Genomic DNA, 257,598 nt, shown 5'->3' on the forward strand with positions numbered 1-257,598 from the left:
CCTCTTTGGGGTATAAAATGTTCTCCTCTTTCAAGTTAATTTGTTCTGTGAAAGTTCCCCTTGAAATAATTTTCCAACTACTTTGAAAGATCAAATAGATTATATTGAAAGCTACTGTAAGATGAAGTGCCCATTTGGCTTTAATAAATGCTGGTTTATGGAGTTCGGCTCGTTATTTCTTTGGGATAAACCTATAGAGAATGGAAGGGAGGAAAGATTTTAATGTTTCTGAAAAACTTATCCCACAAACAGTAAAAACATACCCTAGAAATATACCAGCCACAAAAATGACATCTTAAATGCAGTATTTATGACTTTCTGTATTTGTTTTGCATAAACTTTTCTGGTTTCTATTACACAGATTAATTTATGGAGTTTATTTGGAATAAATGTAGTGCATATTTGAAGCAAACAGAGTCTTGGCCTGTGAAGCACCCAGGAGATACAAAACCTCTGTATGGTTCAACCTGGGAACCTCCAAATCCTTTTTATCAGAATATCTTTTTCCATTGAAAATAAAATGCAGAAAAATAATAAGAAATTAGATGAAGAAAAGCAATTTGGGAAAACATATGTAGCCAAAGTTTTGACTAAAATTGGTCCGAACTTTGTATTCAGTGTCTCATTCTGTTCCTTAATGAAATGTTCTTTATCCAAATGGAAATTTTACCACGAATATCATTTTTCACAGATTTGTTTGGGAGGTGTGGGGAGTTGACAGAGGCTGGAGGGGATTGAAAACTTCTCAGAAAACATTTTGATTTTACTGAAATTCATGTAACTTTAGAAGCTACACCGAACTAGAAACTTCTTAGTAACTTTTCCATTAACTTCAGCCTTTAGGAGTGAAGGGAAGCAAACAAGGAGAAATTTGCCCATAAACCATCAATTCTTGATCTGTAAATGAGCTAATTGCATATTTTAGCAGGTTGGGGGGAAAACAGTAAAACAAGGATTGTCTGTATTGATTTATTTTTAAAGCACATAAGTTACATTTATCTCTGCTTTCCTCCTGTTCCCCTGAAAGGCTTGGCATCTGCCCTGTTCCTTCCTGTAACTGGATTACTTGTGTACTTTTAGTGCATTTCTAGATTGGCTAAAATAGTACCTTTTCTGTGTATTTCAGAGGGGGTTTGCAAGTCATCAGAGCACAAAGATTCTCTTAGAAACCTGAGTGTCCTTTACATTCCCACAGCAAAGCACCTGGGTTTTAAATACCCAGTAAGTGATCTGCACACTGATAATTATTGGGTGAATAAAATTTATTATTATCCTGAATTTGTTATTGAAAAATTGCTGGCAGATAAAAACTGAGGCTTGTCAGCTTTTTAATAGCTAAAAAATGATACTTTAATCTGCATTTGCCTGCTGTCACAGGGTCTGAGTGGCTGCAGACAGGAAGAGTGTATGGTCGTGTGCTGCTCAAAACTAATCAGTGGGCTGTTCTCCCAACTGTGTCATCTTTCCAAAAACCATCTGGTATTTAATGCCATCAGTCTATTTTTCACAGGCTGCCTAGAGTTCTCTCTGTAAGAAGATCCAAGGCTGTAGTAAGGTTGTCATCATCTGTGCTGAATGAAATGGGGAGTCTCCCAGCAATCTCCCAGCTGCTGGCCTGAGCACTGTGACCCATATGGTCACTCCCTACCCCAGACTGATCCCGGGGGAAAGTGACTGCAGGTGCAAAATGGCTGGCCAAAGGAACCACCTGTGGAGCTGTTCTGCTCCATCTTTTGGGAGAAGAGAAGGATATTTTTAATCTAATCCTTTGTGGCACACTGGATTGAAGCCTTGGTATTGTCAGGGATTCATCCAGATTAAACTTTGTTTCTTTTGAAGCCAGGGTACTCTGAAAGATGTGCTCTCATAGATGTGGGTTTCACCAGTGAATATGTTTGGTGGGTTTTGTGCTTGGCTCCTGCCTGGCAGTTTGTGCTTTCCCCTTGTAATCTCTTGTGTGTGACTCTCCCAGGAGCCCACATTGCTCTCAGAGCACTGGGACAACAGGGGTCTCCTACCTTGCCAGGCTTAAGCACTTAAATAAGTGACTGGCCATAATTAGGAACCATTTGATGGAGAACTAATTGACCATGGCACATGAGTGCTGATGTAACGAGGTTTAGCCAGCATGAAAAAGATGCTTCCTGAGTACAGAGCCATGGGGAATGGAGCCATGGAGAACAGCACTAAGGACAAATCCTATCCTACAGCCTGTGTGCACAAAAAGCTTTGATGCCCAATTGTTAATTGCTGAAAGGATGCACAGGTTCCTTTGGCAAGGCCTTCCTTAAGCATCTGACACTGCACTTTGGCAGGGGAAAAGCTTTGAGGTGGCTGTGCTTGACCCACTCTGCCCCAGGACTGCTTTATTTGTAGTAATAGTCTTCTGTCTCTCAAGTGGAAGTTTTTTATTTTGAGCTGCCTATTCTTTGGAAGTTATCCTGAGCTTCAAAGAGCTGAGTTTAATAATTTTCTTTGCCTTGCTTTGCCAGAGAAAAACCTGGGCTTATTTCTGATGTGCTGCTTGTTGTACTTCACAGCCCTATTCACAATAGTGAGGGGTTAAAGAGTAAAATGCTACAAGTAGTAGGATATCAGCAAACTGGTAGGAGAAACTGGAGCCTGATTGCTCTGTGCATTTAAGAATCTCCAGGCATATTGGCAGAAGCCCAAATGTGCCCAAGAGGCCAGGATGGGAAAGCTGGGACCATTGTTCTTCCTTGGCTAACATGGCATTCATTGAGGCACAGGCTATTGCTGGGGGACCAGACTCCCACTTCCCTCTCCAGCTGCTGGTTTTCCCTCAGAAACCGGTTTTGCTCTCCTGTACAGAAATAACTGTGATGTACTTTAGCACGTGTCTTGTTTGTGATGGCCCCCATCCAAAACCTACTGATATCAGAGGAATGCTTTGCAGGGACTCAGAGGGATTTTAGATCAGATCCAAACCTTTGCAGCTAGTTTTGCATTGCTTTCCTGCCAGGACTGACTGTCCAGCCACCAAACTCCTGAGAAAATCAGCATGAAGTGTCAGTCAGGGTTCAGTTCAAGTGACAGCTAAATTTGCCTCTCTGGAGATGAATAAGAGTTGGTGGGCCTGAAATGCAAACGACCTCAAACAAAGCCAGCCAGTGTCCACACCAGCAAGCTTTTAAATCATACAGTAGCCTTCAACCATTAACACTTCAAACACCGGCTGGCCCTTTGAAAAGGCAGTTCATTTATTAATGTTCCTGCTAAAGTCCCTTCCACACTCTGTTCACAGGATTGCCTCCTGCATTGGTCAGACCCTTCTCGATCCCACTCAAGCAAGGATGAAAACCAGCCCTGAAATGCTTCAGGAGGGATGGCAGGATCCAGTGGTGGGATGTCAGTGTCTGGAGTCTGGCACCTCCCCTCCATTTTTGGGTGAGTCATGGCTCCTTCCTCTCTCTGCAAGGCTGGGAGGCTGCTCAGACAGACGTGCCTGCACTGTGGTGGCTGTAGATCCAACTGGCACCCTGTGGTTCTGGGGATGGCAGGGAGTTTCTAAATTCACTGCTAGATCCTGCTCACTGGCATGTGCCTGAGAGCCAGCAAAGGTCTTGGATGTGCCATGCTCTGGGCTGTCACCCTGTCTGACAAGAAACATTCTGGGCTGTGAGCTGGAGCTGCAGAGCTGCCCTGAGATCTTTTCAAAAGTCTGTCTCTGGCTTCTCTGATCACAAGGCTGTGCAGGGCCTGTCTTCAACTCAGATTCCCCACACAGAAGCTGACCTGCACACTCCCCTTGCTGGGTTTGGACATCTCTGCTTTCTTGATTTTAAAAATGCTCTTTAGAGCAAAAAAAACCCCAACAATGTTGTCTTTTCTCCTGTTCCATGGACAGACACGGTGCAAGCAGAGTAAGCTTGAATTGCACCACACTTGCTGCTCACCAGCTGGCCAGGGGAGAACAGTGCTTGCCTCTGTCTGGGCTGTGGGGCTGGAAAGGTGAGGCTAGCAGCAGGAGGCAAGACAAATACGAGCCTGTTTTTGATTTGCCATCTGACCCCTGCCAGCTCAGAGCACCCTGTCTGTAATCATGACCTAAATTAAGCCCAAATGCCATAAGCAAGGCTGTTGCTTTCTCTCACAATGCAAGTGTTTCCAGGTACCTAGTCAGAGATTTATAATCCAGCACTAATTACATTCTTGTTTGTGTCTGCTGTCATGCTGATTTGGGCTTTCTGTGGTTTGTTAAGTCCAGGAGCGTGCCTGGCCCTTTGTGCTGCCAGCCTGTGTGTGGAGACAGCAAGGGGCATCCGTGGCTGACAGCTTAGCAAGCTGCTGCAGGAAACCTGCTGGGCTGGGCTGGCTGTCTTTAGTAGCCCAAATATCATGGGAGACATTTTGGCTTGTTAAATTCTTGACTGCACAGGTCTGCTGTCCACAGTAGGTTCACTTGAAGGAAATAGCTCTGGCAGCAGCCCAGCAGCAGGAACACTGATTTTCTCTTAAATGTGGAAGGACACAGAGGCTTGGTGTTCCTACCCAGCCAGCTCTTGCCTTGTTGATGGTGGATAGCCAGCATCTTTAGCTGAGCTTAGGTGCAGTGGTTTGGCTGTGAAGCTGGAGATTAGATCCTTGTAAACAAAGTCTGCAGTTGATTACCAGTAATTAGCAGAGCTTCTTCTGTCAGGATACTGGAAGGAGCAGGATGGAATAACAACCTTTGTGATGTCACATGGTTCTGCAATGGCTCTCACAGGCTGGGCTGTGCTGGGGACTCTGCTGGGCAAACCCTTTGTGAGAAGCCAAAGGGCAGGACAAGATTTCATTCTGCATTGCAAAGTCTCTCCCCAGAAACACAGGAACGATTTCTGAAGAAACCCAACTGGGTGTTTGCAAAACCACTGGATTCTCTGAGGAGCCAAACTGAGTTTCACTTGTATGTTCTGTGCTGGCTCCCTCCTGCCACTCTGTGCCAGGTGACACCACCACAGCCGGACCCAGGCTCCCCAAATTGCTGTGGGGGAGAACCCTACTGCAAGAGCAGTTCAAAATGTAATATATGCTCTCTTCTACCCTTTGTCTGCTGTTTCCTCTCTCTGCCAGGAGTTCTTGCAGTCTGTGCTGTGATTGTGACATTGGGGCAGACAATCAGGCAAATACTTCACACACACACGCTCCGAGCAAACCAGACATCCGGTATTTAGAAATAAACAGCGTAAAGAGATTTGGGAAAGTCACTGTTCATGCCAAGACATTTAAGAGGCATCTTGGTTCAAGTAAAAGCCTCAACTCATTCCCATTTTAATTTTTTTTTTTCACTTTGTTTAACTGTTGAGTTAGTTAGTTCAAACCAAAACTGGATCATTTCTATTTCCAGATGATCAAAATGAGGTAATCTGTCTTCCACTTACATTCTGAGATGCTGATTTTCACCTAAATATTTTCTGTCAATGGACAATCATTTTACTGATGGAAAAATGTTTTGTGAAAGTTTCTATCCATCCCTGGTAATTCACAGAAGTTTAAGCTGGAACTCTTCATCTTAAACTCTTGGTTTCCATTGCTTAAGAAGAGCCTCCCTCCTTCACTACCCAGTGCTGGGTTAGCAGGGATTGGAGGGAGAGAGAGGCCATTCAGGAGAGGTGTCAGGTTCCACTGCTGCCTCCTGTCTGCATCACAAAGTGTCACTCAGGGCTAAGATCTACAGCCACCATTGCATACAGACTGGGCACTATTGGTCTGCAGTCCTGGAAATTTGGACCTGATCCAGTCTGGGTTTTGCTGGTTTTTAAGGGTCAGCAGTCATTAAAGGTGACGAGAATCTTGGAGTGAGCCCCAGTTAGCAATCACTAAACACAGGTGTACAGAACTGGTGAAGTTATTTCTTTGTAGCAGTAAAGGAAAGTATGGCTGCATAGAGCATGTGTCCTGAAATGTGTGCTTAGTTGTGGGATTGTGGTTTGTCTTTGGTCGTGCTGTATATTTTTGAAGTGGAATTGAGGCCAATGGTATATACTTTGTCTCGTGTGTATTCAGATTTATGTGGAATGGATTTGAGAAAATATGACAGATGGGAAATAGATGGATGTTTTTTTCCATGCAGGTTGGCAGTTCTTTTTACCTGCTAGCAGCTTAAATAATGGAAGTTGGGTGATGACCATACATTAACACTTTCTGCTGCTCTGAGTGCTTTTCAAGAAGGTAGCAATTACTTCAAAATCTGCTCTCCTTTTAGTCAGGCCAGTATTCAGAATTTAACTCCTGTTTCAGATTAGTTTCAGTCACCCATTTTTACCTGGCAGATGACTTGCAAAGATGCTCATTGCTAATCAAGACCTAATTTCTGACAGATTTGTGCTTATTAGATCTCCTCCTCTGTTTGTAAGTAGAATTGGGGTTTGGGTTTTGGAAAACATAAGCAGAATCTAGGAAGTTCAGGTTCTGACTGTGTCCAGTGTTCATCAGGGAGAAATTTGGCAATGGTTGCTGTGTGCTGCTGTCATAGCAGAACATCAGGAAATGGAACCACTTCCTTTTGCAGCCCTTGAGGATGTGCTGGCCGTGTTTGGGAATGAGGAGAACATCCCTTGCCCCAGGTGAGAGATGGGGTTGGGGCTGAGTGAAGAGGAGTCCTCTCCATCCACTGTGCCCAGAGGGCATTGGAAGTTTTGAGAGGATTCAGTTCACTGAGTTGCAGAGAAATGCAGAATGACAGAGATTTTGTACAATTTTCCTGTTGCGATCTCCCTCTTTCCTAATCCTCCTTCCAGGCCTCTGTGGTGCAGATGGGATTCTGTTCATTGGGCACATGGTACACCATGAAACATCTCCAAAAAAACAGAAAAACAGCAGTGTAGGAGAGAAGCACAAAGTGGAGCTTCTGTGGCTCCAGGAATGATACATTTGTTGCATGCAAGTGTTAAAAGAGATGATGCTGACAAAGTAGTCTCTTGTTCCCTGCGTGCTTTGAGTTAAATTCTGCCAAGGAGGGCTTTTCATCCTGTGAGCTTCGTCTCTTCTGTGGGGCTGTTGGCAGTTATTAAAACACAAAGCTCTTCTTGCCTACAAATCCATGTGCTTGATCTTTCCAGCCCAAATCCTACAAGTAACATGCGCTTGTCCCCAGGGCAGCTTGCTCAAATAACCACAGCTCTGCCGGAAAAAGGGCCACTGGAGCCCTAGGGAATTGGGAGGAGAGGCTGAACTATTCCCAGCATCCAAAGACCAAGAGGTTCCTCCTTCTTCTTCAGCAAATGTTTTCAGTTCCCACTTGGTGAATTATTGCTAGGGATTTTTTTTTTCCCCTTCAGTGTTTCCATGAATGTGGTTGAGGCTCTGATCCAGGAAATGGGGGGAAAAAACCTCTGAAAAATGTATCGCACCATTTCAAAACTCAAGTGGAATTAATTAAATCCAAATTTCAACAGTGTGTCCAAAGTTGAGCTGGGCTCAAGACACACTTCAGAAGGTTTGATTTCAAAACAATCCCTTTGAGCACATGCACATAATTTAGGGAGGTTTCTCCAGTGCAAGGCAGGAACAAGGAGCTGCTGGGTACCTGAGCTCAGAGAGAAAAGGTTGTATTTGCAGGCCATCCAGAAAAAAAACCTTTTTCTGCCTGATCCAGTTTATCCTAGTCCTCTGCTCAGCAAGCTGCAGGCTGGAAAAAGAGTCAGGAAATAATGTTGTGGAAAGGGGAGCCAAACCATTTGAAATGGAGATGCTGTCGCTGCTACACTCACAGTTCTGCAGTTCTGCTTGCTGGAGAGGTAAGAAGAAGTAAAAATAGCTAAGGAACAGTAGAGAGAAAGTGTCCAGGACATCAGGCTTGGGCTGAAGCAAAAGAGTTTGGCGATGAAAACTTTTCTGAACAGCTCCACCCCTGAAAGGGAGGTTACCTTGGGGAGTCCGAGTGCTTCCATCCCTTTATCTGTTAAATTAAGATAATATAATTTACTGCCCCAGAGAAAACATGATGGATTTTAAAAAACAGTTCTAGTAGGCTGGAGCTTTCTCAGATGTTTTTTCAAAGCCCACATGCCAAATTCTTTCCTCATTTTCATGCATGTGTCCCAACTAGCTGTAAGAGAGTTACACATGGGTCAGTGAGGAGTAGAACAGTCTCTTTAAAGTAGTATTTAACAAATTCTTTCTGTCATGCCTGTTCCCTGTTTTTTCACTCATTGAGGAGGAAACTAGCATGTCTCATTTACTCTTGACTTGTGGTAGTGACCTGGGAGAAAGCTGATGGGGAGGACTCCTGCATGAAAGATCAATTGTGCCTATTTAGTCTCTGCAGATGGGGAGATTTTGCATTTAGAGCCTGAAAATGGGGGTGGTTCTACCTCATTTCTGCCAAGCAGCAACACATGTTGTCTGTGTTTTCCCTGCAAATCTGCTGCCTGGGCAGGGATGATGTGGGTACATGTTCTGATGTGGCTGTATTTCTGTGGAAATATATCTATACCTATACACATATTTGTGTGTATGTGGCTGTATATTTTGGTGGAATTTCAGGTGCACTGTGAGTCGATGAACTCTGTTGCAGGTGAGAGCAGAAGCATTTCTGTCAGCCACTGTTTGGGAGAAGGGACACAGCAGACCCTGCTGTACACTGAGTTTTACAGACTTTAACCTCATCACTACAAGAACAGGTATCTGTAGGTCAGCACCACCTGTTGCTGCAGGTGTACCTTGAAATACTGGGCTTTATTTTGGATAGGGATTGCATTGCCTTAGCAGGCTGAGAATCCCAGAGGCATGCTTGAACCCTGCAATTAAAGGGCTCTGACAGGTCTGGGAATCTGTCTTGTTGAACTCTGCAGCTGGACCTGCTGGTACAACAGGGATATTGAAGGATGAGACGAGTCCATTTGTTTCAAAGACCTCCCAGCCAGATGTTAGCCCTGCTGTATTGCATATGGCTTTCTTCAGGCACAGAGTCAACACTGAAACCTGAGCCAGCTGATAACAAGGGCAGCAAGCCCCAGCTGAGTCTGTGTGGCATTACCCATCCACCTTTTCCTGGCAGCTCCAACACTGGAAACACATTAACAGTGTGGTTCAGTGCAAGCTCAGGAGCTCGACCATCACAAAGGCCACACAAACATTTCTCCCTTTGAAATGGCTACTGACAGCCTGTTTGATGCTCCAAGCCTTCTGTGGGTAAATGGCATATCAGAAATTAATTTCCTCCTGCTTCCTTCTGTATTCCATCAGCAGTATTGGAAGTCACGTTGCCTGTTACCTCGTGGCAGCAGCAGCATGACCTGAAAGAATACAATTAAATTACCTAGACACTCCTTTCCCAAATCCAAGCTGAAAAATTATTTTTTTTCCTACTACCTGCTGGATCTCCTACTTTTCAGTTTGCTGAGGCCTTTTCTGTTAGTTGGCCCATGTATGTCCTCCATCTCTTTGTCCTTGTATCCTCCAGCTTGTTTCCCTGCAGGTTTTTCATGTCTTTCAGAGGTAAAAAGGAAAGGTAGGAAATTATATAAGTATAAAAATACAATAGTTTCATGTTCCTGTTCAACTGCTCCTGGGATGCTTTCACATGTGGCAAACATACCCAGACAATTAATCTTGTGCACCCACAGGGTGTAACTGTAAAACAGTGCATGACAGATGAAGATGTATCTTCGTTCCCTGTTGTGCTGTGTTTGGGGGATTTTTTGGAACCTCTGCTTTTGCTGTGTCAGGGCCAGTTACCCCATCTGGACCCCTGGGCAAATTTTAGTTGATGTGATAAAAGCAGATCCTCTGTGTCTTATTAAAATTATATATTAGGGCATACATTCATTTTCCCTTCTGTTAATTTTTCCTTTTTTTGGAATGGAGAAGTAGCCAAAATCAGAAGAAACTCCTGGGCATGGAAGAAGGGTGGGAGAGAAATGGCTCACAGCACACTTGTTCTAGAGGGGGCTAAGCTGAAGTGTCAGTGGTGAGAAGGAGCAGGTAACAACCAGCCCATCTGACAGGGCTCTCCAGGGCAAGAAGTGCTGAACCATTTCAGTGGCTACACTGCTAAATGGGTCCTGCCTTCCCTGAGTGTCCTTGTGCCAGGGTGGAGCACTCTGGGAAACTCAGCTAATGAGCACATGCTGCTGCTTCGAGTGCTGGAGGCAGGAAGGCTCCAAGTACAGGAGCAGTGGCTGCTCACTCGTGTGTCTCTTCTGTCTGAGCTGATGAGTTCACAGGGCTGCTCCCCTGCAGCTCTGGAATCTTGTTATGCTGTCATCTCTGCCATTCTTTGTGCATCTCAAAGTTTTCTGCATTCTCCCCAGTACATCCTCAATTTTTCTGCACTTACTCTATCCAGGCTTGCTATTTATATGGATGGGGTTTGGTTTTTGTGCAGAAGACCCTGTGGACATGAATCCTTTGGGAACATACTAGATGGTCACTCCAAGTTGAAAATGACTTTGGGATAAGTTCCTTGTGCCAATTACAGACCTGTGTCCCACAGGGAGAGAGAGCTGTGGGCAAAGGGAAGGAACAGCACAATGGTCTGGGGTTTGTTTAATGTGTTTGTCCATGTTGGATAGGCTTGTGCCCAGTGCAATCCATGTAAGAGCACCATCCCCCAGCATCTGATTCTTTCTCACACACTCATCCAGGGTTTTCCAGACCCACCTCTCTGGGAAACAGCCAGCCTGAGAGAAAAGACCTCAGCAGGCAGCAAGGATCCAGGCAACAGGCACTGCTGCTTATGCAATAGGCAAACATTGTAGTAAATAACATGTGTGGCTTTGTTATTAAGCTTGATCTTGTTAGGGGGGCAATAAATGTTCTCTGTGATCATTTTTCTTGTAGAATATCAACACAGGATAAAATTGTGGCTCTGGCTTTGCTCTTCCTGCTCATTAGAGCTCCATGCTGCTTCATGCCATGGCCTCAATCTGTTGCTGTTTGCCTTGACAGCTGCATGTCCCCAATTTCCTTCAGACTCATTTTGCACATGATAATGCTGGCAGTTCTTGGGTTTTTCATGTCCCTTCCCCCCTGCCCGTTCTCTCTTTTACAAAACCAACTTAGCAGCAAATTGTGCTTAATTTAAAAGGGATGGTTTGGGTAAGATACCTGTTTGCTGGAAACCAAAACCAGGGACATCTGGCATTTATTGGCTTTTAAAAGCAAAGAAATGACACAACTAAAATGCAGATACAGAGCATTTCCAGCTACTTGGGGGGGGGGGGGGGGGTGTTGTTTTAGTAAATTGAACTCAGATAGATTTGTTCTACTTGCTTCTAGCTGTTGATCTGGGTATAGTCTGGACTGAACCACTTGTTTAATTATATACCACTAAAAAAATAGCTTTGCTTCATAAAGTGCCCTTTTTTTTTTCTTTTTTTTTTTTTTTTTTTGGTCTCTGTTCATCTGCACAGGATGGCTGCTTTAAGGCCTGAAGACCCTTCTAGAGCCATCCCCTGAGTCACCAAACTCTACCTTTCCACCAGAAAAAGCTTTTGCATCATATCCAGAGCCAGGTACCTATGCTGTGCCTGGGGGAACTTGAGCTGAGGAGACTCCAGCCTCACTTCCAGGCTGATTTACAATGGAGGAGCCAGAGAGTCCCTTGGTTTGATTTCTGGGCATACAGGTGGGAGTGAGAGACACTTCCCAGAGCTGGCCAGTGATGCACAGGAGCTGAGTGCTGCCCTGCTAGCCTGGAGCTGTGAGGCAGCTGAAGCAATCCCATCTAATCAGTAGCTGTAAAACAAAAAACAGCCCATTCTGACACTACAAAACAGTAGAGCTTTATTTTAACTCAAAGAGAATAAATGAGTCTTTGGCATTATGTGGGGAGAGGAGGCTGTGCCTCTTGCTGCCAGTAGTGCATAATTTCTAACTCAAGAAGGAGCAGCAAGGCAGATCAGGCATGAACCCAAAAAAATCCTGGCTTTGCCCATGGAGAGAGTGAGAAGTTGGATCCTCTAGAACAGAGGCTACTTTATGAGGAGTGAGAAACTGGGCCACACACAAACTGGGTATGTAGGGGTAGCACGGCACTGCAGTGTTTTTGCTGAGGGATCCCCAGGCAGGTCAGCCTGGGCCATACAGCCCCTGTCCCAGCAAGCAGCAGATCTCTCTGCACTGACAAGGTTTGTGTCAGCTGGCTCAGACTCCCCACACCTCCCCACTGCTGGCAGTGCAGGAGTCTGGACCAGTATGAAACCAGAATTTTATGAAGGGCAGCAGAATAACTCTCCCCACATTTCACTCACTTCCCTATTTGTCATTTCTGGCTGAATCCTTCACTCCTGCTGGATCTTCCCCTGGGAAGTGATTGAAAGAGCTTCAGCAGTTTAATCCAAATTGCCCTCCAGTTCCCTGGTGATGCAATTAATTGAAAGCAGGATTTTTACATCTCTGTTCTGCTTAAAAGTATCCCCTGGCCATCAGGCTCTCCTGCTATGAGAGCTAAGAGTCACTGTGCTGGCAGCCACATCCAGTATGAGCCTGGATTTCTAAGGGGATAATCCGGGAAGACATCAGGTCCCCCTGTGTGGCAGTCCCAGCCATAATCAGCCTCTCTCACAGTTGTGGGCTATTGCAGTTCAGCATCAGGGGTAATTTCTTCCAGCACTGAAGCTTGCAGTAGCAGATTTAAACCTTTTTCTCCACAGTAATCTGCAGTGGGAGAAGCCTCCAGTGCCTCCCCATGATGGATTTTCTTTTGAGAATTTCTATGGATCTGCTCCCCTTGCCACAGAATTAATCACACTTAGACATAGAAAAGAGCTAGAGAGAATGTGCTGAAATGCAGCAAATTCCATGTGAAAATATAATGTCTAATATAGGCAAACTCTAAGGAGACATAACTTGAATGAGCAAAATTCTGAGAGCTGGGTGGAATAGGCAGAGCCTGGGATGAGAGAGAGCCAGGCTGTGGGACAGTGTGCTTCAGTTTGCCTGTTTGACACATGAGGAAGAGGAGAAAAAAGACTGGAGAGTTGAGGGCTCTGATTCCTATTCCCTGTCAGAATTAGTTGTGAACAGGATAGGGAGAGGTTTAAGAATTTGGGTTAAGAATTTGGCCCCAAGTTCTGACCGGCAGCTCCTCCTGCCCACGCGACCCTCGGCGGTGAGAGCAGACTGTGGCAGACAATTTGCAGGTGGACTCTGAGCCAAGGCTGAGCCCCAGTTTGGCTGCTCTTCCTTATGAAAGGGAAGGCATGTTTTGGTTTTCCTGGGCTGTCTGCAGCGCCTCTCTCTCTCTCCAGTCTGGGACAGGTGCCAGCCACTTCCAGTGCCTTTTCCCAGTGAGTTTAATAACTCTACTTCCTTCATCCTGTCTTGAGCTCTCAAAATAGCATCCTCAGGTATGACATGACACACTCTATTGCCCTGCTGTCTGCTGCAGACAGTGTCCTCTTTCTTTCTGCTTATCCCTGCTTCTGTCTATACATAGTCCTTGGGACTGGCATCCTTTGTCATGGTACAGATGCCAGAGGGACTTGGGGATAAGAGGAGGCAACTCCTGCTGAGAGCACTGGAGTGTGCTGTGGAGTGCTAATTCCCACAGCACTAGGACACCTTTTGGCATCTTAATTTAATTTATGCTTTGGTGTTGGAGCACAGCACATCCCACAACCCTTGGGTTTGACCTGAGGTGGGAGACCCCATCCTTTCATGCCCCCTGAAAATGGTGGGTTTGTGCAGGCTATGAAGAAGTGATCACAAATCTTCCTTCTCTGTTTAACCACTGAGTTTTAGCAAAGCCAAAACTCCTGAGCATGAGTTCATTAGCCCATTGGAATGGTGCTTCCTTGGCTCCTGACTTCCCTCCAAGGCTCTGGCAGGCAGACACCACCTCTGCTGCCAAGCTAAACCTTGCCATGCTGTGTGATGGGACAGGCTGCTGGGCACACAGCCAGCAATGGGCCTGTTCTCACTCAGCCATTGAGCATCCCTGCAGACACACTGCTTGTGCCAACCTCCATCCTACAGACTTCCATACAGGCTCATATTTCTTTTGAACCTGCCTTGTCCTTTCATCCACACCTTATGAGGAGAGGCAAACCCATTTTTGCCTCATCCTTCCCCACCAAAAAGCTGTGTCTGTACTGCTGATGCCCCATGGAGGAAGTTAAATGACCCCTTGAAGGGACTGACTGCCATGGGAACAACCTGGCCCAGCCACTGCAGAGCTCATTTGGCTGCTTTGGCTTCTTGCAGGCTCTCCAAAAGACATCTCCCCCTCCCTGCTTTGTGCTGCTGCCAAGTGAGCTGTGCTGTGCTGCGTCCCTGATCTTTTCTGACATTAATTGCCCTTTCCTGGCTCAGGCTGCCCTGTTTGTGGCCAGGAAACCAAACTCACTTGCGCCTGGAAGCAGAGCAGGAGGGAAGAGAGAGTGCCTGCTTCCTTGGATGGCCAACTGGAATAAGCAGGTGTCTCTGAGCCCTTCCCACCCCAGGGAGAGCTGATAGAAGGCTTTGCCCATTGCAGCCCAGGCTGGATCCAGCCAAGTGCTGAGCACCTGCTCTGCCTGCTGGAGTCTGTGGGAGTGAGGGTAATGGGCCAGCTCTGAATGTGTGCCCAGCATCTCCAGAAATGCACCACACACCAGCACAAGTGAGAAACAGCAGGAGGAGCAAACCCTGGAGGCCACCCATCTTCTTTGACAGGTGAGTTTTTAGGCCACTGATTTAAAAGTTGTTTTCCTCCACTTCACCTGGGTGCCTGTGGCTTCCTCCCTGTTCCCTCTGAAGAGCTCTACTGCAGTAAGTGACACCAGTGGGGAGCACAGGGTCCCAGCTCCTCCTGTACAGCCTGTGGCAGTGACAACCCAAGGGTGGATGCTTCTCTAAAGCACCCCTGAAGACTTTCCTGGCACCAGCCACATGCTCAGTGCCACCCACTTTCCCAGGGTGACAGTGTTCCTGTGCAACCAGAGCTTGGCTGGCAGAACTGAATGCTCTGAGCTTCTGCTGCTGAGGGTGTGCAGTTCTGCTGCTGGGCTTTTGGAGACTGCCCCCAGCCTAAATCAGGAGCAAGAGGCTAAGTCAGGGAAAGGTAAACACAGACACAGTGTTGTTCCTGACACTTTTACGGCGCTCTGAAGTTCCCATCACACACCCAAATGAAACAGCAGCACTTGGAGAGTTTCACTGGCAACTCCCCAGTTACAAATTCATAGTCTCTATTAACTCCTGTGCTATAAACAGACAGAAAGGAAAATCCATACTTTCCTTGAAAAGAGCAGCAGCGTTTCTCAAAAGGAGCCTGTGTGTGTTTGCCACATCTTTGAGCCTGCATCCAACAAAAAGGGACCCACGAGGCAGAGTTATTTCTAAAATACAGCACCATCTAGTGCTGCACTGCAGCAGGTCACCCACCCCGTGTCCCCACCCGGCACCCGCAGCACCGGGCTCCTCTCCTCTCTCTCCCTCCCCAGACTCTCTGCCTTTTGGGACTGGGTTTTGATTTGGTTCGTGTGTCAGATGCCAGTGGGTTGTCTAAGGGCTGCTTCAAAAAAATCTGTGCCTCTGTGTACTTGCAGCGTTCCAGCAGCCTCTTGCATAATTCATGGAGAAATTCTGTTAAAACTTCGTCCAAACCCCAAATCATATGTGAAATGCAGCTGGAAACCATCTTTGTAGATTTGAGCCATTGCAAACATCCCTTCCCCCTGCTCCACCACACCTTTTATTCCTGTGTGTTAAAGCCAGGCAAAATTTCTAGTTGAGCAGAAATCCTGGGGCTGTGTGACACAAATACAGCTGTTTTTCTAGGCAGTGGCTGTATCCCTGTGCTCTGCAGAACCATAGAGGGTGATGTGCTGTTGCTGAGGGTCCAAAGGGGTAAGAAAGATATTATCAGCAAGTTAAAATTTGCAGTTTAAAGCATTATGTTTTCACTGGAAAATTAACTTCATGAAGCTTGAAAACTGCTGATCTGGAGTGTCTATGGGATAAAAGTGGGATTAAAGGGGATTTAAAATGCTGCAAACACAATTTGCTAGGTGTAGAAGTTGTTCGGCCAAAAGCAGAGCTGGCTGATTATTATGGAGTTAATTTCACCTACGTTGCCACTATCCCATCATAAATAAACAATCTGAAATTGATTGTTTTTTTCCCATACGTAAAATTCAAGGGTTCAGATTAAAACCAAACTCTCTTCAAGTTATATCCAGGATTCATGTATGTGGTTTAGCTGTGTAATGTGGTACTAAGAGCTCCTGTAAATTAGATTAATCTTTATATCAAAGCAACTTTACACTGCCCTCCCCTTGCAAACCCAGGCACTATGAGGTAAAACCCTTGAGCTGTAGGAGCATGGAGGAGAAGCTGGAAATGCTTGCAGTGGTGCTGTGGGATTGATTCCTGCAGTACAGACAGGTTTCCTCCTGCTTTTCCAGGGAGAAGGAATGTTGTATGAAGAAAGTGCAGTCTGGCCATAGCTTTGTCTGATGTAACTATGGGTAGGAGTTGGGATGGAAAATGTTTCTTCTGTGGTAACCAATACCACAATGGGGAGGATGCCTGAGAAACTCGTTTCTTTCACAAGCAAGTGCCTGATACCTTTTCCCACATTTATTTGTGGGAAATTTACCCCAAGGAAAACATATTGTTTCTTTGCACCAGGCTTTGTTATTTTCACTTTCCCAGAGGATGCAGCCAACATCAGCATAAAGTTGTGAGAATTTGGAAGCAGAACTGCTTGCTGTGTGCATAAGGGGACAGTTTCCTTGTGACACCAACAGAATCAAAACTGCAAAGTTTCTATTTTGGAGCCAGCCCCGATGGCAGTAAAAATTGTCTTTTTCAAGTCTTTTATTTATTGAAGCACAAAAGCCAGCAGTGTAGAAACTTGCTTTCCATGGCTCACAGCAAAGGGAGGGTTGGAGGATTGTGGTGGGCCAGTTCTCAGGCACAGCTGTGCTGAGACTCCAGGAGGTTCTGCTTTTGGATACCCAGGCCACAGTCAGGAATGGTGGAGCCTTGGAAATCCATATGGCCAAAGCATTGTGCTACTCAGCCATCAGGAAACCCATTTGGCAGGTGCTGTGGCCTTTGGTCTTACTTCAACATGTCAAATGTCCTCTCTTGCTGATGTTTTGCACAAACAGGAGCTGCTGCCTCACAATGGAGCACGCTGGATCTGCCTCCCATAAATGCAGTGTCTGCCCAGCAACATCCTGCCCTGGAGGAGAGAAGTTCCCAGGCCCTGCCAAGTATCAACATCAAGAACATGTCCCACGGAGACAAGGCCACACAGCAGCTTCCCTGTGTCAGCATTCCCACTGAGCCCTCCCAACAGGCAGCCCAAATTCCCTGCTCACACACACACAGTTATGGTAAGCTAATATTCAAATGAAAACATTGGAAAATTCACCTTTATGTACCTCTCCTTGGCAGTGTCTTAGCCTTTCCTGGGTCAGCATGGGACTGTTGCCTCTCTTTCCTTCTAGACCTTTTATTTTTCCCTTTGCCAACCTAATTATGAGTGTCCCAACTGAGAGACTTTTCCATTTCCTTCATTTGCTAGGCAACCAAATGTCTGTACATTTCCATAGGGGTCTGTAAACATCTCATGGTACATTCTTCTAATTAGAAAACAATGTCTGTAGTTGTGTTTACATTGCTATGCTTATTAGGAAGAAAATGCTGGGCTGGTTTTGTGTTATGTGCAACCTGAGATTGTACATTTGTGTGCTGTTTGGAGGAGTATTTAATTGGTTTTTAAGAAATGTATCTTGGGGGTTTCTTTGTTTCTGAATCAACACAGACAGAGAGTTTACAGCTAGTTATTGTATGAAATTACAGATCACATGTTCTTGTGAACTTTCCTTAAGTTTATTCAACTCAAAAAATTCAAGTTGAGTTAAGGAAGAAAAATTGCATGGCTTTAGCAATGAGCCATCTCCTTGGGAGGCACTACTTGTGATCAGGCAGTAAATTTTGGGGCAGTTGGGCAGAACTAGGAACAAATAACTCAAGGTTAATATCTATACAAAGGGGAATTAGAGGTTTCTCACACTTCTAAGAGGATTCATAGTATTCTAGAAATATGCAGCAGGAATCCATAAGTGCATCAGTTCTGATCCTCCATATAATATAGGCTGTAGTAATCAAAATCAAATTGCAATTAATGTCCTTTGAACTGAATATGTGTTTGAGAAAAGAGTCCAGTCTGCATCAAAGGTTGCCAGTAGTGAGGAGTTGATTGCTACCTTAGTGAATTGTTCCATTTATTAGAAATGTTCACTTTATTGCTACTCTAAATTCTCGCTTCAGCCCCCAGCCACCAAATCTGGTTTTGTCTGCCAGAATGAAAAGTCTTTGGTCAGTTTTGTTCCCTGTATTTCTGCTTCAACAGAATATAAGATCACTCTGTAACAAGAAATTGCAGTACTGGATGCTTCTGCTCTAAACTTATTTTGTAACCTTTTAATTCAATTCTTGGCTCTTGCCTGGACCTTTTCCAGCCAATCCATGTCCTGTGAATGGTGAACCCCAGCACTGTGTGCTGCCAAATCCATCAGTACCAAGTGCAAGGCCAGGGGAATTGCTCTTTGTTACTGATGACGTTACAACACCCAGTCACAGAAACGTCTCTTGGAAGGCCATTTTTGGAGACCTGCTCACCATCCCTTGCCTTACAGAGTGAGGCAGATCCTAACTCCCTCTGGTGATCTGGACCTGCCCTTGTTCTCTGGGAGCCACCCCAGGTGGCCAAAGGCTGCAGCGAGGAGGATCACAGCTCCCTGGAAGTCCCCATTGCGACTCACGCTGTGGCTGTGCCCCTCGGCCTGCCCGTGGCAGAAAGAGCCCAATTCAGTGCTATCCCTTAAGCAAACAGTGCCCTGACCTCCCAGCCAGCAGAGCAGCCCTTCTTGCTTATTTTATTGCCAGCATTTGAACTGCAGCACATTCCAGTTGGGTAAAAAGGCTTCGCTGTCTGGAGCATGCCGCAGTCAGGTGGTGAGCATTCCAAGAGCCAGACAGGATACTCTGCTTCCTGTGGGAGTAAACACTGAGAGTCATGCAAAGCATCCTTCATTCTGGCTGGGCCTCAGCAGCCAGCACAGCCACTAGAGAGAAAGGGACTGCACAGAGAGATTATTCTCTCCTGTCTTAGAAGCTACCTGGACTTTTAATCACATTGAAAACCCTGTATATTTAAAGGCTGCTCGCTTTGTTGGCAGAATGTACATCCAGATTTCCCCCCACCATCTGCTGAGAGCTTGCAGCCTCACTCAGGGACCTGCTATGCAGGAACACAACCAGTGTGGATGCTCTGAATCTCCAAAGTTTATATCTAAGACAACACCATGGGATAGCTGAAAAGCTCTTGGACTTATCCTAAGTCTGCTCCAACATAAACTAAGAGAGAAATTTACTGCTAAAGAACAGTACAGATTTGCCCTAAGTAATTGCACCTCTGGACAGAATTGTTACTACCAGGAGAGGGACAGGACACAGGGTTTGTTCTGTTTTTAAAGAAGTTCAGAAGTCATAAAGAGAATAGCTAAAAGTTTCATCAAGCTTCATAAAGAGTAGAGGCGGAGTTCTTTGGCAGAAACTCCATGATCTATTAAGTCCTCCTCAGCATTTCCATGAAAAGCTAGATTCCTCCCCAAAACTTCATGGAAACCATTTGCTAGGCATCCAAGACACCTTCCCTGGTGGTGTGGTTGTTGACATCTCAACAGATTGGAGCAGATGTTGATGGCATCCTCACTGTTTCATTTTAGAAGCTGCGCCACTCACAGTCTCAAAGCCAGCATGAGTTCCAGACTCTCATAGTGAGGATGAGCACAGGAAAGCCATTGGGATCACAGTAGCCAGCAGGTTCTGCAACATATGGCTCTAACCTTTCATCATAATGTTCAGGTGTTGTATTTTATGCTATTTTGGAGCCTCCCACTGGAGTGGGCTGGAAGGAAATCAAGCCCTGTCTAGGCATGTTTGAGCTGTGTTTCAAGAAATCCTTTAACTTCCATAAACAAGTGCAGTTGGAAATTTGGCCCTTGACTCTTGTCTGTCTTTATTCCCCATCTGTAAATAGAAATAGCAGCATAATCTGGCTTGCAGGGATATATGAGGATAGAAATATCCCCACCGTGGAGGAGCAGCTCAGTTAAAACAAGTCACAAGGGCCCATGAATCCCAGTATCCACAGCCAGGTCCCAAAAGGATTTTTTCATCACCTTGTGGAAGGAACATTTCAGTTTTCTGACAATCAATAAAAATGAGATTATATTCTTCAAAAAGCTTTGCCTTTCATACTGATATCCACAAAGTTCATGGTGCTCAACAGATTTTCCCCAGGCTGGTCTATTATATGTGTTTTCCTAATGGAGAATTCAATATTTTCATTTTTGCTTGCAAAACTGTCTCTACATCAAACTTTGTTTTGATTTTTATAGACTCAAACTCTATTTTTAGGGTTATGTTATTCATTGAGGCTTAAAGCCAGCAGAGTCATCTTGGTAAGTCAGACTTTATGGCTATTTTCATGAGATCAGATGTAACATCAGTCCAGGCTTTTGGAAGGCAGCTGCTTTAGAGCTGCCAGTTAATTTGTGAGAAGATACTGCAGGATATTCTCTTCCTATTGTGCATTTCTTCCCTAACAAAACTAAACTGTGTTCTAATACTTTAATGTCTGGAAGGGTTTTAATATCTCTTCCCTCTTGTCTAGCAACATTTTAAGTAAAGAAGCAGATACGGTACCTTTTCAACAGAAGAGATAATAGCTTAAAAACACTGTGATTTTATTTCTTTTTAGTGTATCCAGCTGATCTATTGATCTGTGCTTCAACAATTGCTTTATTTATTGACCATGCAGTATTTTTAAAGTATTTTACTGCTTCTACAGCATAAGCAGAGATCTTTGGAGAAAAGAAGACTTGGGGGGAATGTTTTGAGGGTTGTGTCCTGCAGTGCTCTCTGTCTACTGAGGTTTTCATTGTAAATCCTGGTGATATAATTCCATTTCCTAGAAATGTTCTTTTGCAGATTCCAGGTTTTTTCACCAACATCAGTTGTCTGCAGTATCCCAGTGAGAAGAGTATTTACATGGTAGTTTCAGCATGGCAAAACAAGGTGCTGGAGGGAGGCTCTGCCAGAGCCTGGAGGGCAGCAGTAATGAATGTGGATTTCCCTAAAGTGATTCCTCCAGGGAGAAGCAATCACAGATGGGTTGGTTCTTAGATGCTGGGTTGGTTTTCTTTTTTGCAATACTCTATTTTCCAGGATCTTTTTCCCCAGGCAGGCAGCTTGCAGTGGTGGTCCCAAACTTCTCTATGAGATACCTGTGAGTTAGGAGACTTGGCACAAACCCCTATCAAACACCAACTGATGCCACACACCCTCTTCCCTGGTTTGTTATCTTGGCAAGCCCCTCACTTTGTATATCTGACCATTCCTTGCAGGTTGTTTCATTCTCCATTTGCCCTAATGTTCTTTCTATGCTGTCTAAGTTGAGCTGAAGATCTGGAGAAGAAATTCATAGTGGTGTGTGATTAGCTGTGCCAGTAGCAATTGTTATGGCCTGCAGTGGGTTCTGACATCTGTTCCAAAAAGCAAAGCTGTTTTTCCTTCAGAAGCTCTCACATTACTCCAAATAGCCACATCCTTTCAAAACATGCTCCTGTGCTGTTCATGCTCTCCTCTGGAAACCACTGAAATCCATTCTTCGCCTGTTGAGGGACAAACAAGGCATGTAATCAAGTATTTGTAGAAACAGTAATAACTACTCAACAGCTTTTGAATCTTATTCACTTCATACTTAATTGAATAAACACCAAATTTCTAATTATTGCAGAAACTCACAGACTGGAAGTTTTAGAACCTTCTTATAAATTACAGTGCTGCTATAGCACAGATTTATATTAAAGTTTCTTCAATGGTTTAAAATAACCCTACCTGTCCTGAAATGGAACATGTGAAATTAATCTATTCCAATTCCTTTTGCATTATTCTCTTCCTAAGCTGGAAACCTAACTTATCTGCATCTGATCAAGTGCCAGTAATGATAGTCTGTAAGCAAAAACTTACCCAAATTCCTGGCGTGTTTTAGTTTCAAGATAACCAAGTACAGATTTCCAGGGTGTTTCTGTAACTGATTTTGTGTTTGGTGTATATTTATAGGATATTTCTCTCATACGAGAGAAGAGAGGGTGATTCAGAGTTTGGGTTTGCACCTGAATTACTGCTGTTGGCATTTACTTCCCAGTCATTTTCTTTCAGCTGTGGGAAGATTATTGACAGGCTTGACAAGGACTGGACAAACGTTTCACCTGGACACCAGGACATTCTGTGCTCTGGGATTTTGCTGTTCTGTTCAGCCCTTCCCATGGTGGCCTGGATTCAGTCTGGCTGGGTGCTGTGAGCTGCATGTCTTTGAGAGAGTGAATCTCAAACTCCTTGAAGTCTCCAGCTAAGCCAGCAGAAGGCACAGCTGTTTATACTTTTATCTTGCTGTTTTCTTTTGCTTTGGGGTCAATCTTAAAATGAAATCTGCCTTGAGAAGCAGAGGGTAATGTGGGAGCCTTTCTGGTTCTGCACTTACTGGAATAGGTACAATCATTCACATTTTGACCAAAACTCAGTGAAATAGCTGAATATTTTCTAGACAGCTGCCATGTCTAATCACACTTATTTGTGTTTAAATTTTGACGTATGGTTCCCATTTCTGGGAAGCCTTCATGCTATTTAATGGATACAACATTATTTTGAAATTGTGGACACAAGCAGAAACACTGCTTGACATTAGACTGATTCTGAAACAAGGTAACCCTATTTAGAGTTAATTATGACCCCTTGAGGGGAGCTGGCATAAGAAGCCCTGAGAATATTTGCAAAATTGGGATGTTAGTCCAAGGAACGTTTATTGGGCTTGAAATAAGCCCGCATCTTTTTTTCTTTCTTTTCTTTTTTTTTTTTTTTTTTTTGGTGTCAGTTTGAGAGGAACAAGTATAATTGAATTGGCAAAGCGCTCTCTCTGACATAGATTTTTACAACAACTTTACCTTTTAGACAAAGTCTCACATGTTATTGATTTGAAAATTCATTGTGAATGTTTTAAGGTCTGGTTTCTGTCTTCTCTGGGGAAGACAAAGAACAACACACAAAACAGTGCAGTGCAAGGTACAGGTCAGGAGCAAAACAGTACATGCAACATTTTCTTGTTTTCAAACCCAGTGTTTGACTTTCCAGAGTTTGTTGTTCCTCTTGACTTATTTCTGCATCTGTGACAGTTATGACAGGAGCACAAGCCATCTCTAAATTCATTTATGTGTGCGCCCATGCCCACACAGAGCTCCACTCTTCAGATGTCAAAAAACTCTCTTAAGGGGAGGAAAAATAGCAAGACATTTTTGGAAAATAGTCCCTTCCTTTTGGATTTAATTAGTGGTGCTCAGTTACACAAAGGCATTATGATTGTATGAACAGAAAGACCCCATGACTCTTTTGAGGGGTCTTGCACCAGAGGAAACCACATCTACAGGGCAGGCACATTTCCCTAGGGACTGAGAGTACTCAGCTCTTGGAGATGCATTTACACTTTGTCTTTCTTAAGTGTTTGTTGTCTCTGCTGCCATATTCCCCCTCTGTTTTGTTTTTTTTTCCAGACAATGCTAAATGTCACAAGACAGATGCTGTTTAGGTAGGCATTAGGATATGGCTTGCCTGAAAGCTATTCAGTAATTCCTAAATTTGAATCATTCATTTTCTGAAGTAACACTTCCCTATGCAGTGAATCACTTGTGACTCCTACTCTTGTGACTGGGACCCCAGGATGGACCAACTCAGACACTCTGCAGCCTTCCCTGAGTAGCACAGCCCTGTCTCATGTTCCCATTGCCCCCCTGCTCACATTTGTGGTGTTTCAGAGCTGGGTCATGTTGCACGGGCAGCCAAGGGACAGTGCAGTGAGAATGAGTCTTTGTGCATTGGGGAGGTATGACATTCTGAGATCATTTCTCCAGTACAGAGCAAGAATTGATCAGGACATGTGCATCCTGGAAGTGAAGGGGACATCTGGGCTTGAAGAAATCACTGCAGGCTGTGCAAGTGCAAAGGCAATGCCATGCTACCTCCAGGCCTTGCAGAGCCCACACTGTGTGCTGGGCTTGTACATATATCCTGAGTTTATTCACATTCTGGAAAGCTGCCCCAGGAATGTCTGCAATCTGGCATGTAGCATATTACAGCTGCATTGCTGAAAGAACCCTCCAGCCAGCAAATCCCAGCCTGTTCCTGCACAAAGGCTCCTCTCTGTAGCTGCAGGCTCAGCTGGGCCGTGGCCTCCCGTGTTTAGATGTTTGCTCACCCTGTGTCTCCATCCCAGCAAGGGCAGGATCTGCAGGCTCTGGGATGTGGCTGTGTGCACCCCCCCTGCATCATCTGCAGCATCCTTTGGGCTGAAGGAAAGACCCAGCAGGTGGATAACTCCTCACACACCCCATGGGGATCCTTTCCTCTGCTCCTTAGGCTCACTGGTACCCAGCAGACAAAGCAGAACAAAGTCAAACCCCATTTCCTTGGTGACTCTTTGCAAGGAGGAACTGCTGCAGTGACTGCCTCAGCTCTAGTGTCCATAAGAAACACAGAGGAAAACAGCAGAACGTGGCATGAGAAGAAAGAGAGGAAAACTGAGCAATGTGGCCTTGCTAATTCACACATCTACCCAGATGTCCAGAGCTAAACTAAGTCCAAAGGACTCCAATGTTGTTTTTTTTAAGCTGAACAGTTCTTCTTATTAGGGACCAAGGTAATTAATTGCCTTAGCAAGGAATGTCATGCACTGCACCACACTGCTTGCAGAAGTTGCTGATACCCAGAAGCAAAGATAATACTACATTCTCTATTCTCCACCCTGAGAGTTCACATCAGTAACAACCCATTAGATCTCAACAGTGTTTCCAAGAAAATGCGGCTAAAACAGCATTTCTTTGGAGGTAACAAAAATAAATGTGACTCAAAAGAAAGCAATTTACCTAGGAAACTGAGAGCTCCAAACATCAGCATATCTCAGCTTTCTTGGGATTTTTTTATTTTTATTCTGCATTTCTAAATGGCACGGATTCAGTCCCCGTAGATGGGCCGTGACGGCGCACATCTGGTTTTATGGTTAAGGAAATAGCTGATTGAATCGATACACTCAGCACAGCTGACTGGAGTAAATAAAAGAGGCTTTGAAGGAAGCCTTGTTTTCCCCTGGATGGATGAGTCCATGTTCAGTGCCGCTGCAATTGCCCTGGAGTGTGTGAAGTGACACAAGGGGGAAGAGCTGTCAGTGTATTTCTTCATGAAATGAGCGTGCTTGCTCTCTGTCCATCATAAATTTGGTTTTGTGAGAATACAGCTCTTAAAAACTGCCAGTTGCTTTCTGCCCAACTTGCCACAGTCAGCAAGAGAGGGAGGTGGCAGGCTGGGCCAGGAAAGTGGGACTGACCCATGAGGTTAAATGGTTTCCATCACTGTTATGATCACACCTAATGATTCTGCGTGGAGTAATTGTCAAACATGAGCTTCTTTGTTTTCACAAGCCCATGGGAAAGGATGGGGGAAATTGTAGGAGAAATCTGTGTGTCCAGAAGGGTAGCAGAGGGAGGCAGTGGGGGTTCAAACCTGGCAGCAAATCCTGACTCAGTGTAAATGAACTGCAAAACTCTGGTGGAGCCCCAGGGTTTTGGAGGCCACGGGCTCATGTTTCTCTGCTTCAACCATTTGGGCACAATATAAGTGTAAAAACATTGGAACAAAAAATCTCAGTCACCTTTTGCAGCACTGGAGCAGCCAGAGAATAGCACCTGAAGAGTTTGTGGGGGTGCACCATGGACCTCTCAGGATGATCTCCTGGGTGGGCAAAGGCCACAAGCACCAGTTTACAGCTCCTTGTCTGCCAGATGTGTGTGAGATTCCCACAGAGCAACTGGCTGGCTGTAACCATTCCAAGAACTTACCTTTAAGCTGATAATTGGGAGTAAGACACAGACCTTTTACAAATACCTCAGTTTTATTTGTTGCCTTTGTTCTCCTTGTGCAGACCATACACAGAGTATTTCAGGCCCCTGTTCTCTCTTGAAGCCCATATTGATCACAGCTGGAAAGTTACCATCTTAGGAATGGTTTTTCCCAGGCAGTGGGAAAGTTATTTTCTTAGGCACCTCATTGTCACATCATATTCTGGGGAACTACTTCAGAGCAGGATCTGTTAGCTTTATGACAAATCCCTTTATTTACATGGAGGGATGGCAGTTCTGGGTTTATCCTACTAAAACATTGCAAAGAGCAGGCCTGCAAACAAAAATGCTGGTGCAAGATTCATTCTAAGCTATCCCCAGGGCTGTTTATCTCCCAGCTCTCCCTGCTGCAGCCCAAATCTCTGCCTACAGATGCAAATTGCACCTTGAGTTTTATCTTCTTTCTGCAGCCAGGTCACCCTCTCACTATAAACCCAAGCAAAGGAAATGTAGGTTGTTTGTTTCTAACACCTGGAGGCTTTAGGTGCTCTGTTGCCCTAAAGCAGCACAGATGGGGCTCATTTACCTGAATTTGACCTCTTAAGGAGGAGCCTCTTGACTCACTCTCCTGGGTAATTCTACTGCAAAGCTGGAGGTGCTCTCCTAACCCAGGTAGGGCAGGGGCTTCCTTGCGTGCATAATTACACTCCACTTACAAAGGGAACATGAAGAAATACAAATAGAGCTTGGTTTGGATGTGCAGTATGTCTCTACTTTGTGCCATGAGGAGTTTTTGCACTTAAAGTCTGACAGAGAAAGCATCACCTGCCTGCCAGAGCAGCCCTGCTCAACCAAGGGCTCCTGTCCTGCAGGTGTGAGGGAAAAGTGTCCTTGGGAGCTGAGCTCCTGCATGGAAGGAACTTGGCTGTGTGTTCCTTGTTTGGAAATGGGTTTGAAGGGGGTTCTCTTCTTAGGTATTGCTTTTAAGCACTGTCATTAGTAGCTGAAGTGTAGCTGAGTGTTTAGGAGGTGATGGAGGCTACCTGGAGGCTCAGTAGGAGAGGAGTTGGTATCCTATGGGCTCTGCTGGGAGTCCCATTGGAACCTGTGCCCCTTGGTACCTACCAGGCTGGGCAGGCTTCTCTCAGCTCTGCCAGCCATGGAGACTGGACTGTCAGAGAAGCAATTCATTATTAAATGACATGAAAAGCTCCAGAAATAATAGAGCTAACAGGAAAAGATGAGCCTAAACAATGGGTTGCCAGTCCTCTGAGGAGTCAGGACTTGATTGAAGTGTGCAGGTTGCTGTAGGAAGACTGAGTTGATGCCATTTAATAATCCCTTCTTCTCCTTTAGAAGGTAGCTTGGCTCTGGACAGAGAAATGGAGGAAATATCTGACAGATTCACACCATGGAGAGCAGCACTTTCTTGGTGAGTGACTTTGGCAGAGGAGGGGTGGTCACTGTCCTCACTGTGGCTGCTTTGGGGACGTTGGTTTTGGTCTCTTTCCTATGGCCTGCCTGCTGCTAAGCTTTCCCTTTGCATCTCTGCTCAGAGTGCTTGGCCCAGTATTAAGAGAATGTGTCTGCTCTTAATGGAAATTGTGTTTCTGAGTGATATGGAAGGAGTTTTCCAAACTCTGCTCATGTTTCAGTGCGTGATCTGGAGCAAAACGGGCTGCCCTGCTGCACTGCGATTGATTGCTCCTGAATAAAGTGGACTCTTAATGCCTGTCCACAGGGGCGTTAAGAAATGTAAAAAGTATTTGTAAATTAAAATGCCTGAATGAAAGGCTCTGGTATGTGTAATCATAGAATATCACATTAAGTAGGAAGGCAAATGTCAGGGGAGTTCCTGGCATTCCATGGAGCCTAGCTTGTCTTGCATAAATAGATTTAATAAGCTCTGCTAGAATTGAAGACAGGTTACATTTAAGCATATTTATTGGAATTTACATAAGTATACATCAAAGAGAAAATAATGCAAGCTCTCAGTTACTCTAGTCTAGTTTTTGATAGCTAATACTTCATCCCTTCCAGCATATCATAAAGTTCCTTTTCATGGTCTCAGAAGAGCATAAGGAATTGAGTGAAAGGAGCTGAGTTATTACTCTGTGTGATGGTGTGGGGGTTCAGGGTAGAACTCTGTGTTTCATTGGTTTCCTCATGTTCTTGTTATGCCTACTCTCCAGAACCCTGAGAAAGACAAATGGCAATGCCCATCAGAACACATACATGATTTAGCCCTTCCATTCAGGACTAAGCAGGGCCCTGGTAAAGGCAGAGCCAACTGCTGCTTTGGGAGCAGGTGATCACTCAGTGGTCAGTGCAGGGCTGACCAACCATCTTGGTCCTTTGGCTATATTTCATGCTCTTGGTGTGTGTGAGGGCAGAAGATGTGTGCTGTGCAATCAGGAGTCACTAATGAGCAGGAGATGAGGTGGGTTCCAGGTGTCCCAGGGAAGCTGGTGCCAAAGGGACCCTGAGCACAGGTACCTGCATGGACACTGTCCCCAGCAGCCTGTCCTGCTTGCTGAGTGCTGTGTAGAAAACACTTGCATGTCAGTATTTCTGTCAGAAGAAGAGTCATGAGTCTTTATCTCACTGTAAATGCCCAGGGGCCAATAATGAAATCTTCCTGTGCTAATTCCCCAGATAATAAAATGGGGCTCCTCACCCTGCTCCCCTCTACTTACACAAAGCTTTATCCCTGCTCACAGAGAGTGTTATGCTCCGAGAACCAGCCCTTAACACAGCCAGCTTGTACCTCTTGGGTGACCTGGTCTCATCCCAAAAGCCAAGAAGAGCCCTTGGCAGTCCCAGCTGGAACTTAGAGGCCAGGCTGTGGTCAGAAACAAGAGCGTGTTTTGTTCATCCACAGCCAACTCTGCCAGCTGTTTCCACACTTTAGCAAGTGTTCCTATTCAGACAGAAAATGGTTGATGGGAACTGAACCAGATACAACCATTCCGCTACAGCAAAGAGCTACACCCACGGAGAAGGTGAAAAAGATGTCTCCAATGCTGTGTTTACCAAATTACGAGATGTTTGGAATCATACATCCTCTGACAGGCCTTTGCAAGGCAATGTTACTCTTGAGTATCATGGCTCTCCTGAAGCAGCATTAAAATGAACTAATTTTAGCCTTGAATTATGAGATTTTTTTCTCTAACAGAAGGTGTCCCTGAGGACATGAGGGTAGATTTTTATTTCCAAAACGTTGCCTTTGTATATTTTAAACGGATCATCTGGATGAAGTTCTAATGGCTGGTTCAGACTGTCTTATTTATAGCAACAGCTGTTCACCTTTGTAAGTGGGGAGATTCTTGGAGATACAGAATGCATTTATGAACCTGATATTCCACACCAAGGTCAGATTTTCTTGCCTCATTTTTGTACAGGTGTAAATCCAGATAGGCTCCTGTGAAGTCAATGAAATTGTTCCATGAAAGCACAAAAATCAGAGCTGCAGGAAATGGCAGAGCAGTTATTTCTTTCTCCAGTGGACTGAATTTTAGAACCCATAGCAATTGGAGGTGATTAAGGTTGAGAAATGTGCCTAAGGAGTGATAGGGTGTTCCCGCTGAGTGATTGGGAAAAATGTGGATTCTTGCATGATGCCTGGGGAGCCATTTCTTCATATGGCTAAAAAAGATGGCAATCAGGGACCCAAAATTAGGAAGTTAAAAAATGAAAGAATAATGAGAGGGGGATATACCTTGGACTTTTTAAATATTTAATCCTTATATTTCAAAAGGTAGGATTCCTACTGCTGAAACTTCCTGCAAAAATTTTCAGTGTTGAAGTCTGGAAAAAATAATTGACCATTCTGGGTTAAAAAAAAATTAAAACAGCTTTCAGACACCTGTATCAATAGATTTTTTACATCTTCAGATATTTTTATTATTTTATCTACACTTTGCCAGGAACAAAAAAAACTTCATAATTTCCTGTGACATTTTCATGTTTTGACTGAGCAGATACTTTTGGGGAGCAGATACTTTTGAAAATTTGTAACTCTTTTACAAAAAGAAGAGAAGTTAAGTTCCTTCAGATATTATAGAAGCTCCAGCTCAAGGTTATCTTTAGGGACTTGCTTATGCTTTTTTAGGTGTTGCTGGAGCATTAGTATCCAAATGAATAATCAAGGCTATATAACTTTATTATTACCAAACTTGCTGTATTTCACACATTCACACTCTCTTCACCTCCAGCTACTCAATCCATCTCTGTGTCTCCATATAATACTCTTGGAGCTGAGCTGTTGATGCCAGCTCTGATTTAAAACACCACGATGATTAAGTGTCCTCCATAATCCACTAAATGGAATAAATATCATTATTAATTCAGTATGCAATTGTCTGGCTTACAACACTGAGCTTAATATTTAATACAGCGTAATGGACCTGATTTCCAGCTACTAGATGCCTTCCCTTAACTTGCCTCTCCAGTCATCACTATTGGCTTAAAATATTGTTCCAGCTGAAGTGCAGCAGGAAAATTCCTCAGTAAAACTGAGGCAGAAATGAGACATGAGGAAGTGCTTTGTGTTCCTGGGGGAGGCTCCAGCCCTGTCAGGAGTGCAGGCGTGGGCTGTGTTGAAGTCATGTCCAAACCGTGGTACCCCAGCCTCGCTCCTGAGTGCACACAAAGTGTTGTTTCCCATTTGGATCATGGTGGCCACACAGTCCCGGAGGAGAAACAAGAACAAAAGGTGCCTGAGCTCCACTGACATTGGTGTAGGTCCCAAAGGATCTGCTGGAGGTAGTGCTGCTCCTTTGGATGGATATTTGTTTGGCAGAGTTGAAATGTGCAATCAAAAAATGGAGTTAAATCAAAGACCTGGGACTCTTCCCAAAATAAAATCAATGGGAAGAATTCACCCTGGTATCTTTTGAGCAGTCTGGATACAAAGCAAATTATTCGGAGCTGGATACTGCCTGCCAAAACCTGCAGCTTTATTCATCTGAAATATTCCAGCGTAGGAAAAGGCAATTCAGGGCTGTTCTCTGCTTTGTCTGGTTTAGATCTCAAACTCCCAAGGGCAGGGGCTGCCTTGCAATGCCTGACACTGGGACCTTAGTGCTGCTCCAGCTCATCCAGTGCAGGGATAATGAAGTGAGCTCCTTGCAGTAATTTGGTCTTGCTCTGTAGGCCTGGGCAATAAGCAGTCATTTTAAGACCTCGGAGATTTGGCTTCCAGAATACCTGATGATGGATTTTTATAGCCAGTTTTACTGCTGCTGAGTTGTTGTTAGCAGAGAACTAATCTCAATGCATAATATGTGGAAAACACAGTTTATATCACCTGGCAAACTTATGCTTCAGCTTCTCATCCAATCCAGAGCTAGAAACAAGATGATTTGTAGGATCTCCATGGCCAATCACAAGAATTTATTTGGAAAGGCTCAGAATTCCGTCTGAAATCAGAGTGGAGGGTTTTCAAAATGCCAGGAGTTTATTTTCTGAGTTGACCTGGATTTGAACAGAACTAGCAATGCAAAGGCAAAAACCAGCTGGAAGTGTAACTGGGAGGAGAACAGAGAAAGCTTCTCAAGGGGATTTTTCTTTTCCTTGAAAACAGGCGAGGAATTAGAGATGGTTGCTTCAAATATCTAATGAACAAAGGAGGAAAGCATGAACCTGGGAGCTGGCAAGACAGCCAGGTCAAGTGTCTGCTGGCATTAATATGATCCAAACCACTGGGCCTATCAAAAAAGGATTTTGCTGCTGGTTATTCTGGGACCAGGCTGTGATGTGAGAATTCTCCTGTGTAAAAACATTCCTGAACTGGCTTTCACTGCTGGACATCCATGTCTTTGCTCTCACTGCAAATTTATTCTTAACAAGGTTCCACTGGAGCTTTGTTCTTTGATAAAGAACATTTTAAATGTCTTAGGTAGGGTTCTCTATGCAAGGAAAGGAAATTTGAGATGCTTAGTTCTTCTGTATTTCCTTATATTTGTCACAGAAGGTGCCAGAGAGCTGGGAGTTTTGTACAGGAGTCTGATCCAACCTGAACTCCTAGAAAATTCTGTAACTTCAGTAGGATTTTTTATGGAGGATCCCTGATTGGAACACTCCAGATTATCCCTTGGTTGTAATGCAAATACACAGAGAAATTGCAAGAAAGATGTAAATGCCACTTCCTTGGAAGAGCTTCTTCCTCTCTGCTTAAGGATTTCTAAACATACACCACCGTGCCCTAATTGCTTACAAATTATTGGGTTACCACAAATGCTTGCACTGGAGGTGTCAGGAGATGCTGGTGGCTTTTTCTTGTTGTGATAACAAAGTGCATGTTCACAGCCACATCCTCTCCATAAAGGGGCATAACACTTAGAAAACTCTTACATTTCTGCTTGTGCCAGAGACTCTGGGGTTTACTGCCGTATCATCATGTATCTTAACAGTGTCATTCTCTCAGAAATAGCTTTATATTGCTGGTCTCTAAAATCTCAAGGAATCCCTACTCTGCAGCCAGCACTAAGGGGTACAGAAATCCATCAGGATTTCAATCCAGGGTGTACCTGGGAAACATGAGGATGATGCAGTGTTCCCTGTGCCTGGCTTGTTCCTTGCACAGCCACACTGAACTCTGTTAAAAAATATATCCATCATTACCAGCAGCTTTCCTCTACTCTTCTCATGTGCCCCCTCCATTGCTGTCTGTGTTTATAGCCCCAAAATGCAGCCAAGGGCCAGAATTGTTCCAGAAGTACAATGTGTTCATGCATTGCTCTGGATGAGAGATGGCAGAGTGGTGCCACTATTTTTCCAAGTATTGAGAACTTTTCAGCAAGTTCTGTCTGGTTGCTGTGGTGAGGTCAAAGCATTGGCAAAGACAAACTCAAAGATGTCTTGCACCATTTCTCAGTGTCTGTGGTTGGTTGCCTTTTAAAGTGTCAGCTCTTCCTGCAGAATGGAAACAAGGTTTTGTCTAGGAAACATCCAAATGCCTTTTCTTTTTGGCCCTTGGGAAGCCTTTTGAAATCTTCCAGATGAAAAACAGAAAACTCCCCAGGCTTGAGTATGAGTATTTGTAGGTGCTTCACAACTGCTAAGGGCTAAAAAGTCCAAGGAAGTCCAGGGATCTGTGCTGGTAGGGTGCAAGGGTAGATGAAGATGCAGCAGTGTCTTGCTTTCAGCCCTCTCCTACTGCCCTCCAAAAGAAGCTCAATGGCAAATTTGTCTTTCCAAGCCACAAATGAGAAAATGCAGTGCTTCACGTTTCCTGTACTTTACAGTAAGTTTACTGTAGTTGATCAGGTTAATTCATCTTGGCCCTGCTTCTTAAAATGCTCCCTGGTCTATATTCTCAGAGGAAAAACCACCTGTTTTTCCAATCTGCTGCAATATCTACATTTCAAAGAGGAGAATATTTTATGGAGTCCTGCTCCTGTTCTGAACTGCTTCCCTGTATTGACATGACAATTTTGCCACTTCCCAGTCAGTCTTTTATAGGTGCAGAAACTACAAGAAAGTCCCTGGAGTGGCAATTTGGTGAGGGCTCTTCTACCATTAGGGCTGCATTTTAGGGCATTTCTACACTGCTTTTGTCAGCAGTCACACTGAAAGCTGAGCAAGGGAAAATCCCAGGCCAGCTGGGCTGAAGGAGCTTTTTGTACCTGCAAGGCTGAGGGAAGCAGTGGATGACCTGGATCTGAGTTTGTGCTTTAAAGATTCCCCCACATAAGAAAAGCTTTCAGGTCTGCTTCACTAACTGCTCCTAATACATCCTGGCTTGGTTCTTTTGAAGGGCAGCAAGGGCAAGTAACCTTGGGTGTCTTGGAGCATCTCTAGGACACCTGGAGCTCCTTATCTCCATGAAAGCAGGAGGTTGTCTCCCTAACAACCTGTGCATGTGACATGGCAATCATGTGGCCTGTGGCACTAATGGGCTCTTTTATGAGCCCCAGGAATGAAGAGCTCTGTGCCATGCAGGGCACTGGAGTCCAGTTGGTTGTGTCAGCAGCCTATCTCAAATAACAGCAAGAACAGATGACATTCCAGTGGAAACTCCTTTACCAGGAAATACTTTGATTCCAGATGTTTGAAATTTTTCTGCATATTTGTAAAGTTAAAATGTTCCTGTACGACTTGGTCAGCATATTTATCCATGCAAGTTTTTTTTGCTTTTAAATGTACTCATTTTTTGGTGAATGTTGGTTGCTATCCACGCTACAGCCTGGAAGTCCTTGCTGGTGACAGGAGAAACTGAATTTGCAATGATTCAATCTCACAACATGCTGGTAGCAGTTTAAATGATTTGTGTACTCCCATTAACCAAGTGACAGAGTCAGTATTTCTCTTCCCCTACCTTCCATTTCAATCATAGATTATTGCAGTGAAAAACTTACTTGTTTTGTTCCTGAGAAGGCTGGGGAAAAGGGTTTGTGCTTCTGCTTGCTTAATTGGGAACAAGGATTTTATGTGGCAGCCTGCACTTGCTGCCCTTATTACACGAATTATTCCTCTATAGATTTGAGAGCATCCTCTGAGCAGTGAGTCATAAGGCACAGCAGACTTCCCTGGAGAGGCAGATGCAGACAGCCTTATCCAGAGCATCAGCTGTGCCTTTCTTCTCTTTCACAGACAAAGCAAAGGCCCACGGGGGCATCCTGCCTCTCTGCAAGCACAGAGCTTTGTCTTCTAAGATCAGCTACCTAAAGACATACCTGTTTTTCAAGCTATTTGGATGAGATTTTATTTCTTTCTGCAGTCCCTGCCCATTTCTGCCTTAAAGCCATCACTGTTACCCCACTACCCAACTTTACTGTCCATTTCAGGAGATATTATCTGTCTCCTTTTCCTCTGCCAGTCTAAAGTACCAACACTCAGCTTCTCCACGTGGTTGCTTTGGCAGGTGCTGTGACTTTGGCCTAGAGGTCTTTCAAGAGGTGCACAGTACACAGTCTGAGGGCTGGAGAAATTCGAGAAGTTTCAGAAGTCCTTCCTCTTGGTTTAGCACATTTGCCAGTTCTCCCTGCCCACAGACCCAGAGCATTGGCAGAAATATCTCAGTAAATCCCATTCCTTGCACAGCATTTCAAAAGTGCCCTTAATGCCATGGGAAATTGGCCCTGCGTGTGTCCAGAAGGGGATGGTTCTGGCTGGATCACACATTCAGCCCCTGGCTTTGCTCATTTGCAGCAGCTTCTGCACAAACTGATGGGCTTGAAAAGCTCCCCAGTCCCCCAGTGCCCTTGTCTTGTGCTGGGCAGACAGGAGGATCAGGAGAGACTGGTTCCTTTGAGGGGAGAGCTGGAGTGCAAAATGAGCAGCCCACAACCCCCGACTGGCAGTACTTCATTCAGGAGCACTTCTCTCTCCACAGGGGCTGGTCTGCTCTCTTTGTCCACCCCCTGACATGATCCTATATCCAGGCACTTAGAAGAAGAAAAAAGCACCAAAATTGAAAGCTGCTATTTTTAAACTCTGCCCTTGGCTCTTTGCAGCACTCTGCTTTCCTCCCTGTGATTCAGTGTTCTTTTGAAAACTAGGCACCAGGGCCCTGTGGTTTCCTGGTACTTGGAACATAAAATCTCCTAATTCTTCTCTCACAGCAAGCTTCAGAGGCCAGGGAGTGATTGATATTTTCTATCGCTTCATTAATAGTCACGGCACAGCAGTTTCCTAATCTGCTTTTGCACTGCTTTTTATTTTGAATAATTTGTCTTTCAAATTTCCTCAGCCCTCCATGTCACACAAAGCAACTGCTGTTTGCTCCCCTCCTGCCTTTTAGCTGCTGGGTTGAGACCTTCAGGAGCTGGGAAGTTGTGGGTCCTTCCTCAAGGGGCTTCTCCATGTTGGTTCTAATAAGCTTGGGAAATAATCCTAGGGGTATGTCCCAGAGTGATCAAAATCCTTGGGAATGGAGAATTCAGCCCAGTTCCTGAGAGTCTCTGTTCACCTCCATCACTGTGCACAGGGATAAAGTTTGTGCCATGATCCATTTTCCCAGCTTCATGGCCAGCCTTGGAATCTCCCCTTCTTCAAACTGGGCCTGCTTTGGAGTCCTCTGTGACAAAGACAACCCACCCACCCCATGGAGACCAACAGGATTCCTCTGTTTGGCAATCAGCATGGAGAATTTGTAGTGCCTGAACTGTTTTTCTGTACTTCTTACATACCTCCACCAATCTATTCTAGCCCAGGGAATTCCAAGTTCAAAACCTGGATATTAAACCTAGTTCTGTGGTGAATAAGGTGCTCAGGGCACAGGAACTAAACAAATCCCTGACAGAGAAAGGAAAACCTGGGATATCTCCTGCTGACCATGCCCACACCCACCACATCTTTAGGGATAAAACTATACTGGATAAAGGCAGAAAATGCAGTGGGACCCATTTGCAAGGGGCTTGGGCATGCACAGAGGAAATGGGGAAAAACAGGATGGGGGCCAGTTGTTGTGAGCCAGCTCCTCCCTACCACACTGCCTTGAAAACACCTGGAAGCTTTACCTGGACATGAGCTGCTGTCCCAGACTGAACAATGCTCTGTGCAGCTGGGGCTCTCTGGCATGACTGCAGCAATCCTGAACTCGCTGTAAACTGCTTTTTCATTCAACCCAACTTGGAAAAAGGCAGACAGGCTGTAGTCTAAACACCCCAAGAGTCTGTATTTGCTTTGTTCCAGCACACTCTGCTCTCCTGTGATTTAAAACAATGTGTCTTTGTGCTTATCTTCTGGGCTTGGCAAGGCAGGATTTACCTCTGAGTTTTTGTCTCAACAGGAGAAATTGCTGTCTAACAGATCCTTTGTGGACTTCCGACCAAAACCATCCAGTGCAACATATGGTAAGTCGTTCAATGTTTTATAAACTCAGACCCTCAACTACAGCTATTTATGGTAGAAACTGGCATATCAATAATTCCTTTTTGGTTACAAGGGTAATGAATTCTGGCTTATGTTTTTATGGCATCTCAGTTTGGATTTCTCCAGCCCTTCCTTAGATTATAATGCCTTTGACTTTACATTTGTTCCTTCTGGTGCCTGCCACAGCAGCTTAGCACTGTGGTGTGTCAGCAAAGGAGGAATCTCAGCCACATCCCCCATGCTCCAAAACACACAGGCCCTTATTACTTCTGTAAAAGGGGAAGGTTTGTGCCCTGATGTGACACGTGGCTTTGGATGATCCTGTTACTGCACTGATGTGTCCCTTCTTAGTCATGTCCTCCTCTGATGCAAGAAGGGGGTGAGACGGTGGATAAATGAGCATGGCTTGTGGGGTGGCTTTGTTTGAGTTCCCTTGGTATAGCCATCAGCACTTGAGTGATGCCTGAGTGGAGAACAGTTGGCATTTATTGCAACCTCAGCACGTGGGAGGGATATGCTGTACAGTGGTGGAGAGAAGCTGTGCTGGCAACCTCTGGGCTGGTGCAGAGAGCAGGACTGGGTCTGCTACACCAGCACATTTGTATTTACTGCAGCTCTGCAGCTTTCAGCCTGTGAGGTTGCTCTGGGCTCAGTGGTTGTAGGGCACTTGTGTGCCCTAATTCAGCACAGGGTTAGGGGATGGTCAGAACTCTGCAGTGCTCAGAGCCGGGAAAGGGGGGTATTCTGGCATAGAGTTGCTGTTAACCCATGGCCTTCGTGTTTCCTGTTGGATTTACTGTTTTGCACTTGGGATAAACCCCTCCCCTCTAACTGGCAGATCCCTGCATTTCTGAGTTCTGCCTAGTAGCAGAATTGGACTGAGCAAAATACCACAGGAAGGGACGATGCTGAAAGAAGTATTTATTAACTCTATTACCAGATGCAGAATGGTAGGCAGCATATCCAGGCCAGACACATCTAACCAAATTTATCTGAAGGTCATGAATCAGCAGAGGTCCAGCAGAGGTTTTCTGACTACATGCCCAACAGATGTGCTCTTGCCTGACCATATCCTATCTCAAATGTACATGTTGCCTGACTGAACTCAGCATTTTTCTCTTCCAATCACCCCTGTTGAAATTCAGTGACGTGCTAAGAAGCCAAGAGCTTATGGTTTCAAAGAGAATGAGGAGGTTTTTAAGTTTCAACTTGGGAAAGTCTGAATCTTGAAACACCAAGCTTTTCAGCAAGTATTTTCCACCTGAAATTTTGTGTCTTGCAATACCTGGGGATGGTTCTGCCAAGCCACCTTGGACATGCAGCAGTGAGGTCTTTGGTCCAGTCTCCTGGAAGTGTGTGGCAGTTTGCCCAAGAACAGGGAAGGGCAGTTTCTCTTTCTTTCAATTTCAAAAGCTAGCAAAACCAATATGACAAGTTAAAGAACATGTCACATCCCCCTGCTGTGTGTGCATGCTTATCCTTAATGATGTGCTTTTAAGGATCTTGGAAAAGAATCAAAAGGAGAGCTTTGAAAACTCGCTCATACAGAATAATTGTATTTAACCTATGCTGTCAGTTCACACCGTATCATCTTCAAGAATAATAAATAAGCAGTCAGCATTCTTGCAGTAAGCTCTCACTGTTCAGTACCAGGAGGTGAGGGGACATGTGCCTCCCGAGACATCAGGTGGGCCCTGGGGGTGGTGGGAGTGCTTGGTTTGGGTTTTACACTTGACGGTAGCAGTGGGGGGATGAAGTTAAAATGCAATCATTCTGAGTCAAACAGTAAGGCCTAGGAAAACAGATGTGGGATGTGTGCCATGAGCCAAGATCAACTTCACAAAACTCAAAAGATTACTTCTACAAAAACTGGAGGGGGGGTGGAATTATCCAGTCAGGGTTGTGATGGATGGGGGCACGGAAATAGTTCAGGAAAGTCAAACAACAGAATCTGCAGCACAAAAATGTTAACTTCATGGTGTTGGTTTTTTTGTCATAGGTAGGAAATTCTTTCAATACGGTATGAAGGGTATTAATTAGTATCTTCCTCTGACATAAAATGGGGGAACAGTGGCTTTTATTTCTCTGAACTGCTTGTGCACTATCTCAAGAGCAAAACTGCCTTCCTTTTTAAAATCCTAAGCATATAGGGCTAATCAGAGTACTACACTTTGGAACCACTAGGCTCACCCCAAGTATTGCAAACCAGCTGGGCACTAGATTGTATTTACCTGTTCTTCTGGCCTGGCTTCTGCATCCAGGTTGTTTCTTGTGGTGCTGCTCTGCATCAGGTGTCTCACTGTACTGGGTCTTACAGTCTGTGCAAGAGTGGCCATGGAGACAAAGCACTTCCCAGCTCAGCTGTGAGCACAGTTCTGGCTGCTGCATCTTGTCCAGGGTGAGATCCCTGTGCATCTCTAAGCCCTGTGCTCCTGGGGCTCCAGGCAAGAGGCTCAGAATGAGTTTTGTTTGCTGTCTGGGAGCTCTTACCCTGCAGCCTCAAAATCCTTTGGACTTATCTGCAGGCTGTAAACCAGGCTGGGGAGACACTGGCTTCTAGAGGTAAACCACTGTTCATACAGTCCTAGCCTCTAGCTCTTGGGATGAAATTCCTTTCCATGCCAGAAAAGCAGCAGCTCCAGCCTACAGAAAGCTCATTTGCCATGGTTGTGCTGTGGGTTTGTTTTCCTCCACAGTAGCACCAGTGTCTGGCTGGAAACCACGGCAGATGAGGCTCTCGGTAAAACCCCTCATCCCTCACCAGAGTGCAAGACAAAAGAGCTGCATCTCTAATGGACAGGCTCATATCTCCCTCTGAGGAGAACCATTACAAAAATATTTCCCAGATATTTGGCTGGGCATTGCACAAAACTATCCAGTTTCATGATGCTAATTTTCCCATTGTCTAGACAGTTGCAAATCCAGACAGCATTATCAGTGTGAACCCACTGCACACACACAGACACACAAAAGCCCATTTTTCTGCCCATAGGTTTTACAGGTATGTTCTTGCTCATGGTGGTCACCTCCTGAACTGCTCCAAACTGCCTGGACAAATCCCATAGGGATCCCATTCCTCCTGCAAGGCTGGCACTTGGTTCAAACAACACTGAAACGTGTGGATGCTCTGAGGGTTGAGCTGGAAAGGGAACCTAGCCCCTCACTGCCTACCTTGTCCTGCAAGAAAAACAAACTGTGCTCTGGGTCGGACAGTGCTGTGAGCCAACCCTGGACATCCCTCCCTGGGACAATCTCCTGCCACGGTGGTGTTCCAAGGATGAAAGTGTTCTTTTGTGGCTTGCATGCTGGAAGTGTTCATGGAAAGATATTCTGGGGCTGTAGGCATGTAGATGAGGCCCTGCCAGTCTCCTGACAATAAAAAGGTCTGTGGGCATTTGTTCCCCCTGTCTGGCTTGAAATGTTAAGACCTGTGTGGAGGAACAGCACATTGTGGCTCTGCACAGCAGGGGTGCCAGCCCACACTTGAAGTCAGGCCACAGCACCTTCCCAGACTTTGGCATAATCAGTTCCTGTATTTATAGCTCCTCTGTAATGCCAGGGGGCAAAAACACAGTAGGAGCAGGAGCTGTATTTACAAATAACTTCTGAATGAGGATGCTTAGCCAGCAGCAGCATTTCCTGTTGTTTCTCTTCTCTAACTTGCTAAATTCTTCACCTTTTTCCCAGGGCCTCTTTCCATATGTGCATGGTTTTCCTGGCCCACCAAGGTGGGGGTAGCCCCTGCCTGCTGGGCTGTACTGGCTCTGGCCACATTTCTGTGGAAGATCCACGTGAAATATGAAGGGCTTGCCTGCAGCACCCTTCCAGCTTTTTTGGAGGGTACAGGGACTCACCCTGTGTTTGTGGAATGTGAATCTTGCCAAGCAGCTCTTGGCTGTGTGTGGGTTTGCCAGCGTGACTGAGGCAGCAATATTGTTCTACTAATGAGAGTCCAGGGCTTGTAGTGTCTGACCAGCAATGACCTTGGTCTTTCCCTGGTGAGGGCTCCACCCAGGCTGGGGGATTTGTTTCCAGGAGCCACTACTGGCTCCTAAAGGTGAACAAAAGGGAAGGAACTAAATATTGTGGAAAATAACCACAGCATGGTGGTTTCATCTTCTGACTCAGAGGTGTCTGTTACCAGAGCCTGGGAGGTGCAGGCAGAGAGAACCCAGTGGGATCTGAGCAGTGCTGAGATAATGTTCCAGACAGCCAGCCCATGCAGGAGTGGAGGAGGAAGAGGGCAGTTCTAGGTCAAAATCTGTGAGGCTTTGCAGTGAAAGTGTTGGGAAGGGAGGGCTGGAAAAGTCCTTTCTTCCTCCAGGATAGCTGTAGTCTGTTCCCCAGCTGAACTCTCGCTCTTTGTCTGCTCTAATCCACATTTTCCCTCTGCCAGCTGGGTTTGTTTTGCAACTTCAAATCTGATGTCCTTAGTTTGTCCTGTGTGTCTTGCTTAGTTTTCACTTCTTCCAAGTTTCCACCACATACACTTTAGAGCAGAGCATCCTATTTGCCCCTTTGTGACTAAAAAGGGAAAGTATTGTGACTCTAATAATAGCAGAAATCTTCTAGTCCATATTATTTTGCAGAAGGTTGGTTACATCAGCAACTTTACTACTGCAACTCTCATTGTGACATTTGACTTATTGAAATCTGAAAGATTCAGCCCCATTCAAGTTTTATGTCCATGGAGCAGGACATAAAAGGGGCAGTGGTCAGAACAATGTTAGCATGAACAGGGAGGGTGTTTCTGAATCCCTGTACCAGAGCAAAACCCAAGAACTTGGTTAGATTTTTGGATTTGAAATGCCCTTTTGTATTTTGAGATGCCTGGGAAATGCATGTAATTGGTTATTCTGTGCCCTTCTGACAGAATTGAGGAGAGCAGACATCTACTTACATTTTCTTGCAATAGGTCTGCAGAGGAGTCTCTGACAGAGTTTACTTGAAACCACCCTGACATCACTCTGCAGGCCAGAAACACATCTCAGGCCCTGGGATTTGAGGGGCTGTCCTGCTCTGCCACAGCCCTCTGACACACTCTAGAGTAAGTGATTGGCTTCAGTGGAGTGAGAGGGAGTTATTTACCCAACACTGATTGCATTGCAAGGATGTGAACTCAAAAAGTGTTTGAGTAACAGGTGGCCAACAAAGGTCATCAGAAAGGTCCAAAGGCAAAGCTTTTTTAACAGGTGTGCACAAGCACTGTTGAAAGAGACTGTAGTAACTATTTCTAAGGCTATGATATCCCTGAGGAAGCCCCCTTTTGGCAGCAGCCTGGCCTTATGCTTCCCATCAATTGTAGCTTTGTCTCTTCTGAAGCCCCCTGCTGCAAACGAGCAAACAACTGGCTGAGACAAGATGTATGGAAAATATTGCCTGAGCTGGAGAGGTAATGGCCAATCCCATGCCAGGAGGAATAACAAAAAGGAGATCATTGATATAACTGTGCTAGTCTCAATAGGTTTTCCACCAGGCATGTGGGAGCACCCATAAAGGAGGCATTGTCTGTACTGTCACTGAAGGGAAACAGGAGGAATGAGCTGGAGCAGGTGAGGGAAGGGTGGCTGTGCCTGGTGAGCAAAACTGATCAGTATCAGCAGAATGGGGAAGGGAGTGGCTGTCAATGCTGAGGATCATCAGGCTGTTGTTCATGAGCCAGGCCCTGCTCTCAGTCCCCAGTGACAGGCTGGGACTGGAACTGCAGGTTTGAGTCCAGTGGCTTCAGTGCATCTTGCCCAGAGCCCCCATGCATGGGTGCAGATTTTGCATCTGCAAGTGGTGCAGGTTTATCAATGTGCAGGATCTGTGCTGTGCTGTTAGCAGGGCCTGGGCACGTGGAGATTTTAAGGTCACTGACTAACTGAAGGTCACTGAGATTTTAAGAGATTTTAAGGTCACAGCACCAACTGAGTGTGTTTGTCTCTAACAGGAATGCAGAGTTAGGCCTGTGTTTGAGCACTGTTACAAATGTCAGCCCTGCAAGTGATACAATGCAGAAGAGATTCCTTGAGGGTAGAGTATTGCACTCCTTCCCCAGCATCTTTCTGTGACACTCTTCTACTGGGCAGGAAGCAGGGCAGCTTCAATGAATATGGGTATTGTTCTTCTCTAGAGACTTCACAGAAACCTCTTCTGAAACCTCGATGACAATCTCAACCTGATTAAAAGGGATGGGGAAGGGTGTATCTCACCAATAAAGACCCCCTAAGGCTCTGAACATTTGCAGACAGGGGCACCTCTTCTCCAGCCTCTCTCCCTTTGCTTCCTTGGCTGTAGATAACAAGTGCTTTGCTTCCAGTTTGCCTGATTCTTGGAAACCTGAGGCAGACAGCAGCCTTCTCTTCCAACATGCTGTAGAAAAAAAAATTAAAGGTGTGTGGGAGGGAGGAGGAGAAGAACTATTTCCTGCAGTGAAACTCGATCCTTTTCAACTTAAAAATAGGAGGAAAACAAATTCCTGTGGGACCTTCTATAAAAGGGTTTGATGTTTGCCTACTCTCAGCCCCACCTCCCGTGGCTCCCCATTTGTCTGATGCCTTGGAAAGAGCCCTCCTGAGCACAAACCCAGCCCTGTGCCTGCAGCCCTGCTGCTGGGGGAAGCAGCTCTGCTCCACGGTGGGGGTCAGCTGCAGGGGAGTGTAATGCACTGTGACAGGTAGCAAAGCCCAGGATTAAGTGTTCTTTGTGTGGACCTACCATGCAAACAGCTTTTCCTGGGCCTCTTTTTCTTGCTGTAAATTTTGTCCAGACCACTATAAAGGTGCAAGGAATTGCTGAGCGTTTTTTCAGGCTGTGTCAAGCCAGGAGCCCCCAGGAGGGATCACACAAACAGCAGCCAAGCCCCCATCTGTGCTTGCATCCCCTGTGGTGGCCCTGTGAGCTGTCAGCCTCTATGCAGGGCACTGGAGGAGAGGAAATTCCGGGCACAGCTTATCCAGGCTTGATTGCCTGATCAGAATCCAGCCCCTCACAGCCACAGCCATGTCCCTGCTTGTCCCTGCTGCTGGATGTCTGCTCTCCTCTCCCTCCCACCCATCCTCTCCCTCCCTTCTGCATCACCCCCTGATTGCAGGGCTGAGTGGCAGTGCCACAGACCCCAGCAAAGCAGCCTGTCCCCCCTGTGCTCTCCCCTGTCAGTCCTGTTCCTTCTTTTACTTCATTTTCTCAGTCTTGCTCTCCTCTCCCTTCTACATCCTCCTTCCTTCAGCATCTGCATGGGCAGGGTAGGGCTAAAGGCAGCTAGAGAGGCAGGCTTTCTGAAAGCTCCTGCTCCTCTCTAGGGAAGAGAAAATTAAGCTTTAGGAGGCAGAAAAGATAGCCAGGAAATCTCATAGCCAGCAATGACAGCCCCACCCAGAATGCTGCTGCAGTTCTGCTGCCCCAGGGGTGCTGCTGGACCTGACATGGCCTGGCCCCATGACAGGCACTGATCAGAGCTGTGCCACCCTCTGCTTCATCATCTGCCCGTGCTGCTATCCTGAGTCACTTCAGCTCTTGGCTGCAGGCCCTGCTGGCAGAGGGAAGGCTCCCAACAGGAGTGATTCACCACCATGCCTCACCAGCTGCCTTTCATCTGCTTCCAGCCACATCACCATCACCCTAACCCTAACCCTAGGCAGGTAAATCAGCCAAGGCTTGGGGTTGGTCCCAAGGACAAAGCTGTGGAGGCAGTTGTAATTTCCTGCTATTCCCTGGAAGCTGTACAACCCAAAAGAGAGATATTTCAGGACTGGTATGTCAGGGGTAGAAGCACATGCATCTGGTTATTTTTAATGGCAGCTTTGTCCCTAATTTTCAGTGCTGGCCTTGAGGAAATGCCAGCTCTGTTTCATTAACCCTTTGTCAGTATGGCAAAGAATAAAAGGTGGCTTCCAACTTTAGCACCTGAGATAAAGCTCCTTTTCCCAAAAAGCCATTAGAGGTCCTTAGCTATACCAGGCAGAGTTTTGGGTCTAGAATAGAAAGAAAAAATAAACCAACCCTGTGAAGGTTTGTGTAACAGAGCCTGTACAAGTCTCATATCTGCAGTCTTCATTACTGTCTGAAATGTGTGTTAGAACCAAGTTGCAATCAAGGTAACCATTTTCCTTTACAAGCCAAGAAAAATACTGGGTTTATTTTCAGACCATTAGGAATAGTCTCTCAGAACAGCCCTCGTTTCCTTGCTTCATCTGGGCTGCTTAAAAGCAAAAGAAAAGGCACAATTTCACAACCATGGCAGCTGGGAGCTGCACATGGGTTAGACCCCAACAAACAAAATCTTCACTGTGGCTTGGAAGTGCTTTCTTGGGGTCCAAGACTTAATCCAACACCACAGCCAAAGGATTAGTGCTCTGGTGGTAGGGCTGGGCAAGAGACAGGATTTTTGTTCTGTGAGGGTGGGAAGAAGGAGGAAACACAAAGTCAGATTTGTTCCAAAGCTCCAGTTTGTCGGGATGTAAGCACAATGCAGCCCCAGCCTCTCCTCCCTCCATCTAGTCAAAAGATTGTGACTCTGCCTTTGCAGGGGACGGAGCTGTGTTTGCCCTGGGCACTTCCAGCACATACAGAGCATTCCAGACAGCACATTCCCCTTGGCACAGTGCTCTGGTTTGGTACCTCCCAGGCTGTGACACTGCAGCACATGTGCCTGCCAGGCCACCAGCTCCAAGCCAACCCAGGCACGAGCACAGCAGTGAGCTGAGCAGCCTGAGCTGTGCGCTGCTCTCACAGCCAGGCAGGGGCCTGTTAGAAATCAGCCAAGGAAGCACTCCAAAGCATGGCAAAATAAATTACATTAAGAAATAAGACTGGAGGTGCTGGTAATGCTGGTTCTCTAAGCAGTGGTACAATCCTAGCTGCAGCTTCTGGCATGTTTCATGTCTAAACACTCCCACCTTCACTGCAAAAAGCAGTGAGGCTCAGCTGCTTGCAGATGTCAGGATAGATTGAAAGGAATTGCTTCCATCTAGCTGTAGTCACCTCCAGATGGGGCCCTGGGCTGCCCACTGCTTTGCAGAGAAATAAGTAACCAGCCTGGTGTCTGCTATGCCAGGTGTGGGATGGAGCCTGGAAAATCCTTGGAGTCCTACCTGCTTGTACCGTAGCTCATCCATTTCTTGTGATCTGTCCTGTCACACTGAAGTGAAGACAAGAGCTGAGATGGATACTGAGCCATTAGAAAATCCACCAAGTAAAAGCAGTTGGCTGGAAACCTGCTTTCTTGCAAACCAGAACATTTCTTGTCCATAGCATTTAGCACATTTAAAGGCAATGCCAGCACACAAAAGCCAAGGACTAGAGGCCTGTAATTTGCCTTTCCCATCTCTGGGTTACTGGAGTTGAGTGAACATTCTGTAAGTTTCATTATGGTCTCCAGCTGCAAGCCAGGTTCTCCAGGACATCTGCTGCAGGCAGGGATTTGGACAAGGAGAAAAAGAGAGAAGGTCTCATGCACAGACCTGGGACGGGTCTTGGTTTGAGGTATGAGTGAACCTGGGCCATTTGGGTGGGACCCACTGAAGTTCAGAGGCTCTGTGTGGTTTGGATTCAGATCTTGGCAGAGCTAAGCTCCGGCCTTGATGAGCATGTCTTGTTCCAGGCCCTTCCTGAAGTGACACTGAGCAGTCACACAGTGAAGGGATGAGTGCTGAGAGCTCCTGCACACAGGCAGTGAGGGAAGGCCATGGCTGTTGCTCCAAGCTCTCCTTTCCTTGTGCTTCTGCCCTGGTTGCAGATCTCAGTGCAGGTGGTCATTATTCTCAGTCCTCACTGAGATGTGGGCTTTGTTCCCTGCCCCTGTGTAAACCAGGGCAGTAAACTCGGCATCTCTCGGGGATGGGATTCAGTCACAGAGGTGGACCTTGGTGTTCCCTTGAAGCAAAATCCCAAAGCTGGAGCAACAGGATCTCATCTCAACATGGCATGTTAGGGCAGACTGATTTAACACTAAATATGGGCTAATACACACAGTGGCAGGAACCCACCAAAGCATTCTTCAGGGCTGAAATGACCAGCTGCAGAAAGCATCTATGTAACAAGGGATGCACATGTGAAGATGTGCACATCTTTTTTTGGCTTTGGATAGGCGGGAGGAATGTTTTTCTCATACACTGAGAATAACAAAGAGTATTAATCTCTGGGAAAAAAATGGGGCACTGTTGAAGTGGGTTTTCATCAGTCTTGTGCTATTGTGTGTGTATCTCGGGTTTACTAATGATCCAAATGAAAAGTAATCAGGAAAAGTGCTTGGAGAAGGAGATTTTCCTGTATTTATTTTGGATGCATGTCCAGTGGAAAAATATCTTCCCAAGCATTTTGCTTGGCGACGTGGCCTGTTTCATTTGGAGAACAATTGATGGTGATGATGAGTGGTGTTAGATGCGATCACTGTTCGACAGCTTTTGGACTTGCCTGCAAGTCAAAACAGCAAATTCCATGTGACTGCACATGTGTGCTGAGGAGAGGGTGGGGAGACAGAGCCCTTGGACACCCTGCTAGATGTGTTCACTGTGTCTGTGCCAAACTCCTCCCCAGGCACCGCCGGCTCGGTAACGCATCCCGCGTCTGCAGCAGCTCCTGCCCATCCCGAGGGTTTGTCTGCTCTGCAGGGTGATGGGACACCACTGGACTGGGGTTTGTTTTCTCTGCAGTGTGATGGGACAGCACTGGACTAACAGTGCCCTGGGTGTGCTGCAGGTAGAGGTTTCAGCTCTCAGCAGAGAGCCTGCCCATGGTGCTTTCCATGCCCACAGGAGCACTCTGCTCCTGCTGGCTTTCTGTTGCTGCCCTGGCTTTGTATTCACACCTTCCCAGCTGCAGCCCTGCCCATCCCTCCTCTCCTCCAGGTCCAGAGAGGATGAATAAACTGACACACACAAAACCATCGCTCCCTGAGCTGGCGGCTCAGCAGAGGGGCCACACAGAAGGTTAAATCAGTGAATGCCATTTGTCTGGTTTCATTTGTGAAGCAGGAACAGCCGCCTGCCACATTCATTCCTCCTTTTGCCAAGGACGTTTCAGAGCCATGGCCTCTGGTCTCGGTGGCACAAGGGATAAACCCAAAGTAACTCTGCTGAAGTCTCCAGAATTGCTCCCAGGGTAACTGAGAGCAGAGCAGGGGCCCTGAGAGTTTCCTGAGCTTCACAGCCATAGCCGCAAGGCAAATAAAATGAGATTAACCAATTACAATTAAAATGAGAGGGAACTGCTTTTGACAGTAATTTTGAATTTCCCCTAAAACCACTTCCAGCTGTGACCTGTGACTCGTGCAGCGTTTGCCTGAGCTCTGCCCCTGGTTGTTTGTTATAACTGGTGCTTTCAAGGACGCTCAGTCCTGCCTAACAAGAGGTTTCCTAGGCAAAAAAAAAAAAAAAAAAAAAAGAAAAGTGAAAAATGGAAGAGGAACTAACACAGGGCATCCCTGAAGCGAGGCCCAGACACAAGAGCACTTCTGGCAAGCAAATCAGAGCAGCCAGGCAGTCTGCAGGGAATTAAGCAGGGTAGTGCTTGCATCAAATTCCTGCAGCCCCACACGGATGTGTTGCTGTCGTGCAGCTGTGAATCCCACCCTGGGAACATCCTGATTCCCACTGGTGCAGAGCAGATCTCTGGGCTCACAAAGAAGCTGGCTGTGCACAGCCTTGCCCTTGCAGAAGAGAGCAAGGCTGTGACTCTTAAGATAGGAATTATTATCTTTATTCTTATCCAGAGCTTCCAGAAGGTTTGTTATGCAGCAGTGCCACACAACCACCTCTCACCTCTGGTGCATCCAATCCTTTCAGACCATTTAATATCCTAAAACAAGTAGGTGGTTTTGAGTCGTTCTTTGGCCTGTGCTACCATCCTCTAGCAGAATTTCTTCAGGTGCTGTTCCAAAAACAGCCCTGGGGGGATTTTGGATAAATAACCTAACTGGGTGTGGGTTTTCACCCAAATATTATCAGCAGCCTGTGGTCTCCTCTCAGCCAATATGCTGCTGCTTCTTCCCATCAGGAGACTGGAGATTCCCTTTTTAGGGGATCAGAGAACAGCACTTCTGCAAATATTCTCATTTCCAAACAACCAGCAGCACTCACAAGATTCAAGGCTCAACCTTTTGGGGAAGGATGTTTTGCCTTTAATTAGAGATCAGGTGTTGCAAAAGGAGTTGTTGGGGTGTTTGGCAGGAGATGCCTGCAGGTTTCTGCCTGGGCTGGTGAGTGCTGGCCTCCACTGCCATCCCTGTGGCCATGAGCCCTGTACTGCTGCATTCCTGCCCCTCCAGCATTTCCATCTCCTGCCTGGGGGGGATATCCTCCCCTGTGCCTTGCAGGGGAGTGGATCTTGAACTTTCTCCATCATGCAGTGTAGCAGGATTGGTTTCCATGCTGCAGGGAGACAGGGCTGCAAGAGCAGCCTAATCACTTCGGCCATTCATTAGGAGTGTAAAATTATATATAAAGTTGATATTTTTTCTCTTCAGGCAGAAGGTGAGAGGAAGAGTAGACAGAGATAAAGCTGCATCCTCTTAAGGCTGCATTGCCTGAGTCAGAGTCTGTATTAGATAATTTATACTGATCTGCCAGTTTTGAAAGCCCTCCAGGTGCTGTAGCACTCTCCTGTTGAGGTCAGGACCACAGTCACCTTTCTCTGTAACTTCCTTTGTCATTAGTGCTTTTTAAGAAACTACTTATTCTTTAGAGATGAGGTCTAAAAGCAATTTTGGAAACAAAAATGCTGTTTGTTACTCCCACACCAGTTATACTTATTTAATTTGGAATGAATCAACTGCTATTTGGTGCTGTTACACCTGGGTGACTTTCAAAACACTTTTGTGTAAGTAACTGTCTGCCCACGCTGGGGTATTCTTGCCTCTGCAAACACCATGATTTGTTTTGTAAAGTACCTGAGTTTATATCTGAATTGCTACAGTCTCTTCTTAAAAGCTTCCCATAATGGACATTTCCCATTTCCCTAGGCAGCCCATCCTAGAGTTTTCTCTTTAGTTGGCTTCACCTACAGTACTGTCTAAAACTTCCTGGCAGTAAATTAGGCTGATTTCTTCTTGCCTTTCCCAAAGTTCTGGAGAACAGTTCCCATCCCTTTTGCAAATATTGGAAGATCATTATCATGTTCCACTCATTCTTCTCTCTTCTAGACTAAACAAATTCCCTTCCTTCCACCTTTTTTTGCAGGTCATGTTTTCAAAACCTCTTTATCATTCATTTTATTCTCTTTGCACACACTCCAGTCTATTGTCTTCCTGAATGTATACTGCCCCAAACTGAGGGGATGCAGTCTCCCACTACAGGGAAAATCTTTTCTAAACCCTTATCAGCTTCATAACATCCTGTTTGGAATAATAGCCTGTGCAGCCAGCATCCCCAAAAACAATTTACTTTTTCAGCTATGTCTTCTTTGGTGATATTCAGGCCAAGTCTTAGGGTGCCATTAAATGTGCTCTTTGTTTTCAATTTAGACTCCCTTCATGAGTCTCAGTAGCCCCTCTCTGCCTGAGTTCTTCCATTTGTGGAAAAAAAATGAAAGGAAGGAGAAAAATATATCCTTGATATACTAAACAGCCCCATACCCATCTCGTAAGATCTTACAGCCCTCAAAATATTTGCTTAATCTCCCAGTATCTTGGCAGGGCACATAGGTATTAGCACTCCCAGGTGTTCTTATCCACTGATCTCAAAATATTCTCCTTGTTTCAAACATGGGGAGAGTGAAGTGTTTGGAAGCTCAGTTTTCATAAGCAACAAAGATCCCCCTCTCCACTGAAAGTCAGTGGAAAGTGTGGTTGCCAGCCAGCAGGACTGGACTGTAAGTGACAGGCTGGGGTCCCCTCAGAAGTTAATCCCACAGGCAGGAGTCAGAGCCCAGCTCTGCTGAGCCTGCCTGCTGAGCAGAGCCAGGCTGCCTCCCACTCAGCTCTGTGAACACACCTTGCATGGTCAAACCCATCCAAACCCCCCGGGAAAACCTCCTGGGTCCTGGCAGGGATCTCAGTGCCCTGGGGAAGAGCTGGGCTCATCACGACTTGCTCTGCTCCCCAACCAGAAATCTTGTTCCTCTCCTGCTTGTTTGCACGTTGCACAGCTGAAAAGCCTGTTAAAGCAAACAAACAGCACCTGTGCCAAGCTGTTTGCTTCTCCAGCAGTTAAAGATATTATTAATAATTTCCAGCTCTTTATTTTGCACCCTGCCTTGCCAGAGCTCACCTGCTCTCTGTGAATCGGGATGCTGCTCACTGAACAAAGGGCTGGTTTGTAAAAGACAGATCTGGGGGAATTTTTTAAATTCCAAAAATAGACAAGAGGGGAAAATGTGCCAGCAAGATGGATCTCATTTCATTTCCCAAATCCCTCTGGTCTCCAGAGTTCATTCTTCGCTCTTAATGTTTCATGCTATGGCTTATTTTAGGCTCCTTAGTGGAAAGTTTAAAACATTTACTTAAAGGCAAAGCTTCAGCTGGCATAAACTGTCACAGCTCCCTTGGCTTCAGTTGCCTTCAAGAGAGGCACTGCCCTTTAGCATTTAAATTGCTCGTTAGAGAATGGAAAACTGAGTTGCTTGAAGTCATCTGCAAATACTAAGGAGAAAGGAATAGAGAGGAGGGGGCCACAGAATGGATTTCAGCCGAGAAAGTGTCTTTCCACATGGACAGGTGCAAATGCAGAGCACTCCTGGCACTCACTGCTCTTCCAGTCTTTCCTCAGATCCCCCAAATTCCACCCATGCTGGCTTGATCTGCAGCCCTGGTGATCCCACAGGGAGGGCTAGAACAGCACTGTCACAGTTGCCATCAGTCAGTGCTTTTACAGGGAACATCTGCAAGCTTTTCCTTTTGTTCAGCATATCCTAAAGGAAAAAGAAGAACAAAAGAAAGAAAAATCAGTGAAGGTGCAATATGTTTTTCTTTTGCTGTCAAGTTTAACAAACAGCAGCCATCTGAGCCTGCCCCATTTTATGAGGTTGTGTTCCTGCACTGGTCCCTTTCTTGTGTGTCCTGACTTAAATGGAACCAACCTCTCAGATTCTCTGGTAAATCACATCAGCTTCTCTTGATAGACACCAGCCTAAGACCAGGGGAGACTGCCAAAGCCCCAGAGATGGGAGCAGTTATTTTGGCAGCACCCTGGCTGGATTTGTGTCTGTAGGAATGCACACACTTCCCTTTGCTTTTGCAATGGCACCAGCGTGTTGATGAACTGCAGTGCTGCTATTTATCCCTTAATTACTCCCATGACTCACATTAAAGCAACAATTTTCCATAGAAACAAACAGAGGCAGAGCTGACACCGCTCAAACTGCTTTTATTCTGGAACACACTCTGTACTTTGGGTTTTGAGGGTGGCAGTTCTGGAGGCTGCTCCATATTCCTGGTGCTCCATATTCTTGGGTTTTGATGGAGTTAAGGGGAATGAGAGTCACTGGGCACTCGCTCTGGCACAGGGGGGAAGGGTTGGATTAAGCCCACGTGGGGCTGAGGACCACTCAGCATGGTGAGATTTCAGGGGAGATGGATCAGCAGCTCAGGACAGGGTGATTCTGTCCTCAGTGGTTCCTGGGTGTTCTTAGGACATGTTCACCTGCCAATGTTCTTGCTCCCTCTGCTTAATTGCTCATGGGCATTCCAACCTGGGCTGCTGCTCTGTGTTTTCACTTGTCTGGAGAGGCTCAATCAGGCAGAGCAGTTGGAGTGCCTTCCCTGGATCTTATCTGGGGATATTCATCCTGTTCTCTGTGTTGTTTCCATTACAGGTGTCACAGCTGGGTGTGCTCATCCTTGGCTGAGTCACTTATTTAAAATTACTAATGAAATAATTAGCTGGCAGATCTCAGCTACATCCTCTGGGCCAACCTGGCATCAGTTCTTGTGTGGGGTCGTCATGGACTTCAGATCTTGTGTCTGACCCTCATAAAGCATTATGCACACAGGAAATGTCAAGAGGGATCCTTTTCTTTTCCAATCCTCCCTGCCTTGCACTAGAAGAATTGTCAAATACCACCCTAGTTTTGGTCATCTGTGGAACCAGGCAGAGCCAAAGCTGTTTGTCTGATTCCTCCATTTGCAGTTGCCATTATTTATAGCAGTTAGATGTGCCTGGTGAGGGTGTTCCAGTGCTTCCCCATCCTGTGGGGCAGGAGCAAGGATTTCTCATTCCTCAGAGCTGTGGATATTTATCTTAAATCCTCCCATCAAGGCAGCCCTTCCCAGGGCTTTGCCACAGCACTGCAGGCATAGAAGGGTGAATACATCCCAAATGGAGGTTGTTCCCAAACCTTCCTGTAGTCAAAAAGAGGGGAAATGGCCCCACACTATCTCCTCCAAGGCAGGGAATTGTAAAGTGCAGTGAGATGTGGATACTGGAGTGCTCAGAGCCCTCAGCCAGGAAACTGGGCCCCTTTACAAAAACTGCTGCACAGTCACATAAACACACCATTCCTGCTCCAAGACACTCCTAGCATCGTGGAAAAGGCAAGAGCAAGCAGGTGGATGGAGAGAGGAGGGATTGGGAAGCACAGGGTGATGACAGCAGCAGCACCCAGGGCCAGGAGCAGGCCAGAGGGCACCTGCTTTGCTGTGGGCTTTGCTTTGCACCCTGGGGAAAGGAGGGAATGATGGAGCAGAGCCCTGCAGAGCTGGAGTGGGCTGCCTCCAGGCAGGCAGCGTGCTGCTTTTGCCACTGTGTGTTTGTAGAGATTGTGTGATTTGATGTAGAGTCTGTTAGAGTTGGCTGTAACCTCCTCGTGCTTTGTCCGTGCAGATAAAGTTGCATTCATATTGTACTTCTCTGTTCCACACACACACACTCTAACTCTGAAAAGTGGGGTTTGAAAAAAAGCAAACAAAAAAATATTAAATGCAACTTTGGCTGTGCAGCCTTCCCAGGAAATGCCTACAGAAACTGCCTGTGCAGGAAACAGCTACAAAGGGAAGGAGGGGAGGGAAGAGAAGCCCAGCAGACCTGGATTCTCAGACCATGTGCAGCTTCCTCCTCTCCAGCTCCTCAGGGCTCTTGGCTGTCTCTTCATGTTGCTTCCAAGGCCCCACACATCACAAATGTCTTTCATGAGGGCTTGTCAGCCTCCCACCATGCCTGAGTCCCATCAAGTCTCTTCTCCTCTGAAGATGAAACTTGTTAGGGCTCAGTAGCCACGAGTGAAGCCAGATTTTCAAACAGGGCCAGCACTCCATAAACCACTGGGCTTTTCTGAAAGTCTGGCTCTGAGGAAAGCCTTTATTTCCTTTTTATTTTTTCCCCTACACTAGGACTGAATCAGTAATATAAACATTAGGCTGAATAGGCTGAATATCTCCTCCCTAGAGGGCTTCTCTCTTTTTCTGCCTCCTTTATCTCTGCCAAGGTGCTGATAACCAGCATGTGCCATGTGGAAGGGTATCCATGGGGCTGACAGAGCCCTGCTCCATGGGCATTTTCAACCCAAAAAGAGCTGGGAAGGAGAAAGTGGGAAAGCCTTGACTTGCTTCACATGTTTGCCAACAACAGATTCTGATTTCAGTGAGTGACTTGAAAATATTTACCTTTTTTTGGATCAGATTCTGATTTCAGTGAGTGACTTGAAAATATTTACCTTTTTTTGGAGCAAGAAGGCAGGAGAAAGGATTCCCTTACTCCTTGTCCTGGTTTCAAAGAAGGCTTAATTTCAGATGTGAAGCACAAATCAGTGCACCTTCACCCCTCCACCTCAACTGGACTGTTTAGCCAGGCTGCAGCCTCCCTTGAACCAGGATGTGGCTTTCGTCCTCCCAGGATGCAGAAACATCCATTGAGTAGCATCTGCTTAAGTTTTCTTTTGCCTAGAGGTTGGCATGGGGTGACACCAGCTAGTGGCTCATGTTTTCACAGGTAGGGGCTCCAAATTTATTCCAGAAAGAGAGTTTAATTGCCCCTAACTTCTCCAGAGCCCAGCAGCTTCAAAGACATGTCCCCCACACTCTATCATAACAACATTTAGAAAGCAGTTTGAATTTCTTCCAGCTGGCCTCATGTTACAGAGATCCCTATCAGCACCCGGGAGGAAAGAATTAGCAAGAAAAACAAGCGTCTCTTTAAACTTCACAAAGAAAATGAAAATGCAAAGAAAAAGCCCACGGTAAAAAGCATAGATGTAGCCCAGTGACGTCCAAACAATGTGCTCTTTTCCTAGGGTTGTCTGAGGTAGAAATGATCCTAATTTTTGACTTTTCTTGTGTCAGCTGCAGCCTTTGAACGCTGGTGGCAGGGCTCTCACAGCCAGATGTATTTGCACAGGTACTGTCTGTGTGAGCTCCCTCCAGCCATGGGCAATGAGCAGCTCAGGTGAATTTTCACCCAGGCAGGAGTGTGTGCTGGGGATGCAGGGAGTCACCAGAGCCAACCAGACAATAAACATGGGCTTTCAAATGCATCTGCTTGGCTGCTCATGCCAAACTCCTTTCATGTCCCCCCACAAGGGACTTGTCATGGCTCTCTGGCTCTCTCTTCCCCCAGAGAAGCATCCCAGCTGCAGAATTTTCCCATGTACTCGAAGATCAAGCAGCCAGGCTCGGGCTGAGCGCTGGGAAAACCTGGAACAGGCAGCTGCCCTGGTAGCAGAGAGCTCCCCACACCCAGGGCACTCCCCAAAGCCCAGCCAGCTGAGTTTGCTGTGGTTCTGCTGAGCTGCCTCCTCTTGCAGAGCTGTCCTGCACCCAGCCCAGCCCTGCAGCCGTCCTCAGCATCTCTGTTGGTCACAGCCTGACGTGCTGACATGTGAACAACTCCTTTTAAAGCACAGATAGCCTCGGTTTCAAAGAGCAAAGTCCCTTGGGCAGCTGGGGAAAGCTGGCAGAGGACACAGACTGGATTTGGTTTTGCTTTGCACTCCCTGTGGTGCTTCCCCAGTGCCTTGAGAAGGGGCCTGGGGACCAAGCTGGTGCCTTTGCATGTTAGAAACCATTTCCGTTCGAAAGCCTGACAAGCACTGTCTGTTTTGCCATTTGTGATCCCCACAGAGCTATTTTTCTGCATTTCCCAATACTTTCTCTTCTTCCCTATTCAGTCTACAGATGGGCCCAGCCTCTTAGCTGGCTCTGTTCAAAGGAGGGCATTATGTTGTGCCATCATTTATCTTACTGTTCTTTTCTCCAGCAAATTTCCATTCTGATTGGGGGAAAAAAATTCTAGCAGCCATCACCTCTGCTCTTAGCTGAACTTTGGTTGGTTATTGAGCTATTACTCGTAATTTAATTGTCTTCACTTGTTCTATCTAAGTAAAAAGATGGGTAAATCAATAGGTATGGAGAGATTAAAGGATGAAGGAGTGGGGGAGCAATTTGGGGTGATTGCTGGCCCAAGTCAAGTTGGAGAGGGAGGGAAATTGCATGGAGCTGCACCAATTTACACCTTCCAAGATACTGACTTTCTGTGACCATGAAACATTTCTCACTACAGAACTGACTGCTGGGGTTTAGTGTGCAGTTAAATGAAAATTCACAAGATGCAATTCAAGCAAAAGTTACAGATTGATGTCTCAGCTTCTGAGAGTCCAAAAAAGTGAACTTGAGCATATGTAACTTCAGAGACTAACCTAATCTTCCCCTCTTGCTGAGAAGATTCACATAGCAACAGTGAAAGGGGCTTTCTTCAATTTGCTTTATCCTGTGTGTATTTAAGATAACCCTTTTTTTTCCAGAATTTCATTTAGCTACTCATACTACAAACACAAGGACAGATGGTCACCAGATCAAACTTAATCAGCATTCTGTATGCTGGATTTTGAGCTTAGAAATTCATCTGGTTCTAGTAAAGCACAGTCTGAAACCTGCCTGATGTTTAACTCAACCACAGAATTGTATTAAATTTCTAAGCCTCCCCATCCTCACAGGAGATTGAGATGGGAACCATCAGGCAGTTTTTAAAAGGGGTTGATTAGTAGTTTAATTATCAGAGATATCTGTTCTATTACCAGTGTCTCGCTGGAGAAGAGCATTTTTAACGGGAGGCTGAAGCCCAGTCTTACCCCTTTGTGTCTTTTGGAATTCATGACAGGAGTAAATCCAGCCCTGGAGCCAGAGGATGCAGTTTTGTTTACATCCCCTTACACCACACCGAATTCAAGGCCTGGACCTTGGCAGCGCACCCTCGGCCAAGGCAATTTGAATTCTTTTCCCATGGCTTCTTCTCATTCCTCCTTTCATCAGGCTCCTCTCTTCTCTGCCTCTCTCTGTTGTTAGCTGCTGGGCTGAGCTCCAGGTGAGTGTGCCCATCCCAAGGAGCTGATGTTTCTCAGGCTCCCCCAGGGAAGGGCTGGCAGGCTCCCCATGCCCAAGAGCCCACGGTATCCAGGCACCTCAGGAGCCACAGCAAAGCCTCCTTTTCCATAAGTGAACTCAGGATTTGATGGCCTGTGTCCTTAAATCCTCTGTCCTTCAGGTGTGGTGACCCTTTTGCCCTCTCTGAGATCCCTCTGCTGTTTTATCCCTCAGCCTGTCAGAGGTGAGTGCACCCCTGATCCAACTCTGCTCCTTTATGTGCAGAACTGTGCCATGGGGCTGCCTGGCTGGAGCCCAAACCCCTCTCCAAATGGCACAGAGGTGACAGCCATCTGTGTCTTTCTCACGTTTGGTTTCATTGTTTTAGGATCAAATCCAACCACTGCAACCTACAGTAACTCTAGACTTTTCAAATCTTTCCATAGAGCACGATCTGTGGTTACACCATGGAGAAGCAAACCTGGAAAAAAACTTGTTGGACTGGCTCAGAGGTATTTTAGTTAGTGCAGAGGGCTGCCAGTGGTGAATCCAGCACTCCCAGAGCGTGAATGAACAGAGGGTTCACACGCCCAGTGAGGAGAGAATTGCACGTTGGACAATTCTCTCCTCACTGGGCATTATGGTGGCACTGGGCAGGTTGCTCCTGAGATTCATTTCCATTGCCACATAATAAATATAAATGCTCCTTATGAGACACTCGTGGATGGAAGGCATCTAGTGGTTACTAAAGGTTATTCTGATGATGTATATTCAAACCCTCCTGTTTGGCATTAATTAGCACAATGTTCTATTTTGCAATTTCCCAGCACAGACAGATCCAGATTCCTGCTAGGAATTGGAAATGGCATCATCCCCCACCCACTCCTCCACCCAAAGCAGACAGCACTGATACAATCCCTCCCTCCATGAACACCCCCAGCCCCATGGCAGGGACATGCAGGGGCTTGCAGGATATAGGAATTTTCTTTTGCATTTCATTCTTTCCAAGAGGCTTCATGCTGGGATCTTCAGGAAGGTCTCTCCCATGGATCCCAAAAGCCCAGTGCCATTAGCTGGGGCCAGTCAGAAGCTCCAGGTTTGGCATGTGGACTGGGGTATTTCTGATGTCCAGGCTGAAGATTGCTGCTTGCAGGAAGGTGATGCCCTCAGGAGCTCCAACCCCTCAGGAACTAATGGAAGTTTGCAACTCACACACTGAGTTGAACCCTTCATGTCACAGCACTGGGAGGAACTGCTATAAACCATTCCCTTTTGTGTTTCCCATTTCTCTGCTCCAAGCCTTCCTAATGCAAACACGAAGACAAATGTGCAGGAGGTGCTGTGGGAGCTGGATTCTGCCCTTGCCAAAGTCCAAGAGAGAAGGGAATGCTTCCACATTTTCTACCTATTTTATCTCTGCTGGGTGTCTGAAAAGCATTTTCTACCATCCCCAAGCTGCAGGGATAATTAGATGCTGTACCAACCAAACTGCCAAAAGATGAGAACTTGTGTGTTTCAATATTGCATGGAACATGGCTTAAAATAGCTAAGCAGATCCTGTAATTAGGAAAGTACCAACTAACACTCATCCTCCTCTGCTCTAGGCATCCCACCTTCGGGATGTTCATCCCTCCCCCAGGGTGTTCTGAGCTCCTTGCACTGCCCTGGCAGTGCTTTTCCCACTTTGGTGCATCCTCAGTGCAAAAGGATTTTTTTGCTTCTTTCTCTTGTGTGGTTTTATCTTGCCTCATGTAAGGACCACTGGCCTCTACGCTCTGATGCTGGAGCTGATTCTTCTGCATTGTTCTCCTGACCTGTGACTGATGGGGCAGTGTGGAGCACCCACAGGGTGCAGTTGCAGTCCTGCAGCCCTTGCACCCACCGTGGGGGACAGCCACCGCTGGACTCTGCCCCAGTGTCACCGTCCCTGTGCCACCGGAGCACAGAGCAGCTCTGCCTTTGCCAGCACCACAGCCCCTGCACGCTCTCCCAGTGCTGGAGCAGCCAGGCTCACATGCACCAGTTCATTTTGGGTTTTATGCCTCCAGCTTCCCTCCAGATAAATGTATTTTTTTAACTCAGGAATACATTCGTTCCAAGTCGGGTGCCAACCGCTTCCAGTGCCAAGAAGATGCAGTGCTCCTTCTGCTTGCTCTGTTTTCCTGTGAACTTTATCAGTTTTTCCTCGTTTCTCTGTGACCTTTGGAGCCCATTCAAAGTCATCTGCCTCTTGCTTTGATTTTGTTTCAGTCCAGAGCAGGTTGCCAGCTGATTTGCTGCCTGCTTTAACACATCGCCAGCAAATCACCACCTCTTCATATTGTTCAGTCAGTCATCAGATCCAGGCTTGCCAGCTCCTTTTGTTAATGGGCTAGGAGGGATTGTTACATCTACTGATGGGACCAGAAAGCTGCTTAATTACAGCTAACAAATCTTTAAAGCCTTATGTAGGACTTTTACAGCCACTGAGGGGTCTGGCCTCTGTTATGGACCCGAGGTCCACCTGGATGTTGGCTATGCCTCATCTTCCCCCTGGTTAGCCAGGCTGCCACATGCACTGGATCTACTGAAAATGTATTCCTGAAGGTGTTGCACAGAGATTTGGCTTGTGCTGATGCTGGGATAGAGACAGTTCTAATTGCTGAGCCAAGTGGGACCTCCTGGGTGCTCGCCCACAGCTGATCCCAGCTACAGCCAGGGATCAGTGGGAGGTGAAGGAGCCCCATGCCTTGTAGCTGTGCTTATTCCTGCCAGAGCCAAGGTGGACATGGGAGCCCCAGCGAGGTGCAGAGTCCACAGGGCACGTCCAGGCTCAGCTCCAGCACCACACAGCCCACAAAGTGCTGCTGCCATGCCTGGAAGGTTCCACGTTATCCAGGTATTCCTCAGGAGAGCTGTATTGGGGCCCATTTGTGGGGAAAGGCAGCAGTACTTTCTCCAAGACTTAGGTATGTTTCTCTGCACATTTCTCTGTATTCCTTTTCCAGCTCCAGGTATTTTGCTCAATGGCTCGTTGAAGACCAAGGTTTCCTTTGTGGGCTAGGAGTAAAATCCATATTTCTCTCCAGTACAGAGGACAGTCAGAAGGGAAGGGGTAGCCAGTTGACCAAAACCCAGGCTCATCCAGGCACCATGGACATCTCCCACAGCACCACTCAGGAACTGAGGTACTGATTTATTTCTTGAGCACAGACGTGGTGTACGTAGCTTTAAACTATTCTGACTCCATTTTCTGTGTATGGGTCCCAGGCCCCTAAAGAAGAGGGGATTTAGAGAGATGAGTGCTGACTGATGAGATGTAACTTGGATGAGTTTACATAACGCAGTGGGTGTAGCATTTTCAAAGGTCGGTGCACACTTCTTTTGCTCTTCCCTGAGGTTTAACTTTTCCTCCGGGTCCATCCCGGTGCCCGTGCGCAGCCGGTCCCGACCCATTCCCGATCTATTCCCAAATAATTCCAGATCTATTCCCGGCCAGTTCCAGACCCATTCCCGAGCTATTCCCGAAGAATTCTCGATCTATTCCCGAGCTATTCCCAAATAATTCCAGATCTATTCCCGGCCAGTTCCAGACCCATTCCCGAGCTATTCCCGAAGAATTCTCGATCTATTCCCGAGCTATTCCCAAATAATTCCAGATCTATTCCCGGCCAGTTCCAGACCCATTCCCGAGCTATTCCCGAAGAATTCTCGATCTATTCCCGAGCTATTCCCAAATAATTCCCGATCCATTCCCACCTTTGCCCGCACCCGGCGCGGTGCGCGGGCGGCGGGGGCCCTCTGCTGGCTGCGGGTGGAACTGCAGCGCTCGGGGACGGGATCGGGGACGCGCTCGGGGATGTTGGTGACCCGAGCTGGCTTTAAAGAGGGACAAGAAACCAACCGCTCCAGCATGGACGAAGGAAGGGGTCACGGTCTCTGTGCCTGCAGGCTCAGGGCAGGGTGCTGCCCTTCTCACTCTGCAGGGGAAGGAACTCCCAGCAGCTCCCTGGTACAGCCCAGGTAAGGCCTGAGGCAGGGGCTGGAAGGGACCAGCAGCATAAGAGGGACAGACTGGAGGTGCCCAAGGCACAGTTCATCAACACAAAACACGTTTGGGGCAGTGCCTGCAGAAAGGACGTAAGAGCAAGGGCCAGAATCCAGCATACGTTTCTTCCCCGTGTTTCTGAAATAATCCCTTAGAGATCAACGGAGTTTCACATTTTCCCCCATCTGTTCCTAATCTGTTTGCCCGACAGATGCCAAACCGCCATACCCTGCATGGAAAAACACAAAACAAAAAACAAAGCTTTATATCATCTCTGGTTTTCTTCACAAACATTCCCCGGAGCCCGGCGCTGTTGGTGCCCCAGGGAGGAGCCGGCCCCAGGGACAGATCTGCTGTCAGCAGGGGCTCACAGCCGGCCCGGAGACTCTGTTCAGGGCACACACTGTCTCCGAGGGAGCAGCTTTGTGTTTATGCAAGCCCGATGACTCCAGTTGGTGATTATCTGCTGCTGGCATCCCTCTGCTGCCAAGAAGCCTCTACCAACATCCCTGTCCTGCTGTTGCAGGCGCTGCAGATTTGTACAGCCTGAGGCAGTCCCAGCCAGGCAGGGGCTGGGCACAGAGAAGGGAACTGCCTTGCTAAAGGTCACAAAGCAGGAGGAAAACCAGCACCCTGAACCCTGTGGAGGCTCCAGACAATTTGTCAAGCAGCCACTCATCCCAGTGTTATCTCAGAGTCCATCCCGGCCAAATCTGTTGAGGATGTGAGCAACAGCATTTTAATGCCACCCATAAATAGTTTATTTAAGGCTGAGACTTGGTGACTACAGCACTGTCATTATCAGTGCCTGGAATGAACCATCTCTGATAATAAATAATCCAAGATAACTCCCAACATCAAAAATGCTTCTGTCCTAAGTTGCTCCCATTTTCATCCAATCAATCAGAAGGTCTGAGTGTTTGCAACAGCTCATACAGTAAATTGACTTTAGCTTTCTTCTTTCCAAATACTGAAACCGGCTCTTTCCAGGGCACTGCCATGTAATTTACAGCTCTATCACCACCTCCTTAATAGCTGCCAAGTTCTTTGGAGTCCTTTGAAAGTGAACATAATAAAAAGATACGAGCTGAGACTGACCATGGGTTTCAGGTCTGCAGGTCTCTACGTGCCTTTTTCGGGTTCTTTCAGCAGGCTGGTGGAAACCAATTCTGAATCTTTAAGGCGAGATGAAAAGATTTTAGAATTCCCCTGACTAGTGAGAGCAGAGAATTGATACAGCTCTACAGCAGCCAAATGCCAGCACATCTCTACATCTCAACTTCACCATTAGTCTCAGCTAAGAGATGGGAGAGATTTCCTCTTTGTGTATAATTTGCTTAATCAATCTGAAACACAAGCCTGCAGTCTGAAAACAGCCCTGAAACAGTGACAGTTAAACAGCTGTGCAATTTGTCTGTTGCCCCAAGAACAGAATACTCAGATAAGGTTTGGCTGAGCAAAAAAGAAGGCTGGGGGAAGATTTAGCAGCTCTAACAGGAGAGGGGAAATGGCTCTGTCTTGGGCTGTTAGCGTCACAGCAAGCCCTGCTCTGTTCAGGCACTGCTTCTCACCAGCCCAAGTCTATGTTAATTTAATAAATGAAAACCTCCTGTGCCTCCCCAGTTTGGCACAGGTAGGATTTGGGGTGAAGGAGATCTCCTTTGCTTACCCTACATGTTTTGCCAGTATCCCCCCAACTCCCTGAAATGTCAAGAGAAAGATCAACAGAGTGAAATGTAATCTCAAAGAGAAACATGGTATTTTTTTTTAATGTCCTCACAGCAGCAATCATAATAAAAATACAAACCTGAGGTTTGTAAAAATCTAGCTATAAAACCACAGACATCTTTACAACTCCCAGATACCCAAAGCTCCCCGGCAGCAAGAAAAAACCCTCCCAGACACAAGGAGCAAAACTCTAACTGGGGACCAGGCCTAATTGTTTTACAGGCTGCAAAAAAAAAAAAAAAAAAAAAAAAAAAAAAAATTTAAAAAAGCCACACATGACACCAATTTGCAGGTCATTACCAGCCACCGTCAGGGAAGATAAAATAAACTCCCTTCTTTTCCTTCACCTAGAGACCACGGAGCACTGAGCTGTGGGGAGGTGGAATGCTGTGCTTACAGGCACTACATGGTTTGGGGTTTATAAGGCGAGCTCAGATCCTTGTGCTGTTTCCTGGTCATTAAAAACCCTTTTTAAAAGACAGATTACAGGCATCTGTACTTCCCGAGCGAACAGTGAGCATATTCTGTTCCACAGGAATAGAGATCATCTCTCCTAAAATGTGAGGCAGGCCCTCAGGCGATGTAGCTCAGCTTCCCAGTGTGCTCTGGCAGGTTATTTAATATTTCCATGCCTTGAATCTCAGCAAAAAGGAATCCTATATTTAGGTATTTTCCAGTCTTAATACTACTATGATTTCTCCCAGTCTTTGTCCAACCAGAATGAAAACTCTTTTCCCATGGGCGCTGCTTATTTTGAGGAGGTGATGGAGGGCTGTGCAAAGTGATCAGACTCAGCAATGACGGGAAATTATTCAGAGTGGAGGGGGAAGTTCATGTTTAAAAAATCCCGAGTAAACAGCCTCAGCCCAGTACTGTACAACTGTACTGCCCAGCTGTCAAATCACATTGCAGTAGGTTTCTTGATGCTGATAATTTAATGATTCTTTGGCCCTAGGGTACATCTCCCACTGCGAATCCGCTTACTCCAGAGCGGCTCCATCGCTGCCCTGAAAGGCAGCAATGATGGTCTGTGTGTAAATGTGTGTGACGAGCGCTAATGCACGGTAATGCCCCGGCACATCAGGGGCTGACAGCACCGACAGGATCTGTGCTTGGTTCCCTGCGAACACAGAGGTCACTGCTTTTTTCATGATGGTCATTGATAGAGTACAGTAGGCAGAGCCTGAGTACACACATCTGAGCCTGTCAGTGATTGCTTGCAGACTGCAGGTTATATTTCTTCTTTTTGTTTTTGTGGGGGTTTTTTGTTTTATTTTTTTTGTGGTTTTTTTTTTTTTTTTTTTGGGGGGGGTTTTGTGGTTTTTGGGTTTTTGGTGGTTTTTTTTGTTTTGTTTTGGTTTTGGTTTTTTTGTTTTTGGGGGTTTTTTTGTGAAAGTCTTAAAATATAGATTTCACAGGTTTTCTTTTGCCTGAGGAAAAAAAATGTTTGTTCTTCTCCTGTTATTTCTAGGCTATTTGCAACTCGTCCTTTTTCCTTGGTGGACTAATTGTCTAAGTTTAGCTGTCTAGCTGAAGAGCTTTTTGAAAGCTGCTCTGGGCCTTAATTACACCCGTTCTGATTGGAAGGAGAACCTTTACCCCCAGGTTTCTGAGAAAGGCCCATTATATAATTGAAAGGTGGGAACTGCTTTTGCCCTTGTTTGTACAGTCACAGAATTCTGGCTAATGGCCATCTCATGAATTAATGCTGAAAAAATAATGGATTTACTAAGAGTCTGGTTGGTAAAGTGGAGATAAGGGGGCTGAGTAAGGGGCTGACGCCTTCTCCCAGCCAGCAATTGTAGCAATGTTTTACGATCAGGGAGCAGGTCAATTCACTTGCACATTTAATGGATGAGATAAGGGCAGCTTGCACTAAATTAGCTTTCTGGGCAATATATGATCCGAGGGATGCAAAACCCTGCTGGCTGCCTGCTGCCGAGGGAGCCAGAGCAAAGCTATTTGCAATGATGCTGTCTCCCACTAAAAACAACTGCTGGTGCTCTGAGCACCCGGCTGGAAAGCCGTGACCCCAGGGCAGTGCAGGCCAGTGGGGCACAGCTGGGGCACAGCTGGCCAGGCTCTGCCCAGCACCATCTCCCTGCTGGGGAGCCGGGCTGCAGCTGAGCTGCAGGAGGGGTGTGTGTGCTGAGCCTCCCTCCGTGCACAGCTCACTGCAGCTCCCACCTTCTGCTCTCCAGCCCCAGACTGTCAGTCAGGCTGGATTAGGCATCTCCTGGATGCTGACCTGCTTTCTGCTCCTCCTCCTCCTCCTCAGTGGGTGTCTGGGCACCAAGGTCAGCGCTTGCCATCAGATGTTGCTTGTTCTGCAGCAGGAGGTTTCCTCTGGTACCAGGCGCCCCCTGGCCCAAGTGTTGTGCAAACAAAGGAGAAACAATAACTAAAACCAGTCTCTGCCTTAAGGAGCTGACAGCAGCTCCCTTATTCCTCCCAGCTTCTGTAAATAAATCCTTGGTAATGTCCCTGGGTTTTGGAGGACGATAAAAGGACCTATCGTCACTCCCTGCACAGACTTTTCCTGCCATTCACTGAGCTTTCCACTCCCTCTCCCACGCAGGGAGAAGTTTGTTAAAAATTAATTCTCATCTGATGACTGCTAATTATCTTAGAGGCCGTTGGTAATGAGCAGAAGAGGGAGCAAAGGCAGCGCTCAGGAAGAGCCCTGCGGGAGGAATGCTGGCTCGGATGCTGCCGCTGAGGGGGTCAGGCAGGGAGGATTTAACTGGTGCTCCTCCACCAGGATGTCTGGCAGCAGAGGTACAAAATAACATCCACTGTTAGAGGTCTCTGTATATATTTCGTTCTGATTTTTAAAATCTTCCCTTCTGAGATGGGGAGGGATCACATCTCCCACCACATTTCAATATTTTGGTTGGGTTTCATCCTGGCTGTTCTTCCCCACCGAGCTCTGGGAAAGGCTCTTCACAATCCCTTCCCCTTTCCCTCCCTCTCCTGGTGCTGCCTGGGCAGGGAACTCATCCATCCCACAGCCTGTGAGCTGCTGCTCTCACCGGGGGACAGACAGAGGGACAGACAGAGGGACAGACAGAGGGACAGCCATGCCAGCGAGCTGCCCCCCTTCCCAACGGGGTGACTGGGGAGCTAATCCCAGATTCTCTTCTCAGCCACGCTGATCTAATTAATAGTAACTCTTTTGGCTTTAGAGGGTGGAGGGTGCCTGGATTTAGATCTGCATTACCGGAATCAAAAGCAGGCCAGCTGTGCTTGTTGATGTTAGAGGTGCACAGCAAAGAGAAACAACATCCGTGTGCAGGACACAGGAGAGGTGATTAAACCTTCCTGCCTCCAGCTCTGCTGCTCTCCCCTCTCCCTGGAACCTCTGCTTTTTCAAGAACAAAGCAAGTAAAAGAAAAATTAGGAGAGAGGCACCTGGAAAGCAGAGAGCCAGCAAGAAGCTCCACAGACCACTGCAAATCAGGACAAAGCTTCTGTGATCTCTGATTTTGGGGGACCACAAACACTGTGAGATTTTACTGCAAAATGCTCATATCTGAGAGCCTGCTGTTTGCACTTTGGTGGATTGGATATTTGAATTTCTGGCTATCCCCAAAGTTCAGGGGTTGCAGTGGGGGTCAGAACTTCCTGCAGTTATAGTAACTGTATTATTCTGCACTCTGCTCTTCAGGATTGTTAAAGAATTTTGCAGACATTCATGACACATCAGTACCATGCTCATATTCCATTCTGAAGATGAAGAAACTGGGGCAGCTCACCTGGCAAGGGGCAGAGCAGCCTTTTAAGGGATGACAAATTGCAGGCTGGAACTTCTGAGAACTGAAAATTTCAGACAAACCAGGAGCACATGGAAAAAATACTCAGGGACTATTTCAGTTTTATTTCTGAATGAATATATTTTTATCCCTTGGTTTCCAACAGGTTTTCCTTACATGGAGTACAGGTACATATTTCTGTTCTATAAATGTCACATCTTAAGGCCTGTTAATAAAACAGCCTTCTTTGGAACAACACAGATGGGGGTTTTCCCTCATTTGTGTTCAGTTATTAGGGATCCATATTGAATTTAACATCCTTCTGTCTTCCCTGCCAGGATGAGTCAGATGGCAAATGCATTTCTCTTTTGGCACAGGTTCTAACTGAATCATTTTCCCAGACTCGGTTGTCACCTAACTGGATCCTAAATTAAGAGCCCATGTTTTATATAAAAAGCTGGATGGATAAAATGGAAGGGCCCTCCTGCACTGCTGCTGGCAGAGCTGAATCTCCTCCTGTACCAGGCTTTTCACTTCTAAACACCATTTAAAACTGGTCATCCTTGGTTTTAGCTTTGACTAAGGACTAATGAATTTTCTTTAAAATATTTCCCTCTAGGCTATGTTTTCCCTGGCTTTAGGAGCTGCAAGGTGCAAAGTACATAAAGATCCATCTGTGTCCTCACACACAACAGAATCACCTTGAAGGTAGGTAGAGCCAGAGTCAGCAGCTTGATGCTGAATTTGATTTTGGTGAAGGGGTGAAATACTTCGTTGTGCTGTAAATAGTGCATCTTTTGACTAAGAAAATTATGTCTCATTTCTAGAAACTTTATTGGCCTTTTCTGTTTGTTGCTTCAAAAAGCCAAGCTTCTGTCTCTTAATTTTGAAGCCCCTTATACTGAAGTATTTTATTTCCATTACAGACCTAGAAAAGACACTGCATCCATAAATGCTTGTGTGCATTGCCAGAGATAGAATCACAGGCCAGTGCCACGTGCCAAATGTTCAACACTGATTTGTAGAGAAAATGCAGAGAAGGTCCAACCATGTAGGGCTGCACACCCAGAGCCCACCCTCCAGTTGGGCAGCTGAAGGTCACATTTATTCATATATTAATGCAGAAATGACAGTGCAGAGCGGGACAGGCTGCAGGAATTCCAACCTCACCGCTCTCCTGGGGCTCTGCTGCAGCTGTGCTTGTTTCAGTGGGCTTGGGGAAACTCACACACGTGTGCCAATAGCACAAACACCCCCAAACTGCAGGCAGGCTGTTTCCCACACATCCATGCACGTGTTGCCATGCTCCTTTGGAACACACACCACAACAGCTGCTCACAGATGTGTTTCCACCCCCCTCATCCTTCACACCAACACACACGTGCACACACACTGCTCCCAGCACACAGACACACCTGGTGCACCTCTGTCCTCACTTCAGCTGGGGGAGCTCAGTCATTCACAGTGCTGGGTTCTGGATTTGGAACCAGAATGGTGTTGATAACACACTTTTTTGGTATTTGTTAATCTCCGTTTATACTAGAATTCTTTTTTTTTCTCTTTTGTGTATTGTGCTTTGCCAGTGAGGAGGTTTGTAAAAGAAGCTGGGACAGATGACCTGAACTGGCCAAGAGGATATTCCACAGCACAGAACACAATGGCCAGTGGCATAACTGGGGGAGTCACACCGGGGGCTGATCTGGGTTTGGGGAGGGGCAGTCTGACATCAATCAGCTGGAGATGAGCAATTGCATTGTGCATCGTTTGTTTTGGGTGGTTTTCCTTTCCCTTTTTATTATCATTATTATTCTATGTCACTTTATTTTCAATTACTGAACTCTTCTTATCCCAACCTACAAGCTTTACTTTTGATTCTCCTCCCCATTCCACCGGGATGGGGGAAGAAGAGAGGGGGGGGTTGCGTGGGGCTTCATTTCCAGCTGGGCTTAAACCCGGACAGCGTCTCCGGGGAATGCACATCCCGTCCTTTCGCACATTCCCACACACCTGGTGCCTTTCCTCCTCCTCCTCCTCCTCCTCCTCCTCCTCCTCTGCCAGGTGCGCGCTCCCGTGCGCGCGCCCGCCGCGCCGCGCCCCTCCCCTCGCGCGGGCGGGCGGGGCCGCGCTGTCCCCCCGTTGCCACAGCGACGGGCCCGGTGCCGCAGCCGCACCTGCGCCTGCGCCGCCGCCCCCGGTGCCGGTGCCGCCGCCGGTCAGTGCCGGCCCCGCGGGGCACCCGCGGTCCTTCGGGCGGGGCGAGCGGCGGACCCGGCTGGGGCTGAGCAGGTGAGGGCCCGGGCTGCTCCGGGTGGGGCGGCGGCTGAGGCGCGGGGGCTGCGGCGCGCTGCGCCCTCCGCCCCGGCCCGCTCTGAGGGGGCGTCAGCGGCATCGCGACCCCCGGGGCCGGGTGGGGAGCGGGGCGGCGGCGTCGCTGCTGGGGCCTCTTTCCGCCTCACACGAACCCGCCGCCCGCCGAGGGACCCTCCCGTGGGGGCGGGCGGGGCTGTGAGGGCGCTCCGCGGCCGCGGCCCCGGGACCTGCGGCGGGTGGAGGGGCCGCGCCCGGGCTGGGCGGAGATGGCCTGGCGAGGGGGAGCGATCAGCCCCAGAGGGTCGGGCAGAGCCCCGCGGGGTCCGGCGGAGCGCCCCGGGCCGGGGCGGCCGTTGCGGGGCAGCGAGCAGCGCGGCGGGTGCGCGCAGGGCGGCTCCGGGCCGGGCGCTGGCGCTGGACCAAGGCGCTTCCTGAGCGCATCCCGGGCCCTTCTCTGGGCACTGGGGCACAGGGGCCGAAGGCACTGCCCTGCTTCCCGCTGTGCCCGCCTTGTCTTTCCGTTTGTGCCGGTTCGGGGCAGGGACGTGTCGGTATTTGTGTTCGGGATGTGCCCCAGACAGAGCCCGGGAGAGCGGCCGCCCATCGCTACCGCCCGCACCCGCCGGGGCAGCTTTTACACCGCATCCTTCGCAGCGCCTTTTGCATCGCGCCTTTCCACTTTACAAAGTGTCGTTTTCTGAGCAGCACAGGGCCTGCAAAGGGCTGGACGGGCGGATTGTGTTTATTTTGGAGTGGGTAGGGAATAATTGAGAGGAGGAGGTTTTTCCTTTGGAGGAGAACGCCTATCGTCTGTGGATCTGGCAGCAGGGAAGTGTAGGGCGTCTTCAGACATGGAGATGCTTCCAGACGCAGTTTCCCTACGCAGGACATGGGGTGGGACAGCAGGGAGCAAGGAGGGGCCCTTCCCGCCCTGGACAGCGGTGAAATGCCCCTGAGCACACCTTATTAAATTGAGTAAAGCTGAGACACTGAAGGTAAATGAGAACACAGAAGCTGAGGCAGCCCTGGGGGTGGAATTGTCTGTTTTGATCTGCATTGCAGGTGCATAGGAAGCATCCAGGGTACTTGTTGGCTTTACTCAGATGGTAAGATGCTTACACTTAAAAAGCTGCATTGAGCTTTTGCAATATCAATTATACTTCTTAATTAAAAAATAAAAGACAAATGGATGTGACTGTAAATACTGTGCCTTTTCCCATATAATTTGCTCATTAGTGAATGCAATTCTGTAGTGCATTATTATGACTGAGCCTCTGGGAGACTGACATTTATGCTTTTAAACTGCACATTGCTTTTGGTTTGACAATTTAAAGCAAGTGCTTTATACACAGATAATGGCTGACTTGTAATATTGTTGATTTTTCAAGCTCTTGGTTGTACTGAGGTTTCAGCAGTCATTTTTAGTGAAACAACAAAGATAGGAAGGTCATAATAAAGGAAAGTATCAGCTGCTTAAGTGGAAAGAAAGAATATTGGCTAAACTGATGCTGACCACTTGTTTTCATCCTCTTGTTGTACTTCTGTTTAATATCTCTGTAAAGTTTCCTCCCTCATCCCCTTAGAAAAGACAAAGCTCTCATGACCAATCCAGATACTCTAAGTCGTTTCCACTCCAGTAGTTTTTACAAAGTACAGCAATAATTTCATTTCTTATCATCGTTTCCTTTATATCAGATTTCAGATACAGCTGCATACTTTCAGGGCTTTAAAATTATTTCTTAAATGTGTTTTATTACAAAAATCCCACTGTTCCTTAGCGTGCCCTACTTCAAGAGGCTGTAGGTGTTAAGGGCGATATATTTGTTCATCCAGATCTACCACGTTAGTCAGTCCTTTAACTGCAGGAGGCAGAACACAAACTCCCCAGTGCTGTTATGGCAGAATGTGGATCATAATGTAAAGTAAAATAAAATATTTATTTAACATTGTAAATAGCATAATAAAGGGAGGACACTTGTAATTTTTAGGTATCTCATTTCTGTTCTGTGGCTTAAAAAATAAGAGTTTAAAGTAGCAAAACTGAAGGATTGTTTTCATGTTGGATAAAAAGATTGCTGTGTTTATCATTTTACTCAAGTTCATGTTTGACTTCATTTTAGATAGTGAAGTTTAAAAAAGATAGCAAGTTGTAGTTTATTTTATAGAGAGAACAGACATCATCTTTCTGAAGATTGATAATGCTGAAATTTTTTTTTTGTTGACAAGATACTTTCTATGCATATTTATGTATATGTGTCAGTTAGTAACTAAAAGTGATGGGTTTAGTTGAGTAGCACTTTACTGAAAATTCAGCAGTTAAATAAGTTGAGGAGGGGCAAAGTTGAGTGTGTGAAATAACCTTTTCTTATTGCTGGTTGGGAAAGCACAGCCAGCAAGAGCAACATTTACAGATGTTGGTGCTGAAGAAGGACAGGTGCCCAGCACACGGTGACACAGCGAGGGGCTGTGGCAGTCCCACGGGCAGACCCTGCTCTGCTGCCCTGCCAGGGGAGGCTCCCAGTGGTGGAACCAGGGCCAGCGCCCCCGCAGGGCCCGCCTGGGCTGAGCTGGGAGGGTGCCCCTTGTTCAGGCACAGCTCTTACCACCCCCTGCTCCTTCTTGTGCACAAATCCAACATTCATCTGAACAGCATGTGAAAATGGCAAATCGTTCATAGAGTGGGAATGTCAACCCCCTGGTTAGCACCTGCTGTCCCTCACCTCTGTTCCATCCCCTTCACCTGTAGCATCATCAATAAATGTGGGCCTGATTGGCCTCTGTGCTCATTTTTAAGTGATGTACAAAATATCTTCCTCTAAACCAGGATGTCCAGCAGTGTGATAATAGGTGTTAGTCTATCTCCACGTGAGCAGTGAATGATTTTGTTTAATAATGTTTTGCCATTGTCTACCAGCTCGTTTCTCCTGCTGATGTTAAAGACTATGGTGCTATAAATAGGAACAATAATTTATTTACTACTAGATGTTAGAGGCATGAGAAAATATTGCTGAAACGGATGTTTTCAGAGTATTGGAGCTTCTGCAAGCTGTTCGTTTGAGTGGTTTTAAATAATCATTGAATAAAGGCTTTTCTTTGGACTGTGATTTCTTCCCTGCTTCTGGGGAACATGTTTGTTCTCATTTTACTCTAAGGAAACCTTTGGTTTGTATTTAAAATGTTAAAATATGTTGCTGCTCGTTGGTTTTAATTATTTGATTGAGAGAGATAGGGTTTAAAATCAGTTTATTTAAAAACAGTGCTGGACTGACTGAAAACTCTTAAATGTCATGGCCTGTCCGTGAACAGAATGGTGGCTGTCTCCAGAAAGGCTGAAAATATCCAGGGAGCAGTGGCTGCGTGTAATCCGACCGGTGCCCGGAGGGAGGGCACAGAAGGCGCGGCAGATCGCCTTTCTGTGGAGCAGAGGTGTGCAGCTCGGGAAGAGCCCATCTGCGAGGAGAAGCCGTGGGAATGATGTCAGAACCAGCAGGTTCCCTTTGTACAGAAGTGCGTGTGCTTGTTTCCTTCCGAGCCCCAGAAAAGCTTGGTTTGAGCTGAGTGGCTTTATTGTCTCAGTTTGAGATACCTGGGTTATGTAAGGAGGGTATAAAGCACCTCTGTTTGGGGTCCTTTGTCTTGGCATCCTATTTAACACCAAAAAAATCTTGCTTAGGAAAAATTGGGCATAGGTCATCACCACTACCAGATTTCCTTCATCAGCAGCTCTCAAAACCTTTAGCAAAGTGGGGGCCAATTTTTGTGTGTTTGATTGTAGCTGCTGTTCTAAAATAATAAAAATCAATGCCTTATGAAACAGAATGCATTAGAGAAAAGCATCTCCTCAGCCTGTTACATTTGCCTGCAAATAGTTGTGCAGTTCTGTGGAGTTGCTTTGCAATAGCTGCTCTCTGTAAATGATCTCTCAGGACAGATTTAGCTTCCTGTAAGGCTTCAGTGCCTTCTGCCATGTTTCACAAATATCCCTGGTAACCTCTGAACATCGTAATTTCTGTGGGAGCTCATGCTCAAGCGAGTGCCTGGAGCTGGCGCTGCTGCAGGAAGCAGTTCTGCCTGTACCACCCCCTGACCTGCTTACAGATTCTATTTTTTATTTTTATTTTTTTTCACCTTCCCCAGGCATCTACAGTGCTGCACAGTGAACCTGCCACCTGAAAACAGCCAGTGGGAAAATGGGTTTGTTTTCAGCTGCACCAGTTCCCTGACCTGGGTCACTGAATGAAGGTGATGCTGGAGCGTTTCAGGAATGCAGCACTGAATTCTTGCTCAGTGTTTGTGAGTGGGATGGGTGAGACAAAGTCATGGCTGGGCTGGCTGGTGAAATGGTCTCATGTCTGTGTGGTGATGGGTTTTTGTCGAGTTTGGGAGCAGGAAAAGGCCCAGCCAAGCTGGTTATGTGAAACCAGCTTAGTAGTTCTTTTGGTTTGTGTTTCAGCAGGCTTCAGAAAGGGCAAATTTTTATATTGCATAAATACATTTTCTTCAATTTCTGGTGCAATTCTCACATTCTTGATCATAGAGGGCAGTAAATTAAGAGAGGGCATGGAGTGTTCATAAGTGAGTATGTGATCTGTGAAAAAAGCCCATGACTATTCTGTAGTATAGTGTTATTTCTAAGCATGAATTTGGAGTTATTCTTAACAGATTCTTGTACCAAAACCACCCACAGCCCACCTTACTAACTTAAGTCCTGATTCAGCTGTAACTAAAGCAGGAGAACTTTCTTAATGACTGGAAAAAAATAGAATGAGGCTCAGGTTTATGTGTAACACTGATATTGTGTTAGTCTGGGAGAATTGAATAATAATTTTCTTGTCATTCTTCTGACAAAAGAAGTTGGTTTACTAGAAAGATTAACGTGTCTTTGCAGTTTTGTGACTGCCTGCTTGTGATTGGGCTGCAGTTTGCATTCTGTGGCTTTGCTGGAGGTTATATTAAAATAACAAATTGTTTTATCCTCAGAATGAAAGGCTGAATAAAATAGAAGAGCCATTCTTTAGGAGCATGTGCTAGAGAGCAGAAGAGAAGCAACCTGTTCCTCTACCTGAGATGTAATCTTGCTTGTGAGGGCTTTTATTGTCACTTCATCATTGTTAAAGGGGTTCTTTTGAAGTAGTCAGTGTCATTTAGGTAATGCTTTCTTTGTCTCCCTAAAGTGAATTAGGCTCAAATGGGGTGATTTTCAAAGCTTCCTGCCAGAGTAGGCTGTTTGTTCCTGACAGCTGTACAGCCATAGCTTTGCACACCCTGGTATTGGTCATAATAACTGTGTCTGTATGAAATGCCACTGCAGGACTATTTGATTTGGTGCTCTAATAGTCTGTGTCACAGGAGTGATTTTAACGTCTGATTCCTCTTAATCCCTTCCCTTGTGACAGCTCTGGGGTTGGCTGGTCTCAAGGACAGAGAAAACTCCATGTGAACTATTCCTGTCAGTGCTCCTGACCCCAGGTGGACAGTCAGAAACCTGGGCAGTCAGTGAGTTCTGTGCAGAAGAACCAGCTGCTTCCTTTGGAGCATCCAGAATTAAATCATTGCTGCCTGGGTGGTGTCCACACAATGATTCTTCCTGCTGCCATACCAGCTGCTGTAGGAGTAGCAAAAAATCATCTCCTTACTAAAATGCTGAAATGTATGCTTGCAGGACATTCAGAGGTTAACTTTAAAGAGTTTACACAGCCTCTGATCAGAAAATGATGGGAAAGTCAGGCAGAGAAACCACTGAGTAAAATAGCATCAAAAGCAGTAGAAATGGAAAAGGAGCTGAGAAAGCGAAATCATGTCCTTCCTCTGGGAGGACAGTGGCTCAGTTCCTTCTTCCCCTCCATTGTCTCTGGGAAAGAGCTACTAATTCTGCTGGGTTTGAAACACAAAATGAAAAGATTAGAACAAGTTAGTGGGTCGCCAGTGATGTGAAGCATTGTTGTTTTGTAATGCAGAAGGGTGAGGATAGAGATGCTGCTGCAAGAGTGTTACTGATAAGGCAGCACTGGAGAAGGGAGGGATGGCCCGAGGTGGATGTGTAGGCTGAGTGGATTTTCTGAAAAGCTTGACTTCAGCAGCACTGGACTCGTTGAACTGGCTTAGTCTGATACATGGATGGATGAGGGGTGAGCAGAAATTTGAAACTGGAACAGTTTGTCACTGAGCTGTGTTACTGCTGGATCTGCTTCAGGAGATGTGTAGTGGTGTGATGGAATCAGTTTGTGGGGGATTTAAAACAAATGTCCAAGCAGAAGGAGAGCAGAGCCCTTGAGTTGGCTGTGGAGGCTGCAGGGTCTCCTTTGTTGTGTCCTCTGAAAGGAGCTGAGCAGACACTTTGGGGATGGCACAATGTCTTGGAGATGGAGAGCTGATCTAAGCAAACAACAACAAAGTGACTGTCAGTAATTTCAGCATTAGAGCTGTGTTTAGATAAGTTTGGTCAGTTCAGTGACAATCTTTAAAATGGGGTCTGGCTAAAACTTTGGAGGTTCTTACAAGAGATATCCACTGTCCTTACTTAGTTCTTGAAATTGTATTTTGTATAGCAAACAAATGACATTTTGGCAGCTTTTATTACATTTTGATGGAGCACTGGCCAGTGAGCAGTGGAGAGGAAATGTCTGCCCATACAGATTTCAAGGCTATGAGTTGGCAGGGAGCTACAGCAGCTTCTCAGGTGATGGTCACCCCATCCACGTAGAAGGAGGTTATTGTGTTCTGCTGAGTGGATACCAAACAGGAATGAAAATGTTAAATCACTGTTGTTTGGGCTTCGTTCCATCCTTTGGACTTGTGTCTAAGGTCAGAGATTAGCATCTCCCTCCTCCTATCTTGCAGCAGGGCACAGAGATGCTCTGATTTTATGCAAAGGCATCTGATACGCAGCCAGATGCTTGTTGCCTTGAAACATTTTGAACTCTCTCCAAATCCTTAAGATCCAAAAAGGCCTGGAGCCTGCACATCCTCTGCAAGGCAGGATGTGGCTGTTAAAATGCTGGTGACTATTTATGGTGAGTCTGTCATTAAGTTGCATTTTGAAAGCTCCTGTTTAATATTTTTTCCTTTTCCATATAAGATTCTGTGTGTGTGTATTCCCTTTTGAAGAGAACATGCTTTTATAAAAAGACAACAGTTCCTTTTTAAGGTGAGCTTGCAGGAATGATAATTGAAGTTACCTTCTCTGCTTTACTGGAAGATGATGGCTTAGGTAGGTGCAGTCATGATTAAAGTGTTGTACTTAACATTCCCAAGGGAATTCTGTTTGACTCATTCCATTTGCTCCTTCTTGGCTTTATTCAAGAGAAATTGTGAATCCATCGTTTGGAGGAGTTGAAGCTCAATCTCCGAGCTATGTATAGCTATGTGTAACATTTGGTGTTGTGGTGGTCCTGAGAAATGAGAAATTGTGGATGTTTGAAGGGTGGAATGCATTGCACAATCCACACAAAGCCTCTGTCGCTGACAGGTTGGACATTTGATGTTCAGGGCCAGTCCTGCTGCCAAAGAGGAGAGGTGTCACCCTCACCATCACCCCTGGACACTGCAGTGTCCCTTCAGTGTTCTGCCATCCTTCCCAAATGCTGTGCACGTTCCCAGGGGACTTTGCCAAGCTCTGCATTGCACAGTTCTGTCTGTGTAAGAACATAGCAAACTTTTTGTTGTTGTTGTTGTTTGGAGACAAAGGGAAAGGGGGAAAACCATAGTGACAGAACTTTGTGCTGTGTACGCACTCACAGCGTTCTTCCCAGCACTGCTGTCATTTATCTGCCAGCATCCAGCCAGAGCCTGGTAGATTTGGGAGCTTGTCCCACCAATTTCCATGGTGGGAGGTGGAGATTGTTCTTCTGGCTGTAAAGGGCATCATTGACTTCTGCATTTGCTGTTTCTCTTGTGGTTTTTGCAGGGAAGGAAAGGGGACAGCAGACACCAAGGCTGCTCTGAGGGGGAGAAGCACAGAAAGGCTGCAGAGGGCTGTGGGAAACTCCCTAGTGCAGAGGGGCTGCAGCTAAAACCCATCATGGGTTGATTTAATTGATCTCACTGATTAACTTAGTGCTGCTGCAGGGATGATGATGCTCTGGTGCTGGCAGTTCTTATTTCCTTCCTAAGCCTGTAACACTCGCTTGCCTCTGATTATATTTGTTTTCTTCAGAGCAGGTAATCCTGGTGTGATCTTTCAGATGCAGAAGATCAAAGTGAAAAAGCAATTGAGGAGATTAATAGTGAGAGCCTTGTTCTGGTTTTTCTGAACATATAGGAACTAGTTTTTAATGAACATGTTTATTTGTAAGGACTGAGCTATGAACAGTTACTGTCTATTGCTGGTGATGAAATATTTTTCTATTCAGGCAAGAATTTTCCTGTTCAGGTTACAGTTACAGGTGTAAAGCCACCATTAATACCCATTGTAAGAACAGAAGCTGTGGGCTATTGTGTGGAGGCTTTTCTTTCACCTACTTCTATGACAGCTTAGGGTTTCTTTTGGGAAATCCATTCCTCGATTAAGGATCCCCTCTGAGCCTCAGTGTCCTGCACAGTTAGAGCTCCAGCTGAGGCTTTATCCTGCTGCCATGCTCGGTCGATCAGAGCAGGATGAGCACTGAAGGAATGGGATGATTCAGTAAAGCTCCTGTCTGTCTGATGTCAGCTTTGCAAGCCAGAGGATGTCACTTTGAAAATGTATCACAGCTTAAATATCCTCACTCCTCAGAATTAATTGCTGTGACTGTGTAGTCTCCCTTCCAGCAGCCCCCCAGCACTGTGGCTGTGAGGGACCACTAGTGTGGCAATGATGAGGTGTTGCAAAATTTGTTTAGCCACCCTAGAAATCTCTTTTTAGCATGTGTTTGGTCCATAATTTTTGCTTGTCTGCTAGCGGTGGTATGACCCATTCACTGGATAAAGCACAGTTGGCACCACTACCCACATTCCTGAGCACTGAACTTAATCCTTGATCCCTGTTACAAGGTAACCAGGCTGTTTGGCTCCTGCACAGAAGTGGATTTCTTAACACGTTTCACACCTTCATTTTATTTTTTTAACAACTAAATATTTATTTCTGTAGGGATAAGTCAGTAGAAGACAAAGTCAGTTCAGGTCACTGATGAAATCAGGTGGGCTCTGTGTGTGTGATTTCTACACCACATCCCCAGGTGCTTTAGTGTGTCACCAAGATGCAGGAACACTAAGTCTGGTGTTCTTTTGGGGAATTGAAGTATAAAATTAAACTCAGGGCTGTGATATGTTTAGGAATAACAAAAGTGTGTCATTTGCTCTGAGCTTATGTTCTACCAATTTTAAACTGGTAGAAAAAAATTCTTGCCATAAGACTCCATACCAAAGAGTGCCAATGGATAACACTTGCCATGCCAAGGCAAACCCATTAAGGTCCATCTTGGCCACCGTGTGTGGGCCCATAATTGCAGGAATGGTTGCAGTGCCACTGCAGGTGGTTGTCCAAGCAACAGGAGTTCTGACTCTTCACTTACCCTTGTAACCTGATTACTGTAATGGTTTCTGCACATACAACAGAATTTAGCCTTTCCTACTAGCAGCACAGGGGTCTTCAAGGATGTCTGTCAGCATCATTCTGTTAACTGTGTTTATCTTTGGGTGTGAGCACTGCTGTAGCCAAGGATTACTTTTCCAAGGCTGTTCTGTAAGGGAAGCCCAGTGGTGGAACAGGTTTCCATGTACTTGTAACCTGAACAAGAACAATCTGTTTGTTTTCTCTTTGAGTGAAGCATTGTCCTTATCTTGCTCTGTGTGATTGGGCCTGGTGTTGAGGAAACCCAAGAGCAGCCAGAGCTTCCCTTGTGCCAGTGCCCACATCTCAGTTTGGGCATCCATGGCAGTGCCACCTGCCTGGCTGTGCTCAGACTCCGGCTTTGCCTCTTCCCTTAGAGCTGCTGCATTTTAGTGCTTTCTCCCTTGTTCTTGCCAAGGATTTTACCAATCCCTGTGTCCCTGGGGGTAAGGGAAACCCTCAGCAAGATGGGCACAGTAGCCCATTCCTGAGAACTCTGCTTTTAACTTGTAACAGGATTAATGACTTAGACTGTCTGAAGTTAATCCTTTAAATGTGTTAACTCCAAACAAATGGGTTCCCTGCTCCAGCCTACAGTATAATTAGGCTTTTGATGAACTTTGAGAACTTGTAATCGAAATAGTCCTAAAGCAGAAAAACCTTTTGTGGCATTTGATGTTCACACATCAGTCAATGCATTAACAGTAGAATTCAGCCATCCCTGCTGATCTGGCTGCCAAGGGAGGATCCCCATATGTGCAAGGTAACTCACCATGACAATTCCATGTGTGTTCCCTGGCAGGGTGAAGATGGCCACCTCCACCCTGGAGAACCAGCTGCAGAGCGCCCAGAAGAACCTGCTGTTCCTGCAGCGGGAGCACACCAACACCCTGAAGGGGCTGCACGCGGAGCTGCGCCGCCTGCAGCAGCGCTGCACAGGTACCCCTGCCTGGGAGGGGCTGCTGTTTGTGGCTCCTGGCAAACTGGCTGGTCAAAGACAAGCTTTTTTCATTTGTTCTTTAAAAAGCTGATGGTTCAGTTGTTTTACATATTTGCTAATCTGTTCTTGCTTTGGGCAATGGGAAGAGTTAATTCTGTATTTATTGAAAGCTGTCATTGTAAATCTGCTCACCAGGTGATGTATGGGCTCCATGATGATGTTCTAACAAAAATAAACATTTTTTTTTCCTCAGATTTAACCTATGAGCTGACTGTAAAGAGTTCAGATTCATCAGGTAAGGAGTACATGGCTTTTTTTTTAATGTTCATGTTCAATTTACTAATTTTTTTTCAATGTTTGTATTTTCTTTTCTACTCTCCAGACTTATTTATTTGTGAAGTAAACATCAAAAATTCTTTCCCAAGGTCACACAGGAAATCTGTGAAAGAGCCAGGAATAGCAGCTGGAACTGCTGACTCCACTAGACAGTTCCTTGCTTGCTATATGGGAACACAGGACACAAATTTTAGGGGCAGAAGAGTGAGACTATTTTTAAAACTTAGCTGAGCTGGTGCTGTAATTAACCACAAAGTTTTTTTATATATATATATATATATATATATATATATATCTTTGTATACACTAGGTTCTAGTTATTTTATATGTATTATTATAACAACAGGTAAAGAGCAGGAATAAGATAATTCCCTGAGGTTAACCCTCTGGATCAGGGATGGTGTGGGATGACCAAAGTTCATCTTTTGGATTCCTCTCAGGGATGGCAAGAGGAGCCCTATTGTGCTGTTTTACATAATGGCTGTTGTTAATTTGAAACACTTCTGCCGTTCTTCTAGAAAGTGGTGGTTCAAGAAGTGATGAACTCAAAAGTAAGTGCAAAGATCTTGAAGCTCAACTGAAAATCAAAGAAGCTGAAAACACTGAATTGTTGAAAGAACTTGAACAAAAAAACGCGATGATAATGGTGCTGGAAAACACGATTAAAGAAAGAGAAAAGAAGTATTTGGAGGAGTTAAAAATGAAAAGCCATAAGCTCAATATGTTGTCCAGTGAACTGGAGCAGAGAGCGAGCACGATTGCCTATCTGACCTCTCAGCTGCATGCGGCCAAGAAGAAGCTGATGAGCACCAGCGGGACTTCGGAGGGGACCCCCTCTGGCAGCCCCGTGCTGTCCAGCTACAAACCGTCCCCTCCCAAGGACAAACTGCCCGAGACGCCGCGGCGCAGGATGAAGAAGAGCCTGTCCACGCCGCTGAACCCCGAGTTCGAAGAGGCCTACAGAATAGGGGCAGAGAGCCGCAAGCTGGTGCTGCGAGAGCCCGTGGATGCCATGCCCGATCCCACGCCCTTCCTGCTGGCCAGGGAAACAGCAGAGGTGCATCTGATCAAGGAGAGGCCCTTGGTGATCCCACCGATCCCCTCGGATCGCGCGCCCGGCGAGTCGCACAGCCCCGCCCGCGAGAAGCCGCACAAGGCGCACGTCGGGGTCGCCCATCGCATCCACCACGCCGCGCCCGCACAGCCCCCGCAGGAGGTGGAGACCCTGGCAGTGGATCAGGTCCATGGAAGCAAAGTGGTCAGAAAGCACTCGGGGACAGACAGAACTGTCTGAGAGCACCACGGAAGCGCTGTTCTGTGCTGGTTATGCACTGTGAGCCTGTAGGGTAAATAGCACCTGCGGTGAAGTTTCTTTTGATGCCCCATGCATGCCAAACTCCTCCCGGGTACATCATTAATACATTTTGCTCTAACGAAACCTCCTAGGACTGTGTTCATATGGCAAGGTATATAAGCACTCCATGCTGTGGCCAAATCAGGGGGACCTGACCGCTTGCTTCCAAGTGCTGCTCCGTTTAGTGTAACTGCACGTGTGGGCAAAGGCAGGGGCTGCGTTAGTGAGCGCTCTTAGAGAGGACACCCCTCCCTCACACTGCAGCCACACCTGTTGGCTGGTAACTTGACCTGGCAGGGGCTCTCTTGTCTCCACTGTGTGTGTGAGCACTCCAGAGCCATCACTGACCTCTGCCACAGCCGCAGCAGCACTGAAAGTTGGGCATGTGTACGTTCACTTTAATGACCTAAGGACGTCCCCAGAGCCCCAGCAAGCACTACTTGATTAATCCTAAATACTTTGGTTTGTGGCTTTAAGTAAAATATGGGTGGGGGAAGCACCATTTAAAGGGTTAACAACCCTCATAGAAAGAGTATGAACACTGGGTTGTTTGTGGGGATCGTTTTGGGTTTTTTTAATCAAATAGCTTCACGACACATTTTATGCTAGTCAGTACACTGCACTTGTAGCACCTTCCATACTGGCTCAGAGCTCCTTTTCAGGGAGGAAATGTAACTGGCTATCCAATATGGGAATGGTTCTTTATGCTCTAACCTGCACTTTTTTTTGTAAAGGGATTATTTTTGTTTCCTAAAAACATTAGTCTTGTTCTGGGCATCATCAGACAGTGCTGGCTGCTGCCAGCCTGGAAACCTGAGCTGCCCCTCTAAAATGTGAGTATTCAGTTGTAAGTGATGTAACTGATCCATACAGGAGAACCTGGCATCCTTGATTTCTGTCCTTGTGGATTGGGATGGACTTGCCTTGCACTTGACCAGATTCCCCTACTCCTTTCTAGTAGGTAGCAGGTAGACCCAACAGCTGTAAGACTACTTGATTCATTTTTTTTGTTTTTTCTAGGAAAGAAAGGCATACTAGGAGCTGGGAGGGTATATAGTTTTTGGATAGGAGCACTAGTTTGTCCATTTTTCTTACATTCTGTTCACCTCTGCTTCACTCTTGTCTGCAGCCTCTGAGTAGGACCAGCAAGAAACACTGGCTCCCAAATGCTGCTAAGCTTATGATGTGCCTTTAAAATTTTGGAACGTGTATTCTCTGTGACAGCTGATGAAGGATCCCTGCCTGTCCCGTCCCCTCCCCTGCCAGCTGTAGTTTCCCCTTGTAAGCTTTTCCTGCAGCTGTGTTGGTGTGTGTCCCTGCAGAGCCTTGGCCCACTGTCAGCGTCCCGGCCAGGCTGGCAGAGCTGCTGTCCCGCTCGATTCCCGCAGCATGACCCTTCCAGCAGGGCTGACCCCGGGCAGGCTCTGCCCTCTGCACCCTCTGGCACTCGCTGTCCCGCAGCCCTGACCCGCCTCAGCCTCGCGCCTTGCTGGCTCTGTGGAAGGATTTGTTTCACAAGTGGTGGGGAGGGATCAGAAAGGGGCTGGTTAAAGCAAGGTTGTTACTCTGAGGTTTACTGGTTTTATGTGTATTGCGTTAACCAGCAGCTGGTTTGGTTACTTTGGTTGTTGGCACCATATTTTTATGGTCATGTGTTGTATGAGTGACCTACCCTGCCACTTGTTGGAGGCTGGTGGGAGGCACCGCTTCCAGGCAGTGCAGAAGTGATGCTTTGGGCAATTAAAGACATTTCTTACAACCACCCAGGCAAACCTTAGTCTTTGTGTGTGTGGAACCAATTTACTCTCTCTTGCAGCCACAGACTGGCTTGGAACTGTTCCAAAAGGAAACACAAATTACAAAAAAACACTATTCCTCAAACACATTTATTGGGAGTATAATACAACCAGGCTGATACTAACTAAAGTCAGGTGTGCCTAACTGAACACAGCCCCACCCATGGTGCCAGATCTCTGCCTGGGATCAGGGTTTTTTCCCTGCACTTCTGAAGGGTTTCATTCTGGGGGAAGAACACGGTGCCTCTTTTTGGCTGTCACTCAGCATTGAGGGTGAGACAGACGCCCTGGAGGACCCACCAGGAGATGTGCCTGGTGGTGTACAGGTCAGCTTCAAAGACCAGGCCGTAGCCCATGGCGTTGCGGCGCAGGGAGGTCGTGTACACCGGGGTGCGCAGCGTGTTCTGCAGGAGGAGCAGCACACACACTGAGCAACTGCAAACAGCCTGAGCCTCCAGGAGAGAGGACTGGCTTCAGAAATTCACTTTGTTTGTTAGAGATCTTTAATAGCCAATAACCAGAAAATGTAAGTCCCTTTTTGTAATTTACTGGGGATGGGAAATAATTGAAAAAGATGGGGGAGTGTAAGAGGGCCGGAAGGGAAAAGAGGCAACAAATGCATCAACTCCCTTAGGAGATGGGATGGGTAGTGTAAGGAGAGTGTTAAACCAGGTGGGAGTGGTAATGATAAAATGCAGTTTCTGGGCAGAGAGGGCAGGGCCTGCCAGCTGGGGAGCTGTGACAGCAGAAGGAAGGAAATTCAGGAGCCTCACCTGCAGCCTGAGTCTGTGTGCTTCTATGGGGATGATCTTCAGGATGGGCAGCTCCACCACCGGGACACGGGGCTTGCTCTGGGTGAGGCAGCCCTGCTCTATGTCCCAGTCTGCTCCTTCCAGGAACAGACCAGAAACATAGCAGCCTGTGAAGGCAGAAAATGCAACATTTGGGTAGACTGAGCTCCTAGAAAGGATCTAGGAGATCTCTGCAGGTAAGTGTTCCTGCAGTCCCTGCTCTGGGCACTACAGTCATCATCACAAACACACTGCATTTCAAACTGCAGCTGCACAGGGTGCAGTTTTCTGAGAGCTTTGTTTTTATCATCCAGTTGTATTAGGAAATCGAATTAAATTGTCTCAGTTGCACTACACATGACAAACAGTAGCAGGAATAAATGTGATTTGCTGCCCTCCAATTGCCTAAGTCATAGAGAGCTTTGTAACTCCCCTGGGCCTGATCATTGGGTCACTGAGAGCAGGTGAAGGGTCAGGACAGTTGTTCTGCTACAAATATCAAGTACAGCATTTAGATTTTTAAAAAATGAGACTTTTCCCCTCCTCTGTTCCCAAACAGAACTGGTACTCAGAGCCTTGCTTAGCTGTTCCCTGTACCCAGCTTGTTATATTTAGTTATTAGAATTAGAGCAGTGCTAGGCACAGAGAGCTCATAAAGAGATATTTACACAATAAATAATACGTATTTTTAGGTGCTTTTTGCTTAAGTACATTTCAATATATTATTTGTGATGTACAGAGATCTTTACAAGCCTGCTGGAACTGGTAATGTTCTAAGCATAAAAAATCAGTATGTCTTTATACATGTATATATAGATACACTTTTGTATTTATATATACATATATATGCATAAAAATACTTATATATACACTTATATATATTTATATACATTCATACACACATATATATTTATACACACAATTTTATATATATATAAAAATCCATACACATATAGTTAGACTTTTTTAATATATATATATATACATATATACATACACTTTTTAACATTTATATATATAAATATTGATACACAAATATATATATATATATATATATATGTGTGTGTGTGTGTGTGTGTGTGTATGTATGTATATATAGAGAGCAAGCAAGGGAGAGGTCCCTGCCTGTGGGTGGGAGGAGTGTGTGTGCTTCATGCACACAGGAGCTCTGCAGGGACAGAACCCAGCCACTTCCCATCTGGAAATCATGAGGACTGTGAAATGCAAACCAGGGCAAATGCCTGCCAAGGTTTAACCTCAGTAATTTAGTGTGCCATGCAATTTCTTTCTCTCACCAATTAACTACTTAACTGGTTTTGCCAAACAATTGAGAAAACACCTACCCTGAGCAGCCCCTTCAGTGATGTCTTCTGGTTTCCTGTACTTGGTTACCTCTGTGTAGAGGGTGGAGTGATCCAGGGGCCACCTGTTTTTCCTGCAGGTGGCCTGAACAAGAGCAGTCAGGTAGGACTCAGGAATGTGCAGCCCCGACAGCCACATCACCTCAGGCTCACCATCGTTGACCTGCAAGCACAGACAGCGATGGGCAGCACCTGGCACTCACCCTGCACTGCCCTTGGAGAGGAGCTGGGCTGAGTCTGCAGCCACAGCTATGCAGTGCTGGCACTGGTTCAAGAACTCACCTGAAGCGTTCACTGGCCTCTGCCCCAGCCTGCACAGCACACTGTGCAGGTAACAAAACAAAAGGCTGTCAGAGGCACTTGCTTACCCAGCTGGTGTACTGGTCATATCGAGCTCTAAAGAAAATGATCCAATTTCCAAGTGTTTTGAGGGTGTCGGGGGCCAGGCGCCGCCAGATCCTAGGAATCTGCCCATTGAAGAGAGCCTGAGCCACGTCATCCAGCTCACTGCTCATTCCAACTTCCCCAGCCAAGGCCTGGAACAAGGTGAGAGTTCTGAGGGCAGGCAAAGCTCAGCTGGTCCCAGGGAGTTTTTGGGATTTTACTCACACGTTGGAGCTCAGCCAAAGACTTTCCCATCCGCACGATGAGTTTATTAAAACGTTCCAGTTCCTGCAACAGCACCACAGTCGTAGGGGCGATGTTTACTCCAAATCCTTTACGTATCTGGTCAATATCAAATACTTGAGGTAATTTGTTTTCTATATCCTTGGCAACATTTGCAATATATTCATCTCGACTAATTCCTCCACCAGTTTCACCTGAAACCAAAACATTCTGATGAGACTAAATCTGTACTGAATCTTCTGAGAGAAGACTGAGAGCTGAGTCACCTTTTGGCATCAGTCTCCCCCCCCGTCTTGTGCTCTGACCTTTGCCCACAGCCCTGCATGTCCCAGCTGTGCCTCTGGGCAGGTGTTGAGCTTCTCCCTGAGGCCAGACACAGCCCTGGAGCTTTCCTGTTCCCAAACCCAGTTCAGACAGGGCCCTCACCAGTCTGGGGCTGCAGCTCGAGCAGGTGGACCCACATGTCCCGCACGGCCTGCATGTAATACCCGATCTCGGCGTTGGCGTGAAGGCCCAGGACCTCGGGGCTGTTGGAGAGTGGCAGAGCTTCTATGGCCTCTGCAATACAACCACACAAGCTCTGCTGACCAGAACACCACAGCAATTTTGCTATTGCTCTGCTTGAATAAAAAATCAAATGCTAAACCTGGTGTTGGAGTAATGCACAGAATAAACACTTCTAAACACAGAGACTCCCCCACAGAAATATTACATATCATTAACAAAATTAACATGCTGCTTTAACAACAGAGGTTCTGTGGTTTGGGGTTTTTTGGGGTTTTTTTTTAAACACCCGAGGAGCTCAGTGACAAGCTCACATTCCAAAGGACTGCTCCTGTAAAGCAGTGGATTGTAACACTGCAATCCCTACACCAGCAGTGTTTGGTGTTCTGTTCAACTTCTCACACCCAGCAGCGATGTATGGAGACAAAGTACACTGGAAGCAGACTATTTTAATGTGGCAGGAGAGGCATTTCTTACCAACAAAGTCATCCTTTCCCTTCCCATCTGGAATTTTATAATTGATTGTGTCGCTTTTATAAAAATGGAACACCTGGAAAGTGTCAAACAGGAAATCCCCGAGGTACTCATCCATGTAGACAGTCAGGATGCGCCGGTCAAAGCTGTCGATTGCACGCCCACCATACATGACCTGGGAATCAGTGACATCAGTGTTACAGCACTGCCTTTGGAGCAGAAAATACAGCTTAAAAAAAGCACTGAAAGTCAGAAATGCTCTTTGCTTTTGCGGTGGCTGTGATGGATCCCAAGGACAACTCCAGTCCCCTCTCACGGGGACAGGAAGGAAATATTTGATCCTGATCTGGAAAGAGCTGCTCTGGGCACTCCTCATCATCCATCTGGGTGGTTTGTGTGCAGTGGGGCCTTCCTGAGGTACCAGCAAAGTAACATTTTCGTGCAGGACTTCATGTTGCAGCAGCTGCCAGTGCAGTGCCAGCTCTGAGAGCACAGATTTGTGCAGCTCCAGTGATGCCCCACGTGCCAACAGCCCTGTGCTCTTCCAGCACAGCTCCCAAGGGCTCTCTCAGAATTAATTAAGCAGCATCACTCCCTGTTGTGCAGGTGCACACAGTGGCCCTAATTCCCTGAGACTGAGATTAAGGCCCTTGCTCAGGGCTACACTGGAGTTTCAAACCTGCCCAGGAAAGATTCCCAGCTTTACTTGATGCAGCCCATGCAGAAAGGAAACTTAATTAATCTGAATTGCTGTGGCATTGTAGCACTCACCTCCCCAATAAGATATTTGAGACTGCTCCAAGGGATTTGATCATCCTTTTGTTCAAAAGCTTTTGTCAAGTATGTGTTAAGGATTTCCATGCACACCTAGTGAATTTGTTGGAACATATGAGATAAGAAGATTCATAAATCAGATATACATATTTATAGGTTTTATTTAATGTAGTTCTTGTTTGAAAACTAACAATTATTTCTTTCTGAAATAATTAAAAAGCTAAGTATAAATCCTCTTACGAAAAGAAACCCATGAGAGAGGCAATAAAAACATGAAAGATTGGGAATCTAATTTTTAGCATCCTAAATTGACATTATAGAAGATCAGGAGCCTACATGACTCCTCAGAAGCAGACAAAATACTAAGCAAAATCTAATTGTGAGAAAGGTTAAAGCTGGATAAATTCTGTGTTTTCAAAAGTAATCTGAGCTACTCAAGAATATAAGAGCCATTGAAATTGTTTTCTTACCTGGAAATCAGATTCATTAAAATCATATGGTACATTCCAACCAACCTTCCCAAACTTCCTTCTCTCCTGAACCACAGCATGGAAGAATGCCAGAACATAGACTAAGGATTTAAAGGCAGGATGTGGGCACTCCTCTAAGGCTTCAGGGGGAATTTTGAAGTAGGTGGCTCTCATATTCAGTTTCAGACCATTAGGTGGTTCTGTAACAACCTACGAAAATAATTAGGGAAGCCATCAAATTCTGGATAACTAGAGGAAAATAAGTTGTAAATATATCACATTAGGCAAGTTATACAATGCAAGCTTGACATTTTAAGTTGTTTTCCAAATGCCTGTCAAATATGGATTTTTTCTTCTTTCCTTCCTTAAGGAAGGAAACTTGAAACAGACCTTTTAAGTTTATCAAGGTAAACACACCTATGCAAAGAGAACTCTATATTATTTTGGAATTAGTCTTATTGGCAAGACATTAATATTTCTCATACTTGAAGATCTAATTTACTGAAATACCAGTATTTTACACATTTTAATGTGCCCTATATCCTCACAGTAAGATGCTTTAACAACGTGGCTCTACTGCTGATCAAAGTGCCAGAGCAGCCTTTTCAAAGGGCTCTAAAACCTCAGCTCTCAGTGCTCCTGGCAAGACCCAAAAGTGCAGATCTGCAGATCCACTCAGGCTCCTTTCCCACTGCAGGAGGAGTGGGAGAACAGCCCAGAGCTGCCACTGAGCCACTGCTTTCCACTCTGTGAAATGAAATAAATGTTTACTGGCCAGGGCACCACAGCAGCAGTAAAGCAGCCACAGAAAAGAACATTAGGGCAGAATCATGGCCTGTGTCTTCAAAATAATCAGCTCAGCCTTTAGTGATAAACACTGCAGCCTGAAGTAGCAGCTGGAAACCATTATCCACTTCCAACATCTGCTCCACGGGCACTGCCAGCCTGACACTGCCCTGGCTCTGCCCTGCAGCATCAGGGCTGAGAGGCTGTTTCTGTCTCTAGGTACTCCCTCATTTAAATCTAAAGACCATTTGCAACATCTCCAGGTTTACTCACAAATCTCTGCTTTGAAATAACTGCTGAACAGTTTTCACCCAAAGGAAACATGCCAGGAAAATAAACAGGATGATGATGAAAAAAGGATTTGGCTTAAATAAAGACAAAGTTGAGTTCATAAGCCTGGGCCAGTGTGCTGCACTGAGGTCAGGCTCCTCCCAGAGCCAGCCTGTTCTGCTGAGCACCAGTGCCAGGACAGGCCCTCCTGGCTGGGTTTCCCCACCTTTAAGGCTTTCTGCAGGATCCCAATTGGGAAGCCCTCAGTTGGGTCAGTCGTCAGCCAGAGGCGAAAGTCTTCGTGAGGATCTGTGATTTTCTCCACAGCCTTTTCCAGGTGGATGAGCCACTTCACCAAAAGGTGACAGTTCTGCAGCATGAGCCAATGTCCATGAACCACTGACTCCTCCAGCAACTGCAGAGCGATCTGAGGACAGAGGGAGAACAACCTGTAAGTCTCCCTTTACCCTGAGAACAAACTGCCTCTGATGGGCTCGTGCAGTGGGTAGGAAAGTGGTGGTCTAAATGAGTCTGGTAGGAGTTCTTCCACTGACTGAAATCATGGCAAATTCAATCAGCTCTTAAGCTCTGGACATCCTGCCTTAGTGTCCATAACAAAAAGGAAAGTCACAGAAAAGGCAGGAGAAGCATCAAAACTTTCTGGTAGCAAACACTAACTTTCAACCACCTCATGTCCATACACAGCAACATCTTCTCATCTCTGCTTTTTAACAAGTGAAAATCTGATTCTGAATCTACCCTCACCCAAACCAGAACAGCAGCCAGTCAGCCAAATGGCCCTTTTCAGGTTCAGTAAAATGTTATTCCCAAACTGACAAATCTATGTCAGAACCATGAGTAACTCTTTTTAAAATGGAGCAGACCTATGGAAATTTGATCAGTCCCAGAGCATCAGGAGCGTGGCTTACAATTCACACTCACTGCACACAGCACATCCCCACCCTCCCATCCAAGTTACCTCTTCTTGGCCTTGTCCCATGGCCAGGAATTTGAGTCTATCTGCTTTAAACTCTGATCTCTCAGCCAGTTTCATGAGGTCACTGACAGGATCAGAGCCAGGACTTAGGATGAAAACCACAGGTATGAAAGGGGTGCTCTGCTGCAGGATGGCATCAAAGCTGATCACAGGGGGCTGCACGTACCTGCAGAGGGAAAACCCAAAGGTTTGGGTGATTGCAGAGGAACAGAGCCTTGCACACCCAGGGTACAGCTCACCACAGACTGCACATGGAAATCATTCAGACACAGCCCCTGCTCTGCTCCTCAGGCAAACCACAGAGCCTTGACCAAGCTGATGACAGCTCTGTGTGAGTGCTGTGCTGGGGTCTGAGGGGACAGGGACTCACGTCTCGCCCATGGTCACTGTCACATAGTCCATCACCGCCCGGTACATCCGGTCCACCCGGAAGCAGCGCAGCAGGAGAAGCTTCTGGAAGTCTGTGACATTGCGCTGGTAGTGCATTGGCAATGGGATCTGCTCCAGAGCATCTGTGTCATACCACTGGCAAGGAAAGACAGCACACAAATGAACCCAGTGGCTCTCTCAGGGAAATTACTAGGAAAGAGAAAATCAATTTGATGAATGAGGAGCTAAGAGACACAACAAAAACAAAGAAAGTCAATCAGTTGCACATAAATACTAAAAATTCAGGTAAATGTAAAAAATCCAACTTTTTCAGTATAAAGTATTCAAGTCTAGAAACACATTTGTACTTTCAGTTTACGTCAACTAATTCTCTTAAGATATAGAAAATAGTATCAAAAGCAAAAAGGTATTAACAGATTGCTTGCAGGAAAACTTCTTACTAAGCAAGAAGACATGGAATGAAGCTAAAGGAGGAACAAAAGAAATCTGTGTTTGTCAATAGCCTATAGAATTCACTGCCACAAGAAGAGCAAAACACAATTTAGCAGTACAAAAACACCACTGAAATGTTGACTGCGGAAATGAACAGAAAATTTCCACTGAATGTAACAGGGTAAATAACTCCTCTAAGGCATTTGAATGACAAATAAAAATTCTATAGTATAACAGGGAAAGGATTTTGGTTTGTTTTTTAAATAATATAATCCTTAATTCTTCTACAAAGAAGCCAGTCACTAACAGAGGTTAAGAAGCAAAGAAAGGCTTTGAGGGAAGGAGCCCACAGTGACAACTCATATGTGGACTGCTGACACATTGCATCACACTTGACCATTTAATACCAGAATAAAAACCAGGAGAGAAAACAGCATTGCAAAAAGGCACATACATTTTTCCATTCATCTTGGTTGTCTTCCACATCATCTGGAAGAGATTCAAATTTCTCAGGAAGTAGCTCAGACAGGCGAATTAGGTCTTCCCAGCCTTGATCTGGCAGCCAAGGAAACGGTTTCTTACGGGCACTCTTCTCCAGGGAAATATTGCCTAGGCACGTTCAGAAAGGAGATCAGTGTCCATGTCAGAAACCCTCCAGTGCATGACCACTCACACAGCCCCTCTGCACACAGGCACCCAGAGGAAATTTGTTCCTGGAAGCACTGTGAGATTAGACTGGTCTGCTGAGGGAAAGATGGCATTTTACGAGGGCTTGCAAAAGCCAGAGTTTTATCCTTGCAAACATTTCTAAAATTATGTATACACAGTCAGAAAATAACTACAACATAGTCAGAAAATAACTGCAGATTCCTTTCCTCATATAACATTCTAACAATTAGCTAATATGAAATAGAAATAGCAGGACCACAGTCTGTGTAACCCCACACAGGACAGCTCTCAGTGGGAGAGCTCCCCATATTGAGGTGCTGGCTCATAGTAAATCATCTCTAGTCAAAGATCTCTCTTCAAAAGATCTTTTAGCTATTGCTGTGTAGAGCTACCTACTTACATGTAAATATTCACTTTACCTTTCAAAAAGAAATCAAATTCTTCTTGTGGAACACGGCCTTCAGCTTGTTCTATCTTGACAGTCATGTCAAAGGCGAATAGCAACTTGTGCTTCTCGAACAAGGCTACGTTAAAAGGACATTTTCAAAAATCAGCTGCAAAAGCTTGTGGAACTGGAGCAATCTTTCAATCCACATCCTTCATCTGTTGTGGGATTGATGCGATGCTCCACCCCTGCAAGTGCTCAAGGCCATTTTGGATGGGCCCTCAGCACCCTGATCTAGTGAGTGGCATCCCAGCCCATGGCAGGGAACTGGAACCAGGTGATTCCTAAGGTTCCTTTCAACCCAAACCATTCTGTGATTCTATGATCTGGACACCCCACAAAGATCATTTAGCTGATAGCTGGAATTGATATTCCTAAAGGTCTTCTCCAGTCTGAACAATGCTATGATTCTGTGATCAGGGCATCAAAGCTGGGGCTTTGAATCAGGCTTTAAGAGTTTATCAGCCCCTGTGAACAGCACTATGGCTGCCTTTACCATTTGTAACTGTGTTAAGAAAAACATTTTTGCAAGAGTTGCATGGGTAATGTGCAATGTTTTTCTAACAGAAATAGCAGGGAGGAAAGTGTGAACCAGGAGACCTGAACGTCACTGAATTCCTGCTTGGTAACTTGCCTCTTTAACATGAAGTCAGGGCTTCACTTTATTTGCACTACACAGTCTCAGCCCCTGGTTAAACAGCACTAACCTGTGCAGCCATAGTTGTAGGTGCTCACAGTCAGTGTATCCATGATGTTTTTTAACCTCTTAGGAAGAATAGGACTGGGCATGGATTTCCGAAGAGAGAATCCAAAAACCTCCAAGAAGGAGACCAGTGAGAACTGGTACATGATGTTGACAAAGGCCAGTTCAGCCAGCACAGAGAAGAGAATGGCCCCTCTCTTGGCAGCTGGTCTGTAGCCATCTCGGAGAAGGTCGATATCCGCTGCGGTCGTCTCAGCCAGCTTCAGCTTCTCAATCACCTGGGCAGACAGGGGATTATGCACCTGTGATTGCTGTGCTGATCCAGAGTGGATCTATTATACCACAGGACTCAGAGCTGCTCAGTGCCTGCCTCTCTGTGTGACTGTACAGGGAATCTGGGCAGGTAACTCAAAAGAAGTTGTATGAATTATAAAAATTAAAAGTTAGTTAAAATGAATCCCCCCCCCCCCCCGTATATTTATGAAAAGTAACAGCAAAGATTTACAAAAAATCATGGAAATAGTGTGGCAAGGGCCCTCTGGGGATTTTTAGTTCACCTTCTGCCCAAAGCTTGGTTATAACACCAAGATCAGATCAGGTCCAGTGTGGCTTTGTCCAGCTGTGGCCTGAAAACTCCAAGGATGGATTCTTTTGTCTTAGAACTGTAAACAAACATTACTTTGGTCCTGTTAAGGACTTCCCTGAAGATAGGATTTGGTTTTCTGATCAATAAAATAGTGCCCAATACTGAAAGATGCAACACATTCATGAGAAAACTCTCCATTTCCTTTCAAACTATTTGCAAGCTTCAGGAAAAAAATGGAAGCAAAATGAAAAAGGAACAAGTACGTTCTGTCCATAGATACCCCTCCAAAAAGCCCAGAGTTGGTACCTCAGTAGCTTTGAATTTTGTGTCCTCCAAGGTTTGCACCAATTCCACATTGTCCAGCATGTTTCCTGTGGAAGTTGACAGTCCATGAAGGAGAGTGTCTTCCAGATTTTTTAGCAGGTTTTTGTTTTGACTTGTCTCCTGGATGAGACGTTCTCTCTGTTCCTCCAGTTCCCTCCTTTCAAATCCCGTAATGACACTGAGCAGCTGATCCTCTAGGCCCTTGAGGGTGACTGCAGGTACAACACATGGACAGGGTACAGACTTGTGTAAGCACAGGACAGTTTTTGTGCAACTTAGTTAATCTCAGGCCTCTCATAAGACCACAGCAATACAACAGAGTGATCTGGTTAATGACTGTGCATCTTGATTCTACCAAAGCATCCTCACCTGACCAGGACAGGAAGAGATTTTTAGCTCAGTTGCAGATTAGAAGAGAGAAGTGAGAAGGACTTTCTATTAAATCAGATGCTGAGTATAAGGGAGAGTATGAATTTTTTAGTTTCATTGAGACAATGACCCAGGCCCTAAATTTGCACAACAGCACAACCCTTACTTTGTTATTATATATACACCCTTAAGCTTACCTGTATAATTGATAACAATAGCTCTGCCAAACACAGAGGGAGAATACTTTGGGTTTGCTAACTTGGTGTTCAGGTACATTTTAAAATTACTGTCATAGTCAACCTCCTTGTCCCCCAGCACAATGAATTCTCTCCCCTGTGCAACTTTGACATTCTTCTCTAAGACATTGTCTATCACAGGGTCGATGTATTCATCAACACTGTGCACCAGGAAAGGGGTTCCATACTTTATGGCCTGTTCTAGTTGTTTCAGGAAATCTGGGTCACTAAAGGTAGCCATCTGCAAGAAAACAATGGGAAAACATGAAAGGAGAACTGATATTCAATTTGCTGAACATTATTATTTTGCAGTAGCTGCCAACACTAATGAAGTTTGTTCTTTGCTGTTTTTTGTCTTTCCTCTAATGATATAAATGTGCACTTGCACAGAAAGTAAGGTGCTTTTTTTTCTGATTAGCTGAGAATAATTTCCATTTGGAAATTACCCTTTAAAGTTCTAGCTGTGCCTCTAAATGTGTTTATTGTCTCCTACATGGAAGTTCCATCCTGGAGCTGAGATTAATCACAATCTACATCAGCCTTTTGGTTAGACTCTTTCTGCATGTGCAGACAGGCTGAGAGAGCTGGGGCGGTTCATCCTGGAGTAACGGAGGCTCCAAGGAGACTTTTAGCACCTTCCAAACCTAAAGGGGCTCCAAGAGAGATGGAGAGGCACTTTGGACAAGCACATTTAGCAATGAGACAAGGGGGAATGGCTTCAGACTGAAAAAGGCCAAGGCTAAATTACATATTTAGGAAGGAATCTTTCCTTGTGAGGGTGATGAGGCCCTGGCATAAGTTTCCAGGGAAGCTGTGGCTGTCCAGTCCCTGGCAGTATTGAAAGCTTGGAGCACCCTGGGATAGTGGAAGGTGTCCCTGCCCATGGCCAGGGGTGGAACTAGAATGTCCTTCCCAATCCAAACCATTCAATAATTCTGTGCTATATAACTGGTTCCCCATTCAAGGTGACAGATATTTATGCAGCTTTGAAAACAATCAGTAATGAGGTAAAGCAATCTTCCATCTTTACCCTCAGGTTATTTTGTTCTTCCTTCTTCTTAATCCAATGCAATGCCTGCTGCTGTGGGTCAATGCAGAGTGGGAAACGGCTGGAATACGTTGTGAGGATTCCATTCTGGACAGACAGCTCATCTGGGGGCAATCCTTCAGAAACCCACCTGGGAACAGAATGGACCAAAGACCAGCCAGGGATGAAAACTCAATGGGAGAGCAGCACATTTCATTTGTCAGCAAAATTATGCAACTCACTGAGCACACAATCAGACAAACACACAGTGCATGTGTCACAGCTCAGACTGACTCACTGTCAAAGCACTGACTGTGAGCAATCCTGTGGTAGCTGATATATGGGCTCCATGGGGCTGGATTTAATGCCAAACCCATTGAAGTCAATGAAAAGACACTGGCTGGGTTATGGAAACATATTTTATACAGAACTCCTGATAAACTTCCTAGAAATGGTATTACAGATGTCTAAGTTCAGTGGATGCTCCTGGATGTTAAGTACAAGAGATTGTTACAATAAATGGCCCCTGTTAATCAGGACATGAAAGTAAGATTCCCTCTCTGGTATGGCTGTGCACCTCCACCCACAATGCCAATTCTGTGCTACAGATTCAGCTCCAGACTCCCACTTTAAATGTCACATCCAGCAGTCCCTGGGTCTCCTGACTGGACATACCTGCTAATCTCCACCTCATCAGTCAGGAGGGCCTCTAACTTGAATGGATGGCTGACAGGGATTTCTCGTGAGACAATATCTTCATGCCACACCTGATAGAGCATTTCATGACGGAACTCCCAGCTGAAGGCTCCCACATAGCACAGAAAAGCAGCAGCAAGCAGACAATCTCCGAGCAACTTCGCTTTCCTTGCTTCTAATTCCTTGAATTCATCTGACCACCTGAAATAATTATATGGGAGATTCTGTACCAGGAAGATGAGGTTTATGTGCAGGATTTCCTGCTACTTTGATACAGGTTGAGACAGACCCCCAAATTTAGAATCAGTTTTCTCTTGCTATTATGGGAGCCACAGACACTGAGTTGATCTGAACTTTCATCCATTAATCTCAGTTATTTTCCAAGAGCTAATGGATATTAGTTCAGAACAGATAATAGCCCTTCTCAGAAACAAACAGCATAGAAAGCAATATTTTCAAAAATGTCTCCACCTGAAGATTTTATCCCTGACACATGAACCTCTGATGTCAAAAATTATCCTCTTTGGATCTAGATTTACCTCTCATTCTCAGATTTCAAGCCAGCAATGAGCTTGTCAGCAGCATCTAATCTTCTCTGCATTATCTCTGCTTCTTCTTGTAACTTTTGGTTTTCTTTTAATGTCTGGTCTAATTTTTCCCCCAAAGCTTTAAGCTCCTCCTGAATGGCAGCCAGCTCTGCCTGTATCCTTTCCAGTTCCCGCTTACTTAATTCGTAGTTCCGTTCCAGCCTGGCCACCTAGAGTACATTTGGAAGGAAACATAAGAGTGTCAGAGGACAGGAGGATTTTAGAGAGAAGCAGTAAGTTCTTACATTTCTTTTGGTTGTGTTATATTTTTCAAAGTGTTCTGGTAATAAACAGTGTAAGCCAAAATAACTGACACTGTCACTCTCCTCTCCCTATCCCAAACACACATCATGGTCTGACACTGCAATTCTAAAGCAGAAAAATCTCCCAGTTTTGTACCCACAAGGAGAATTAAAGCACTGGAGGTCAGCAGGACCTCCTGACAAAAGGGGAGGCTTGTCTGCTTAATAATAACAATATTAAGGCTCCAAAAATAGTCAGACACATCATCTAGTGAATATACTTGCTCTGTAGTCAGTTGTATAAAAGAACCTTTTCTTGACAAAATTTTCCAGTGTCATCTGTTGGACATTAGATTTCCTTTGGTAAGACAGTTGAATTTCCAGTCATCTTAGAAAAAGCTAATCAAAGGTCTGTGCTTAAGGAACATGGATTTAGTGTACTACTGACCTCTGTTCTGCCCAAATGCCATGGGTTTTAAAGTTTGTTTTTAGTAAACAGCTCTAAACTGTGTTTTTCTAAGCACATTAGATTACAAAATTCCAACTGAACATGTTCCTCCCTCATCCCTCAAGCACTGGCATGGATGGCAACCCACGGCCCAGCATCCTGACACAACAAATACAGTGATTTATGACTGACAACCTGCCTCACTGCTACTACAGTAGCTGTCCTAAACACCACTTTTTAAGCACTTCAATAGGAAACGTGGGCAGTCTATGAAATGGTCAAGTATTATCTTTTCCATCAGGATCATGTTTCGACCTCCTCTGAGTTTGATTCCAGCACATTTTACCTTTTCTTCCTTTGGCTTGACTGTTTTAACTACATCACAGTAGGTCACCACTGCTTCAGCAAACTTTAACATTCCCAGTCCTGCTCTGCTGATAACTTCCATTTCAGCCCAGGTAGTATTAAGATTCTTTAAGAGAGCTAAATTGGCAAACACAAAAATATTGCAAGTGAGTTGAATAACTGTGAACAAACCCTCAAAGAAATAGCTTTTCCTATCAGCAGCACCAGCCAATGCTGTGACAGACAATAGGAAATATTTGTCAGAATATTAAAGAGACTCTGTTGGCTGTTCCCATTAACAAGATCCTATATTCTCTGCAATACCCAGAACAGGAATTCACCTCTCATAGCTTTCACATTGCTCCATGGAATTTCCCTAAATTCTGTTGTCAACAGAAGTTTCAGGAAGTTTGTGTCAGCCATCATGGCTTTGGCATTCTTCCAGTTTTGTTCTTTGTAACCTCTCATTATAAGAATACAGTCCAGAACAACCTGCACCTGCTTCGGGGGTGTTGCAAAGGACCTGGAAAACAGGTGAAAGAGACAGTGGAAGTGAAAAAAGGAGACAAAGCACATGAGGCCAGACATGGGTACTGCCTGTTAGGAGAGGCACTGCAATACAGGAGCTTGTACATAAGACAAGCCACAACAGTGAAAAAAATAACCCAAGCCAGATAATAAATTATTGACTAATCAAAAACTCAAGAACCAATTTGATCCATGAAATACTAAAGGATTTTAGCAGTGGAAAGCTCAAAACACTGATCCTCGCTATTTTTTCCCAGGGCAGTGAAGCAGATGGAGAAAAATCCAGAGATCTATGAGAGAAAGGAAACTGAAGTGTGGCAGGGAAGGGAGAGCCTTTGCTATTCTGGGGACAACTATTTCAGGGAGAGCCAAAGACTGGATGTGCCTTTATATCAATCCTCACAAAACAGATGTAAAGAATTATCAAAACATAGGGAGGAGTAAATTAGGCAGGGAAATACATTTTTGTGCTATGAAAGTATCCCTGAAAAATAACTGTTATGTGTTCCTACTTACACAGGGAAAAAAGAGGAAGAATGAACAGGTTTGGACTGCCATTGTTCAGGCAAAAACCATAGCAGGTTCTGGTGCATCAGACACAGGCCAGAGAATGATGGGGTAAACAGCAAACAAAGGCCTGGAAGAAGTGTCTTAAGGCAAAGGCATGGACTAGGCCTCAGGGCATTCTGTTGTGACCTCTGCACCCAGGCACCTGATGTCCTGACCTTCACAGGCAGGTGAGAAAGATGAGGTTAAGGCTCAGACCCAGCAAACAAGAGTGTATTTCCAAGAGTTTATGCTCCTGTACATACAAATGAGTCACCTGAGTTCAGTAACTTCAGCCTTGTCAAGCTTCTCAACCTCCCGTTTGGCAGCTTCCATGATTGGCCTGATTTGATCCAGGGCTGCCTCAGCCTCTGCCTTCTCCACAGCAATTATTGCATTCTGCTCCTGTATCTCTATAGCTTTCTCTTCACCCATTTTTTTCTTCTCCTCAGCTAGTAATTGCAAAGGCAGGACCATAAATGAATCATTCAAGTTTGTATACAGAACATATAGTAAGTAATACACTAACAGACATTTACTCTTTGCTGAAAATCACAAATTACCATCAAGTCAGAACATTTGTGTTGCCAGCTATGTCATCAGGTTAGGAACAGTTAGTGTTCCACACAACAGCATGCATAATCTCTTTTCCTCCATATTTCCCTCTGATTTTCCCCTAATACTAAATGCCTGAATCAGAAATTGCCTTTCTTGCTATTGCCTTTCCCACATTATGCCCAACACCTTGGAAAGGGTAGACAGGGGCAGGCAAACACTGTGTAAAGTATTGTGGGCCAAATGTGGAGCAAGGATGGCAATCTGGGCAAGGCAGGGGACCTGCTCTTCTGGCATGGCCTGGGAGCAGCACACAGAACAAGAGGGATACCTTGAGAAGCAGCTGGAGCTCTTCAAGGGTCTCCCCACCCAGCCTAACCCAGATGATGTGAGCCCTGCTTAGTCTATGGGACACTTCACTAGTTGTAAACTACCCACCTATTTCTGTGTTTAATTTAATGTCTCTTAACAAAGCCTCACAAGCAGCTGTTTTTTCTGTTAGTATAACCTTTTGCTCAGCAAGTTTCACGTTCAGCTCAGCCAGCTGTACAGCAGCTTCCTTCAGCTTAACCAAGCCCCCATCCAGCCGTTTACATTGTTCTAGGTAGGAAAGAAAAGGGAGAAATGTCAGTGATTCATTGGTTGTGTTCAAGCACACAGCAACAGACAACCTCACCAAGAGAAAATATCCTTAGAGGTGCACTGAGAGATTTTCTTTTCCTGAGCCTGCCAGCCAAAATGATGTCAAAGTCACTTGAGCTGACATAGTGGCCCCGTGCCACAACATATTTGCCACATTCCACTGTTTGTGTTTTACCCTCTTCACATATTTTAGTGCCACTGAAGTATGAATAAGAATTGCTGCTTGAGGAACAAAGTCAAACCCTGAGCAAGGCCATGCTGGTATTGGATTTCAGCATGACTCTTCCCCAAGCAGAGGAGTGTCTGGTTTGGAGATTCTGGCTCATGTTCATTCACAAAAGGATTTGAGGAGAGCCCATTGTTTGACAGAGTCTGAACATGCATGTGTGGCCAGGATTTTGGGTCAATGTCAAAACACAGCCCCACAGCTGTGTGCCAGCACAGCATTTGAGACAGTACTAACAGAGTTTTTGCATATTCTGGATAATATGTGGGATTCTCACCAGAAATTTTGCTTTTAAAATACTTAAATCACTTATTAAACAGGAGAAAACATCTACATAGTCTTACCTAAAATGAACTCATTTTTCTCATCCAGCAATTTTGCATAGGTATTGAGAAAATCAAGATAATTTTTTGGTGTGACATGATTTCTACGTCTCAGTTTCTCCAGAAATTTCTTGCTGAAATCCCCTACAGATTCATGCACCATGACTATGTGGTCAACCACTGACTGGAAACTCTCTGGTGGGATGCGTGGGTTTTTTGCTAAAATTGAGCAGAAAAAAAATTTCAAAGATTTGTGGCTTTTTTTCAGAATACACCAAACGTACATCTAAGCCAGCCACAAAACAAGTCTGTTTGCTGGGGCAAAAAGCAAGGCCAAAGGGGACCTCCTGGTAGTCAGCAACATTGTCTGCAGAGTTTGGAACTTGAATGTTATCATAGATTGAAGTGTTAAATATTTAAATATTTTAAAATCTATTTGATTAAGACACTACCATTTCTTAATACAGTGACATTTCTAAATGCAGTGACATTTTTTGACTGGGCTTTTGCATTACCCATTTAGACTCAAGGTAACAAGCACAATAGGAAATGAACTTGTGAAAAGTACAATAATTGCAAAGTAAAGAATATATTTCTTAGGCTATGCCAAGGGTTAATGGGTTGAAATACTGACATGTTACATACCCAGGAAGGATTGTGCAACTGCAGACAAGGCCTGGGCAGGCCAGGGCAAGAACCAGTCAATACCAGTGTTGTTGACAAGACCTTAAAATAAAAGGACAGTGTTATTTGAAAAATTTTGTCGTAAAACTAAGCCCTAATCAGATAGGCAATCCTCTAACTTTATTTACAGCAAAAATTTGCAAATTAGTCTTGTCTCTTTCTTAGAAACAGAATTTACCACAAAATCCATACTTTGACTTTGACAGTAAATGATGAGCTTCGCCCCTGTGTCCTGCTGACCCCACTGTACCATTCCTTAGGCTCTACAGGACACAGCGCAGAGCTGCAATAATGTATTGTAGGGCCTGGTTTAGCATTCCCACCTGGACCCATCTTTCACGAGTCTCTCCTGTTTCCCAGGACTCCTTTCAGCCACCTGCAGCATCTGCCAGGCTTTGGAACAAAAGCTTTCTCTTCCCACCATCCTAGTTTCATGATTTAACACCACACTTTCTGCTGTAAGCTACAGAAAAGAGGCTGCAGACAAAGGCTGTGTATTTCCAGTTCAGTGAGGATGACCAATTGATTTCTAGCTGTTCAACTGGAAAATGAACTGATGTGATAAATGCTAATCAATATTGTTCACTGATATGTGGTAATTAACTGGAAAAAAAACATGCAATGCAAGCCCTTAATCATGAAACCTGCTCTGCTAAGTTTCAGCTGCCAGACTCAGTGTCCACAGGAGATTTTTCTCTTGCCTGTAAATCTGTGTTTCACAGGGAAGGGACTAAGCAGTGTGTACAGATGATACCTGGGAAATTTCTGCACCACGTTCTCAGGTCCTCCCCAACTGGGGACATTCCCAGGACAATGTGAAGGTTGCTTGCACATTTGCTTACAAAATACTGCCAGATACTCTCTTTAGCTGGGCCCATGCCAGCCTTAGCAGCTTCATCTCCAATCTGAGTTAGTATGGTGTCTTTTTCATCGTCTGCATAAAGGGCTGGCACCATTCCTGTAACATAAGGACAGAAGAATGCTAGTGAGAACCACCAGTAAGAGGAAACCATATGGCTGGGAATAGGGCAGATGAGAAACCAATTTTAATCTAGTTCTGCAAAAATGATTCTGAGTAGTTTTGAATGAACCAATTCATCTCTCTATGCTTCTCCTCCTCCCCATAGAAAATAGGTCATACTTGGGATTTAGAGGAGTAATTAATTCATTTTTGTTTGGGCTTTAGCAATATATACAAAATGTCACAGGACTTTGCAAAGAAAATCTTCATTCATGTCTGTGAACCATCAGCTCACATTTTTGTTCTCTCAATCTTGTGGCAAAGTAACCTAATGACAGACCAGGGACAGGGAAAACTAGAACAAGACAAGGGATACAATTAACTCATCTGTTCTCATATCAGACTGTGGAGGAACTTCTATAGAGAGGGCGGTCACACAGTGCCAGCTGCTGCTCATTTCCAGCTGCTTCATTTGCTAGAAGATACCAAACTACATTTCAGGACATATATACATGAATATACATATGAACAGTTGCTGCAGTTCAGGTGAATGCTATTCAAAAGCCAATTGGACAACAGGTGGGTTTGTGGCCAAATGCACCTGAAGTTTCCCTCAGTCTTGGAAGAAATCTGAGACTCCTGCAGCATCATCACCAGCATGAATGAACCCTATAACCTCTCCAGACACAAAAATGACTGTAAGAAGATTCCAGAAAGCCATTGTTAAGGCCAAGATCATTTCAGGTAGTACTGAAAAGTGTAACCAACGAAAGCAGCAGAGGACACAGGGTAAACCAGTAATAGTTGTATCAAGGGTACAAGCAGAGAGGCTGCCAGTGGCACCTGAAGTCAGCATGTTGTTGATGAGCTCCAGGAAACTCTCTTCTGCCACATGGCCATCAGTGAACAAGAAGACCACTGACTTGTCGTAGATACCCAACTTCTCATACAAAATTTTCAAATCCTCTCGGAAATTATTTTGTCCATATCCTCGGCTCAAGATGATCTCAAATACCTAAGGATGAAAACATACACTGAGAAGACACAGATGGACCCAAGACATGATGGCAACTCTGAATTCTACTTAGACTCAAGGGGGTTGGTTTGGCCCCAGTCATCAGTAAATGTTTAAGTATCAATAAAATTGTGCATTTGTACAACCCTGCGGATTGCATTTTCAAAATTGCTTTGTGTTCATGCTCCTTTTTTGTTCTTACCTTCCAAGCCTTTTTAAGTAAAATGCCTCTGAGAGGAACATTTCCTCTGAAATAATACAGTATCAATCACAACAGGGCTCCTCAAGCAGCACTGGAGTGCTGCTGTAACACATTTAAGCATCAACAGCAGTAGTTAGGGACAATTAATTGCTCATCACCAAACCCATCCTTGTTTTCCTTCCCCAGTGCCAAAACCCAGATTCAGGCACTGACAGCTTCCTGCCCAGATCACACACAGTCATCACCTTGGACTTCCTGGCAATCACCTCACCTGGGTTTCTTTCCACAGGGAAGAGCTGCCAGCCTGATCTTGTCTTGACTGACTGACTCACTCCCATCCCCAGTTTAATCCCAATCACAGTTCTACTTTCCTTGTCTCTTTTCCCAGCCAAGACCCAGGGTCACTAACCTCACATCCAGCAGTGTGAGCAGCCAGTTTGGTCAGGGACTGCTTTCCTGAGCCTCCCACCCCGATGAGCAGGGCGTGCCCGCGGTCCATGCGGATGATGCGATGGATACGGATTAAATGCTCCAGAGCATCATCAAAAAGAACCAGATTCATTTTAATATGGTACTCGTTGTAGTCATCCAAAATTTCCTTCAGAGAAAGGAAAACAGAATGTTACTAGGAGACCAATGAAACAATTAATAACATTAAGAAAATAGCTCATTCAGCAGCATTATTCCTTTCCCATTCCTCAGGGAAAATGAACTATTGGAAAACACTGCTGACTCTGTAGCTGATCCTCAGTTTTCATCACTGCAAATCCCAAATGGGCATTGAAGCACATAAAGTTCTGTGTGCACACAGAAGAGAACAGATTTCCTGCAGTTTGAGGCAGGCTCCTGCCCGTTCCTCAGGCACAGTTCCCAGCTGATGCACTCTACCTTAAAGAGAGCTTTTGCTAATTCATAATCTTGGATATCTTCATAAAAACGAGGTTCTGCCTCATTCAGTGCTGTTCTGAAATCTCCAAAAAGAATGGGATCCCTCATGACGTGCTCCAAGTGATCGGCAAAATGCTCTTCAACCAAGGATCTTATATGGCCTTGTACCTTCACAGACATGAAATGAGTCAGGCAACACAACAAAGCATCTCATTGTGAATCCAGTCATACACTTAGAAAGGTGATAATTCAGATTCTTGCTCAAACACTGATTTATTTCAAGGTGATATTTATGTCACTAGAAGATCCAAAGATTACAGCCCCCTTCTGTATTCTATGTTTAATTAAAATTATCTAATAGGCAGTTCAAGAATGGTTCAAGCCAATCAACTGTACGACATCAAAACAAAAAGGGAGAAATCTGTTAAATAAAACACCTTCTCATATATTGATGTAAACAGTATATTAATAAACTTCCCTTTTCAGCATTCATAGATGTCTCATCAGAAAGATCTCTCACAAAGTTTCAAAGTTTGCATTAATATTCTGCATTGTGAAAATTGAGCTGGAGATGTATCTTTGTATTTTAGAGGAGAAAGTTTTAACTAGAAAAATCTGAAGCCTTCTTGGCCTACCTCTTTTTATCTAAGCAACTTCCAAAGCAAAGCAGGTTGCTTATAGATGAGTAGACTTTATCTCAATTTCTCTCCTAAATCTCGAGGTTTAAAATTGACACTGTTCTCTTCTGTGTTTAAAGATATAATTTGAAGCATTTTCCAATTTGCACAACAGCCAGAACTGAATTCACTGTGTAATAATTTGGCTTTTATAATTTTTAGTACTTGATTGTACAGTGACATTCTGGTACAATCCTTCCTGAAGGAAAATACTGACTTGAAGTGATTTCCTGAGTTTTTTCCTGTACTTCTTTCACACTCTGTCACCTGTACTTCTGCTAATCAATTTTCCTGGACAGGCAAACCAAGTGATACTTTCCATTCCTTCAGTAGATCTGCTTTCTTAGTCTGCCCACATTGTTTTAGGAAAAAATCTTCCATAGGCCATGCTTTAAATTAATGAGCAACATATTGCTTACACAAATCTGCAGTCAGACAGCAAGACCCGAGCCCAACGCTTGGCAGTGTTGCTGTTGCAAATTAATTGCCATAACAATAGTCAGTGACTACTAAAAAACTGAAAGAAATTACTCACCAATTCTTTGTCTGCCTCATTAATCAGCCTGTCATGGAAAACCCTCAGGCACTCATTTCTCCAAACTCTCACCATCTGGGTCGCTGTGTGAAACCTGAAATAACATCAAAATATCAGACTGCACCAAATGAGCTGACATGATTCCTAAGGCCATATGGTTAATAACAAGGACCAAATTCTGAACTTACCTTTTTACTCTTTATGATTTAGTTCTTTTGCATTTTTACCTCTGGTATCTTATTTAAGAGAGAATCATGCATCAGTGTTTGGCATAGAGAGTAAGGTCACAATTTAGGATGTTCTATTTCTCACTGTGGTTTGATGAAAAGTGACCAAATGTGACTGATTTCCTGTACCAAATGACCTCAATTTCATTCAGACTCACCAAGAAGAAAATAGGTGTGGGACCACTAATGACAATTTTTCCATTCTTACCTTTCTGCATCTGTAAGAACAAGTCCATTATAGACCCTGGAGAGATCCCGCAGGTTAAAAATGTAATGGAATTTGGAAGGAGTAGGCGGCAGGTCAGTAACGATCATTTTATAAAGTTCCAAAGTACACTGAGTAATCTTGTCAGAAATGGCTGATATGGACTCATTAAAGTTCTGCAAACATGAGAAAGAAGAGGTGTTTTCATGAGACTGCCCAGACAGAATTCAACAATATTAAACATAATCTGCTTTCCAGCTTTTAAACCTGTTTGGTTCAACAATTCTCTGTAGTATGAATATTCTGCAGTTAAATGTTTAGGGCAGGCTCCATCCTCACTTTGGAACCTTCTGAGTGCTCAAGATAACATCAAACTCAGTGACTGGAATTCCTACAAGATTTCTAGAGCAGAATAATTAAACTCCTCTTTTCTTATCTAATATTGCAGGTACCTTGCCAGCAATGCAGTCTGTTGCATTATATTACATTTTCACACTCATTCAGGAAAAAATTTTCAGATCTTTGTGCATTTGCTTAAAGGAACTGTAACCAAGTCATTCACACATTTCAGCAAATGAAAAGTCCCAGGTTTATAAATTATATGCTGGCTTGAATGTATACATATCACACAAGAACTTATCCAAGCAATGAAAAATCCATTGAGAAAGAAGAGGAAAAGAAAGGTTTATGTGAGGTTCTAGGTACAAAAAAAAAAGGTAACAAAGATTTCAGATCTTGCAACAACACAGAAATAAATGTCTATTTAAAAATAATACACCTGTTGAGCAATCCTTTAAAAACAGTGAAATTACCGCAGTGTGGCCTTTCAGGATGGACAAGTAGATCAAATTCAGTGATTGCTCAGAAGGAAAAGGGATGTTAAAAACACTGAAGAGTGACATGAACCGAGGGTCAACTTCATTCCGACCTCCTCCAGCTTTGCCCATGGCAGCAACAAAACCCAGGTCTCGAAGAAATTTAATGTTCATCTCTTTACCACGATCGTACATGAAACCTTTCTCCAGCAGCAGCTTCAGCAGGGCAATGGGCTGTTGTGTGCCATACTCATCAACCTGCAGCATACACACGAGTCAGGATACATCAAAGCACAGTACAACAGCTCACCAATTACTGCTTTATTGTGGGAATACTGGTTTCCATACTCAGGAGAACATTACAGGGACCAAGGGACACTTTGTAAAGCTCTGGCACTGATTGTGAACACTCATCCTAATGTCTCCTCTAGGAAAAGTGCCTCTTCTCTGAGATAAACTAAATGCACACTGGATTTGTGATTGCAGGGACCATGTCAGTACCACCCCAAATGTTTCTATACTACCTGGAAAAAATATTGACATCTTACCTTTGGCATATTCATATCATCCATGAACACAAGGAGACGTTTTCCCATGGGAGGGCCAAAAGTGTCTTTAGTTCGTTTTTCTACATTTGTCTCCAGGTTTCTCTGAATGTCCAGGGATGTTGTACGAGAAGAGAAGTTAATTACCAGCACCAGCTGCAAACAGGAGGAGATTATAAGAATGGACTCTAACCTGTTTTGTTGGTTTTTATTTTTACTGGAGCATTCAAAAATATTTTTTATATTAGCTGTCAGACATAGAGGAAATGCTGCTCAGGTCCACTACTCACTTGAATTACATGTGACAAAGAAAAGTAAGCCCATCATTAGCACTTTGACAAGAAATTTTTACTTTATATAATTGAGTCTGTACAAGGTAAAAGAGGACAAAACATCTTTGATCTTGAATGATTTTCAAATCAGTCACACACTTGGGGTCTGGAGTGTGCAGTCACATTAACCAAGTCAATATTGCAACCCACAGACTCAGGCTTCACAATGCAAATTTTACACAAGGGCAAAGAATGGAAATGCAGCTTTACAAACAGGGCAAAATGCCTCACACATACATTAACGTCCTTGTCCAGATTGCTTAGGAAGTTCTGTGTGGTTGCTGTCTTAGATGTACCCGATTCACCTACAAGAACAACGGGGCGTTTCGCTTTGACCATCTGTCCCAGTAACCAAGCAGTGCGGGTGGTATCCACTGTGGGCACTGGAAAAGAGCAGAACACAATCCTTGCCTAAATGAAAATGCACTACAGCTGGGGGATTTAGATTTATAGAACAGTGCTGGAACACACTCTCAAGGTATTAAGATCCAGTTGCACAAAGACATAAGATGAATTATCAATTCACTAACAATGCTGAAGGAAAATTTTTATTGCTTAACCATCTCTTTTCAGTCTTTGTCATTGAGATCTTTTCTTCCATATATATAGACTAAAAAAGAAGTTATCTTTCATATAGGAGGGCCATGGTTTGGTTAAGCTCCATTTAATTCCTATTTCAAGGATATAATCAGGATTTATTTGGATCATAAGCATTTTCCCAGAACTCTACAGAGATGAATTTTTTCCTATGTGAATTGCCTGCATTTGGAGCAACTTCAGAGATTATAAATTTATCTCTTGTGTCAGTGAAGTTAACCTGTGCTTGCTGGAGTATCACTGTATATTAATGTGCCCAAATGTGTCTCTAACTATGAAAAGCATCATTAGGCAATGTTTCAAGTAACAACCAATAGCAGCCCTAAGAATGCAATTTTTATCTACTGAATACCCGAACTACAAGCTGATATTTTCCTAGAATTTCTGGTATAGCAAACTGTGAATCTTCTGCTATTCCAGCTTTTAAAAGGCATTATTAGCTCCTAAAGAACCTTCATTGACTGAAACTGCTTTTATCCTTTCCTTTTTATCCACTTTTTCATTACACAAATGCTCTTTATGACTGCTAAACGACTTTGAAAAGAACTTTAAAGAAACTGATTTGTGCCATCACAAAAACTGAACCTGAGCAGATGACCTTCAGTACAGAAAAGGGATGTCTCATGTTAAGTTGCCATGCACTCAGTGGTGGCACATTATGAATTAAAAGCACATCATTGCTGTATTTTATCTTATACTCACCTAGAATGTCAAGAAACTTCATTTCAGGATTATGAATATATTCAGGAACAAGTTGCATCCAAGGTACCCACATTTTTTGAGATCCATCAAAATGGAAGTCATACAAAGTTGGCAGCTGACCTGCAAACCATTAAGCAACTGCAAGTTTTTAGGACACTGAAATATTTCCTAAGAAAACATTCTGATTGAGATGAAAATGAAGGGTAAGATTATAGACCAAGTTGGGCAACACTTTGTTCTATTTACAAGTCATTTAACTCATTAAGTCATCAGCCAAAATTCCTCTACTCTAGCACCTTCATGAAAACTATCACTTTTCTATTACAATGAATGGCATTCAGATTAAATTATGACAAGATCCTACCTGGCAGCTCCCCTGGCTTAGCCAGGACACCCTCAGTGTGAATAACATTCATGCAGGAAATATGTTTAACGTTTTCATCAAATTTAATTCTCCCAGCATCAAGAAGAGAAGCACCTAAGGAGCAATACAAAGCTTCCAAGAAAAAACACTCCAGAACATTAGGATTTTCAGGCTGTTCAAGTAGGACATCCAGCATCACAGTTAACTGCACAATCTGTTGGAAAAAGGACAAAGCTGTAAAGAAAATTGGCCTTTAGATGCATGAAAACTCTTAATATGTTTTCAGCTGATTGCTGGTCTTTTGTTCTTATAAATGGATCTACTGCTGTATGTATTAAGTTGAGTAGAAGAGCATTGTTATGTGCTGATTGGTTTGGTGTCTCTGTGTGCTCATCAGTAGGAAACTGGCATTTCAGCACTCTCCTCCTGTTCTTTCTTTGGGAAGGTTGCACTTTTTCCATCATTCTGTTTTCTTTTTAGTTAAATGTGTTCAATCTTTATTCTCTGTTTCTTACCATATTTAAATCTGTTTGAGGAATAATGGTCTTCAGCTTTCGTTCCTGTTTGCCATTCACAATTCCCTCTATAATCATATCAATAAGGTAAGGCACGTACTTCTGAAAAAGATTATCCAATTCCACTTTCTCTTCCTAAGGAACACAAAAAAGACAATAATTCAGCTGGAAAGAAAAACATTGACAGCAGAGCTTCCCATCAATACCTGGCTGACCAGATATGATTGTTCTTGAAGGAAGCAATTCTACCAAAGACTGTCTATACTGTTCAAGACAAGTATTCTGAACAAATGCAGAAATTCCCACCTCATTTTCTCTTTTTTTGACCCACTTCTGCCAGTAGGGCTCATATCTCAGATTTTTAGGATCTACAAAGACCATTCCGCAGCGGGATACTGTGGCAGGAGATGCATACTGTAAGTCCCCAACCTAAAAAAGAATCACGCAAGAGAATGGTAAACTTTAACTGCTTTTCAGGCCTTGAAGCACCATCTGTATCTAACCCTTCCTGTGTATTGAATGGTACAGTCATTTCTTACCTCAAACAACAAAGCACAGTGTGCCTGAAGCCTAATCCGCTCCCCATTTGCCAGGGTCAGTAACTTGTTGTCATCCATGACAGAATTCATGTTTTCAACCCAGAGAGCATCCACATCTCCATCAAAGAGAATGTACCTGTGTACAAGAGCCATGGGCACTGACTGATCTCTGATTTTCCTAACATATTTCTGAATTCAAAAGTGTCAACAATGGTGCCTTTGTCAGTCAGGTTTTTGAAGTCTACCATTCATTTTTTATAATTGCATCGTTTCACTGAGACTAGGAACTCACAGGAGACAGAAAGAGCCCTGGACACTTTCTATTTATTTAGCTTTTTTTTTTTAAATAGTGCCATATCGATTTTTTTTTAACTTATGTAAACCCCATTATCTCAAAACCATCATTATGATTTCTAGCTGCCTACCTTCGCTCTTTCTTCTCAGTGGGTCTGTTGATATCCCGAAAAATGTTAGACAGGACTCCATCTGTCCAGTCTCGTGAGACAGGGTCAAGGATCCCATACAGCTCAATCACACTCATAGCTTTAGGGTTCAGTGTGTAAAGCTTTGTCAATAATCCCAGCCTAAAGACACAGCAAGAAAAGCAACAGTACAATGTCACACTATCATCTCATGCTAACCCAAGCAAATACCCTAGGCAGCTGTTGATCCTCTCATGGCTGGACAGGGTTGACTAATACAGACTGTGCCATTTTACAGCCTGGTTTACATTCTACACTCACTTGTTTTGGGCCTGGCACAAGGTTTTAATAACAACTGTCTTGCCACCTCCAGTAGGTCCAACCACCATTGTAGTGTGACGAGTTAACATTGTCTCATACATCTGAATTACTTTATCGACCTGAAAAATAAACATGGATCCATGTCATATCTCTGTGGTTAAGGCTAGCAGCAGGTCCATATCAGATAAATTTTTCTGGAGCCACTCCAGGGTGCAGCAATGCACCTGCAGCTTCACATTTACAACAAAACCTCAAGCAATTAATATTTTTTATACCTGGTCTGGTAGAACAATATAACCTCGTTCTTCCAGCACTTGTTCTACAGCATCATTAAGGTCAGGGTAGCGGACTCGAGGGCAATCCAGGCCAGGAAAGAGGTCAGAGATCAGGCCAAGGAACAGAGGTACATCTTCAAACACAAATTTAGGAAGATTCATATCTCGCAGAGCTCTCATTAGCACCACATCCTAGACAAAACATAGCAAAATCAATCTTTACCAAATATTTGTTAGCTAAAATGAGGTACTTCAAAACTTTAAAAACTATTGCTCAATTATTTCAGTGCAGCTTTTAGATTGTTTTTTTGTCATCAGTTCCTAGTGGAAACCACAGAGGTTATTTTATGTGGATTAAGTGTATCAATAACTAAGAATAATACACTGCCTTTTTCTACCATGTTAATCAAACACCACAGCTTCCCCAAGCTGGAGCACTCACTCTTCAGTTTTTGCTAGTCATCCAGACACACTCATCTGGCTATTTCCATCCTGGACTTAATAAGCAGGAAAATATCTCATTTTCCATAGATTTGCCTACTTTGACTGGAGAAAGCAGAAATGGCAGAAATGGCAGAAAGCACAATGAAATTCAATAAGAACAAAGGGAAATAATAAGACAAATAACACCAATGTTCTTATTTCCAAACCAGACAAACTACATCAGATGGGGAAACACATTACCTTTCTAATGAAAAAAAGATTAGATGCCCAGGGTAACTAAGCAGCAAATCTACCTCATCGAGGTCTGCTGATCCTCTTTTCAATTCTCCAGCCATTACCAACACTGACTTAAGGGCCCGCAGTCCAAAATCATAGTGATGTTGTTTAGAAAGCTGTTCCCTTGCCAACTTGTACAGCACTGTCATCTTTTTGGCAAGGACCTGTTTGAGATTTAAATTATTGATCACAAATGTGGACATTGCTACTGGCCATGCAAACATGGGTGGGTACGCGGGTATGGGTAACAACAATCATCTTACCTTTGCTGTAAGGAAGCCTTCAGAAAACAGCATTATTTCACAGATCTGCTGAAGATCTGGTACAATCACAACCACAGGCCTGAACAGAGCTTTTACAGACTCAGGGAGCTCAGTCCGGCCAGCATAACCAGGGTTCATTGTAATGAAAATGCCAATACGGCTATCAAGGGAAATCTCCTGTCCTTCAAACTAAAGGCATAAGAAAACAGAACAATGTGAATTAGGAACTAAAAAAAAAAAATACTATTTGCTCAAAGAGAAAACCAATAATACTGGGGCACCCACTTAGGACAAAGTGCTAAAATATTTAGCTTTAGAAAGTCATCGTGATACAAACAATGGGATTAATGCACCTTCTTTAAGATATTTCGCAAGTCTCAAATTTTCAGTCTGAGGTTTTTTAATTCCAGTAAGCATCAGTAAATAAAGCCTCAGTAAATAAACCTCACAACCCACATCAAGTTAAATTACTGCTGTTCCTGATTACTACTAGACTATCACCCCATTTACTTGCTATTATCCTATTAAGATCACTTTTATCTCACTTCACAAAGGAACAACCTGGCAAAGGATTAGGCAATCAGCAAGGATTTAACATCTTTCAAACCAAAAGTACATACTCTGGAGTTTGAAATGTTCAGCCCAAACGAAATACAGAAGCAGCAGCCCTTTGATCTAATGATGGGGTCTAACCCTGTATCTTGCCCCTGAAAACCAAGATTAGCCTTCCACAATTACTTCTCTTTTTTAATGTTTACCTGAAATCTTTTCCACCCATTCATTAAAGCATTTCGGATTGTCTGAATCTGGGAAGAAATGACTGAAAGCACGGAAGCATCGATGCGATTGAATTCATCAAAGCATCCCCATGCACCAGACTGGGCAAGGCCTGAGAAAATTTTACCCATTGCCTAAAAGGAGCAACAAGAAAAACTTCTCAGCAGTGACTATGTTAAACATTCAGCATCAAAAAACTTCTAAACACACTAAAATACTTAATGGTGGATAAACCTCTGGTCTTGCAATAATTACTTGCCAAGTGCAGATTGCCTATCATACACTTAAACACAAAACATACAGCAATTGCTCCCCTGCTTAAAAGGGCCTGAAATTCCTTCAGAAATTTATTCAAAATTGACACTTTTTACTAAATTTAATTATCAAACAGCATGGTATCTCTAATGGAGATACTTATGTAGAAGTTCAGAGTATGTCCTGATCCTGGGCACTGATAAAGAGCAGAAATTGGCATTTTTTCAGAGAACACAGATCTTTAACTCTTACTTTGTAGTCCATGCCTTCTCCACAGTTTGTCACTACACACAGCAAGCCCAGTGCTTTGGCCAGATCCTTGGTTGTTTCTGTCTTCCCTGTGCCTGCTGGCCCTGCTGGTGCTCCTCCCAAAAACATTGATAGAGCCTTTGAAGACAAACCAAAAAGCAAAGCACAGCTTGAATTAGATTTATGTTAGATTGGTAACAAAACCACAAATGAATCCTTGGGTACGAAAAACTTTAATCTTTGTGAATGCCTTCTACATTGTCTTTGCAGCAATGAGGTGAGAAGGATATCACAACTGATTTCAAACATCTTGGCGTTCACGGTGGGAGACAGCAGGAAGAGGCAATAAAACAGGATGTGCCTAAATATAACAGGGGCTTGCTAGCACAATGTCCCTGAGGGTGCACCTGTGTGAGGGTGAGGTAGATGCGGTCGGTGAGCGGGGTGATGACGAGCCGCCCGTTGAGCCCCATGTACTCGTAGCCGTAGGAGAAGACGCCGGTGCACTGCCGCACCATCAGCTCGTCCGGCTCGCGCACCCAGTAAAAGCGCAGCTGGCTCTCCCACTCGAACTCCTGAGCCTGCAGGATGCTGCACACAGAGCTCACGTCAGCCAAGAGGATGGCAGCACAACCCCTAGGTTTGGTGTTAGCTCAGGAGTTGGAGGTGGTGCTTACCTGTCTCTGACGAATACGTCGATGATGTCTCTGGCGTGCACGTCGATGATGAGAACAGTGTTGTATTTTTTCCTGTCGTTTTTGCTCAAGGGCGTCATAATGCGGGTAACCAGGTCATCTATTTGCTTGTGCATTTTTTTAGCATAAATTTTCATTGCCTGCTTTTCTCCCATTTTCACTTTCCGAAAGACATCCTCTACCTCCCAAGTCCACCACACTTGATTAGCAGCAAGCACCATCATGCCTTGGAAGAGCAACATCCAATCAACTCTATGGAAAACACATACAGTGAGGGAGGCTGAGTTACTATTTATTTTAAGTAACTGATGACAAAAGAAGAAAAAAAACACAACAACAAAAAAGAGGTTTCTCCTGTTCCTGCAGCAGCTACAACACAAGCCAAACTTTTCAGAGATACACAGAATTCTATCAAGGTATGCTGGGGGATTTCAAAAGCCTAGGAAATATTCTGATAGAAAAGCTGTTTGTTCCAGGTATAAAATTTCCAAGAGGAAATTTTATTTCCATTGTGAGAAAAACTTACTGAACGCACAACACCAAAAATAAAACTCAAGATTTAGGAAAATAGATATGAGAGATTATGCATTCTTCATGGTTGGTCAAAATAGTGCATGTGAATGTATTCATATCCCTCCACATAGAGATACACAGACTAAAATGTGCAGGAATTGTAAAATTATGCCGTAACTTTTCCATATCATTAACACATCAGCTATTTATGTGTTCCTTGACACTGATTGTTTCACCTGCTTCTGTCTTCACAATATCGATAAATGGCTTCCTTGGTGAGGCGCCGGTTGCTCCGTCTCATTTCCTCCAGCACTACTGTCATCCAGTTCTCCACTCTGCCCACAGCATGGACATCCTGCCTGAACTCCATCACCTCCCCCTCTGCTGAGATCATGGCTGTGGCAATCTTCTCATCATTGTCACCGTCCTTGAACCTCAGCGAGGCTACATTATCAAACATCTGAATGAAATGTACCAACAAAGAAATTCACAGGCATTTTAGAAACAAAGCCTCCAAATGTAAACATATGCAACCCCAGCTCTCCTCCAGAGAAATGGATCTGACTCCCAAGTAATCAAACATAAATGCTGATGTATAGCCCAGCAGCAGAACTGCAGAATATCAAGCAAATAATCAGGCCCAAATTACATTGATTTTTTTCCCCCCTAGAAAATAAGAGCTAGAAGGAGCTACAATCTGTGCGTAAAGTTCTTTAATGATAGATCATTCTGGTGTATCTTGAATGTTCCTCTACCATAATTGCTACCAAGCAGTGTGAGAGGCAGCAGAGACTGTGCATCAGATCTGATCTGGTTATTCAGAATCTTCTTCAAGATGCTGCCAGAATTCTCTTTGTATGCAAAAAATGTTCATGCATACTTATGAGTATGTACAGTACAGTCTGTTAAACTTTTCAAAGCACTTAAAAGCACAAGGCACTGTGGAAAGCCAGACATTGTACCTTTATCATGTGTTCCTGGACACAGAGTGCACTGCTGCTGCCAAGGATACTGAGCAACTCGTCATCAGATATAAAGAAAAATCTGGGGAAAGCATTTCTCTTGGAATCCAAATATTCATTCAAGCTTTTCTGGCATTTCTCCAGCACATCGTTTATACGGTGGAGGTCTGATAGACGATTTGGGACTTCACAGCAATTTTTTATTATCGGGTCTTTTACAGTTTCTTCCATTATCTATACAGGGAGAAAGGGGAGTTTAGAAAATGTTGAACTGCAATAGGTTATATAAATTATATTTCATTAATGACAAAGCATGCAAACAGCACAAGCAGTACAGGTCCTTGTAGAAATGAATCAAAGGTTTTGAAATGGTTTTTTGGTGCTGCAGTGCTGTATGAAAACATGAAGGTAGTGTGTTTATGGAGACAGAACTATAAAAGCAAGTGTAAGCCCAACAAGCCTGTATCCCCAATCAGGCCAGCTTAAGCACATACCTGACTCTGCTCTGTACACAATGGTACTTCAAGGACAGATCAAACATCATATTTTAAAATCACAGTACTCTCTCAATTTTGCACATAGGAAAGTAAGTAAGCAATTTTCATACCAGGAATATGTGTTCAGTATGGGAACAGTGGCATGAAGCAGGAAAGCCTTTTTAGCATCTACATAGGTCCTCAATCAATAGGAACACATCTAAGCTTCTTCTTACCAAGGTAAAAGTAAAAAGTTGTAAACAATGAAACAAAAGGAGATTCTGCCTACTCCATGCTGTCAGCCAAGGACCTCACATCTGCCCATCTCAGCTAAATCAGGAGAAGTCTGCTGGTTATAACAGATGTGAAGTAAACCAGAAAATTCCTGGGTTCCCTAATCTCATATTCAATTAATTATAGCACATCATTCTCAGTATTACACATGTCACAAAAGACTATAAGTAACTATGGAACTGGAAGCAAAATGCACTAAATATGCTGATCACAAGTCAGTTACTTGCCTGTTTAAACATTTGGTCTACACGGTCAAATATTTTGACTTCCTCCGGAAGCTGTGCTCTGATATCTGGAGCAACAAAAATGCTCTCCAGGTACATCCATTTTCTCTGAACTGATATCCAGATCTACAAATCAAATGCTACCATCAGAGGAAACAGAAATACAATGGAAAATATGGATTGTAAATAATAAACATTAATTATTTAGTCCAGCACTTTCCTCCTACCTCGCTTACTTCACTAATCAATGACAGAGTTTTTTCCCATTTTTGAGCGGTTGAAAGAAAAGGACCCACAAAGCGACTGCCCAAAACACTCTGAAGATTGACATTGTTGTCATCAAGAGTCTCTAAAATTTCCTCTACAGATCCCAGAATAAAGCCTCGTGTCTCTGTGCCTTTGGTGTACACTTCTACAGGGAATTTCATATTTTCCCAGGTTTCTATTATTTCCTTCAGTCCCTGCATGTGAACATAAAAAAATGCATATTTCAGTCTTCAAAACTGGAGGCCTATAATCTTAGCAAAAAATGAAACAGCTAATTCAGCTAAATTTTTTGCAGATTTTCTAACTCTGGTTTACAAAGAAGCAATCTATTTCAAAGAATGATAGCAAGAGAGTTGATCCTTCTTCAGATCCATTTTCATAGGACAAACTTTCTTAGTATAATCATAGAAATCCAATATGCTGCTGCCAAACCCAATTCTGCAAGGATCCTGTGCCAGTAGGAGCTCATTAACAGAGCTGTAAATCCCAGCTCATGTAGCTCATGGCAGCTCCCTGAAGATGGCCAAACTTGCAGTTATGCTAATCTAAAACTCTTAAATAAAACTGATTGTTGTCATCCTTGTCTTCTTAGCTTTACATTGATTCTATAATTCAGTACATTACCTTCTCAATGCTAAGTTCTTTAATAGCAGTTCCAACTATATCACTGATAACCACGGCGTATTTGTGAAGTTCCATGGCAAACATATTTTCCAAAGTGAATGTTTCCGTTTTCATTTCAAATCTTGTTCCTGTTTTCTCCATAAGGTCTTCCCAATGCCTGTTTTAAATTGACACATCAGTTTAACACCATAATACAGTAAAAAACAAAAACAACTGTAACATATAATAATGAACTTATGTTTAGGATTCTGCTGTTTAAATAAGAACTACTAGTCTGAATAAATAAATTATCCCAGTCATTGCAGCACCTTTCATGTTATTACACAAGTTCATTAGGCAGAAATAAATTTCCAAGCTCCAGGACATGCTATGACCCCAGTAATGGTAACTGAAAGTTCTAACAAAACACATCAAATACTTCTATATATGGTGATGTAAATAAATCCAAACAAACCTTTCTCTTAAAGCTTCATTTTTCAAATCAAGCAACAAAGGAATGGAGTTCAGAAAAGACTTCAAGCTTTTATCCAGTTGCTTACATATTGGCATACCACGCACTTGTCTGGGCAGCTTCCGAACGGCTTTCAGAAATCCTTCGGTTCCATCCTGAAGAACCTTGACATTGAGGTTTATCCAGAGTGTCTTAGACCACTTCTCTTTAGCTGCCTGCAAACAAGGACATTAAGAAGGGGGAAAAAACATATTCCTTTTAGTTTTGACCCCCAAAACGTAATTATATTAACATTTTACAAACTTAGGGAGAGACAAGTTCATGTCCAGGACAGATTCATAGCCAAACACAATCACTTGCATAACAAATAGTAAAAAGGGAATATGGAGAACAGCACCATACTTTACAGGGCATTTAAATTTTGGAAAAATAAAACTTCTTAAAAAATAGTTAAAGCCTGAGATACCCACTGTCACCTGTACACATCCTATATCCAAAAGTAGTTTCACTGAACTGATCAGGAACCATGTGCAGTAAAATGCCATCCAACAGTTATTAGAGGCTGGGGAAAGTCTGTTCCCATCTGATGAGAGGATGTGTTTGGTCCACCAAGGAGACACTGATAGTGCTGCATTAATGATACTAAAATTATTTCACAGGGCATAGATTATTTCATGCAAAGGCTTCCGAGTTGACAGTAACCAGGGGGCAATGCAGCCTCTTCTTTAGTCCCCATCTTTGCTGTGTGTCTGTGCACGAACACGGATGTGTGCCTGCAGACTCAGTGTGACACTCACTTTTTGTTCTGCATAAATGTCATAGACCTGCTTCATAGCTTTTGCATCTTGCTGTGCTTTTAATAAGTCTGGGTACGCTGTTCCTGCCATGCCCAGAAGTTTCTCAGCACTGCCCAGCTGCCGCTGCCTTTCTTCCAATTTCGCTAATTCTTTTTCAAACAGAGCCATGAGTTCTAGTCCTGGGAAAGGAGAGGGAATTTTACAGATAAATCATGACAGGGATCGTCATGGGAAATAAGACAGAATTTGCATATAGTCTGTGAATGTTCCAGTACTAGAAATGTTCACTTTCCCAACTGATGAGTTTGTATATTAATAAGGAAAGCATAATTTTCTTGTTTTACATAAAGTTTGAATTGTCTGAAGACTAATATTTTCAAAACATCACTTCACACACATTAGTCCATCTACCTTTATCAAGATCATCTCCAACAACACCAGGCCCCTCACTCAAGAGTTTCTGCAAAAAGTCTTCTGTCTCTTTGCTGTAGTCTGCAATTTGTTGCTCTGTCGCCTAAAAAGAACATAATTTAAACAGTTCTATTAAACAGTTTCCATTTCTAATTGTTTTCTATACTAACTACAAGTATTACCTTTGTGAATGCTTCTTTTATGCCTCCTTTACAATCTAGGTTGCGAGTGATTTCTGTTGCCTCCACAAGGAGAGTCTCCCACGCTTCCCTAACACCATCAGACTGCAGTATTTCTTCTTCAGGTACCTAAAACAAAACAAGTAGCATCCCTCACAAGGCCTAAATAGACACACACTTTCACAAGAAAGTGAGGAATATCTGTTCACATTACAAATTTGCAAAACACAAAACCAATACTGAAGCGACCTTAACTGGATTTAAACAGATTCCATATGTCCATTTTAAAGTGGGCAGAGTGATTTGAGAAGGGAGTCTGGACTACGGAGTCTCCAGACATCCCTTCAAACCTCAATAATTCTGTAATTCTGTAACATGTCTTAAAAGGAAAATATTTCTTCATTCACATGTGAGGCATCTGTGCCCTTAGCTCAGATCTGAAAGGTTTGATGAGACACACACTTACTGGAAGATTGTACAATTCAAGAGTTCTGTATCTCTCTCCAATGTCCAAGTATCTCAGTTCCACCTCAACAGCAATGTCTCTGACCACCGCAAACGCGCCCAGGACAACTCTGAGATCATCCAGGGTTTCAGGAGGTTTATTCAGATTCTCTGATAATTTCTGTAAAAAGTAAAGATACTTTCCAGAATCAACACTGACAAAGCAATTGTCAGAATTACAGTAATGAGATTAATTTCTTAGTCTATGTGATAAAGATAACAAAAAAAAAAAACAAACTGAAAACACCTACCTGAATCTCATCTTGAAGGCTGAGGAGCTCCTCCTTTGCTGACTCATTAAGCAGCTTCCCAAGTGACAACATCCAGTTTCTAGCAGTGTCCTTCACTGCAGAGGCTAAAGGAGCCAGCTGAAGCCTGATAAATTGTTCATCTTTAACCAAGGGCCCTTGAGTTACTTCCTGAGTTATTGTCATATAGAACTGCAAGTGCTCATCAAAGACAACACAGGGAGGCTTTTGTGCAGCTAAACGGTCCAGGACTGCGTCTTTGTCTGATTTCCACAGCTGGTCATACTTATTCCACTGGTTCAAACACTTCCTGAGAGATTCCAGGAGATTTTGGACATTCTGAGTGATGAGAACAGCCTGTTCAATTACCAGAGGGCTCTGGGAGACATCACTGTAGAAGCTGAAAGTGACAACTTCATCCGCCCTGATGTGCTGAGGAGGGCATTCAATACACGTACCATGCATCCATCGTACGAAGTGCTGGAGAGTTTCAAAGACAGGGTCAGAAAACAGAAAAGTTCCCTGGCGGAGTCATTTTAGTTAAATCACTCATAGAATCAGCTGGGTTGGAAAGCCCTCTAAGATCATTGAGTACAAGCAGTCCAGGACTGTCAAGCCACCCACTAAATCATACATGCCCTCATGTGCCACATCCTCCAGGAATGGTGACCCCACCCCTTCCCTGGGCAGCCTGTTCCAATGCTTCCTTCCCTTGCAGTGAAGGAGTTCACCAATATTTAGTACACAATGTAGGACCTGCTATCAATGATTTCTCAAATCAATTGTTTTTCTGACAGCAAAAAAAGAGATCACACTTTCCCATCAACTTGAGAAGAGTTCATTTCATCCTAACAAAACTTTTCCATGCATTACTCTATCTGTTTCTAAAATCTCTTCTGATTATAGCATGACAGAGAGGAAAAGGTATTGGCTCAAACAGTCTGAATGCAGCAGTAGAGAACAACAGCAAATCTGAGCACAAAAAGCACACTTAAACTAAATTTATTCATTTAAGGTGACATCTGGAATCATTTGTCCATCAGCAGAGGGCAGGAACATTGTCACATTATTTGGCTTCTTTTCAGGAAAGAAGTTCAGTGTGAAACTATTTATGGAGGAAAATACTGCTACATCACTGCCAGTTAAGTTAGATACCTAATCTAAGTATTTGCTGTCCTAGATGCCTCTCTCCAACATTTTCTGAACTGTTTTTTCTGCTGCTTCTAATGTAATGTAAAGTAGAGGAGGCCACTCACGTTCCTTATTCCACCAGCTTATTCATACAGCAGAAAGCAACATCTGCAGTGCAATCTGAGAAGTATTTCCTTCTGATGTATGCTGATTTATAGAACCAAATCATGTCCTTACACTGCCCAAACTGCTAAAAAGTCATCAGCAATTGTACCTGAGTAAAAATCTCATGGATTTTTTTCCCCTTGATCATCAGTTTGTAAAATTAGGACAGTCTGTAAAATTAGAACAATGTACTGGGTATTTTGATTTCAAGATAAAGCAATATCAATCTCCCCTTTGACATTTATGCTTACCCAAGCATAAATAAGATTAGCTCATTATAATCACAAGCAAATTCTGGAAACAAAAAGAAATCTTTATCAAAAATCACCTTAGTGACCTCAACACAGTCTTGGATAGATTGCATAGTCATTTTTTCAATCTCACTGTCGTTAGGATGCAGGGTTATCTCAGGAGCAGATAAAACAGCTTCTACTTGTAACAGTGGCACGTTTGCAAGAATAGTTGCATTAAAAGCCCGTAAATTCCTGAGAAAGGAAAAAAAAAAGCATCAAAGATAGAAATAATCAGGAGCTGCCCCCAGGAAAATGCCCCTAGAAAGGTTGCAATTTTCAAGTGTATGCTTAGATCTGTAGGCTGAGTTATCATTGATCCCAGCTGGAAACACTGATGTATCTGAGAGGAAAACTGTCTCACTAAACTGATTTAATGCAAAAGCTTTACTTGCTAAAAGAAGCTGCTGGAAGGAATGAATGGAGATATATTGGTGCAAAAGGATCTTGAGACTGTGGTCAACTTCACAGCAAGAGCCCAGACAAGCAACCATGGCAAAGTCATCTGAGCATGGATCAGATTGCAGAACATGGATGATGGGAAGAAGAGGTGGTTGGGAAGCTTGGATGGATGTTACAACAGAGTTGCAATGCTGAATTGCGGTAACACCTTGCTTGTAAGGGAAGCCTTTACAATGCCTTGTTCCAGCACTGGCCTCAGCCACTGCAGAACAAGTAAAACATTTGTTCTTGGATTCATGCCCCATGCAGTACAGGGAGGCACCTGGCACTCAGACACCAAGTTCTCAAAATCATCTTCTTTAGGAGAACAAAACCTTGATTTTAGAGATAAACCAGGGAAGTGCAAATACACACATTGCAGCAAATGCGTCTTAGTTCTCTCTTCTGCCAACAACATGCCAATACTCATTTTTTCAGAATCTGGGTTTCCTCTGTACCTTGTTATCAGTTCTCCCTTCTCCACAGGAAAAAAATCACTGGAAATACAAATCTTACACAAACTGTAAGTCACTGATGGGTTTAAACAGAATGTCAGTGCACACACTCATCAACAGATCCAGGAGAACCTAAAGATGACTGGAAACCCATTAAAGCAAACAATTCACTTACTTCACAACTAACTGTATCAACGCCTGATAAATCCTATTTTCCCAATATGCATAATAGGAAGCCAGTTTTGGAGATTTGCCACTGTTTGTATAGGCAACTCGTCTTTCCACTTCTATAAGCAATTGTGGAATTGCAGAATATGTTCTAACCAGTTGTTCCACATCTTTTCCTCGCTCACACTTAACATAGTCAAAAAATTCTTTTGCTCCTGTAAGAGATACAAAAACTAGCATTATTAACTGCAAAAGATCTAACAGTTTTATACACTTGAAGTGTATACCTGAGTTTTATTTGTGAACACAAAATTGATCTTATGTCATGATAAAAAATATTTTAATTTATTAATATTTCAGCCCTCTGAAATACAGATTTTAATCTGATTCAATTATTTAATAGCAACCTTTTTACAGCTCTGAAGTGTTGAAAGAAATTTGATCCATCATCCACTCAAGTGACAGAGAGATCTGGCAGACAACCAGCTCACTGCCATTTCCATTTGAGGAAACGTTCCATCCTCTGTTACACCCTTGGTAATCAGTTTTGATAAAAATTAAAAGGGTTGATCTTAGCAACTAAAACACAAAGTAGCAGATAGAGAAAAATAAAACACCACAGAGCTTGGAAATGAAAATATAAAGACTTACCAGGACATTTGTCACCATTTTTTGAATGTGGAAACTTAAAGAGATTTGTTGACTCTATGAACTGAAGTTTGTTGTTTATGTCTTCAGAAATTTGATGAATCTGACGGACAAGTAACTCTAATCTCCCAATGGTTTGTGTACATTGGACAATAAATTCACCAATACCTTGAAATAAATCAAAACCATTTGTTTTTTTTCTCTTTTAACAAGTATTTCATCAATGCATCAAAATTGCCACAACCAGACATGTTTTCTCTCTAAGAATGACCCAAAGTTCTGCAAAATCATAGATTAGATGTTTTCTCAGCTAATCCTTCATCTTGCTCCCTTACAGCTTTTAGCTAAGTGTTTCTAACCATCTCCAGTGTTTTAAATATAATAAAAACCCAAGAAATATCTCCTGGGTCAGAGTTTGTCTAATGTGCTATTCTGTCCCTGTGGCAAGAGGATGGATCATATGTTCTGCCATCATAAAAAGTAGAACTGAGATGTTTTAAACTAAAAATAAATGTCTAAGGCCATTTTAAAGTAGTATCTCCATTACCTACGGACTTCCATGTGAGTCTTTTCTGTCCTGCTTTCAATGTTCTCCAGAGTTCTTTGACCTGGCGATCAAGAAGTTTGATTTCTGCTTCACTCACCATCTCCATTAATTTGTGATAGCGACTCAGCATGACTTTCAATTTATTTGTGTACCTAAGGAATGTAAGAAACACAAAAACTCAAAAGACAAAAATGATTATTTTCTTGAAAAAGAGCTACAAACTCCACCAAAGAGCCGAGAACTTACATTGTTCTATTCAGACTTTCATATAAAGCAAAATTTGCAGAACTAACCACTGAATACATATTGATTATAAAAGTAATTTATTTCCCACTGAAAACAAAGAAAAGTTTCATGTGGTTCCAATAGTATCTGGACAAACCTCTCCTGCCCCATCTCAAAAGTTATGGAGACAGCCCCAGTTTGCAGCACATTGGTGAACTGAACAGGTGAACTTTAAAATCCATTTAGGAATTTATTGGCACACCTGTGTGCCAAATGTCTGTGATAATTTAGACACAACTGACTTTTCCAAGTCTGTACAAGAAGAATGCAATAGTGTGTTTAAATGAGCTGAAATCTAAATGTCAGAAACAATTCATTGAAAATTTTTTTCCTCTCAGGTTTGGACAAGTTGTTAATTTGTATAATAGTCCTACAGCACAAAGGATGCAAAGAGTGCCAAAGAAAAGCTTATCAGTGCAACATGGCCATTAGAAATTGTACCCTTTAAAAAAAAATCACTAAGGGGTCTCATGTTTCCAAAATGGGATGACTCAGGGCCTGTTCCTGGAGTGAAATCACTTGAAATGCAGCCATAAGCCTGTATGTGGGCAGATATTCTGTTACAGCCTTACCTGAGGTATTTGTCTTCCTGTAATGCCACATATCTCGCCATTTCTGGGATGGGAAGCCCTAGCTGTTCCATGTACTTTGCTTCAGTGATAATCTCTTGGATTTCAGGAGAAAAATTCAGAGCACAGCTGACACTTTTCCTGATGCTGACAGGCTCTTCTGTTGCAGAGCTCTGCAACACAAGAAAGCAGCAGAAAAGAGAGGAGCAAGAAACATTACAAGGTAAAGGTGAGCTTTTGGAGACATTTGATAAGGCAGAAGATAAAAGTCAGAATGACTGACATTCAGGGCTTGTGGAAATGCCTTTAAAATTTGATAGTAGCCTCAGCATTCTTGGTTCAGAAATTACACAGAACTACCTTTTCAGCTGTCAATCACAAGAAACAAACCAAAGTTCTGTTTACACATTGCTGCAACCAGTTACAACAGAAATCCCAGTGGAAATTCAGCCAGACAAAAGTTTAGTAGGAACAGGATTCTGCAAGATCTCTGCTGGAAAACTGCCTCTACCTAACTTCAGTCCCAAGTACCGTGGCAATGTCCCAGAAATGTTGTACCAAAACCTAAAAAATTAACAGGAACTACAGCACAGAAGAACACACAGAGAAACAAAATTCAATCATTTGCCAGCTGATTCAGAAACTGTCTTATAAAGGGCCACAAACAATTCTCAGCTCAGAACTTTTCCTAAATCTGTGTTTAAAACATTACTCTCAGAAAATTCTCACTGACCATCAGGTAAGTTTCAGTTTTTCCCTCAGAGAAGCCTGGTACACAATCTTCCTACATTTCACCTGCTCAGAAGTCTCTGCATGAACATTTGTTGCAGCCTCATCAGCGACAAGAGTCAGTAGAGTATCTTTCAGTAGCAGTGGAAGCACGTGTTCTGCCCTGTCTCTCCACTGACGGTATTTTTTAGCTTCATACTCCTCCATTTTCTTGGTCAATTGGAGATATTTTAGTTGCACCTAGAAAGGACAACTCTGTATAACTCATTTTAAAAATCATGAGAAATGTTTAACTAGCCTGTCCTAATATGGTCTCTCAATATGGTCGTTGGTTTTTATTAGATAAGAGAACAAGTAACAGCCTGTAATTAATGCAGACACTGGAGAATTTGGGCTTTTGAATTACATAATTGATTCCATCACTGCCTCCCTGGGAAACAGTGGGAAGGTTTCAATGCATTTTTCACATCTAACATGGCTTGCTGTGTGCAAAGATTTGGGACTTCCCCTCACATTAGAGCACTGTCACATCTTTACAAGTGTATAACAAAAGTGTTTCTTCCTTCATCAAGTACCAAAAGACCCAACATACTTCCTGTCCACGTTTAGAGGCAAGAAGCTCCTTTTCTTCCTGGAACAGGGTAATGGTGTGTCTGAGCCGATGGGAAAGGGATCGGGACCAGGAGATTGCTCCGGCCACTGGAGGGTGGTTCTTGTACAGGGGTGGATCCTTGAGGTTCTGAACAAAGATTTGCTCAACAATTTCAACCTAGAAGAGAATAAAATATTGCAAGAAATAATTTTCCCACTGCTTGCCCATGATCACTGTCTGATACACAGCACAAGTTCTGAAGCCAATTCCAGCAGCAGGATAAAGATAATTATTTTGTCTTTATTTCTCCATCTTGTGGAACTTCCATTATGGCAGCCTGTTCTGAGAGATTGTTTTAAGTTTAATGACCTTTGAAATATCAAAAAAAAATAGCTGATAACAAAAGCTTCCCAACATACAGGCTAGCCTTCCAAAGTTGATCTATGACATCTTCTAATCATATCATGAACTTGGTTGTGACAAGAAAGCTGTAGGGTATAAAAAAGTCCATTTTCCCAGGAAGCTTGAGCTGCTGTTTACAAGGAGCAGGAATAGCCACAAGCCTTGTTGCATTCAGAGCACCTTCCTGCTCCCACAGTGTCTCACATAGACAGATGTGCACATTTCAGCAAATTAACCACAGTATTTCTCCAACTTGGTCCCAAAAAAAGAGAGCAATTATCATGTTTATTTATAAAAGTGTTCAGTCTTTTACATAGCAAATGACACCACACAGGTATTTAGACATATACAGATTTATGATTTTCATTAGGTAAAGAACTTCATGTACTGGATAAGAAATGCCTAAATTGAATACCTCTTTACAATATTGCTCCAAAACAACACTGAACTTTTTCATGAACTGCTTATTAATAGTTTTAGGAATCTGGAGGCGTTTGTACTTTGACAGCAGGCCAAAAGCAGTTTCTGCTGATCGAAGGGTTGTAAAAGATTTATCAATAAATCTTGTCATCTTTTCTTCAATATCCTAAACAAAGGAAGAAAACAAAGAAACCCTGTCACTGAGAAATTCATCCTGCAAAACCAAGAAAGGGTGGCAAAATGAAAATACTTTTTAATATGAGCAGTCAAGCTTATTTTTACTATTTTTTGGCAATCACAGTATGTGGTACCTACCACAACATCTGCTCTAAATTCTTCCACAACGAATGCCCAGTCACGTGCATTTTCCACCCTAAAAGGGTCAAATCTCAGGTCTTCCATAGGACTAATTACTATATTTACTTCTCTCTGTAGTTCATCAACACCCTTTGGATTTTCTGACACAGTTTTCAGTTCAGGAATAAATATATTCTGAAGTTCTTCAGCAACCTATTCATTCACAAGAACATACCATAAAGCTTTCTTTTTAATATTTTTTCTGCCACTGAACATATTATTGTTAAATTTTTCCTTTAAAAAATATCAGCCACTCAGAGAATGACCAGTTTGTGCTATGATTCAAACTTCAAATATTTTAATACGAGACACTGAAAAAACCACAGCAACAATCTACAAGCCCAGCATTTTAGTTGCTATAACAGATAATACTCAGTTATTAGTCCATTTCACTCCACTTTACACACAGTTTAATGATTGTCCATATTGCTAATTACCCTGACTTAAATTAGCCTAAACACAGCATCTCTCCACTCATATGTTATTCTGCAATTAATACACAGATTGACAGATGGCCAAATTTTATATTATAGTGTACTTAAATGGTATTTTATTGATCTCATTAAGGCAACCCAAGATAATCATAAATGTGTGAAACAGTTGCTGCAAGTCTCTTATGTTCAGACCATGAACAAGTGGCACCTTTCCCCAGCCAGTACCTGCAGAAAAGTTATTCCACCTCCAGCATTTGCACCTCCAGCATCAAGTGCAGTTTTGTTGGAATCAAAGGCACCACTCAGGTCCCAGACATAAAACTACAAATTGTTAACAAGTCTACACCTACAACACAAAAGAATCTCCTCTACAGTAGAATACAGTGATTACACAATCTCTATTTATTGTCTATGTTCCTACCTGAAACATATCATACAGATCTTGACAGATTGAAACCATATAATCCGTTTTTTCAAATAAACTTTTCACGTCAAATTTCCAGTATCGCTTACTTCCTGACTCTTCAACTTGGATACAAGTAGTAAAATAACATTTTTTCCATTGTTCAAGAGTGTGTTTTGCTTCTGTTATTTTCTTTTTTGCAGTAGCTGTGTCTTGTCTATTAATCAAATCAACACAGTTAAGATATCACAGATAGAAATACTATAGATTAAAAAATTGTATCTCCCCTGGAATAATATACCCTGGTTTAGCACTTCTAACTCTACAAGATCTCGGCAAAACTTATAACTTATTTTCAATGAGATTTTGAAAGGCAATATTATTTGAGGAGTGATTTTGGTTACATTTATGCCACTTTTTTACCTCTATCTTTCTATTTGTTTTATTGGTTCACGTTCTTTCAATCCAAAAGAGGACAAGAACCAGTATCTTCATGGCTGATTTAGTAATTTATGAAAATTACAAAATAAATTGACTTCTAATACAACTTCAGATGGTTGAAAAATACAGACACCTCTTTGATGGAAGCAAGCAAATATAATAATAAAATATTTTAATTAATACAGCCCAGTCAAAGAGGAACCCAGCACTTACTTAAAGAGCGTTTGCAGGTCCACAACTCTGCACACTCTTTCGGAAATCTCCCAGGAGATCCGTTCCAAGAGGGGCACCATGGTCGCGTCCTTGTTGTAGTGCCGGGACATGATCCACACCAGCCTCAGGGCGTTCAGCAGGGAGGGGATGACATGGGAGATAACATCCACCCCAGTGCCAGTTGATAAATTCTGTGGAATGCATATTGTGGGTAAGATGCCATGAAAATATACAAATTCATATTTAGTAAACTAATGTTTGCTCTGTAGATGCCTCAGGTTATGAAAGTCTGTAAGATCATTAAATAAATAACCTGGACAAGGAGACATCCTGCTGCCTAAATAACACACATGGTTAAAGATGTGCAAATCTGCACCTTTTGCTCCAAATTTTAGGTCCTGATTTTAAATTTTGGCTCAACTCTTTGTTTGGATGATTTTCAATACAATTTAAACTTTGAAGCATCAGCTGTAATTTGTGGTAGAAACTATCTAAAAAAAATGGAGTAGAGAAATCTTAGTTTTTCCCAGTTCAGCTGATGCCATCAAAACTCCCAAGACTGGACTAGAAACCAAGTGCTCACAGCTCTGAGCTTTCAGACATTAGAACCATTGAAACTCATACAAAATAAGCGCCCCTTTTTTAAAATTAAATATAATTTGTTAATCTAGAGTATATCTTTATTGCTGCTAAAGAGTGAAAAAATAAACAAGAGGTGCTTAGATCAACAGAGAAACCAAACTCAGATAAATAGTTTAAGCTTGAGCAAGTTTTCTCAAGGGCAAGTACCTTCAAATGGCGTTCAAGAGTTGACAGAAACTTAGCATTGTCTTGAGCTTCCATGTGATGTGTTTTGAGGTCACTTAAGACTATCTGTAAATCTCCAGTAAACTCAGGTTCAGCTTTCTGCAGTACTTCCATGACTTTTTGCACCTCTGGAAGCTTCATCTGTTCAGTAAGAGCCCTTAAAGCAGCATCATTTTCACGCCAGAGGTTAATCTCTGCAAGTGGGCTATTACCCTACAAGTAAAGTGGAATCAAATACAAAAAGATGAATTACCATTATGCAAGAGTGAATATTTATAATCAGGATTATATTTGATCCCTTCTTTTCAATAAACTTTATGCTGAGATAAACTTGATATGACTCAACCATGCAAAAAGCCAGAGAGAAGAAGATCCTGAAATAAAATTATACACACACTGAAGGGAACTGCTCATGGGGAGTATATCCCTGAGGTCATGGCTTTTGAACAGGTAACTTTAAAAAATCCCTCAGCATGTTTAGTGGTATTAGTTATACATACATCTGCAGACTGAAAACCTGAAAATAAATATTTTTGCTTTTGTTTGAGATCACTTTTTTGCAAAAAAAAAGAAGAAATATAGGTGTCTATTTAAAAAAATTACTCAGTGCAGCTTAAAAGCTTTTAGTGTTTCTTTGCTCTTTAGAAGACAGCAGATAACAGAAGTCTCTTAGTTTTCCACAGCTGTCCTGTGTGGGTAGGATCTGCAGTGAATTACTTCATATTTTATTTATATTCTACTTCCCAGAGCCACACAGTTCCTCACTACTGTTGTTCTCCTTTTCAAGAATTAGTAAATGGTCATCCAACAATCAAATGTGAAGAGGAATTAAAAACTAACACATTTCTTGTAGGGAAATGAAGCAAAGTCTCCAGGAATAAAAGCATCTTGGTGTTACAGGCAACATTACCTCTGGAACCTTTTCCAGTTGTTCCTTCAGAACTCTAGATATTAGTTTCTTCCAGGTCACTGCACAACGTTTCAGAGACTGAACCACTCCTGGAACTGCGGCAAGAACAGCCACTTCTTTATCCAGATTTACACTGGGCATCTCCAGTTTCAGATGTTCTAGTGGAATAAAACACACACAGAATGAACTGGCTTGTTCTGGCAGCGTGGCACCACTAGATATGTCTACCCCTCTCCTATTCTTACTCCAAACTGTTTCAAAGACTTGGCACTGATTTCATCCATTTCTTCATGCTGCCTGCTATGCTTCAGGGCAGGAAAAGCACAGGTGGTATCAGCAGCTTTAATCAAATCTGTTATTCTACACAAAGCCCCTCTCAGGTGAACCTCGTTCTACTGCCCTGTGCTCCAATCACCACAGTGCTGGCAGAGGCAAAACACTCCCCTCACCTGGTATGATCAGCTGAGTTTCACTCCCCGTTAGACTTTCCACTGACTCCACTGACTTTCTAGGCTCACTCTCAGGTAATTTAATTGCTTCAGAATCTGAGTTTTCACTGTCTGAATCAAAAGAAGTTTTCTCAGTCTGCTGCTGACCATGGGAGGGAGCTGGTGAAGACTGATAGGATTGAAACAGGTGCCACAGATTAGATGGTTCATATTAAAAAAAAAAAAACTTACAAGCAATTCACTTAACCATTAGATATTGTTCTTAAATTTAATTTAAGTAAGTCTCCTTCCATTTCACATCCTTAGCATGATTCTCTCTGCCTCAAATTATGCAGAGCAATAGCTCCAGCATGCCTTTATGAAAGTCTGTGAGCACAGAAATAGAGGTGTCTGGTGTCACACTCTTAAACGATTCCCAAATAGGGGGAAAAATTGGGAAACAAAATATCAAATAAGCATTCACAAATATTTCATTTTGGCATATGAAGGTCACTTATTAAGTATTAATATTTATTATGCATAGTCCATATAATACTAAACAGGCAAAACCACACCAAGAAACACTCAAGATTAATTCCACATATAAAAGCTGTCACTCATTTACCTGTGAGATAGCATTCTTCAGCATCAAGAGAGTATCATCAGTCAGCATCCCAGACTTTATCACTCGAGGAAGAATCTCATTAGCTTCAGTCAGGTCTTTAGGTACAGGAACTGTTTCTAAACATATACAAAAAATTAGTATAAATCTAATTAATTGATACAGAAATAATAAAGTCGTTTTCATAATAAGTTAAAACTCCAATAAAACACTACTAGGTTTGGTGCAAGTCATGTTCAAATACGGTTTTCTGTTCAAAAGAACAGTGGCTTGATTTGAACTCTTACTCGACAGACAGAGGAGGAAAATCTTGCACAGAAATGCTGTTAAATGACAAAGCACCCCCAGCCCTGGCTGGGGTTATATAAATTGGATGTGCACTATCCTGAGTCCCTGTCTCTATCATATCTTCACAATGGGAGGTGCTGTTTAATGCCAAACTGAAAACGCTGAAGCTGCAGCTCTTCAGGGAACATACCTTTGGTGTCTCTCAGAAAATACACAGTAGAATTTGACACAAATTCTTCGGGAATTTCATTAAAAGCCACATAGAAACGCTCACTCGCGCCACCTGCAAGTGCACAAATGCAAAATGGGAGGAAAGCAAATAGAGGGCACAACATTCTAGAAACGGGCGCTATAGAAGGGCAGGAGAACACAGCCCAAGGGACGGAAAGACAGGGAAAGGGGTAAAAATAGGGGCCAGGACCTGCGACTCAGCGGATGGGACGAAGAGGGGTTTGAGGGAGGGGGAAAGAGCTCAGTGCCCAGGGAGAGCGCCGGGGCAGGGGAACCCTCTCCCGCCCGCTCCTCACCGGCCGGGCCGGGCCGCTCAGCCCGCAGCAGCAGCAGCGCCGCGCCCGCCCCGCTCGCATCCTCGCCGCCCTCGGCGCCAAGGCCGAAGAAGCGCAGCACGACCCGGGCACCCTCGGCGCGGCTCAGCAGCTCCTCGAAAGGCGCCGGATCGCTCAGACCCAGCAGGGAGAGCGCTCGGTCCCGCAGCCACCGCACCCGCACGTCGTCCAGGCTCATGGCGGCAACCGGCCCGACGCCTCCCGGTGGCCACGGCAACGGTGCGGGGTGGAGCGACGGCTGCTGCCCGCCTTCAGCCCGCCTCGGGAGGCTCCGTGCCCGCCTCAGGAGGCGCCTCGAGCGGCCGTGCTCCCGTACAGAGCCCGCCCCGCGCTACCGCTCCTTCTTCTCAACACCGGCCGCACTGCTTGCCCTCAGCGTCAGCCGCTCGTTCCCCTCAGCGTCTGCCGCCTCTAGGAGCGCTCGGTCCTTTCAGCACCTGCCGTGCCTCACGAGCGCTCGCTCCCCTCAGCACGGGCCGCCCCTCACGAGCGCTCGCTCCCCTCGGCACGGGCCGCCCCTCACGAGCGCTCGTTGCCCTGGGCACGGGCCGCCCCTCACGAGCGCTCGTTGCCCTGGGCACCGGCCGCCCCTCACGGCCTCTCGTTCCCCTCAGCGCCCGCCGGTTCCCCCCGGCGCCGGCCGCCCCTCAGGGGAAAAGCGGCGCCTGAGGCAGGGAAAAGGGTACGGACAAACACAGGGCCCGCTCGGCACAGCGCAAACGAGGCTTTATTGGGAATTCGTATGAAACAAGTGCAAAATTTAATTTGTGCTGTTCGTATGGCACAGACGTTAAAATATCATGGCAATATCCCCATTTTCACACCGATACAAAAATAATATAAAAGGACCCCTGTCCACCTATGCAGTATAAATTCGGTTCTACGCCATCAGGGAGTGCCCTTTGTGTGTCCTTAGAGCCAAAACAGAAACAGGGATCGAGGCCAGTTCTTTATTCCATGTGCAAAAGTTTTTCCTCACTACAGTGGAAAAAAGAAGAGTAATACTTGTAAATCCTGCCTTCTTCCATATCATTAAATATAAATATAAATATCAGTGTGGTTTCAGAAAGCTTAAAGTAGTAACTCTAAGCAGAACCCAGAATGAAGAGATAACATTTCCAGTGCAATTTTAAATATGGCCAAAAGAGAGCACATTGCATTGGTGTGTATAAATTTACACTTCATAATCATTCTGGAATACAGACTGAAAACAGAACATTGCTCCTATTGCATTGTTGAAAGGTTCCCAAAGTGCTCAAGATGCAGCTGGGTTGAGTATGTGATTAGTAATTAATGTTTAATATAATGAAAAGTCTTTCAGATAACTTAAAAGCGATAAAGAGACTCAAAAAATGCCTACATGGGTTTCAGGACAAGCAGTAACTTTGTTTTTTTTTAAGAATAAAATTAATTTACAACATTAGTTCATCAAGAGAAAAATGTACATTTTATATCTATATATTTTACAAGATGCTCCAGATCTGCTATGTCTTTCTATGGGAGGTATGTTTTACAGAATTGTTTGGCTGCATTATAAGGCAATCAGTGAAAACCACTTTGTTCCACAAGAAACCATTCATAGGCAAGATCCAATCACAGTTACTTGCAGGCAATTCCAAACATTTCTGCTGACAGCAGCCAAATTATAACGCACCATCTTTATTAAAATGTAAAGAAATGTGCTTAAAAGAGAAAGGCGTAAACTTGTATCCTCCACCGGAGTAGAATTTGTTCTGAAATTCCACCCTGAAACGAGACAAAAAACAAGAAACTGTTCATGAATCCAAAATTAGTTATCAAGGGACAGAACTGTGCAACCCAAGAAGCTGAATAAAACCAACTCCAATCCTCTCATTTGTTTTCTGTGCAGCTATTTAACCCTCCCATCACAATCCCAGGCTAACTTTATTATTTTTATTGTCTAACTCCTGTTTCTCAGGAGACCCACAGGCACTAAACCAGGCTGTAAAGGCTCATTTCTTACTTCTGGCTTACTCATTTGTTTCTGAGTGAGTTATAGCCAATTGTTTTGCAAGTGTGCAATATCATGAGGACAACCTGTCATGTGCGTAGCTCTACCTCCTGTCTTTGGTCACTATACGCCTTTGTGTAAGTTGTAAATTTCATCAGATTTCAAACTAAACATGCTCTGAATCCACTCCAAAGTGAAGAACTTGTGATACCAAGACTAAGAAAGGATTAAAATACTTTAGAGCTGGCAGCTCCACTCACTAATATAAATGTTCTGTTGAACCAAATAAATGGACTGAAACCATATAGTGAGATAACCAGACTGAAACTAAAAATACTTATACAAGTTACTAATATTCTACATTATGAAAAGCTGCAATACTACAAATCAAATGCACTTACATTTTGTGAGTGTGGTTGAAGTTAAAATGCATCATAAGCCAATATAATACTTGAATCCACTGAAAATATCCCAGAGGAACAATCAAATCCAACTAACAAGTAATTTATTTAATATAACTAAATAAATGTATTTCAGTAGCAATGAGGCTGTTGAATTTTACACTTTGCCTTTTTAATAAGGCACCTAACATTTTGCCATAAAAATTCCCCTTTAACAAGCCAGCATATGCTGAAGTGGCATATAGAAAAAGAGAACGTACCAGTGAAGTCGTATGGCATGGAGAAAAGCAGAAAGGCCCTCCATGACCAGCAAAATAAAAACTGTCAGCACAGCAAAGAATGCCATCACAGGGATCAGCAGCAGGACACCGTACATCGTATCCACACGCAGACCCACTCTCATCACCATCTGCCACAGAACTTCTGACAACTCTAACAAAAAACAGAAAGTTGCCATAATTAATGTTGGTACTGAGTGCCTTCACCCACTGACTGGCTCATTTAACCAACCAACCATGCTGAACATAGGAGTATAAGCAACCTCCCTCCCCAGAAAGCTGCCCCCATCCCCTCAAATACCTAAAGATACACCTCAGTGTCAAAATCAGACTTACTGAGAGCAATATTTTACATAAAGTCACAGTTTTAGTTTGGAAGCTTCCATAAATCATGATTAGTTGAAATAGGGATTTTTTTTTAATTAAGAAAAAGTGCATTTCATACTAGTATCAATAGAACAGGCCAGCCTCCCCCTAACAGCATTAAAAATACAGATGTAGGAAAAAACCAAAAAATATATCAAAAAACCCATCCCCACTTACGTGCATGAGCAAGACTTAATGCCCAGAGTCTCAGGTATGAGGCTGTGTTAGAGATGCATCCCAGGCAGTATTCAATGGTATGAATTGCTTGGTTCATGAAAACATCTGAAAAGTCCAGCTAAAAGATAAAAATACATTTGCATCAATTTTAACAACATAGAGAACAAAAACATTCATCTGCAAATCCTTTTTACATGGAGGAAGAATTCCATTGAAAGGTAATATATTGATTTTATATCAAGCAAAAAAGTGTGCGATGTAGAAGATCCTTATTACAGAGATAATATTTTAAAAAAAATCAGATGCTATAGTTTTCCAGTATAACCTTGTTGATAAATAAAAACTAATGCAATTTATGGTTTCCAGAAGGAATATTATCTAGTTCTTGAAAACTTTAAGTACTATAACCAGTTCTAATTCCCATTCTATTAAAATTCTAAGTCTACAATATCAATTTTTTCAACTTTAAAAGCAGGGGTAATTACCAGTAATGCTACTGATAGAAAGATAACCACACTAATACTGTAAGTTCTAAATATAAATACTTGTAACGAATAAAGAGTTTCAAAACTGATATTACTGAAGATTTCAACACTTACTTTGTCTAAATGTTGTATTTCAACACTTTGTATAACACATTTTGAGTAAATAATTCTTGTATTTTCTATACACAAGAAACAAGAGTCCACTACCCCAGTGAGAAAAGAACTTACATATTCTGCACATTAGCAAGTTGAAGCAATTCTTTGTCTTTCAATTCACATGGAATCAGTGGAATCTGCCCAGACCTTTAAAGATTTGCCTAAACTAAGCAGGAGCAGTGGGTGGGGACTGGGAATGCTGCCTCAATCCCCATTAGCAATAATCCTCAAAAGAAGATGTAATTTGCAGACACAGAAAGACTTCTGTCCAGTTGAAAAGCCAAGATTAATTAACAGAAAGCTTGGCAGTCACCTCCTTGCCTCAAGTTTAAGAATCCATAAACTCAAACAAAGCCCAGGATTTTTACCCCACTCTTCAATATAAGAAAACCTGTACTCCTAGATGCAGTCTTAACTGCAAACAAAACATTCTTTCTGTTCTCTACTACAGATAGGTTGTGGTTTACTGTAATAGTCTGAAAATACCAGAAAATAATGATAAAATAGCAACAAATAAGTGAATTGCATTTGGGCATCAAGGTCTTCATAAAGTCTCAGCTGAGTTTCTTCAAAACTGCTCAGCTCATAGTGTAGGTTATCTATTGACTGTCCACTTCTAATTTGCTTTTAAGAACATAGAAACCAGAGATTAAATAAAAACATTACCTCCTCTGCATCCCCCTCTCTGTGCCCGCTGTCTGAGTGAGTGACACCTTCTTCGAGATCATTACATGACAGGAGACAAAGCTCTTCCTCACTTTCTTTTCGGATAAGCTTGTAGCCACTCTGCAAAATGGGAATGGATTGTCTCTTCAAGCAGGCTGCCACTGTTATTTTTTAAATTTACTTGAAGTAGTCACAGAAAAAGGCAAAAATATTTAGAGGAATGAAGTACTATTACATGTTTCAGTCCAAAGGTTCCAAACTGAGCAGAAACTGGTAAGACAAGGAGTAATGGGTTCAAACTGAATACAGATATACAGAAGAAATTCTTTCCCATGAGGGTGGTGATGCCCTGGCACAGTTTTCCCAGAGAAGCTGTGGCTGCCCCATCCCTGGAGACCAGGCTGGAGGGGTTTGGAGCAACCTGGGACAGTGGGAGGTGTCCCTGCCCACCACAGAGGGTGGAATGAGATGAGCTTTAAGCTCCTTTACAACCCAACCCAACCCATTCTACGAAATACCCACAGGGACACACTCTGTGCAACAAACCAGCAGCTGAGTTCTGCAGCACTGAGGAAATGTGTGAGTGTCTTCCAGTACTTACCCTGTACATTCTTATGCCTCGGCCTCCACTGTGCAACCAGAACAAATAAAGTGGTTTACCAAGCAGCATTACAGGAACACAAAGAAAAGCAACACCAACTAAAAACTTCTGCAGAGGAATCTGTTGGTGGGAGGGAGGAAAATTAGATTAGATCACAAAATCCACAGTAGGAAAAGCCATCCCCTTTTCCTTTAAAGTATTATCTGCATAGGGAACACAGGATTTCCAAAAGCTTGGAAGAGCATTACTCACCTGGCCATTGAAGAAGCTCTTTGTTTCACCACTAGGAAACAGGAACATGTTGATAAATTGTATCAGAATACTGGGGGCAGCTGTGGAGTTCTCTGCAGAGTATGCCAACCACTTAAAGAAGATCATGAACACCAGATAGCCAAATATGCACAACATGAATAAAAGTTCAGGAATAAAAACCAAATAAATATTATAGGTCTTCTTGAAATGCCTGAAAGGTAGAAATGTGGAAAAAATAAAGTTTTACCACCACAGCCCAAATATAATTTCAATAAAACAAAGCACTTTTAAACAGCAAGACTGAGATTACATTCCAGAGCTGATTTCTTTTTATTCAGTGAAATTTTATCAGGTATTTCAGTGGAAATAAAATCTGTAAGAGGCACATATTTTTATTTACCAACAAGTGAAATAAAGCCTTGTATTAATTTGTTTTGGGATTTTTTAGTATAATATTGAACCATCATCTTACATATGTGAAGGAGACCTCTCCATTATTGTCTTTTTATAAGAACAGTTTTCACAATTACTCTTATTCTGTTCTCAAACAATAATTCCAGTTTCTCTTATAAGATAAACTGTAATCATCCCAGACCTGACAAAAAATACAATGTTGCTATTATTTTAACTTCTTGTACTTACACGTGGTTAAACAGCCCCAATATAACTCCAAATGTCATGTGAGTCACTCCGAAGATCACAGACATTTTCATTTTGAATGAATTCAGAAAAGTGAGACGGTTGCTTGCCAAATTCCATATCTGAAGAAGAAAACACCAAACCAGCATTGATGAACACCATAACAGGAGGAATAAACCAGTATCCATTTTCTACTGGGGACCAGAATTCTACCTCAAATGGAGGTCACAACTGAAATTTGAGTTTTGTAAAAATAGTTCAGTCTTTGACTTGTCAGAAGAAAACATATTGTAGAACAGAGAATACAATCAGAAATGTAGTTTTTTCTTAGTCAGATTTATCTTACTTATACACATACCAAAATCTAGTGGACAAAGAATGATCATCACAAGTGGATAATTAAAAAGAATGAAACTCACTGGATCAATTCCAAAGGGATAAACTCCGTTGTAGACACCAGAAACATTTGGATCCAGTGCTAAATATCGATTATCTTCCAAATCCTTATCGCTGCAGTGAAAGGAAAACACTCAGATTTGACACTTTCAACATGACGACAATATACTTTCAGTTCTGCAGGACACTGCTCCTGCTTTCCTTTACCTAACTCACCCACTGTCACACTTTAAAAGAGTGTAAGAGTTTCTAAGCACAAAACTCCTGACTAATACAATCAATAGAAAAAAACAAAAATCCACCTAGAACCTCACAATCTGGGCTTAATTCACATTCACTATCTTTCAAAACAAAGTTTATGGATTTTATTCCACATTCCCCTAGAACTCAAAGTTTCATTTTAAAAGTTCACAGTTTGCTTTTGCATGAAATTCACTGTCAAACACCCAAAGAATAATTGCTACCTTTTTTCTGTTTTGCATTTGGGGAAGTTTCTACTTTATTTTTGTAGTTTTTCATTATCACAACACACATAACTCGTTCAAATCTTTAGCCAGTGGTCTTGACTCTTTGAAGCCACATCCTGTTTTGGAAGGCACCAGGAGATTTAAATACCAAAGAGTAACAAGACCTCAAATCAGTGAGGTTATCCCACTCTGAGAAAAAGCAGGTTTGGCAATTCACATAGACTAATTTTTTTTTTTTTTTTGATATCAAGAAAAGCTGTGCAGACTAGTGTTGCCAGGTAATTAATTTACTTCATTAATAGTAAATTTCTTTTAGTAGAGGGAAATGCCACTCCACTATTCATTCCAGAAGCATGACCTAGGACAAATAAGTCCAAAATTAGACCTGTGTTTTCTATTCCTCTGAAAATCTTTATATAGACATACAAACACACCTAGAAAATAAAATAAAACATCAATGGAAAGATAAACCATAACAGGATAGTAAAACACATGAACAAAAGGGTTGAACTGCTGCAGGAAATACATCTCTGGTTTAATGGCATACTAAACATGCTGCTCACCTCCAAACCTTTTCATACATTGCTGACACATTCCATCCAGATCCAAATATATTTATTGACTTTGAAAAACAGTCATTATAGATCAATCCAGTGTATATAGAAAAGAGCCCCATTAACAATATCACATATCGGCCTTCAAATAACATTTTCATTATCTGTCAGTATTGAGGAAAAAAAAAAAAAGAATATCATCTGTTATGTGAGCAAAGGTTAGCTAGACATGTTTAAAAGAAACATTTCTGGACACATAAAGACTTCTAAAAACTAAAATTTATTTGTGAACAGTCATTAAGGAATATGAGCTCCCATGACCCACATTGAAACTTTTATCACCAGCATCCTTAGATTAAGGAAGGGTCTTTTTAAGCCATTTCCTTCCTGAGACTACTTTACAAGAAATTACACATTTGCAGGCATTCTTAATTGAACATAATTCTAATGAGAGTTGCAGGTGTTCCTGCATTCCAACCTGTATGTTTAAAAATTTAAGTGAAGTTTAATAAATTTCAAACTGAAACTCTTTTTATAAACAATAAAAGGTAGAACTTGGAAAATCATTTTCTCCTCACATTGCCACTGTAATGACATTCTGTAAAACACACCACTGAGTAGTCCAGGTAGAAGTAAAGACAAGCTTATAACTTTAAATTTTTTCTAATTCTTTCATTACAACTTGATCATTTCTGCTCTTCCAAGTGCATAGTTTAAAATACTACATTAATCTCATGGAATATGGGGTATTTTAACACAGAAAATCCTAAAGGAATGGAAAAAAGCCTTATTAAGTACCCATGCAAAAAACCAGTACTTTTCAGAAACCATGTCTATTCAAATTCTCTGGCTGGATGGAAGGTAAATAATTTGAAATTCCTTTTACCTCATCTTGTGCTCTTTTTAACCTAGGGTGGTTTTCATACAGTATTGTCAGGAGTGCAAATATGAACATGAGCAGCCCGTGCCCGAAGTCTCCGAACATAACCGCGAACAAGAAGGGGAACGTGATGATGGTGTAGAGAGCTGCAGGGGCAACACGGCACATTTCAGCACAGCACACAGAGGATGTCCTGCCTGCACATCCCCAAGCAATCCCACACTTAAATCTCTCAAAGCTTTTAAGTTTGAAAGACATTTCATTCTCTACTCATAGACCTTTCCCCCACACTGTAAATTTAACTCAGTTTAAAGCTTGTTTATTGTGTAGCAATGACAACTTCACAGTTGAGCAGTAGCTGACAATTCTGAGGATAATCATGTGAACCCAGTAAATAAAACCCAACCAAACAGTTCTTCCTCTGTGGGTATTTCAGGTCTGTATTATGAGGTACTTTCTTACTTTCTCCTGTGCAGAATGACCCAGTCAACATAGCTACAAGTATATATTAAAGCGGGCTATACAACAAGCTGAATTTTTCAAGTTCTGAGCTCCACGCCTCAGTAAGATCAGTTTTCTTTGTTTTTTCCCCTAAATATCTTCCTTACCCAAAGTAAAACATATAGAACAAAAATTATACAGCTATTACCACTACCATTCATGATAAAATGCAAAACCAAATCCCATCTTGCTGCTTGGAACCCTGTTCGTGCTTTTGATGAGCTACTGAAATTTTAAAACAGCTATTAACAAGCAGTATGGCTGTCACCGTTGGATCTTTGCCAGTGCCCAATTCAGCAAGGTATCAAGGCAAGCAGCAATGACAGCACAGCTCAGAGCTCAGCTTTCAGAAGGACCAACCTGGATTAACTTCCCCATAGCTTCCAACTCCATAGGCATCAACGATGTTCTGGAATCCTGAGGTGAATTTATTGGTACGTATCAATGTCGGAGGAGGTTGTGTTGTTGGGATGGTATTCATGAATGAGGAAATTGTAGCTCCACTCTTCCTCTAATTACAGACAGAAGATATATTTGTGTTAGATCTGTGTTAATCTAATCAAAGTGAAAATGTCTGCCCTATCAGCAGTTTCACTGATCCAAAAATACCATTAAATTATGCCCAAGTTTAACATCTATTCCTTTGCACCACCTCTAAAAACAGATTATGCACAGTGTTCTAATTCTTACTTCATATCAAGTATCAGATGAGACTTAACAGACACAATATTATAAAAAAAAGATTTGTTATTACAATTTTCTCTTATAAAACAAAAACAAATGCAAGAGAACTGGCATCTTCTGCATGACTGCAAATAACACTGTAGGCCCAGCTGGACTCAGGTCCAATACAGAAGTTATTAAAAAAAAAAAAAAAAATACTACACACAACACTAAATAAAGGCTGTGCTTACAAAAAATTGTTTTATACAGAGACCCAGATCTGTCTGTGCCTACTTTTAGTCTATTGATAATAATTATTTTCTTTCCTTACATGCATAATTAGTTCAAGATAAAAGCTTTAACATCAGTGAGCATTCAGGTGACTTACTGAGCCTTCCTCCAATGCATGGCGCAAGTTCTGGAGATCAGCCACTGGACACCAAACCTCAGCAATTAAACATTTATTTGTGACATCAAAACTGCACAGGTTGAGGACGTGGTAAATGGCTTTCATCTTCTTCACTTGGATAACCCAGGTATAGATGGATTCTGATGCTTTATACAAGACCTGGCGCAAGTATTCCTCAGTTTTATTCAGCACCTTTGTTTGAGAAAAAAACAGAGATCTCACTGAGAATGTGACAGTGCCTGTGCTGATCACAGAAGAGCAGCTTGTACATATTCAGTGCTGGGCCATGCTTTTAGGAAAGCAAAAAAACTTTTGCTGAAAACAGAAGGCAATGCCAATTGCTGTGAGGTTTAACAGATATGTGCAACACAAGGCCAGGGACACAGCTTACTGTCCCATCAGCTCCAAAGTTGCATGTATGTTAGAAATTATATTTAACACTGTGATTCATTAAATGATTTCCTACAGTGCAAGAGGAAATCTGTTCTTTACTCACAGTTTCAAGGTCCTGAATACGAACGTTGAGTCCTTCGACCACGGCCTGGCGCTCCTCGGTGGTGTCGGGGTAGGGGTACACGTGACAGCGATAGCTGCAGGACACAGGGCTGTGCTCATGACCAAACCCCACCTCAACACATCACCCAACCCCTGCCACAGCCAGATCTGCAACACACACTTCATAACCATGGAACACACTCAACTCAGAGGCAGCATTTTGCCTGTACTTGGTAAAGACTGCAAGTGAAATGACTCATGTATTTATTTGCACACTGCGTAATTATAGAGCTGGGTGCAACAAGGGGAGGAACAAATTTAACACAAAAAGCTTGTATAAAAACCAACACTTTTTAAAAAGGGGTGCAGGGGAAAAACCAACCAGAAAATACCCCAGGTATAAAGGAATGTAAATATATTAGATTTACTTCTTACCAGTCACAAATCTTCTTAACTTTTTGACCAATTTGTTCACCCCAATAGGACACTAAAAAAACAGCCCACTTAGTGGTTTCACCCTAAAAAACCATAAAAAGTAAAGCTGATGAATTATGTTTTAACCAGCAATTCCTCTGTGACATAATAATAGAGCTAAATAACAAAGCTGAACAACTAGAAAAAGCCGTGTTAATAGAATTAATCTTCCATCAGTTACTGAAGATCAAATAATAAAATTCAACTGTGACAGTATCTCTTTCTTTGGTTTTAATATTAGAGAAAAGAAGAAAAAGTTTCCAGGGGAAATCAATGAGACAATATATTTTACTATCTCAGAATTCTTAGTAAGAAAAGAGTCTTTTAAAAAGGTAAAAAATAGAATTCAAGCAAAAAATAAAAAAAAGGTGACAGATTAGGCTGCCGTAATTGATTTACAAAAATTAACTTGTTAAGCTCACAGAAAAAACTTGACAGAAAACTAGCTATACTTGATTCGTTTTTAACTACTGAATGAACAAGTGGAATGGCTATTAAAAGGCAATGCACTGTACAGACCTGGTTAATAAATATCCAAGCAGCCATTTCTGCCACGTATTTTGACCAAGGTGGCCAATCATAAAGTCACCACTATTCCACAATGAAGTTCTGCACTCCTCAAGCTAACCACGACAAATTAATTCCCACTTCTACAACCTTGACAAATTCTAATACTTCTAAATAGTTTTTCCTCCAAGGACACTGGGAAATCATTTCCATTTACTGCAGACAGATCTGAGCAGCAATTCTTCCAAATAAAATAAATTGATCGTTACAATGTTTACTCACTGTATCTGGGTCTTCCAGAGCCTTATCCAACTCTGCATAGGTAAGAAAGGGATAGCCTTTACAGACTCTCCACAGCATTTTTTCAAATGCTTCAATCTTTGCTATGTGAACTAACCCAGATATGAATCTAGGAAAAGGAAAAAATTGAAATATAAGATAAAATGTACAAGGAAAAAATCTGGAAATTCAGAGTACATCACCACAATAATTTAGTATCTGCCATGGCTAGGGAAGGAAGCATCACCCTGAACAGGAAGTAACTGGTATAGAAAATACCACTGGTATATAAAATTTTTATTTGTGAAATAAACAGACCACAGACCCGAGCACACAAGTAGAATTACTTCTAACTAGTTATTTCTGTGAGATTATTTATTTTTTCTTGGAAGATATCCTCTCATAACAACACCATAGACAGCAGTATCCATTCATCATTTCAAAGGTAACACAATTTATGTTACACTTACACTGCCAGGTGATTCAAACACTGTGTGTTTATCATAGAAAAAGAGTTTAAACAATAGAAGGAAGTATTGATCTAGAGATTTTCCTTTACATGTCATTGGTTTGATGGAAGCTTTGTGGCAGCTTTTTTGGATGCTGTCCTGTTTATCTCATCAAATTATCTGGGTTTGTGATAAAGGTACATTGGGACCAGGCTCCTGTCCTGTCTAAAACTGTTTGGCACACCTGAAATCACCACAGGCCATGTTTTAAGAGAACAACTCATCCCTTACAGCCCCTCATCAAACACTTGCCATACCCACCCCAGCGAGGCGCTCAGTCTGTGCGTGCGGTTGAAATCCACCAACGGCTCATTCTCCACAGAAGGAAATTCTTCAAAATTTCCATGTAAATGGGATTCATACTAGCAAATTAAAAGAAAGAATATTCATTGCTTCCAGGAAAAAAAAAAGAACCTCTCATTTCATTATTATTCTAAGAAAGAAAAGGTAATTAGGTAAATGGTTTAATTAAAAATATAAAACTCATTTCTGTGTTCAGTTGAGGCAACAGAGAGATCCTTGATCTCAAGTGCAGTGCTCTTAACAATTATAGTCAGTGCTGTAAAATTACAGTGTAAATTTCTTAATACAATTTATGCACCAAAATAATATAACTACACCTTCATTTTCAAGCAATTCAACAGGGAAAATCACAAAAATGCCACACAACAACAATCCCTGTCCAACCACCCAAGCAATACCTCAGGTGTTCTCCTGACAAAATTCTGTGTGATCTGTAACATGTACTTGTATTCTGTCAGTTCAAGCAGGTTCTTCCTCAGTTTTTCTTTGTTTTTAGTTACTTCCCTCAATTCTGTCTCCAGCTTCTGCAGCTGTTCCTAAGATACAAAGTAAAGAAAAGACACAGAATGAGTTACAGGATTTTGGAAAACAGAGTAGGATTCATTTTCAACACATAATAATATGACAGTGATAGGAGTTTCCCATTTCTTAATTAACTAAAGCTCCAGAGCTTTTATCCCTCAGTCTGCCACAGATTGCTCTGTATTGAGTACACTTGATCCTCCACTGACACCTGTTCAGAGTGCTGCTCTGCCCCTAATCTGTGTCAAAATAATGCAGACTTGGAATTAGAACTGCAGGTAGCACAGGGTGGAAGATATCCATTTATTCTTTTAATATAATTACAACAAAACAGACTGTTATTCAAAATTAGTGTTTTAAAAGCTTCTACATCAAACACAAGTCATTAAGGTTGAAATTAAGTTCCAAGACTTTGGCATCTGTTTAGTGGAGTTACCTGGATTTCTAAAATGTGTTTCATCAAGGGGGCAGGAGGAGCAACATCTCCTTCAGGAAGTGGAATATCTGCTTTTTTAATTTCTTGTACTAAATACCCTGGAGTGAGAAGAAAAACAGCATCAGAGAGGAAACTGCATTGCCTACACCTCCAAGAGTGCTGCAGAGTTGACCTTCAGCTGCTCTTGATGGTGCTAATCACACTGCAGCATCAAAGCCCTGCCTGTTTTATTCATTCATTTTAGCAACAATTCACACAGAAGTCTTCAAAAATGAAGATGTTGGAGAGTGGTGGGGATAAAACACACAAACCATTCCTGCCTTGGAAGTCTGCAGAAGCAACCAAACTTCAGAGGCTTCTCTTTCCCACCAAGTATTTTCTAAGAAGCTTTTACCATTTCACAGAACCTCTTTGTTGCTGCACGGTGTCACTTTCTGCCAGAAACAGACGTGCTGCTCACTGACCCATGCTTGGAGTAAAAAGTGCTCAAACAAAGCAGCTTAAGCAACCTTGACAACAAATGCAACTCACACTGGGCTTGCCAAAAGAGCTGCTGGCATGACCAGCACGTGCCTCTGATGAGAGATTCCTGTCAAAGGAATCCTTCAATTGTAACTTTTCCTCAGGATACACTGAAGACATCTGCAGCTTGGCTGTAATGCTCTGCCCACCCTTCTCTATTCATTAACTACCATGAGAACACAACTGTTATTAATTTGAGATATTTTTAAGGGTGCCTGGAAAATCAATAACGTTGAGTTACACAAAATGAAGAAATAGGGAATATCTTACAGTCAAGGAAATATCTACAGTAAAGCTTCACTTCCCCTAGCAGAGTTTCAAGTAGTAAACACTGAAACAGCCTCATTTATTTATCAACAACACATTGGCAACCGTTCTTCACCTCTGAGCATAAAAAAACCCCAAATCTATATTTAGTGTAAGTAAATTTCACAGCTTACAAAGCATGGGAGGGTTAAAAAACCCTGAAGCTGAAACCTTCACAGTAGTGCCACTCCGGTAATGCCACAGATGAGAAACTGCAGGCATGAAAATAAAGCTCACCAAGTATTCTTTCCATTTCTTCACATTTCTTCACTTCATTCACATATTTTCTCTGAAACACACTCACATTTGGGTTAAGCTGAAGGAGAAGGACAAAATGCTTATTAGGGGTTTGAAATAGTAACCTCCCCTAGAAAACCACAGCTGTTCCTGTAACTTCCTGGAGACGATTTGCATGAGCTCTGTGCTTGTCAGCTGAGAAGGCACAAAAACCTAAAAAGATTACAAAGTCTTCAAATAGCAAAGCTGGTTTTATTAAAGCAGAGAACTATCCAGGCCATTGGCTAGTTTTAATCAAACAACAAAATAACAAGGTCTACTGGAGAAACCATTCCTAATCTTATTTTGACAGTTTTAAAATATTGCTTAATGACTTCAAATTAACAAACCATTTAACAAATTTTCTGTGATGCATTTCCACAGTCTATCTGAAATATTACATTTTATGTACATCCCCATAATATGAACGTACAATATCTCTGACTACTTATCCAGCTTATTAAATCAGAACCACTAATGCATTGTTTCTGTAACAAATGGTGTATCAGGTAACTAGAATGACATCAAAGTGTTAAACATACACTCATATAATCATTCTTAGAAATCTGCCTTCTCCTCCCTGCCATATTTACCAACTAGCTGTTTATTTAAGTCTTCCCAGCTTTCCCTGCAACGATTTTACAAGCTACATTTCTAATGTATATCTGGAAAACATTTCAAAGTCTCACTCAGCAAGCAAAGATCATATAATTATGATGAGACAACGCAGAGACGTGGCTAATTATTGCCCAACCCAACTTTATGTTAGGCAGGAGATTCCTCCCCGATGGAAGTGCCCCTCCAGGAACAGGAACCAGCTATCAATAAACCTACAGAGCAGCTGTCTGTGGGTCTGTCACGGGGGTGGATGGAGCCATCAGCTGGGCACACACGCTCAGGCTGAAGGCACTGAGGCTGCAGCTGGGTCAGGGGCTCTCCCACGGGATCTCGCTGCCAATGACCCCAGTTTAAGGTGAGAAAGGTGGGGTACATCCATCCCAAAGCATCGCTCCCGAGCGTGCCGGGGAGGCCGGGGCTGCACACTGACTCCCCATCACTCATCCCCCCACCCGTGCCGGTGTCACCCCTCTGTGTGACCCTGCCTTGGCAGGGCTTGGACTGGCTGATCTCCACAGATCCCTTCAGCCCCAACAATTCTGCGATCCCGCTTCCAGGCGAATGCCACACAGGGACGGGCCATACACCTGCCTGTCGGAGTCGCGGAAAGACGGCAATAAAAGCAGCTTCCACCGACCCATGGGTGCCGAGCCCGCATCACCCCAACAGCGGCCCCGGGTCCGGCTCGGCCCTCAGGCCGGGCCCCCTCAGCCCCCGCGCTGCACCACAGGGCCCCGGCGGTACTCACGTCTCGGAACTCGGCCAGGCCGCGCTCGCCCACCTCGCTGAGGCACTCGTAGGCCGAGCCGCTCTGCAGGAAGAGCTGCGCCAGGCACACGGGCTCGCCGCGGAACAGCGCGCCCATGGCGGCGGCCGGCCCGGGGCTCCCGGCGCGGGGCTCAGCGCGGCGGGCGGGCGGAGCGCGGCCCGGGGGCGGCCATGGCGGGGCGGAGCGGGCCCGGCTGCCGCTTCCGGGGCGGGGAACGGGCGGGGAACGGCCGCAGAACGCGGTGCCAACGGCGGCGGCGCGGGGCGGGCTCGGGCACTGCCGGCGGAGCTACCGGGAACGGCAACGGGCGCGCTGGCCGAGGGGAAATGCAGGACTGAGAGAACATCATGGAATCACAGAAATGCTGAGTCGGAAGGGACGAGAAGCATCAGCGAGCCCAAGTCCCGGCCCTGCAGAGCAGCATTCCCCCAGAGCCGCACCGTGTGGGCTTGGAATGGATTTAAATAATATCCCCCAGTCCCAGCCCTTCCTGCCGTGGGCAGGGGCACCTCGCACCAAACCAGGCTGCTCCACTTTGAACGCTGCCAGGCTTGGGGCATCCACAGCCTCACTGGGCAACCTGTTCAGTGTCTCACCACCCCTACAGTAAAAACGTCTTCCCAAAATCTAACCTCAATTTCCCTTCTTTCAATTTGTACCCAATACTCCTTGTCCTGTTTTATAGTTCTTGATGAAGACTCCCTTTCTGGAGCCCTGTAGGTGCCTTCAGATACTGGAAGGTCTGCACACAACCTTTCTCCAGGCTGAACATCCCCAAGTGCAGCCTGTCTTTATAGCAGAACTGCTCCAGTCCTCAGCTTTGTGGCCCATCCAAACCACAAGAAAATCCCAAATGTTCTCTTTCACCAGCACAGGACAATGAGTGGATGTTTTCTGTGCTCTGAGCACAGACACTGCAGGTTACTAATGCAAAGCATTAACTAGAAAAGAAAATTTTAGATCAGAACATGAAAACAGCTGAAGGGCTACAACTTCTCAGAAGTGTGAGAAGCCTGCCCACTGCTCCAAAAATAGGTGGGCACAGGGGGTTTACTGTCAAGAGTTTTAGGAGAAGAGAACCAGCTTGAGAGGCCAATGGTCCATCCATGAGGACAATCCCAAACCCGCTGCAGCCTCTGGGCTGGACTTGCCACCTTCTTGAAGTCAACTCTGCACTTTGCTACTCCAAACACAAGAGTCTAGAGCTTAAAAATAATTTATTACTTTTTGTTTTAAGTAACAGCCATTTTCTGTACGCTGTAGAAGTATTGATTTTATCTCTCTTTAAACGTTTATATAAATTGTCTACAAAATCCAAGAGTGTTTCTCCATAATTTTTACCTATCTGCTCCATAATTTAGAAAACCAAGGGTTACTCATAACTGTTGCAAGTAAAACAAGAAATGCCAGAAACAGGCCTTTAGCAAGACACTGGGAATATGGTTCTCCTGAAAAAAAACCAAAAAAAAAAGTAAGCAATGTGAAAGCTAAATTTTAGTTTATAAACAACCAAAAGATACAGATAGAAGTGTATGCAAAAGCATTCTTTCAGACAACTCCCCACATCATAATTAGATAAGATTATCTAAGAAATAAGGCCTTCCATGTTTTGTGGCATCCCACATTGTTTATCATTTTACCTGTGTAAAAGCGTGTCAGTGGATAAAGGAGTTGTGGCCAGCACACCTCATTTTGATTGCAGTCAAACTCTGCATAAATCTTCTGATACCTGGAAAAAAGGAACTTTTTGGTCAATGCAATTCATGTTACATCTGCTGAACAAAATGGGAGGTTAGCAGTGTTTGTACCAAAACTACCTGGTCACTGGAGGGGGGGGCTGGGCTGGGACTTCAATGAACTGAACAGAAGCTGTGATGGGAAGGAAGCTGAGGGTGTTTCTGCAGCCAAGCCCACACTGGAACTGCCACAGGACTGTTGAATAACTGTAACAAAAAGCATAACTATTGCCTGAGGGATGGAAATGGAAGTTTAGACCCTAAACACAAGCAGGAAAGGACAAAGCACACAGTACTTATTAGGAGGTTGATAATCCCTGGATTTTCCACATCATACAAGGGGAGAACTTGCACAGTCTGGAAATGAGGTAAAACAGAACAGAATCCCACTGATTTGATAGGGATTGACTTGGTGGAGGGGGGGAAGTGTTTGCAGAGTGAAAATTCCCTGTTTCAGGAAAGAATAAAGCATTTAGCTCAGCTCTTAAGAGCTCTGCAATGGGGCAAACCAGAACACAGGACAATCTGGTTGCTTCCACCACATGACTCCTGATGGGATGCCCTGTGTATGCCTGCTGCTGGCAGCATCGTGTCTTTTATTTAATATTTCAGTGAAGTATAAGGATTATCTGCTCTTAATCATTAATTTTTTCTTTAATTTTCATTTCAGAAGGAGAAAGGCTAACCTGGTTGTGATCAAAGGAATCTGAGTTGCAAAGTGAAAGGCGTGTAAAAAACCAGCAACAAAACCCACCCTTTTTGTCTGTAAAATTAATTTGGGATCTGTTAGGTAAGCAAGGCTCAAAATGAAGCATTTATTTGTCAGATAGCCAGAGACACAACTCACTTTACCTGATCTGCACAGCAAGAATTTCCTGCAGGGGAATCCCTTGCACTGCTCCCACCTTAGCAAAGATGATGTGAATATTCAGGTTTGCAGGAATATCTGGACAAAAGCCTTTCAAGCCTCCAGTGCTCACATTAGAACTAAAGGGATCAAGACCTATAAAGGAGAACAGAGGGATTTAAATGTAATTATTATGGAAAACATTATATATTCCATAATTAGATTATTCTCATAGCCCAGTGAAATGCTGGTAACTGTCACACAGGAGCACATTAAAAATGTTTCTCTCTATTAAAAAACACCTAAAGCAGTAATTTATCAATGGATAAATACCAAGTCATATGAGTACAGGCTGGCAGTAAAATATGCCAGTATCCACAGACATACTGAATTATGTGCCTGTGTGTACACATAGATGGATGGATGGATGCAGACACACATATCACTAGCTTTAGGTACTTGAAATTACAATTTGGATTTATTTTGACATGCTTTATATACTGTATGGGCATATTTAGACTACAAAGAACAACACAAGCCTCACTTACGTATAATTTCCACCCAGTCACTTAGATCAGTGTAACTGGAATTGTCCCTCTTTCCAATGTGAGTGGCTTGTATTAATGCATTCAATTTCTCAGTCACGTTTCCTCTGCAAAGAAAGAATGTAACACCACACAGAATGTAAATCTGTACTGTCTCACCACTCTGGGTTGCAGTATTACAGTATCCTAAGGTCAGTTTCATCTGAAAGATGTTATCGCACAACAAAAATAAACTTCAACTATTGAAGGGAAGAAATGGAAAAGTATTGCAGCCAACACAATCCTCATTTGAGTAAAGAGTGAAACCATTATTATGATTTCCCATCAAAACCAGAAGTGAGACTATTAACCACAGAAAGCTGAAACACACCCATGAATAATTAAAAAGAATGTACCAGTGCTGATGGGAGGCACTTGTAGACAGTCACATAACAATCAAGAGGAATGAAACAGGGATAAACAATCAGCTTGTGAGGCTCACCTTAAGAAGCTGCAATCTTCATTAATGTCAACTTCCAGAATGCACCCAGAGTATGAGTCTACTCCAAACAGAACTGGTCTGTCAGCTGCTGATGCACATAAACCTCTGCCAGCTGTGAAATGAAAACATCTCACTTGAGCTTTCCTATTATCCACCTTTGGATCTCCAGCTTTCAATTTTGTGCAAAACATCAGACATCAGAATGCAAACTCAGCATGGTAGAGTTCAAAACCAGATACAAATCATTCAATTTTCCAAGAAAGCATTAAAGGTTTTCTCACTGACCTTTAAGGTTGGGAAAGAAAAACAAAATCTGGCAGAGATCTTTAACTAAAATATGTTTTAAAAAATCCAAAAACCAAATAAAGCTCCAAAATTTCAGCATTAACTACAACTGAAGTTGTAACCTCACAAGCCAATACCTGGCTGCCAAATGTTCAGGCTTCCAAGAGGATCAGAAGCATTCAGATTTGCAGCTTTCACTGGTTTTCCAACTTGATACCCTAAACACAGAAGGGTAAATTATCAAGACTGCACAAAAATCTATAAGCATTAGCATTGTTTCAAATGTCATCAATCTTGAAGTAAATGACAAGATATTTCCATTGCAGTGGGAATGGCCTCACTTTAAATAATCAATATCTATGCAACAAAAGCCTAAGAACCATTCACTGCTATTGGCAGTGCAGTAAGGCAGGAAGGTGAAGGCTGGCAACATAAAGGACAAAAGAAATACAAAATGTAATAACTGATAAGAATCTATACAGTACAAATGTTTTTACTTTTAGAGGCAAAATGAAGTATTAATACCTGGATTCTCAAATAGTTCCTCTCCATGAGTACTGTTTAAACTTAGAAATTCAACTGTGAATCTTTGTGTCAGGATTTCTGGTGGAAGAAAAAAGTATGATTTTTAAATAAGTAAATTAGCAAAATGTATGGTCTATGTAGGGCACAAACTTCTAGTTTTCATTAGTGACAGAAGATTCAGTCAACACAAATTAATGGAAAATAACCCCATAATTTTCTTTCTAGAGTCCGAGGGAATTTATTTTTAAGAGGAATTAGTAAATAAGAGATTCTATCAGAGAATTTCCATGCAGAAGATAAAGAAATAAATAAAAAATTATAAAAGAAATGTCATGATACCTCCATCACATAAGCTTCCAAGGAAGACAGTGACATTGACTTGCTCAATGTTCATGTCTTTCCAAATGAATTTATAATGTTCTGCAAAAGTTACATTTTGACACAGAACCTCAGCAGCAAGAAGATCTTCTGGCAGAAGGAAAAAAGAGAAAAGGTCATAATGAAAAGCATTCCAATTAGAAAGCTCTGCTACTGCAGCTGAGAAAGAACACATTAAAACCTTGGCAAAATTCTGGAAATTACAACATTCACCTTTTTGAGAATTTATTTTACTGTTTCAGTGTGCAATGGTGCAATCCCCCATGTGTGCAAGGTAAGGAACCTGATTTCCAGACCAGCTGTGATGGACTAGAGTAAATGAAATACTTCCTGCTTTGCAGGAAAAAACAGTTTACTTTTTCAGTCTTAGATAACATACAAAATTCCTCCTAAGAATTGCAGCAGGTAAACATTTTAGACATCAAAATAATCTATTTCATATAACATCCAGGTTAAGTAAGAAACATTAATTAAATGGAAGAGACCTACCACTTTCAGTGATGAATTTGCTCCTGTCAGTGATGGCTCTATAGACAACATTTTGTTGGATGAAGTCTGAGAACAAAAAACAAACAAAGGCTTCTGCTTTCACATCCAAGGTGCAATCCTTGTTGTTATGCAAAGTGAGTAGGAAATTATTTAGAAAATTCTATTTGGTAAAGACACAGACTGTTTATGTATTTTGAAAGCAGAGCTAATTAACTGTGGGTCTTACAGAGGTAATATAGACTAACAAAATTAGACAGTTGTGGAGCATAAAATAAAATATGTTCATGTTGGTAATCATATTATCTCAAACTCCAAAATGACTCTCCGTAAGTACAGGCTTTTGTAATGCAGAGAGTAATCACTTCTCACTCACTCTAAAACGCTGATGCTGCACCCTCCTGACAGAAAAGGGCTCTGCAAGTCTGAAAATGAGTCACCAGGAACAGGTAAATGGGACACAAAGGCCCATCCTGCTATTTCTTACATCCTAAATCCTGGGAAGCAGTGGGACACCTAAGGCCATCAGATAACACAGATGTTACATTTTGCCACTGTGCCAACAGCCCTGGGGTTTGTTCTGTTCCAGCAGCTCTGAGAAACAATGGAACACATTCCTGCTCGGGTTTCTGCAGCATACCTGCAGTGCCACTGTTTATCCTCACAGAGTGGGGCAGGCCTTCCTTGTAAGACTCCAAACTGGTCAGGCACTTGACATCAAAGTTGTGGAGATAGGCCACAGGAGCATTCCCAACACACTGTCCAGCCATGGATTGCTGCAGGGGGTTCACAGAAATGAGCATTTTCTACCCCTTTGCTTTCCATTTGAAGATTACTTGTCAGTAAAATGCCCCACAATGTGTAGGGCAGCTACAGCCACACATAACAGTTTGACAAGCAAGCTATCTGCTGTTATAAGAACACCTCAGCCTCTGGCAAAAGAGAGGTGAACATTTTAAAAGCACAGCTTTGAAAGTAGTTTTAATGTACACCATGACTTCATCTTCATTTGTGAAAGTAATTATAACCAACAAGTGTCTCCAAACTGCATTACCTTTTGCAAGGGGATGAGGAAGTATAATGTTTACTTTTAATAATGACTTTGTGGTTTTGGTTTGGGTTTTTTGTTTGTTTGGTTGAGGGGTTTTTTTGACAGATACACCCCACCACTTCTCAACACCAAGTTGCTGAAATTGGATGCAAAGCCATAAGGAGAGGGATGCAGGGAGTTCCAAACAAACCAAGAGGAATCAAAAGCTCATAAGGATTACCTGGGGAACAGTAAAATACTCATCTTCTTCTGTTACTACTGGATCTCCTTCTCTGTAACCAGTGAAAGGTTTCCCAGGAGAAGTTTGTAGAGGGATCTTAAATGAAGGAACTTTGGGTGTAGAACTGCAAACAAGATTAAGAATTAAACTCTTTACCTCACACAAATAATTACAGGTTTGCTTTCATGTCCCCTGTTCTTATATACTACCAATGACATTTCTCCACTTCCTTTTAAGGTTTACACCCTAAAACCCCAATTTCAAAGTAGCTTCCATTATCAAGACATATAAAGGTTATATTTTTGGTTGCGTAATGAGTGTGATGAGAGTGTGATGAGAAAATAAATTTTCTTAAGACTTACATAGAGCCATGATAAAAATAGCCAAGAAATGGTGTGTTGTCAAGAGAAGACTGTACACAGAGGAAGGGAAACCACTCAGGGGTGTATTCCATTGGCTGGGAAGAGCACAGCTGATCATAAGGTGGGTTTACATCCCCACCAAACACTCCAGGGAAACATGATCCACTGAATAACTGCTGAAAGTCTGGTGTACACTCCTGAAAGGGAAAACAATGGTCACTCTTTAGCAAGGTAATTGCAATGGCAATATAAAGCCAAACCTACGGGTAAATCAAGCAACTTTGTAGAGAGAACGTATTTACCTTCAGAAATATAGGAATATCCAAACACCCCCCTGGCCCATCTAGTCTGAGGCATTCAGTACCTCTCTCCCCCCTCAGACAAGAGAGTCTAGAAACTTTGAAAACACTTAATCAAAGTTTAACAAGAAATAAGTACCAGATCACAGCAACAACGAACATCACAAGCTCCAGCTGTTAAGTTGCAAGGACAGGAGCCCAAGGGCTTAAATGCCTGGTTTGGGATGATGGTTGCATTTTCTGTAACAGAAATAGGAGAGAAAATCAGATTAAGTGGACTGAAATCCAAATAAAAAGACACACACACTGCAGTTTAACCTGTGTAGAAACCTTTTTATTTAGTTCCATTGATTGCTCAGTATCTCTTCTTGCTGCCCAAATCCCGATTTTTCCATACAGAGAGGAAAAGAGCAGCCAAAATGCCATTTCTTCTTTGGCACTTACCTGACACATTTCCTGCAAAGGAAGAGTTGGCAAATATTTCAGCTTGAATGAGGAGCTGTGCCAGCATCACTGAGCCATGGCAGGCTAAAACCTGGAGTGTTTCCACCATGCACAGAGGAGAGGGGCAGCACTCGGTGGCATTGGGCAAACACAGCTCCAGACTTCTGCTGAGGCTTACAGTCACCTTGGAAATGTTCTGGAAAACACAAAATAAAGTCTGACAGCTCTGATAGCTTGTATGAAATTGCTCTTGTCCATACCATTCATCTTTTTCTGAGAGAGAAGCTGGAATGAAGTGGAATAAGAGAAGAATCAGTATTTTACATACCACACCAGGAGTTACATCCAAATTCCAGTCTCCAGCTCTTTGACTTCCACTGCAATTTGCAAGTTGCAATTTTCCTATTAAAAAAAAAAAAAATTAAAGGTCATTTAGAAAGGACTGGGAAACGAGAAGTGCTTTTAAACTCCTCTTGTGCCTTCAGGTACACCCTCAGGCCCAGCTCACACAGAAACAACTGAGAACTAAGAGGTTAATTACAGGAATGTCTGAAATTCTTGTTTCTGTAACTATTAATACAGTAAATGACATGCATTATCATTTCTCTAGTAATTGTTGTGTCAAAAAATATTAACAATTCAAACATATTTATTTACATGGGGAAAGGGGGGTGAAGTGTTCTTACCTGTCTCTGCATCTCTAGGACTTAAAATTATAGAAAAATTAACTCCTGAAGAATTGCCAAGAAAAAATGAATTGACTCTGGGCCCTGACATATGAATAAACGAAGGCTGAAAGACTAAAAAAAAAAAAAGAGAGAAAGAAATAAGTTGACTGAAAGAGGTAACATCTGTAAAACATATAGAATTTGTGCTTGGGCTATATTCTTACACTCTTAGACTTTAAATTGTTACAAATAGAAGAAAAATATCATGTAATGCCTAGTACAGGGATGTATTTCCATTCTTGCCAAGCCCTGGAGGAGTGGGTGTAGCTTTCTATGCCACAAGTTCACATGTGTGAAGATGCCCAGTAAGCAGGCAGTAAAATGACATTACAGCATTTACAGCCCACGCAGATACTGCACAGCTCAGACAACACCATATTTAGTATTTCTTGCTGACTTCAGCTACACTTTTTAATTTCTTGGGGCCATGAATTGTGCCAGGAATGTCCTGCGATCCCGGAGCTGCAGGCTCATGCATTCTGCATGAGCCGCAGTGCCAAGTTTAGGGTTCGGAGTGGGGGGTTTCACTGAATTTTTCTTTCTAGACTTTGCCAATGCTGAAAGGTCCGACATAAACTGCTCCACCTGCCCCCTCTGTGCTGAGCAGCGGCAGAAACTCCATGGTGGGCACGTTCGGGTTAGGAAGGGGCGCCCAAGACCGCGCTCCGGAGGGGAACCCTCAGCTCCTGCACCGCCTCCCTCACGCCCTCCCGGGCAGATCCCGCCGCGGGCCGACCGCCATCCCCACACCCCGCCCCCCAGAGGCCGCCATTCACTGCGGCCGCTCACGCCCTGACCCACCGGTGTCCCCGGCCGGCTGCCCGGGGCAGGGAGCCGCCCGCAGCAGCAGCAGCAGCAGAGCCCCGAAGCCGGCAGCGCCCATAGCGCTACGGCGGCCGCCCGGCCGCCATCTTGCAGCGCCAGCGCGGCGCCATGGCAACGCGGAGGGCGGGAACGGGGCCGCCTCAGGGGAAAGGGCGGGAACGGGGCCGCCTCAGGGGAAAGGGCGGGAACGGGGCCGCCTCAGGGGGACGCGGGCCGGGGAGCGATGGCGGCGGTGGGGCCGGTTACAAACTAACAGAGCTAGCAACGCTAACAAGCAAGCTCTAAGTGTGTAAGAAAAAAAAAAAAAAAAAAGAAAATAATAAAGTTTAGGGGTCTCAGACCCGGGGCATGGTTTGGGAAGATTGATTATGAGCACGAAAGAATGTAGAATTTATGGACCACTAGGACATCTTCCCAGTTAAGGAAGAAACTAATAGAACCAGCTCAAAAATTGTGCTGAAATCAGATCCAAGCAGCTAAAAGGTAATTCTGGTAGGAGACCAGTGACACAAGAAACATCCAAACCCAAAAGAAGAGAGAAACTGAGCACGTGGACTAATTAAAATGAGAAGTGAGAGAATCATTCACCAAGAGGCAGTTGAGTACTAATTAAGAAGAGAAGTATGTAACTTGTAGGAAATAAGTAAGAATCCATTTGTTTACTAATATGACTCAAACAACAAAACTCCAGGAAAATCATGTAGCTCTCCCTTAAATATCAAAGCAATAACTGACCATGTTTGAAAAAGAGACAGTCTTTATTACAAAAGTTTTATACAACGTAAATTATAAATACAGCCTTCACACAAAATGGCTTTTGTCAATGAAAAAAAGCTCGCCTTGTTAAGTTGGCAAGCCCAGAAAAAACTGGCACTGCAGCTGTTACAGTGACAAAACCTGAAGTGAATATCAAGACCTGACAAATTCCTGTAAACACATTGGGAAGGAAAAAATAACTCGTTTTCTACGTGGAAAAAAATTCCTCTCTATTCCTTTCAGGAGAAAGGTTAAACTACCAATTTATATGATTCTCTTTAGAAGGAGATTCTGTTTGTTTCTTTAAATGAAAGCGACATTCAGAAGTACACAGCAGACCTTCCTGCCATAAAAGACACCAATTCAAAAGTCTTTGTTCTTGTCACATGTCAGATGGAAACCCACATACTAAAAATAAGAATTGTGCCTGTTATCAGATTACAACTACATTTCTTGTTTTCCAGTTTCAAAATAAAACCTTGAAGACTAACCAGTTAGTCTGCATTTATTGATGCTATTTTAAACTAAGGGAGGCCTTTTCATTCACAAATGAAGAAATAATAAATTGAGAAAGAAATACCACAAGGACAGTACATTCACAGGAATATGAATACATGTGAGTGCACATGCAGGGCAGTTAGCACCTTTTTTTTCTTTCCAAGTGGCTCACAAACCATCTTGAAAATGATGGCTCATATTGCTAGTAAGAAGCTGAAGTCCCTGAACAACACAGTGCTGTAATTCTGATCCTACACACTAGAAATGGTCATTCTTAGCTTTACACCAACATACAGAAAGAATCGAAGCTTTCTTGACTTTGAAAATAACTCAGAGGTGTGAAACTTTGCAGTGGGCAGAATACCCTCAAATTCACAGGCTGTGTCTCTTTACCAGGATGCAACTTCTGGTTCCTCTTACAGCGAAGAATTAGTATTAAAACAGCACAGATTACATGGTAATACAGTGATTTGTTACTTAACAGGCTGCATATAAAACATACATTTTAAATACTTATCCCCTAAGAAACAAGTAATAGCACTGCATACAGTTCTCTTTCATATCCAATAAAAAGTGCCATCAGTTTCTCAAGTAGGCTCCATTTCATGGAATTCTGGAGGAGGTAATGATGTATTTACATAATGTTGCTATGCAGCTACCTTTAATTTCTTCTTCTTCGCTTTCATGACAGGTGGCAATGATATTTTGAAAGCAGTTCTGGAAAAAAATATGGAAAAGCAACTGTCAGATACACTGAACATATTCCCACACCCACCCTTGAAATACAAAGAGTAAACACTTACTCGCAGGTACTGCAGATAGGACTGAAGTTGCAGAATACTGAAAAATCAAAGAATTAGCTTTCACTAAAACAGGTCATTGGAATGTAAGAAATCAGGCTGTTAAATATTTATAAGCTTACTTGACAAGCACACGGAGCAGACGTAGCCAATTTCAATGAGGTTGCGATGACAGAAGCAGGCAGCTCTGTAGTCAACATGAACAGGAGGTGGAAGGACGAGCTGGGATCTCTGCTCTTGATCAGGGAGAAAAACCCACTGCATGGATAGAGAAAAGTATTTTGTCAATTGGGTTGCTATTCCTGTATTATCGGGAATTGATAAGTGAATATTTCATATCTGACACATGAAAAACACTGAAGTGTTTATTAAGTGACTTACCAACAAATACTGCAGAAGGGATGGCATGTGGGGCACTTTCAAATATATGCCACCCGTGATATCACAGGCCTGCAAAGCAGAGACCATGATCAGATTGTTGTTTGATGACATTAACAGGGCATTCAGAATATCCATGTACTGCACAAGGCCTGCATGGCAGAACTGTCAGATCCACTGAACGTATTTCCACACCCACTCTTGATTAAAGGAAAGAGCTGAAGAATGTGTTGAACTAACATCAAGTTTTTATGAGTTAATATAAATGGCAAATAAGAATAGCAAGTCTGTACCTGTTGTAGAAGACCTGAATCAGAGTCCAAGACACAGGCATCAATCAAAATACTCTACAAGAGATGGCATGCACAAAAAACAAATTTAGCCAAAACCCACACAGCTCTGTCAGTGTTACTGTCATGACTTGTTTCCATGATAAATGCACTATAAATTATGTAATCATAAGAGAAATTAACATTTGTGTTATCTTTACACAGAAATAAAAGACAATATAAATGGAAAAAAAGGCCAGCTTCACCTGTTTCTGTGCTGAGAAGATCACATTCATGAAATTCATGTATTGCAATGCGCTGTCTTCTGCAGCTTTTATGACCTAAATACAAACTCAGACTTGTTAGCCTACATATATCACTGGATTTCAAGACTAAAAGAAAACTGTGACAGCAAAAGTTCTTACCAGAATCCTTGATTTAATTTCTTGATTTGCTAAGTATTAAAAAGAAAGAGAAATGCATCAGCACCTTGTTTAATCAGCACCCCTTTAATTCTGTAGCATATGACACCTCAGAATATACTGGATGTTAGATCTAATACGTCAGATAAAATACCTAAATGAAACTATTTCCAGTCCCAGTGGCAATTATCTATGGACTAATTCCTCTCAACCTCCAGTTATTCCACAGAAATTCCAGTTACAGTTTATTTCCACACAACAGAAAATCTCCCTAAGGACGTGGACCATTGATCAAGTCCCTCAACATTTTTAATTCAGGCAACTTCAAATGATCAAAATAAATCTCTACCTGTTAGTGTAAATTTTGGAAATGAGGGTGTGTTCAAACATGTATATTTGTTTGTGTGTGCATGTGTATTTATACCTGTTATTCAGGTTAAAATATTTACTCAGTGTTGAAAACAGGAAAAGAGGTGATACCTTTTAGGTCTTTGCCCATCTTGTTGATGTCTACATTGCTGGCATTAAGGAATCTACATTCCCTTCTTGGAAATAACTCCATGATCCATACCACACATTCACCACCTTGGCCAATACAGATTTTGACAAGCACAAGCCACAGCCATCAGGCAAATGTTTCAGTTTTAAGTATTATAACAAAACAAGAATAGTGAAAGTTAGTATTCTAAGAAACAATCTTGAGAACACATAAAGGCTTTGAAGATTCTGTAATCAAAAGGATACAACAAAGTGCTTTAGCAAGTGATCCTGCTAACAGGGTTTCTGTTTGCTGGCCCTTCATGTCAGCTGCAACACAAGAAAAAGTGCAAAAGTGACTTTTATATATAAAAGCAGCTACTGAACCTAACAATACAAAATACTACACAATTTTATCTTTGGCAAATAATACCAATGCAGAGGGTTGAACTGTCAAACATAATAAACTCATCTACTTTAAGCATATTAAAATTCATATGGTGAAAACAAAGGACATTTCTGCAACTCGTTGACAATACAAGTGTGTTTTCCAATTCTGCATATTAAGCGTAGAACTTTCTTCTCCTTACTCTTTGTCATGAGGTCTTTAATCTCTTCTGCAATTGCATCATTTATTGCTGTTAATAATTCATATTTTCCATCCTTGCTGCCAGAGCAGTTAGATTCCATGGAAGGGCCTCCCTCTCCAAAGGGATCTGCAGCAGCCCAACGCTTCCCAGGGTACAGGAAACGGCTGAAACCGAGGGAAAACAAAGCATTCATGTAAGAAAAAATGCTAAAAATGAATCAGCTGCAAATAACAATACTCTGACATTTAATTTAAAATCCTTTTAATGCTTGAGGCATTAATGAGGCTGTGTAAGGTCGGTGACCTTAAACTGGAGAAAAACCCACATTCAGCTCCCTCCTTTTGAGACATCTATTAATAGATCTTGCAAAGTTCTTTGGCTGCACTTGGGGGTAGATCCTGAGATTCACAAACATCTGGGGGTAAAAATATCCCCTAAACAGGGAACTTCTCCCATTTGCATTGCTCTACTCCACATATATCTACCATTCTCTCTCTGAGCATTTTTAAGTCTATTTAAATCTCCCTTCTGTCTTCTTTTTGGTGCATTGCAACTCATTATGGTTCTTTCCTATATAGTTTCAGCTAATTTTTTTAAGACAATATATTATACACTTTTAACTTGGATTCTCGCCATCAAGCAAGAAAATCAGGAGACAGATACAGGAAACTGGAAACGTTCACACTGTTCAGAAGCAGCTCTACCTTTCCTGAGTGTGACTTGCTATTACAGCGAGTTTGTTGGTGCGATTCATGAGCAGGTGGGAGTTCCCCAGCACCATCACTGCATCGATGCATTTCGACAGGGTGAACTGCTGGAAAAAAGAACAGAGCAGATGTAGCACAGTAACATTTACAGAGAAGCAATTCAGAAGTAATCTCTGAAATGACTGCAGTTTAAAAACCTACATTTGAAGATGCAGAAAAAGCTTTTGCTGTTAAAAAAGCTCTAATGAATACTGCATAGCTATTTCAAAAGGTATTACGATACCCATTATACCTGCTTTAGCAGACAATATTAGCACAGTTCAGAAGTAAAAAAAAATGATAAAATTTCCCCCAGAAATGGTCATCAGTAGTGCCAGCGCCCAAAGACCGTACCTCAGCCTCTCCCAGGGCCCTCTTGCCCCACCAGATGGGGTTGGTGTCGAGGACGATGATCAGCAGGCTCAGCTCATCATCTGCAAAGGGAGCGCACAGCGGCGTCACTGCGGGCCCCGAGCAGAGCGGTGAAGCCCCGGGGCCCCGCTCTCGGCCTCCGCTTTCCCCGGAGCAGCCCGAGCCCCGCCGCGGCACCCCCAGACCCGTCCGGAGCACCCGCAGCCCCCGCCGGGCCGCCCCGGCCGCGCTCACCCGCGCTCATCGCTCCGGCCGGGCTGCAGCGGCTGCGGCGCCCGCGGATGACGCCCGGGCCGGCGCTCCGCATCCGGGCACGCCCCGGCCGGGCCTCCCCACGCCCCGGCGCGGCGGGCGGAGCGCAGCGGAGCGCGGCGGAGATGAGCACGGACGGTAACGGGGGCGGCGATGGGCACGGACGGTAACGGGGGCGCGGGGAGCCCCGGGAGCCGCCGGGCCGGGTTGGGCAGGGCCTGACGCTCCCCGTTGCCTTTCAGACTTGATCGAGACGTTCAGGGCGCAGCTGAGGGACGACCCCGATGTCGCCTCGGCCGTGGCCGCCATCCGAGCGCTGCTGGGATTCCTCAAGCAGGACCGAGGTGGGCGCGGGTGCCCCGGGCGGGGCGCGGAGCCCCGGCTGTCCCCGGGGCGAGCCCCTGAGCACGCGTGTCTGCCTCCCCTCAGGAGAGACCATCCAGGGCCTGCGGAACAGCCTGCGGGACGCCATCGACACCCTGTCGCGGGTGGACTCCTCGGTGGCCGTGTCCTCCGGCGGGGAGCTCTTCCTGCGCTTCATCAGCCTCACCTCGCTGGAGTACTCGGTAAGGGCCGCCCGGCCGGCCCCGCTGCGGCGGCTGCGGGAGCCCGCGGCCGCTCAGCCCGCGTCCCGCTCTTTGCCAGGACTACTCCAAGTGCAAAGAAATCATGATCGAGCGCGGGGAGATCTTCCTGACCAAAGTGTCTCTGTCGAGGAATAAAATCGCCAAGCTGTGTCACCCGTTCATCAGAGACGGTGCTGTGAGTAGGCCGGGGCAGGGGCGCTGCTGTTGGGTTCTGCTGTTGCAGAACAGGAGGGCAGAGGAGTCTGGTGGGGGCTTCTGCACAACCTCGTTCTGCACAGCAAGCCAGGACAAAAGTCAAGGTTTCCCGAGGCTCAGCAGATGTAATATGTGAATTTTTTTGTCCTGGCAGCGAATACTGACACATGCCTACTCCAGGGTGGTCCTCAGGGTGTTGGAAGCAGCCGTGGAGGCCAAGAAGCGATTCAGTGTTTATGTTACTGAGTCACAGCCAGACGAAGCAGGGTGAGTATTCAGTAATTTGGGGTTTATCTTGGTTAACAGCGTAAGTTACAGCTACCATCCAACTTGTCCTGCCCTAAGAAAAGCTGCTAGGCTTGGCTGGGGCATTTTAAATGGCAAGTGTCACTCATATCTCATTATTCTGGACAAATGAAAAAATAAATCTAAAAAATATTGGTAATTAACTTTCCATACTTGACATCCTAATTAGTGTTATGTAGGTTTCCCTCTAAGGTTCACAGACTTTTGGTCAATGCCAGGAAACCTACTTTTCCCTTGTGAGATGGGAGACAAGTGCTTTATAATTGTCTCTTTAAGAAGTAGGCTAAAATAATCAGTATTATGCTAACCATAGCAAAGTAAAATATATAGCTAACAATGTCATTTAAAAATGCCAAATAATTCCTTCAGAGCAAATGTTGTGTAAGTGAAGGAGTTAACCCTGCACACTGGGTAATACATGTCACTAACAACATGTAACAATTCCTTCCATTTCTATACAATAATTAATTTTCTGTTCTACCAGCAGGGGAATGGGGGCAGTCACAGGCTTCAGTCTTTCAGACAGTATTTTCCTATTATTGTCTTTAAAAAAATAATTGTTAAGGTCCAAATGTTTCTTTAATAGGCAAAAAATGGCAAAAGCCCTGAGGAAACTGAACATTCCCGTGACTGTGATTCTGGATGCTGCAGTTGGGTAAGCCTGATGATAAATTTTGATCTTTTTCATCACAATTTCATTTTGACAGTAAGACAAAATAACTTTACATGTGAGCAGCTTGTTCAAACCCCAGAGATATTACTTAGTTTGTCAAAGCCATCCAACAGGCCAAACGAGTTCCAGCTTCAGGTGCACAATTAGAATGTGTCAGCTACAACACAAGCATTTGATTTTGCATGTTGGAATGAAAGAACCAGACCTAAGAACTTGTACAGATCTGTAAAAAAGAACTGAGGTGCTAAACAAAGAAGCCACTTGTTTTTCCTAATTTCCATAAGTGTGATAATTTTGTGTTTTCTTAAGGTGTTTGCTAAATCACCACTGCTTAGCACAAGCCCAGTACTTGTGAGAAAAGAAACAACTACAACAAATCTGAACATTCCTAGTTAGAGTTCAGCTTCTTCCAGCTTTTACACAGTTGCCAGGGTCAGCTATGGCTGGGGAAGAAAAGGCTGCTTAATATTCCTGCAGGGAAAGGAGATGAAATCTCACTCCAAGGATGTGTAGCAGCATGTGGACTTACAAAAGGTAGCTGGAATTAGTGCAGAAAATGGAAAGATTGTTTGAATTACCCATTTCTGTTTTGTTCAGCAAGTTATTTGTCCTATTACCCAGTAATGCTTGGATTTTTTTCTCCCCTTTTAACAGCTACATTATGGAGAAAGTGGACCTGGTGTTAGTTGGTGCTGAAGGTGTAGTTGAAAGTGGAGGCATTATCAACAAGGTAATGTGAGTTTCTTACATCATTCTGTACACTCTGGACTTTTAAAGTTTGGTTTGTCTGAAGCATTTAAAGCTTTTTGAAAAGCCTCTTCCATGTGGATTTTATCCAGTAAATGTCTGTTAATTGTTGGAAGCTGGGCAATATTTTCAGGCAAGCACTGAGTCTGCAATGTTGTTTTCCATCTGTCCCCACAGATTGGCACCAATCAAATTGCTGTGTGTGCCAAAGCCCAGAATAAGCCATTTTATGTGGTAGCAGAAAGTTTCAAGTTTGTCAGACTCTTCCCTCTCAATCAGCAGGATGTCCCTGACAGGTTTAAGGTGAGAGAAACTCAACTTCCATCTCATTCACTGATGTGCCTGTGAAAAATTGTCTTCTAAGCATCTCTGATTATCTGGCTCTCTCTGCTGTGGTATATTCTGGAGTTGCTCCATGGTAGAGGCACCAAACAGCCATAATTTGTCTGATACTGGTACCGTGTTCCTAAAGCAGTTCCTATAGGGCACAGGAGCAGCTGAGGGTAAGAAACAGTTAAACCAACAAACTCCAGAACTACAAATTGTACTTTTTACACAAGAGAAAAGAGCTGAGGCCAAGGTGGCTCCAGTGTGTGCACTTGACTTCCTTCAGTTTCACCACAAACATCTGCTTGAGGCTGTGGCACTGCTCTTGCCCAAAAGAGGATTTAATTTGCAGTTGTGCAGTAACTCATGGTCTCTGTTTCCTTCCAGTACAAAGCAGACACTCTGAAAACAAGTCAGAACCTAAAAGAGGAGCACCCCTGGATTGACTACACCTCCCCATCTCTGATCACTCTGCTGTTCACAGACCTCGGTGTGCTGACTCCTTCAGCTGTCAGTGATGAACTCATTAAACTCTACCTGTAACCCAGAGACACAGATGTGTCACCTCCAGGGACTGCCAGGGTTCTGAGAACTTGAAGGATACATGAATATGGCAAGGAAATGCCATTAGAAGGATTAACATAATTATGGACCACTGTTGAAAAAGTTCCCAAAGTTATTACAGCTTCTAAAGGCCACAACTAAATTATTTTAAAGAGGGATGGATTATTTTGATACTTTAAATAAAATCCCTGATGGTGTATCCAGACTCACTCTGAGGTTTGCTGTTACTGATCTGTGGTATGTACTTGAAAAAACCAAAATGAAAACATGCCCAAGGCTGCCGATGGAACCCTGCAGCTCCTGCCACAGCAGAGTGGTGCTTTTAGCTTTGTTCTCAACAACTGCAGGCTCTGTGTCCTTAGGGATGCCAGGTCTCCATGTGAAGAAATTAGATCAGCTTTGTTCTCTTTTTATACAGGTATTTTGTTGTCTATTTTTATAGAAATCCAGTTTTATTGAAATAAGCAGTGTTTTAATGTAAAAATGTGGTTAGAGTGACTGTCAGCCTTCAGAATCTATGTCCTCAACAGTTTCTGCTTTGAGCCTGTGGTTGCCTGTTAGTTTCTTCTCAAACTCTTCTTCACTAATTTTTCCCTTTTTTAATCTTTTCAAGAGTCTTGTGTCATTCAGCAGTTCCTCCATATCCTCATCTTCAATATCAGAGCCCTGTTGGAAGTTGAGAACAACAAATTAAACACAACATCAAAAGGTTTTCATTGTACACAGTTGAACACAAGAGAAGATTACAAGTCAGAGTTTGCCAGAAATATCCAAGCAGAAAATAATAAATTCAATTGACAAAAGCACCCTCAGGCCATACTTCTGCACTTCTGAGAAATAAAAATCCTATTACTGACCAGCATCAGTGCTGAGAAGTTGTTTTACTGTTTGGCTTCAAAAACCTCCATCCTTTTTTTAAGCTTTGCTTGTCCAAGTCCTAAAATGTTATTTCACAGCCATCAGTTCCACCCCACTGAAATCCCAGGGCTCTGCCATTGGCAAAACTACAGAAATCACTTCAGTTAAGGGATGGACACAGTTACCTCTTCACGCTTCCTTTTAGCTGTTACTTTCTTCTTCTTCTCCCTCTTGGCTTTCTGCTTTGACCATGCTTTGTTCTTTACAAATTTCTTTTTCCCTTGATTTTCCTCTCTTTCTTTTTTTAGTTCTTCTAATTTCTTTTGTCTCTGCTTTTCTCTGTTTTTATCCTTAAATGAAATGGAGTCTGTATTGACAGTGACTGGAGTAAAGTCTGGAAAACATTTTCCTCTTAGTTCAGGCATCTTTGGCATTTTTAATAATGCAAAACCTCTGGCAAGACTGGCAAAATCCAGATCTGTTGAAATAAAGATCATAAAGTCAGTTTTCTGCTGGTTAAAAGGTTAATTTAACTGAAAGGAAAAAAAGTCTACATTATTTTAAAATATTGTTTGCACTCTATACCTTAATACTGGCAACAATACTAAGTCACTTTTATTTCTGCTTTTATCAGTTTGGTCAAGCTCCATATTTAAATGTTTTCTCTTGAAACAAGATGCTTGAAAGTTTTGTCAAAATCTGATGGTGGTGGAAGGGAATGTGAGATCAAAAATCAGAAGCTGAAGCTCGTGGACAACACCAAAAGTTGTCAGAGAAAAGCAGTGAGAGGCCCCAGCCCTGGTGGGAATTACCTTTGATCCGGAAGATCAGGTTACACTCGTGTTTGGCATAGGCCTGCACATAGGACACAAAGGCTTTCATCCCTTTCTCAAACACTGCCCTGTCAGCCAGGGCCATGGACTTCAGCTTGGGGAGAAGATCCAGCACGTTTGTCTGTGGTTTCATTTCCTGCATGGGACACTGGCAACCAGAAAATAAACAACAAAACCAAAATTCACCCAAATTATGTGGAATGCACTGTGAAACCTCAAACTCACCCTTCTTGCCCAGTTAATCCCCAGTAAGCTTTGAACCCTTTTCCCTTTGGGCACTCCAACACTTGAGCTGACCATCAGCCCCACACAGCAGCTCCAGGAGTTCTCATACTGCAGCTCCACAGAGGCAACATCTTCATCTCCTGCTTCACCAAGCTCTGCTCTCGCTAGGAGGTCTCCAGAGAACTCACACAATGAATCCCTCACAGGCAGGAGCAGGCATGGAGACTGCAGGGGTTGAGAGTAAAGAGCAGAGAGGCTGCAGGGTGTGAGCTGCTGGGGCAGGACCGTAAGCCAGCACTGCCCTCCTCAAACGCTCCATTTACACCCCTAGGAACTAAAGGCCTTTCCTTACTCTTTGCATGTTCCTCTTACAAACCCAGTGCCTAACACTGGAGCAATCACATTCCAGCTGTACTTAGTGATTAATAAGCAGCTCTTGTCTTTTAATTCTGCACCTCTGCTAAAACATTACCCACGTGTATAACCCCACGTTCTACAAATTCTGATTTCAAAGCTCCTATCAGTAAGTCTGTGCCCTTGCTCTTTCCTGCTTTGGGGCAGAGTAAAAGGCTGCTCACCTTTTGGTTGATTGAGAGGAAGTTAATGTAGGACTCCTCCATGGGAAGCAGGAACACCAGAGCGCTGCCCACGTTGCCGATGCGCGCCGTGCGACCGCAGCGATGCACGAAGGCACTGAAAGAGCCCAGCAGAGACTCAGTGGCTTTGGAAGCACTGGGCAGCAAAAGGGCAAATCTTGTGGGATGAGAAACACTAAACAAACCAACAGGAATGAGCAAAATGTAACACAAGAGGTGTGTGACCATCCCACTCAATTGTTAGGCTAAAGCAAGGGGTGTCTGCTTTGGGAGTGAAGTTCAAGCAAGTTGGAGGAAGAATTATGACAGCAAAAGTTAAAATCCACAGAAAAGCTCCTTTCCTGTGAGCTTTCAATGTACGATTCCTTGAAGAGCTCAGTCCCTGCTCTCAGCTCTGTTCTCCTTCACCCCAGTGTCACCTCTCACTCTCTGATATTCTCACACAAAGCCCAACCCCAGAGCCACCTCTGCACAGAGATGTGACAATCACCCCCTGACTGACACCTACACCCCACAGAGTCACTGCAAGTCAGCAGTGACAACAAAACCTGCACTGTTTCAGCCTAGCTCCTGCATTATTTTGTATGTTCCCCAAGATTAACCCCCAGGAAGTGATTAATGTGTTTTATGTGGTTTTTTGTTCCTAACTGAGACCTGAAAAGCACAGAAAGAAAAGACCACACAGAAAGAAAAGGGATCTCAGGATGTGAAGTTGTACCTGGCACTGCTGGGTGGGTCATACTGCAACACCCAGTGCACCTCTGGAATGTCAATGCCACGGGCCATCACATCTGTGCACACCAAAATGCCCCTGGGAAGAAGGAAAAGTGGATTTTCATTAACCTGTCCTTTGAGAAGAGCCAGCCTCCTCACAGCTCTGTGTTCTGCACCTTCACTGGAGAGTGAGGAACAAAACACTAAAACATTTGGAGTTTTTAAAGAGACAAAATATAAGGTAATTGCAGCTTTCACCACCTAAAATTCTACATAACATTTTGAAAATTATTGTGATTTATATTACATTTCTAAGACAAATTAATTCCCCATTAAAAATTCAAATTTTAAACCAGCACTGCATCCACCACAGCTGAATGTACTATAATAAATGTTAAAATAAAAGACCCAAGACTTGAGTGACAATTTTAGCAGAACTGCCATGCTGTTCTTTTCAACAGCTGTTCTTACAATCTGCTGGTAATTATTTTTCTCATAGCATAAAAAGCTAAAACTCGGGTCCCATGCAATAACAAAAATGACAGTTGATGAGGCAAGAGTTTCTTAACAGCATCCTGCAAAGCTGCCAAAGCACATTTCCCTGTGGGCAGGTCACAGCAGTGCTGCCATGCTCTTGCTCATACACCAACAAAGGAACATCCTGGTTTCCACTCTGGTTAATAATCAGGAAAAGCTGATTTTTGCTACCAGTTTGTTTAAACATCAGGGCTAATGTGTGATTGCAGCAAGTGACAGTGCAGTGTGCTCACCTCCTGTGCTGCCACATGGATTATCTACAGTAGGGTGCAGATGCTCCAGTCCCATTCTCCCTTTGTTTGTGGTCACACTTTGTGATATTATCAACATCACAATTTGTGATATCATCAACACACTCAGAGCCAGCCTGGAGCATCCTTCACCTGAGCCATCCTTCCACACCAAGCAGCAGCAGCAGCAGCAGAGTCAGACACAACCACCTCCCCCTCACTGTTCAGCCACTCCCCCGTTCTCACCCCGGGAGCTTCCGAAACTCCGTGAAAATCTTGTTTCGTTTGTGCTTCATCTTCCCGTGGATGCTCATTATTTTCACCTGCTTAATTAAGGATTCCAGAGCCTTCCCATAGTATTCCACACAGGCACATGTGCTGTAGTGATAAGGACAGGCATAAAGCAAAAGGTTATGCTACATTTTTAATCAGGTTTAATCAAGCCAGAGTTTCCCAAGCTCTTTCAGAAATATACACTCTTTTTATTTAAACATGCACATAATTTTTATAATTCACATATAACCATCTATAATGTCTTACTTTAAAAATGCATTAAGTTTATGTTTTGCTTAATAACACAATCCTGACATGAAGCAATGATTAATCTCTTTTTAGGCACCATATTCTAAAAAACAGCTCTCAAAATTAATCACTTTGAAAACAGCTGTGTCCTTTGCAACAAAGGGCAGAGTTCTGGAATTTGGGTAATTAAAAACCAAACTGTTCTCACAAAGAAACACAAACAGAATTACCTGAAAAAGACCAAATGCTTTTCCTGTTTGTGCTGACGAAGAAAATGCACCAACTGGTTAAACTTTTCATCTGCCTTGCAGATCTAAAAAATGCAAAAGAAAAACATAAAAAATGGACTTTGGCTCTCCTGTTAAGGTGATCCTAAGTGGCCAAGACTTAAAATCTTATTGGAAGAAAGGAGAGGGGACAGGGAGCTCAGTGGGAGCCCAGGCTCACACCATGTAGAAGTTCTCCAGGCGAGTTGGGGTTTTCTGGGTGTTGCTGGCTGCCACCCCCTTCTCCTTGACCGAGATGCGCACGGGGTTCCGCAGCCCTGCCCTCACCAGGCTCTCCAGCTCCTGGGTCTGCGTGGCTGAGAACAGCCCTGTCCTCCTCTGCTTGGGCAGGAAGTCCAGGATGGCATTCAGGCTGCAAGGGAGCACAGGGAAATGGAACTGTCCCAAGGCCTCCCTCAGGAGGAGCTTCAATCACTGGAAAGGAGTTTAGGCTTTGTTATCACATCAAACTGCTACTGAAATAATTACCTTAGCTCTGAGACAAAGAGAGGTAAGCTATCACCTCAATTTCTCTCAGAAATACAGAGAAAAGAGAGATCAAAGTTTATTAGTTAAAGTGTTTTAACCATTCTGAAGTGTGAATAATGATATTTATTAATAGAGATATGCTAACATACATCTCAGCAAAGGAAATTCCATATTCATCGCGGCCCCACATTTCCTGATTCTCCTCCCCCTTAGCAACTGCTTTGTGTAGTTACAGAACAAAGATGAAAGAACAAATTCAGAAATTTAAAAAAACAGAACAAACTAACTTTGGAGGCCACTGCAGGCCACGCTCATTCACATCCATCAACTCATTTAAAACTGCAGAAGAACCACCAAAATCTATTCTTTCAATACCTGGCTTCAAAGCCCATATCCAGGAGTCTGTCAGCTTCATCCAACACCAGCACATCCAGAGCCTTGACACAGCTGGCCAGGTCCAGCCCCTCTGCCTTCCTCCTGAACAGATCCTCCAGGCGGCCCGGGGTGGCCACGATGATGTTCCCCCTGTGGGGGCACACACACAGAAAAATTCCCTCACCCAGGGGCAGCAATCTGGAGAACCCCTGGCATTGTTCCCACAGCACAGCCCTGCCCTGCACTCTTCAGTAAAACAATTCATTTTGTCACCTTTAACTGTACCATGTTTCAGTGGCATGGCGTGGGGGGGAATGCCCAGGTGAAAGAAAAGTTTAGAAAATAAAAGTTTAGAAAATAAACAGCAAGCAGCTATCACTGCAGGAATATTTGGTGCCTCCATGCAAAAGCCAGGGGCAAACAGGGCTCCTTCAAAACTCCATCATCAGCATCAGCACCAAACAGTTCCAGGACTTTAATGAGCAGGGAGAAGTGAAATATTCACTGAAGGCATTTTCAGTTCTGTTCTTCACCCAGTCAGCAGATAAATGGAGCTGATGTCACATAAGGGCTGTACCTCACTCCAGGGACAGACCCCACAATCTCCCAGCTCACCCCAAAAGATTCTGGCAGCACATCCCACTGCAGCAGCAGCAGGAGCACAGCTCTGGGCTGAGAGCCCTGACAAGGAGAAAACCACAGCTCTGAGACACTGAACAAACAACTCACCCATGCTCCTTGAACTTCTCCACATCTTCCATGGGGTTCCTCCCTCCAATGAGAAGAATCTGACTGAAACAGTGAAACAGAAAGGTTTGGGTCATCTGGAAGTTTTGCTGGGTGACAGAAGGAATTGTGGTCATGAAAATGTTGAAGTTCACCCACCTGAACATGGGGAAGTGTTTGGTGAAATGTGACAGCACCTCATCAATCTGAATGGCCAACTCCCTGGTTGGGGTGATGATTATAGCCCCAACCTGAAAAACAGGAATTTGTGGGGAGAAAAAAAAGAAAGATTTGGGCAGAATCCTCCCTTTCAAGCTAAGGGAATATGAGCCATGATTGTGAGCCTGGTTTCAGACAAAACATTTCCACAGAAATACAATGAAGCATAAAAAACATCCAAAAATGTCTCTGAAAGACTTTGTATCAGTGTGTAAAATATCTCTGCTGAAAGAGCAGCACCTAACAATGGCATTTAACAGCAAATGACACTGAAGGTCCCTGCACACTAAAATGAATTCAAGGTCAATAGGTGCTAAAAAGGATTCAAATCTCACTTGCAGTGCATCGGTGTATTCCATATTCTGGGACATTCTTCTCAGAGCTCAGAGCCCTGTTCTGTTCCTGCCAGAGGAGAAGCTGTACCTAAGTGCAATGAGAGCACCTCAATTTTATTTCCAGGCTTTAAACAGTTTTTTGTTGCTGAGCACAGTCACTCTGCGTGTAGGAAATTTTCCTTATAGTTATTTTCCTGAAGTTCTCAAATCTTATTGGCACATCATAAAAACAAACTTAGTACTGAATATTTTAATCTCACCTGCATTTTCTTTAACTTTTCTTCCCGTCTGAGAAGGATTTCCAGGATGGGAATCACAAACGCCAAGGTTTTCCCACTGCCTGTGACCTGTGAGAGTGGGAACAGCGTCAGCCCTCCCTCAGCTCCGGAGACAAGGCTGGAAAAAAGGAGCTGCACGAAGGGAAAGCACTCACGGCTTCCGCAGCCACATCCTTGTTACTCATGAACAGCGGGATGGTCGCAGACTGAAAAAAGAGAAGCACCACATGAGCAGGTGAAGAGGTGATAAATCTCACAGAGGTGAAACTCCTCTGACACGAGAGCTCGCTGTGAACATCACCCAGGCAGCGCCGGTGGGGAAATCACGGATGCGGCTTCAGGACTGCTGCGACCGCCACGGCCCCGCTGCTCCTGACACCGCCCGCGCCCTCCTTCCCCAGCCCGGCCTCCCTTCCCCGGCCGTGCCCCGCACCTGCACCGGGGTCATTTGGTGGAAGCGGAGCTCGCGCAGCGCCCGCAGCACGCCCGGGCTCAGCGGCACCGGCAGCGAGCCCCAGCCGCCCTCACACACCGCCTCCATCTTGGTGCCACCGCCCCGCCGCTCCCCCGCACCGGCACCCGCGGCGGCGCTCGGCGGAAACACAACCGCGGCACCTCCGTTCCGCCGCACATCAGTTCCGCCTCCTCCGCGAAAAACAAATTTCGGATTTAACCAAAAATTCCCATTTTTATGGCAGCTGCCTATCGCAGTGAGTAGTCTCTGAGGGTCTTACAGCAGCGCTGTGCCACCCGAGTACCCCAAACCTAAGCTGTAGGTTCAGAGCTACCTGATATTTATTCTGGATGGACTCTGGATAAATTCCTGGTATTTTAAGGAAGCAGGGAATCACAAAATCGTTAGGATTGTGAGAAAACTCTGGAGTCAGCCAGTCTGAGCCCCCTGCCCAGGCAGGGTCACCTGGAGCAGGTGACACAGAACAGACCAGGTGGCTTTGGAATGTCTGCACAGAGGGAGAATCCTCGACCTCCCTGGGCATTTCCAGTGCTCATATCACATTGATATGGAACTTCTTGTGGTTCAGTTTATGGCCACTACTAAATAAATAATTTATAAAAACCCCTTTGTGTTAATCTGTACTTCCTTAAAGTATTAAAGAAAAAAAAAACCGCAAAGCTGTTTTTTATTTTTTTTAAAGAATTTGTTTATTTATCGAACCTGGGTCATATTTAGATTCACGAGCAATTTTTAAATGTACATCTTAGAATTCAATTTTCAGTGTTTTACACAAAAATATTGGCACACAACAGTTGCAATAAGGTGTAACAGCCACCTCTCTGAAGAACTGCTGCAAGTGTTTGCCCGAGGTTGAAAAAACTTTACCTGGAACATGAAAACCTGTAACAAATTTTAAATTAATTGTACAAAACTGTTGTGTGTTACTTGTAGAGGATCCCCCCTGGAAAAGACCCCACCCCACCCCCAAAAATGATTACAACTAATATACATCAGTCACAACATAATCCTGGCTCAGCACCCACATCAGACGCTTCTTAAATTTTTAAACCAATCATCAGAGAACCGAGGAAAGGAACTTTGTACAAAAACAAATCTACATGTGCCTGAAAAAAGAAAACACACCAGTATTTAGCATTATGCTAATTCTGATCAGATCATGGCAGAGTTTGCCACTGCACTTAAATACAAGGGCTGCATAGCGTGGATTGAACCCCCAGGATCCAGAACCCTCTGGCCTCAGGAACCCAGAATTCCTGAACTTTCTGCCCTGGGCACCGGGCAAACAGTCTGAGCTTTGGACCTGCAAAAGCCAAAGGGTTCACCAGTGTTTGCCAAGACACTGCACACAATTGGCTTCCAAATAAAACCTCTGAGAGACTAAAAACCGTGTAAGGAACATTTGGTGATGAGCAGAAAACAAAAAAAAGCATTTTTATATCAACTATTTAATTAAAAAGAACTTTGGGAAGAAGTTGGTATCATTAAGACAGTTGCTGATGACTATCTTTTAAATAGCAACTAGGTATGAATTTATGAATTTTAAGCTTTTCCTTGGCAGTTTCTGTGAGTGGAGAAGGGATTATTTCAGGTTGGTAACACCTACTGCAGGGTTGAGGGTGTGAGGATGCAAACAGTCACCTTAGGGCCTTGTACCGTTTCCCTGGGCAGAAGTGCAAGTGCTTCTGCAGACAGGGAAAGAAGTTAGAAAGGACAGAAGAGCTTGTTACTGGAGTGAGTTACAGAGTTTGCAGCTTGCCTGGACCTTGCTTAGCACACAGACTGGGCAGATCTCAGTGGAACAAAATGATGCCAGTAAAGTGACAAGATTTCAGCACAGCTTTTGCTACGGAAGATATATAAAAACAATTCCTTTTTTTTTTTTTCTTAACTAGGAAGGAACATAAGCAAATAAGTTTTACAGTTCAGTAAAGAGGGTTCAGAAACTAAATGACTTTTTTTTTTTTTGTTTGTGACCAGGATGTTTGGTAGAGAGTGAACTGAAATCTGAGACCACAGAAGGATCTTACACCACCCTTCGGACTTCAAAAAACCTCTTCAGGTAGTAGATTTGTCCCAGTGTCATGGCAACTAGTACAAGGGCTTCAAAGAATGACCAAAGAACCACTCTGCTGTTTGTGTTGTCATTAACTGTTGGGGAAAAAAAAGAAAAAAGTAGTTAGTAACAAAGCATTTAAACTGCAAACATTCTGCAGTGAAACTGGAGCATTGCACAGGAAGCACTGGGCTTGTGTCAGGTCCATCACAGAGATGAGATCTGAGGGGGATTTTTCTGAAAAGTTTGTTTTTAAACCCACTTTGGACATGCACTGCAGCATCTCTATTCTGCCCACCCTTCTGGCCTCTGAGCTGCCAAACAAAGCCTCCTGCTTTTTCAGAGTCAAGCAGGAACTGCTGATCTCTGAGGGGTCACCATCTTCGGTTCTAAACATTCAGATTTTTAGTAACAAATGTCACAAAACTGGAGATATTCATGGCTTCAAATAATTGAGGGAACACTGCTTTCATATAATGTTGTGTTTTCACATGAAAAATACTTGCCCTTGATTCTCACCCACGAAAGTAACAGTAATTTTGCTCTATTTCAACAAAACATTTTAAAAAAAGATTTTGGCTCAATTATTAAACCACATCCACTTCAAGGGTGAAGTAACAGTTCAACCAAAGTTTGGGAAACAAATCATGGAATGGTTTGGGTTGGAAAGGACCTTAAAACTCATCCAATCTCACCCCTACCACAGGCAAGGACACCTTCCTTGGGCATCCCCAGGGATGGGGCAGCCACAGCTCCTCTGGGCACGCTGTGCCAGGGCTGTACCACACTCCCAGGCAGGAATTTTCCCCAGTATCTGATCTGAACCTCCTCCCTTCCAATTTAAAACCACCCCATGGCTCACCCTGCCCTTGTACATGGATTAAATAACACCATCACTGGTATCTGCATGAATACACCACTCAAACAAGTGCAGAATTTACATCACTTAAGCAAATGTTATTTTGCATAACAACGAGGGGAAGCCAATTTAAAGATGACTGCAAGCACCACCTCCATTCTTTACTCTGTGTCAGGCCCTGCAGGATTTAAATGATTACTTTTGAAGTCAGTGGGAATAGCTTTCATGGAGTGATGTTGAGATGCCCATTCACAGGTCAGAGCAGAGGGGAAGGCAGTGGCTGGGCTGGCACCTACTTGCTCGATGTATTCTCTCCCGCACCTCCATGTACTCCTGCTCGTGCTTCACTGCTGTCATGGCCACTGCTAACTCATTAATCATCTCTTCCAGCTTGTTCTGGTGAGCTGCAGAGCAATTTCAGAAGCATCAGAAAGGCTGCTAATGACTGGAGACAAGGATTTCAATGGATTTATGAGCAGTTAAAGGTAATTTCCTGCTGTAGGTCTGGCAGTACAGCTGAACACTTCCTACCCTGACAGCCAAGCTCAGTTTCTGTAGCACTTTCCCTGACGTGTCTCTGTGGTGTTTAACAAGTGGGAGAACATTTCTCCACATCCAACAGGAGGAGACACAGCTCAGACTCAGCACAGAGCCCACATTTCCAGTGTGCACACACTTTTCCAGGAGAACAGAATGGAAGAATGCACAAGATCAATACCACACACTACTATCTATTTTGCCAATATCATCCAATATATTCCAAGCAAATTATCTTAACATGACAGCTTTTCCTAGTTGTTAAGCTTGCAAAAATAGAATGACTGAGAATTTAGCTCAAGATCATGATGCTGGCAAATCATGAGATCACTTTCTGAAGCAAAAAATCCCATCCTGTGATCTTCAAGCTCAGCTGAAACCCAGCATTGAGGGGGCACAATGCCCAGGGGGGCTGGCACAGCCCTCACTTGTGGTGTTGTGAAAGCAGGAGAGGAGTTAAATACCAAACCAGCAGCACAAAACCAGCTTGAGACAGGTCAGCAAATGGAAGGCTCAGAGATCTCAGATTTAGTGGTTTGACTGCCAATCACAGGATCTTTTCAATACATCCACACTCAAATATCTGTCCACCACAAATTTATAAATTAGGCAAGGTATTTGCAAAGTTTTCTAGCATCAGGTTGAGGTATTATTCTACAGACACACCCTGGGCAATCAGCTCTCTTTAAAAGTCACAAAACCCAACATATTTTCCTTTCAAGGGACACAGTTGGCTTGGAAGCTACCTTACTACAGGTTTATTTGTAAATTAAGTGTTTCAGATCACAATCTGAAAACAGGTTATTCAAAACACACACCTTGTGGGGAACAGTCAAAAGAGAGGACCAGAGAATGACACTCACACAAGTTACAGTTAAAATCTCAATATTTGTGCAAACCACGCTCACTTTCCCTGTACCTCAAATCCCTTACTTTCATGGCCAGCTGGTCACTGCAGCAAGTGCAGTTTATTGGTAACAGAGGAAACTACAGATGCAGGGACAGTGTAAAAACACTCCAAAAATTCACTTCAGAAATTGTCTGATTGCACTAATACTCTTTACAACAGATATAGGCAGACTCAATAAAAGATTTAAGTGAGTCTTTAAAAAATATCCAAAGTTAGGAATGTGCTATTTTTTAAGTGACATCAAGCACTCAATCAAGCCCAAGTTATTTAATTGCCAAAATAGAAAACAAGAATTGGTTGCCCTTTCTAGCTACAGTCATTGTTTTATTTATAAAGTTTATAACTTGCTAGGCAATATATTTATTTTTTTTACAGCAAATGACAAGTTTGAGTTTTCCCCCTGACACATCAGCAATAATTCATAACCTAGGAGCAGCTTATTGCCTCCTAAAGCTTTTGATTACTCAACATCCCCTTTAGCAATAGAAGGCAAACACTGCCAAAACCATCCAGCATTCTTGGATGTTCAATGTTTGAGCTCAATTTCACCTAAACTGATCAAATCCTCTGTCAGCCATGAATAACCACCTGAAGGCAAACTGCCCTCAGTGCAAGGAGCAGATCCCAAGAGCTGCTCAGGGTATAAACCTGCCTCTGGGAGCCTGCAGGTGCTCAGCATTGCTCAGAATCAGACCTTTGGGGTAGTTTATTAAATACAGACATTCCCATGCTCCAAACCAATGTTACAGAGAAAAAGCCAAGTTAGCTGTTAGTGAATGAACATGTGCCAGAGACAAGATGCTAAGGAGCTTTCAAAAAGCAGTCCACATACCATCCCAGGTATCTCCACCACCTAGAGGAAAGTGTGAGAGATGAACACAGGTACAGGACAAAAGGCTGCAGATAAAACAGTCATTTACACAGCTATGGGAGAAGTTTCCTATCAGCACATTTACAACTAAGGCTCCACTCTGCTGAGCCTGCTAGGAATCAGAGGATGGCACTGATGAAGGGCTAAAGGATGGAAGATTAGTGTCTGCAGATGGGCCTCTCTGGTGATTTTGCCTCAAATTGTGTAACCAGCTCTAAAAACATCCACTTTAGCTGTGCAGGAGAACAGCTAACCACACCTGGAGGAATGGGAATGCTGAGAGCCCTACTCAAGTTCCCAAGTCATGCAGGCAGGGAAAGGCTCCCAAACTGGAGCTGAGCTCCTCCCAGCACTCTTCCTCACCTTCTGTCTCCATGTCTTGCCCCTTGGGAGCTTCCCCGATATCGATAGTGAACATCACTATCTTGGGAGTCATGGTGGACATCCTGTTGCTAAAGCAAAACTTGTAGGTTCCATCCATGTGGGCAGCAAAGGTGTATTTTCCACTGGACTCTCGGTCTCCTTTATAAATCCCTTTATTATCAGGGCCTGTGATCTGTGGGGGGAAAACAGAGGGTCACAGGTTTGAATTCCAAACACAGAGCTCTCAAATGCACCATCACAGGCACCAACACCATCTGCAATCTGCCTGCTTTGGCACACTTCAATCTCTCCCTCCCACAACTCATTGGTGCAGCTCCCCACACAGAAATCTCTTTTATAAAACCCCACAAAGTTCTTGGTAAAGAAAGCTGTGAAAAGACTCCCTCCCTGGCCTCCTGTGGTCGAGATAAGCAGTCAAGAGCAAGTAAACCTCAAACCCTGGCTCTTTGGCAAATTAACAACTGCAGGGGAAACCTTATCTCTGATGTCTGAAGGAAAACAAAAAGGAAAAAAAGCCATTCTCCAATCGACTTCAGACACACAGTCGGGCATTGTTGCAGTTACCATTTCAAATGGACTGAACACCTGAGTTCTGAGCTCTCGGGGTCATTGTGATCCTGAATTCCCATCCCACCAGACCAAACTGCTGCTGAGCCTCCACAAGGGACACGGGAAGGGATCTCAGAGCTGCCAGTCCTGTCCTGTGTCCCAGCCTTGGGTCATTCCCAACTGCTACAGGACTCAGCAACAGCTCCCACATCTGTGACATCCCAAACAAAACCCTTCCTGCTCTCTAGCAGATTAAATCGATTCGTACTCGGTATCTCCTGATTCGATTCCTATTTGAAGATCAGAATTGGCTCAGAACTTCCCCGACGCCAACCACCGGGATTAAACACAACACTTTCAATTCAAAGGGAAGCACCGATTCCAGAGCAACCGCGGGCGCTCCTCCCACCACACAATTCCCGGTGCCGAGGCTGCACCGAGCGCGGCGGGGGCGGAATCCCCACGGGAAGGGGGAACAGCCCGAGCGAGCCTCGAGCGGCGGAGCCGGGGGTGGCACCGCAGGGGCACCGGGCCCGCCCGAGCCGCCCACGCTGAGACCGGAGCGCCGCCGCCGCACGGAGCCCCCGCGGAGCGGCGGGACCGCCCCGAGCCCGCCCCGGCCCCGCACGGACCATCCCGGCCCCGCACGGACCATCCCGGGCCCGCTGGGACCATCCCGGGCCCGGGGGCGGCTCCGGCCCCGCTCCCCGCTCGCTCCCCAGGGCCCCCGCACACAGCAGGGCCGAAGCGCACGGGCCCGGCCCCGGGACGGCCCCGCTCCCCAAGGTCGGCCCGCGCCGCCGCCGCCGCCGCACCTCCACGTCGATGTCCAGGAAGCCGCCCTCGGCCACCTCGAAGATGAGCCCCATCTTGGTGCCGGACGGCACGCGCTCCAGGAAGCACTCCTCGGCGTGCGCGTCGATGCTGACGAAGTAGGCGGCGGCCGGGGCCGCCAGCGCGGCCACCAGCGCCAGCACCGCCCGCACCGGCGACATGGCGGAGCGACCGGCGGCGGCACCGAGCGGCGCTTCCGGCCCGCGCCGCGCCCCTTCCGGCGCACGGGGCCGCCGCTCATTGGCCGCCACCGCCCCGCTGCCACGTACGGGCTGCGCTACGGCGGCCGCCGGGAGACAAAGGGCAGCGGGACCGCCAAGGCGCCGAGGCAGCGCCCGCGCGGCGCGGGAGGCGGGACCTACGCGCGGGAACAGCCAATGAGCGGGGAGAAAAGGCGGGGCGGTGGCGGCGAGAGCCAATCAGAACGAGGATCGGGAATGAGGGGGCGTTGCCCTGCAACGGGGCGGGGCGGGGAGAGGGCAGGAGGCGGGAAACGGAGGCTGAGGGGATGGGGGGGGCGGCTCCTGAGGGGTCCCGGCAGCTCCGCGGGCGATGAGGGCAGGCGGGAGGGACGCAAGGCGGCTGTCACCGCGGCTGTCACCGCTGCCGAGGCTGCTGCGGCTGCTGCTAAAATTGGGAAATCAGAACTTGCTGCAGCGAGGGAGATGTTTGGGGAGCAGCCAACGTTTAAGATGTTAATAGTGAAGCCCAGCTTGTGGGCTATTCACGCTTAAGGAAACACAGTCATGGCACGTCCAGTTTCTGCTTCACCCCAGAGTAACTGTTTAAAAACCCATTCCTTGCATGACCATGCTTAAGCGCTAATTTCCAATTAAACCTCCCAAACTGAAATACAGAAGTTAATACTTAAGCTCAAGGCAGCCTGTTTCATGACTAGCTGTTTTAATGGTGTGGGGAAGAGTTAAAGACTAACACACAATCTGGCTTTCCAGTGAAATATTTATGTGTTACTTTTGCCAATAAGCGCGGTTGTTGTAGCCGTGGTGACACCCAGACACGTTTATGTGCACAAATGGCAGATTTCCATCAGCACATTCTGCTCCAGGTGTGGGCCGGCAGAGCTGCTGTGTCAGGACAGGCACTGGGTGGGGACAAGTGTGGACAAAATCTGCCAGACAGGCTGAGCCTGAGGAGCTGCAGGTCACACGCGTGCCTGGATGAGAGACTTTTCCTGCCAAGCCATATTCCATGAGTTTGGATCAGGCCAACATCAAACCTGCTGCTTCCCATACACAAACTGTGCTGGTTTTTCACCTTTCTCAGCTGTAGTTTTGGTCTTTCCACACATGTTCCCTACATTGTTGTATTTTTCCTCTACCCGCGCTTGAACAGAACAACGGGAACTCGCGTAGTACCAAATTCTTGTGGCAAAAACTTTTTCTCATCTCTAACTTGGGCAAAACGATGATTTCACAGCATAGCTGCTCCCCTGAGGTACTGCAGAGTGTTCTCCAAGATTCTGCTCAGGCTGCTCCTCCTCCTTGTGTAAGCACCTTTGCCAGGAAAGGATGACTACACCATTATTCATCCCCCTGCTCTCCTGGAACTTTGTGCAATATCCTGCGGTGTTCAACTTTGGGAATAAGTTTCATGGATGTTATATAGATATATATTTTCACTGAGTTATTGCTATAACTTAGGCAATTGATCGACAGGCTCAGATATTTGGGGACTGATTGTTCCCCTTCGGGCTGCCCTGGTACCTACTGAAAGGGCATGAAAAGATCAATAATTTGTACCTTGTGGCAGAACGAGGTTGTGACAGAATTGCATTAAAAAGCTGGTCTGGTGTCACAGTGTTGCATTTCTGGTACTACAGTGTTACATTTCTCACCGTTCATTCCTCCCATTCACCTACACGGGCGTTTTGCATCTGCCAAAGGTAGATAATTAATGCTGTATTCACAACATGCAGCACGTGTCAAGTCATTCCAGGCTTGGCTTTTGCAGCCCCACTGCTATTTCTCCTGACTAGTTCCAGTGTTTGGTATTACTCATCATATCTTGTCCAAAATAAAATGCATTCTTCCTACTCTGCATATATCAAATGGCAGAACTGGGACCTAAAATTATTTCCAGGCACATTTAGCTTATCTGTAGAGACTCATCTGAAGCATCCCTTCCTAAACCCTATGGAAATAAGAACATCCAAACATTCACAGTCACACCTGCGAACCGGCTCCACCGTCCGTGCGGGACCCGAACCGCGAGCCCGGGGGGCTCCGAGCTCTGCCCCCAAACTCGCGGCTCTCCCCCCCGGACGGGGCCGCAGGAGCGGTCGGTACCGAGAGCCCTCCCGCTGCTGCGGGACAAGCACCGAGCGAAGCGCACCCACCCTTGCCGATGCTCCTCTCCCCACCGCAAGCGAAGCCCCGCGGGGCAGCGCCATCCCCCGCGCCTCGGGCCGGCGGGGCCGGTCCCGGTACCGGGATGCGCGGGGGCCGCGGGCATGCGGGGCGGGTCCCGGTACCGGGATGCGCGGGGGCCGCGGGCATGCGGGGCAGGTCCCGGTACCGGGATGCGCGGCGGCCGCGGGCATGCGGGAACGGTCCCGGTATCGGGATGCGCGGGGGCCGCGGGGCCGGTCCCGGTATCGGGATGCGCGGCGGCCGCGGGCATGCGGGAACGGTCCCGGTACCGGGATGCGCGGCGGCCGCGGGCATGCGGGAACGGTCCCGGTACCGGGATGCGCGGGGGCCGCGGGCATGCGCGGGGCCGCCCCCGGCCCGCCCTGCGCCGGGCATTGGCCGCGGGCGGCGGGGCGGTGGTGGCGGGGACGCCGCGCCCGCCTCCCGCCGCCGCTCCCCCAGCGCCGCCCGGCCAAGTTTAAACACCCCCGGCCGAGGCGCCCGGAGTTCGCGGGAGTTGCCGGGGGCCGCGGCCCGGGCGCGGGGCAGCGGCGGCGGCTGCACGGGGACCGCCCCGCCCGGAGCGCGCCCCGCCGCCGCCTATGCGGGCGCCGCGGGGCCGGGCGAGCCATGGACGGCGGCGGCGGCGGCGGGGTGCCGCCCGCCCTGGAGAAGAACGCGGCGGAGCTGACGGTCATGGACGTGTACGACATCGCCTCGGCCGTGGGGCAGGAGTTTGAGCGGGTGATCGACCAGCACGGCTGCGAGGCCATCGCCCGCCTCATGCCCAAGGTGGTGCGGGTGCTGGAGATCCTGGAGGTGCTGGTGAGCCGCAACCACATCAACCCCGAGATGGAAGAGCTGCGCCTGGAGCTCGACCGCCTGCGCCTGGAGAGGATGGACCGCATCGAGAAGGAGAGGAAGCACCAGAAGGTGCGGGCGGGGAGCGGGGGGCGCGGCGGGGCAGGGCTGCCCCCGCCTGCCGCAGCCGCTCGGGGGACTCGGGCTCGGCCCCCCCGGCGCCGTTCTCCCCCCGCCGCCGCCGGGAGCACAAAGAGCGGGGCCGGGGTCGGGAGCGGGCGGGGCACGCGTGCGGTGCAGCCCGGGCGGCTCACGGCTCTGCGCGGATGCTGCCTGAGCGTCGCCGAGGCTTTGGGCGTGTTGTTGTTTTTTGTTTCCTTCCCTGCTGGAAGTTTCCTCCCTCCTTCCCTTTCTCCACCCCTTCCCCGGTCACTGCGTTTCCTTCCCCCGTGTCTGGCGGATTCGGACTCCCGCTCCATCCCCTCTCCTGGGGAGGGACAGCGCTGCTTCCTGCTAGGCCAGGAAAGGTCACTGACAAGAATAAATACACTTTCCTCTCCGGGGCTGGGAATGATTTAGCAGTCTAGTTTTCCTGGAACAGACTTCGGGTTCGACAAATCATAGGAGAGAGATGGAGAACCAAGTGATTTCAGAGCAGAGTTGGAGCTGAAGAGTAGGGAAGAGCACTCTGCCAGATTGCTGCTCCATCCTCTGATGGCAAGATGTCCCTTGGCTTGTTTTGGGGTGGTCACAGTGTTCCCTGACCCCATTCCTGTTAAAGCCCGAGGCAGAGAGCGTTTCCCATACCCTGTCTCATGGCAGGACAGCAAGCTCCAGTTACTGCAGTGAAAGTGGCAGATCTGCTCTTTAAACCATCCAGATAACTGATATAAGAAATGGTTCTGGTAAATGACTATGCTAAATGATCACTGCTGCCTCATGCCATTCCTGATTCCACACACAGAATCAGGATAAACAGGAGATGGGGGATTTCTGGAAGAGACACCCCAAACTTCAAGATTTGGCTTAACTGGATAAATCCCAGTTTTATATTTCAAAGAGAGTCAGCTAAAGGACTTTCACCTAGCATATGAGAAATCCAGGATAAACCCTGCAACATTTTGCAGAGGAAGCCTCAGGGCAATGTCTCTGAAAAGGAAGGTAAAAGACCTTTAATATACAAAGCCTTGGTAAGTCTCAAGAGTATGATAAAAAAAGGTCCAGAGAACAGATACAAATATGTTGGATATTTACCAAAGGCTGGGGATGAAGCAGATACAGAACTGACCCAGTGTCATTGTACAAGTTGTTCTGGAGATGTTTCTGAAGTTATTATAAGTGTTAAAAAGTTTCCTAAACGTGTCAGCTGATCTCCCTGCCAGTCAACCACCTCAGCTCTGTCAGCTTCTCTGAGGGTCATGAAGTGGCTCAGGGAGTGTTTATACAATTTACTTCAGTCTAAACAGGTTTTAACAGGAAAATAAACTGCATGATACATTCCTTTTATTTTTTTAAATCAAGCTGGTTCCCAGTGCACCAGGTCCCTACAGAACTGTGGTCTCTCATCTGCTCTGTTCCAATGTGAGGGTTGAAGACTTTCACAGGACAGGTGCTGATAAGCAGAAAAAATCACATACCGAGAAACAGTTTTTGATGTCAAACCCTCCAAGAAACACCCAGAAAAGCTTTTAGTGGTCCTTGCAAGCATCAGTTTGAGATTTCAGATTTAAGATTTATGTGTGAATCTGTTTTGCTTGTGAACCTGGCTCAGCACCCATTGCCTGGGGCTTCCTGAGCTGGCTGGCACTGCCTGGCCCGTGGATGTGCCTCCCTGTCTGCTACTTCCACTAATGAGGACTCAAAAGTTAATTTCTGCTCCAATTCATTGGCTCTTCAATAGTAATAAATGACAAAGTTTGCCTAGGCAAACCCGGCATAGCTGTGTGTTTACAGTGCAGCCACATATAAATGATATAAGTTTAGCTTGTTTGGGGTTTGTGTGCATTCTATTTTGGTTTTATCAATATGCTTGGTAGTGATGAATGTGCTGGTTTATTGCTAAAATAGGTCACTGCATTATTTTAGCTACACAGGTGTAACAGGGAGCATCACTGTAAATAATCCAGGTTTTTGGAAATAGCAATTTCATTACAGATTTAGTAAGATAAAGAGTTTCAGGTAAAATAGGTGATTAATTACATTTTCTTTCCTTTTTAATACTTAACTCTCTGTAGCTTACCACACCTTTGCTATTTATTATTTATTATCTTTGCCACCTAATGTTTTCTGCAGCACTTTCAGCAGCAATACAGTAATGAATGCTGGAATAAAATGGTATTTGGACCCAAAAGTCACCAGGAACATGACTTCCCATTATCAGAGCATGCATTCAAAGCAGAGAGCTATCCTTTAATCTCTCAGCAGAGCTTATTTTAGCCTGGAGCTGTGCTTGGCTGGGTTGTTGTGTGAATGTGTTTTGTTGTTAGGTAGGAAAGGGGCATGTGGATGGATGTGAAAGTCAGCAGTGACTCAGCCTGGCTCCAGGGATTTGCATGCAGCTTTTTATCTGAAGAGCATGAGTGAAAATGGAGCAGGGAATGCCCCCCTCTGCAGAAGTGAGATATCCAGAGAAGCTTTTGGAACAGGCAAGGTTCTAAATACAACTGTTTTCCTTAAGGACTTTCTCTTTTTTGTCCTGACTTGACCTTCACAAGGATTGGTGACAGCTGCTCTTGACACAGAGTGTCCCAACAAATGGGAGCTGTTCTGGCTGGCCTGGCTGCACTAACACAGGATATTCCAGCAGGACAATTTACATGGGAGGCAGCATGGGTGGGGTTTGTGTTCACTGTGTGCACCAGGAGCTGCACTGGATCACACACTCATCAATTTACACTTGTGTTTCATGGCAGGAATTCAGACCAGGCTGTTGTGTCAGAAGCATTTCCACCCCTGAGCTCCTGGCCCTGCTGTGGGATGGTTTGGGGGCTCTCTAACAGCTTTGCAGCTGCTTCCTGGGGTGCTGCAGGGAATTGGTGCTGGTGTTTGGTTATTGGACCCTTAATCTGGTCCTCACAGCACAGCAGGGCATGAGGAGCCATCCTTTGGGTAACTTGCTTTGCATCAGGAATGATCCCCTCAGGTATTTCCATTCAGATGTAGCAAAGGGGGCTGTGGGGTGGTGGCATTAAAAAAGCAGATGTCTTCTAAGAAACTCAGAGTAGATTTATTTAATTGCTTTCCATAAGAATCAGTAGGATCTGTAGTTTGATCTGTAAATTGCCCAGTCAAAGACTCTTTACATGTTTTAAAATATCAATGTGTTGTCCTGGTCTGCCCTATAGGAATTAGAACTGGTGGAGGATGTCTGGAGAGGGGAAGCACAGGATCTTCTCACCCAAATTGCACAGCTCCAGGAGGAGAATAAACAACTGATGACAAACTTATCTCACAAAGACATTAATTTCACAGAAGAGGAATTTCAGAAGCATGAAGGCAAGTTTGCTACTTCAAATTCAGTCCTTGCTTTGTTACAAAAAGAAATACTTAATCAAAATACTTTGACTGGATATTCTGGTGTGGTTTTTCCGTGTAGATTAATTCAGATCTGGGTTTTGAAGGCTTGTTTGTTTATATATATATATATTTTTTTTTTTTTTAACCTAAATAGAAAATCTCTGAATACATGATGATACTGAAGACATGATAAGAGGTGTAAGAGGTGGAGAAATTAGGGAAAGAAAACCAACATTTTGTTTGTCTGAGAAGCACCTCTGGAAGTAAAGTCTAGATACACCCTTTGGTCTATCTCTGTTTGGGTTCTCATTTTGCTGGAGGTGGATGAAACTCTGCCCAACACTGTGGGAGCTGCACTCCCTCTCTCCTTGAGGCTCAGTGCTGCTCACTTGCACTGGGGAAATGCATAATTAAACCTTCAAAGAGTAAAAATTGTTAAACCTCTCAAGATATTTTTTAAAACAAATGCAATGCTTTCAAATTAGGAGTCAATTAGTGGCAAAGAAGTAGCTCAACATCAGGCTGACAAACTCCATGCAAAATTCAGCATGGCAGCAATGAGTCATGGGCCATGAAGACTGACATTGTGTTACAAAGAACCAGCTTCCCCTTTGTTTTCTTTTTTCTTTTTCCTTCTTTTTTTCCCTTCCAGTGGCTATCTAGCTCACTGCAGCTCATGTGCTTGCATTTAAATATAGCCACACTCCTCACATCCAGCCAAGCAGATGCCAGACGTGCTTTTCTTGTTATTTTTACTGTGTCTACCCATGTGTGACAACACAAACAAAACCCATAAGCCCATTCCAGAGCTTAGGCTGAGATCACTGATATTCTTTAGCCAAAGTATTCAGTTTAAGTGAAATCTTTTAATTTCTATCAACCCCATTTAATTATTTGGATCTATTATATCAAACCTGACTGGTTTTCTTTGAGGACATATTGTCATTAATGAGCAAGGATAGATTTGTCTCAAATTACTTGTTTGGATAGTGTCAGAAAGCAGTTCTGCTGCTCTTTTTCAGTCTTTGTCCTTTGGTCTGATGTAGAGGCCAGAGATGCAGCATTTCAGGCTCAATCCTGTGTTAGCTGCACTGATTTTGAGCAGACTGCAGTGCTGCTGTCTGAGCTTGGTGTCTGAGCTTGGTTTAGCACTGTGATCCCATCTCTCCTCAGCTCACTGCTCACTCACCAGACAGTGACAGGGGTGATTTCACACAGGCAGCAGAGGCACTGATCTGGGTGTGCAAGGCCTTGGGAGTCAGTCCTGCCAGTTAATTCTCAGAGCCTTGTTTGAGTGTGATGAAGTGTTCATGGCAGAGGCAGTTCTGTGCAAACAGGAGTGCTCTGAGCAGAGCAGGATCCTGTGACAGGACCTGTGACAGCAGAACACAGAACACAAGGGAGGGGTTGAGATGAGCCTCTAACACCCATTAAAGTGGCTCCTCCCAAGCCCAAACAGAGCCCTGCTTGATGGTGCTGAGTGATTGGAATATCCCAGGAAAATGCCAGATGCAAACTTGACCCAAGTGTGTCAAACAGGACGAGCAGGCTCTGTGCCACTGCCGGGGAGCTGCTGCCTCAGCCTGGCTGTGCTCAGGGACAGGCAGCAGCACCTGTGTGACCCTGCTGTGCTGCAGGACCCACAGCTCCCCTCAAAAGGGACATTGAACTTGTGCTGAGTGTTTAGGTAATGGTGCAGTGCCACAGGCTCTGCCTGGCACAACTCTGCCAAGTTGTATGGACACAGCACCGAACAGATCACTAAACACAAAGAATATTTGTTTTTCTTTTTTTTTTTTTTTTTCTTTCTTTTCTTGGTGTCCTCCCCTCCAGCTGCTTTCCATTCTCTTGCTGGAACAACACCAGGGTCACAGCAAACCACAGGAAACTGCTCATAGGATGTGCCTGGGGAAGCTGGCTGGGTGTGCCATTTAAGATCTTGCATTTATTAGAGTTTGAACCATTTAGAGATAATTATTTTACATTTAGGGCACTTAGTGATTTCCCTCTCCTCTTTCCCAGTGCCTGAGGAAATAGAAGGAGATGTGACTGTTTCATAAAATTCCCCACCTTTCCTTCCCCCCCACTTCCTGAAATAAAAATTGTAGTGATCTGTGCACACAATTGAAGCCTTTTAGGCTCACCAATGTTAGCAAAAAAAATGAGCACAGTGGGAGGAAAAGTAGTCAGCACTGAATTGTATTTTTTCTTTAAATAGCACCTGCTATCTAGAGATCTCAAAGCATCTCACAAGTGCTAATGGATACAGCTGCATTCACTACCTCCTTCTGAGTGAAACCACCAGTCTGAAGTTTCACTGCAGTCCCTCTACTTCAAGGCAAAGTTTTGGATTCTTTTGGTTTTAAATGCAGCTGATGTTTCAGGCCCCAGCCCTGAGATTGGCTGCAGTGAGGTTTGTGGGTGCAGAGAAGTGCCACACCTGTGCTGTGAGAGAGGAATGTGGATCTTTTAGAAGAGTTAAGCTGCAGTTTGTGTTTGTGACACTTGTTCTCCCTGGTGGGTATGAGCTGGTACCACAGCAAAGAATTAAAATTATCCTGTGAAAAACTAGAACCCAGAGCAGCACAGAGCTGATAAAAACCAGGGTCCAGAAATAGAGCAGGCAAATGCACCACAGAATTAAAAGGGGTGAGAGTGTAACACTAGAATGTGAACACCATGTCACTGACAGTTCTTTGCTGGGGTTTGCCAGGAGCATGTCCTGGGAACCAAATTCCTGGCCAGCCATGAGCAGCAGTGCTTTCCCAGCAGAGCAGTTCTCTGTTCTCTGCAGAACCACAGCACTGAGAACTGGAGCTGCTGCTCCCTGTTTGCTCTGGTCCCTCCCTGCCTGCATGGGAGCCCAGAGCTGTGCAGGAGTGCACATCCACCGGTTCTCCCTTTCCTTCTCTGAGCTTTGTCCTGCTCTGCTCTGTTCTCCATCAGTTCATTCTGTAGCTGACCTGTGAGCTGGAGTCCTACAGACATGCAGCTAATTTCTCTTGTGGGAACAACTCTGGATTTCTCTGATGGGGGAAGAACAAAACCAGGAAGTCTGAGCTGATGTTAGAAAGTAGAGCCTTTCCTGGCTGGATGCGTTTGATGCATACAGAGAATATTTCTGATGTGGAAGCTGCTTTAATATATTGAAAAGGAAGCAGCTTTGCAGCCAGCCCAGAGCGGGGAGTGCATCAGCACCACTTGCAGTTCACAAATGGAAGAAGCTGAAGACCCACATAACAAAGGACTTTGCCAAAGTGAGTGGAGGATTTGAGCTCCTGCTTGGGCTGGGCTTTGGCCAGGGGAGCCTCACACTGCCCTGCAGGGTTTGTATCTTCAAGGATGTTGTGCAGTGTGATTTCATGTGACAGCTCAGGACCATCAAACTGCACATCTCTGTGCCAGTCTCAGGGCAGGAGATTCATTATCTCACCAAGGTAAAACCTCTGCTCTGTGTCTGCTCTCAGGAGTCCATCACTGCAGTGCCAGATCCAAGTTATCTCTGTAATGGCAAATAGAAGAATGCTTCCTGTGGTTTATAACATTTCCTAATGATTCATTGATTAGATTTAAGGTTAATCTAACCCTTTCTTTATTTTCAGACAGAATCAGTGTTGGATTCTTGGCAATGTTCCAAACTCCTTTCACCAGTGTAATGCTATCAAGTATTCTTCTCTCAAGTACAATTACTCTAAATATGAATTACCACACAATAGGATGGGAAAAGGGTGGCAAAACATGAGGAGAAAATATGTGACCATAATTCAGACTAAATGTTGGTTCTTCATTCTGGATGGGGGTACCCTGTGAAGTTCCTGTTTCATCTTGTTTTCACCAAACACAAAACTGGATTTCAACTAAAATTCAATCTAGTTCAGTGCTCCTCAGCTGGTTTGGATCCAGATATAATCCACAACAGTGATGTGTTGTTTACATCTTACTGAAGATCCAGACCATCTTTTTTACAATTTTCTCAAGGCCTTGGCCAGCTGATGCCAGAGATAATCACAGAGATAACCAAGCTCCCTGGGCAATGGTGTGAACATTGATGTAAAACTACTAAGGCAGAGAGATGCAGCAGTGTCACTCACTGTTAGAAATGTTTCTGAGGAATGTCAGTTCCTTTTTAAGGAGTCTCTGTGCAGGGGCTTTATGGAGTGGATTCTGTCATCTGTGTTCTCTGTTACCCTTGAGGTAACCTCTAAAGCATCTCTGTAATTCTACCAGCAGGCAACTTCCAGAGTCTGCTTAAATATTCCTCATTGTTATTGTTCTCAGGCTCAGCAGCTCCTGCCTGCCCTCAGTTTGTGTTTCTGTGTTCTTTTTTTAACCAGGGATGTCAGAGAGAGAGCGGCAAGTCATGAAGAAGCTGAAGGAAGTGGTTGATAAACAGAGGGATGAAATCAGGGCAAAGGACCGGGAACTTGGACTCAAAAATGAGGATGTAGAGGCTGTAAGTGGCTCTTGGTCTTCCTATTTCTGTTCTTTCTCACCCACACTTCCACAGCCTGGTTTTGAGTTTGAAGTTAACATAGGAAGTATAAACAGTGCTGGTTTAATGGTCCTGCAGCTGAAATGTCCAGCAGAGCTGTGGAGTGTCCAGAACGGTCAGGCTTCAGTGCAGCCCCACACCAGGGATGCAGTGTGGATCTCACTGCATGAGAAGGGCCTGCAGTGACCTGTTCAGATGAGTCACAGACTCCTCTGTGACTCCAGGCATGACATGAGATTTGGCACTTTCTATGCAATGACCTCCTTACCCACATTTTGCCTCCCATTCCTCACACTGCCTCATGTCCTCAGGCCATGGGACTTTCCTGGTGCCAGTAAGGCCAGGCCTGGGTGATCTCTGCTCTGCCCAATGCCTCTGGCAGGTGCTGCAGCCTTTGGAGTTGGGGCTGTCCACACACAGCCAGCAGGTCACATCTGCCTCAGGAGAGAGCCTGGAGCTCAAAGCAAAGCACCCAGAAACTGAGCACTGAGGATTCCTCTGTCCTGTCTTCTCCCCTGGGTTAAGATTTGATTCAGAACCCCAGAAGCCACCCTATCCTTGAATTAATATCAGAAGTTATGGATTTGCTTTTATCTGAAAAACTCCCTGTGCTAGGGGAATTTACTCTAGAAATCAATTAAATTTGGGTGATTGAAACTGTAGTAGACAATTAGATATTAGAAAAACTAATCTGAGGGTGAGGAGAGGGGGGCAATTTTTCAGATTAAATGCAACAGGAACCCACTGCTTCAAGATATTTGGGACTGAGCCATCATGGCTCATGGCTGAATGGCCACTGAGCTCCTGCATGGATGTTTTGCAGCTGCAGCAGCAGCAGAACAGGCTGATGAAGATCAACCACGACCTGAGGCACAGGATCACGGTGGTTGAGGCCCAGGGGAAGGCGCTGATCGAGCAGAAGGTGGAGCTGGAAGCGTATCTGCAAACCAAGGAGCAGGAGATGGGCAACCTCAGAGCTGAGCTGGGCAAGCTCAGAGAAAAGCTGCAGGGTGAGGACAGCCAGGCCAGCCAAAATGGGGAGGAAGTAAAGGTAAGAGCACTTTGGATCACTTTTTAAGCAGCCTTTTAAAAAGCTTTGGACTTCATACCAAGTACCCCTTTGCATTTTGGTTGTGGTAGCGTGTTTGCTTCATTTTCTTTGTACACACCTACCCCTTTCCCCAAAGGAAAACAAACCAATTCCTTGCAGGGTCTGGGTTTTCCAAAGACAAACAGCCAGGAGTAGCTTCAGCTTTGCCAGATCTGCAAATATTCAAGGCCAGATGGGTCACAGGGTGCATAGGGATGGTGGTGGCAGCTGAAGCACAGTGGAACAGAAACTGCCAGAAGTGGTCCCAGAGTCAGGGTAGAGCTTTGCACACCTGATCCCTGCAGTTCTCATGGCACTTCAGATCAGCCAGGACTAAGCTGGTTAAGTGCTACCAAATCAATACATAAATATTTCAAGGCACTTTTTAGAGGAACCAACTTTGGCCTTATTTCTGCTTTTGCTTCCCATTAGAATTTGTGCAGTGAAGTGTTGTGAGCACAGATGTTCATGAAAAGCAAACATTCCTGTTGGCAGAGCCAGGTTCTTGCAGAACAGGCAAAGTGACAGTCTGCAAATGGAGCTGGGCTGAGATCAGAGCAGAGGAATGCAAATTTGAGGGGAGCTTCCTGAGAAAAAGACACACTGATCTGTTGATCCCTGAGTCCTCTTAATGGTTCCTAATATTTCCCTTTGTGCCTATGACATGACTGTTTTATTCCTGAAGCAAATGTACTGCATTGCCCTCTCCTAATGATGTTCTTAGCAGAGTAGGAAATGCAATAAGGGGTGTAATGATATTTAAGAATTAGAGGAGCTCTATCACACAGAGCTGTTCAGCTTGGTGCATTGGTGAGAGCTCCATGGTAAATGACTGACAGACTGCAGCAGAGAGTGAAACATCCAGTGAAACACCCATTTCAGGAATACACATCAAAAAGCAGAGACAAAAGCTGATGGAGTACCTTGGTCCCCTGGGAATGTGGCAGCCAGTGCTGTGTTAACATGTCACTGCTGAGCTGGGCAAGCACTGTATTAATGATGAAAAGGATTATTTCATTGCTGTTAATTCAGCCAGGACACCCAGCTCTGTAAACAGGGCTGGGGAGCCCAGGCCTGGAGCCAGCAGGATAAAAGTGTCCCCAGTGTCTGCAGAGAAAGGATGCATTCTTCACCTCTCTCCAGCTCATCAGTTCCATGGCAATGGTGCCTCCTCTCATTAGAGGCGTCCCTGCTCCCTCTGCCAGGACAGAGATCACACAGGAGCTGCAGTGGCAAGCAGAAAGCTGGAATAGCTGCATGCTCCAGAATGGCCATTGCTTGTTGGCCCCAGTCAAGGACATTTGCATTGGGTACAGGCTGCTCAGTCTGTGCTGATTTGAGCCAAATCTAGCAAAAATAGCTTCTTTGGGCAGACATGTGGGACAAATACACAACCAAAAGGAGAGACACCAGCTCAGACCCATACCTGGGGGGTGAAGGGGAGGAAAAGTGTTTGGGTAATTTCCTTTGAACCTCTTGTTGCATCAATCTTTGTTCCATGTAGTCTGTGCAAAGGAATGTGTTTGGATGAAAAGGGTGAACCAACAGTGCCCAAGTGAGCATTGCTCTGCTGCCTCATCCCTGCAGGACAGGCACTGAATTCACCTGAAATTCACCTTAGCCAAGTTCAGCCTGAAACCATGGATCAGTCTATTGCAAAACCATTTCACAAACAGGAGCTTAGAAGGAGGTAGAGTCAGGATTACAAAAATGGACTTTGTAGGAATTTCACTACTCAACTCCTCAAATTTCCAGCTTGTATCCCAGCAAGCTGTCACTGCCACACAGGAGCTCTGAGATTCTGATCTCTGCATCCTCCCACAGGGGTGAGTGGCTGACCTGGCTGCTGGCAGCTCTGATTTCATGAGCTGGCCTCTATTAGTCCTTGTAAAAAGCATCACATTTCAAATGGACTTTGCTACATTTCAAATGTATTTTCTTGGAACAGAGTGTCCTGCATTTGTTTGTATTGTTATTAATCCTGCAGACCTCTTAAGGCTTGGAGCTGCTCTTCAGAATCTCAATTCCAAGTTCCCTTCCCAGAACCTTGTGGTTTTTCATCATTGTATGTTTACATTAGAAGAAGACACTTCTTTGTGGGAGGAGCTGGAAGGAACTGTATGACCATTGCCATGTCATTTTTTCAGTGTTTAGATAAATAACTGATGTTTGATTTACTCCACTTGTTAAAAGTATGAATTCCTAAAACTGACTTATCAAAAGTTGGACGTTTGAATTGGACAGTGAATTTAAAGCCCACATTTCACTCTCTAGGCAGAACCAAACAATGATGATTGTCTCTCTGACTCGGAGAAGATGGCAATGGACCTGAAAGATCCCAATCGCCCAAGATTCACCCTGCAGGAGCTCCGGGACGTCCTTCACGAGAGGAATGAACTGAAATCCAGAGTGTTTTTGCTTCAAGAGGAGCTTTTATATTACAAAAGGTGGGTTACATCTCCTCTCCTGTTGGATGATACACTCAGGGAGCCACAGGGCGGGTGTAGAAACAATAAATGTGCTCTGAAGTTGTGTCCAAGTTGGTGTTTCTGCAAAGGCTTGTGCAGAGACTGCAGGAATGCACCCCCAGTTTGAACCTGGTATCTCTTTTATTCAATCCATTCCTCTTCTCCCTCTCCTTGACACAATGGGAAGAAAATATTGAATGGAGACCCAGTTCTTGGTGCTGATCCTTGGTTGATTAAAAAAAAATCTTAAGTTGATTTGAATGGGTTTTGAACAGATCTTTTTACATTCTTTCATCAACAGTGCTCAGATTGAATTGTAGATCTCAAAGTGCTTCCATGGCTTGGGAGGAGAACATTAATTATCTTTTCTTTCTTTCAAGTGAGGAAATGGAAGAAGAAACCAGATCCCCACAGCCCACACCCATAATTCAGCCAAAACCCTCAACTCAGCCTGAATCTGGAATCAAACGACTGTAAGTAGCATATTTACTAAACATACTGGGTATAGTGTGTAATACCAAATGTTTCTTATGCATAGGACAATTTTAAAGACTTTAAAAATTCAGATAACCACATTCCCACTGTCTATGAGAGACACCCTAAATGAGCACTTGGCAGATGTGAAACAACAGTTGGTTTTGGCCAAAACTTTTGCCTAGATCTGGGACAACTTTCAGTCTTGGATTATCATTTTCCCATGGCCTCACTGTGCCCATTTCCCTGTTGACTGAAGCCTTTAGACCCTGATTTGCAACATGTGGGCAGCACAAAACCCTTCTGTTTGCTGAGCAAATTTGCTGCTGAGAGGATGGGCACTGGCTTGGCTAAGAGAACCCCACCTTCTTCTGAAATATTAATGCTGCTGCTGGAACCAAAGCTTACTGCCAGAGATGTGCTGCTACAAGAGTATCACTTCATAAAATCACTGTGTTGGCCAGTCCTTTTCTCTGCTGAAACTCTTTCCTGGACATTTATTTATTCCAAATTAAGTCTTCTAATCTCACAGCAACTCTTTGGATTTTTGTGATACTGGAAACTTTACTTTTTTAACTGGAACAGTTGTTTCCATATAAAGAGTTCTTCCATCCTGTCCCCATGCCCACAGCCTTCAGTCCTTGTTTAATAACAGGAGCAGCCCTGGGAGAGTAAATTCCATAGGAAGATCTGGGCTGACCCAAAACACCATGGAGTCAGGAGGGCACTGTTGATTATTTGCAGTAGGCTGCAGCTTTCTGTGCTGAGAGAAACCTTCCTCTTACATGAGTAGGAAATACACTTTGGGTTTGAATTTCAGTTTTCATTCTGTGACTGTGATGGTGATGATGATGATACTGTGTTGCACAAGATCTTCACTGTGAAGTTTCTCTTTTCTTTTGCATTTCTTTTAGACCTTTTAAAGCTAATTCTGTTGTGGGGAATGGCTGGTTTCAGCTCACACAGTTTGTGTTGTGCAGCTTCCATGTTTGATTTGAAATGCTGCCTGAGTGCTTTGATGAAGCATAGGCAGCATAAAAATGTAAACAGAGGTTGTAAGGCAGAGCACATGTTGGTGAGGTATTGGTTTTGACTCTGCCTAAGCTGAAATTCCTTCTTTTAGATGTCATGCTCTGTCCCCAGGTTTCACTCTGCTCTCTCTCCACTTAGCCATCATATTAAATAAGGGAATATAAAACTGCCTGAGTTATCAGAAGGATGTTTTCAGTTTTCAGGTTTGTCTGGTTCTTGCAGCCTGTCTGGATAGGATTTCTCTGCTGGGGTTTTATTTTCTTCCTCTCTTCCTCTCTCTGTGTGTTGTCAACACTGTATTTGTAGTTGGGCTTTAAAAAGTCAGGAAATGTCACTGAAGCCAATGCAGCTTCTGTCCTGTCCCAAGATCCTCCTGTTGCAGTCCCTGCCTGCTCTGAGGTGTCTCCAGAGCTCCCTCTCCCTCCCCAGGGTCCCTCTCCTGCCTGGGGAACACTGGCACATGAACCCAGTGCTGTGATGGAAACTTGCAGTGCTGCTCTTTGCATGCAGAGTGCCTTCACAGAGGAAAGTGGGGCTGCTTCTCCCTCTCTTTCAGAGTTTTTCTCCTGATTAAACAAAAAGCTGAAGTACGAGAATAGGAGCCCTCTCAAGGCAAGTTTTATGCTTGCCTGTGCAATGTGCTCTTTTCCTTTCAGCACACAGTCTGAGGGAATGAGCCGTATGGATGTGTAGCCTGTGCCATCCCAGATGTGCTCAGGTGATTCAGTGCTGCAAGTCCATAAAGAAAGGAAAACAGAAGCTACAGAATCAGCATTTTTTCTGGGTTGGCACGTTTGGGGCAAACTCTGAGTTCTGATCTCAGATGCTTGACTCGTACATTTGTCTCTCCCCCATCACATGACAGAGTTTTAATGAAATAATGTAACCAGGAGGCTTTACTGAGGAGGAAAAGTCCAAGGATTAAAAATGCTCCCTCTGTTTAGAGCAGAAAACACCCTTTTGTTTTCTCCTTAAGACTACGTGCTTGTTTGTCACTGATGTCATGCCTCAAACAGCCAGGAGTTCTCTTCCTATTCTTGCAGCCTACAAAAGCTGGTGTGTCTGTCAGTTCTGCAGCTCAGGACGTGCCACATTGCACAAAAATAGAAATCCTGGCTGCTGCTAATGATCCAACAGGGCTTGCCCATTTGTTTTCAATTTTAGTCTCAGAACAGCAGTTAGTGAGCTGGGGAGAGCTGCATTTGGTCACAAGTGAAATGTCTCTCGTGATTTCAACTTAATCTTTAATTGACATTAGTCCACAGTTCAAAAAAATATTTGGCACAAGGGAGAAGCTGTGAGGAGAGTCCTTAGACAGACAGAGGGTGTGCAGGTATGGATGGAGGTGTGCTGGCAGGCTGTGTGGGGCTGGCTGGGCACAGAGCTCTCAGCGCTGTGCTGCATGGATTGTCTAATGCTCAGTGCTGAACCCTCACAAAGAACTCGTCTTGCTGTGAGCCAGCTCCAGTGCTCCTGCCAGAGCAGCTGCAAGGTTTCCCTAAAGCATTCAGCTGCCTGCAGTTGGCATCTTCCTGCATGAGCAGTAGGTTCCTTTGGAACAGACACACAGCCCCTTTAACCACGCAGTTTCTTAGGAGGTTATTTCAACAGTTCACCTGCAATACTGGTTTTTAACCTGAAAATATCAACTGTAACCCTTGTGGAATCTTTAACTGTAGGGCTGGTCCTCTCTAACCCTGTGCCAATATCCAGTAGTCACAGCAGAGTCCTGTTTTGTATTTAACACACACCTTCATCCTTCATTTCATTGTGTCTGTGCCTGTTTGTCTCTTGGAACAAAAACGTGCACTGTGCTCTGCATTGCTGGAGCTGGTCATACCTTGACGAAATCCAAGCCAGGTTGCAGGCTGCCTCATAACAGGAAAGTGGTATCTTTTAGAAATCCAAAAGCAATTGAAACTGCTCCAATAACTGTTTTTTCTGAACAAGAGTTTTTCACTGAGGAGAGGTGTCTTGGGTGATGCAGATCCCCTCTCCCTGTAACGTGTCCTGTGTTGTAATTCAAAGTAACCCCATGTATCATGTTTGCCTCTTTTCTTTTTAATGGAATGCCTTTTCTTTCCCTTGCTCCAGTCTTATCTCTTCTGTGTCTGTACTTTCCTGACCAGGATCTTTACAGCCATAATGCCCATGGTAGCAGCTGGATTGATTCCAGACGATCCCACATTGCAGCCAATAAGAAGACTTGTGTCCCTTGTAGGAGTTTTTTTTTAATGTTTGGTACTGTGGTTTCCTCTTGCATGACCCCTTGTTAACAAGCACTGCTGGTTGCATTCTCCTGGCTGCCAGGGGGATCCCAGAGGATCAAAGTGCCAATCAGAATGACCAGTCAGTGTCAGTACTCATCCCAGTCCTCCATGCTCATCCTCAAACTCACATGGTATCACCTTTTGCCTCAATGTTGCCACGCTAAACCAATCATTATTCCTTGGAAAATCGGTGCAATATGCAGTTTTAACCACATCTGTTAATTCTGCTTCCTAAGCAAGGCTATTCACAGTTCTCACCAGTGCTCTTTGAGAAACTCGTTTCTAATAATTTGTTACAATCATTAGTTAGAGTTGCAGAATGGAGAGGCTGATTTCCACATTAATTTCCACTGTTAATTACAGGCTGTTGCTTTCATGTCTTTCTATCTATGCCCTGTATATTTTGTCTCTAATTATGTATTTTGGAATAGAGTGTAAACTCTTCATAATCAATTCTGTCATCCAATTCTCAGCTCTCCCTGGAAGACATACTGATATTGTTAATGCAAAGTCTCTTTGCATTAGAACTGCTGCTTTAGCAATCTTTATATTTACAGCAACGACACACTTTCCTCTCCACACAGACAGGCTTTTTCCAAACATCCTCCATGAGCATTTTCTAGCCATAATAACAATTTTCATTGTTTCAGAAGGAATTTTAAAAGCTGAACCTTTTAGAGGTTTACAAACTTATTTTTCTCCTGCTTAATTTCCTGATAAAGTGAAAAATTACTGAGCTTTGAAACTGACTGTATAAACACAGCAGTCCTTTGTGTGGGCTTCCAGACAGAAACCCTGAGCAGGCAGGACCAAATGGGCTCTGTAGGAAGGCTCAGCCACTAAACACTTCTTTTATCAGCTGGAGCTGGCTCTGGCCCTGAAAATATTCAGTATATGTGTGTGAACATATGAATTCCTGTGATGAAGTTGGTAGAAAAGTATGAGGCTAATTAAGTACAAAATACTTATTTCACTATTAAGGCTGCACATTTGAAGCCAGGAAATGCAAAAGTTCAGGTGCTAGCACTGTTATTTATGTGCATTTAACTTGTGTAGTGGTTGATTTCCCTTTCTAATCAACAAGTAATTATTCTTAATATTCTCAGTGATTATCATGCAGCCCCCTGTGTATTGAGAGGCATGGAAGGTGAACTCCCTGCTCTGCACAAGGCAGCTGGGAGAGTTGGGATTGTGGTGCTGAGGGGGATTTGGGAGAATGCTGAGGAAGGTGAGTGTGGACTCAGGGTCAGGTTTATGCCCTGACCAATATTCCAGCACCTGCCAAAGCTGAGGTTCTATTGGCACAGTCCCTTACTGGGCAGCATTTAGCAGTTCCTGTCCTGGATCACAGCTGTGTGACACTTGGTACAGGGCAGGAAAAACAATCCTCACCTCCTGAAGCCAACCCAGCACTGAGACCAAAGGGATCCACAGCCAACTCAGTCCTTTGGTAGCTGGAACCACAACTTTTGCATTTCTCAGCAGGCCTAAACACTGCACTAACACCTCTTGTACTGAACCCACAACTAACACTGACTTTACCTAATCCAGTAACTTCATCCCATACAAATAAAACAATACTAAGGATTTTTCCAGCTGTGTTTTTAGCTGTATTATATGGCTGTTGGTTCATGTACGTCATTATCTGAGAGCACCCAAGCTGTGTGACAGGAAATGACGTGCACACTCGTGTGCATTTGTTTAGAGCCTTCATCCTGCAAACTCTCGTGCACATAGGTGCATTTATTCATTCATTTTTGCAGGAATCAAGTTTATGTATCAAAACCTCTACACTGGGAAAAAAATATGGAGATTTATTTTCTTATCTTGTGAACTACCCTGACCTTAAAAAAAATTCTATTTCTGCTTTGTGGTAAAATATACAGATTTAATGCCAAAGATACCACTTTACTTATGCCAAGAAACTAACCTGGCTCGTGTGGCTTCGTTACCTGAGGGCTGGGGAAGGGGGAACCCACATCTAAATGATACCTGCACCTTGTAGAGTCAACAGCATTTAGAGCTTATCTGAAGCTTGTGTAGCCAAACTGCTTGAGATTGCAATGACTCCATCCCTAACAATGTTCTGACATGCACTCCCATCAGGCTGCTCTGCCTTGGTCTTCTGCAGATGCAAACAGAGTTTTTTGCTCGGTGTTTTGTTGTGCTGTGCATTGGGGTGGGTGTTTGAAGTGCTTTCAGGATGGTAAACACTGTTCTTTCTTCTCCCTCTCTCCCTCACTGCTCCCTTCCTGGAAGGTTTAGTTTCTTCTCTCGTGATAAGAAACGTATGCAGGCGTCACAGAAAAATGTCCACTTCCAGCAAACTTTTGGAGAATGGTCACATTCAAACAGAGATGATGCCTACATGGAGCAAGGACAAGAGGCCCTGCAACACCTGTGACTAAAGCCCTGAGGTGTTTGGTTTGCTGCAGTAGATCTCGACAGTCTCGTAACAAGAAGCTTCTGTACAGCATCGCAGCAGCTCGTCACTTTTCCTTGCCCTGCACACCTCGGGGTCATTTCAGACTCTCCAAAAGGGATCCCTCACTGTTCACTTGGTGACTGTTTGCTGCAAACAGGAACCCAAGCTTTGTAGTAACAGTTGCTGACACCCTGGGACATGGAAGCTTCTAGATGACTTGTTTTGTGCTGAATAACAAGTCCATGATCTTGTTCATGCATTAACTACAGTAGCACAAGCTTCTTTAAACCAAAAAAGGACCTGTGCCATTATTAGAAGTTTGTTTGCAGTGTATATCTAGTACAGGGCAAAGACTCTTTTACCCTGTTTGTTAACACTACTGGTTGTTTGCTTTTTATTTCTGTAACAATTTTTTCAAGAGGGATACGACAGCTGCACGCCCTTGGTGGCAGCCACAGCTCTGCTGTGTCCTGTCCGTGCCGCTGGCATCGGCATCTTGCAGAGTCACCCCTTGGAAATGCACCTGACACAGTGAGAACTGGAGTAGCCTTGGGAGGGACAGTGAGTGTACATTTCCCTTGTGCTTACAGTGCCTAAAGCATGAAGAGACGATGTATGAGGTGAGCGTGCCTTGTGTTCTGCAGTATTAATGGAAAACAGTTTGCTTACAGGGAGGAATCCTAACTTTTAAGTTTTTTCCCTTCTTACCAGGGACTTCCTCACAGTGTAGCAGGCAGCTGCTGTAAAAGAATTAGATCTTTCCCACAGACAGGTTTTTAATTAAGTCACACTTCAGTTTCCTGTCTAGGTAAAACTGCCCAGCTTCAGAGGGAAACACATCCTCAGCTGGCTGACATGAACTATTTCACTGACCTAGACATGACCCCAACCTTTTCTCTTGACTCAACACTACGTGGGCAGAGCAGATGAGTTCTGTGTGTGAAACTGCTCCGCTGGTGGTGGCAGATGTCTGGGTAGCCCCTGTTACAGGGCTGAACTTGCCACGACAGCCCAGCAGCCAACCCCCTGGGCTGGGGCTGGATCTGCTTTGCAGCTGAGCTGGTGAGACCCTGGGCCTGACCCAGGCTGTCCTTCCAGCACTAAAGCCTCCCAGTGTCAGTGCTGAGGACACCCAGTGCCAGTGCAGTGCCCACCTCTGCTCCATACACTCCACAAGGAGCTGACCTGGTGGGAGAGGGCTCATGTGTCCATGGCTCCGTGTGAGGACAGGGCTGAGGTGTCTCTGTGGCCTTGCCCTGGGCTGGGAAGGTCCATGCTGGAGACCAGTGCTCCTGGGGAGGATCTCGTGCCAGCAGGGCCATGGGCAGCCTCTGCCTCTGCAGCTCAGTGCCAGGGGCTGGGAGCTGCTGTGGCACCACACCCCAGCTGCTCCTCCTGCTCTGCAGAGCCTCTTCTCAGCAGTGGCACCAAGGACAGGAAATACAGCTCAGGCTGGAGCAAAGCTCCAGCTAACTCCAGGTACTGAGTGGAGGAGGAACTCTCAAAGGACTCCAGAGGGCTTCATGCAGGCCAGTTGTTCTTATTACAGGGTGATCCAAGAGTGGATTTTTAATGTGTGTGAGCAGCAAATGGTTCTTAGCCCATCTGTAGTAAAACCCTGGCAATAAAACCTCTCTTTGCAGTGGTGGGCTGTGTGCTGCCCTGCTCTGGCTGCAACTGCTTCATTCCAACGTGGACCTTCTGTGTGTTCTAGGCAGGGAAAGTGTTTACTGTGCCCCCCTGGTGTCACTGGAGCTCGGGGTAGGGGGGACACGTGGCCTTATATGGGACATGGTGAGTCCAACGAGGGTATGGGGTAGATGTGTTTTCAGCTGGTTATGCTTTGGTAACATCCTTAAAACAGCAGCACTTCTCCCTGATCTGAAAAGCAACTCTTACACGGGGGTGTGTCTTAATTCAATGATACTTAAATTACCAAGATCTGGCTTCACTTCCATATAAGAAAACAAAAAGTGCAGCAGAGCCACATCAGGCAGTTAAATTGTGGATGACCCCATGGAGTCTGTCCCGAGCGCCGTTCAGTCGTGTGGCTCATTCAGAAGGGATGCAGTGAGCAGAGACAATGCAGGAACGTGGGCCTGAGTAAGCAGATCCCTTTGGAAATCAGCTGAGAGCAAAGAGCTGGGATAATGGAGCTGTACAGACCCAACCCCAGCCAGTGCAGCACAAAGGAAATCTCCAGGCCTGGTGCACGTCCAGCGGCGCCCGGGGCTGTGTCGGGCCAGCTCTGCAGCCAACACCGACTGCAGGAGGCAGGAATCCTTCCCCACATGTCTGCAGCATTACCTCAACCCCTCAGAGCTCCTCCTGACCTGCTGGCATTAACCACTCGTTCTCATGTTCACAATGCTGCATTCACACACCCCAAGTGCCATCGGGAAGGATGGCGCAGAGGGAAGTGTTTGTAAAGATCTGAAGATCTGTCGTGTATTGTTTGTCAATATTCAAGGAAAATCTGCTTTTAGAAAAGGGGCCAGGATGCTGGCAGGTTAGGGGTGTAACAATCCTGCCTGCCAAGTGCAGGATCACTGACATTTTATGGGTTGGTTTTTGTTTTTTTTTTTGGTTGGGCAATAAATCATTTTAACAGTTTAATAAATATTTCTGAAAAACACACATTTCTGCAAGACTTGTGTCTTTTTTTTTTTTTGTGGAAAGTAACACCATCCATTCTTGGGGATGCAGCTTATGGATCTGTCTGTGTACAACTTCATAGAAATACAGCCTCAAACCAGACAAGGATTAGGACAGAGCCATTCCAAGACTGATGAAATACAATTTAAAATACATTATATATTTAGGAATGGCTTATGATGACAAAGAACATGACAGAGCCTTTTCTAGAAAGTACTGTAAGCTCCTTAATGGAAGAGGTGTGTCTGTATTTACACATCCTAGCCCTGAAAAAGATGTTTTGTCCTTTTTCCCTATTCAGCTACAACCAGCACAAGCCCAGTTTCCAGAATGGATTTAAACCCTGTGTAGCAGGGTGAGGACAGAGTGGGTGCAACCACATTTACCCATGACACCCTCCCTCAGTGACTGTCCATGGATTCATCAGGAACATGAGGCATTTTCTGACGTGCTTCCTGTCCCGCGGTGCACATTCCTCTGTACAAAGGAGTTTCATCCTCCCGTGTCACAGACAGTGGACTGGTTCCATGTTTCTCTCTCACCTGGCAGAACTAGTTAAGGACACAGTATAAATAAAGGTTCTACCTGTCCCAGTGTCTTCACAAAAATGAAGCCACTTCCCATCAGCTTCTGTTTTGGGGCACAGAAGTTTCAGAAGTTTTTTGCTATTTCCATTCCTGTGTCTCCAGCATGGGACTGTTTCATAACAAATATATGGACACCTGGCACATGGATAACTCCTCATTCAGGCAGCCAAAGCTGTGTGCTCATCTCAGTGGGATGCCAGTACACACGGTGCATTTCTTACAGCACTCACCAGTTCAAAAACATAAATACAAAAGTTTATTTTCTCTAAAGAACAATTCAACACACATCCGAACTGCAGTAGGAACCAAACTACAGAGAGCTGCTGACAGCACAGTCACAGGCACAAGGTGGCAACACCACAGCTTGTTCTGGGAATGCTGTCACAGCCCCAAGATGCCACAAGGGTCAGTCACACACCCCAAGGACAAGGCACAATCACCTATCGATGCTTATCATCATCTCTTTGCTTCTTGGTATCTCTGTCCCTGCTCCGGTCCCTATCCCTGTCCTTCCTGTCTCTGTCCTTCCTCTCCCTGCCCCTGCTCCTCTCCTCTTTGGAGTCTCTGTCTCTCTCGCTGTCACCCCAAGCCCAGGACCTCTCCCTTTCTGGCCAGCGTTTGTCCCTGCTCCTCTCGTGGTCCCGATCCCTGGTTCTCCAGTCCCTCGTTCCCTCACGAGACCAGTTTCTTTTCTCTGATGATCCTTCTCCATAGAAATCATTTTTCACGTTTGGCAAATTGATGGGCTTTCGGAAAGGTCTGTCCCGTCCTCCGAAGCGCAGCTGCCCGGATTCTTTCTTGCCTCCAAACCCACCCCCAAGCCTCCGGGGAATCCATCCTTTGAGAGTTCTTTCCAGTTCAAAGTCCACAAAGATCTCATGTTGGTCGATGACCAGCCTGTTGGCATCTCTGTGGGCCTTCAGCAGCGCGCGCTCCTCTTTGTACTCAATAAACGCATAACCCTTGGAAAATCCCGTGACCAGGTCTCGAACCAGACGGATCTTCCTGATGTCTCCATAGCGGGAAAAAACCTCCTTTAACTTCTCTTCTGTGGTCTGAAGGTTGAGCCTCGCCACGAAGAGGGTGAGGTGAGGATCTCCTGTGACGCCCTTGTTGGGTACGTACCGTGCCAGCATGGCCCGCCATATGGCCCGGTCGTGGGGCTCCTCGTCTGTGCCATCGATGCTGCCAGCCTTGAGGGGATCGTACTCCTTCGCTATGGGGGCCCAGTCAGCCATTGTCTGGGGGGGAGAACACAGGCACAGGCTCAAGGCTGGGTCAGAACAGCCTGGGCAAGAATCGCTTCCAGCACCGCTGCACTGTGTTCATCCGAAAATCTCCCAGAGTATGCCACACGAAATTGAACCAGCCGTGTCGCTGTTGTTTGAGGGCACATGCCGGGACAGAGCCGCGTCCCGGAGCCGCATCCTCCCCTGGCCTACCCCGGCCTGAGGGGCCCGGGCCTTGCCCCGCGCCCGGCCGAGGAGGCCTCTCAGCCCCGCTCCCGGCGGGGACGCGGCTCTCCCGGCGGGCAGAGGCCGATCCGCCGGCCCGGAGGAGCCGCAGCCGCTCCCGCCGGGGTCGATCTGAGCCCCTTTCCCCGCTCCCGGAGCCCGCCAGTCCCCCCGCCCCGCTCCCCGAGCCGCCGAGGCGGACGTGGCGCTGCGGAAAGGCCGATGCGTTCACCCGCCTCGGTGCCGCTTCCGGAGCTGCCGGAGAGCCCCCCCCCGTCCCGTACCGGCAGCGGAGCGCGGGCGGTGCCTCCTCAGGGGAAGGGGCAGGGCGGGAAGCGGCGCGAGGCCGCGGCCGCCGCTATGAGAGCGCCGGGGGCGGGAGGGGCCGCTCCGCCCGCGGCCTCGCCGGCAGCGCCGCCCGACCCCGCTGGGAGGGAGGGAGCGCCGGGGTGCGGCGGGCATGGAGCGGGGCCGGGACGGGGAGGAGGAGCTGGAGGAGGAGGAGGAGGAGGATGAGGATGAGGATGAGGATGAGGAGGATGGCGGCCCGGAGAGCGCTCTGGAGAAGAGCCCGTTCCAGCTGACGGCCGCGGATGTGTACGACATCTCCTCCGTGGTGGGCCGGGACCTGCTGCAGCTCCGCGCCGGGCCGCAGCTGCCCGCCGCCCGCGCCCGGCTGCAGTTCAGGATCGTCCGGGTGCTGGAGATGCTGGAGGCGCTGGTGAGCGAGAGCAGCGTGACCGAGGAGCAGCTGCGGCGGGAGCGGGACAGCCTCCGGCGGGAGCTCGAGCAGCTGCGGGCGGCGGCCCGAGGGAGCGACCCGCAGGTGGGTGCGGGACTCGGCCGGGCACACAGAACACGGCTGGGACACAGGGGACTCGGCCGGGCACACAGAACACGGCCGGGGCACACGGGACACGGGCTCCTTCCCCAGCACGGGAACACCACGCGCGGGTCGCAGAGCGCACCCAGAACCACACCAGATGGGCCGGCCGATACTTGTGGTCTCTTTTGTGTCAGCAGGACGAGTCTCACAAAGTCACTTCCCGTCTTTGGCCATGAAAGCCTTGAAGCTCTTTCTTTTGGGGGTGGTTAGGATCGCAGTGCTGTGGATTCCTCGCTCCAGTTTCACTGCAGTGGCTGACCCAGCAAAGTTGGGTCAGTCACACACAAAGTTCAGAGTACAAACCTACCGTGTTCAGCTCTTGCACTGCACCGATCCCATAGAAACAACTGTATGCAAACACTGAGGCTTTGTTACCCCCTGTGAGGGAAATGGATGCCTTGATTACTTCAAAGGTTTTTAATCAAATAAGGCGAGTTCAGGTCTCACCTTTCTTTGACACGGAATTTTGGTGTGGCATTAGATGGCTCAGCCTCACTCATCATCTGAGAACAATCTGATAAAAGCATCTTCTTGACAACTAAATTGCAAACTCTTTGGGACAGAGACTTTGCTTTTAACTGTGGTCAGTGCTTGTCACAGTTGTGGCCTGTACTTGGCTGGGGAACACAGTCACTAAGGGAATACAGAAATATGAAGAACTATAATTAACTGCTTGGGAAAATAATAATCAGGATTGTGATGAATTCGTACCAATTTCATATTTATAAAACCCAGATATTTTACTCGCTGAATGCTGAGTTGAGAGGTTACAAGATCCACCCCTGTTTATCTTACAGCCCAGCCTTGGCCCAGATCAAATGGTGATAGACCTCACAGACCCCAACCGGCCCCGGTTCACGTTACAGGAGCTCCGGGATGTATTGCAAGAGAGGAACCAGCTGAAAGCTCAGCTTCTGGTGGTGCAAGAGGAGCTACAGTGCTATAAGAGGTAAAGCTTGAAGTCAGCAGAGAACTAATAACAAGTACTTCATGAAGCATATCAGTTGAGAGTCTGGAAAGTTTGAGCCCCTAGGTCAGGATAGGCATTGTCCAGATATGTAAGTGACCCCTGTGCTCCCCAGAGCATACAAATGAACAAAGAAAAATGGGGGAACAATGAAGTCTCTGTGCAACACGATTTGAAAAGCAAACTCCCTTTTCCTCTGCACAGTTCCCAGCCCATTCCCATCATTGTCCCACTCTCAGCCTACACAGAGTTACTCCCACTCCACATCCAGGCTGGATTTTCCTGCACAGGAATTCATCTGTGCAGTCACAGCAGCTGCACACACAGTGTCTAAAGCCACACTACATACCAAAGAGCACGGGGGGTTTCCAGCTCAGCTTCAGTCAAACTTTCCTTCCTCCTGCAGCACAACGCTGGTTGATCTCCGGTCCTTCACTCCCACGGGGGTGAGGCACTGATCTAGAAACAGAATATTGAGCTCTTTCATCATTCATGATAAGCTGTGGGGTTTTTAAGACTGCCAACAGAGTGTTGTGTAAGGCCAAGTGATTTCAGAGAAGGGTTTGGTCTTTCCTGAAGGGAGAGTCAGTGTGAGTCAGAGTGGGATGTGGGAAGGGTCTCGATCTTGGTGCTACAAATTCATTCACCCCAAAGGCTCTCCTTCCCAACCTCTGCTCCCTTTCCTTAGGTTGGATTATAAACTCTTTGGGTCAAGAAATTTCTTCTTAATCTAGACACAAACTGTGTGAGCACATTAGATTTCACTTGGGATGTCTCAGCAGCACCCTCCTGGAAACAGAGAGCCCGCCCTTTGCTTTGTCTGTAACAGGCAGGTTAAGCCAAGAAGTTACACCTAAATCCAAGATTTTACAAACTGCCTGACAGCACTGCTCCAGCTCAGCTGGCTGCTTTGCTGTGCAGCAGTGCAATGGCTTTTTGCTTTGATTTCCCAGCTGTTACACAGTTTAGTACAGACCAAGTTAAAAATGTAACAGTGGGAATGTTTTCAGGTTTTTAGTGATCTGAGTCACAGTGCTGTGCACCAGGAACAGGCCAGGGCTGCTTTTCATGTCGAGTAATTTGTGAGGTTATCTCCTCATACAGTGTTACAGCTTAAGCCAAAACCCATTTTCCCTCTAAACAGTCACATAAAATCCTAATTGTAATTGTAGTAAAGAGTAATTGTGCGGGAGAAGAGGATAAATCTATGTTCTAAAAGGCCTTGTACACAGTGGAAATAAGCTCTGCATAACACAAGGTAACAAACATCTCAGAGACTGGCTCAAAGTGACTGGTGGTGTTTGGGGGCTGCATTTTTCATCATGATTTCTGGGTAGAAGTTACCATGCAGATGTTAGAGCTCTGCAGTGTCACCAACAGCTCATTGTCTCATTTATCCAAGAGGAGAGTCTGCCTCAGAATCACCCCGTGCCTGGTGTCACACCAGTTTTTAACTGCTCTGTGTTTTTATTTCTGAGTCCAGTTGAGTGTTGTTTGGCCACTCTTCACCTGCAGCTACTGCAGTCACAGGCTTTGATCCACTGAGCTCTCCAAATGACTGAGGTCAGCTCAGGACATGCTGTGAAAACACTGAGTGTGCAGGCTGGGAAAATCTCACCCTGTTCCAGGCAGGGAAAACACCCTTTGGTCAAAGCAAAACTGCTGCCTGGAGTAGGTGGTTACAGCTCCTGACCAAAGTGAGAATGGCAAAACCTAGAGCTGAGGCAAAGCCTTTCTTCTCTCCTCTGTAGGGTGGAAAGAGGAACAGGCAGCTGCCTTGCAGGGGAGCTGGGAACCTCCCATCTGTTGCCAGGCCTGGTGTGAGCCTGGGTGGCTGCGCTGGAGGTACCACACATCCACCCCTGCAGAAGTTCACCATTTGTGTCTGCACCCTCCTCTCACCCTTGGACTTCTGCACAAATCCAAGTGTGATTACACTTCCCTTTCACCCCCATTATGATTTGCCATTTTTTCTCTGTGGAGAAGTCAGCTTGTTACTTTTTTAGTGTTCTCATTAAAGCATAACCCTGGCACCATTACATTGCTGTATTTAGGGACAAGAATTCATTATTTTCAGTTCAGTACAAGGAAGAGGCTGGGCTGCCATCCCTGTCCTGTGAACACTCATTCACCCATGTCCAGTGAGAAGTTCAACTCATGCACTGTCACACTCTGCACAAAAAATAAACAAAACCATTTCTTTTCCCAGTGGGATCATCTCACAGAAAAGGGACCAAACAGAAGAACTGGAAAAAGCAGCCAGTGGCAGCAGTACTGGCACCAGAAAGGACAGTGAAGAGAAGACAATCATCAAACGGTTGTAAGTTTGTCTGCAGCTTTTGGGGCAGAATTTGTGAGAATATGGCCCGCTCCTCACACAGTGAATCCAGGGTGGATGCTGAACTTTAGCCTAGTTGGCTGGATATTGTTTTCTGCTCTCCATGTAAAGTCAAAAACCTGATAAAGCAATCTCTTCCTGGGGAAAAAGCACTGCACAGGAAAGCCACCTCCACCCAGGCAAGCAGGGAGTCACTTTTTTCCTAGGAAAAACAAGACTCCTGAGCAAAATGATTCAATGCTTTCCTCCCCTGCCAGCCCCTCAGGGCCGTGCTGTGGGAGCACCCCAGCTGGCCCCAGGCTTTGCCTACATTGTACACAAAACCCACAAGCTCAGGGTCTATCCCTAAAGTCCCCCAAAATAGCACAGTGACAGGGCCAGCCTCCTGCCTGTTCCTTGTTTTCCAGTTCTACATTATTGTTTTCTTTCTGCTATTGATTTCTCTCTTTTTTAGGTTTTCTTTTAAACATGGAAAATGAGCATCCTCAAGGACTTTGCTGCTGGTGAGAACGGCACTGATGAGCCTCAGAGGCCTTGGGAAAGACAATGATTGGAAGCAGCAGCATCACTCCTACTGTAGAGAATGAGCAATCTCATTAAAATCACGTTGTATAATATTCTTTCAGAATAGATTTTACTCTGCTTTTTCAGAAACTGTTTGAAACAGACACTTTTTGTATTTCTTACTGTCAGACGTTATCCACATGTAGAAAATAAAATGTTTGTATAAAGTTGGGGTTGATTCTTACTAAAAGAGTCGGTGATGATCTGTACTACAGCATACTTATCCTGTCCAGCTATCAGAACATTCAGCCCAAATGATTTTGTAAGAGGAAGATAACAGAGACCTGCCATTCACAAGTGGTTGTTCGGGGGTGAGATGAACAGTGGAGGAAGCACAGCAAAGCAAGAAAAGCTGCTGCAATTGGGCTCTGCCCACATGAAGGGCTGAGGTGCAGGAACAGATGCACCAAACATTTCATTTCTGACAGCTGAAGGTCTCCTGTGGTAGAGAGTTGTGTTTTGCATAAGCTCTGTTCTTTCAATCACCTGCCACAAGCTGTGTATTGGCCCCAGTAATGAGATTTAGCACCAGTGGAAGCATATAGGGCAAACAGAGGAGTGGGGAAAGAAGCTTGAAAGACACCAATTAGGTTCTCCATTTAGAAAGGTAGAATATCCAGAGCAGAAGTCTGAACAGACATAAAAGAAGCAGTGACAGGTATCAAACTGTGATCTTACTCTCTTCAGAAATAAAAGCAGCCTCTGAAGTCTTTTGATTCCCTCTCCTACTCTGGCAGCATGAAGAATGTAGGGCACTTCACACATCAGCTGCACGGTGTGGATGTGGCTGAGCACAAGGCCGAGCTGCAGCCTTCCTCAGAGGTCAGGAACAACTCTGTTAGCAAGGCCACACCACAGCTGCTTCAGCCAGGGCACAGAACCACTGCAGTCCTTCTGCCATCTTCAAAATATCAATAAGCCTTGGCCATGGCCTCGTTGTGTATTTTCTAGAGCATGGCAGCAGGGAAGGCAGTTACTGCACAGCCTGAGCAGAGGATTTGTGCACAGAAAAATGAAACAAGAAACAATGAGCAACAGCCAGGATGCACCTCTGAGCTTAAGATCTGAATTCCATCCTCTTCCATGCTTTATCCAGGGATGTATTTTCCAATCTCCTTCAAAAAAGCAGTTTAGCTCCCAACCCAAGGGTGTCTTTCCCTGTGACACTTTGTTAGAAGATGAAGCCTTTCTGTGAGGCACAGAGATAAACACCCAAATGTCACATTCCTGTGAGAAGTACACTGAGATAGAGCTCTAGATCTCTGTATGTGTTCCTAGAAAAGTAAAGGATACAGATGCAGTGCAACATGAGCTTTATTTCCATCCTCCAACGCAGTGCTACTCAATTACCAGTTAAGCTTTCAGAGAAGACATTTTCTTTTTGTGTAAAACAAGGGAGATCTTTCCCCTTTCTTGTTTACAAAAGTGATGCTGAAGTACAGAGGTTTTAAGCTATTCAACCTGATAGAGAACACATAGATGTTTAAATAAAATTAAAAAAATTTATTCCAATTTTGACTTAAGGGAAGTGCTCTAGTTTAACAGGACACTTTACACATAGCTGAGGTCTCTGTTACTGAGACCAGAGAAAAATCAGTGCCAACTCAGACAAGTTGGCCAACGAGGCTTACCTGAAACTCAGTACATGTAATGGAACAGGTCTCCAGTTAATTCTTCAGAAATGGGAAAACACCCAGGCTTGCTCTGACGAGTTTGCCTTGTGTGAAGCAGTAAATAATATAAAGCATTTAATAGCTAGTGATTTTCACAGCTTTCTTTCAAAATGCTCATAAAACTGCAATGGAGACAGGTAGTATAGCAGCCGTTTCATCAATAATAAATATATTCTTTATTTTACAGAGACATTGTCTTCAAGTTTTTAATTTAAAAAATACATCACTAAGCCATCTCTCTTGCTGCTGGAGCACACAACCAGGATGTTGTTGCTATCTGACCTATCACATAGGCAAGCATAAGATTGTCTAGAGGGCATTCAGCTGGAACAGCAGCAGCCTTCAAGACATGAGGAATAGAAGACATTAACAGAGCCACAGATCCCTTGCTGACATCTTCCAGCAGCAAGCGTGGCTGACGGCTCACAGCCATTTTCATCTACACACATGCCAAGCCTGCCTTGGCAAAAATTCCAACTGGTAAGAATTCCTCTTTAACATAAAGGACCTGCATTGTATTGCCTGCCTATATCCCAGATTTGGCTCTCCAACAGAAACATCCAAACATCCACGAGATGCCAAGAGCTCGACTCCCGTGTGAGACAGTGGGACCAGACTGTGCTGGACAGACCTACAGGACCAGGCAATAAGGAATCTGCTTTCTTCACTGCATGAACTCCATCACTAGTTTGAAGCTGCATATGAAGATGACTCCTATTTTTGGAACCACTATGCTCTACTTCAAGCATTCACAGTAAATAAATAGCTTCTGATGTGGCTAATTAGCATAGGAAGGTAATATAAAAAACTTTTGGAGAGAGTTTTTACTTCTTTAAAATCCTCTGGGAGACACCTCCAAGAATCAGCCATCGACTATAAAAAAGGTACCTTCTCAAAGTTTAGAAAATAAGTAAATGTCAAACATTAATTCTCACTGTGAAGTTCTATCTTCACAGCTGTAATCAGTATCAACCCAGTCTATCAAAATTTATCCTCATTTGGCTGGGAAGAATTTCTCCAAAGCAAGCAGTCAATCTGACCATCCTTTTCCCTCAGTGCCAGTGCATTTGAAGTTCATTGCCAACAGCATGTATGACACAGGAGAAACTGGATTCCTACCACAAATTATTTGAGAATGACAGTAGCATCCATCTCAGAGAAGCCTGTCAGCACTGGGCTGTGAAAAGCAGTCTGACAGGCAGTCAAGCCACTGGATGACCAAGTCAGAGTACAGCAGTACTTCTGTCATAAAGCCAAGCTCAGCACCCCAAAGTGGGGTGTGAGATTTCCTTGCAAAAGCAGAAGCACAACCCCAGTGATTAAATTTCTGTGCAAGTCTTTCACTGCTCAAGTGGCACTGGTCACTACTATGCAGAAGCATTCGAATTGTAAGAAGGGTTTTCCTTTTATGATATAAAAGTTTTGGCAATCTAAGATCAATTATTCAAGCCTGCCTGGAAAAGTGTAATAGGTATTTAAATACTGCAAAGCAAAAAGGCAGTTTTTAAGGAGCTTGGAAGACCATAAGGCATCCTCTAAGAAAGCTGAGGGAAGTGAGGGCAGAAAAAAAAAATGCACTGACTCCTTGTAGAACACTCAGTCCAAAAATAAAAAACCCAAAACAAGGAAGATGAGTTAGTGTTTCAGCCACGGGTGAGCTTCAATGGAAGCTTTGCTTCTGTCTCCATAGTCGTACAACAGTTCTTCACCTGCCTTAATGTCCCTGGAAGCGATGAGGATGAGATGAGGCACGCCATCGATGTCGTGCAGCTTGGTCTGACAATTGCCACACTTGCTGTGATTAATGAGCCTTCCCAGACGATTCGTTTCTTTCGTAGCATCGACACTGAAAGAGCAAGAACAGAACGTGGGATTGTGCCTGGGACTGGGGCAGCTTGTGGGCAAAGCCCACAAAGAAGGAGGAATCACACAAAGAAGGAGGAATCCATACGAGTCTTGAAAAATTAAGGAGAACCAGAACATTATCATGTTACATTATAGAACAATCATGATTAAATAGGCAGCCATAATATGGCAAGGCAGGGAAACAGAAACAATTCTGGGAGATTTTTAAGTTAGTACAAAACCCAGAAAATGAAATCTTTGGACTGTTTGAGCTGCCTGTTTCCAGGAATAGCGGAATCCAGATGTGAAAAAAGTCATAAAGCTTGGGCTGAAGTGGGTGTCAGAGACTAGAGCAACAAGGACACCCAGTCAAAGTTGAAAGAAATGTTTCTCTTCCAGGAAGTCTGTCCATCCTGCTTTCCAAACCAACTCCTTGCAACTCAGATAAAGGAGTCCATTTTACAAGAGGATGAATTTAGGCAGAAGACCACTGCAGAACTCCAAGCCTCATCCAAGCAGAGCAACTCTCCACATAGCTTGTGCTGTACTTCAAAGAAGAGGGCTGTGAGTCACCTGCCATTCCTCATAGCCCAGATGTATAGGAGGCTCTCACACCATGGATCAGTGCTCCAAAAGATTTCATAATTCGCAGTTCCCATTAAAACAAAAAATTTTCATGAAAACAAGGAAAGAATTAGCAGCATTCAAAGCCTCTAGCAATAGAAACTTGAGCTTACCAGTAGGTTTTGCTGAGGTACTGGAAATAGTACATGTAGCAGCCTGTGGATGGGTCTTGAGCATACACAGCCTCTCGTTTCTTGGCATCAGTGATCTCGATGAGATCCCCGTGATACTCAACCACAAATTCTCCTCGATTAAAATGTTTAGTAGCAATTACTCCTCTCCCTTTGCCATCAATATAATCAATCTGTTGAGTTGAAAAGAAAACACTTTCTCATTTCCCAGCTGATTTACATCATTGCAGATATGCTGATTACTAGGAAATGATTTGTCATTAAAAAACTGCTGCAAAAGGGAATTTGTGTGTGCTGCAGACAAAGCTGTAGAGGCACAGTGCATGGCACTGTGGAAGAAATGCAGGATGAGTTTGGGACACACTCTGAGTTACTGGGTAGCTGGACACAAAGTCTTCCAATGAAAGAACTTAGGAGTGTATTTGTGTAAAGACCTTAAAGCCCCCTCAGTATTTTTAACTGAGGCTGCACAGACATATCCTTCAGAGACCAACAAAATGAAGGATTGTGTGTTCCAGTTTTCCTGAATTTTCAGAGAATTGCAGGGTCCTCAGACTGAGTTCTGCTACTCTCTGTTTAAATAGATTAACATCAAAATACTGTATAATAAACAGTACATGACTACTTAGATTGGCACTGCAGTTACCTTCATTCCTTCTTCCTTCCCACTTGTAATCAGCTCATCTATTTTCCTCCTTTCCTCAGTCTGCAGAATAAACAAGAACAAACAAAACCACAATATTGTTGATAGCTTTTGTAGCTTCTTCTAGAGCTGGAAGGAAATTACCCACCAATGACACCCATTGTTCCAAACCATCTCATATTTCCAGCAAACTGAACAGCAGAAAGATTTCTGCCTCCCCAAATACATAAACAGCTAGATTCTGCTCTAAACTGGACCAGCATTTCCAAATTTTAATCATGTTCTTAATAATACTTAAAGTGCACAACTTTATTTGCATTTGGAATGGAAACCACAGTTACACACTTCCCCAAATTGTCAGGTAATCGGACACATTATAAGTTATGTCATTTTAACAAGAAGCACTACCTCCAATTCAGATTTGCTCTTCCTGGAACTTCTTCTAACAGGGTAATAATCTGTTACTTTTCGGTTTGGTGTTCTTCCTTGTGTTCTAAGGAGGAAGAAAGAGAGAACACACACACATTTCAGACTGTTTGTTAAATTACACTGTTAGAGCAAAGGTATGTGCAAGAATGTTTTATTTGAGCTTGGTAAGTTGAAAGGTGATCAGTATGAATCAGTGGTTTTATCAGTACTCTCAGCTTCAAGCCACAGCTGCATCCCTTTTCTTCCCCACACTAATTCCATTGCTCCAGTACTAATTCTTGAACAATACAAGTGAGATGTCGTTAGAAATCAACTGAAGGTCACATTGCAAGTCTGGGGCCCCCTGCGTGCCTTGCCAGAAGGCACTCGAAAATTTAGGTCATGAAAACTGCTTGGCAAGGAATTCATTAATGTTAGGTCACATTACTCTGATACCAAGAGAAAGGGTATCAGCTCAGCCAGGAAGCCTCCAACTGTTCTGTTTCGGACAAGATACATTCCCATTTGTCCACAGGAAAGTAGGTCTTAATGGCTCATTAATTTATTTTTTTTTTTTCACAGATGACCAGCAAATGTTTCACTTCCGATAGAACAACAGAACATTAATAGAAGCATTAACCTTGCTTTGAAGACAAACAAGTCCTCTGCAAAATAGGTACTTAGATGGTGTTTTAGGGTTTTTAAAGTGTGATATTCTTGAGAAAACAAAGAGCTGTCCTTTCACAATTCCACCAATCACTTACTTTTTCCTCGATCCTCGTTTTGCTTTAACCATCTTCTTCTGAGCTGGCTTTGCATTGGCCTCCTCAGCACAGTCTGCAGGAAGGGGAGTCCTCTGGCTTTCCAGAGTTTCTTGGTTTTGATCAGAGGGCACTGAAGGATTGCACACACCTTCCTTATCCTTCTGCTCTTCTGGTTTCACAGCACCTTCAACTATTTTGCCACCATTCTTTTTTCCTGGTGACAAGGAAATCGAGTAAGGCTCTGAACTTAGGGCCAACTATACATGAGTGCTTTAAATGAATTCCAGGGGTTCAGAGCTCTGTCAAATGACAGAAAGGACAGCAGTGACCCTGCACTGCTGGGCTCAGCAGCTGCAGATGTTGGTACCAAGTGGCCAATGCCACCCAGGATAAATCCATGGCAGCTAAAGAGCAGCACTGACAAGAAATCTACACTCCCCACAACCAACATTTACTTGTTTTTTGCATCCTACCCCAATACAACCACATCCTCCTCCTCAGACAACTGACTCGGAGGGAGGTGAGAGTGGTTTAAAGCTCAATAACGTTTTTATGTGGAGTAAATCATCAGGTTTAACAGTCCCATCTGCTGAGACAGATGTTTGAGGCTCACTGGAGAAAAGAAGCACAGCTGCAAGGCCTCAGCAGTGGGACAAGCTAAAGCCACCTTCACTTCCTTGTCAAAACTGGGAAGCCAAATCAGGAACTAAAGGCCCCACGTTTCCAGAAAGCCTGACAGTCCCTGCATCAAATGGGACTGAGAATACATGCTTGTAAAAGTGTTTGATCAAAGTGCTTTGACAAATGACCAAGGCTGTTAAATGCACCTTTAAACACAAGCCAGATGGGATTTCTTCCCCTTCATAAACTTACAGAACACTCCCACTTCTAGTCACTGTGAACCTGGCACTCAGCATCCACAATTTGGGCTCCTCCTCACTGCTTTTATTTCTTGATGAAAATGTCAGAATTGGGGGCAGTGGGAGCACATGCACCAAGAGAAGCAATCCCAAGCTCAATCTTACCAGCTCCTTTCCTGTAGGTTTCCTTTAGTGTCTTGCCCTGACATTTCACCTCGTGATACATGACCGAGTTCTCCTCCTGAAGCGGGGGGCGAGCACCAGGAGCTTTGTTGGGATTCAGGTAGCTGTAGATTTTGGATTGACCAACAAACACATTCTCCTAAAACAGACCCACACAAACAATCAGTTCAGCACAGAGATTCCAGGAACCTCAAGCTGGCACCCACAACAGTCTGCAGCAAGCAGGGCTGACAGGTGACTCTGCTGATGGAATTACACTGTTTGAAGCATCACCCTCACTGAGGTTGTGATTTTTAAGTGAAAACATAACAGTGCTGAGCACTCTGAGAATTAACTAATAAAATACGGCAGCATGGGGTAGTCAGAGCTAACTCCAGCCTCCACCCTTGTGCTTCACAGTATGAACTTGGTGCTAAAAAAAACCCCAAGCCTGAGCTCCTGGGGAGGAAGGCAGCCTCAAAGAGCACAAGCCAAAAAAAATATGAATAGTGCAGCAAAAACTGCCCAGGCCCAGTAGAGAGCTCTCAGCCAGAGAGGTATGAGCTACCCAACTACTCTCAGGAGGTGTCAAATGTTGTTGCAGCAAATTATTTGCTCAACTGACCATCCCAGGAATCAGTTTTACAGCCTGCCTTGAGTGACACCTCTCAGCAAATGGGAGATAAACAGTGCAATATTTTATCCATTTTATGACACAAAAATAAAGTGTAAATGTTGTTTATGGCAAAAAGGGCCATTAAAGAGTCTATGCAAAGCCCAGTCAGGAAAATGGCAAAGCCCTCTGGCATGGCCAGACACCACAGAGCCCGGGGTTTGTTCCCTGGCTCAGGCCCCAAGATGCCAACAGGGAGCAGTGTCAAATTCAGCAAAGATTAGTGGAGTCCTGTCACCTTTGCTTTCACAGCCTCCTGCCACCTGGCTGTGCTTCCCTGTGCAGGGCATGTCAGGCACATTCCAACCCTGAAATCTCAGTGTCTGGACAAACAGATGCAGCTTGGGCAGAATGAGTTTTTCTTGGCTATAGTTTGACTCAACCAAAAGCAATTTTCAGACATTGCATGCCAGTTAAAACAACAAAAATATGCATCCATTTTTGTAGAAAAGCAAGGAACAAAGGGTCCCAATAGTTAAAAAAAGATAGCTCAAATATAGCTGACTAAACAAATACCTCAGCATTTCAGTCACAGACACTGAAAAAGTAAACAAAGTAGACAATACAACAGATAGGATAATTTTAATAATTAACGTGGTCATGAATAACAAACTTCCTATATACATAATTCACACAAAATCAGACCAGTTAAAGGCTCAAACCTTAGTCCACAAATAAACTACTAAAGTCTGAGATTACAATGGAACAGCCTCAGAAAAAGCAAATCAGACGGACACTCCCTGACCTCCGATATTTCTGAAAGGCCCATGAAAGGCAAAACTTGCTCATTGAAAACCCAGGGCTTCAAAGCATGAAATACAATGAAAACACTCAGTTTTAACAAATACAAGCAATGAACCCTGAGCTTCAAAGTCGTCAAGATTTAGTAAGAAGTTTAAATACGGGCATTTTGGGAGAAAGCCCAAAGCAGTGAACTGCAGTCCACCTGCCAGCTGAGCCTTCAGGCTTTGAATACACCATGCACAGGAAACGAAGAACTCTTTTTCCAGCACAGCTTCCTCCCCTTCATTACCAGTTCCCTGCCTGCTGCGCTCTTGGCGCTGCCGAGATGCCGCTGCCACGTCTTTGTCTGTGCCAGGCTTGAGAGCCCGGAGAGCCGAGATTTTCTCAGCGCAGCAAAACACACGAAAGGCTGGCTGCAGAGGGGCTCCGGGATTTAATGCAATAGCCACAACTATTCCCATTGGGAGTTAAAGGCAAAGAGACAGCTCCGGCCAGCTGCCTGTGACAGAACTACAGGACGGGGAAGATGGCACGGAGGGAATGCCGAGCTTAGTGCCTGTCTGCGGAAGGGCACAGGGAAAGGCGGAAAGAGTCCGACTGCACTTAAAGTTAACGGATTTCTGAATGATTTGAGGGGCTCCCGAAGGGCCGGGCCCCGCGGCTCCCCGGGACAGCCCGCACGCCGGCTCGCCCGCACCGGGGGGAAGCGGAGGGCACGGCAGACCCCGGAGCCGCCCGCCCGCTCCGCCCGCCCAGGCCCGGGCACTGCTTACCCCGCCGGCCCGGGGGCGGCTCGGGCCCTTCCTCTCGGCGCTCTCGGGGCTTGCCTTCTCCGCGCCGCCCGCCCTGGTCTTGGGCATGTTCCTCCCTAGGAGCAACGGGGGAAGATCGGCGCCTGAGCCATGTCCGGCGCTGCCGCCCGCGGTCATCGCCCGGCCGCCGCGGCCTGCGCCATGTTTAAAGGGCTGGATGCGGCAGGGCGAGCCGCGGCGGCCCAGCCCCTTCCCGGCGAGCTGCGCACACCGCGCGGGGGAGGAGTCCCGCCGGCCCCGGCTCCCCGCACCTCCCAGGAGGAGCTTCCGCGCCGCGGAGATGCCCCGCGCCGAGCGGGCCCAGCCCCGCCGGCCCCGCCGCGCCCCGGCCCCGCTCCGCTCGTGCCCGCTCCGCCCCGCGCACCTCCGGCCATGGCGGCGGCAGCGGCCGCCCCGCGCCCCGGAGCCCCCGCGCCGGGCGGCCCCGACTGTCCCCGCGGAGTCCCCGGCGCCGCCAACCGCTCCGCAGGGAGACGCCGCGTTACCCTTGGCAACCCCATTGGTTTAACCTCCTGCCAATCAGCGCGCTCAGGCCTCTGATTGGCGCGAGCCGCCATTACCCGCCCTCCCCCTGTCACACCGCGGTGACCGCGGCTCCCGGGATCAGGGTTTAAATGTGCGTTCCCTGGGCGCTGATTGGTCCGTGCCGAGGGCACGGAGCGCTCTGATTGGCGGCCCGGTAGGGAACGCCCCTCCCCCGGCCGGGCCGCGCCATGTGGGTGGGAGCGCGCGGCGGCGGCAGCGGGACCCTCGGGCCGCGCGAGTCCGCGGAGCGCCGGCGGTACCGGGCCTGTCCGCTGGGCCCGTGCACCGGCACCTCCCAGCGCCGCCTCCCTCCTGCACCCTCCGCAGGGCACACGGCCCACGCCGCCTCGCAGTGGGGATTTGGGAGACTCCTAATCCTGGCGGGATTGTAAAACTCTGCTCTGTGCAATTATTAGGCTGATTTACGCGATGTTTAGCTCAGATCTCCTTGGCTGAAGTTTAAGTCTATTAGTTCCATCTTCCAAGCTTGCCTGGAGAGAGGTAATGCTCCAGCATTGCACTACAGCATCAAAGACCTTATGTAAATCCCTGTTCCATAATAAGGGCAGCTAAAATATTACAAAGCCAGATGACAGAGCCATCATTATCACCAGGAGAGCTGGAACTGCCTTCAGCATCGATTCCCTGGTCAGAAGCTGCCAACAGGATTAGTACATAGGCTTTGAAATTGTGAAAGCACAATAGCAAAGAGTTAAACAGCAATGACTCAAAGCACGCATGGATCAGGGATGTGGATGGATGCCACGTGGGTGCCATGCTGGAAGTCAGGAATTGCCACACAGGACTTTGGTGCTCCATGATAAGCAGAACCCTTACACTGAGCAATGACTCCTGATTCCTGTCTGTGCTACCCCTCCTGCAGCGAGGCCACCTGAGCGTGCTCAGGACCTGGGGGTGGCACTTGCTCTGGCCCAAGCCCTATCACCACTGGGGTGGCTTCCCTTCCCACCCAGGCTTATCTGCAGCCTCAGGCTGCTCCTTGTCTCTGGGCATCCCCACAGTGCATAAACAGCCAGTAACAGGAAAAAAACCTTCTCATCTTAAGCAAGAACTCAGGCCTTGCCCTTTCCAAGCTGTCCCACAGCAGCTGGGGGCTCAGAGGGCAGGAATTCAGTGTGACTGCAGAGTCTCAGGAGGCAGCACAGCATTCCAGGCCACCCCCTCCCCTTCCTGTGACAGCTCTGCACTCAGGCACTTTGGGAGAAGACAGAACAAACCCAGCTCTGACATTTGTTAAATCTGGGTCTTCCATCACCAGGCACAGAGAAGCAACCAAAACACCGTGGGTATTTCCCTGTAAACTCAAAGCTGCAGCCAGCTGACATCCTGTCCATGAACATCCGTGTCCATGGTGTTCTTCCATCAAGGCAGGTACTCCAAGCTCTCTGCAAAAGCACCAGAGCAGACACTGCTCTGATTTTTCCACCCCAGTTTGCACTGTACTTATCACCCAGCTGGGAAAAAAAGATCTTCATAAATTACTAAGATGATTTCCTTCTTGCAATAGTAGGAAGCACTCTTCCTAATGTCTTGGGAAAGCTCTGGAAACGCCTGTTTGCTCAGCTGTTGGGGGTTGTATATTTTAGATAATTATTTTATATATGTATATTAAGCAAAGGAACTGAGTTGGCACCGAAGCCGTGCGGGCCACCAGTAGAGGGCAAAGGAAGCCAAGGAATTATCTTTCCCAGAGCAACAAAGAAAACAGCGTCATCTCTAAGTGGCCGCTGCTCCCGGCGCGGTGGGATCACACCGTGAATTAGCAAAACACGCTGGCTTCACCCCTCAGCTGGCTGCCAACACGAGCCAGGGACGAGGAGAAGTTAAAACGCTCAAGGCTCGGGCCCAAAGGAGCGCGGCTGGGACTCGGGACACGCAGCAGCGGCGGCAGCAGCACATGCAGAGAGCGCTCCCGGATCCAGGGGAGCGGGGCCGCTGCCGCTGGAAGCAGCGCTGAAACCCAGTGACCCAAATAGCGCCTCCCGTAGTGCCGCATGAGCGGCCCCCGCGAGCACCACGTTTGACTGCGGAAATGTGAAATTGTTTTGTGGGGGAAGGGAGGGAAGGGCGAGCGAGGCGTTGATTTGCTCAGAAAGGGAAGAAAACGTTCAAGGTAAATCTCTCCGGTCTAGATGAACACTTTATCCAGTTAAAAAAAAAAAAATCTTATATTTGAATTCATGGTTTCATTTTCTGTCCAATATACCAAGGAGATGCTTGTGAAATGTTCCCACCTGAGAGCAAGTTCTCAGACAGCACCTGTCATATTTGCAATTTGCAAAATAAATGACAGCATTTACACAAATTTCTCGTTCACAAGATGAAATCCCTACAATTTGTGTTTCAGCCACTAGAAATCAAGTGAAAACAATCCCTGAGGGTAACTGCTGAGTATTACATTAAGCAACATCATTTTATAAAGTCACAGAGTAAAATGCCAGTAGGTGCTAACTGCATTTCATAGATTATAAAATATAATTATATTCAGAATTGTATCTACCAATGATAAAATCATCTCTGACTAGAAAGTGCAATGAGCTCTGTGAATTACATGCCAAAATTCTATGGAAACGGAGTCCTGCAGACAAATGTGCCTGTGCTAATTCCACGCCAATGGAAAGCAGCATTTCCACCAGTGAGATTACTCACCTATTGCAGTCGAGGATGATCAAAACGCTGACAGGTAACTCCCTTTTCAACTCAAGACATCAAAACCCTGCCTTTCCTGTCACGATTGTAAAGTTCGATTCAGCACGTGTGAGCTGTACTTCATCATGCCTTCATCTGAAGTGTGCAGAGAGCAATAACCAAGATAAAAGCTGCCATTTAAATTGTTCTTCTGGTCTCTGGCCTCACTTCTGTCATCGTTCACTCCATCTGAAGCATCACTGATTAATCTGAATTACTTAGTCAGTTTAATTAACGTTGCTTTGTCTTTAAATAGTTTAGCCTTAATCTGTCTAATCCTTTATTGGTTATATTAATCCCTGTTAAATTTGTCTAATCATAAAATAAGCAAACTTGCATAAGATTGAATGAGTAATACTGAACATTTGAAGGTATTTCATGATTGCTCACATTTCATTTATGTCTGGCTCAATTCTGTGTGAAAGTTCTTACAAATGTTCATGTTTTTACACAACTGGGAAATTATTTTATCGGAAGATTGTCTCTTTTAACAAGTCTTCTCAGTCTAGGGACCTCCAGCTCTAAAAAAAAATATCTCCAAATGTGAAACCAGCTTGAGGGGTCTCCAGATTTTAACTCACTCTTTGCAGCACCAAGTTTCACATTAGCAGCTCGTACAAAATTCGCAAGGGAAAACTCATGTGGCAGCACCCCAGGGAGCGCAGCAGTGCTAACCCCCGCATTCTCCTGGGGGGGTCCTGTGCAGGAGCTCTGCAGAGCCGCGGTGCCGTGAGGGGGCGGAGGTGGCGGAGTCCTCAGGGCGGGGGGCACCGGCCGCACCGGGGAGCCGCCAACCGCGGAGGGACGGGACCGGACGGGACCAGGGGCCGCCTGAAGTGAGACGCGTTCAGCAGCGGGAGCACGGGCGGGGATGAGCTCAGATTCCAGCATTTCCCCTCACGCCGCAGCCCCCGGGGCACGGCCCGGTCCCGCCGCTCCGGGGCCGCTCCCGACAACGCCGCCTCAGGCGGGGGCGCGCGCACGGCGCCTCCCCCCCCCCCCCCCCCCCGCCCCGTGATGCAGCGAGAAACGCGAGATCTCGCGAGAGCTCCGCCGCGCTGCCGAGTTCTCGCCGGCAGCCGCCATCTTGCGGGAGCCTGGGTCACGTGACCGCTAGCAGCCGCTCGCCTCCGCCTTCCCCTCCCCCCACCCTACCGGGAACCGGGCCCGGATCGCCAAGGCTCGACCGCGGCCGCCGCCATGGGGCGGGGCCCGCCCGCAGGGACGTCGCTTATTTGAAGGACGGTGGATACGCCGGGGATTTTTTTGGGGAGGGGGAGGGAACGAGGAACTTTCTGCCTTCCCCTTGCTGAGGGCAGGGAAAAACCGAGGCGCGGCATGTCACGTGACGGGGGGGCGAGCGGGGAGCGCGCGCCGGGGCCCGGTGGCGGCGGTGGGACGCGGGGCGGGGGGGGGGTGGGCGCGAGACGGCGGCGGCGGCCACGTGATCGGGGAGCCCGCGGGCGGGGGGCGGGTCACGTGGTGCGGAGCGCGCGCCAGCGGCGGGCGGTGGCTGGCGGGGTCACGTGGGCGGGGAGCGCGCGCGGCACGGCGGGGGGAGGGAGGCGCGGCCCGGGTCACGTGGTGCGGGCGGCCCCCGGCCCCCCCCCCTCCCCTGTGAGGGGAGGGAGGGCAAAGATGGCGGCCGTGAGTTAGAAAGCGGCGGGCGGCGGGGCCGGCGGCGGAGACTTCCAGGAGCCCACGGGAGGATCGAGTGCGACAGAGAGTAAGTCCCGCGCTGCTCTTTTGCTTGGCGTCGCGCCTGTTTGGCCGCCTCTGGCCGCTCCCCGCGTTGTGGGCCTCCCCCCCCGGGGGTTTCTTCCCCTCAGCTCCTCACCGGGGCCCGCGGCGGCGGCGCGGGGGTGTCCGGGGAGGACCCGTTGTGCTGGGAGCGGCTCCGCGTCTCCCTCGGTGCCTCAGCCCGGGAAGGCTGCGCGGCCGCCCCCGCAGGGGTCCCGGTGGGCTGGGGGCGGCGCGGCGGGCGGGCTGGGCGCTGCCGCCGCCCCGGCGGAGCCCCGCTTGTCCCGCGAACTTCGTGCTCGGGGGCGCGCGGGGGCGGGCGCGGGGCCCCCCGGGTCTGGGGGAGCGCTCCTCTAACGGGGGCGGGCGCGGCGCTGGGTTCGGCCGCTCCCCCCCGCCGCATCCCTGCGCGGGCAGAGCCCCCCGGGCCGGCCCGCGCCTTTGTGCGCTCTTTCCGCGGCCGCTGATTGTTGAGGTTCGAAATGGAGAAACGAGGCGGGGGGGATGGGGGTGTTTGATTTATGGTGCCGGAGCGGCTCCCGAAGCCGCCGTGAGACGGAGCCCTCCCGCCCTTCCCCGGGATCGCGGTGCTGTTGGAGGGATCTTTAAAGAGGTGAAGGTCTGGAAACAAAAAGTCGCGCATGGGACGGGATTACGCAGCCGATTCTGGCCCAACCCGGAAGTTTATGTCGGGAACACGTGTTGGTGCGAGGGTGGCGGGGCCGCAGCCGCCGACCCCCGGCCCTGCCGCCGCCTCCCCCGGGGCTTCCCCGCCCCGCCGAGCCCTCGGGGCCCCGCTGCTCCTGGGGAGCCGAACCGCGGCGGCGGACACGGCCTCAAAGTCCAGGCACTCGCAACGAGCGCACCTCAAACAGAGGTTGCTAGGGTGAGTAATAGTTTAACGTAGAAATGCTCCAACAGTCTAATGGGGAAGAGGCCTTTTGGGGTTTTCTCCTGGATTTTTTAGGGATGTTTCTTTATTATTTTTAGCTGACCAGGTTCCACGCTGCATTTGAGGGTATAAATCGGAACTCCTGTACTTTCTTTCAGGTACTCTTAGGCTGGTTCTGTGTGTTTGATATCTGTTAAAGATGAAGCAGATTTTGTAAATCCTTAAAAATAAAACCCTTGAATTGATCTCCAGAGTGAGTAAAAAAAAATCCAGTGTGATCAAACGGCACAGTGTGAAGTTAGGAATTAATTCGGTGGTAGACTATTTGGCTTTAAACTACCAAGGTTCTGTGTGGATTAAAATTATTTAAAAACATACATTCATGTTTTGCAAGCTGCCCTCCCCCCAAAATGAAAATCTGTAGTTGATGTTGTAAAGCAAGAATTGAAATTGTGTAACAGCGTGACATTTGAATTGGTATTCTGTATCTCCCTCGCAGCCATGAGATGTTATATTTGTATGCAATCTTAATATTTAGAAATAAAATGTGGGCAGTTTGTCTTTTTGTCCAGACTACTCTGCTTTCAAAACTGGCTGAGAGTTACTCTAAAAGCCGTTGAAGTGGGTCAGGGATGTAGGAAATGGGGCTTTGAGACACACCTGGAGCTGCCTCCCAGGCTAAAACCGAGGATCCTGGTGCTCACACGCTGCTCTTTTTCTTTGAGATTTTACTTCTTAAAAACTTTCACTGCTGGCCCAATTACCAGCTGCAGCCCTTTAGTCTGACAGCAGATTTCATGCCAAATTATTGCATTGTTAAGTCTTTTAACATTTTCAGAAGTTCTGAATTTCACATTTGCAGACTGTGTAACATGGCAGTTGTAAATTTTGTAAACCAGTCATTGAAAAGCATTGAGGCAGAGTTGAACCTAGGGTGCCCTGAAGTGTCCCTCATGTCCTTGAAAGCTTTGAGTGGTGACCAGCCTTGGAAAAGAGGGAATGATTTTTCCAGGATTGGATTAACTCCTGGTTTTTGTGAGAACACCTTTGTACGTGTGAATGCAAAATTAACCGCTCGTCTTGAGGTAAAGCATGGAAGGATGAGTGAGTTCATTAATTAGGGTTTTGCTCTTTGATTGGATGGTGACTTGGAGAGCACCAGAAGGGGTTGGGTTGGTTGAATTGTTGTTTTTTTGCTGTTACCAGGTTCCTTCTGGAGACAAAAGCTGTGAAATGAGCAGAGCCCACGTGGCTATCCAGAGAATCCTGTTGGGTGGGATGGGGCTCTGAGAGGCTGCAAAGGGAGATGTGAGATTTTCAGGTCAATAATAACTCCTGGCTTAGTCAGGCAGAGAATTTGCAGGGCAAGGCTGTCTTGTCTCTACAACTCCAGCATTTGTGTGATGTTCTAAAGGGCTTCCAGTGCAGCTCAGGTGTTGCCCAGAAAGGCAGTGGGGAAGCTCTGCAGTGACAGAGCAGAGGCTGTGGGTGCTGTCTGTGCCCCAGGCAGGACTCGCAGCCAGGGCTGCCCCACGTGTGGAAGGGCTCGGAACAGCAGTGCCTGCTTGATCGTGCTGTTTGGTTTGGAGCAACTTCTGCTGCTGTAATTGATTATGGGTTTTAAATAAGCACTTCAGGCATGCAGTGTTACTGTGTGTAACTCACAGACCTGAAAATCAAAAGGCTTTTCATTGTTTGGGATTCTACCATTATGTTTCTCAGGGCAAACAGAGCAGGTTGCTTGACATGTGTTTTAGAATCTTTTTTTTTTCTTTTTTTGTTTTGTTTCTTTGTACCAAAGCTAAAATGGAAGGAGAGAGAGAGAGCCAGGTTGGCATGGATACATGACATGATATTAAACATGGCATTCTGATTTTGTATCTTTAAATCAGGAATTATTTACATAATGTGCAGTGATCACAAAACTGTCTCTTTATCAAAGTTTTAAGCTATGTTCTTCATCAGGAGAGCACCTTACAGAAATGTTTGGTGTGTTTTGGTGGCCCTTCTTGAAATACCATTTTGTTTTTACTTCATACAAAGAAAGTAATTAAGATATTACTACTGTTGAAATTTTATAAATACATTTTTTAAGTTTCATTTAATAGGCTGATTCTTGCTCAGTGACATTGGATTACCTCACTAAACATAGACAATCTTATCTGCAAGATTCTACATGCTCAAAACAGTTCTTTGAGTGATGAAATCCTCAGGGAACAGCTTGTAATATTCACAACTTTTTAATAAGTATTTTCTTTCGGAGATTTTGAAGATGTGGCAAACAGGTCCTTATATAGTATTGCCAAGGCTGAGCTGCAGAGCTTGATAAAGTCACTTTCACTTGTGTGAGCTGAGGAGCCTCCTACCTTGCAAGATTATGGAGCTGCTTCAGCCTGATAATGTTTTAAGCTTAACCAGCATGTGCTACAGAAAATAAAATGTTACCACAATGCAGCTTCTCCTGTATGTTTTTTCTTCCTCATTTAATTTCCTTGTTAAATTACAATGAGGAGGGCGGGCAGTATTGGTGCTTGGAGGTTGCACAAAGGCTAAAATTGGTGCTAAGTATTCAGTGACTTCTAATGTAAAAAGTCTAGAAGTTCAGAATTCCTTTTGTTCCAAACAATGCAGCTTTGTTCCTACTGTACAGAAACAAAATAAGTGAAACTAGTCAAACTTTCATTGTCCAAACTGACAGACAAACAATTGCTGTTGTTTTACTGAGCTTTTTGCTGGGTTGTGAGCAACCATGAATTTTTAAGACTTAAAATTTGGGGTGTCAGGAGAGGGGTGCAGCTGGGGGACTTCTTAGATGAAAACAGCTTTGCTAGAAAGAGAGTTTCTAAACTGGAGATATTTACTCTGAAATTGTAGGAATTGCTTTGCTAGTTTCTATCACTAGTCATTACTGAAAACTTTGAAATAAGCAACTAAAGCATTCCTGCTATGAGTTGGTTTTTTTTTTTCTGAACTCTGAAACTTCTAAGTCTCAGCCATCATGTTTTTAAAGGTTAAACATGTTGGGGTCAGTGGCATCGTGGAAATGTTAAACTGGACATGAAACAGATGGGATGGGTTGTGACACCCTTGCAGGGTGGCTGGGGAAGATGTTTTTTGTGGTGTTGGTGTGGGCTTTTCTTCTAGCTTTGGTTTTGCTTTGAGTCTCAACTTCATAGAAAGGCCTTTCATTCCTGTATTGTGAGAGCAGACTCAGACTTCTCGAGTCTTTTCATTTTTTCTTACTTCTCTTAAGAGAAAAGCCCCAAACTTCTGCTGCTTCTGCCTTTTTATGCCTCTATTTAGTCCAGTCCCTTAACTTTCAACCAAGTTTTGGTCATGTCTTCATTTGGCAGTGGGGTGAGCACAACTCCATACAGACTAAGGAATGACTTAACTGATGGTTTTGAATTGTACATTTAGACAGTTTATTTGTCCTTTGAGCAGAGTTGTTGCCCTGTGTGCAAGGGTGCTCATGCCTCTTTCCCAAATGGAAGTTGTGATTTTTAAGTGTTTTGGAGCTGTTTTGATGGGGTGACCTGTGTGAATTCCCCTTCTGTAGAGAAATTCATCTTCAGTAGCTGCTCTCAAGTTCTGAACACCAAAAGTACTGATAAACAAAAATCTCATCTGCAGACTTAAACCTTCCTCCCCTCACCTGTTTCTGGTTAGCAAACAAAGCTGCAGGCTTCTAAACCTGGATGTGATGGTCACTGTTAAGATTTTAGTCTGCTGAAAATGAAGGATTTATCCTGTCTGATTAATGTGCATATGTAGTCCCCTTTTTTGAGAGAGACAGCACAATCTTTCTAGAATGAAGGTGAAACTGAAGGTCAGGTCTTAGCACTTTGGTTGACCCATTCAGGATTCTGGGAGACAGGCTGGTGCGTGGTGACATCCTTAAGTGCTGCTGCCACATCAATTAAGTGTGCTAGATGACTTCTTAATATTTTCTGTACCTCATAGCAACAAACAAGGCCATTCTGCAAATTTATTTACTCACCTCAAATACCTTTAAGAAAGAAGTCAGGTTCTGAGAAGCAAATGGTGTTTGGTGGGTCTGTGTGTGGTCAGTAGCAGTCCCACCAATTGTTTGTTGCTTTGAGTCTTTGCTACATTAAAATGCATCTTCCCCTTGTCCCAGTATCTTGCACTTGTGGTGCCACCATCTCATGAATTGTGAGTATGAATCCACAACCAAAAGGTTTCTCCCTGCTATTGCACAGACTAAAACTGGGGAGAGTAAGAACTGAGTGCCTGAGGCTCAGCTTATTACAAGAATTACCTGTTCTGCTAAAAGTGCTGAGGAAGATGTGTGAGCAGCCAGCTGGATGTGGCTCAGCTGTGCATGTCCAAGGGACAAGCAAGGGAATGCTGTTCTGGAGTCCTGTGAATGAACATCTAAAATGCCAACAAATAATTTTGTCCTCTTACCTATTTAGAGTAGGTGTTTGGCTTCATTGGGTTCCAATGTTTTATTCCCAGTGGGTGTTAAGGGGTGTGGAGGGTGAATGAAATTAAGATCTGCTTGAGGTGTATTTTAGACTGTATAAGCAACAGCTCAAGTTCTGTGAGATAATTTAATTTTTTTCTTAATACTGAGGCAGATGGGTTTCCTTCTTAAGCAAGTGAAATGTGTTATCTCCTCTCTTCATCTTTAAATATGGAGTATTTGGCTTTTTAATAAGTTTTTATGCTGTCTAGAATAGCTTTTTGAAATTAGTTTTGCTTGTCCTACACATAAAGGAGTCTGTGACCTGATGTTAGTGTCCTATTTAATAAGCACTTACATACCACAATAGTGGCACATTTGTTCTCTCCACTAAGCAAAACAAAATTTCTCCAGTGAATGAATGTAACCTAATGTAAGGGCAAGCAAGAAATTAAAGCTTTCCTTATAAGCTCTTTATCACTAACTTGTTACAAGATAAAGTAAATGAGTTTTAATTGTGCTTCCCTCGTGCAGTTGTTTCACTGACAAAGATGGATAATTAGCATTACATGGTCTCACTATTTCTGCTCTTGGTATTTCTTGCAATCCTTGAAAATGTAGTGCCTCAAAGACTAGAAAAGGTCTCTTAAGTTTACTACACAAAATGCTATCACACCCATAAACTTTAATTCTCCCTGCTTTTAAATGTGGTATGTTGAAAAGCCTACAAATAAACTAAAGAACCAGCACACATCTAGAAAGTGACTGTGTACAAGAGACTGCACTGTGAATGCCTTTAAATGCAGGAAATGGAGTTGTGTGTGGGCAAAAAATAAATCATAGTTAAATGTACTTGTACTTACGGTTTCATTTCTTTTTTTCTTTTTTTCTTTTTTTTTTTTTTCAGAGATGGTGGAGCCAGGACAAGATCTGTTGCTTGCTGCTTTGAGTGAGAGTGGAATCAGTCCAAATGATCTCTTTGATATTGACTCTCCAGACGTGGTTCTTGCTAATCCAGCACCAACTCCAGCTGTTCAGCAGGTTAAAACAAGAACAGGGATTTGTTAGAGTTTGGGTTTGCTGTGATGAAGGGGTTAAAGGGGATGGTGTGCATGGCAAGTGGTTCAAGCATGTGGAGTTTTCTGAAGTTTCTTGCTTCATAGTACTGAAATTGGAAAATGGCTTGTGAATTAATTTTAAACTTCCATACAGAAAAGCAATGTCAAACACTTGAGGTCAGTACAGACAGAAATGTGCTTAATTCTGGCATGACATGGGGACATAATGCCAGGTATCCATGGAGAGCTCTCATGTCATTGGGGTCTAGCTGCTCTGCAATAAAATGCATAAAAAGTGTAATGGAATACCACGTTTAAGCTCCATGATGGCCTTCACTCTGCCAGAGTGTAGCCACTTGAGGCACAGCCTGGAACAAAAGCCTGAAGGTTTTATTCCTGCTGCCTTGTTTGCTTCCTTCCCTCTGCAGTCGGTGCCGCTCAGCGCCTTGGAGCTGGGGCTGGACACTGAGGCTGCAGCTGCTGTCAAACAAGAACCAGAGACTGTCTCCACTCCAGCCCTGTTAAATGTTCGGGTAAGAGCTGAGCTGCTGCTCCAGGGTTTGGGGTTTGGCTGGGGAGGGGGCTCAGCTTGGGCTGGCCACCAGGTGCCCACAAAGCTGCTCCACCTCCTCCACCTCAGCTGCACAAAGGCTGAAAAACCATGGTGAAAGGCTCATGGGTTGAGATAAGGACAGGGAGAGCAGCAATTTGTCATGGGCAAACCAGACTCAACTCAAGGAAATTAATTCATTGCCAGTTAACAATGGAGGAGGAAAATGAGAAGAACAAATCTAAAAATACCTTCTCCCCACTCCTTCCTTTGTCCTGGGCTCAGCTTCACTCCTGACATCCATGGGTCCTCCAAGGGCTGCAGGGGAGTCCCTGCTCCATACCTGGGGTGCCTCCTCCCCTTTCTTCACTGACCTTGGTGTCTGCAGGGTTTTCTCACATATTCTCACTCCTCCATCCCAGCTGCTGATGGTGTAACAGTTTTTGCCTGTTGTTAAACAAATGCCTTCTCACAGGCACTGCCAGTGACACTGAGTGGCCAAGCCTTGGCCAGCAGTGGGTTGGACTGGCTTTATCAGATATGGAGGAAACTGTAGTGGTCATGGGTGATGAATTTTTTGGGTTTTTTTTTCCTTTACCTTAAAATCTAAAAAAAAAAAAACTTCTGAAATACGTACAATGTATTCAGAAATAACTTTTGCTCAGACTGTTGCAGCACAAGATATTACTCTGGCACCTTCAGCATGTTATTTGAAGACAGACAAGTGTCTTCTAAAAACTGGTGTATCCTGTGTGCTCAACGAAGTGTAATAAAGTTTGCTTGCTCTTTCTTTTTGACTGTTTTCTGAAAATTTCCTGCTTCTTTGTTGCCAGCAACCACCATCCACCACAACCTTTGTGCTGAATCAAATAAATCAGCTTCCAACTCTGGGGACAACCATAGTGGTGACAAAAACGACGCCTGTGACGACCTCGCGGCAGACGATCACTGTAGCAAAGATCATCCAGACCAGCACAACCACCCGGCCCTCGGTGGCAGCACCAGCAGTTCGCAATGCCTTGACCACTGCACCTTCCAAGGACCAGATTCAGCTGAAAGATCTGCTCAAGAACAACAGTCTTAATGAACTCATGAAATTGAAGCCACCTCCTAATATTGCCCAACCTGTAGCGACAGCAGCGAGTGAGTTTGCTTTCTTTGTGATTACAGTATTTATTTAAATAGTGGAATAACAGATCTTTGCACATGGTGGATTTTCATTGATTAGTACAATATCCTGGTAAAGTGGTTCAGGAAGCCTAATAAAATTCATTCTAACTGTAGTAGTGTTGGAATTCAGGGCAGAGAAGTATGAAATAACAGTTTAAATTTTCAACTCTTAATTTGTGGCATGGGACAAGGAAAATGACAGATTGCAGCTGTAAAATTGGTACAAGTATTTTGTGAACATTACTGAAGTCTGTTAGTTATGTTACTGGAGTCTCCACCAGTTCCTGTTCTAGCATGTGCTTAGAAATACAACAAACTAAAACTCTTTTCTACTTAGCATCTTCCAAACTACATTTGTAGCACATAAGGTGTTTGTGTGGTTTGTCTCCTGCAAAAGGAAAATCTGTCCCTTTGTTTCATTGGAGGCATCAAATCTATTGTTTAAGAAATTAAGTCCTAAAAACTTGCTGTTTATTTTCATGTTACTTCTGAAGTGCTGCAGTAAGTTAAATGCCACAAGTCCTTTGTTACCACACTCCAAATCCTCATGTTGTGATTTCTTCCATAATATTTCCGTGTATGTTATTTCTAACATGTGGTCAGCTTGTGTAAGGAAAAAGCTGCATGTGTGTGTAACTAACTCTTTCAAGTTGTTCTGATTTTAGCGTGTTAAGATCAGACTAGTTCAGTTAGAAAATATCTTCAGTGCTGCTTTTTTTTTCTGAAAGATACACAGGCATTTTGTGGATTTCTGTTATTTTCATTGTCTCTGAAACAAGCTTTGCTGATTTTATAGGTGTGGTTGGCATAACCTATTTTTCTGTGTGCAGAGAGAGTGCAGTGCAGGAGCTGTCAGTTAGTTAGAACTGAAACAAAAAGCAGAATGTCCCTCCTTGTGTCATTGCTTTCTCTTAGGGAGTGGCTGCCAAAACCCAAGTTGGGACATGAACTGAAGCTGGGGCAGGGAGAAAAGGAAGTGAGGAAGAGGAGGGGAGAAAGCAGAAGGGGATAAGTCAAGTTTTATTAAACCAAGTGAAAACTCAGAGAAGCACAGAATAGGTGACACCAGCACACAGTAACTGTTGAGGTGGCACAGCTGCAGAAAACAGTGCAATCTGTAGCTTCTGTGTAAAGTGAAAGGAGACCTGCAACTTCTAGAACTGCATTCCTGATCTTATTTGTGTTCCTGTGTCTCTGGATCTTTCCTTGTGTTTATTTTTAAAAAATGGCAAATACTTGTGGAAAAGAGAAGCTCTTGAAAGGAAAATGGTCTTTTCATATAATTCAGGCAGCAGGACTTCTAGATGGGAAATATTAAGAAGTTAAATTATGCAGTGCCTTTGAGGAAAACATTTATTTGTGCAAGTGCCCTAATTGTTTTTAGGGGCAATTATGCTAAGTTTATTACATGCATTGATATGATGGAAGCCTGACAGCTGCTTTCAGTATTTCGCATCCATCCTTATGCAAATTATTTTAGTTGTGTACTGAGCCCTATTCCTAGTTCCTTGCAATTGTGACTGAAGACAGGAAGGTTAATAAATGGTCTTCTTAAAGGATCCTGTTACAAATTTGTTCTTGAAGCATCATTGTGCTCCTCGTTACTTTAAACTTCTCTTTCAGCTCATTAATAGAGCAGCATGTTAATGTGAGTTGATGTTTGGAGGGAATTCTGTAAACCACAGCTTTTCTTTTGCAGCTGACCTAAGCAATGGTGCAGTGAAGAAGGAGGCTTCCACAAAAGAGGTAGCAAGGATATGGATAAATGACATTAAAATGAGAAGTTTTTCACCAACTGTGGTAAGTGGCACAAATGATTCATTTGCCAAACCAATGTGTTGCTGCCCATAAACAGTTGTGGCCAGTTCCAGGAGTTACTCATACTTGTCTTGTGTGTGGTGGAACTGTCAAGTGCATCTGTTTGTTCAAAAGGTCAGTTGCTCCACAAGATGAAACTTGGTTAGATGAGTGAAGTTAACAGCTGTGCTGAGCTTAGATATAAATGACAATTTCAAGAAATTACTGTCATTAGCAGAAGCTGCTGTGGGCCAAGAAGGGTGTGGCTCTGATTAAAGGTGATAAGCGCAGCATTTCCTCTGGGTTAAAACATTTTCTTTTGAAATTGCTAGCAGTGAGGAAACTGAAAGACTTCCCCCTAGCATGGCTGTGCTTCTGGGCAGTTAAATTGAAGATTTAAATTGAATATCATTCAATTTTCTAAATGTAATAAAATTACCTTCTGATGCTGTAAACGTTGGAGTTTTGGCATCTTCACTGATATCTAGACTCAGGCTGATGTTTGGGAAGAACTGTGCTCCTCAGTGACTGCCATACAGAAGGGCTTTTCAGATCACTTCTTTGTATTAAACATCAGTAGTTGTGGCAGATGTTTGATTTTTCATCTGTTGAGTGCTTTACAAATATTTATATGTTTACATTGGCCAGGGTCACAGTAAATGGGCAACTGTCAGGTTTCAGAGAATACTGGACAGAACTGATAATTTAACTCTATAGTTGTGGAATGGTGTCATGGATGTGGAACTGCAGGGCACTCCAGGGGGTACTTGAACATTAGGGCTGTCATGTTTTCAAGGCAATTTCCTTTAAGTCATAGTCAGGTTTTAATATGCAGTAAGAAGAATTTCTTTTTAATTCTGCTTATGTGAGTTTGGAGTGCTTGATCTCTTTGCAAAGAAGAGGAAGTTCTCTGACTTATTGTCTTTAGAGGGTTGTTCAGAGTGTAAGAAATCTGCATTTGTGTGTAGTTTCCCAGCGATTCACTGGTTTGTTCCCTACATGTGTTAAAACATTGAAGTTTGTCCTCATTTCTTTTCTCATGTTAATTTCCAGGAGATGGAATATTAACATGTGCTGTTGAACTAACACAAGTATTTTTCAATTCTAGAAAGTGCCAGCAGTAAAAGAAGAGGAGGAACCCGAGGAGGAAGATGAAGAAGAAATGGGCCATGCAGAGACCTATGCTGAATATATGCCAATAAAATGTATGACCTGATCTTCTGTTACATCAAAAGGCTGAATGTTTTGAGAGTTCATTTTTTTTACTCCTGTGTTATTACTAACACAGAAGATAGATACTGTCTGAAGTTAACAGGACCTGAATGTGTTGTGGGTTTTCCTAGGAAATTTATCCTCTGTAAATGCTAGATTTGGAAGATAAGTGAATTTTTAAAGAGGAGTTCTTCAGTATCATTGAGCAGTATTTGTTTTACAGATGTGACTGATGAACTAAAATCAGGCCTGTTTTTTTACCTCTGTTAAGATGCCTTGTGCCTCAGCAGAGGAAATTTTGTGAAGGGATTCAGTGCTCACTGCTACACTTAGGAATCTAGTTTGAGTATTTTGGTGTGAAATCACCCTAAGTACATTCTTCCTGCATTGTTCCTGCCTGACTACTTAGGACTGGCTGGTTTTTGAGTGAATCTTTTACTGCTGTTAATTGCCATCTCCTCTTTTTTCTCTTTTCTTTATTGTACCCATTGACAACAAGCTGTTATCTTGTTTGCTGAATTCAGTGACCTGCTGTAAAAGCAAGGCTTTTTGCTGAGAGTTTGTAGCTAAATGGTTAATTTTTATTGTTACTGATGAGATCTGTCAGCAATTAAACCATGTCTGTTCTAAATCTTTTCTCATTCTGCTTAAAATGGCACTATATAAATAGTGAGAAGAATGTTGCTTTTGTGATTCTGGCATCCTGAGGCTGCTTCTGGCCTTTTTGAGAAAACAAGGTTCAGACTGGTTTTTCTCAAACAAGTCAAGTACACAAATACTTTAATTTTCTGTAAAGTGAATTTTATCTAATCACAAAAATTCTGGGAAGGTGGTGAGAAGAGGAAGTTAGGATTGCAGTTATAAATTCAGATTAATGTGTTCCTTCATATGCAGTGCAGTTTAACACTTGACAGATTGTTGCAATGAAACATTCTCGTTGTTGAGTTCAGCCCTTGCAATCACAATTGCAAGTTGTTTGGGTAAATATATTAACTTGTGCTGCAGCAACAGAACTCTGTATTTTGTTTTCAACTTCTGCCTTCCTTCCCCTTCTTTCTCCACCAGTAAAAATTGGTCTGCGTCACCCTGACCCAGTGGTGGAAACCAGCTCCTTATCCAGTGTGACTCCTCCTGATGTGTGGTACCAGACATCAATATCAGAGGAAACCATTGACAGTGGCTGGTTGTCAGCTTTGCAGCTGGAAGCAATCACTTATGCAGCCCAGGTATGCCAGACATCAGCACAGCTTAAAAGCTAACAGAGAATTTAAGAAGAAAAACTAAAATCTGACTAGTGCAGCTATGTCAGTTTTACAAGGAGATAAAATAATAAGAGCTTAAAGGTTTGAGTTGCATTAGAAGATGGCAGGTGAGCTTCAGCTCAGATAAATGTGAGGTAATACACCCAGGAAAATTTCCTCTAAACCACTTCCATGATGGGGATCTTTTAACTGTCTTAGAACATGTTAGTCATTTTTATTTCTCTGGAGTAATTTAATGGCTGCAGCAGCAGCAGGCTGAGAAAGCCAGCCCTGTTTGACATCCTTGGGAAGGAATAGAGAGCAGCACTGGGTGTTATTTTGCTGCTGGGTTAAATTTCAGTGTTCCCACCCCAGATGTGTGTGCAGCACTTCGTGTGCTGGGGAAGGAGGCAGTGGAGTGAGGGGACAACTAAAATGGTCACAGGAGGGAAAAGTTACCTCATGAAAAGAGTCTGGGACACCTGGGGCTGGAGGGCAGAGAAAGGAAAGGGAATGAAATCAGGGTTAAGATCATCAAGAAGTGAGTGATACACAAAACCAAAAGCAGAACAGAACTTGGTGACGCTGACAGGAGATTGGTTTAAAATTGGTGGATTCAGAATATTGCATTCCACACTGTGGATATCTGGGTCTTGCTGCTACAAAAGGCTGCACAAGAGCCTATCAGTGGGTTAGGAAAAGGCACAAATTATTGGACAGATGTTTAGAGCAGTTCTGGGTGCTGAGGGAAGAAAGGGGGGAATGGCTCACACAATGCAGTTAGGGTGCTGTGCTCTCCCTAAATAAAATCCCCTTTTCCTGCTTCCAGGAGTTTGCTTGGACCACTGGTCCCCTCCAATAGGATGTGTCTTGTATTTGCTCTTTTCTGACAATCCCCTGTGATGTGTTCTGGAGAATGGGTACAAGTTTTTTGTTCTTTCTCCTACAGCAACATGAAACATTCCTGCCCAATGGAGACAGAGCTGGATTCTTGATAGGTGATGGTGCTGGTGTAGGAAAAGGAAGGACCATAGCTGGAATAATCTATGAAAATTACTTGTTAGGCAGAAAAAGAGCAGTCTGGTAAGTGTGCCAGGATTTGTTAGAGCAGACACTCCAGTGACTCTATGACCTAAATCCAGGGTCATCTGTCTTCTGACAAATGTCCTAGCAACTGGCTGCCTTTGACCTGCTGTGACTTACAGAATGTGCTTTGTTTTGTATCCTCAGGTTTAGCGTGTCAAATGATCTGAAATACGATGCTGAGAGAGATTTGAGAGATATTGGAGCAAAAAACATATTGGTGCATTCATTAAACAAGGTGTGGAAACTTTTTACTATGTACACTTGGGGCAAACCTTTAGGTACGCTTGAGTGACGAGTTGTGCATGTTGAGTGTTTTAAGAGCAAGAATGCACTAATTTCAATAAATTTGCTGTCTAGGTCTTGTTTGACAGGCCTAAATCTTACAAAGAACCACACAGAGCTTTAAGTTAATCATGTAAATAGGCCCCTTGTAGGATTAAGTCTTAGCATGTGTGCTTTTTAAAAAAAAAAAAAAAACTGCACTTCAAGTCACTACTGGCACTACTAGTAGAATATTTTCTAGAAGTTGAAATATTCTTTAAATCTTTAAAGCTTTGTAGCATTTGAATTTTTTACTTTCTCTCAGTGCACATTTTATATATCATGCTTTTTGTGTGTAATGCTTGAATAATGGACCTGCTCAGTGATTTATTAAAGCAGCAGTGGTGTGTGCAGTTATTTTTGGAGACACTGCCTCTGCTCTGGATTACCTGCTTAAATTGTAAAGTGTGATTACTGATTGAATTCACTGAACTTAAAAGTTTGGTTTAAGTTGATATTTTTGCTTTGTGAATTCTTAATTTCCAAAATAAGGCTTTAGAAGTCATCTTTTATGGTAGCAACTGTAAATGCACTTGAAGTATTGGCTCTTAAAGGGATACAATTGAGATTTTAGTTTCAATGTATTTAAAGTAAGGAAACCATGTAGCTGAAGAGTATGGCTGCTGAGCTTCTGAAACCTCAGATTTAGTGTTCCTTAAGTCTATGTTTAAGTAAGGCCCTGTATAACCCCTTAACCACATTGCCATCAGCTGTGCCCTGATCATGGTGTGGGGTTATGGGTGGCTCCAAGTGTTCACACCTTTCAGTTTGAGACCACCAGCATCCCTTCATCTGGTAGGTGGGATTGAGGAGGAGTCTCTCTTGATTCATTTCTCTAATTTCTATTTGTTGCAGTTCAAGTATGGGAAGATTTCTTCCAAACATAATGGAAGTGTGAAGAAAGGTGTCATCTTTGCTACCTATTCTTCTCTTATTGGGGAAAGTCAGTCTGGTGGTAAATACAAAACCAGATTAAAGCAGCTCCTTCACTGGTGTGGTGAAGACTTTGATGGAGTTGTATCCTTTTTCTGGAATTCATTTGATTATAATGAAATTGCTATTTAAACTTATATCTTTAAAGGCTTTTAGGTATTCTTTATTTGTAATGGCAATCAGTCACGTGCATGCTCTAACATTACATTTACAGTTTTATAAACTTTGTGCCAAACATATGACCATCAACTTGTTGCCACACAGCTCTCGTAAAGAGTGAAGTTTGGTTTTTTCCTGTATCAAACCTATAAAATTAAACAGTTGTCCTTCAGAACTCTTTAGTTTACATTGAGATTTTATGGATTTGTTTAAATATATATTTGGAACATCACCAGCATCTTCAAGAACTCTGGTGTGGCAATTTACTATCTAAATATTTTTCCAAGGTTTTTAGTTAAAATGACCAGTGTCTGGAGTTTACAATTTCCACCTGCCCCCTATTGTAAGTAGTAGATTTTCTTGCCTTCTGTTCTAGCTCCTCATTCTGTGCATTAGTGGGACAAAGCTTTTCCTTAATTACAGTTCAGATTGTATTTGACGAGTGTCATAAGGCAAAGAATCTGTGTCCTGTTGGTTCATCAAAACCAACAAAAACAGGTCTGGCTGTATTGGAACTTCAAAATAAACTTCCAAAAGCCAGGGTTGTTTATGCCAGTGCCACAGGTATGTACTGCTGGGTTTGTATTAAATGTTTCAGGGTGTTTTTGCTGGCACTAGTACAGATTTATCTTTCTCTTTTTAGGTGCATCTGAGCCAAGGAACATGGCATATATGAACCGTCTTGGAATATGGGGTGAAGGAACTCCATTTAGGGAATTCAGTGATTTTATTCAGGCTGTTGAAAGAAGGTAGAGTTTCAAAGACCTACAGCAGAATGCACAGGGTTGTGGCTGACTGTACTCCCAGTTCCTTGTCTTCACTCTGTGCTCCTTTACAAGCATGTCCTGTCACACTAAGAACTCTGGCTTCTAAATCTAGCAGAAATGTTATTTATCGTAAGTGGTGCAAAATAAGATATTTCCTTTGTTCACAGAAAATTTTGAGAGCTTTAAAAGCTTTCTGGGAAAAGAGGCCTCTTGAAAATGTGGGTGTTAGGAAAGCAAAATGCTTTGCTCCCCATGAAAACACCCTGTATTGTAGTGAGTATGCTCAGTGTGGTTAATGGCTCCCTATTTGTAGAAGGCCTCTAATGTTTATGCATTCATCATAGGCAATTTAACAGGAGGAAATCTTGTGCTTGTTGGCATAAGAACCCAGTTCAGGGAAATTCTTTGTGCTGTTACAAGGTACTTGGTGTTTCAGAACATACTAATAGTACTGAATGTGAGGTCAGGAGAAAAGGCCGCTGCCGCATTCTGTGGTGGGTGAGCATCTTGCTTTGCCTACTCAAAAAGAATTTTGAACACTTCAGAATGCCACAATAGGATTTAGGATACATCTTGTTTACCATCTACATGATATGTGGTTTTTCTGGACTCTGCAAGTGTATCTTCTCTTCATTACTGGGTGCTTATCAAATAAGCAATAATGAAGTTAGAGCCCCAAGCCTGTGAGTAGCAGTCAGCTGTTCTGCAGGTGACTTCTGTGCTCTCAAGGTATTGCTGTTGAAGAGAACTGAAGTTACTTACTAATCAAATAATTTTCATATCAGTATAAATCCGAATAACTTAAAATGGTTTGTATTTTAAATCATCAGCAGTTTATAAAGTTACAATGCAAGAATTTGCTGATATTTGGACCAACTTTGTTATCCAGTTCAAATTTATAAGTTACTGTCTCCTAATCCGTCCTAGGTCATTAGGGAAAAAAGTAACTGAGTTTTACCTCTTGGGAGACACTTAACATTTACAAGGCAGGGATACAATTTTATATAGAGACTAAATTTCAAATTATTTCAAAAACATACTCCTTCATATTTATAAGCTGGATTTTTTTCTAATGTACTTGGGGTTGTGTTTGAGGCATTTCTTTAACAATCCTTCCTCTTGAAAATTCTAATGTGGATTTAAATTGTTCCTTTATTTTAGAGGTGTTGGTGCCATGGAAATAGTTGCTATGGATATGAAGCTGAGAGGAATGTACATAGCCAGACAGTTGAGTTTTTCAGGTGTAACTTTCAAAATCGACGAAGTTCTGCTCTCACAGGAATATGTTAAAATGTACAATAAATCTGTGAAACTGGTAAGAATCCTGTTTTAAATTTGCTTTCTCTGTTGATTTCTGGGAGGTTTCAGTTGGTTGAAATTTGAATGTTCCCTTTCTTGTCCAGTGGGTCAGTGCTCGAGAGAGGTTTCAGCAGGCGGCTGATCTCATCGATGCCGAGCAGCGCATGAAGAAATCTATGTGGGGTCAGTTCTGGTCAGCTCACCAGAGGTTTTTCAAGTACCTTTGCATAGCCTCAAAGGTGAAAAGGGTGGTGCAGCTGGCTCGAGAAGAAATCAAGAATGGCAAAGTAAGTTGATCAAGACTGATTTTTAAACATTTGTCTTAAATGTAAAGCTATTAGATTAAATTTATATATATAAAATACAAATACTTTCAGCCACAGTAGGAGCATGCTTTTGTAGCTCATGGTATCTAATGAGCAGAAATTCAGGCCGAATAAACTTACAGCTCAGTCATAGCGACAGTGTCTGATTTTCATTTCTTCTTCAGTGCGTTGTCATTGGCCTGCAGTCAACAGGAGAAGCCAGAACATTGGAAGCTTTGGAGGAAGGTGGTGGGGAACTGAATGACTTTGTTTCTACAGCAAAGTAAGACTGAGTTTTAAAACTGTTCTTTACAAAACCAACCTTCATCCAGCTTAGTGTGTGTGTGTGTAGTCGTTTGTCCTTCTGTGTGTCAGGTGTGCATCAGTGCACAGAAGGTTGGGAATCCTGTAGTAGTGATGTTCTTTACTGAAGCTGCCTGTACCTAAACTCTGGCAGCACTGCTCAGGTGAGGCAGTGATTGTCCCCTGGTTCTCCTGGCATTCCAAACTGATGTTTTCAGGTGTGAACAGCTCGTACTGTTCTCAAACTGGGAGGATGGGGAGACCTGCCAAGTGTGTGCTGCATTTACACCGGAGCAAGCTACAGACCATGACTTCCCTCTTTGATCAGAGGGACCAGAGCCAATCCCAAGGCTGCCTTGCTGAACATCTTAATTTATTAACTTCATCTTTTACTTAAGTTGAGCAATTTAAAAATGGCAGTAGCAATGCCACTTATTATCAAAAACAAATTTAAGAAGTTGTAACAGCACTGTAAAAGATATTTATCAGACTTCTAAGAAGGTGACAAATACAGCAATGTGGGTGATAATACAGAGAGTGCCCAACACAAGGAGTCATTCTTCAGAGAAGTCAAGGAAGCTGTTCAATGTTACAGGTTTGTACTTTTAATAAATGCAAATTTCACTGAGCAACCCTTTTTTCCTAAACAGAGGAGTATTCCAGTCTCTTATTGAGAAGCACTTTCCAGCTCCTGACAGGAAGAAGCTGTTCAGCTTGTTGGGAATTGACCTGACTGCTCAGAGTAATAACAATTCACCCCGGGACAGCCCTTGCAAGGAGAACAAAGTAAAGAAACGAAAAGGTAAAGCTGGAGTTCCTACACTAATGCCACAGTGAAAATGGCAACTTCAGAGCCAAAGAGTGAACTTTGTGTGGGGAAAAAAGGGGATATATCTGTACAGTCATCCTTGAAAGAGAATGTAGTGCAGATCTCTTAGGGCTAGAGGTTGCCATTAATAGATGTTATATTGCTGATAAGCAATATACCATGTAAATTTTAGCTAATTTTTCTCAAAATTGGGTTGATCTGCTATGGAACCATATCCCAAAATGCCTTTTCTGTGTCAGATCACTTCCTGATGTAGTCACTCAAGTAACTTTCTTTATCTTGAGGCTCAATGAAGAGAAGCCTAATACCACCCCTTCCCAAACTGATTATCTTAAAAACTTGGGAGAGAGGTCTTGTTTAAAGCCTAGATTCTTTTAAAAGGTTCTGTTTTTGAAAGTTGAATATTTTTCTAGTTTGTATGGTAAAACAGACTTCAAAGTGTGTAAACTACAAGGTTTAAACTAATTTCTCTTTCTTGTGGGATGATGGAATTAGGTGAAGAAATAAGCAGAGAATCCAAAAAAGCCCGCAAAACAGGTGGCCTTGCAGGGAGCAGCTCTGATGAGAGTGAGAGTGAGTCTGATGCTTCAGACAATGAAGAAAGTGACAATGAGAGCTCCAAATTTTTGAGTTCTGGAGACGATGATGACTTCAACCCCTTCAGAGATGAATCCAGTGAAGATGATGAAGATGGTAAGGCAGTCTAAGTGTTTCATCAAGAAAGTAGCTGTATTTGCAGAGAGTAAGCAGAAAGTCTTCCCAAACATTCCAGGGAGCCACAGATGAGTTTACTGAGCAGGTAGTTTAGTTCCAGTGAAGTGGAATTAGTAGAATGTGAAATTAGATTTTGTACACTGGAATTCAGACTTTTGTAAGTCACTTTATGCAATGAGAATGTATTTGTTTCAAAGGGATGGATGGCTGCTTAGTAAATGTTTGAAACTTTTATTTAACTTCAGATCCCTGGTTGATTAGAAAAGAGCATAAAAAAAATAAAGAAAAGAAAAAGAAGAAAAGCATAGACCCAGATTCTATTCAAAGTGCCTTACTAGCCTCTGGTCTGGGATCCAAACGACCCAGCTGCTTCACTTCCACTGTTGGAACCACCACTTCTAGTACCAACACGTCTGGTAAGAGCAGCTTTCTTTGATGTTGATTCATTTCCTAGCAGTTAGGCAATAAAATTCTAAATCTCAAAGAGTCTTTCTTAACTTTCAGCAAACAGTAACACAAACAGCAGCTTTGTAACGAGTCAGGATGCTGTTGAAAGGGCCCAACAAATGAAAAAAGAACTGCTGGATAAACTGGAAAAGCTGGCTGAAGATCTTCCACCTAATACACTGGATGAGCTTATAGATGAACTGGGTGGTCCTGAAAATGTTGCAGAGGTAGGCTGGTGATCACATATTAAGAAAAAAAAGTATGTTTTTAAAGAGGTTGTTTATCAGTTTTAGACAGTGATCTCAGGAATGAGAGCAGAGGTTACTCTGCTGATGCCTCCCAATAGGAGAGAAATTTGAATATTGTGTTAGGATACAGGGGGAGCTGTGAGTGGGTGAACACATTATTTCTGAGATTTGATAGCTTCTGGTTGGGTAAATCACACCAGTTTCTCTTTTGTTTTACTCTGGGCTGTTTCTCTGACTGGCTGTAGTCAATTTGCTGCTGGTGTGTATTAAACAGAGGAGCTTTAGCTCATCCTCCAAGGCAGTGGAGGTCAAGAACCTTTGTGTTGATGAAAAGCCTGATTAATTAATCTCTCAAGAACTTCAGAAAAATGTCTTTAAGCTACCTGTTTTTATCAAGTAGCAGCATCAGTGTGATTTAAAAGACCCTGTTAAAATCAGTGGCAGCCTGAGCTGCCTGTTTAGCTCTTTTTAGTGCTGCTGGTAAATCCCTTATGAACAGCGGCATAATAGAACATCATTCCTACCTAGATTTGCTCTGTCATATTCCACATAGCAGATAATGCAGTTTTGCTCTCAGAGTAAATTACTGAGCATTTTAATGTGGGTACATGGATGAATAATGCTGCTTTGAGCTGTTGGTGCTGGGTGGTTTTGGCATTGCCCCTGAGGCTGTGTTCCCTCCCTCGGAAGATGACGGGCCGCAAAGGCAGAGTGGTGAGCAACGACGACGGCAGCATCTCCTACGAGTCACGGTCTGAGCTGGATGTGCCCGTGGAAATCCTGAACATCACAGAGAAGCAGAGGTTCATGGATGGAGATAAGGTAATCCTTGACAGAGAGACTGTAGACAGATGTGCCAGATGCCATAGTAACTCTAAGCTGTTCACCAGTGAGTGGCAGGTAGTGTAAGTACCAGTTAAGCAGCACTTTGCTGGCTTGTTTTTCAGATCAGTGTGTTTAAAGGTCAGACTGTAGTTTGGGTGACCTCTGAGGCCCCATGTGCCAAACTGATAGCTGGCACCTTCAGCTGGTTTTGTAAAACAATATGTGTTTACAAGGCAGATTTGTGATTCATATCTTTGATTTGTTGATCTGGGTCACTGTGCACCTCCCCTTCCAAGAGGAAATAATTAAATTGGGAAGTGGGGAAGACCGCTGTATGAAAAAGTGAGTGGTGAAGGGAAAAAGTGGGGCCTGTTAACCCTAACAAGGATTGAGAAGTCACACTGGGTGTGGTGACTTCTGCCCTTAATGTTGCACCCTGAAAGAAAATCCTGACCTGAATAATGATAGAATTGTGTCTGATAAAAGTGGGGGGAGAAAGCCTTTCCCGGTGCTTCACTTGGGCCGTGCTGCCACAAGAGGGCAAATGGAGTAAATGTCACTGTGCATGGAACTTGTGTGGTCCCTTGAGACACTTGAGGGTAAAAACTCTGGTTCTTGTAAGTGATTTGTGCACAGTCCAAACATTTACATTCTTTCAAGGCAAATGCATTCAGGCACTGGAATGGCTGGATCCTCTTCCCTGTACAGCCTTAGCAGCAGTATTTTGTCTTTTCTGGTGTTTGCTATTGGAGCAAGCCTGTGTCCCTCCCCTTTTCCTCCAGAGTACAGGCCAGTGTCAGGGAGACCTGCCCTCTGGGATGGCAAGTCTTTGCACAGAGAGGAGTTGTTGAAAAGTAAAGCAAAACCCCCTCCTTTCACTCTGAAAAGTTCATTAGCATTTCTGACTCTGATACAGAAAGCCACACCTTTGCTGCCCTCCCTCTGCCTTGTGAGTAACAGTGAAATCACTGCAGACCCATGTTTGGTAATAGTTGTAAAACAATACTTTTTTTTTTTTTTTTTTTTTTTTTTTGGAAACTGAAGCTTGATCTTGGATTTATTGCTAGCTAAGAGCTCTTTTCTCCATCACAGAACATTGCCATCATCTCAGAGGCTGCCAGCTCTGGTATCTCACTGCAAGCAGACCGCAGGGCCAAGAACCAGAGGCGGAGGGTGCACATGACCCTGGAGCTGCCGTGGAGCGCCGACAGAGCAATCCAGCAGTTTGGTAAAGCACTCACTGTCCTGAGCCACAGAGTCAGGAATGATAACTGAACTTACTGCTAACGTGGAGAGTGATGGAGCAGGCATCCTCCTAAGGACCCCTCCAGTCTCTTGTACCATGAACAGAGTCAGCTTTGTCTGTGGTCATTGCTTATGGTCTTGAAAGCTTTGAAAGAAACCTCACAAACAAGCCTAGGCTGCAACTTTGGAGTTTCATTCACATATAAAGTGTCTTTATAGAAGTTGCTACAATTTTTAGAGTATCTCTGTGGTACTTCTGTTTGCTGTATTATAGCAGAAACTGATTTTTAAGCATGATTAAGTTCTACCTTTTGTCCTTGCTCTTCACAGTTCACATTTTATTAAAAAAATCTATTTCACTGAACATATCTAATTTACATGCTTCTGCTTAATTATTCAGGAAGAACTCATAGATCCAACCAAGTGACTGCTCCAGAGTATGTGTTCCTCATTTCTGAACTGGCAGGAGAGCAAAGATTTGCATCTATAGTTGCAAAAAGACTGGAGAGTTTGGTAAGATGTTTCAAGAGGTCTGATCCTTCCTTTGAGAAAATGCAACTTGGATTTCTTTTTTTTTTATAAGTTTTATATTTAATGACAATGATGTGTCTTGACAGGGAGCCCTGACCCACGGGGACAGACGGGCCACAGAAACTCGAGACCTCAGCAGATTCAATTTTGACAACAAGGTGACAATTCTGTTTCTGTTGGGGAACTCATGCTGTGGTGTTTATTCCACAGATGAGCTGTTGAGGAAGGTTCCTCTCCATCCCTTACCTTTAACTCCATCCCTTGCTGATGGAAGGCCTCTTTCTGTAACCCATGATTGTGTTTGTGAAGCCATGTGGAACACACGTGTGTAAATCACTTTTCTGCTCTTGCAAACAATCAGTCTTAAGTAAATGGTGTGTGTCCTTTAAGCCACAATGAAAGATTAATTTGGCAGTTCTAATTAAAAATTAAGACTGGGCTGTTTTCAGTTATAAACTGCACTACATAAAGGTGATAAACAGTTCCCTTCACTATTGCACAAGAAAGCTTTTAATTGTGAATTATAAATACCTGTTAAACCATGTGTGCCTGGAGCTGTGGCACAAACACTGGATGGCATTGACAGAACAACTTTTTTTTACACAGTATGGCAGAAATGCTCTGGAGATTGTTATGAAATCCATTGTGAACTTGGACTCCCCAATGGTCTCACCTCCTCCTGATTTTCCTGGAGACTTCTTCAAAGGTAAGGCTGTGACAGCTACCTTTTGGTCCTTCTCCAGTACACAGAAAATGGAAATACTGCTAGAGCTGTAAAATTGTTACAATTTCAAATGATCAGCTGAGACAGATGGGAGTAAACGCCCAGTGAGAGTCTGTGCGCGTTGCTTGAATGCTGAAGTTCACACTTGAAACCAGATCTGTGAACTCTCAGTGTGAGGAATGTTCTGTATCTGCCTGGCCAGTGTGTTACAAACAGATTTTTAGCTTTATTTTCCCATTGCCTGCTGGAACTGTTCTCATGCATGGTGCCATTGGTGCTTTCCCCTGCCTGGGCTTCCTGCAGGGGCAGAAGGCAAAGCTGTGTCTTGGTTATTGATGTGTCAGGTAGAAACTGCAGTGATGGGAAGTGAGGGCTGTCAGAGGCTTTGGAATTGGATCCTATGGCTCAACAAGCTGTTGCTTCACTGGGTTATTTTTAGATGGCAAAGCAGCAATGATTGAACTTCTTTCTCTTTCCTAGATGTTCGTCAAGGATTGATTGGTGTAGGCTTGATAAATGTGGAGGACAGATCTGGAATTCTGACCCTTGATAAAGGTACTTGGGTGTTCAGTGTATCTGTAGAATGTCCCTGGGAACATCTTGTGTCACAACAGTGGGTTCCCAGCAGCAGAACTGAACTTGTAACCTTCAAAAAAGGTCACTTTTTAGATAAACCTAATGTTTTCTGCATTTCTGAAAGAGTGTATTTAAATAGTGTTTGTAAGGCTTTGAATACTGATTGAGGGCTTATGGTTATCAAAGTTAATCTTTGCCCTATTACATGTATTTCTTACTATTTTTTAAGATTACAACAATATAGGGAAATTTCTGAATCGAATTCTTGGCATGGAAGTCCATCAGCAGAATGCTCTGTTCCAGTACTTCTCTGACACGTTAAATGCAGTTATTCAAAATGCTAAAAAGAATGGAAGATATGACATGGGCATCTTAGGTGAGTAAGTCATTTCACAGTGCTCTTGAACTTCAGAGAGAACAGAGCAACAGAGTAAAACTCTGCTTTCCTTTTCAGATTTGGGCTCCGGGGATGAGAAGGTGAGGAAGGCAGATGTTAAGAAGTTTTTAACTCCTGGATATTCTACCTCTGGACATGTAGAGCTGTACACAGTAAGTTAATCCTTTATCATCTCTGTAGGAACTAAGAACATTTGCCAGGAGATCTTTACAATGTGTTGAGTCCCCACCTGTGTAACTATTGTTGTTCCCACTCCAATACCCCTGCACTGCTCTCTTGCAGATCAGTGTGGAGAGAGGAATGTCTTGGGATGAAGCAACAAAGATCTGGGAAGAACAAACAGGTCCAGATGATGGATTTTATTTATCACTACAGGTGAGATTCTTCTGTCTCTTGGATTATGTTCAGAGGTTTTGGGGGCTAAACTGAAAAACTTATTTGTTCAAGTCTGCAAAATACATTGAGTCTTACACTAATTTTAATTTTAAGGTTTTTATAACACTGAGTATTAAATTCTTCCTTTTATATCCTCAGGATATTTCCTGATAGGAATATGAGCCCAAATTAATAGCTTTTATTTATGCCTCCACCAGGAAATTGTGGTTTCACTGAGAGGTTCATGTGGATTACTGTGTTCTAGAGGTGTCTTACTGTCCCTGGTTGTACTATTACATGCTTATTACTCTGTAAAGAACACAATATGGAATCACTTAAGCAGATAACTTCATCATCTGTTAATTCAGGAAGTTTTTGGTTTGTCTTTTTTTTCCAGATAAGAAATAACAAGAAAACAGCAATTCTAGTAAAAGAAGTGAATCCTAAAAAGAAGCTTTTTTTGATATACAGACCAAATACTGGGAAACAACTCAAACTAGAAACATGTGCAGACCTGAAAAAGAAATATAAGAAGGTAACCATTAAAGTTATGCTTGTTTAACTTAGAGAAGTTTGAAAATAATTATAAGGACTTTATTTTTTTTTTGTATTTATGTATAATTTTGACAAGTCTAAAAGAAGGCTTCTTTCTCCAAAGCAGAGCTTTTATTTGAGTCTTTTAAAGCATGATTTTGGCATTCCTGTATCCATTTCTGAATTTCTTTCTGAATATAAATTATCTGTGGTGTGGTAATAAAAAGAGGTTCCTTAGAGTCTAGCAAGTGTGGAATTTGCAGTAACTTAAGGAAACTCACATCAGATGGGTTATTGGAGAAGCTCTGAGGTTCTGCTCATCCTTTGGGATGGATAATTTGAAATTATTTATAATGTAGGATTCTGTACCTCTGTACACCATCCTGAGGCTGGTGCTCCCTCCTTTCTCATGATAACAACCAAATTATTTTTATTCTGTGTAAGTTTTGATGTGTTTTGCTTCATTCCCACTTTGGATGACTCTTGCAGGTACCTTCTGAGGATGCTCTGCCACACTGGCTGGAGCAGTACAACTCCTCTGCAGACACCTGCACCCACGCCTACTGGTCAGTGTTTGTGCTTTAACTTCTGCTGTTTCACTTTGGGCTGGTTTAGCACTGCTTCTGTCCCTCCTGTAAAGCCTTGTGTTTCTTGTGTAAGGGAAGTTGCCACATGTCCAATCAAATGACCCAACTTGTGAAAAAACACTGAGCTTTGCACTTGCCCTGACGTCCCAGTACATGAGATGAGTGTTAATGTGCAAATTACACTCGGAGTGACTCAGGAGTAGCTTGTGCTTGAAGTGTCTTCATCTGTTCTGTTACTGTAGTCTGATAGTTCGGATGTTATTGGGAGAGTGTTTAGAGATGAGCTGGATGTCAGAAACAGCTGTTCCTCCTCTGCTGCCTCCTGTGTGGCTGAATTCCTGAGGAGCTGCATAACTGGTAGAAGTTTCAGATTAATATTGGAGCTTCTGAAGTACCCTGATCAGATACCAGTGTTGTGTAACGTACTCCAGCTCTCAGGTGACCTCAGTGATGGTATCTTTGACCCAAAGCTCTGTCTGTGCATTTTGTAGATGGTGCTTAACTAGGCCAACCCTTCCCAAAGCTTTACCATTACCTGTTCTCAAAGTGTCTTTCCCTTAGTGCGGGTGCTCAGCTCTGAATGCACGTTAAATAACCACAGGTCTCATTTTTAATGAAATTAGATACTTTAGTTTGCAGAATGGTTCTGAAAGCTTTTCTCTCATCCTGCAGGAGAGGGAACTGCAAGAAGGCAGGCCTGGGGCTGGTGTGCGAGGTGGGGCTGCGCTGCAGAACCTACTACGTGCTGTGTGGCTCCGTGCTGAGCGTGTGGACGAAGGTGGAAGGAGTGCTGGCCTCGGTCAGCGGCACCAACGTCAAAATGCAGATCGTGCGCCTGAGGACAGAGGATGGGCAGAGGATCGTAGGTGGGTGCTGGGCTGCTCCTCTGCTGCTCCTTGGAGCAGGGCTGGCCCTGACTGCTCAGTGCCTCTGCTGGCAGCCACATGGCTGAGTTTGGGTAAAGGTGTTTAAAAGAGAGCAGGTTTGTCTGCTGTGGAGGGGCAGAAGTGCAGCTGTAGAAATCTACAATACAATATATTGAGGAGGTTAATGAAGCCAGGTTGCATTTTCAGCCAGGCTTTGGAGCACTTAATCTCAGTTCTTTGGATTTACTGCAGCAAAAACATCATACACAGCCTGCTCCAGCCAAGGTTTTCTAACATCATAATGGCTCCACTTTTTCCCCCACTTTTGGCAATTAACAGTAGGCCTTTGAAATAATTATTTTTGTGGTTTTTGAGCTACTGAAAGTGTGTAGAATGACTTCAAGATGGTTATCTCTTCACTAAACCTCATAGTGAAGCCCTCAGAAACTCTCCAAATGTTTTGTTGAATGTGGACTTCCTGTGGATGTGCCAATATCATGGCAGCTCCTCCTCTAGTACCAGTTTTCTAGGTTGTTGGAAGTGGGTTTTTCCATGCTTAAACTTCCATGATGATGTAACTTCTGTGAGACTAGAAAAGCAAAAATAGCTGACTTCTCATGACAGCAGGTAACATGAGAATAAATTTTGTTGTCAGGCAAAATGAGACCTTTTCTCTTGCTTCACAACCTAAAGGATGTGAAGGACTGAGGAGCAGGACTCGTGGCTGTGCTGATCACACTTGACATCAGAACAGTCATTATTGAATGTTGCATAAATTAAAGGGTGCAATCATCAGCCTGAGCTCTTAGTGAACACAACTGATGGTGTTTTTATGAAACCATTGATGTGTTGCTGTTCTCAGGTTTGATCATTCCTGCAAATTGTGTGTCGCCCCTCGTGAACCTCCTGTCGACGTCCGACCAGTCGCAGCAGCTGGCAGTGCAGCAGCAGCAGATCTGGCAGCAGCACCACCCCCAGAGCATCACCAACCTCAACAACGCATGAGAGGACAAGCTACAGGTGTTGACTTTGGTGTTTGAGGAAAAGGCTGTAAAAGCATATCACTTGCATAAAAATCAGGGACAGATTCCAAAGAAATATAACTTTTTCAGTTCAGTTGTGTCTGAAATACTTTGGGAATAAAGAGATCTAAAAAGGTTGGTAGAACTGAAAGCCAGCAGTTGTTTATGGTGGTGCATCTGTCTTTCCTTATGCTCTCTGTAGTGCTTCCTGTTTGCTTTTACTTTTGGCCTTTTAAGCTACAAACCACAATTTGTTTGAAAATGCTTGAAAATCCCCAAGCAGGCTTTATTTTTATCTTGTCATACAGTGCTCAGGGTTTAACGCAGTGCATCGATGCCATTGCTGTGGGAGATCTCGAATGCATGTATTGAGTATATATATAGAAAATATATATTGGGTTTTTCTCTTCAATTTGAGTTTATAAAAGCATGAAACCTAGAGGTTGCACATCATGCATTCAGGTTCCTTCCCAGTTTCTGTTTGACAGTGCATGTCTTTGGAAACGGGCATGGACGGCATAAACACACGAGACAGGAATTCAGAGAGAAACACAATCTTAGTTGTACAGCATTGGTTATTGCATTTTTATAGTGTTTATACCCAGGTGTTGCATTTTTTCTGGTTCTCTCCTGGGAGTTATATATTTGAGTCTACAACATGTTCTTTTTGTGATAAACATCTTAAATTAAAATTAGCTCATTTTTAATGTATTAATGGTATTCCTAATGTGTACTGCAAAGATGGCTGGATGCCTGTTTTCCTTAAATTGAAGCATTTCCTTAATCTGAGGTGGTTATGGAAACTTAAGTGCAAATTCACTTCCATCTCGCATACAATCTTATATTTTTTACTTCATTAACATAATTTAATTTGTCACTTTTAAGATGAAACCTTACTTGAGCTGTAAATTAGAGAATGGGAAACACTTGAGGGTTCCGCTGTATGTGCTGTTTCTGTTATGTTTAATATGTTGTAAGACATTGTAGAGTTTATCTGGAGCTGTTTAAAAGAAATTGTAATGTACAAATGTGAATAGTCACTTATCTATAATATGGGTAAGTTTTGTTTTGCCTATAATAGTAGATGTTTATAAGAAAGTGAAGGACAATGTTTGTCATTTCTTGCTTGCACAGGTTGCACTATTGAAAAATTGAGATTGTATAAACCTGTCCAAAAAACTACAAGATAATGATCTTGTAGATGTCAAATAAAAGTTATTGTACTAACAAGAAGTGGAGTCTTGTTTAGGCAATCACCATATTCCAAAAAAACTAACAAGTCTGTACAATTGGAATTGGACAGGACTTGGCATGTTCCTGCTCTAACCAGGCTTCTGTCTTGCAGCCCAAACCTCTCGGCTGAACTCGCTAATGAGGCAAGAGCCAAACTCTGTCTAAAGCTCCCTGTGTGTCTTAAGGAAGGCTCAGCTCAGATCCAGAGCAGGATGGCTGCAGGTGTGGCACCTCTGAAGCACTCGGTGAGCCACTCAAAGGTCAGAGTGGGGCAGAAGAAGAGAGTTCCCTTAAGGAATTATCCCTTATTTATTCCATAAATCCCTTATGGAATTATTGCTCCTGAGGCTCTTTATTGCTCCCAGTGCCAGCAGCTCAGTGTGGTCACCAAGGGAAGGAGGGAAGGGAGACCTGGCAGGGAAGGAAGTTTGCCCAATTCCTTCAGCCTTAGCCTGAAGTAGTCAGGAAGGATGAAGCCCCTTCTCCTGCTTGGGATAACTGGAACTGCAGATCTGGAATAATTCCTCTGCCCTCCATGTCCTGCTGCACCTCTGTAAATCCCTGGGGTGCAGGTGCTTGGTTTTGGGGGATCTTCAGTGCTGGAGCAGGGGAGGGGAGCTGAGCACTGTCACAGCACTGGCAAACTCCAGAGCACAGGGTGTGGGGGAGGCTGTTCTGTGTTCTGTACCCACCAGGGGATGGATTTGGCACCCATTCCAGGAGCAGGGCTGGGATTTTGAGGAGTGTGTTGACAGATTACTACTGCAGCAGACAGCAAACCAAACTGCCAGTAACGACAGGCTGTGTGTGGCTGCTGCTTAATTGTTACTTGCTGGAGAAACTTCTGCCATCTGAGATGGTGACATAACATTTTAGGTCTTGATCCTCAGTAAAATAGTTCTGAAAGTGGTAGACTCACAATTAGCGATTTTTAATTTTTTTTTAAATAATGATTTAAATACACTTGGTTCCTAAGTGCTCTTTTCATCCTGGTGTGTTCACTTTGATTGTTGGGATGAGCAAATCTGATATTCCCTGTATTGATGAGCAAACAGTACTATTTGCTTCAACCTTTTAAACTTCCCATGGACTTGTGTCCCCTGAAGGGGAAAAAAGCAGACAGTACTTCCCAGATCCATAAGAACTGTTCCTGTTGCAGAAATCCATTCCTCTACTTGCTCCTCTTTGCCTGCTCCTTGCAACATCACTGCCTTGGCTTTGCCATCCACTCACTAACACAGCTGCAGCCATGGCTCTGGACTGTTGTAACATCTTGAAAGTTAACATCAAAAAAAGAGAAAGCAGCTTTCAAGCCACAGCAATATTTTCTCTCTTGAAAATTCCTACTCGGTGCTTGGGGTGTGGATTTTGGCATTTGTTCCCTGCATGAGCTGCTGATAAAGCTTGGGGAGAAAGGAAATGTAAATTGCCCTGGATGGGGCAAGAACAGTGACTGGTGTCCCTTTGCAGCACTGCCTGTGAGACAAACATCTTCCTGGGGAGGACAAAACGACCAATTATTACATCATAAATTGATTACCAGGCCAGGCAAGGGTGGTCTCTGTGTTTTCCTGCTTGTGGGGTATTGATCTGCTTTGTACAAAATGAAATACAAAATGCTCTGTACATCTGAAATGGACATAGAGCCTATAAAGGACAGGGGGCTCTGGGAACAGGGGCAATGCCATGTGTAAAATGGCAGCAACTTCTGACTGTGTGCATTTTGGAATTGTGCTGCAGAAGGGGAAGGTGCATACTTGAGTTGATTTGGGAACTGAAACCCCAAATTTTGGGTTCTTTTCTCTAACTGTCCCTTGACAGCAACTCAATTATGACTTGTTAACTAGTTTCATAATTAAGATATGCCTGGCATGATAAATGCAATTATAACCCCCTCAAAGCCTCCTTGCACTGCAATTATTCCACATTTTCCAGAGGCTGTGTGGTTCATTGGGAACACACTCCTCTTGTAAGGACTGAAAGTTCCCCAAAGATGCAAGTTCTCTGTTCCATGTGTAGTATTTTCTTTGTAAATGGAGAAATCTCTGCAACCTGTAAACGCTTGTTCAAGTGAATTATCAAGGGGTTTTGTATTTTTCTTTTGTGTTTGGAATAACTTCACTTGGCTCCCAGTGCAGTCTGTACATAAATAGAGCCTGTTTGTATATAGAGGTGTTAAAGGCTACTGAATTATTGAATGTAAATAACTCTCGTTTTCCTCTGTGGTTTTTTCCTTCATGACCTTCCCAAGATGTATTCCTATTTTCTCAACCTGCCACATGGGCAGCTTGTGTGTACTTTGAAATATATATAGAGCATATATAAACCTTCCAGGGTGTGTGTGTACATTGTAGATGTTATGTGTTGTCATATTTTTTTAATTCAAAAATTTCATTGTCTGTCTCCCATGATCCTTTTGATACTCTGTGGGTTTATTCTGCATTTTTAGTGTAAAATGCATTCCCCTGAGAGAAATGGACCCAATGTCTTTCAGTGATGCATGTTCACTTGGTGGCTGTATCACAGAAACAAATATTTGAGTTTTCATGCAGATTGTTTCCTTCAGTCTTTCAGAACTTGAGCTTTAATCCTAGAAACATTTCTATTTTCTTCCACTCACTGGTATCCCCAGCTGTGCATTCAGTGAGCTCCAAAAATCAGAGTTCTAGAATTAAGTTCTAACACATCAAAGTCTATTACTGCTTTCATATTAAGTGTGAGCTGTCTTAAAAGTGCTCTAGAATGGCAGTGATTGAGAGCAGAAAAATGTCTCTATTGTAGCATTTTCCTGGGAAAACTCTGAGCTTCCTGTCATGTCTAAAATGCAAAATGAGCGTAATGAAACTTTCTTACCTTGGGAAAAAAAACAGTGCCAGTTTTTAATTGCCAGGTAAAAATAATCTATTTCCATGGAGGTTGGAGATGAATAAGAAATCCCATTAATTGTCTCTCAGTTATCCCTTGAGCTCCCAGCAGCTGTCCCGTGGGTTTGGCCCTTCCCCAGCTGCAGGGCAGGACTGTGGCCCTGCAGTTGTTCCTGAATTCAGTGATTTGCTAAATCTGAGCCAGGGCCAGAAGTGTGCAGCTGCAAACAGCAACAAAATCCTTCTGGCACTTTCTGTGGTCACCGTGAGCTTTAAACGGGGAGTGCTGAGAGCTCAGGGGGTGCTGGGGTCCCTGCAGGGGGACGGGGCTGGCAGCAGGGACAAAGTGACACAAGCAGGGCCCGACAAAGCGACACAGCCACAGCCCAGCAAAGTGACACAAAGTGACACAAGCACGGCCCAGCGGGACCTGGGAAACCTCGGGGCTGCCCTTCCCTGGGAGCAGCATCGGCCCCAGGGTGGGAAATGAGTTGAAAAGCAGCAATTTTCTTCTTGGAGGAG

General features: G+C 44.4%; 13 protein-coding genes across 23 annotated transcripts; 5 read left to right on the forward strand and 8 right to left on the reverse strand.

Moving 5' to 3' along the window:
* The first annotated feature begins 68,605 nt into the window (after nt 1–68,605).
* Nucleotides 68,606–82,675, forward strand: CCDC92 (coiled-coil domain containing 92). Of its 2 annotated transcripts, XM_059485408.1 has the most exons (6): nt 68,634–68,715; nt 72,046–72,246; nt 72,877–72,981; nt 79,071–79,207; nt 79,462–79,503; nt 80,063–82,675. In XM_059485408.1, exons 4-6 carry the CDS (start codon nt 79,078–79,080, stop codon nt 80,836–80,838), a joined length of 948 nt encoding a protein of 315 aa, XP_059341391.1. In that variant the 5' UTR covers nt 68,634–68,715; nt 72,046–72,246; nt 72,877–72,981; nt 79,071–79,077; the 3' UTR covers nt 80,839–82,675. The 2 variants fall into 2 exon arrangements, with proteins under 2 accessions (XP_059341390.1, XP_059341391.1); XM_059485407.1 differs by lacking the exons at nt 72,046–72,246; nt 72,877–72,981 and having other exon boundaries at nt 68,606–68,715.
* A 276-nt stretch (nt 82,676–82,951) lies between these two features.
* DNAH10 (dynein axonemal heavy chain 10) lies at nt 82,952–132,286 on the reverse strand. The gene is made up of 75 exons (XM_059485414.1): nt 132,070–132,286; nt 131,733–131,825; nt 130,205–130,362; nt 129,277–129,507; nt 128,488–128,678; nt 127,852–128,050; nt 126,955–127,149; nt 126,635–126,805; nt 125,818–125,994; nt 125,340–125,465; nt 124,500–124,669; nt 123,643–123,794; nt 123,099–123,263; nt 122,455–122,662; nt 121,422–121,578; nt 119,801–120,277; nt 119,512–119,670; nt 119,049–119,174; nt 118,867–118,969; nt 118,456–118,634; nt 117,662–117,873; nt 117,208–117,364; nt 116,544–116,777; nt 116,320–116,442; nt 115,323–115,556; nt 114,597–114,820; nt 113,830–114,099; nt 113,560–113,743; nt 113,156–113,290; nt 112,630–112,782; nt 111,872–112,060; nt 111,626–111,772; nt 110,889–111,080; nt 110,614–110,732; nt 110,296–110,454; nt 109,871–110,006; nt 109,638–109,760; nt 109,332–109,466; nt 108,817–109,030; nt 108,453–108,572; nt 107,391–107,536; nt 106,825–106,977; nt 106,274–106,534; nt 105,465–105,637; nt 105,030–105,123; nt 103,818–103,985; nt 103,339–103,527; nt 102,556–102,727; nt 101,506–101,709; nt 100,713–100,793; nt 100,089–100,286; nt 99,315–99,476; nt 98,599–98,773; nt 97,589–97,770; nt 97,249–97,385; nt 96,165–96,382; nt 95,605–95,826; nt 94,933–95,080; nt 93,864–94,143; nt 93,280–93,509; nt 92,392–92,665; nt 91,659–91,763; nt 91,025–91,179; nt 90,119–90,273; nt 89,731–89,914; nt 88,978–89,178; nt 87,696–87,905; nt 87,223–87,318; nt 86,455–86,626; nt 85,900–86,031; nt 85,456–85,667; nt 85,215–85,382; nt 84,829–85,009; nt 83,468–83,613; nt 82,952–83,098 (listed from the first exon to the last, which is right to left on the reverse strand). Exons 1-75 carry the CDS (start codon nt 132,284–132,286, stop codon nt 82,952–82,954), a joined length of 13,245 nt encoding a protein of 4,414 aa, XP_059341397.1.
* Nucleotides 132,287–132,816: 530 nt separating this feature from the next.
* ATP6V0A2 (ATPase H+ transporting V0 subunit a2) lies at nt 132,817–148,160 on the reverse strand. The gene is made up of 20 exons (XM_059485087.1): nt 147,967–148,160; nt 146,562–146,640; nt 145,497–145,594; nt 144,937–145,074; nt 144,497–144,597; nt 143,730–143,856; nt 142,902–142,984; nt 142,468–142,561; nt 141,951–142,163; nt 141,260–141,410; nt 140,405–140,544; nt 139,528–139,682; nt 138,521–138,611; nt 138,105–138,223; nt 137,463–137,673; nt 137,211–137,330; nt 136,610–136,729; nt 135,303–135,420; nt 134,742–134,913; nt 132,817–133,854 (listed from the first exon to the last, which is right to left on the reverse strand). The coding sequence occupies exons 1-20, from the start codon at nt 148,081–148,083 to the stop codon at nt 133,752–133,754; spliced, it is 2,550 nt and encodes an 849-aa protein (XP_059341070.1). The 5' UTR covers nt 148,084–148,160; the 3' UTR covers nt 132,817–133,751.
* A 1,025-nt stretch (nt 148,161–149,185) lies between these two features.
* TCTN2 (tectonic family member 2) lies at nt 149,186–157,306 on the reverse strand. 2 transcript variants are annotated; one of them, XM_059485142.1, is made up of 18 exons: nt 157,176–157,306; nt 156,333–156,446; nt 155,975–156,048; nt 155,647–155,842; nt 155,342–155,442; nt 154,904–155,100; nt 154,542–154,665; nt 153,911–154,046; nt 153,274–153,339; nt 152,746–152,871; nt 152,407–152,484; nt 152,019–152,099; nt 151,597–151,708; nt 151,119–151,222; nt 150,576–150,726; nt 149,805–149,930; nt 149,628–149,716; nt 149,186–149,435 (listed from the first exon to the last, which is right to left on the reverse strand). In XM_059485142.1, the coding sequence occupies exons 1-18, from the start codon at nt 157,255–157,257 to the stop codon at nt 149,329–149,331; spliced, it is 2,064 nt and encodes a 687-aa protein (XP_059341125.1). In that variant the 5' UTR covers nt 157,258–157,306; the 3' UTR covers nt 149,186–149,328. The 2 variants fall into 2 exon arrangements, with proteins under 2 accessions (XP_059341125.1, XP_059341124.1); XM_059485141.1 differs by having other exon boundaries at nt 152,746–152,874.
* A 632-nt stretch (nt 157,307–157,938) lies between these two features.
* On the reverse strand, nt 157,939–162,752 carry GTF2H3 (general transcription factor IIH subunit 3). 2 transcript variants are annotated; one of them, XM_059485040.1, is made up of 13 exons: nt 162,742–162,752; nt 162,490–162,569; nt 162,094–162,200; nt 161,390–161,553; nt 161,067–161,129; nt 160,803–160,832; nt 160,326–160,354; nt 160,167–160,241; nt 159,925–159,978; nt 159,635–159,703; nt 159,376–159,511; nt 159,257–159,293; nt 157,939–159,170 (listed from the first exon to the last, which is right to left on the reverse strand). In XM_059485040.1, exons 1-13 carry the CDS (start codon nt 162,749–162,751, stop codon nt 159,101–159,103), a joined length of 924 nt encoding a protein of 307 aa, XP_059341023.1. In that variant the 5' UTR covers nt 162,752; the 3' UTR covers nt 157,939–159,100. The 2 variants fall into 2 exon arrangements, with proteins under 2 accessions (XP_059341023.1, XP_059341024.1); XM_059485041.1 differs by lacking the exon at nt 162,742–162,752 and having other exon boundaries at nt 162,094–162,203; nt 162,490–162,684.
* Nucleotides 162,753–162,828: 76 nt separating this feature from the next.
* On the forward strand, nt 162,829–166,363 carry EIF2B1 (eukaryotic translation initiation factor 2B subunit alpha). 2 transcript variants are annotated; one of them, XM_059485043.1, is made up of 9 exons: nt 162,829–162,897; nt 163,002–163,103; nt 163,189–163,325; nt 163,405–163,521; nt 163,696–163,808; nt 164,434–164,502; nt 165,175–165,250; nt 165,445–165,570; nt 165,982–166,363. In XM_059485043.1, the coding sequence occupies exons 1-9, from the start codon at nt 162,885–162,887 to the stop codon at nt 166,135–166,137; spliced, it is 909 nt and encodes a 302-aa protein (XP_059341026.1). In that variant the 5' UTR covers nt 162,829–162,884; the 3' UTR covers nt 166,138–166,363. The 2 variants fall into 2 exon arrangements, with proteins under 2 accessions (XP_059341026.1, XP_059341027.1); XM_059485044.1 differs by lacking the exon at nt 162,829–162,897 and adding an exon at nt 162,898–162,925.
* A 193-nt stretch (nt 166,364–166,556) lies between these two features.
* On the reverse strand, nt 166,557–173,916 carry DDX55 (DEAD-box helicase 55). Its single transcript, XM_059485042.1, has 14 exons — nt 173,795–173,916; nt 173,517–173,567; nt 173,344–173,430; nt 172,689–172,780; nt 172,533–172,595; nt 171,804–171,953; nt 171,123–171,312; nt 170,904–170,986; nt 170,398–170,529; nt 169,389–169,481; nt 168,653–168,767; nt 167,829–167,997; nt 167,202–167,494; nt 166,557–166,824 (listed from the first exon to the last, which is right to left on the reverse strand). The coding sequence occupies exons 1-14, from the start codon at nt 173,900–173,902 to the stop codon at nt 166,660–166,662; spliced, it is 1,791 nt and encodes a 596-aa protein (XP_059341025.1). The 5' UTR covers nt 173,903–173,916; the 3' UTR covers nt 166,557–166,659.
* A 583-nt stretch (nt 173,917–174,499) lies between these two features.
* On the reverse strand, nt 174,500–181,028 carry TMED2 (transmembrane p24 trafficking protein 2). Of its 2 annotated transcripts, XM_059485020.1 has the most exons (5): nt 180,818–181,028; nt 179,433–179,625; nt 179,031–179,051; nt 177,048–177,155; nt 174,500–175,987 (listed from the first exon to the last, which is right to left on the reverse strand). In XM_059485020.1, the coding sequence occupies exons 1-5, from the start codon at nt 180,995–180,997 to the stop codon at nt 175,863–175,865; spliced, it is 627 nt and encodes a 208-aa protein (XP_059341003.1). In that variant the 5' UTR covers nt 180,998–181,028; the 3' UTR covers nt 174,500–175,862. The 2 variants fall into 2 exon arrangements, with proteins under 2 accessions (XP_059341003.1, XP_059341004.1); XM_059485021.1 differs by lacking the exon at nt 179,031–179,051.
* Nucleotides 181,029–183,806: 2,778 nt separating this feature from the next.
* On the forward strand, nt 183,807–204,412 carry RILPL1 (Rab interacting lysosomal protein like 1). Of its 3 annotated transcripts, none has more exons than XM_059485183.1 (8): nt 183,807–184,138; nt 187,351–187,501; nt 191,857–191,975; nt 192,838–193,065; nt 195,379–195,551; nt 195,953–196,045; nt 198,337–198,411; nt 201,608–204,412. In XM_059485183.1, exons 1-7 carry the CDS (start codon nt 183,836–183,838, stop codon nt 198,377–198,379), a joined length of 1,110 nt encoding a protein of 369 aa, XP_059341166.1. In that variant the 5' UTR covers nt 183,807–183,835; the 3' UTR covers nt 198,380–198,411; nt 201,608–204,412. The 3 variants fall into 3 exon arrangements, with proteins under 3 accessions (XP_059341166.1, XP_059341165.1, XP_059341164.1); XM_059485182.1 differs by lacking the exon at nt 198,337–198,411 and adding an exon at nt 199,208–199,295; XM_059485181.1 differs by lacking the exon at nt 198,337–198,411.
* A 155-nt stretch (nt 204,413–204,567) lies between these two features.
* SNRNP35 (small nuclear ribonucleoprotein U11/U12 subunit 35) lies at nt 204,568–206,976 on the reverse strand. Its single transcript, XM_059485185.1, has 2 exons — nt 206,754–206,976; nt 204,568–206,256 (listed from the first exon to the last, which is right to left on the reverse strand). The coding sequence occupies exon 2, from the start codon at nt 206,251–206,253 to the stop codon at nt 205,456–205,458; it is 798 nt and encodes a 265-aa protein (XP_059341168.1). The 5' UTR covers nt 206,254–206,256; nt 206,754–206,976; the 3' UTR covers nt 204,568–205,455.
* Nucleotides 206,930–211,394, forward strand: RILPL2 (Rab interacting lysosomal protein like 2). The gene is made up of 4 exons (XM_059485186.1): nt 206,930–207,295; nt 208,153–208,304; nt 210,532–210,642; nt 211,115–211,394. Exons 1-4 carry the CDS (start codon nt 206,930–206,932, stop codon nt 211,137–211,139), a joined length of 654 nt encoding a protein of 217 aa, XP_059341169.1. The 3' UTR covers nt 211,140–211,394.
* A 1,126-nt stretch (nt 211,395–212,520) lies between these two features.
* On the reverse strand, nt 212,521–221,120 carry KMT5A (lysine methyltransferase 5A). The gene is made up of 8 exons (XM_059485184.1): nt 220,928–221,120; nt 220,525–220,619; nt 218,338–218,494; nt 217,313–217,526; nt 216,549–216,633; nt 216,144–216,203; nt 215,480–215,670; nt 212,521–214,743 (listed from the first exon to the last, which is right to left on the reverse strand). Exons 1-8 carry the CDS (start codon nt 221,118–221,120, stop codon nt 214,533–214,535), a joined length of 1,206 nt encoding a protein of 401 aa, XP_059341167.1. The 3' UTR covers nt 212,521–214,532.
* Nucleotides 221,121–225,367: 4,247 nt separating this feature from the next.
* On the forward strand, nt 225,368–256,565 carry SBNO1 (strawberry notch homolog 1). Of its 4 annotated transcripts, none has more exons than XM_059485386.1 (32): nt 225,368–225,523; nt 231,766–231,899; nt 232,345–232,449; nt 233,300–233,609; nt 235,336–235,436; nt 236,542–236,638; nt 237,711–237,871; nt 238,836–238,969; nt 239,117–239,207; nt 240,149–240,310; nt 240,814–240,949; nt 241,029–241,134; nt 242,314–242,467; nt 242,556–242,738; nt 242,942–243,039; nt 243,710–243,861; nt 244,384–244,581; nt 244,848–245,018; nt 245,107–245,276; nt 245,988–246,119; nt 247,215–247,350; nt 247,768–247,880; nt 247,985–248,056; nt 248,505–248,604; nt 249,103–249,177; nt 249,428–249,574; nt 249,653–249,747; nt 249,878–249,970; nt 250,368–250,505; nt 250,994–251,070; nt 251,764–251,957; nt 252,820–256,565. In XM_059485386.1, exons 2-32 carry the CDS (start codon nt 231,768–231,770, stop codon nt 252,960–252,962), a joined length of 4,176 nt encoding a protein of 1,391 aa, XP_059341369.1. In that variant the 5' UTR covers nt 225,368–225,523; nt 231,766–231,767; the 3' UTR covers nt 252,963–256,565. The 4 variants fall into 4 exon arrangements, with proteins under 4 accessions (XP_059341369.1, XP_059341370.1, XP_059341371.1 ...); XM_059485387.1 differs by lacking the exon at nt 225,368–225,523 and adding an exon at nt 225,957–226,423; XM_059485388.1 differs by lacking the exon at nt 225,368–225,523 and adding an exon at nt 226,569–226,587.
* Nucleotides 256,566–257,598: the final 1,033 nt, after the last annotated feature.

This window comes from Ammospiza nelsoni, chromosome 18, assembly GCF_027579445.1.
Source record: "Ammospiza nelsoni isolate bAmmNel1 chromosome 18, bAmmNel1.pri, whole genome shotgun sequence".
In the NCBI taxonomy this organism is placed as follows: Eukaryota; Metazoa; Chordata; class Aves; order Passeriformes; family Passerellidae; genus Ammospiza; species Ammospiza nelsoni.

Coding starts and splice junctions, on each gene's coding strand:
- CCDC92 (XM_059485407.1), top strand. CDS start 79,078: ATGGCCACCTCCACCCTGGAGAACCAGCTGCAGAGCGCCCAGAAGAAC. Junction 79,208..79,461: donor CCTGCAGCAGCGCTGCACAG/GTACCCCTGCCT, acceptor TTTTTTCCTCAG/ATTTAACCTATGAGCTGACT. Junction 79,504..80,062: donor AAAGAGTTCAGATTCATCAG/GTAAGGAGTACA, acceptor CCGTTCTTCTAG/AAAGTGGTGGTTCAAGAAGT.
- DNAH10 (XM_059485414.1), bottom strand. CDS start 132,286: ATGAGCCTGGACGACGTGCGGGTGCGGTGGCTGCGGGACCGAGCGCTC. Junction 128,051..128,487: donor GACCTGCAAACGCTCTTTAA/GTAAGTGCTGGG, acceptor TTTGATTAATAG/ACAAGACACAGCTACTGCAA. Junction 92,666..93,279: donor CAAAATTCAAAGCTACTGAG/GTACCAACTCTG, acceptor CTGTCTGCCCAG/GTGATTGAGAAGCTGAAGCT.
- ATP6V0A2 (XM_059485087.1), bottom strand. CDS start 148,083: ATGGGCGCGCTGTTCCGCGGCGAGCCCGTGTGCCTGGCGCAGCTCTTC. Junction 139,683..140,404: donor TAAAAAGAGCACAAGATGAG/GTAAAAGGAATT, acceptor CAATACTGACAG/ATAATGAAAATGTTATTTGA. Junction 136,730..137,210: donor GAGGCATAAGAATGTACAGG/GTAAGTACTGGA, acceptor CCCATTTTGCAG/AGTGGCTACAAGCTTATCCG.
- TCTN2 (XM_059485141.1), bottom strand. CDS start 157,257: ATGGGCGCTGCCGGCTTCGGGGCTCTGCTGCTGCTGCTGCTGCGGGCG. Junction 154,666..154,903: donor TATTTTTATCATGGCTCTAT/GTAAGTCTTAAG, acceptor TCTTGTTTGCAG/TTCTACACCCAAAGTTCCTT. Junction 150,727..151,118: donor TGACTGGGTGGAAATTATAC/GTAAGTGAGGCT, acceptor TCTCCTTTATAG/GTCTTGATCCCTTTAGTTCT.
- GTF2H3 (XM_059485040.1), bottom strand. Junction 161,130..161,389: donor TAAAGACCTCATGACAAAGA/GTAAGGAGAAGA, acceptor CTTGTGTTGCAG/CTGACATGAAGGGCCAGCAA. Junction 159,294..159,375: donor CTGCTCCGTGTGCTTGTCAA/GTAAGCTTATAA, acceptor TTGATTTTTCAG/TATTCTGCAACTTCAGTCCT.
- EIF2B1 (XM_059485043.1), top strand. Junction 163,326..163,404: donor TCACCTCGCTGGAGTACTCG/GTAAGGGCCGCC, acceptor GCTCTTTGCCAG/GACTACTCCAAGTGCAAAGA. Junction 165,251..165,444: donor GTGGAGGCATTATCAACAAG/GTAATGTGAGTT, acceptor CTGTCCCCACAG/ATTGGCACCAATCAAATTGC.
- DDX55 (XM_059485042.1), bottom strand. CDS start 173,902: ATGGAGGCGGTGTGTGAGGGCGGCTGGGGCTCGCTGCCGGTGCCGCTG. Junction 173,431..173,516: donor AGGATGTGGCTGCGGAAGCC/GTGAGTGCTTTC, acceptor CCACTCTCACAG/GTCACAGGCAGTGGGAAAAC. Junction 167,495..167,828: donor CCTGATCTTCCGGATCAAAG/GTAATTCCCACC, acceptor TTATTTCAACAG/ATCTGGATTTTGCCAGTCTT.
- TMED2 (XM_059485020.1), bottom strand. CDS start 180,997: ATGTCGCCGGTGCGGGCGGTGCTGGCGCTGGTGGCCGCGCTGGCGGCC. Junction 179,626..180,817: donor TCCTGGACATCGACGTGGAG/GTGCGGCGGCGG, acceptor TTCCCCCCACAG/ATCACAGGCCCTGATAATAA. Junction 179,052..179,432: donor GCAAGACATGGAGACAGAAG/GTGAGGAAGAGT, acceptor ACTTTCCTCTAG/GTGGTGGAGATACCTGGGAT.
- RILPL1 (XM_059485181.1), top strand. CDS start 183,836: ATGGACGGCGGCGGCGGCGGCGGGGTGCCGCCCGCCCTGGAGAAGAAC. Junction 193,066..195,378: donor AAAATGGGGAGGAAGTAAAG/GTAAGAGCACTT, acceptor TTCACTCTCTAG/GCAGAACCAAACAATGATGA. Junction 196,046..201,607: donor GAATCTGGAATCAAACGACT/GTAAGTAGCATA, acceptor CCTTCCTGGAAG/GTTTAGTTTCTTCTCTCGTG.
- SNRNP35 (XM_059485185.1), bottom strand. CDS start 206,253: ATGGCTGACTGGGCCCCCATAGCGAAGGAGTACGATCCCCTCAAGGCT.
- RILPL2 (XM_059485186.1), top strand. CDS start 206,930: ATGGAGCGGGGCCGGGACGGGGAGGAGGAGCTGGAGGAGGAGGAGGAG. Junction 208,305..210,531: donor GAGCTACAGTGCTATAAGAG/GTAAAGCTTGAA, acceptor TTCTTTTCCCAG/TGGGATCATCTCACAGAAAA. Junction 210,643..211,114: donor AAGACAATCATCAAACGGTT/GTAAGTTTGTCT, acceptor TCTCTTTTTTAG/GTTTTCTTTTAAACATGGAA.
- KMT5A (XM_059485184.1), bottom strand. CDS start 221,120: ATGGCGGCTCGCGCCAATCAGAGGCCTGAGCGCGCTGATTGGCAGGAG. Junction 216,634..217,312: donor AAACGAGGATCGAGGAAAAA/GTAAGTGATTGG, acceptor CTTCCTCCTTAG/AACACAAGGAAGAACACCAA. Junction 215,671..216,143: donor GGAAGGAAGAAGGAATGAAG/GTAACTGCAGTG, acceptor TCAACTCAACAG/ATTGATTATATTGATGGCAA.
- SBNO1 (XM_059485386.1), top strand. CDS start 231,768: ATGGTGGAGCCAGGACAAGATCTGTTGCTTGCTGCTTTGAGTGAGAGT. Junction 233,610..235,335: donor ACCTGTAGCGACAGCAGCGA/GTGAGTTTGCTT, acceptor TTTCTTTTGCAG/CTGACCTAAGCAATGGTGCA. Junction 242,739..242,941: donor AAGAAATCAAGAATGGCAAA/GTAAGTTGATCA, acceptor TTTCTTCTTCAG/TGCGTTGTCATTGGCCTGCA.